The sequence below is a fragment of the Camelus dromedarius genome, chromosome 5, assembly GCF_036321535.1.
Source record: "Camelus dromedarius isolate mCamDro1 chromosome 5, mCamDro1.pat, whole genome shotgun sequence".
NCBI classification, from domain to species: Eukaryota; Metazoa; Chordata; class Mammalia; order Artiodactyla; family Camelidae; genus Camelus; species Camelus dromedarius.
Window position 1 is genome coordinate 53,178,272 of NC_087440.1, and position 243,807 is coordinate 53,422,078.

At 37.5% G+C, this 243,807-nt stretch overlaps 4 protein-coding genes, 1 long non-coding RNA gene and 2 other non-coding genes across 16 annotated transcripts; 5 read left to right on the plus strand and 2 right to left on the minus strand.

The window, feature by feature from the left end:
- Positions 1–8,302: 8,302 nt before the first annotated feature.
- PSMC6 (proteasome 26S subunit, ATPase 6) lies at positions 8,303–26,373 on the plus strand. Of its 2 annotated transcripts, XM_010982924.3 has the most exons (14): positions 8,303–8,438; positions 9,427–9,506; positions 9,594–9,633; positions 9,853–9,905; positions 12,513–12,580; positions 13,033–13,147; positions 15,288–15,375; positions 16,740–16,801; positions 16,889–17,012; positions 17,384–17,445; positions 18,989–19,109; positions 19,257–19,337; positions 22,832–22,903; positions 25,865–26,373. In XM_010982924.3, the coding sequence occupies exons 1-14, from the start codon at positions 8,312–8,314 to the stop codon at positions 25,981–25,983; spliced, it is 1,212 nt and encodes a 403-aa protein (XP_010981226.1). In that variant the 5' UTR covers positions 8,303–8,311; the 3' UTR covers positions 25,984–26,373. The 2 variants fall into 2 exon arrangements, with proteins under 2 accessions (XP_010981226.1, XP_010981228.1); XM_010982926.3 differs by lacking the exon at positions 9,427–9,506.
- A 1,754-nt stretch (positions 26,374–28,127) lies between these two features.
- On the plus strand, positions 28,128–62,822 carry STYX (serine/threonine/tyrosine interacting protein). Of its 4 annotated transcripts, none has more exons than XM_010982927.3 (11): positions 28,128–28,523; positions 38,762–38,794; positions 40,180–40,233; positions 43,836–43,933; positions 45,982–46,042; positions 46,430–46,466; positions 46,886–46,925; positions 47,016–47,066; positions 48,849–48,921; positions 56,852–56,945; positions 59,254–62,822. In XM_010982927.3, exons 1-11 carry the CDS (start codon positions 28,467–28,469, stop codon positions 59,325–59,327), a joined length of 672 nt encoding a protein of 223 aa, XP_010981229.1. In that variant the 5' UTR covers positions 28,128–28,466; the 3' UTR covers positions 59,328–62,822. The 4 variants fall into 4 exon arrangements, with proteins under 4 accessions (XP_010981229.1, XP_064342032.1, XP_064342031.1 ...); XM_064485960.1 differs by lacking the exon at positions 28,128–28,523 and adding an exon at positions 28,546–28,864; XM_064485962.1 differs by lacking the exons at positions 28,128–28,523; positions 56,852–56,945 and adding an exon at positions 28,540–28,864.
- Positions 62,823–64,270: 1,448 nt separating this feature from the next.
- Positions 64,271–76,227, minus strand: GNPNAT1 (glucosamine-phosphate N-acetyltransferase 1). 2 transcript variants are annotated; one of them, XM_010982928.3, is made up of 6 exons: positions 76,035–76,226; positions 70,501–70,668; positions 69,453–69,515; positions 67,825–67,952; positions 66,839–66,900; positions 64,271–65,504 (listed from the first exon to the last, which is right to left on the minus strand). In XM_010982928.3, exons 2-6 carry the CDS (start codon positions 70,652–70,654, stop codon positions 65,357–65,359), a joined length of 555 nt encoding a protein of 184 aa, XP_010981230.1. In that variant the 5' UTR covers positions 70,655–70,668; positions 76,035–76,226; the 3' UTR covers positions 64,271–65,356. The 2 variants fall into 2 exon arrangements, with proteins under 2 accessions (XP_010981230.1, XP_031309603.1); XM_031453743.2 differs by lacking the exon at positions 69,453–69,515 and having other exon boundaries at positions 76,035–76,227.
- A 163-nt stretch (positions 76,228–76,390) lies between these two features.
- Positions 76,391–187,601, plus strand: LOC116153379 (uncharacterized). Its single transcript, XR_010380965.1, has 3 exons — positions 76,391–76,502; positions 79,223–79,390; positions 187,433–187,601. It is a non-coding gene; the product is annotated as an uncharacterized LOC116153379 (transcript).
- On the plus strand, positions 85,649–85,721 carry TRNAS-AGA (transfer RNA serine (anticodon AGA)). The gene has a single exon. It is a non-coding gene; the product is annotated as a tRNA-Ser (tRNA).
- On the minus strand, positions 131,447–203,090 carry FERMT2 (FERM domain containing kindlin 2). 4 transcript variants are annotated; one of them, XM_031453733.2, is made up of 17 exons: positions 202,934–203,090; positions 178,361–178,594; positions 159,353–159,487; positions 153,580–153,612; positions 153,024–153,249; positions 152,816–152,918; positions 151,291–151,398; positions 147,957–148,091; positions 147,211–147,260; positions 145,895–146,019; positions 140,875–140,981; positions 140,531–140,752; positions 138,511–138,534; positions 137,976–137,996; positions 137,242–137,366; positions 133,704–133,845; positions 131,447–132,714 (listed from the first exon to the last, which is right to left on the minus strand). In XM_031453733.2, the coding sequence occupies exons 1-17, from the start codon at positions 203,088–203,090 to the stop codon at positions 132,541–132,543; spliced, it is 2,121 nt and encodes a 706-aa protein (XP_031309593.1). In that variant the 3' UTR covers positions 131,447–132,540. The 4 variants fall into 4 exon arrangements, with proteins under 4 accessions (XP_031309593.1, XP_031309595.1, XP_031309596.1 ...); XM_031453735.2 differs by lacking the exon at positions 153,580–153,612; XM_031453736.2 differs by lacking the exons at positions 137,976–137,996; positions 138,511–138,534.
- Positions 203,091–203,098: 8 nt separating this feature from the next.
- Positions 203,099–218,688, plus strand: LOC135321306 (uncharacterized). 2 transcript variants are annotated; one of them, XR_010380966.1, is made up of 4 exons: positions 203,099–203,185; positions 216,498–216,632; positions 217,682–217,872; positions 218,034–218,688. It is a non-coding gene; the product is annotated as an uncharacterized LOC135321306 (long non-coding RNA). The 2 variants fall into 2 exon arrangements; XR_010380967.1 differs by lacking the exon at positions 203,099–203,185 and adding an exon at positions 206,189–206,336.
- The last annotated feature ends 25,119 nt before the right edge of the window (positions 218,689–243,807 follow it).

Consider the following 243,807-nt stretch of genomic DNA (forward strand, 5'->3'; position numbering starts at 1 on the left):
TTGCACATTAAATGTTCAAATATTTCAATTTTTTTTTGTGGTAAATCTTTTTTTTTTCCTTAAAAAGCCATTGTTTAATGAAGGGTATGGTAGGATATAGTAGGCCCAAAGTAGGTATTATACTCCTATTTTCTAGCTGAGAAAAACAGGCATAGAAAGTTCATCTAGTTATTCAGAATCACTTGGTATGGCAGAGGTGAGACTCAAACTCTATAGTCTGTCCTTCACTGCCAAGTGGACTGACATGTAATTAAAAAGTCACCAACTATCTGAGATCCTGGTGGGCCGGACCAGCTGTATGCCACATATTACAACATGCAACATGTGCATATTAATACAATCTCCCTCTTGATTTGGAAAGTTATTTTTTCATTATACTGTGTACAGATTCTACTTACCCCTCTAGGGCCAGACCCAGCTCACTTGATCCCTCATCTGTGGGCCTTCCTGTTTAACTCTTCACCCAGTTCCAAGGTCTAAATAAATTTCAATTCAGTAAACCTGTATCATGCCAGACTGAGCTTAACGTTAGATATATAACGATGTATAAGGCCCAGTTCCTGCACGTGGACTTTAGTATGGAATTTAAATACGTAATCCCAATGGAATTTAGTATGTAATCTTTGTGACATTTCTACTTTATGTTTCTACCACTAAATTGTAATCTCTTAACTCCTTAAGCAGGGATTATGTCCCAAACATGCCTGTAACTCCCAGAAATCTTAACAAGGAGCTTCTCTTTGCACATGATTGACTATTTCATATGGCCACAATATTAATATCTGAACTATTAGACCATCAAAAATGAGGGGGACAGGGTGAAAAAGGGTGAAACTAAATGAAATTACAGTCAGAAGCAATCTGAACATGAATCACCTCTGGATTTCACTCTGATGCAATAGCCTATAACTTAGGTAAGTTTAAAAGCATCAGTATTCCCAGGATGAAGACTATTCCATAAGACTCGAACTCTTGCCCAGAACAAATTTCTAGAAAATTTATAATCAGAAACAATTACAGTACAAGACTTTTTTTTTTTTACTTTATTGGCTCCCCCTGCCCCAGCCTTATTGAGGTATAATTGACAAATAAAATTGTAAGGTATTTAAAGTGTACATCTCAGTGATATGACTCAGGAATAAGTTGTAAAGGGCCCCTTCCATCGAATTAATGAACATATTTACCCTTTTCCCCACTTGGTGAGGACATTTAAGTTCAACTCTCTCAGCAAAAGTCAATTATACCATACAGTGTTGTCAACTATAGTCACCATGTAATACATTAGAGCCTCAGATCTTATTCATCTTTTCATTGAAAGTTTGTATCCTTTTACCAACCTTTCCCTATCCAACCCCCTCATCCCTTGGCAACCACTTTTCTACTCTCTGTGTCTATGAGTTTGACTTTTTTTTTTTAATTATTCCACAAATAAGTGATACCATGCAGTACTTTTCTTTCTCTGGCTTATTTCACTCGTCATGATGCCCTCAAGTCTCATCCATGTTGTAGCAAATGGCAGAATTTCCTTTCTCATGGCTAGATAATAGTCTACCGCATATGTATACAACGTCTTCTTTGTCCATTTATCCATTGACAGAGACTTAGGTTCTGTTTCCATACTTTGGCAATTGTGAATAATGCTGCCAGGAGCATGGAAGGACAAATATCCAGATATGTACCCAGGAGTGAGATTATTGGATCTTATTTTGTTATCTTGATATTTACAATTTTTCCTTTCAGATTTGCAAGGGATTTTAGAATGTGTAAAATACAGTTTTGTATGTGTGGTATAAATATCACTGACAGCTCCCTGAGAATGCTTCGAGTTGGTCCTTTGTGTGAGTGTATTTTTTCGACTCTGCCTGCTCTGGCATCATCTTGCCTGTGTTGGGCCTGTGAAATAATGGATTAGTCATCAAATAACTATTTAAGGAGCACCCACAGGGTACATGGTTTAACGTTTGATTTCTAAAAGTCCAACCTCTCATCTATTACAACTTTGTTAAACAACATTAAATTTTTAGGAGATGAACAAGGCCACCATCTTGTTATTCTAACACTAGTGCTCATAACAATAACATGACTTAGATTTGATGTACACAGCATTTCCTGATGGAATTCTGATTACTGTGCAAATAGCAAGCTATTATTTTTTTTTTAATGACCAAAGCAGGAAATGGCTTGAGCCCAATTTCTCAAAATGGGACATAGAGATTTCTGTGGGCAGCTTCTCAGTACATGAACATTTTCTAGCATTGAATAGACTGTTAAGGAAATGATTTAAAGGAAAAAATTTGGCCCAGGAAAAGGATTATTATGACACACAAGAGGACATAAGGCTAAGTAAAAATCGCAGGTTTGGTGCTGATATTTGATTTGATCCAGTTATCTAATATTTACTGAACATAAATGTGCACATGCTATATTGCTAGGCTTTTCTGTCAAGCTCTTGAGATCATCTGAGTTGGGGAGACCTGCACCTAAGCTCTATCTTCACCTTCTTTTCCTCAGGTTCCTGAAAGAGCATCTCCAACACCTCTCTGCCTTATAGTTAGTGAACAGCTAATAATTTCCCCATACAGACCTTGTTTCTAGCTTCCACGTCTTTGTTCACCCTGTTTCCACTCCTGAAATGTAGTCTACCCTGTCCCACACCTGTCACCATTGCCCCACCTGACTAACTCCTTTAAGAGTCAACTCAGGCAACTGCTACCTCTAGGAAGTCCTCCCTAATCTCGTCTGTGGTTGTATTAAGTTCCTCTTCTTCGGTTCCCAAAGGGCATATAATTGTGCTTATCACATGGAATCAAATACATGCTAATGTGTAGCTTTCTCACATTCAACAGATGGGTCAGGAACTTGCCTTGGTAGTCTCAGTTTTCCCAGCACTTAGAGCTGTGTATGTGCTGCACAAGATGACTTCTGAGTGAATTAATCAATGTAGGAACAAACTAATAACAAACTTAAAGAGATAATAACAGCATGAGATGCCACAGGTAATATATGATCACGATTCAACCAACCCGTATAAATTTAGAGGCAAAGTGATCATTTTGGGCAGAAGTAATTTTGGATGGTGGAGAGGACACAATAGCATTGTCATTGACAGTAGAAAATTCACAAAAGGTATGGATGTGGGAAAACTGATGACATGGTAGAGTCTCAACTATCAGTTGATCCATTAGAATAAAATATAAATTATCTAAAATCATTTAGAAAACATTTCAAGATCAAGAGTGACTACAAACTCAGAGACTCTAGACTCAGCACGACCCCAAGGAGAGGGGAGAGAGAAAGTTCTAAAATGAAAAAAAAATGTAAATCAAGTGAAGTCCCTCCATGCTGAATGTTAAAGCCCTTTCCCACCTCCAGCAGACCACCTATAACACTCAGCTCCAAAACTGCAAACCATATGCACTACTTTCCACCTTCCCCATCATGCCTGATTCCATCCTGTCCCAATCTAAAAGGAGACTGGAGAATTTTTTGGAATAAACAATGGCATTAAAAACACCAAAATAGCTGATTCCTCCCATTCACACACTCAGAATTCTACTGTCTTTTTGTTTTAGTGCCTCACTCACTCTATGATCAGAAAACCAAGGCTCACCAGATGATTAAGGAAAGCCTCTACATGAAATGGAGAGACCAAAACAAATAGGCAAAAGCAACTGAGGAAACAAAGAGGGAAGAAAGGAAGACAAACAAACAGCTATAATCAATATCATCAAAGGCATAAGAACAGGATTCTATAAGAAGGAACAACCAGAGAATAAGAAAGAGTTCTTGGAAACTAAATATATGATAGCCAAAATAAAAAGTATCAACAGAAACTTTAGAAGGAATGTTGAAGAAATCTCCTAGATGGTGAGGTAAAAAGACAAAGAGGTTGAAATAAATGAAAAGAGAGAGAGAAAAAAAAGGATTAATTCAAGGAGAACAGTCTGACCAATAAGAATACCACTAAGAGAGAACATGAAAACAGAGGAAAGGAAATAATCTTAGGAGATTCAAGAAAATAGCCAAAATGGAAGGATGGCTGTCTAGATTCATTGGGATCACTGGATGCTCAATCAGTGCATTAAAAATGCCCCTAACAGGGATAAGACTTCCAGAAATAAGAAAAAGAAATCCTGCTCCCTTGCAAAAACTTGAGAATCAGAAGGGCACTACAGAAGCACTGGAAGCTACAGCACAATGGAGTAAGGCCTTCAAAATTCTAAGAGAATTCCGTAGCCAGCCAAACTATTTATCAAGTATGAGAGTAGAATAAAGATATTGTTAGATATGAAGAATAATGTACATCTTTAAATCCTTTCTCGGAATATCACTGAGAGGATATGATCCAACCAACCAAAGAGTAAACCAAAAATGAGGAGACTTGGGTATCAGGAAAGAGAAGGTAGCACACAAGAGATGAGGCAGAGAAGCTCTGGAAGAGAGCTATGCAGCGTCTGTACAGAGCCCAGATCAGAGCAAGAAGAGGGAGGTCTCCAGGAGGGGGTCTGTAGGTAAAATAAGCACTTGCGGGATACCTGATGGGCCTTTCTGAAAAACACTATTTGGAGGACTTTTACAATTGTATTGTAAAGTTGGGAAGAAAAAGTGATTAACAATAAAACAACAATTAAGCATTTTTTTTAAATGAGTCAGCTTATATTTTTTATTTTTAATTGAAGTATAGTCAATTTAAAATGTTGTGTTTGTCTCTGGTGTACTGCACGGTGATTCAGTTATACACACACACATACGTATATTCTTCTTTTGTATTCTTTTTCATTATAGGTTACTACAAGCTATTGAGTAGAGTTCCCTGTTCTATATAGTAGGACGTTGTTGTTTATCTATTTTATAGTAGTGTGTACCTGCAAATCCCAAACTCTCAGTTTATCCTTCCCCCAATTTCCCTCCTGGTAACCGGAAGCTTGTTTTCTATGTCTGTGAGTCTGTTTCTGTTTTGTAAATAAGTTTGTGTCACTTGAGGCAGTTTTAGTTACAGAAAGTTCAAAAGAGTTTTACAATAAAGCAAATGTAACTATAGTATATTGCTTGACTTGTGTAGCCCCTCAGCAAGACAAATATTGGACATTTAACCAAAACTTGTATATATTGTATTTGGGGGATGGATGGGGAAAGTGAGGATCTGGAGTCATATAAAGGTGCTGAATCTTTATCTTTCTCATTAGGAAGTCAAAAGATAAATCCTAAAATCGATCTATCAAGAAATAGCAGCATAAGCATATTACTTAGAAATATAGAGGTAAATATAAAAGAAACATGTTTAAGATTGGAGAATGAGACTCAGGGGTAGAATAGAACAAGACAGCAGACTCCTCTTTATCAGTCTAAGCCTAGTAGTGCCTAAAAAAAACTTTATCTATTACTTTGATTCAAGAAGAGTATTTCCCAGAAGCCTAGGAATTCTAGCTTCTATTCCTACCTCAACATTTTACTGTTTAGTCATAGACAATTGACTGCATTCTGGTAAGTATTTAGGGATAGATATTTGGAATGACAAATTTCTGAAAATTCAAGTGTTATAGGTGATGCATGAGCAAAACTAGTTGCTACTTGCCTATCTAGTACTGTTTCCCAGTTTCTCTCTAGAAAACTATTAGTTGTTTGGTATTACTTATCACCACGTCACAAATTACCACAAAACTAAATGGATTAAGACAACAAACATTTATTATCTCACAGTTTTTGTGGGCCAGCAGTTGAGGAACAGCTGAACTGGGTTGTGTGACTCAGTCTCTCATGATGTTGCAATTAAGACTAGAGCTTCCGTCATCTGAAGGCTTGCCTAGGGCTGGGGACTCTGCTTCTAAGATGGCTCACTCACTTGGCTACTGGCATCAGTTCCTTGCTGTCTATTCCTTGCCACATGGGTCTCTCCATAGATTTGCTGATGTATCCTTTTGGCATGACAGTGGCTTCCCCCAGGGGGAGTGATCCAAGGGAGAGTAAGAAAACCCAGTGCCTATTATGACCTAGTCTCAGTGGTTGTGTACTGTCACTTCCACTTTATTCTATTTGTCCAACAAGTCGCTAGATCCAGGGGAGGGAAATTAGGCTCCACTTCTTGAAGCGGGAAGTATTAAAAAAATTGTGTACATATTTTAAAACCACACCACCCATCGATGCTACATTATAGGTAAGTAGGTTAGGCGACTATCCTTAAATAATTTTTTGAAGATTTAAATATATCTCATCACTGTTTGTTATGACATCACTTTTGATGACCACCCCCTCTGAAACTAAGATATACCCTAGCTTCTCACCTCACTTCTCTACTCTACAATATTTTAAGTTACTTGAGAACTGATAACATTTCTTAGCCTTTTTGTATCTCTGCTTACCTATCAGCATGTCTAACATATTCACAAATCCATTCATTAGTTTATGCATATATATATATATATAAAATCATCCTCTCGGGCTACAATAATGAGCAAGAAATAGTCACAGTTCTTGTTTTCCTAGAGCTTATAATCTACTACGGGCAAAAGACACATTTAATCACACTGACACATTTAAGCACACTTATGAATGATGTATAACTACCAATTAAGCTACATTTTACAATGGAAAGGGATACAGTCTTAGAGGTGCACATAAAAAAGGAACAGGGCTATTTTGTTGCAGGCATGGGGAAAATAGATAAGAGGTTCAGCTGAAGTTGGAATTTTGCCAGATGGGTGAGAGAACAAGGGTAAAGGGAGTTTAAAATATTGGTGTATTTTATAAGCACACACACTGGTAAGTGCTTATATTTATTGAATTGAACCAAACTGAGCTGTCTTTTTTTCTCTGCCTCATTCTCTTTTATTTCTTGTTGTCAAAGATGATATATTCTGGTATGGATGGACTAGTTTGACTGGAATAGTTGCAAATGAGTGGGAGACGGGACAAACCCTGCTTAATCCACCTTCCTTGTTATTGTTATTGCAATTCCCAGTTATATTTAGAAAAAAATGGAATAGAACATTCACACAATACCCATAAGATTTTTTCCAAATAAATTTGAAGGCATCTTTTACATTTCCTAATATTTTAGATTTCCTAATAAAGTTTTAGTAACTTAATTCACTTAAATTTGGACTATATATGTTATATATACAATACATATATAGTATACCTATTTAAACTCGAACATCCATGGTACCTAGTTAAGATGAGATCAAATGGGGCTTGTCTGGGGAAGTGTGACTGATTCTGTTGGAACAACAATAAATTCTCCCTGGAAGTAATGCTGGGAAGAGGTACAGCAATGCAGACCTGCACTGCAAAAATTGAAGTCATTACAACCCCTAAAGTAAATAGTTTAAAATAACACTATTGAATACTTACTATGTACCAGCTGTGTTAATAGCTTACAGGCACAATATCTTATTTAATACTTATGATATCCGTATGAGATAGGTACACATTTTATGCTCATTTAACAGAGATTTTGAGAGATTAAGTAATCTGCCCCAAAGCACAGAAACCTTAAAGACAATTCAGTCAGACTTCATGTTCCTTACTCAGCCTACTTTAGCATCTTTATCTTGTGTCTCTCATCTCTACAACCCATACTTTTCCAGTTTCATTGGCCTCCTTTCTGTTCCAAGAAGGGAGCCAAACTCTTTTTCACCTTAAGATCTTTGCATTTGCGGTTTCCTCTGTTTGGAAGGTTTTTGTCCAGTCTGTTGCATGCCTGGATCCTTATCTCAGATATCTGCCCTAAATTAGTTCTACTCATCTTACTCTATAACACACCATGTTTTATTTCCATTATAGTATAGTATTTATTACACTTTGAAATTATTATTTTTTATCTCTCCACCAGGTCGAATCCCTAGTACCTTATTCACTGAATGAATAAATAAATATACAGCCTACTCCTTCTGTACCTGGAGCTCCTGGATAGTATTGTATTATACCAATAGGCTATCTGTGTCATACGGATAAGCCGTCAGAGCTATTTAGGGAGGTATGTACGTTCCCTATTTCACTCCCATCTCAGTTTATTACAAAGTCTTTTGTGGTTCCAGGACAGCAGTGACTTAAGAATATTACCAAGGCCACTCAGGGGACAACCAGGGTATCAGCGCCCTGCTTCCCTCAGGCCGACCTGCAGGGGTCGGTGTAGTCGGAGGCCTCCTTCAGTGCACGCAGACGCCCTTGTGCACCGAGGTGCAGAAGTTGGGAGTAGAGTACAGAGGAGTACACAGAAGGAGCCAACCGGAAGGGGCGGGGTCGTCTGCGAACCCGCCTTCCAGGGAGGCTCTTTCTCCCTCGCCCCGCCCCTTCCCCCGCCCAGGCGGCCATGGCCATTCCCGGCATCCCCTATGAGCGACGGCTTCTCATCATGGCGGACCCTAGAGATAAGGCGCTTCAGGACTACCGCAAGAAGCTGCTGGAGCACAAGGAGATCGACGGTCGTCTCAAGGAGTGTAAGTGCATCTTTATTTCCACATAATCTCGTGCCTGGACCCGCTTCTGTCTCTGCCAAAGCCGAGGCCTTTGGCCAAGCTCTGCGACTGAGCCCCGGGATGAAAAGGCCTCGGTCCAGGGACAAGGCGCTTTGTCATCCCGCCCAGATCTTGGGAGGCAGAGCCTCTTCCTGGGTGGAAATGGCCCAGTCTGGTCCAGGTGACAGAGGGAACATCCCCAGTTCTGAGATGGAAGTGAAAGATGACCAGAGGAAGAGTGGGGAAGAAGTGGGTCAGGGATGTTTCCCAGGTTGAGGTGCAAGGAGTGCAGTGTTGGTGGAGTCCCAGGACCCGGAACGGGACTTGAGACTTGAGTCGAGGAAGCTCAAGGAAGAGAGGAGGCTCGGGGGTTGAGTTGTTAGTGGACTGGAAAGCCGAACGCGGAGCTTAAGAGAGAGAGGTCCATTGGTCGTTAATGGTTCTCTTCTTTCCTAGTGTTTTGAGTTGTACTCTGTCAGACACACAGAAGTTTCCCTTACTTCCAGAACTGAGAGTACTTAAATTTTTTCTTAGTGCACCGTCACTGAAAAGCCTGAGTGGTTTAATTAAATGAAGGAAGACCTTAACCATAGCATTCTGTGGAGTACTGTGCCTGTTGACTTTATTTTGGTTAGAAAGCCAGAGAGTAGCAATCCATGTGGGTAGGTGAAGAAGTGGGGAAGGGTCTAACTGGTTTATCATTCGGGTTTGTAATCTCAAATCCGGAGGTGTCAGTGTTAATATCTGTTAAGAATGTAACCTAAAATGTGCTCAAACAAGTATTACCGATCAAGAAAATAAAAATATGGTGCTTTCACAGAAACATTTCATTTTTAAACATGCCATCTACAAACGGCATTTTTTTTTGCGGTTTGATACAAAATATATGTAAAGTGAAATAGGCTTAAACTTAGTGACTTAAACTCTTTAAGACTATTTAATTTAAAATGTTCAAATTATATTATTTCAGTAAGGGAACAATTAAAAGAACTTACCAAGCAGTATGAAAAGTCTGAAAATGATCTGAAGGCCCTACAAAGTGTTGGGCAGGTAGGTAATGAAGTTTGTGAGGGTAATGGTAATTTGCTTTATTTTTTAGCTGTTGGCAACAAGTAATGCTTTTTTTTTCCCCCTTAGATTGTGGGTGAAGTACTTAAGCAATTAACTGAAGAAAAATGTAAGTGTATTAGGTTGTTAATTAGTAAAGAAGAAGCAGACTCCCCTCCCTCCCACCACCAAATTTTGAAATGCTTATTATTTAATGTCTATAATGAAGGTGGATGATATTCTTGCATAGACTGTTTTCTTTCAACTGTTGTCTTAACAAGTAAAACTCAAAGTGCCATCAATTTGGGTATATTTATTTTTCAATTAATTTTTCATTTTCTTCCTCTAGTCATTGTTAAAGCTACAAATGGACCAAGATATGTTGTGGGTTGTCGTCGACAGGTAACATTTTACATTTGTACAGTACTTTATAATTGCCAAAAGTACTTTCATATAAGTTATTTAACTGTTGAGTTAAGCAAGTCAGACATTATGCCCGTAACTCCCAAAGGTGACTTGTTCAGGTATAGCTAATTATTAGCAAAGCCTGAACTTAAACCATGTGTTTGACTCCTGGTATTCTCTACTTTCTACTTTATTGCATTGCCTCAGTCAGCTCTAAACACTGAGAAATCAAAGAATTTTAGAACTGGAAAATATATCACATCATTTTATTTTTAATGTCTGTTTTGAAGAGGACTTAAAAGTACTAGACCTTATAAATTATATTTTATATTTAAACATTCGGAAATGTTACTTATAGACTTTATAGCTTAAATTGATTTTGTATGATTTCATTTAGATTAGAGTAGGCAAATTGAAGTAACTCCAAATTTTATTTTGTAGTCATCAAAAACACTGACAAATGGCTTTAGATCGTTTTGTGGCCTCTGAAGCCAATTTATGTACTACCTTTTTCTTTGGGAAGTGCCTTTAGTGAGTTCTTGTAAACTCATTTAAAGAGCTTTCTCTGAATATTTGTTATATCAGGTTCACGTTTTAAAACATTGATACAACAGTGCTATAGAATGGAATTAACCCAGAAACTGAATTCAATCTTAAGATTTTTTTCTTAGCTTGTAAGTGGGTTGACATTTTCTAAATCAAAATTTTATTATGCCTAATCCAGCAAAGGATTTCTATGTCCCTTTCAGGGCTCTTTGGATGCCAGAAGTTGGCATTTCTAAGATATTTCGTGGTTGTGTGATGGCAGGAGAGTATTTAAAAACTGGAAAATATTAGAAAAGCCAGAGTATATATTCCCTATAGATACAAGTGTAGAAATGGCTTCATATTGATCACTGTTTAGCTATTTTTCAAGTATATAGTAGTTCCTCCTTATCTGTAGGGATATGTATACTATGTTCTTTCCTATACATACATGCCTATGATAAAGTTTAATTTAAAAATTATACACAGAAAGAGGTTAACAATAATAATAAAATAGAACAGTTTTTAAAAAATATACTGTTACAAGAATCATGTAAATGTGATCTCTCTCAAAATATATTATACAAATTTTAATGTCTCTTCCATCTTAACTCAGCATTAATCACACACTGTGACCATATTCTTGCAGTTTGAGTTGCAACAGCAAAACAAGCAGTTTTCTTTCTCCCTCTTCACAATTTCAGGGATAGATTTGTTCTTACTGTAGATCTCAGCATATGTTTTTTTATTGTTTCTTTATTAAGTTGAGAACTTTCACCTTTTCACTTCAAGGAAGCACTGTGCAGCTTCTGTTTGGCATATCCAAATGGCCGCTATCTCTACTCTTGTGCTTTGGGGCCATTATTAAGTAAAGTAAGGATTACTGGCCACAGGATTCCAAGATAGTGAATTTGATAACCAAGAGGGCTACTAAGTGACTAGCGGGAGGGATACGCTGGACAAAGGGATGATTCATGTCTCAAGGACATAACTTTCATCACACTACTGAGAATAACACAAAACTTAAAACTTATGAATTGTTTACTTCTGAAATTTTCCATGTAATATTTTCAGACCTCAGGTAACAAAACATGGATAAGGGGGAACTGCTATTTCTGGCATTTTTTTTTAAGCTTAATCCATTATATTAAATCTAGTATTTTGCCTGCCTCCACTTCATTTTAATTGGCACTAAATCCTAAACTAAGAGCTCTTTGCAAAATCCTGTGAAAAGTGTTCAGTAATTTGTATGATTCTGAAATTGTATTGGCAAGCAGTTTTTCAAACTATCAAAAGGTAACCTTTATGTTTGAAAAGTAACAGCCTGTGATTTGAATCTATTGGATAAATTCTGTTCCAATTTTACCCAACCAAGTTACCCTGCCTAAGTATGCCAGTAAATTGTTTAGTGTGATTCAACCTGATATATATATAATGTATTTACCATAATGTCTGGCAGTGTCTGGCATGTAGCAAAGGGATGAGTGATGGTTGCTGGATTTTTTGTTTGTTCCGTAACATTTTAATAAAAATCTCAGAGGGGATTTTTTCTCCCTTAACTCGTATGATCACATAACACATTCTTCCCAAAAGCTGTAGTTTTAAAATAAATATGATGAGCACACCTTAAGATGCTTCCCTTTCCTTCCCCCAAAATGTTCACTAACAGATTCCTGTATAAATGCTTTGGTACCAGTTGCTGAAGTCACTGTACTACAGTGCTTAAATCAAAGTAATGAGCAAAACTATGTTATATAATGAGTTTTTGAAAGTAAAATACTGTGGTCCATTCCTTCTTTAAAAACAAGGCCCTTGACAAGTCAGACTTTGTGTATTAGTGATTTCACTTTTCACACTGAGGTTACACAAAAGGGTACTCTTTTAAGGGGCAGATGGAAACAACTTTGAGTTACTACTTTTAAAAGACTTTCTGTTGACATGGTGTTTATAATCTACTATTAATTAGTGTTCTCTCTGAAGGGTAAAAATGATTATTTGCCTTCTGAATATGCTGTTGTTAGAGTGTTATTCCCCTTTTCAAGTGTTTATGTAACACTTTTTTTTTCTTAACAAAATTAGCTTGATAAAAGCAAGCTGAAGCCAGGAACAAGAGTTGCTTTGGATATGACTACACTAACTATCATGAGGTAGGTTTCTTACTCTGTTTAGTTTTTTATTTTCACAGGGGGAAAATTTTATCCAAAGTATATTCTTGTTGAAATTACTGAATATTTTGCCACTTTTTCCATTTTACTAATTTTAGACTTTTTCGTTTGTTTTTGTCTGGTTGTTTTTGTTTGTTTGTTTGGGGTTTTTTTGTTTTTGTTTTTTTGAGGGGATAATTAGGTTTATTTCTTTCTTTTTCTTTCTTTATTTTTAGGGAGCTGGGAATTGAACCCAGGACCTCATGCATGCTAAGCATGCTCTCTACCACTTGAGCCATACTCTCCCCCCCTCATTTTACTAATTTCAAATTAATTTAAACATGATTTTATGAGATCACCTACAGGAACTTACAGAAGCAAATCATTTATACTCTATTTGTAGGCTGAGAGAAAATACATCTTTTAAAAGAAAAATACATACCTTATCATTCCAGGTATTTGCCAAGAGAGGTGGATCCACTGGTTTACAACATGTCTCACGAGGACCCCGGGAATGTTTCTTATTCTGAGATTGGAGGGCTGTCAGAACAGATCCGGGAATTAAGAGAGGTTGGTTGTGTATGCTTTGTCCTCTGAACTTACTAACAAATAGTACTGGGTTTAAAATGCCTGAAGGGAGCAAGAGGATGTAAAGTTATTTTGTCCAAATAGTGGTTATTGAATACTATATATTTAATATTTTTGCCAAGAGAATAGCACTGAACTAGCTATGAAAACTAAGGGTTTTTGTTTATTTGGAGTTAGAAAAGTCCTGCTCTTTTTGTGACAAAGAAGAAAAAAAAAACCCTAAGAATAATATAAACCAATGATCAGGCCATCTGTTGTTTTGATTAGCATGGTTGGTTACTTGGGTCAGAGCACATTTGGGTAGCATGTGTAATGTAGTTTTTCACATAACCTTACTAATTTCCCATTACCCTATTAATAGAGTAAGTTATCCATGCCTTAAATATTTTACCTTGATAAAGCTGTTTGCTATCGTTTAAGAAAAATACTGACTTTAGGATGGCTTTAACTTTTTAAGTTCTTAGGTGAAGAATCAAATCAGGATTGCCTTGCTTCACAGCACAGATGGCTTCTTAACAATTCTCTTTTAGGCAAATTACATTGTCCTATTGATTTCATCCTAATTTTGGATGGAAATATTCAGGAATGAACTTGGTTAGTTGGAATGACTTACATTATCTGATTTAAGCTCTAAACAGTGGTTTTCACATTTCAGTGCATTACATTTTCTGGAACTCTTATTAAAGATATAGTTTCCTAGGCCCTCTGTATGGGTTTGATGTAGCAGATTGGGGGTGAGGCACAGGAATTAGCATTTAAACAAGCATTCCATGTGATTATGAAACCCTGTTATTTTTTACCCATACTTGAGGAAGCACTGGCCTAAGTGTAAATGAAAGTCTATTTTTTTCACTTCATAGTTAATGAAGGAGGAAGAAAAGTACTTCATGGAACAGTGAAGTTTTTTACAGTGATTTGCTGCATCAACTATAGGAGCAGGATGAATCTCTCTCTCTCTCACACACACACACACACACACACAAAACACACATAGAGCTTTTCATCTTTCTGTACAGCTTAATTGTAAGCTTTTCCTTCTTTCTTCAGCCTTCACTCACTTCTCTCAACTCCTGTATCAAATGTTGCTATAACTACTCAGCACTTAAAAAACACACACACACACATACACACAACACACACGGACACGCAATACCCCTTTCCATCTGCAGACACTTGAGAATATTAATTTCTTACACTTTTGGAGTGTCTTAATCATACCTTACAGACACAACTATTCAATAGAAGTTTATCTCTCAAGTTACTGGTACTGTAAACAGTTTAAGTTAGGCAGTCAAATCCTTACTTTTTCTATTCTCCACTTTTCTTTCTTTGAATCAGTCTTACAACATTGAGAGCAGAATTTGTGGTTTTCCTTAAGACTGCTATGACAAAACACCAACATAAGGAAATTTTATGTACCATTTCTCTCAGTGGCAGTTATAACTTACTGAAGTTCCCCACTTTATGTTGTATTCCCAAATGCAAAATAGTATAGGTCTTTTTTTTAAAAACACTGTTGTAATTCCTAAGACATGTGAATAATTTTTATTACTAAGCCATTACCTTTTTGGGGTGGGGGAGGTAATTAGGTTTGTGTGTATGTATGTATGTATGTGTTTGTGTATTTATTTATTTATAACGGAGGCATTGGGATTGAAGGCGCTGGAATTGAATCCAGGACCTCGTGCATGCTAAACACTCACTCTACCATTGAGCTAAACCCTGCCCCCCTCTTTTTTCACTTAACTGATTTTTTTTGTAGTGTAATTTCAGTTCAAATGTGTTTTGACAGATTATATGCTTATGCAATCATCACTCTAGTCAGGTGTGTGATTATTTTATCAAATGTGTTAAATAATAAATGATAAGTAAATAGTTCAAGTTACCACATGCTTTTTAATTAATTAATTTAAAAATGTTTTAAGATTTTTAGATTTAAGAGATATCGTACATCTACCTGAAGAAAAACCTCTAATACAAATGGTTTTACTTAGCATAGAATTCTAGATCTGTTACAAATTATGATGTGTATATGTAACTCTGCTGATATTTTATTGAAAATACTTGAAAGTAAATCAAAATCTTTACTAACTTTTTAAAAAACATGCAACTTCTTTTCTAGGTAATAGAATTACCTCTTACAAACCCAGAATTATTCCAACGTGTAGGAATAATACCTCCAAAAGGCTGTTTGTTGTATGGACCACCAGGTTGGTATTGAATTATGTCTGCCCCACTATAAATGAATGAATGAAGTAATAGAAAAATAAGATGGGAGTTTGATGTGGGCAGTTCCAACCTCTATTCTGTTCAGAGTAAGGAAAGGATTAGAGATGTGTGTCTACTAGTTTCTGAGGCATGCTTAGTTCTTTTGTGCCTCACAGAATATATATCTTAACATGCCATATGATCTTAATCAATGGTCCTTTGTGGTTCACAGACCTCTGGATGTCCCACTTTCAGGGAATCTACAGGGTCATAGTAGTAAGATGTCAACACAATGAAAAAGGCAACAAATATCTGTGGTGGTGGCACAAAGCAATGGGGGTAAAACTGCTCAGCCACAGCATGAATCAATTAAGTCAGTGGCACAAAATGGTATGGTAGTCATTGTCGTCTTGGCCATTCACATTTTCCATATTTTTTTTTTAATGGCAGTTTCACTTAAAAATGTTCTTGTTAAAGCAGTAAAAATGATTAATTTTATTAAATCCTGATCTTTGAATATCTTGTATTCTGTGATGAAATCGAAAATACATATAAAATACTTCTGTTGCATGCTAAATAGGATAGTTAATCTCCAGGAGAAGCATTTGTGTAATTATTTGAGTTGCCTGCTGAATTAGCTGCTTTTCACAGAATACCATTTTTACTTGAAAGGATGATTTACAGACAATCTACTGTTATCGGTCTGGTTATTGGTTATTCAAACTGATTATTGGCACACAATTCTTAAAAAATGAATGAAGTTAGCCTATCATGTTAAAGTAGACAACTGACACCATCTGTCACCAGTGATAAAATTTGTGCTTTCAAGTGAAAATTAATTTATTGAAAACTTTACATTTGGTACTGTGAGCTTGACAGCTTTCCAGTATGTTAATACAAGATGAGATTGGTGATGGTATGAACAAATGTGATTTTTTTTTTGATACCATCTAATGAAAAATGCTAGTATTTGGAAGATTTTTATAAGCCACTGAATCAATAGTTTCCAAATAACCAATACTTGATATTAGAGCATCATATGTAGGTAAAGGTCCATTTAGTTTGCAGGATAGACCAACGGATTTTAATGTACAGGTTTCCATCATTGTCTATTTCTGAGTATGGTTTGATATATTCCTAAAGTTATGTACTCGATTTGCATAAAATAAAATTACAAGGGATATTTTGAATAAAGTTTTAAATTTTAATATTGAGAGTGGAAGTGCTTTGGAATTTTAAATGGAAATTCTATTTAGCATTTAGCTTCCATTTTGCAAAATTTACTGTTCAAGGATTATATTCTTAAAAAGTTTTTGAAAATTTGTTTCACTTTTCATTTAATTAGGACTTCTTTTATCACTCCTAGGTACAGGAAAAACACTCTTGGCACGAGCTGTTGCTAGCCAGCTGGATTGCAATTTCTTAAAGGTAAAGGGAAAATTTTTTTTCTAGCTGTTAAAATTAAATTTTAGTTGAATTGTCTTATGTTTACCTTAATGTTTTTCCTTTAATCAGGTTGTATCTAGTTCTATTGTAGACAAGTACATTGGTGAAAGTGCTCGTTTGATCAGAGAGATGTTTAATTATGCCAGGGACCATCAGCCATGCATCATTTTTATGGATGAAATAGATGCTATTGGTAAGAATAACACTTTTAAAAATTTATTTTAAGGTTTTCTTGACAGTATTAGGACATGTTTTTTAAATCTAAAAGAACGTTTTTTCCCCTCTCTTCACCTCTAATTGCAAATTGTGTGAAGTAGCAAAATGAATTGAATGTTACTTCAAAAAAATTAAGAAAGTTTAACCAATTTTAATAAATAACTTTTAACATTGAGAAAGAGAAACATTATATCAAAATCAATTCTAATTTTTTCATTATAATTCTTGCTAATTAATTTTCATATTAATGTTTTAAACCCCAGATGCTATCATATTCATATTGTTTTCTTAAATGATGCTTAAAGAGGAAAAGAGTAATGCATATGAGTTTCCATATCATTATTTCAGGTGGTCGTCGGTTTTCTGAGGGTACTTCAGCTGATAGAGAGATTCAGAGAACTTTAATGGAGGTAATATTTTATAAAAGGGATTTATAAAGAAATCACTGCTTATAAAATAAAGAAGTGAACAGTGGATATTTGAAGGCCAAAATATGTACAATGATTTAAATGAAGAATATGCCTAAGTGGGAAATTTGAAAATACTGACAGTAATGAACACTTTTCTCCACCACAATCTCTAGTAAGAAAATGAGTACTAGAAAATAATAGGTCTATCTACAAAATTCCATTTGATTTACGGCTGTTCTAGTCTGGTTTTTTGAGCAGACCAGCCGTTTAAGTATTTAAATTGTTTATTGTACTTATATTGTGAATGTGATCTTGTGTTAGTTTTATTAAGATATTTTATGAATGACAAACATATTAAAATTGGTGACAGTAAATAAGTTATAATTGTGTATGAGGCTGCTTTAAAAATTACTAATACTTTCCTGTCTTGCTTTATTGCTAAGAATGAAAGGAAACTAAAGTAATTTTGATTATTGAATATGGATGATAGGATATTGAAATGTGTATAAAGCCTTTCCCCACTCCAAATTCTGTGAAAGTGATGGCAAGATTCCAAACACATTTTTCAACTTCTATAGATAGGTAGCATAAGTATGCACTGTCAATTTCTGTCTTAATAGAGGTATCTGAAAATTGCTTTTCATAAATTACACTCGTCTGCTCAGAAAATACACAGTATTTTAAAATTAGTTGCAGAGTCTCTTAGAAACTTTAAATTGAGGTTTTTAAAACAATGCAGATACTAGTTTTATTCATGTAACTGATATGTTATTAGCTAACATTTTGGGAAAGAAATAGACATATTGTCAGGCTAGCTTTGCTTTAAAGAGTTTGTTGAGTGCAGTTATGTTTTTCAAAATTTATTCAAGAAAACTTCAGGAATCGAAAGAAATGTGTTGTGTCTCAGTATTTCTATGTATAAGAGAATTATTTGAGAAGATATTTAATGGATTTATTACCAGATTTATAGAAAATCATTGTGTACAGTTACCCTGGATAATTTACATTATCCAGTTAATGTAATTTTTATGTCTGGCATACCATAAGCACTTTATTTTTTATTTATTTATTTTTTAATGGAGGTACTGGGGATTGAACCCAGGATCTCGTGCATGCTAAGCATGCCCTCTACCACTGAGCTATATCCACCCCCCCAAGCACTTTAAGCATTAGTTTTTAATATTTTTATTTTTAAAAGTAATTGTATCAAAAAAAATGAACATTGGAAATTAGATCTACAGAGTTTAGTTTCATAATTCTTGACTAGATGGATGCCTTCAGAATTGCTGAAACTATGTAATAGCTATAAAAATGTACATAGTTAAATAATCTATCTTGGAACTTTAAGAATGGAAAATATATCCTTTATATAAGAGAGAGGAAAAGTGATTCCATCAAATGATCATTCTAAACATCACATATCTATCTGTAAGCAATACTTTTCATGGTCTTAGGCATATAAAAGTTGTGTGCTATGTATTTTTAATGGTTGGAATGTTTTATAAAATCTGCCTTTGATTTTTATTCACAAATGTGTCCTTAGTTACTGAATCAAATGGATGGATTTGATACTCTACATAGAGTTAAAATGATCATGGCTACAAACAGACCAGATACACTGGATCCTGCTTTGCTTCGTCCAGGAAGATTGGATAGAAAAATACGTGAGTTAAGCTTCTTTGCCTGCTGTCTGTCCATTTCCCTTTGTATATATATCTTTCTTTTCCCATACCTCCTCCTCACCCCCTACTTTAATTAAAAAACACAAAATATGACTGTAAAAGGATTTCTTACAATTTTCTTATTTTCAGATATTGATTTACCAAACGAACAAGCAAGATTAGATATATTGAAAATCCATGCAGGTCCCATTACAAAGCATGGTGAAATAGGTAAGGAAATAACCTGTTTTCCATATGTTTACATTTGGTAAATGAAGCAAAATGCTATTGAATATCACTGACAGTCTACCAAATCTGGTTTTAAATTCAGTAAACACAGTGTCTTAAATTCAGCTAATAGTTATAGAGCATCTGCCGTATGCGAGGAATTGTTCTAAATGCTGAGGATATAGCAATGAACAAAACAGACAAATTCCTGCTTTTATTGAATTTACATTCTTGTCAGGAAAAACAGATGAAGTAAGTAAAATACGTAGTTGAACCTTGAACAGCATGAGTCTGAACTGTGCGGGCCCACTTATGTGAATGTTTTTCAGTAGTAAATACTATATAGTACTACACAATTGGGGTTGGCTGAATTCATGGATGTAGAACTGTGAATATGGAAGGCAGGCTATGAATTATATATGAAGCATGGGGAAGCACAGGGAAGTCCTTACCAAGGTGACCTTTAAGCAATAACCTAAGAGGCTAAAGAACTGGATATGGATATTTGAGGGAAAGTCATGCAGAGGTAACAACAAGTAAGACAGCCTTGAAGCACTTGCATGCCTGGAACATTCCAGGAGCAGCAAAGACGTCAAGGTGTTTGTGGGGGAGTCAATGGGACAGTAGCAAGTGAAATAAATCATGGAAGTAATGGAGATCAGGTTGTGTAGAGTTTTATTGAGGATATCGTTGGGCAACTTTGGTTTTTATTTTTAGTGATATGATGTCATTGGAGGATTGTGAGCAGAAGAGTGATACAATCTTTTTACCATTTTTAGCTTTATAGAAAATTATAAAAATACATAAAAGTAGAGATGAAAGTGTAATCTTATCAGGTACTCATGCTCCCCCCACCCCAGCTTCAGTGATTAACTCATGGCCAACCTTGTGTTGTATGTAATCTCTACCACCTCCTACCTTCTCTCTGGAGTTTTAAAAAGCGAATTCTAGGCATTATATCATGTCATCTGTAAATATTTCAAAATTCACTTATGTTAAATAAGGTCATTCTGGCTGCATGTAGAGGGACAAGGATAGAAACAAGAAGATGAGTTAGGAGGTTATTTCAGTAATCCAGGCAAAAGAGGATGGTGGCTTGATTCAAGGTGGTAGGAAAGTCTTTTAAAATAATGAGATTCTGAACATATTTTGAAAATAGAGGTGACTGGACTTGCTAATGAATCAGATATGGGGTGTGAGCTAAAGGGAAGAACCAGGGAAGACTTAGATTTTTGACTCACGCAACTGGGAAGATGGAATTACCATCAATTAAAATCAGGGAAAACTGGAAAGATTAGGTTTTAAAGGGTCAGTAAGGAATTTGATTCTGGCAATACTAAATTTGAGATGCCAGTTAGATAGCTAAATAAAGATGTTGACTAGTAATTCTGTATGCATCAATAGTTCATTGGGGTGGTCTATGCTAGAGGGATAAATGGGGGTAATATCTGCATAAAAATGGTTTTTAGTCTGGAGATTAGATGAGATTTCCAAGGAAGTGAATATTGATTGAGAAGAAATTTAAAAACTGAGCTAATTCCAACATTAAGAAATTGAGAGGAAGAACCATCAAAGGAGACTGAAGAGGTATAGTCATAGAGGTAGAAGTTAACCAGGAGCTGGTGGTATCCTAGAAGATAAATGAAGAAATTGTTATGAAGGACTAATTCCCTGTCAAATACTGACAGTGGGTCTGATAAGAGTTCTGAGATTGGATCTTTGGATTTACTATGTGAAGATCATTGGTGACCTTACCAAAAACAATTTCTTTGGAGTGGCAGGAGTGAAAGCTTCCTTCAGATGAGTATTAGAGAGATGAGTCGGAGAGGCTTTGAGTTTAAACATCTCTTTCAAGGAGTTCTTCTAGATAGGGGAGAAGAGAAGAAATGGAGTTGCAGCAGACATGGAGATGAGGATTTGGGGGAGCTTTCTTTAAGATGGAAGAACCTACAACACTTTTTCTAATGTTGATAGGAATGATCTAGGAGAGAAATAGAAGTTGATAATGTATTTCCTTGAAGAGAAGTTGGTTTTGTCTATAAGCATAGACTTTTCACTTAAGAGAATAGGAGGGAAGGCAGCATAGGTAGATGGTGATGATGACAGGTTCTCAAATATGGTAGGTACTTGTAGAATTTTTCTTCTGAATGCTTTTATTTTCTCAGTGAAATAGGAAGCAAGTTCAGAGTGAAGATGGGAAAGTATTATTAGAGATTTGAGGACAAAGGGGAAGTTATAAAATAGTTACCTGTAGAAGTGAGATACTGGGCCAGGGTAAAGGCCAGCAATCCATGGCTTGTGGCCAGATTCTATCTGCTTTATGTTTTTGTAAATAAAGTTTTGTTGTAGCACAACTACTCCCATTCATTTATATATTGTCTATGACTGCTTTCCCACTGCAACAGCAGAAATGAGTAATTTTGATAGAGACCATATGGCCTACAAAGGCTAAAATATTTTGTTTCCCTTTGCAGAAAAGTTTGCTGACCTCTGGACTAGGGAAATCTAGTTTAATTGCTAGACAGCTTTAAAAACCCTTTAGAAGTTAGTGTTCTAAAATAATTACAAGTAGTTAATTATTGCCTAACTTTCTCATTACTCATGTGAAAGAGTTTTGAGCTGGAAAGACTGAGCTGAACTGAGGATGTCAATTTATAGGTTTCTTCTAATCTTGAGCTCTTGCTAGGTGCCAGCTATTGTGCTAACCTTGGAAATCTCTGGTCTCCAGAAGCTTACGTGAACTTGAACCTGAATTAAGACTAGTTAATGAATTATCTATATGATTTCAAATAGAGATTGACATAGTCTAGATTGCCTGACAAAGGGCATCTTACCACAGTTATTCACACTGTAGTAGCCTATGCTGTCTCTTCTCTCTCTATTCTGTATCAAGTCCATAACTGCTACCCTAAACTAACAGCTCTTTATTTCAAGTCTGTAATATGGATAAAAAGATCACTTAACTATTAACTGTTATCTGAGACCTCACCACTTGGAATTTGCATGGAAACCAGAAAAACTAACCAATGCTTGCTCTCGCATTTAAAAATTCCAAAAGGTAAAATTATGTCTGATGACTATTTTTGGTATATTTTATATTTGGCTTATATGATTAAATTCCATTGTGGTTACGGTTGATTTTGAATGTTCTAGATTTATTCAACTTAAATATTTGGTTACAGTTTTAATAAGTCATAGCTTGACAGATATGTGAAGTTCACATGTGCATGACTTTCTCTGTGTAGAAGCAGGTAAAGATGCTTTCAGATCTTGATACCTTTTGGTTTTCAAGTTTCAGAAGATGTTTATTTCTGCTTGGTGCTGATTTACTTAACAGATATATCATTTGGGGTTGTTAGTATTGTGAACTGTTAACAGAGATGATGCCTAGCTGATCTATTCAAACCAAGCTCTTCTGTTAAATTTTCTATATGGGTATATAAATCAAGAAAAGTTTTTTTTTTTTTTCCTAATTTCCAGTATTTTTTCCTAAACAGATTATGAAGCAATTGTGAAGCTTTCAGATGGCTTTAATGGAGCAGACCTGAGAAATGTTTGTACTGAAGCAGGTAAAGGTTTAAAGTACAGTTTTTACTATTGGTTTTGATTTGTTTAATTTGCTAAAAATGTGCTTGTGTTATTCCAAAAGCAGAGCCTGGGCTTTGCAAGGATTTGATTGCTTGTTTTCTAGGAAATTGATTCCAAGAAGTAGGAGAGAATAGGGCAAGTGAGATGGGAAGAGGAAAAGCTATTACGAGGGTGCACCATTGAAAGGCAGTTGTAGGCAAGAGGGGCTTGATTCTGATGAGACCTCAGAGAAACATACAGAATACTTTCCAGGATTCTCTGGCTGAGTTATGGGAGACTGGAGCATTTATTTACCAGCTCTTTTCCTCCATTGGATGAGATTTCCCCTTGGGGATGTTAACTCCTTTGCTTTAGGGTAGAATTGTGAAAAGACATGCATGTGATGACGTACTGGCCCCCTGAAGTAAGTCTGTGACTCTACAGAACTATCAGCCACACTTGTGGCAGAAATCCGACTGGACCACGTACCAGGGCTATCCGCTGCAAAATGGTTGACATGTCTTCTGATGCTAGTCTATCAGCAATAAGCTTTGAAAGATTGATTTATGCATTTTGTGTTCATGCAACTTGTGTGAAATATAGTATGTTTTTAATATAATTTTCTCTATAGATTGTGTGCTCTATTTTTATTTCTGGTACCAAGTCGCTTTAAAACCCTGCAGAGAGTCATTTAGTCTTTGTCCTCCACACAGAATCTTACAATAAAACAAACAAACAAAAAACTTCTACAGTAGTTTTTATAGTTACTGACTTTCATAGGTTGCAGATGAAGTTTCTTTTTAAGGGATTACTATATATGATTTCCTTCTTTCATAGCACCTTTAGCCTTATTTTAACATTTCTTGTAAATTGAACAGACGATGTTTACAGAGGCTGCTTAGTCATAGCTTCTCCATAGGAATATCTCCATGGGTATACTGTGACTCAGTATCTGGAGCAAAGATCTGCAGGTCTAGAAACTCAGTAGAAATCAGAGTAAATCATGCTCACAAAGACTTATTAATAAATAAAAGTGTAAGAGGTAAACTGTCATGTGGCTTGAACTGCCTGGAGTAATTTATGACATTCATATTCTAAAATCTACACTGGACCAAATTATTTTTAGAAGATTGCTTTAGTGAAATTGGAATCCAAACAAAAGCAATGTCATAATCTTGAAATTGATGCCATCCAATTATGATATTCTCTTTTTCCCCCCACTTATTTTTAGCTATTTCCAATAAAGAGCTATACCTTCTGTGCGGATTAAAAATTTAATCTTTTTAACTGGGTGGGACATTCTCATTTAGAGACATAGTCAAATTCTTTAGTTTTCTTTTTATTAGACTTTAAGCCTTTTTTGTTAACATATCTTTCTATAAATTAAAAAACTAGATGATTCAATTATAGGTGTTTCTTCTATTCAAATCCCGAGATTACCATCCTTTTTGGATTAGAATGTATCTCAGATTCACTCATTCACCAAATAGTAACTTGGAAACTGTAATATGCACAAGGTTTGGAAAAATAACTTGCCTAATTTAGTTTTAAGACTTCACTGTAAAAAAAAACTAGTCATTTCTATTCTGATTTCTGAGGACAACATAGAGTGGCTATTGCCAGGACCCCTTATGTAGAAATCTTGAAAGGGAAGATGGGAAATAACCCTTGAAATTTTCTATTTGCAACCCACTCATTTTATGTAAGTGAAAATTCAGTATAAGCAGATCCTCAATCAAAATATTAGTAGGATTCATTTAATTAGTAGATAGTGATAATTTACCATCTTTAGCTTATCATGAAATTAGAATTACCTCAAAATCTGGGACTTATATCCATGACACAACTAATGTCAGAAAAAACCCCACCAACAAATCCCTTTTACCTCTTTGTCAAGTCATATTGGACAGGTAACTTTTAAACTTGAAAGAAAAAATTGAATTGTGGTGCTTGAATATGAAAATTATATAAAATATCAATTTGTTGTATACATAAGTAAATTTTCCTGTGTGAATAATGACACTACTGTTGACTTTTCTTTAATTCTCATTCTCTAAGCTTTGCTTATTAACAAGGAAAAGTTATCAAAATTATTGGCGGTGTTTTGTGTTTTCCCAAACTGTACATGGACTCCCTCCTTCCCGAGAATTGCTGCCTACGCAGTTAGGAAACTACTGCTTCAAATGTGTATGTTTTGTTGATAGTTAGGTTTGGTTTTGTTTTTTCAAGATGCCAGTGGATACAGGGAATGTGTAAGCAGAGTTTTAAATATCCAGATAATTGTCTCATTGTTCTCCAGCTTTTTGTTTGTTTGTTTGTTTGGGGGGGGATAAGGGGTAATTGGTTTGTTTATTTAAAGGAGGTACTGGGGATTGAACCCAGGACCTTGTGCATGCTATGCATGCAGTCTACACTGAGCTATAGTCTACCGAACTGTTTCCTAGCCTTTGGTTTGGAAAATAATGCTCACTGTAGCTATGGAAATTAATTGAATAATGGTAATGTTTTTTGACAAATTAGAACTACTGGCTGAGAAGTAGTAAATCTAGGCTTCTTCAGAGTTCTTCCACAGTTACATTATTTAGTTTTCTTAAAAGTTTTTTTAAATTGAGATATAATTTACATATAACATTATATTAGTTCAGGTGTGCAATGTAATCATTTGGTATTTGTATATATTGCCAAAAGATCACTGCAATAAGTCTACTGCAATAAGTTAACATTCCATCATCACACATAGTTACAAAATTGTTTTTTCTTGTGATAAGAACTTTTAAGATTTAGTCTCAGCAACTTTCAAATATACAATGCAATATAATTAAGTATAGCCACAATGCTGTACTTTACATCTCCAGAACTTATTTATTTTATAATATTTCACCCAGCTCCCCCCTTAGTTTTCTTATAATAAACAAATAATTTACATATTATATATAGCAGTCATGTTGTTTTATTTTCCACAGGAATGTTTGCAATTCGTGCTGATCATGATTTTGTAGTACAGGAAGACTTCATGAAAGCAGTCAGAAAAGTGGCTGATTCTAAGAAGCTAGAGTCTAAATTGGACTACAAACCTGTGTAATTTACTGTAAGGTTTTTGATGGCTGCATGACAGATACTGGCTTAATGTAAAAATAAAGTTAAGGAAAATAATGTATGTATTGGCAATGATCTCATTAAAAGCATATGAATAAAAATATGTATGAATAACATTGTAAAAATTAGTTCAATAATTCTACTTTTAAGAAGTATAGAAGAAATTTGTATGTTTGTTAATGTTGCATTTATTGCAGCAGAAGTTATAAAAGAAGAGTATGTTGAAGCTTTTCATATTTGCTGTGTATTTTGTAAAAACATTTAATGTGGTTTGAGATAGTAGTACCAGAGAGCATTTCTTATGACTTATTTTATATCATTTGTTTTCCTCATCCTAAAAAGTTTAATAAAATCTGTTTGATTCAGTTCTCCTACATATATTCTTGTCTTTTATGAGACTACATTTACTATGGTCCATTGAATTCTTTAGTAAGTATAAACATCTTGTTAAATTAACATAGATGTGTGTATTCTATATCTATATTCCTCCTTCCAGAAAGTCTTTATTCTTTACCTCCTGTAATTAGGCTGTGTGGTAGTTAATTGAAATAGTACATGCACATCCATAACCTTTTTTTTCTATAGATTATGATTCAAAGTAATTGCTAATAAATGTGGCTTGGTTTCCTTGATTTATTTGAAATGAGGATGTTAAGGTCTGTACCCTCCCCTCTTCTCAGAAAAATTCACACATAACATGCCTAATTTTGCATATATTCAAACTTGAGACTTTATTTCCCAAGCTCACCCATGGGCTCTATATAGGTATCTATGGATACCAGGTTAAGAGTGTCTGATGTATGGGATGTTGATGTCAGAAATGTTCAAAACAAAAGTTCTGTTACCTATACACAATTCTTTCTCATATTATGTGGCAATTAAAGCTTTAACAAATTACAAATAGGAAATCATCATTGGACATCAATTAAAATTATGTTATATTTAAAGATGCTGTTAAAAACTTGACTTCAGTTACACAAACACTAAGAATGAAGGATTTATGACTCAGGTAATTATATAATCATTCTTCAAGTTAAAAACTTACTAGCAGAGTATGGTGTGCCTTTTTATAATTTTAAATTGAGAGAACAGTTTACATAGTGGTAGAGAAAATGGAGCCCTCAAGCTAGCCATCTAATACTCAAATTATTGAACAGTTCTATTTCTATGTATGTTGATAGTGTATTTCATAAAAATGATTATAAAAAATAATAGAATGTTTGTCAAGTTTAGGTCAAATACCCATGTGGTCCTTTTTACTTTATCCATTGTAATGTGCAGTTCAGTTAATGAATGACTTTCTTGCCTGTTTACTTTGGTGGAGGTGCTGGTGGTTTTTTAAAGAAATCAGTTTATTGTACAAACCTTGCAAGTTTAAGTGTGGATTCTTCCACTTCTAAGCTTGATTTTCCTCATCTGTTTAGAACAAAAAAAGATCACAGTATCTCCTTATGCCCAGAGAAAGTATCATATACCTAAACTTTATTAACAATATAGCATTAACTGACTCAAACTGTTTTTTAAAAAGATATTGAAAGCCATATAGTTTAATAAAACGTTGAAGTGTTAAAGGAAGAGACCTTTCTTCGGTATTATTTACAACTTACCGAGTTATCAATTGTTTCTGTTTATAAGGATTTTTTCTACTTGCCGGCCTTGAGATTTTCTAGTTGTCATATTCCTAAGTACTCGTTAAAGTACACCGTTTCGATGCGTTTAAAAATAATGGTGTTTCATTTTCTGTTTAGCATAATTTTAAGGTGAACTCTTCATTCATCACTCCTTTGGTTATAACCTCACTACAGATTGCGCAGGATTCTGAGAGAGGAGAAACTAGTTTCCTTTCGTATGGCAGTTTATGGTGCCTAGGATTCTTGCCCATTCATATACCAAAGAAGGGATCTGCGCCTTGTCGGAAAGGGCAGAGCTGATTTCGTCGTTCTTTCCCTCCTGCCGCAGTCCCACCTCCTCCTCACCCGGTGAGCTCCCGCCGCGGCGCCTCCGGGGCCCCGCCCCCCGCGTCTGCGCTCTGGCTTAGGGGCGGGGCGGCGGCGCGCTGACACCTGGCGGCCGCGGGGGGCGGGCCGAAGGCGAGCGTGGGCTGGGATTGGCTGGGGCGGCGCAGGGAGGGTTGTGGGGAAGGAGGGGAGACGGTTGTAGGGCTCGTGCTGGTGCGGGAGCCTGGGCGGCCTGAGGGGCGCGGAGACTCGGGGGGAAGGGAAACGGCAGCAGCATGGCGGCCGGACACGAGCCGCCCAACCCTCCTCTTCCCGGCTGTCGCCGCCGCCGCCGCCGGAGTCACTGGGACCCTTTAGTTTGCGTGTTTTAGTGTAAACCCGCTGTCTGCCCTTCAGTCCTTCGGTCTACCCGCCCTGCTTCCTCTCACCGCCACTGCCAGCTCGAGGGTCGGGCCGGCCGGGTAACCCCCACTCCCACCCCAACCCACCCACAAGCTCGCGGGCCGGGACCATGGAGGACGTGAAGCTGGAGTTCCCCTCGCTCCCACAGTGCAAAGAAGACGCCGAGGTGAGTCTGTCCGGTGACTGCCACGCACAGGCCTCCCCTTGTGGCTCCTCGGCCGAGCGGCGACCCCAGGCCCCAACCGTCGAAGCCTCCAGCTCCGCAGAAACCCGGTTGCCTCCCGAGGGGCGTCCCGGGACCCTGGGACGGAGCCTCGTGCTCGGGGGCCGTCAGTTCTGACCCTGGCTCACTGAGTTTCTCTTCCCCTCCTGAGACGCCGGCGCAGGGGCCGGCTCTGGTCCGCTTAGTTCACGGAGATGAGCAAAAGCAGTCCTTTCCCTCCTAGGTTCGGCGTCGGGGACTCGCTTGAAGTAAGGTTCCGCTTTTACTGCCAAAGCAGTGGGAAGGTGATGTTTTTAATTTCATTTTGAGGGGTTATCCTTGGTGTCATCGATTCACTTGTGGGACACATGGCTTCACGTGTGTGGAATAGATCTGGGGCCTGAACTTGAAAGTGTGCCTTCAAAAAGTTTCCCGACGTAGTTGGTTTGGTTTAGTTTGGTTTTTGATTTTTTTGAGGCAACCCGGGACTAGCTGAATAAAATGTCACAAAATTTACTGATTTGAATCTGAAAGCTTCACTCAAAAAACTTGCCCTATGGAAGGAAGTTAATATTGTGAATAAAATTCTTTATGACTTGGTCTTCTGATTTACAATTCGGAGTTATTTTTATCCCACTCTGTACTTACTCCCTGCCTGACGTTTGTATTGAGTTTTCCCCCCATCTATTCCTAGTTTAAAGTACTTTATGGTATTACAGACTACTAAATTAGAATTTTTCTGAAGACTGAATAATAGGCAAGGATATTCAGTTATGCTTTAGTTGGATCAAGAAAGAAGAAATCTAAAATTTGTATTTTTAAGAGACCATTTAACTTATACCAAGTATTTATTCTATTGAATATCTTCATTTGTGGTTCACATTTTTTATTTGGAGGATCTTTTGCTTGTGATAGTAATCCTTGAGAATTTCATGTTTTAAGAGTTGGCCCTTAAATAGGAGGGGGAAGTCCCAATTTAGATTAGTTTAAAAGCAAATTTACACTTTTTTCTTTGTTTTATATGGAATAATGTAAATGAGGTGTATGCTTTTATATCCTCAAAATGATTCAATAATTTCAGTACTAGAAGCAACCTTAGACATGATGTAGAGCATTCCCACTTTTCAGGTGAAGAAACTGTAGCTTAACTAAGAATAAATGGTATACCTAGTATAGGACACAATAAGGACCTTGGTCTCCTGATCCTTAATTCATTGTCCTTTTTTAATACACCTTAATTCTTCTCTGTTCTAATCTTAATAGTTCTAGTTTAAAATGTTTACAGACTTTGCATTTAATCTCTTATTGTGTAAATAATATAGCTTATCCCTGCAAAGATGATAAAATCTTGTTAGGAATATGGCTCCTTTCCTGTGTGGGACAGAAGTAATGCTTGAAGCTAGTACATAACGATGTACACATTATCTACTGAAAATCAACTCATTCCTTATTTCATAGTGTTGGATATTTGTTATCTTTTGGTTGCAAGTGGCAAAAACCAGAGGAGCTTAAGCAAAAAAAAAAAAGTCACTAAATCCAGAAAGTTTGGAGTGCAGCTGATCTCAGGGACTTGACTAGATGGTATTATAATGCATTAGAACTCATTGTGTCTTTCATTCATGATTGTTTTTACTTTTTCTCAGGGTCTCTTTTGTTTCTTGGGCTTCTCCACAGGTATGGAGTTTGGCCATCAGTTGCTCCAGGGTCACACCCTTATCGCTTGCACATTGAGGAATAAAAGTGCCTTTCTCTAAGCTTCAATGTTTAAAATCTAGCCCAACTTAGGTCATGTGCCCATCCTTTGGATCAGTCAAGAGAGCCAGAAAGGTGTGAATACAGTAAGTCCAGTGTAGGTCATATACTCACTTCCTGGGCTAGGGGAGTAAAGTTTATTATAGGCAGCCCTCCCACCAAAACCATAGGAGCATTTCCACAGAATATGGAGGGTGCTTTCTTGGCAGAGAAAGCTATAACCATTAAATAGGACATATAGTTACTCATGATAAACTGACTAACAGTATGTTAATATTCTAATTTCCAGTGAGATATGTAAAGTGTCAAATGGTCTTATGTGGTTATGGTGACCAGCCAGCATAGTTTCTTCCACATAGCAAACACTACTAATCACAATCCAAATCTTGCTTTAGTTGAAATTAAAGAGATTTCAGTAAAGGCTCTTAATGATTGATGTAATTAAGTTATGGTAGCTTGATGATCCTATCACCTCTATAAAAATACTACTTTCAGGTTTCTTGAAATACTGGGCAGAACACTCTTTAGATAGGACAGTACTAGCAAAAATTTAGCTTTTAGATCAATTTGCAAAAAGGTTGTCATTCCTTTAAAACTGCTGTGATTTCCTATTGTTTTGAGGATGAAGTTCAAACCCTTAACGTCACTACATGGTCCTGTGAACTGGCATCCGCCTGCCTCTCTAATCTCATTATGAGCTACCCTTCCCCTTGCTCCATTCTCTATATTCCTTATCCATATTCATCTTCTCTCATTTTCTAGAATGCTTTAGTCTTCCCCCCTTACCTCAGGACCTTTGTGTTACTGTTTTCCCCTGCCTTGACCACCAGCATTCCCCTTGCCCTCACCTAATTTAACTACTTGCTCTTGGGTTAGATCTCACTTAAGGCACATCATTTCTTCAGAGAAGCTTTCCCTGATTTTGCCAGTTCCTTCTGTCCCCTCTTCCATTCTCCAGACTAGTTTAATCCCCCAGGTTTGTGAAGCTCTGTAGCACTTGGTACTTTTACTTCTATACCTATCTTTATAACAGTTACACTTTTTTTGGTCAAAGTCTATTTTCCACAGTAGCCTAAAAGTTTCACAAGGGAGCTTAATCACCGTGGAAGTCCTGTCTTATTTGCCACTGTTTCTTTCATTTGAGTGTCTGATGTATACCATAAGCTTGGTGGTAGTTTTTTGAATTAATGAAAGAATCTTGATTGGTTTTGATAGTAGAGTCTTACTTGTGACAAGATTACAGTAGTTTTTTTAAACATGTGAAGAAAAAAAGAGCAGCTTACAGTAACAAATTTTAAACAAATTAGTTGCATAGTTAGGCTAATGGTTTTATAATTCAAAAATTAATATTTTATCTTCTATTCAGATAGAAAGTGAAATATAATTTATTTCTGTTGCATTTTGGCTACTTAAATGTCACCCATTCTATACTCTTTTCTCTTTTGATTCTCTTAGTACAGAATCAAAAATTGGAGTTGCTTAATGAATCAAAAATTGGAGTTGCTTAATGTGTCTGACTGAGTGTCCCTCTCCTAGCTCCTTTAAATTTAGAATGGTGCTTTTTTTAACCTGACTGTAGAGTAGAATCGCCCATGGTTAGAAAATAACCATGCCTGGGCACCTATTCTGATTTAATTGGTCTAAGGTGGAGCTAGATAATTCTAATGGCAGCTAGGTTTTGAATTAACTTATTTAGAAGCATCTTACTTAAATACCCCTCTGCTTCTCCATATACCCCCAATTCTCTCCCTTTTAGAGCGAAAATCTCCTTTGGTCCTTTGGTTTAAGCAAAACTTGAGCTCAGAGTGGGAACTAAAGGACAGAGCTTATTCTACAGAGGACTGTCTTTTTTTGGAGGAAAGAAACTGTACTCTCTTCTGTTTTGTGAAGTGTCCCAGCTCAGGTATAAAATTCTGATGATTCTTTTTTCCTGAACTCCTCCCACCTATATAAAAAAAATCTTTTTATTTCTAAAAATTACGTGTTTCAGCCAGCCTGATCTATCTGATGATAGGTGCACCTGTGTGGTTTTTATTTATCTAATGATTACAACCTGTATCCTTTGGTGCATTTATTTGTTTATTTATTTATTGTTCTTTGAACCTTTTTATAACATTTTTTTCTGTCCCCTAAGTGCAGTTTTATATATCATGTAAACTGCATTTGCTTAAGAAGGAAAGAGAGCCTGAAAGATGTTCTAATATGTGATACCTTTTAGGTCATATTGATGATTGAAGGATTTTCACTTGTGAATTAATTTCTATCAGAAGCATGTTGTGTTTCACAATAAAGGCTATTTTGGCTTAGCTGGCTTGTTTTGGTTTGAAAAATATAGTTGGATTGCTTGGCTAATCATCAAAGTTTGGGAGATTCTACTAATTATCTACAGTAGTAATTCACAATAGATCATTGGCAGTTATAATGGGAGTCTGCCCCATAAATACTGCCATCTCTAAAGTGATGGATTTTAGAAACAGTGTGGGCAGGCTAAGATTAAGATTGAGTGTGTTACAGTCAAGACTTGGTTATTAGACATGTTCAGACAGAAAAATGTCTGGTAGAGCAAGACAGCACGAATGACTTTCAAAATCTTGATTGAGTACGCGAAAGGCAGAATTGGTAGACAGGGCCGGTTTAAGATTTATTCTGTAGGTAATAATCAGGGCTAGATAAACAAAGAGGGTAGACTCTTGAGATTAAGGTCTGATGCCAGCACCAGGAAATGTTCGAAATGAAATTTTCTACAAGAGAAAGCTTTCTAGGTTTCAAAGGGTCCATGACTATAACAGCAAGTCACCCTCACTAAAGTAGACTGGCTGCATGCTTATCTGTCCTGTGAATAGGAGTAATTTTTCATTCTCTTACTATATAGCTTGCTTTTTACTCCTGTAATATCTCTTATGTAAATACAGCATACATGTTCTATTGCATGTAACCTTATGGGAAGCTCAACATTTATGTGAAGCCTCTTGTTTCACTTAAAAATTCATGTAAATTTTGCATTCTATTCCATATGTTCATGTTTGTTTTAATAAAAGTGTTTTAAATTAGTAGTCAATGAAAATACTTTATTTCTCCAGAAAAAAAAAATCTAGTAAAATTGATACACCAGAAAGAAGCACAAGTTTATTCTATAGCTTTAAGTGTCTTCTGACATACTGCCTAGTATTCCCTGAAATTTATGTACACCAATTCCCTATTTATGTTCCTCTGTTTTTCTTCTTTTATCACACATAATGTAGAGATTTCATTTGAGGTAAACTCGAAAGTACACATTTCTTTAATCACTTTCTTTCTCATAGCTCAGACAAGTTGTCTCAGGAAGACAAGCCTGGCTATTAGACTATTAGAGAATCTTTTTTTGAAAAAGAAATAATATCCATAGAATCTAGTGCCATGGATCTCTACAGTGCTTATTCTATGGCAGGCTTTGTACTCAATTTTAGGGGTTCCAAGATTAAAATGACAGTTTTTGGCCTAACTTCCCTATAAAATCTTCAATGTAAAAAGGTTATAACATACTGATTGGTAAGTTAAAGAAGCAGGTAAACATTCAGTTTGTATAATTTGATTACATTTTCCTCTCTACTGGCTTGTGAACTATATGTTTTTTTCTAGTCTGTTAATCTCCACAAACATCATCATCATCATTATTATTATTATTATTATTATTATTATTATTATTATTATTATTATTATTATATGCCATCAATATTTGTTTAAAAGTAAACTATAGTTTTGCCGTATAGTTCCTTCTTACATTGAGAGACGAGTCTAGAATCAGACTACCTGAACTTCAAGTCAGGTTCTGTAGGCTCTCTGTGCCTAAAATAGAAATGTAAAATAGAGACAATAATAGTACCATTTCTTCAAAAAAAAATCTTTTAGAAGTTCCTTTAATAAGAGCTTGCTGGTAGTAAACTTTTTTTGTTTGTTTGTTTGTATGGAGTTGTCTTTTATTTCACTCTTGTCCTTGAAAGATAATTTTCTCAACATACATCCTAGACTAACAATTATTTATTTTACCACTTTGAATGTATTATTCCTCTGTCATCTGGCCTTCCATTCTTGTAGTTGAGAAGTTGAAGTCAGTCTGATTCTGTCCTTTTTAGATAATCTGTCTTTTTTGTCTGGATGCTCTCTTTTTAAATAGAGATAAAATTTACAGAGAGTGTGATGCACAGATAATTAAGTGTACAGTTCAGTGAGTTTTTATAAATATAATCACCAGTATAAGTAGTGCTTCTATCAAGATACAGACCGTGTCTACCAAAACAGAAAGTTATCTCATGTCTATTTCCAGGCAGCCCCTACCCAACCCTGCATTAGGCAATGAACGTGATGATTTCTTTAACTATAGTTTTATCTGTTCTTGAACTTCTTATAAGTGGAATCATGCAAAGTGGACTGTTTTGTTTATGGCTTTTTTCCCTTAACACAGTATGTGGGAAATTCATCTGTATGGTATTTGTAAATAGTTGATTCTTTTTTATTGCTGAATATTATTTCATTGTATGACTATACTGTGGATAGGCATTTGGGTTATTTGGGGTTATGATGAGTAAAGCTGCTTTGAATATTTTTGTTCAAGTCTTTTTGTGGACATATGTTTTCATTTCTCTTTGGTAAATCCTAGTAGTGGAATTGCTAATTAATAGGGTAGGTGTATGATTAGCATTTCATTTTATACTCCCATCAGCAATGTTTGAGAGTCCCAGTTGCTCTACATCTTCACTAACATTCAGTGTTGTCATTTTTTTACTTTAGTCATTAGTGGGTATGTAGTGGTATCTCATGGTTTTAATTTGAATTTCCCTAATGACTAATGATGTTGAGCACTTTTTCGTGTGCTTTTGGCTATTTAAATATCTTCTATAATGAGATGTCTTTGCCCACTTAAAAAATTAGGTTATCATTTTATTGTTGATGTGTATTGTATTTTGGATACAAGTCCTTTGTTGGATATATGTATTACACAGGTATTTTCTTTCAGTTTGTTGCTTGATCTTTCATTTTCTTAGTAGTGTATTTAACTGAGCAGAAGTTTTTAATTTTCATGAAATTGAATTTACTGAATTATTTTTCCTTTATGCTTAGTACCTTTTTGCCCTCTTTGAAACATCTTTGCTTTTTCCAAGGTTGCAAAGATATTCTCCTGTTTTCTTTTGGAAGTTAGATCATTTTTGCGTTTATGTTTATACACACACACTTTTTTTCATTCATTCAATAGTTATCTATTGAGTGCCTGTTCTGTACCAGGCACTGTCATCAAGTGTTGGAAATAGATACAGGAATAAGAGAGATGAGGTGTGTGTGTGCATGCACATGTGCACCTTGTATGGTCAGGATCCAAATTCATTTTATTTTCCCATCATTCATCCAGTTGTTCTAGCACTGCTTATTGAAAGACTTTTCGTTCTCTATTGAATTGCCTTAATGTCTTTCAGGAAAATTAATTGCATATGTGTAGATCTTCTGGCCTTGATTTTTTTGCATTCTTATACTTGCTTTTAGTCTGGAAAAGGAAATTCTTCTTTCTGTGTTTGATTTGCTACTGTTTCACTCTTTACCTGTGCATTTCTTTCCCTTCTCTTGCTTGGGATTTATTGGGCTACCTGTTTCTGAGGTATAGTGTCTTTAACCAGTTTTGGAAAATTCTTATTAATATCTCTCCTTTATTTTCTCACCCTTCCTTCTGGAATTTAGATTCTGTGGATTTTAGACCATTTAATTCTATCTTATATGTCTGTTAACTGCTTATATTTCCTAACTCTGAAATTAGATCATTTCATTAGTTCTGTTTTCCAGTTCACAAATTCTCTCTTTAGCTGTGTCCTTTCTTCTGTTTAGCCTATCTGCTGATTTTTCATTTCCATTGTACTTTTTGATTTCTACATATTCCTTTTGGCGCTCTTAAAAATTAGTTTCTTAATTTTTGGTTATACTTTTATTACTCTTATTTCTTTATATTAAATGTGTTATGTTTTTCATTGCTGTTATTAATATCTGCAGTCTTTGTGTATGGGATTCAGTTGTGTCTGCTTTTCATAGTGGCTTATTTCCTCTTTTTTTTAAAATGAATTTTTTATTGTGAGTTCATTGGAATTTATTAGTTTGAATTATTTCTGATCTAGATTTAGAGTATGTTCCTCCAGAGAGAAAATGCATCTGTTTCTCCTAGGAATCCATGGACACTATCTACCCAGAACCACTTGACATTGAAGTTTTACTTGGCCTAACAAAGATAATTGAATTCCAATGCCAAACTTGAGTGAAGGCCAGATTGTAGTTATGAAGACCCCACCCTACTACTACCACTACCACCTACTCTGAACCAAAGCTAAGAAAGGCAAGAGTGTTCATTTTTATGAGAATGAAGTGAGTTCCCCATGCCCCATTCCAGTTTATCTTTCATTGAAGGTGTTGCCTTTTGGGGTCCCAGCTTTTTGGTTGTGATCTGATTTCCCACTTTGAGCAGGTCCTAGGGTTTGTTTCATGTACAGTGCCATTTAAAGTAAGACCATGGTGAAGATGTGGCACAACTAGAACTCCCATACATTTGCTTGTGGGAGTGTAAATTTGTTTTGGAAAATTTTATTCCATTGCCACTTATATATCACTTATATATCCAAGAGAAATGAATGCATATGTCCACCAAGGGGCATACAAAAGAATTTTCATAGCACCTTTATTCATAATTGCCAAAACCTGGAAGCTGCTTAAAGCTCCACCAATAGGAGAATGAGTAAATGGTGTAATATTTATACAGTAGTATACTGCACAGCAATAAAAGGGGACAAACTACTGACATACACAACATGGATAAATCTCACAGACATTAGGTTGAGTGACATAAACCAGATGTAAAATAGTACTGCTGTATGATTCCAGTTACATGAAGTTTTAGAATGGGCAAAACTAAAATCTATAGTGATAGAATTCAGTGGTTACCTCTGAAAAGAGGAGATAGTGACTGAGAAGAGGAGTGAGAGAACTTTCTGGGATGATGGAAATCTTGATGAGTGGTGATTATGTGGGTGTGTATGTTTGTGAAAATTCATTGAGCTCTGCATTCAGATTTGGGCATTTTAACACCTCATTATAAGTTCTTTTATATCTCCATTTTGAAAGAACAGAAAGAAATAGGCCATGAAAAGATCAGATGCTCTGTTTCAGCGCTCAGTCCCCTTTCTAGGTTTGTGCTTTCTTGTGTTTGTGAGTGTATCTATCTGGGGATTTCCCTCACTTGTTAGTTCAGCTGTGCATTTAAAGATACTTTTAAAAATATACTTTAACAGTCATTACGTAGATGATTTCTCAGGTTTAATAGTCTACGTCTATTCATTACTAGACCAATTTTCAAGATTAAAAACAAAAAATGTATTTTATTTCTCTATTAAAAAAATACTGACTGTGATTGTAGGAGTATTATTCTCTCTTTCCTTTACAGAGTATAACATTTCTAACTGATGTGTTAAAAATACTTTTCTGACTTAGGGAATCTGGATGGAGGGTAAATAAAGGGAATTCCTTGTATTATTTTTACAACTTTTCTGTAATTCTAAAATTATTTCAAAATAAAAAGTTTTAAAAAAAAACTTTGTGTAGTTTAACTTTACAAACCTAATTACTATTTATAATTCTGAGTTTTAAGCAACCAAGTTAGAAGCTTTTGGAATGCAGGCCATTTACAAATGAGGATTATCTGTACTATATTTGATTCTTCATGTTTCAATTCACTGTAACTGTTTTTCTTTTTCTAACTTTTAAAATATTTTCTGTCTTTTGCCATTGGCATTTTGTATTACTGTCTTTTTTATCTTGGTCTGCATTCCAAAGATGGAATGAACCGTATACTTTTGTGAAGTGTATGTTTAAAGGGACTTGAACTAGACAGACTCTTAAGCCCAAGTAAGATATGGGAAAGGCTGTTTGATAGGCATCTGGTAAGTTGGATCAGTAATGCAACACCTATTATATTCCATTCTTCTTTCATCCATTGCAGATATTGCTCATTGATCATAGCACTCTTTTCTTCCCAAGTCTTTCTTCACACAGGGCTTTAGCTGTCTTCCACCAGTTGATTAGAGTTGGCATGAATGACAAAAAGTCTGTGTGACATCTCTAACTTAGAGGATCATTTTTAAGAGAAAATTCTGGAATATCTATTCTTATGATTATTGAGCTATTCCATCCATTGTATGAAATAACAATTATAATTTTGGAAGCCCAGTTATTTAAAGAATTACCTTAATCATTGTTTCTTGTCATTTAAATTTTCAGTTGTTTGTGAAGTCAATTGAATCTGCTATTTTTGTAGAATATTCTTTAAGTATAATATATGCTTTAAAAATCCATAGACTTGTATATCACATCTTTAAGCTTTAATTGGGTGATATTTTTCATAATGTTATTTACTTCTTGTCTTATGTTTTCCTTCCATTTTTAAGGAGTGGACCTACCCTATGAGACGAGAGATGCAGGTATGACAAACTTCTTGTTTATTCAAGCCAACCTGTATTATTGTTATTATCATTATTAAAGAATTCAACCTGATTTCACAAAGGATTTGAGTCTTACTGACTCGTGATCTGCAGGTTCCTCACTGAGTATTTGAAATGTTAACATATTTAAAGTTACTCATGGCTCTTAAAAAGATGGGAAATTTCTTAGACTAGAACCATAGAGATAGTAATATATGTGTGTGCTTAATGAGTCACTTTGTTTTTCTTCATCTGAAAAATTGGGTACAATATTTGTATTCTTTCTGAAAGCACTTTGCTTTCTGTGCTTGTCTAATTTATATAAACTCAAGATAGTTTATTGTAAAGCAAATCACCCTTTGACAAATTGTTCATCTTTGTGTCTGATTTCTAGTCAACTTTCATAATAAAGTTCTCCAGAAGATTGAGTTGAATACTCATTGTATGGAATGAATGAATTAGTGATAGCTAATCCACATAGCAGTACCTTTTTCTTTTGCATTTCTTTTTCATTTCAACTCTGCTAGCCCCAAGAACAAGCAGTGTCTCCCCTTCTTGGGAATCCCTTGAGTTCTAAAAATCTGTTTCCTTTCTCTCTTGGTGAACATTCACTTTTAAAAAATATATGATTACCTGTGGTTAATCATTTTACTTGGTGCTATGGGAAATGCAAATATGAGTAAAATTTAGTTTCTGCCCACAAGAAGCTGTTAGGAGAAATCAGACCTATACACACACGATTATGATGGCCCATGGAAGTGCACTACCAAATTACATTATATTAGTATATAGGGTATAATACTGCTCAACTGAAAGTTTTCTATATTGAATTCACACAGAATAAAATTTAATTCATCTTTCAGAAAGTATTGATTCAACTTGCGAAACTCAATTTCAGCAGTCTTTTTTTTTTAAACTTTGCAATAATACTTTACATAGGTAACAGTTGTAATCTTGTTTTATCTTGTGCTACTTTCAATTTGACTGATAAGGTTTTGTGTAATTCCAAAGGGATGATTTTTTAATACTTATTTTATTTCTAGACTCTGGCAGGGAATAGAGTAAAATTAGAGATGTTTTATTAATCTAAAGGACAAAAATACAGTGTACAAATTCTACCTAAACTACCTATAAAAAGCACTATGGAAATTCAAATACCTGACTTTTCAGAACTGCATTTAAACTTTAAAAGTGTCATTTGATTATGTAAAACACATCTGCATTTCTCCTCCCAATCATTTGCTCAGTATGGCTAGAAAATATTCACTAAATGACAAACTTTTTAGGAAATTGTTGTAAGTATGAAAACACTTCACAAATCCACTTATATGGTACATATTTTGTATAAATTGCTGATGGTAAATATCTCAATTTTTTTCCCCTAGGAAATTTTACCTGGACTGTTTTTAGGCCCATATTCTTCTGCTATGAAAAGCAAGGTATGAACTTTAGATTAGGTTCATCAAGAGACTTTATTGACCAACTATTTGGAGTAAATTTTTTTTAGTAGAGTTTTATTTGAGGGAATGTCCACTAATATTGCATGTTAACAGTAATTGTCACTCTGCAGTATCTACTTTTTCCAAATTTTACTGGACCAGTGACTCTCCAGTGTTTCACCACAAATCACAAATGAGTTTTTATATTTTACTTTTCTTATGAAATCTGTGTAGTTAAAATTGACCATTAATTTATTTATCCTCTAAAATATTAGACATCTGTAATTGTTAATCATAGCTTCTGAAAAAAAATGAGATACAATAAAATCACAAAATAAGGTTATTTAACTTTAGTTAACCTTACCTTATCAAGAGTGAGAGAGAGAGAGAGAGAGAGAGAGTGTGTGTGAGTGTGTGTGTGTGTGTGAGAGAGAGAGAGAGATTGAGGGAGCACACAAATGCATTCATACACACCGACGTATTTTAATTGAAGTGACTCAAATCTTGTTTCTGTTTTTCCAGACTTTAGAAGTCTAGATGATCCAGGTTGTAAAGTACTGTACTATATATTATAGATGCCCTATATAGTTAAACTGAAATATATTTCTTCAGTAAGTTATGTATTAACATAGTTAAAAGTGTAGATCTTATTTAAATGTATGTAGCAGTCTTGTTGCTACTTCCTGAAGGATTCAGCCCTGTGAATTATGACAATGGTACTAATTCTCTTTGAAGTATAATGTGAAACATTATATCAAAAATGTTCTCCCCAATGCCCTGCCTATTTAGAAGTTAGTATTCTTGTATATAATACTTAACTGCAGTAGGTTTTATAAAAACTGTAGAATTTAAAACTTTTCTGATGCAATTTTATATGTTTATAAATATTAGGTAGTTGGAAGTTTTTTTAAAGTTAATGTCATTCTTTTTGGAACTGGAAGGCTTTTTACTGTTGAGGTATATCTAAGTAGCCCTAGTCATTTTGATAGCTTACAGCTAGGTTGGAAAGATGGGGTGTTGGTAAAAAGTATATATATATAAATAAGTACTAAGGAAAGGATAGCGTAGATAACTATAGACTTAACTGTGACTTGCTTTGTAAAAGATAAACATAAAAGTTATTGCCTGAATAGTGTGACATTCACAAATACTGGCCTTCAAGATGGTTTTACATTGTTTGCTTTTTGTATTCTCACTGCACTTTATAAATACACTTGTTACACTATTTGTCATGTTAATTTTTAAGTATTTGTTTATAGTTCAACTTCTCAAAACCTCTTCCCCCTAATTTCACCATGGTCTCATTAGACTGAAGAAAAGCTTCTATGGCAAAATTTGATTATTTCCCACTGTGAGTTACCATCATATAGCCCGTATTTCTTTTCATATCATCATCCAAACAGTATCAACAACGGCAGCATAATAATGGTGATAAAGAAACCTTAGGGAATAATACTCATTTAGTTAAGCCTATCTTTTATTACATTAAAATCCAGTTTCAATAAAAGGGACAAATTTAGGCTCTGTAAGTGGTGAACTATTTCTTTTTGTGAAAGTTTTCTGTGGTTTTTAGGTATGAGATAAGGTCATAATTGGCTTTGTCTAAGTGAAAATCTGCTGAAAAGTGAAAAATATTGTGTGTGCTATTACTTTTGGGTTCTATCTTGTTTGTTTTTACGTAGTAATAGTAATCTAATGTGCCTTCAAAGCTTGTTGAAACAGGTTTTTATCCCTAATTATGTATGTCTTCTGCTAGCTTCTCACATTAAGAAAGTAGATATGAAAACTTCTTCACATATCATAGATCAAGTATAAACAGAGGAGTGAGTGTTGAATGCACTTCCGAAGTTCCATAAATGTGAATATGAAACATTAATTATTAATCCTACTAAATGCTTACCTGCCTTCCCCTGTCTCAGGATGTACTCAGGAAATACAAAGACAACTAAACTCTAATCTGTGCAAGACATAGTAAACTTTGCTGCAGAAATTAACATTTAAAAACCACATTTTCTTAGCTCCAGCTGTTGTAATAAAACACCATAGGCTGGATGGCTTCAGAGGACACCTGTTTCCCGCAGTCCTTGAGGCTGGAGTCTGAGGTCAGGTGCTGGCATGGCTGGGTTTGGTGAGGGCCCTCTTCACGGCTTACTGCCTTCTTGCTGCATCCTCACATGGCAGAGAGAGGAGGCTCTGATGTCTCTTTCTCCCCTTACAAGGGCACTGTAATTCCACCATGGGTGCTTTACCCTCATGGCCGCATCTAAATCTAATTACCTCCCAACAGCCTCACCAACCAACACCATTACCTTGGAGTTAGGGCTTCAACATAGGAGTTTTAGGACACACACATTCAGTCCATAACAGATAAAAACTATCCTTTGAATTCTCTGGTGAATTATTAGTATTGCTGTTCTGGACCACTTAATATAGAAAAGGAATTAAATGTATAGGATTATAAACTGACAATATTATAGAAAACTCAAGCTTATTCTGATTTGTCATGCCAGCATGATTTCTTCATTCATTTATTGAACAGATAATTATTGAACAACTACTGTGTTCCAGGCACTGGTTTATGCATACTTAACATAAATCAGTTTACAAAGTTCTTACTCTCTTGGAATTTATATTCTAACTCTTAAAGTAACATGTTATCCATAAATTCACTGAAAGCTATATCACTTGCAAATAAATATTTGATAGCTTCTAGAGTTGTCATGTTAAATTGCTTCAAATACAGAGCAAAAAAAGCACCACAGAATATATCATTTGGAGTTGCCAGTTTTAACTTTAGAAGAATTTTTTAACCCTAAAAAATTAATTAGATTTTGTGACTTGTATATATTAATTTCAACTTACAGTAGAAAAATTGTACTGGAAGAGGCCGGGAGCAGTCTAGAGATTTGGGCTCTGGTACTGCTATTAATTAGGTCAGTGATGTTGAACAACTGTTCATGTCATAGTCCTCTCTAAAAAATAAAAATTGTAGTCAGTATATGTAACTGCCATTTACTAAAAACAATTGCCGTGTGTCCCGGGCACTATATTATCTCATGTAGTTTTTACAACCACTCAGTGAATAGGTGGTGTTTCCCTCATTTTCATGTGAGAAAACTGAGCCACAGTGGTCATTAGCAGAGCTCAGATTAGAGCTTGGGCCCTCATGACTTCAAAACCCATGCCTTTAACCATGATGTAGTATTATAAATAAATAGTGAGCAATATATAAATATAATAAGTAATAAAAGTACGTTACACATGATAAGAAAGGTGAAAGGGTACAAAAAGGTATATAATGAAAGTATAATATCGTTCCCCAAATAAATTACCTTTAAGATCATATTAAACTCTGAAATTAGAGATGTAAAATAATCCTATTGGCCTTTTAAGGACATGAAGTGTAGTAATCTTGAGTCATTGAAATATTTCGCTGATCACTTATACAATTAGTTTTAATCTCCTGTACTTAAGGCTTGGATGTAGCAATAGTAATTCTAAAGTTGAATCCTGTGTATTTCAAATATCCATGCTGCAGTAAGGTGATATTTTGTATTTTAAACTATTTCTCTTTCCTGTTTACCTCTTTTTTTTTTTTGTAGCTACCTATACTACAGAAACATGGAATAACTCATATAATGTGTATAAGACAAAATATTGAAGCAAACTTTATTAAACCCAACTTTCAACAATTGTTTAGGTAAGAATTGTTGCTATAATTTATAAAAATGTTAAGGGTAATAAACATGTAATTTTTATTTCAAGTTGATTTTATTATATCAGATTTTTCTTCTGTACATACCTGTTTCGTAAAGATGGGTCATACAATACACTAGTTAAAGAATAAACTTCCTTTAAAGTATTTTAAATAAGTAATTCATGCACATTATGGGGAATTCTAAAGGTTCAAAAGAATGTATACTGAAAAGTTTCTCCTGGAGTAAAAATGATATCTTGTGTAGTTTTAATTTGCCTTTCTCATTTATCTTATGATGAATGCCATTGAGCATTTCATGGTTTTTCATGTTCTTTATTTTAGCTTCATTTTAAAAGTAAGGCATATTACAGCTGTGATACAAGGGCCAAGGGTTCAAAAAGGCATACAGTGAAAAAGTCTTTCCTCCCCTTAACCCAGCTACCTAGCTTATCTCTAGCTAGGAGGCAGCTACTGTTAACTCTGCTTTGGATACCATTCTAGAGATATTTGTATTTTATATAACAGCATATGTGTTAAAAATATTTTAATGTTCTTCATTGTTTGTAAAAATGAAAGCAACCTGAATGACCATCAGTATGAGATACTCTAAAATATATTGTGTGAATATGCAGTAGAATGCTGTAACTGTAGAAAAGAATGAAATATTTCTATGTGCTGATATGGACTAATCTCAAAAGATTTATTAAATGCAAGGTGCAGAGTTGTGTGTACTCTTGATGTGTTTAAAATATATACAATACATTAGGCATATATTCTTGTATATGCATAGAAAATTTCTGGACTAACAGACTAGAAATTTGACAATGGTTGCTTCTAAGAAGGGAAATTTAGGATCTGGAATGGTAGAGAGGGACTTATTTTTCACTGCAAATATCTTTATACTGTAAAAATGTTTTACTGTATGTATACTTATCAGTTAATAAAAAACTAGTTTTAGAAAAGGAATGTCTATTCCAAAATAAAATAGATTGAATTTTTTTCTAATTGCAAAAGAAATACTTGTTCTTTATAGATACTTTGGAAAATACAGAATGACACCAAGAAAAATATTTTAAAAGTCGTCCATAATTCTGCAACCCAGAGGAACTTAACTTTAGTTAGCATTTTGGTGTATTTCCTTCTAAACCTTCTCTCTTGTATATGTGTATTATGTATACACACATACAGACTTGTGTACATTAAAGAAAATGAAAATGTTGTATTTTAAAATGTCATACATACATTTCTAATTGGTATAGAATTTTTATTTTTAGTGCCAAAATGTCCTAGGTGCAGCTTCTCTGTGATAAGCTCAGAATTTGTTGAAGTTGTTACCACCAAAATGATCATTAAAGACAGCAATATTGACTTTAAAAATTAATTTTATAACTTAATTACCTATAGTTGTGTTAATAAACAGGTGGTCTTGGATAGGTTAGAAATGGAAGTTTTTCACAAAATAAAGTAAGTCTAGTATATTAAAATGCCTTATTTTAAAGGTTTTTCAAAGTGTAAAATTCCAGGACAGGTGGTCTTCTGGCTATGCTTTGCTCTACTCAAGGTTAGTTCAAACAATATTTGCCTCATGCTCCATCGACTGCTGCCTTCTATTTTAGTTAGTTCCTTCTCTCTCAGACTTTGGGTTTCCTCTGAATTGTGCTCTGTAGGGTTGTGAATGACCGCCCAGAGAAGAATCTTGTAGTCCTAGGGAAGTTGGTAGAAATAGAAGAATAACAACAAGGAAAACAGTCAATTTTTGTCTTTATTTTCTAGGTCCACTCTAATCTAGAGGTTTATTCCTACTTGTGATTTTTCTATTTTAAGCAGATAAGTTTTTTATACTAAGATATCAGAGAAATGGTAACATGTTATTTAAGGATGTAAACACTATACCTTCAAACAGTATAAAGTGTATGGCTTAGTTCTTGGGAAATATGATATTTTGAAAGTTGTTTTGCATTATTTTCATGGTTGCCAAGAAATTTTTGTATTTTTTATATATGAAGAATTTTATTTGAAAGTGTGCTTATCACAAAATATTCTACTTTCAGATATTTAGTCTTGGATATTGCAGATAATCCAGTTGAAAATATAATACGTTTTTTCCCCATGGTAGGTATCAATATATTAGTGTCATTTAAACTTTCTTTAAGATCTGTCCTCTTAATTGTGGTTCATTTTCTCCTATAATGCTTTTACTTTGTTATGACTGAAAATTGTGGGATTATATTTTAAAGAAAATTTATTATTTTTAAAACTTTTTTATCATCTCCATATATTTGAGAAATCACACTTCAGATTTCTTAAATTCAAACAAAACTTTAAACTTTTAATAGTTGTATTTGCAGCATTTTGAAGATTTTTGACTTAAGGTAATTTTTATTCATACAAATCAGCAGAAAATTACTTTCAGTTTATTTTGTTTCACTGTATGTATTTTGTATTTTATGCTTATGTTAACCATATATTTTATTACAACACATTTTATTTTGCCTTCAGACTAAAGAGTTTATTGATGGGAGCTTACAAAGTGGAGGTAAATAATATTTCCTTTACTTGCATTTATTTTTAGGAGATTATTTGTTACAGTTGATTTTTCAGTGTTTGTCTTAAATGCAGGATATGAAAGTTTTAATTATAAATAGTAGACTTTTCCCAAATCTGTATTTTCACAACTTCTTGTTTCATTTGAGTAGGCTTTCTTAAATATCCCCATAGAACTATTTTCAAATTCTAAGTCAGCTTTAAATCTCTATAACCTAAAAGTCTATTGTAATCTCCACACAGTTAATAGAAATACACCATAAAGATTTGAAAATTAATAAATATCCAGGTTGCATATATAAAATGTTTAAGAAAAGATATATTTTACTGTGGTATGATACATGGTTTTAATATATTTTAGCTGCTGAATAAGATGTCTTTCCATCAGAATAACTATTTCTTATTTTTCAGGAAAAGTTCTTGTCCATGGGAATGCAGGGATCTCCAGGAGGTATGAAGTTAGAGATAATCTTTTTTTCTCTAGCATTTAATTAATGAGTTGTGTTTTCTGTTTTTTCTAAAATTTTTTCCCCCTCTTCAGTGCTGCCTTTGTTATTGCATACATTATGGAAACGTTTGGAATGAAGTACAGGTAAGAAAGTACTCTGAAACCTAGCCACAATTTAAATTCTCATTAAAATGAAGCTGAATGGAGATGGTCTGGGAGTTTGAAGTTTATCTGATTCTGTCATCTAGTCTATGTTTAATTAGGCAGACCCTTACATCCTGTGATTAGTCTCTTAATCTTTGTAGCTTGTCTACCGTGTGTAGATCTGCTTAGGCTAATATTTTGTTGTTTTATGGAGCTAGTGCTATCTCTTGTTATTTTGAGAACCCAAGGTAATTATAGTTGAAATAATCCATGGGAAACTGCTTGCTTACTATTGGAGAATGGTTAATCTGAGTTTAAAAACTCTTACACAAAGATATAATTGCTTGCTTTGTTTAAAAGGTTAATTATGTTTTCCTTTAACAGTAGTTGGATGAAAAATTACCTAGAAATTATTTTAGCATCTATTCAAAATTCGTTGTACTCTGTCTTATCCAAAACCATCTTTCCCAAGCATATTGCATAGACGAGGGGAGGGGGCCAGGCTGATGAGCTTTTCACCCTAAAACAAACAAACAAAAAAGCTGGCCAGTGTACAGTATTTTCTTTCTTAGTGTGTCTTGGTGTACAAGTTAGAAATCTGTTGAAATCGTTGATACCGCCTTCTCTTGCACTGCTCATTTCCCAAACTGACCTGTTACCAAATCCTGTCTGTTTTATGTCCTAAAAATACCTTGAGTCTGGCTGTTTCTCTTTATCATCATTTACTCTCCTGATCCAAGCGCCAATCATGTCACCCTTGGACTCTCCCAATAGGCACCTCCTTAGTGGTCTCATGTTTCTTTCCTTCTTTGGTGTGTTCTGTTCTCCACACCACATTCTGAATTATTTTCTCAAAAGATTAATCTGATCGGATATCACCTTACCCTAAATATCTCTCAAAAGTTTCTGACCCTTAGTAATTCTTAACATGGCCAGTGAAACTTCACATGACATGCCCCTGTCAACCTCTTCATTCTTATGTCATGTTTCCCATTACTCTCTCCATTTGAGCTATGTTTAGCGTTGGGTCCACATGCCTGACACATGGTAGATATTCAAGTGCTTTAGTTTGTTTGCTACTTTTATCTTTAAATTATAATGGAAAAGTTTGCTCAAGTATTCTTAAAAAATATTATTTGAATACAAATATTTTATTTATTTAATAGAAAAAGATTAATGCTTGGTAGGCAATATTTTATGTATGTATCTCTTTATTATTTGGTGCCATGTCAATAAGACTGTTAATAGTGAAACTGACTATACTTCAATAAAAAAAAAAAGGGGAAGTGAAATACTGAAAATAAGTTCCATTTATTGAGTCTCTGCCACATACCAGGTACTATTCCAGGCACTTTTATCTCAACGACACAAGGAAGTAGATACACTTTTCATTTAACCAATGATAATATCTGAGCATATGCTATGTGACAGATGCTATACAAGATGTTTTATACTTATTATCTTCCATCTTCACAATAGTGCTCCAAGATACGAATTATTGTAATCCCCAATTAATAGACAAGAAAAATAAAGCTTAGAGAAGTTGAGAAGTGTCTCTTAGGACATACAGCTGGGAAGCAAAGGAATTGCAGTATTTAGTCCTACCATGCTGTCAGTTTTTCCACTGCAACTCACTACCTTTCTGTAGTACAAACTGTATGATTATGATTTCCTATTTTAGATAAATTGCTAGATAAGTTCCAGTTTTAGATAAATTCTGGAAAAGTTGAGGTTATTTCATGAAAAAATATTATCTCCTTAGTTTTCTTTTTTTGTTTTCAGAGATGCATTTGCCTACGTTCAAGAAAGAAGATTTTGTATTAATCCTAATGCTGGATTTGTCCATCAACTTCAGGTAACTTCTTCCTCTTTCAGTCTAAAGTAGTATAATTAAAATCTTATGTTCATTTAATTTAGTTGTAGTATTTTGTAAATACTTAAAAATTGCCATAATCTGACTAATTTCATTCTTTATTCTCGTTTACATCTCTATTTAAAAGTATTTTCTTAAAAGCTGCTGTTAACAAGAAGAAAAATTGTTAAAGGCACATTGTTAAGTATAAAGTAAAATAATTGATGTTAGAAATTTCTTCAGTTTTTTGTTTTGATCACATATACAGACCATAAGAGAGTTTATATTCTAAGTATATTACATTTAGCAGCTTTTTCTATTTTATGTGCTATATCTTTTCCATGTTCTTTTCATTTTGATGGTGCCTAGAAGGTGCTCTAAAAGAGACAATAAAATAAACCTGTGAACATCTGATAAGTTTATTTAATTTTTTCCAAGAAGGAAAATCATAAATTGAAGAATGTGCTCTGGCTGATTCCATCCACTTATGGAGGAATAAATCTCACATAGAGACATAAAGAGCACTACAAAATGGGTTGTCTTGGTTACCAAATGTTAAATTTTACTTCATTTTCATATTAAATTTACTTTTAGTTTTTATTTCATTCATTTAAAAGGCACACAGTGATATCCTTGACTTCAGCTTGTTTAGTATCTTGAAGATCATTCTAGAACAGCACATATTGCTCTACCTGCATAATATTTTTATGTGTATATGTGCATGTGTGTATATATGTATCATAGTTTTATGTGATCATTTCTTTATACGTGGACTTTTAGATTGTTTTCAGCCTTTCATGATTTTAAACAGTATGGGAAAGAATATCCTGGTAGATACATCTTTGTTAACATGTGTGAATATGCCTGTAAGATAATTGATCAGAGTGGAATTGCTGGATCAGAGTGGAATTCCTGGGTCAGAGGGCATTTGAAACTTGATGTTGCCAAATTGCTTCTAAAAAGGCTGAAATAATGTAAAACTTATACCACCAGGAAACAAGGATGTGTTTACCCATACCCTAATCAATACCAATAGCAAAAAGTGTTTCATGAAACTTCTTAATCATTGTCATCAAGGTGGTAGAAGTGGCAACTCCTTATGGTTTGCGCATTTTTCTATCAAGTTGTTGGTATTTTCCTCACTGGTTTATAAAGACTTTCTGTATAGTAAGAAAATCTTTAGCCAACTGATTTGAAATACCTTTTTTATTATATACCAAATTCTGATCTATACTTGAGTCTTTCTCTGACTTTGTATTCTGTTCCATTGATTTACTTATTGCTGCACTTGTATCAAAGAATTTTAAAAACTGTAATATGTAATTTATATTACTTACATTAAATATTTAGTTTAATGAGGATTCTCTCATTAATGTTCTTTCTGGGTTTTTCCTGGCAAGTTCTTAACACTTATTTTTTGGTGTGAACTTTACTGGAAGGAGTCCTGTAGTTGTTTTTAATAATACTATCTTTACATTCACAGTTCAGAAACCATTGACACCTTTAAATTTTTCAGTCTTCCCCTCTAAGAGTATGTTCCATTTATTGAAGTCAGTTTCTATATCCTTTAGTGTTTATAAAGTTTTCTTTGTATAGAATATATGCATTTCTTTTGAAATTTATTCCGAAGATACTTTATTTTCCCATTGTAAATAAAATTTTCCTCCAGAATGTTTTCTAATTGTTTATTTGTATATAGGGAAGCTATTGATTTTTATTGTTACCCATTGGCAACCTTATTAAATCCTAAAAAATCTAAGACATTTTCTAGTTGATTATCTTAGGTTTTCATCTCTGAATCATAATAATTTTGACACTTTTCTAGTTTTCTTTGACTTCTTTCTCATTAGATGGTCATTGTATCAGAACAATGATAAGTAATAGTGATGTAGTACTCGTACTTTGTTCTTGATTTTAATGTCAGTGCTTCTAGTATTACACTGTATGTGTTTGTGTGAGTGTTCATCTGTTCCTATATAGAGTTTTTATCTGGAATAGATGTTGATTTTTAGCTGTAAAAAAGTTTTTAATGGAATGACTATGTAGTTTTACTCCTTTAAGCTATTAATGTGGTGAATTGAATTATTGGATCGCACACATTATACTAGATGTCTTAATTTTGAATCATCCTATTGCTTCACAAATAGATCTTATTTGGTTTTGGTAGACGATGTTCCATTAATGTATTGCTAGATTCTATTTGTTAATATCTTTTTTTCAAGAGTTTGGAATTAGTGGAATAAGTGATACTAGTTTGCAATTTTTTTCCTGTACTACCCTTTTCTGGTTTGGTGTCTATCACAGTGTTCTCATTTGTAAAATGGAGGCTTGCTTTCTTTTTATATACTCTAGAACAATGTAAATTAGATTGGAGTTATCTGCTTCTTAATGTTTTGGTTATATATGATACCTGTGAAATCATCAGACCTTGATTTCTTAATTCAGTTATTCATTATTTCATTCATATAGTTTGAGAGTGGACCAGTTCTTAGACAGCTTTCTTTATTTGATAGGTTAAGTCTGATTTGTATATACTCTTCAGGACACTGGATGGTTTCATAACCTCCTATAAAATCATTCATTTTATAAGATTTGACATAGATTTGAGGAAAATAATGTCTTGTGTTCTTTTAATATCTTCTGATTCTGTGACTATTTTTCCATTCTTTTTTCTAATTTTGTATATCTTTGCTTTTTCCCTTGATAAGGTTAGTTTATATAATTTTTCTATTTTTGAATTTCTGCTTGCTTTGTGCTTTCCTTAGCTTTTGTTGTTTTTGCTGCTTCTGTTATTTCGTGAATTTCTTGAGTTGAAAGCTTAGTTCTTCATTCTTTCAAGAATTCAAGACTATGAATTATCCTCTGAGCATTGCTTTAGCCATATCCTACAGATTCTGCTATGCAGTATTTTTTTTATTGTTATAACTTGATATTCTTTGATTTCATTTAACATTTTGAGTTTTTTAAAAAACTGTAAAGGTGATGGGATTTATTTTCTAATGTTTTCTTTGTGGCCTACCTAATATACAACTGTTATTATGACTACTTTTTGTGCATTTGGAAAGAAGATGTATTTATTCTTTGTTTTTGGGGCATAAAGTTCAATATACAGTCATCCCTCAGTATCCATGGGGGATTGGTTCCAGGACCCACTGTGGGTTCCAAATGCAAGGATGCTCAAGTTCATTATATAAAATGGCATAATACAGTCAGCCCTCTGTATTTGTGGGTTCTGCATCTGTGCATACAGAGGGCTGATTGTACTTGTCCACTTGATCTGACTTGGGCTGAGAGAGGTGAATTGAAATGCTTTTACTATATTATGTTTGTTTATTTTTTTCTTTATTTCCTCTAGTTTCTTTGCCAATTTTGGTGCTGTATTATATGGTACATAAAATTCAAGTTAGATCTTCATTGTAGTTATATACTTTATTATTTCTCCATTCAATTATTTTACCTTGACATTAACCTTGTTTAATATTAATATTATGATACTTACTATTTTGTTTGTTTGCATTTGCCTTGTGAGTTTCTTCATTTCATTTTTTTCCACCTTTCTAAATCACTTTCTTTTAGATGCATGTCCTGTTACGGCCTATGGCTGAATTTTGCTATTTGATTTGTTACCAACATTTTTCTTTAATAGGTGAATTTATCCACTTTCGTGTTCTAAAAATGACATATACTTTTGTGTATCATTTTGTTTCATGTCATGCTTTCTGTTTTAAATACATCTTTTTTTAAACTTTTCATTATAAAATTCTTGAATTTTTTGGTATGTTTGTATTCTTTTGATAAGTTTTAAGTTTATAAATTGTTTTTAGATCTAATGGGCACAATTATAACTTTATAGTATATATATATATATGTTTCTTGAGTTATCACATTTAAATAACTGTCAGTTGATTTGCTCTATAAAAGATAAAAATTTATATACCTCTGCTTCTTCCCCCCACCCCACTACCTGTTTTGTTGTTACGACTCTTAGTTCTTCTGAAAGCCACCTCTTATACCTTTAAAAATATTTTATATAGTGTACCTCTTGGGACTTCGCAGTTTTAAATAGCATTGACCAACACAGGATCATCTACTTAAACTACGTTCTGTTATTTGTCCTGTCACCTCCTTTTTCAAAAAGATTATACTTTTTCTACATTGTTACAGATTATAATATATACATTCTGTCCTATAACCATATTTTCTAGTTGTTTATCCTTAGTTCTGCATTTAAATAGGATTCTAGTTTCTTAATTCAACTCCTGGAGTTTGTCTTTGAGCATATTTTAAAGAAGAGTTCTTGAACACTATTCCCTAAATCCTGGCATGTTGGAAAGTATTTTTCTGTTGCTCTTTTGTTTGAATGACAGTTGGCTAGATATAAAATTTTTGTTTAATGCTTTTTCCCTTATAGGCCTGTACACAGACCTGACATTGAATATTGCTCCAAAGAAGTCTGAGGGGAGCCTAATTAAAAAAAAATTTCTCCCTTAGAAGACATGATTGGGAGGAAGAAGTGTTGTCTGGATCAGAAGGGATGGTTTATCAGGATACATCTTATTGATTGCTCTGTATCAGTTTTTTTCTGAATCATAGTGTGCTCTTACCACTTATAGATTCAAGCCTTCCCTTATTTCAGAAAATTTTCTTCCATTATGTATTTGGCTTTTGTTTTGTTCTGTTTCATTTGCCTTTTTTTCCCTCCCAGAGACATAGTTTATGTTGGTTCCCTTTGTCTTCTGTATCTGCCATTTTCTCTGTAATTATTTCCTATCTTGTTCTTTTCTCTTTCTTTTTATTTGATTTTTCAGGGCTTTTCTTCCCTTTTCCATGCTTTGTTTCAGCAAACATTTTTTTGAACTGCTCTAGGCAGCAGCAGTAAAGCAGAGAACAAAAGAGACGAATCTCTGACCTCATGAAACTTACTCTAATGAGAGAATTAGACAATAAACAAAGTAAGATATAGTAGGTCAGGTGGTAATGGGTCACAGAGAAAAGTAAGGGAGAGAGGTGCAACGTGAATTGCATTTTTAAAAGGTGATCAGGAAAGGCCTTATTGAAGAAGTGATATTTGAGCAAAGACCTGGAGAAATTAAGAGAACAAGCTATGCTGATATTTGGGGGAAAGCATTCTAGGTAGAGGGAATACAGGCAAGTGCCTTGAGATGGAAGTGTGCATAATATTTTCAAGGAAGTGTAAGATCAGTGTGGCTGCAACAGAGTAAACAAGTGGAATATAGTAGGAGATTAGAACTGAGAGGAAAGGGGCCACATGTGTAGGCTTTTTTAGGCCATTGTAAGTAAGGTCTTTGGCTTCTATTTTAAGTGGAGGAGTAACTTCAGATCATCTGGCTGTTGTGTTGAATATAATATACTGTGTACATACTGTAGGAGTTGTTGGGCTAAGGGGTGAAGCAGATACATGAGTTAGGAGGCTATTACAGTGGTGGAGTTTAAAGAGAATATTGGTTTGGACCAAAGTGGTAGCAGGAGAAGAGGTGAAAAAACATCAGATTCCGGATTTATTTGACAGTATAGCTAACAGGATTTGCTGATGGATTGGATGTAGAGATCAGGATCAATCTAAGCATTTTAGCCTGAACTGCTACTTACTTGTACTTGAAGAGGAACTGCTACTTACTTGTATGGGAGAAAACTGTGTGAAGTTTCATTTTTTGTTTTTTAATAGAGGTACTGGGGGTTGAATCCAGGACCTTGTACCGGCTAAGCATGCACTCTACTACTGAGCTATATCCTCGCCCAGGCCCCCAACTGCATGAAGTTTGGAAGGGAATAAGATCGAGTCGATTTTGGTCATGTTAAGATTAAGAGAGCTTTTAGACAATGTGCAGGTATACATATAAGCCCGGAGTTCATAAGAAAGAACCGTCTATCTAGGGTTTATCACTATATAGATGCTATTGAAAGCCCTGAAACTGGGTGAGATCACTAGAGAAGTGAGTGTGGATAGAGAAAGATTTCAGAAACAGAACCTTAATGCACTCTCAACATGTAAAGGTTGGGGGGATGAGGAATAAGCAGGAGACTAAAAAGAGTGACCAATGAGATAGGAAGAAAATCAGGATGGTCTGGTGTTTGGGAAGTCAAGTGAAGGTGTTCGAAGGGTAGGGAATGAGCCTCTGTTTCAAAAGCTGGTAATAGGTTAAATAAGATAAGAGCTGAGAATTGACATTAGATTAGGAATGTGAAGTCACTGGTGCCCTTGAGAAACAGTTTTTTGTGAAAGGGGAAGGATAAGCATAATTGCTCAGATTTCAAGGGAAAATGGAGAGAGGAATGTGAATGTAAGAGTAGGTAATTCCAGGAATTATACTTAGGAGAAAACAGAAATGAAACAGTAGCTGGAGGGGAAACTAGGATTAAGAGGGGGGTTGTTTTCTAAAATGGTAGGAAATGGCATATTTGTGTGCTGTTTGGAACAATCCAGGAGAAAAGGGTAGGTGATAATGTGCCAGAATTGCACAGTATGGTCTATTCTCTTTGTTGATTCTGTTATATTCATTATTTCTGTAGGGCTTCTGTCCTCTCTTCCAGTTTTTTGTTGGGCTCTAATAGTTGTTATATCATCTCTTTCATTGTCATGTTTATTCCATGAGTCCTTTTATCTCTTCTTTGAACTTATTTCAGAAATGCCATATTCTCATTGATTTCATGGAGAACTATTACTAATTTTTACCTGCTTCATGGGGTAATTTTTATGCAGTATTCTTTATATGACTTTTGGTTATCACATCGCCCCATCCCCCACCCCCCGCAAATGTCTTTACATAAGATCTACTTTGGTTCCTTTTGGATTATTGGCCACCTTTGAACTGGAGATATTCTTCCTAGATCAGCTGTATTTGCCCAACAGGAAAGTGGGAAAGGGCCCAGAGGAGTGGTTGGGAAAGGTAGGCAGCTTAAATTTTCCCAGCTGTCTTGGGAGACTTTCTCATTAACACTTTTCTTGGTGCTGACTCTCTCTACTCAGTGAGTGGAGAGTGTGGATGTTCACATTTTCCTTAATATGCCCTGCCTCCTCCCACAGCCCACACATACTTCCTGACTTTATCATTCTATGCAAAGGCTTCTTAGGTTGGTCTTAGGTCTGCCACCTTTTTTGGAGAACTCTGAACTGTACTGACTCTGCCTGATATCTGCAGTTAGGCATCTTCTGTGCATATCTTAGTCTGGTTCCATTTTTTAAAAAAATGTTATTGTGAAATATAATATACATATAGAAAAATGCATAAAGTATAAATAAACATCCATGTAACTACCACCCAGGTCAAGAAACTGAACCTTTGCCAGGATCCCAAAAGCCCTCTTGATGAGCCTTCCTAATCACAATTCTCTTTCTATTCATTCTTCTCATATTCGGGGGTATGGATGTTTCCTAGTTTCATCAAATAAGGAGTTCTCCATTGCTTGTTTCCAGAAAGGGGAGAGGGACATAAATGCTTATATTACTCCATCTGTAACTGGAAGTAGAGGATTATTGATTTTAAGGAGTTAGGATCAAATATAAACTTGAATCCATTAAATGCCTTATAGTAATCTGATTTTTAAAATATTTTATCTTATTCTTATAATCATTTTATGAGATTGCCATTTGGGATTTTTAGGGTATGTGTGTGTTTTAAAGGATGAAGTCAGAGATCATATAGCTTATGCCCCAGTGGCAGAGAACACATACTGACTGGTAGTTCAGTGTGTGATACCCTAGTGTAAGCTATTGGCTTGATTTATAGGCTCATTGGTAAATGTAAAGTTATGAGATGGGAATTTTAAGCCTGCATTTCTCTTACAGCAATATGGCATCAGATTTTTCAGTATAAACTAACAATACCAGTAACATACACATTAATCACTTTTTAAATGTTTTGGGTATCCAAGAATTTAAATGAATATTAAAGTTAGTTAAAATCTTTTTTAGGAATATGAAGCCATCTATTTAGCAAAATTAACAATACAGATGATGTCGCCACTTCAGATAGAAAGGTCGTTATCTGTTCATTCTGGTACCACAGGTAAGGATTTTTTCTTTTTGGAGAAAGTTGAGAAAGATGATGGTATGAAGGGTAGAAGAGAAGAAACATCTTTTGCTCATTACAGATTACATTGAGCAATTTAAATTGTTTAGGAAACTTTCGGTGGAGTATTGAATTAAAATAATCTCAATTTTTAATTTTATAATTAAATGTATATGATACTGAGCTTCTGTGTATACATACTGTACCTAGTTAATTAGAATATGCTGGTTGGAAGATCAGAATTCTACTTCACTGAGTTTTAAATCTTTAAGTAGTATAAAAATTTGTTACAAAAATTAAAATAATAAGAGGGGTCTGGAGATGAGGTCCTGTAAATACACTTGGTGATCTTATTAAAAATAAAAGGTGGTTAATAAATGAAAGCAAGGTGACTAATGTAAGCTACCTCAGTTTTTCTCTTGCCATAAATAATTGAGTCCTTTCTCCCTTCCCTGTTTCAGAGTGCCCCCTCTCCCATTTTCAAAGTTAATGATCCAAGCATGCTCAAAAACCTTTCAGCATATACCTTGCTTCTCTAAGACCTTGTTACTCTTATTTGTCCCCTTTCTTTTTATTGGAGCATTCATGGAATTCATTTATTTATGGTTTTTCTCTCTCAGAGTTCCTTTCAGTCTTATTTGAACCAACAGCCTTTTAAGAGAGGAAGAACGGTTACATAACTAGTTAGTGTTGGACCTGGAAGTTAAACACTGGTGATCTGACCACAAGTCCAGTACTGCATTGCATTTCCTTAGTGATAATACTATATATTCTTCCCTCAGGCTCAACTTCCTAGTTGTCATTGACTCTGCTCTACTTTGCAACTTCTGTCTAATCATTTTCCAAAATGGGAGGGTCTGTTTTCTCGATACCTAAAATTCCTTTCCTCTTTCAGAGTACATTTAATCTCGGTCTAGTTCAGATCCATGTTGGCTTCCTATCCAAACTCTTATTATTTCATCTGTTCTGTACATTGTGGCCAGGCTTATTTTCATGAAAGATAGTTCTAATAATGCTATTTTTCCTGTATAAAAGCCTTTATTGGCTTAATTCCTACTGAAGAAAACACATAAAACATCACAGGTAGTAATTAAAGGCCCTTCTGATCTGTATTTGTATCTCTCATAATACCTCTATATGTGCACTCCAGAAAACTGAACTACTAATGGTTTCCTGTGTGTCTTCTATTCTCTACCTAGAAAGCATCACATTCAGTCTGTCTGTCCTTAAAAACTTGGTTCAGATGTCATCTCCTCAAGAAAACACGATGATTAACGTATTCTTCCTCCAGTCTGTAGTTACTGGGAACATCCATAGAGCTTTATCTGTACCTTCTCACTTTCTGCCTTGCATTAGGTACCTGTGTCTTTTTACCTCCCTTAGTAGAACGCAGGTGCAGCACTTCATCTGAAACTGTTAACAGCCGCTGTACTTAGGCTTCGGCTAGCATGTTTTCTTATTTATTCCATTGGTACTATATGTCTTTCCTTATTTTATTAATCTTACAGTGAAACTTTAGTTTCCTGCTGGAATCTTCTGTCTGTATTAACATTATTACCATGATTTAGCACAACCTTTAGGGCATAAGTTTAATAAGGTCATGCCATTGTTAGGCAGATAACACAGCCAAACCCTTTACCTGTTTAACTGCTCTCTCATTTTCCTCCATTGAGACTCAGATTTCTTGATTATAACTATTAGGTATATAGGGATAGCTTTGATTCTATGTGGGAAGTTCCTGTACTAGCAGACTCTGATATGAAGAGTAGATAGAAGAAAATCCCTTCTTTATCTGCTACATGCTTTCCTTTCTCCCATCTCTAGACTTGTTGGTAATAAAATCAGTTTCAGTGGGAAAATATTTTTGACAGCATCTGTGGAAGCAAGAAGATAATTACATCTATGAAATAAAATTGTACAAATATAATTTCATAAATTTTATGTCCTAAGTTACATGATTATGGTGCCTAAAAAACATGAACTTGGTAACCAAACATTTATGTACCCATTATCCCTTTTAAAATTCTACTTTCAAACGATTTAAAAAATTTATGTTTATTATATGCAATACCTAAGACATACTTAATTCTTAAGAGGAAGCTGTCATAAAGATAAAAAGTTATTTGGGTAATTTATAACAAGAGAATTTATGAAAGTTTACTAAAAATTAAGTCATGGAATTTTCATACTGCATATATATATGGTAACGCTTCCTGAAAAATGAAGCTTTTGCTAGCTGTAACATTCTAATGAATGAGTTTATTTATGTTCCCATTATATGTTATGTTCATGCAATAACTTTTAGGCAGTTTGAAGAGAACACATGAAGAAGAAGATGATTTTGGAAACATGCAAGTGGCGACTGCGCAGAATGGCTGACTCAAGAGCTACGTTATGGAGGATGTGAATTTCTATTTGGGAAGGAGAAAATACTAGAGACAGTAATAATGTAAAATGGTAAAAACACAACTAGTTTCTTTTCAGTTATATGTTGCTTCCAGACGTGTTTCTCTGCAACTTGTTGAGCAACATTTTAAGAGGTTGGACTTCTGCAACAGATGGCACTGATGGTTTTACTCCTTTTTTTTTTTTTTTTTTAATTCTTTACAGTTTTATTATAAACCAAGGATTTTGGACTTGCAAAGAGGTATTATTGCAATAACGCACTTTTCATACTTGAAATTTATTTGTATGATATAATGTTATTACTTTAAACAAAATGCAAGTTAGGGGGGATTTGTTTATAAAATCTAGGTGATTTATAACAAAAGAATTTCCTAACATTTGCTAAAAATTCATTTTGTGTTCTACATATTTAAAAATAATTTTACAGTTCAGTTTTATGATGGAGCCTCTTACAGAAACATTAACAAAGGCAGGGATCTGCCACATTTCTTTTTTAGTATAATTCAATAGCTTAATTACCTTTTATTTTTTTAAACTTCTTGATCCCTTATTAATAATCTTTAAATCATGACATTAGCCAACTATCCTTACTTTAACATGATCCAAGTATTGCTTCCTTTCCTATTACCTTCCTAATTTTATTCTACAGAAAAAAAGTTTAATGAACAAAGGAAGGTATTTTGCTTTATAATACCAGATGCTCAAAAACAAGGAGTTTTAAACTTTCAAGTGACTTTCCTTTAACATTCTTAAAAGCCAAATGTTGTGTTTGTTCATTTCAGAGTTATGTAGACTGTTTTTTCTTTGTCCAAAATGGTTCTAAATAGTAAATATAATAAACCAATGTAGCACTATTTTTTTCTAAACAAAGCCCAAAAAAGAAAAGTGCCTTGCCTCATTAGAAAAAATTTTAAAAAATAAATAAATCCTCATGACCTCTAAATTAGTATGTAGAACAGTGGTAAGTTTTGAACATCTTCCTGCAATTTCTGTTTTTTTGTTTTTTTTTTTATAACATAAATTAGCTCAAACTGAAAGTCTTTAAGGCTTGAAGAAACCTTAGTAAAACTATTTGGAATATGGAACATTTACTCCATTTTATACTGTCTTAATGATTCTGTCAGTTTGTTCTGACTTAGATGCTTTTCTTTGAGGATGCAGTTATTGGAGAAAGTGATTATGGAAGAGTTTGGTGTATTAAAAATTAGTATTGTAATCAATACAATGTAATCTTTACACTGAGTTAATCCAAATTTCCCCCCATAATTTGCATTAGAGTCACTTTATGGATCCTAGGTTCTCCATGTTTTTATTTATACATATAAAAACTGTTCTAAGAACTTTTGCTATTTTAAGAATGATGTTGGGGAGGAGAGGAGTGTTTTGAACTTTTTATAGTTGATGACTTAGGGTAGCACAAACAAAACTTCTTTGTATCTTACTTTTCTCAGTCCTCTCTGGAGGTGCTCTACTGATGGGAATGTTTTCCATACATTCCCTTAGTACCAATAGGTACTATGCAAGGTAACCTATTACACCAAGTTACCTACTTTGCTTTCCTCCCTTAGATGTAATAATACAGTGTAAGCTTTTTTAATCCAGCAAAGCAGGAGAGTGGAAGTGAATCAAAATTGCTTTATTGTTAATTCCTGTTGACCCAGGTGGTATTCCTTTTCTGATTTCCCTTCCCTTCTACTGTTTTACCACCCTGACAACAGCATATTGTTAATCCCACGTGGTCTCGTATTCTGTTGTGTGATTAGGTCGTTGGGTGTGGTGGTCTAGTATAGTCAAGATTTGCATTGAGTGCTCTGAAATTCCAGTTGGTAAAGTGCCAGATAACACAGCTTTCCTGTATATAGATCACTATTGGGTAGATCAGCAAAGTCTCTTTTGCAGTCTCTTAAGCTTTGATGCTTCATTCAGCAAAAATTGCTTAAAAGGATCTTCATACTAGTACATTTAGGTCTTAAAAATGAGGCAGTTAAGATTTTTTTTAAATTAATTTCTTAAATACACATATCCTCTCCAGTAGTCTGGCCATGAATACAAGTTTGGTTATTTATTTATTTATAGCTGGTAATTTTCCGCTTTTTCTAACCACTATAACTTTTATGTTGTCACTGAAGTGCCTGCCCAGCACTGTATAGTAAAGACTGTCTCTCACAAACACTAGAAAAAGGGATTGTCATCTTCTTGAGTACTAATTAGTATGGACAAAATGTTTATTCTTTTTTCATATAAGAACACTGCAAGTTTGTTTTATCTTGGGTCCATTCTTCTACCTAATGTTGAGCTAGTTCTTCTGGTAGCTCTTCCTATTCTTCTTTTGGGCTCTATTTCCATAATTCCTTTATTTCCACTGTTGTTTTGTGATAGTTAACCAATCATGATTTGTTTTCTAGAATATTCAAATAATGTATGTGTGATGTAGCACCCAATTTTAAACATAAAATATTAATCTGGGCACAGAATTTAAAATGGCATCACATCAAAATACAGAAAAACTATTGTCCATTTTGAATGAAACATAAATATTGAAAATATTCAGATTGGAATGGCAATATTTTAACTCTCTAATTTTATTTCATTGGTTTGTGTTAATTTCTTATAAATATTTAAACAGCACTTATTTGTATCTATGTTGGAAAGGTTAAACCGTGATAGCTTTTGCTACCAACTCTCAACCACTTAACTTTCTGAGTAGAATATTTGTTTTGGGAGGATTTTGTGCTTCATCTGAGTTTAGAAGTAATGTCATAAAATGTTAAGCATGTCCTTTTAAAGAAAATATAAGGTTTCTAATTGTCTTATTACCATGGTAATTCAAGTGACCTAGAAGTATTTAACTGCAATCTTGAATTATAAAGTTGGGATGCAAATATAGAGATATGTATCAAAATCTCAACTTGATGTAAAGTAAATGAGCAGTTACCTGGCGGACTTTTTTTTCCAAATAACTGTTTAACCATAATTTCATAACAAACTTAGCTTCATTTCAATATTTATTTTGTCCATTCATCAGTGCTCCAAAAAGGAAATGATAGGAAATAGCTGAAAGTTACTAAAAGGTTTTTTTTTTTTTTTATTGATTAGAAAAATAAGTTTCTAGGGTCTTTGAATGCTGGATTTTTTTTGTCTTACCCATCCATGGCAGCTAAAAAAATTCACTCAAAATATTCAGGTTTACATGTTAGCTCTCTCATAGGGAGTTGCCATACCTCACAATTCAAAGTGTATTCTATAGATCAGTAACATTATACTGACATGTAATTGCAATTTACTATGCAGCAAAAATGATTCAAGAAGAAAAACAACCTACAGTGTCTATTTACCTTTGTATAGGCAACTGCTTAAGTTACTCTGCTTTTAACATTTGTACTTGGATAAAATGCTTATGTATGTATAGGAATGTCACAGTGCAAATGCTGCTAGCTCAGGCACAAAGTATTAAAATTATTTTGTGAAGATTGGTGGTTGTATTAAAACTGTTGTGCCATTATACCTCAAAAAGATTGAAAAGTTCATTTATACTGCTTATGCCTCAGAACTTCTTTATTTAGCTTGTCTTCCAGGTAAAAGTATCCCAGTTTTATTCCCACACAGCTTAAGGAGGATAAATGAACACTGGATATTGTGAAGCACTGAAGAGTGTTCTCTAAAATGTGGTCACACACATAAAAATGGTCAGTAGATAGAAGGCCTAAGTTTCAGCTCAAGTGTATTTTTAATGATTAGTTGAAAAGTTTGGAGTTGAAAGTAAGGGAATTTGTGTCTGAAGGAAAGGGCAGACCATCCATAGAACAGCTTTCAGCTTATTAAAAAATGCTTCTTGCTTTTAGTATTTCCCATTGTTACCTACCTGCACACTATACTATTCTTCATCAAATCTAAGATGCCATCATTACCATCATGGCACCATTATTTTAGATCCCAATAAAAGGCAAAAAAATACTGCTGAGTAAACTATGACAAGCCATTGGTCATAAAATGCATCCAGTGTAAAAATAAAATGTGCATCTTAGAGTCAGTGAAATACAAATACATAAAATGTATGGGGGGGAGCTCAGTGGCAGAGCACGTGCTTAGCATGCACAAGGTCATAGGTTCGATCCCCAGTACCTCCATTAAATAAAAACAAAAGTAATAGTAAGTGAGCCTAATTACCTCCCCCTCCAAAAAATGGAGCAAAATAAAAAAGTTACAAGTGCGACTTCATTACACCTTTTCAAAAGCAAACTGCTCAAAAATGTATTGAAATGTTTCATGTTTTTTTCATACTCAAGTTTACCCACAGCATGGCTTAGAAAAATCAAACTACTCTGGTTAACTAAAGCTAAATACAGATCATCAGTTTCCTCAGTGACACGATTTTTATGTACTATACCTTACTTACAATGCTATTTCCTATAGAGGGGATCTAAGTAAGACCTTAAGAACACTATATAAAGGGATTTATTGAAATACCAACCTCGTAGGTAGTTTTACTTCAGATTAATCAGTGGTAAGAAATGTAATAAAGTATTTAATTTTGCCTTTTATAGGTTTATTTTTTTAACGTGGATTTTTGATTACCAGAATGAAGCTACTGTCATAGGAAGGTTTTAGGGCTTCTGGAAAAGCAAAACCAGCTTTGCTGCTTTCTCTAGGGACAGATCAATTCATCTGCCTAGGTCATCAGCAGGTAAGTAGTGCGCCCTCTATTGGTGAAGAATTTCTGTAGTTTCATAAAGCCAACTTCAGCTGCCGGGAAATAACGAAATCTAGTTGAGGTAGAGTGAGTCAAAGGTGAGAAACAGGTAGTCTTTACTTTCTAAGCTCCTTTTACAAAGACTACACAAAACTAAAACTTTATGAATCATGATGTGGCCTAATAGTTCAATAGAAGATTCAAGAAAAGCACAGACATTAGGATTCTAACAAAAGACTATTCATCATATGAACAGGTTTAATGTAACATGGAATGCAAAAGAGTAGAACCATTAATAAAGTATCTGAGTCTTATTTCAACTTAAAAAAATAATTAAAATAAATAAAATCAAAACAGGATAGTGACCAGAATTATACTATTATAATCACATCAAATAGAAAAGATTCCATCAACATTTTAAGAATGTAACAAATGCAACATGATACATTTTTTAATATTCCACCAATTTTGTAATCTATTTTTCATAAAAATGTTACTCAGAAGAGAGGCTTCAGACACCCATGGAAAGATGAGAAATCAGGTTAGAAATACATAATATGCCAGGATTTACTAATTCACTGTTAAAAAGTACCTTCTATTTCTCTTAAGATATTTTAAACAAATGAATAATTCTTTTATGTCACATATAAGACAGGTGGTACTTTACTGACGTTAGAATTATATCAACTTTTAGATGTACATTTAAGTTGCCACGTTTTATAAGTTAATTTTCATTTCCACTTCTTTCAAAGGCTGACCAGGTTGTTTGCCAATACAGTATTAGGATCAACAAATGTTGAATTGCACTACGTTTAGTTACACTATATCTAATATTCAATTTCACGTAATATATGTGAAATGATACACTCCTAAGTAATATTTAGATATATTTCTTTGAAACAAAAATATTAATTTTACGAATGTGATAAGAAACAGCCTTATTTATTGTATGCTTTTTTTTTTCAGATGATCAGTACAGATAGCAGACACATAACTCCTTACTACCTGTACTCTGACTAAGAAATGAAGCCAAACTTTAGAAAAATACAATGCAAGAAAAGATTCAAGTTAAAAATATATTCCTTTGGTTAAAAATCATCCCTTTTATAATATTCATTTGTAATCTAAACTCACAGCATGTCCCACCAGCCCAAAGTAATCTTCTAAATGTCATTATACTTGTATTACAGTATTTTTTTCAATCCAGTATTTATGGAGGTCACTGGGTTGCAGCAACAAAATATTTTAACTCTAGGAAGAGTATAGCCTTGTTGCATTAGCTCCTTTAACAAATGTCTTTCTTAAGAGAGTTTTACTTCAGAAACCTCCGACACATGTAGTTTTCTTCAGATACTGTATATCCAAACTTTTTATAGAAACCAACATTTTGTGGTAGACATTCAAGGGTAATCTTATAACAGTTCAGTTTCTTGCTTAGCAAAGTAAGGGTTGATAATAACCTGAAATTAAAAAGAAAAAAGGAAGGGGGAGGCATAGTAACAATGTGAATGAATATTATATAGAACTTCAAGTTTATATCAGAAATAGGTTTAGGTCATGACCTTTCCTACTATATTCATTTAAATATTCAAAATTACAAGTGGATAAGCATTTATATCATCCAGAGCATTTTATTTTGTTTCCAATATACTTTATCTAGTAATCTCCAGCCCATTAATAAATAGGACAAATACTAAACTCACCCTAAGCCCTCTTTAAAAATAAGTTTTAAGATTAATTTTAATACCAAAGACTGGCAACCTTTTAAAAAAAATGACCATAATTAATCTTTTCTAAATCTATTCAAGCTTCTTAGGAATATGTCAGCATTTCCACCTAAGCTGGGAAAATAATTGCATTGTTTATCATTTTTAAAGGTACCTTAATATTTGTTAAAGAATATATCAGATTAACTTTGGATTGGTCTAATCTAAGTAGAAACAAAGCAAAAAAGTATAAATATTTACAAATCCTTAAAGAATCCAAACCCAGTATAAGGATGTGATCTGACTGCCTTAGATCACAATAACAAGTAGAAAAGAGCTATAAAAATTTACTTGAACAGTTTTCTCATGTTGCATAGATTAAAAAATTTTATTCTGAAGACAGAACATCTTGACTGAAATTATACAGTTATAAAAGGCATGACTAAGTAAAGTGGACAAGAAATTGGTGTATTTTGTTCACTGATGTGTCCCAAATACCTTGAATAGTATCTGGCACATAGCAGGTGCTTAATACTTACTGAGTGAATTCCTTAAAACTCAGAAGAGGTAATGTGAAAGAGCAAGTTCTATTTTATAAAGTAGGCAATAAACCTATGAAACTTATTTATACTTACTTTAAAAGATTTAGATAAATGTACAGAGGATTATTCACTGAAGGTTATTTAGCTGTTTCAGTATATGGTTCTAAAACTTATATGACTGAGCACATTTCCTTTGTTTTTAAATATGACAGAAATGGACAAATTACTTGACTCCCCAGAAGTTTCTGTTCCCTACTACTATGAGAGTACTGCTATTACAAGTTAATAACTTTAAGGTGTTACAGTTTTAGCAGTACACTTCCAATTTCCAAACCTAATGGTAAAAGTTATATAAGAATACTTTATTTCTTCATTAAATTCAGTCTCAACTATGGAGTGAGAATGGGTTCATAATTAATGATGCCTAAAAAGAAATCAAACAGGAAAACATTTTTTAACAAGTATCTTGGTAAGAAACTATAAACTGAAACTGAAATACAACGAATATCTAATTTATCCAGGGTTACCTGGTTTTTGCCTACTTACAGTTTGCCAAGCTGCTTTCCTCTGCATTCGTCACTAACAACAACATCTTCTACTCTTCCTCTCTGAAAATATTAACAAATTTTGAAAGGACTAAGCATGTAGTTTTGTTTTTAGCTAAATCAAGTTACAGTAAGAATTCAGTGTTGAAAATAAATGTTTTGTAAACATGAACTTTGCAAAATGCAAAATGTTTTTATTTAATTATTATAGAGGAAATAATACAATGAATCAACTTGTGGCCTAATCTTGTTTTGTCCATATCCTAAACCTTCCCACTCGTTTATTTTAAAGCATATCTCTGGATCCACATCACTGAAATGTAATCCTGTCATGAATGTCCTACATCCATCATCCTACTCCTTGTTTTATAGCAGTTTATTTCAGACATCCAAATACAATTCATTAATTCCTAGTACAGAAACCACACCAAAATGCACACCTCACAGAATACATTCCAACTGTTTCTATCATATCTAATTGGATCACCTAGGTTTTCTTTACTGTGTCGTGTGAGTCATGAGGAGTGAAGGGACTCTACAGGCATTAGAAGTGTCACAATTAGAACCACATAGTCTTCTGAGCCCTTTACCACTTGGAAACTGATGGGAATTTGTGTTCATGCAGTATATTCAAAGTACTGTTTTTGAAAAGCATTAGCATTAGAGATTCCAAACATTACTGCCAAATTCCATGATGCTGACTTGGTTTCTCTATGTCTATTCCAATTCTAACACCTTACAGAACAATTTCTAGCAAACAATCCATATTGTTAATAATTTTCTTCCTTATGACTCTCAGAAGACAATGAGAAAATGACTTAAGTGATTTCTAAGAAGCAAAACTTTATTCCAGGTAATATATAGCTTTCTCATTTTTACAAAAAAAAATGCAGCGGGAAAACAGGTATGTTTAATGGAAACTCAAAGTTGATTTTGCTAGAAAACAAACGTCCATTTTACTCGTAAGCATTAATATTGAAAACATACCTTAGCACAGGAATGGATGAATTTATGTTCTATTATCAGAGTTGCCGTAGCAACTATCTGTCCTAAAGTCACATCTTCCACCACTGTAACATAATAATCCCCAGATTTCTTCATGTGCTCAAAAGATTCTGTGGAAATTGGAAAACTGTTATGCAGTAGACATTAAACTTTTATTAGGTGTCAGAAAAATACCAGAATTAGCTGACTTAATTACTGAATATTTAAAGCTATTTTACCACAGTAATTTACAGCTTTGTTTCTAAAGAAAATATCAGTTATTAAAAATGACCAAGTAGTTGAAATATCTGCAATCAGTATCAACTGAGACATAGTGCATACATTTAAAAAATCTGCTAGCAAAATAAAGTAAGACTCATATAACTATTTTAGATGAACAGCACTTATAATACAAATAAATTGTACATGTTGCCATTTCTGTTTTGCCATTTCTGTGACTAATGAATGAAAATTTTCGTATCTTCATTACTACTTACTTTAATCAATTTCTTTAACCTTTACACTCAACAGATACTCACATAGAACAAAACTCTGCAAGTTTTAACAAGAATATTTATCTCCATTTTGTAATTTTAGTCTTTTGGTTTCAAAATATTTGACAAAGTAGTTTTCAGTTTTCCCCCTGTGATCTCAAGTGTTTCATGATTACATGACTTGCTTTTTCAGAAATAGAATCATCACTTTTGTTGGCTTTGAAAGCACCTTGTGAAGTAGATTTTTTAAAAAGTCTCCATTTCCCAGTAATTTTCTCAGGGCCACACAGCAAATAGGAGCAAAAAATACCTTACCCTCAAGTTGATTTTTAGTACTTATATTGATGAAATAAGATGATTTCTCATCTAATCTGATATGCATGCAAAGAAGAATTCAGGAATAAAACCTCAGCCTAACAATGCCAATATATATTATTTCCACAGTCTTTTTATAGTAATAGGTCTGCAGTGGGAAGAAGAAATAAATTCAATGAAGGAAAACAAACAGGGAGAATCAGAAAATAATGGTCTTCATCTCAGGAGAGTTATATGGAGTACAAAATAAAATTACCTATTAAAGGAAATTTAAAAATTATAGAAAACTGGAAGACAGTGTTAAGAGCATTGGCTGGAGTCAGGAAGGTTGTAGTTCTTTCCTTACCAATAACTTCCTATGATCCTGGGTATGTCATTTAACCTCTCTGGATTTCCATTCTCATATGTATTAAAAAAGGGGGGATGGGGAGGCTGAACTAAAAGATGCCTGCTAACCTTAAAATTGAATATAAATGAACCAAAAAAAATATAGAATGTATTCTCTTACATTTTTGATTAGGTGATGAAATTTCTGTGAAATAACCACTTTTAAGGAAAAGACTATAATAAAAAAACAATCTCTGAAGCTGCCACCCAGGTCCTATGCTACAGTAATTATCTAAAAGTAGCCAAATATTTTGTAAATCATGGTAAGTTGCTACATTTGGATTCTAGAACAGTTTACCCACATTAAACAGTTAAATAAGAAAACAGCTAATTTGTTATTTGAATAAAAACACAAGTAGACACTGAACAGATCTCAGACAAAAATAAAATCTTGTTTCCCTTTATTTTTCATTCAGAAGAGGCTGTAGTACTTACTCATAAACTGTTCAGGGTTGACAACTCCAGTCTCTGTCAGCTGACCTAGTACCTTAAAAAAACCTAATTTTTAAAAACAGATTTCAGGTCATGAGAAGAGCAAATGAAATACTTATCACAAAGAAGCAATGTGTCAAGCTGGTGGGATTATCGGCAGTTATTTTTCAAAACTCTGTAATGAACCATTTTAAAATTAAAAGATTAAACTGAAACCTATTCTTTCTATAATCACTACATAATAATAATAGGTTATATCAATATTTTTGGCTGCATTAAGATTTTTGGAATAGTGCTGACCTTAATATGTACAGAACCAGAATGGATGGTTTTCAATATAATTTGCATTAGAGTCAATGCAAGGGATGCCAATTTTTCCCAAATACGTGCTTTGGTTTTACTTAAAAGTGCAAGATTCTCATTATGACCAAATATGATACTATTTGTAAAATATCATTGAGATTACAGTTTTTAAAGATTCCTGATTAATTTCATTAATGTTATCTTAAATTAATTTGAACAGCACATTTCAGAACTTTGAGAATCTTAACTTCACACTCAATAATTAGTTTGACAAAAACAGTTTCTTAAGAGTTCCTACCAAAAAGAAAACTGTAAAAAGTTCATTTTTGATTACTGAAATTTAAGGAAATCATTTTTGAAAATTTAGATGTTAAAAAAAGAAATACATGTAAACAGAACTTTTTGTAACTTATCCAAGGCAAATTATCTCCATCCTCATTCCCCATCCAGCTTCTTAGAGAAGATGCTTCCTTATGTGTTGTGATACATGATAATTTACCCTTTTTGGCTTCTTAATTAGGAAGGAGCACTGTTGTACTTAAGTCATTTGAAATATTTCACAGTAATATCTGATTAGCCATGATATATACACATTGGAATTGAGTTCTCAGTCACTTTAAAAATTAAGCACAAATATATATATATATAGTCAAATAGTATTTTAAAAAAGTATCGGCATCATCTTGTTTGTGGAGAAAACAGAATGCTAACTATAGGTCTGACCAGGAAGTGTAAACTGAATCCATACCTCTATTTAAATCAGCGGTACAAAGAGGCCTCAAAACCAAACCTTCTCCAGGATGCGTTGGGGATATGGCTGGAGAAAACGTAGCTGTATTCTGACTCCAGTCCACTTCTTTGAGTAGACTTGGGTCAAACATAGGAGTTTCATCAGGTTTCATCTTTGCTGTAAGGTCTAAAATAAAGTTTTAAATGTTAGGCATTTTATTTAATAGCATGAAGAATGTTATGATTAGCAAGAATGTCAATTTCTTTATAAAAATTAATGCAAACAGAAAAATTCTTTAACGAATATACATGATATTTTAGCCTATCCCGAATCTAACATCAAATGCCACAGCTACAGATACATAGAAAATTCATGAATTCTATCAGATAGTAAACGAGTGACTAAATTGAGAAGTTAAACTTTAAAACTCCATTTCCTAACAGGACTTTTAAAACATGTTTTTCCCAGTGAGTTGGTGCTACTAGTGTATCACTGTGAATACAGACTTTTCATGGGCTCTTAATTTTTTTTTTTTTACATTATTGCAGTTTATCATTGGGCTAAGGAATAAGTTGTTGGTCTTGACACTAAGTAAGACTTACTAGGTATGTAATTTGTTTTTTTTTATATGAACCATAAACAGAAAATTCTCTGCATTCACTGGAATATTTGGTCTCAGCTCTCATAGATTGACACTAAGAGTACCTTCAATTTTGTTTTCACAGCAGGTTTTTAATAAAAAAATCTATATGTAAGTTTCTCAGCTGCATGTAAGCAGCTTAAGAATAGCCAGTATTTTTCATGCTATCGAAAAATGATCAGTTATGGTATTTTCCTCTCTTTTTTGAACATTCAGAAATGGTCAGATTCTTACTAGCTGTGGTCTAGTAAAACTGAGACTAAACAAAAGATATAATGATAGAAGGAATACAAAACATTATATAAAGCATAAAAACAGGTACATGTCTGTGGAACAGAGTTACTGGAGGAAACAGTCTTCCTAACAATTATTATTAAAAGACTGTAAGGCAACCCCAAACTTTTCATTTCCAGCCCTATACCCAGTTAAAGAAACCACAGCTGACCCTTGAACAACACAGGGGTTTAGGGTGCTAACCCTCCACACAGTCAAAAATACGCAGTAGAAAATCCACATATAACTTATGATCAGCCCTCCGTATCCACAGTTCTGTAATCATAGACTCAACCAACCTCGGATGTGCAGTACTGTAGTCTTTACTACGGAAAAAAAATCCATGTATAAGTGGATCCTCGCAGTCCAACCTGTACTGTTAAGGGTCAACCGTATTCCATTTGATACCTGCCTCTAGCTCTTTGAAACAAAGAATTTGAAGATACATATCTATAACATACTACCATAAAACAAGAAAGCAATATAGGAAAAATAATAGACCAATTTCCACAATAACCCAACTCCCCATTCTGTAAATCGCAATATGCTTAAGGACAACTGTTCTTAACTTTTCCCTAAAGATGGATTAAACGGCCTATGTAACCAGAGGTAACTATCCAGGTAATGCTGCAGGATAGCAGAGGCTTTGGGAAGGCAGTGTGGTGTGATAACAGAAGTTAACACTTGTTCAGCACTTACTACATGCCAGGCATTGTTCAAAGAACTTTACACATTACTGATTAATTTACGTTAACATCCTATAGGGTAGGGATGATTGTTATCTTCATTTTAACAGATGAGGAAATGCAGGCATAGACGTGTTAAGTTACTTGCCCAAGGTCACAAAATTAGTAGAGCCAGGATTGAAACCCAGGCATGGGAACAGCATGAGCTCTCGAGTCAGACCTGGTGTTCAGATGTCAACTATGATCATGGCTAAGGGAGTTAAACTGAGAATGTTTTCCTCATTTGTAAAATGGAGATGAAATTATTGGAAGAAGAAATGGATTACTGTATACAAGCACCTAAGAGTGCCTGTCACACTGCAAGCCCTCAAGTTATACTTTGGTTAGTAACTAATTTAAAGTTCATTTTTATAAATTCTTATTAACTTATTTCACCCTTAAATTAATCCATGAGTCAGACACTGTGCTGGGTACATGAGCTACAAAAAGGTTATCTATTATGTATATGTTAAATTGAAAGTTAGCATTCTTGGAGAGGAAAGAAATCATAGTTTATTATGTAGAATACTGAGAGGTTTGTTTTCTTTCCCTCAAAAAGGACTCAGATCATGTTATGCTGTAAACACTATACCTGGTTCTAAGAACAGTAAGGAAAGGAAGTAAACTGTGATGATTAAAACAATCATTCAAATAAAATTTAACAAGGTAATAGTCCATTTGAAACAGATTTTTTAATAGATTAATTTAAAAGCATGCACTTTAGCGTTTATCCCTGATAACTGAGCCCACTGAGCTTTTGGGTGTGCTTTCATCTGAAAGATGGGTAACAGCACTGTTATTTTTCAGGTATGAAGATAAACAGGCTAAATATCAACAAAGTAAAATGTGTACATTAAATGCAGAAGGCAGAAAGCATTAAAAAGTTAAGTTCCTCAAGGCAACAGACCATTTAAACATTTTGATGTTCGTGCTATTTAACATACAATTGTGACCATGAAATTTAAAGAAAGCTCAAAAAGGAGTTTAGATGGACGTTAAGATAATTTAAACTGGATTTCTTTTTCCTATAAAGTTGCCTGAGTTTACAATGAAATGTGCCCACAAAACACACAAAATGGGGTTAATAATTTGAGAGAGAAGGGAGAGGTACACAGGAGAAGAATTAGGATTATGAAGCCTTTAACTAATGAATTTTAAACAGTAAATACTAATATTTTCCTTGCTTTTCTTTAGCCAGATGGTCCTCTTCCATGAATGATCATAAAAATAAATGAAACTGGCTAATCTTTATTGAGTACTTTGTATTTGTTAACTCGTTTTTCTTAAATGTTCTTTTATTGGGTGTGAGGCAATTAGGTCTATTTATTTTTTTAACAGAAGTACTGGGAACTGAACCAGGATCTTGGGCATGCTAGGCATGTACTCTACCACTGAGCTATACCCTCCCCCCTATATTTGTTAACTCTTAAAAATACAATGAAAGATGTGTCATTATTATCCCAGTTTTACAGACCAGGAAGCAGGTACAGTAACTTGCTCAAAATAACAGCCAATAAGGAACAGTGAGGATTCCTAACCAGGCAGCGGGGCCACCTTCATGGGCCCTGGCCTATGCAGCTGCACAGCACTCCACACTTGGTTTAATTCTCTGCTGCTATTGTCTTGAAATTCTTAATAATTTTTTAACAAATAGTCCTATATTTTCATTTGTCACAGGTTACCACAAATTACACGGCATTCCTGCAAGCCTCCAGACTCTGTACTGTTAGTATTGAAGATGCACTAGTGAAGCTGAATTCTCTGTTTTATTGTGTAAGAGTTAAAAATTTAGTCAAAGCATCACTTATAACCTATATTTAGAAAATAAGGATTTCAGGTTAGTCAAAATAGTTCAAGCATTCTGGACAGAAATAAGAATCCATTAGCCAGGCAGAGATTAATATCAAAATGTTTATATGAGCTATTTTACAAAACAGAGCCATACTTAAGGATACCTTCTTTTATCTTACTCTGCTGCCCATGCAGTAAAATTCTGCTGGTGCCCAATTAATATGGTGGGCAAGTTAAAGTAAGATGTGATTTGATACTAAATTTTGAAGATTTTAGAAAAGAGGCAAACAGGTAAATGTATTTGGTTTACAAAAGAAATAATTTTCAGCATCTTAAGGTGCCCTCAGCTACCACAAAACTAGGAAACTTCAGTAAACAGAATTGCATGGTTGTTTGAAGCTGAATTTCATCATTATCACTGGGGTCTTATTTTGAAGACTTTAGATTAATATTTTAAAAGTAAACCCTAACTCTTCTTAAGTATTTCTCAAGAACCTTTCCTGTTTAACTACTAAATTAGCATGCGTCTAAAGGCCAATATATGCCTAGCGAGTGAATAACGAATGGTATAAGACTTATCCGGAGGTCACGTTTCAGAAAATCCAGCAGAATAAAAATTCCAAAACTGCCACAAGTGGCATCACAAAAACCATACTCCAAATTCATTTTTGCTAAGATCATGTAAGGTTTTTAGTTGGTTGACCATTCTTTGGACACAATTTCAACAGTTTGGTTTCTGAACCTCTACTGTACACTAGAATTCACACACAGGGAGCAGCTGCTGCTAGAAACAAGAAACTGAGAGCAACAAGTAATAGATACTGGGAATGAAGATTTCAAAAGTTGTTATAAAAATTGAAGCAATAAAATCTAAGGCCACATCTAAACTGCCTTTATATATCTCAAAAGCTCTCGGGGCATCCGGGTATTACCTGAATACAAGGTTAAAGCAGGAAGTGGGTGGGCCCTTGCGCTGTGTGAGACTTTGGGGTTCATCTACATACACTTTGTAACAATTTCAATAATAATCTGACTAAGTTTTGAATCTAAAGAACACTTCATTCGCTGATGATTTTAATAGGCCTGGCTATATTTATTAAATTGTGCGATTACATTTCAATTGAGAATTTTAAAAAGTCTTTTCTAATAGTTCATTCGATCCCTATAATCTAGGCAGTATTCCCAGTCCACCCATGAGCATGCTGGAGCACGTGGAGCTTTCAGGACTTGACTCCAAGGTAACATAGCACAGGAGAGAATTGGGACTAAATCCTCCGATCTTGACTCTACAACACCATACTCAATAGACGCCAGCGTTTACATCATCATGCCAGACAGGTAGCTGTCTACCCCATTCTAAAAAATGTCAGTGAATCCTGCCTAATAAAACTGATGTAAATGATTTCTTGAGGTCCATCCTAGGATTCATTCACGAGTGTATATTCCTAACAAAACTATAATCATCCTTCAACTTTGTATGAAATTATAAGAGTTCGATTTACGTAAACATCAGCTCCTATAATAGAAATCACAATTACTCAGTATTTCTAGGAGTACTAGAAATACCACCCGGGGAAGAGACAAAGGATGCCCCTCTTTCCCGCAGTGAAAGCCCGGAGTTAGTCAGTGCAGGAGGTGATCTTCGGAGCAGAATCATGTCCTCAAGTGGCTCCTGACCGCCGTGGAGTGCTGCTAGGAAAGGTGTGGGGAAACTGGGGCCGGGGGCGTTCGTGCCCATTCAGAACCGATGGCGGCAAACACTGAACACTGTCTCAATCCCCCACACTAAAGCCTGGCGAGCGAAGAGTTAGTTTCGACCCCGGTCTCTGCTCTTGCCCTGCTAGGGCCACCCCCTGCATGGCTGGACCATTAGCCATCATGCCTAACCTCTGCTCCAGGCGCGTGTCCGCTAAACTTGCTCCAAACTGCCCTCTACGCCCCCATGTGCACCCAGCTGGCTTCCCGAACGGAACCTCCCCGGCCTCCCCCTCGACCAGGCCTAGTTCGCCTCGCCGGGGGTGGCAATCACACCTGTTTGATAAATCTGAAGGCAGGCCCACGACGACACCCAGGGTATCCGGCCCGGCCCCGCTCCTTCTCCCCGACCCCCCAGGCCCCCTCACCCGTAAAGGCCCGCAGTCGATGCTCCTCTCCAGGCCCGTCGGACTCTCACCCACCCGGGTACACAGCACTGGATCCGGATCCGGCTTCGGCGCCAGCCCCACCTCCTCCACCTCCCGCGCTACAGCCGCCGGCACGGCAGCCGCTGCGCGAGCTGCGGCCAAGACGTGGCAGCACCTACGCCTCCAGCCCGCCCCTGCCAGCTTACGCAGGGCGGGGCGCAGACCCGCGGAGAAGACCGCGGGCGGAGGCGGGGCGAGACCCGGAGGGCCGGGGGCGGGGCGGGGCCTGCGGCCGGCGTCAGCACGTGGGGCGGTGGCAAAGACGTCCCGGAGGCTCCACCCGCCCGCGCGCAGCCCGCGGATCCTGACCTCGACCAGGCATCTCCGCCTCGCTCCCTACGGCGTTCGCTGCGGGCTCAGCGACTCGGTTTATCTGGAAATATTCTACCTAGGAGTCAGCTAAGCACTGTAAGTGGTGACTAGTGTGGGCATCTTTGATTCTCAGACGCCAAAGGCTCGGCCTCTTGCCCTCTTCTTTTGCCCCTGTTACCCCTTCCCTTCAGAGTCTGTTCATTGATTAGAACTTCGGCTGCTCACTGGAGGGTCGAAGCTCCTCAACCCCCAGTTTTCTGAGTCATAAAACCTGCCTCCCTGAAAGAGGTGGGGACCTTGCATTCTGCTCCTTGGAGACTGTGTTTTATTTCTTTCTCAAATACTTTTTGGATGAACATGGGGTTAGGACGCTGGTTCTCAGCTGTGGCGATTTTGCCTCCTTGGAGACAATTAACAACATGTGGAGCATTTTCAACCTCAAGTGTCAGGGAGAGGTGTAATTGACATCTCTCCAGGTGATAGAGGGTAGAAGTGGATAGACATCAGGCACGCTGCTGTTTTACAATATACAGGACAGCTCCCCACAACAGAATTACCCGCCTTGAAATGTCAGTATTGCTGAAGTTGAGAAGCCCTGGGTTAGAAGAAAACTCAGTTTTCTCTGATCTCCCGTTTCCAAAGCGTCTAACCTAAGTAGCACGTGTCCTCATTTTACTGATTGGGAAACAGGTTCAAAGATGTTAGTAATTTGCCAAAGTCACATAGCTTGTAGCTCCCCTTCCTTGTCTTGTATCATAAATTTCATTTTATTGAAATTGTGGAGTATTTTATTTTTAATACTGTTCAAAGAATTAACATCCTATAGTCTTCCAGAAATTATATTTTCTGCTTATTTGTGAGACAAATTTCAGTTAACTCTCTTACTGGTTGATGCATTCTCACAATTTCACGTATCTTGGTATCTATCCTTGTTTTTAATCCTTATACATACAAATGAATGTGCAAGACACAAACAGAAATATACTGACATTAAGAAACATAGAGCCTTATTTTCTTTAAGACTTCTGAGCCTGTGTTTACAATGAGTTCCTCCTGAGCAAAAGAATCCTGTTAAATTTTATAATTGAGTGAAGAGTGAAATCAGTTATAAAATTTATCACAGAACACAGGAGTTCTAAGAGGTACCCTAAAAGATCTGCATTTGAGACATACCCTCCTTGTGCCACAGGTACCCAGTTCCTCCTTAACAGTCACATTCAGTCACTCTGGCCAGTGACCCTCTGTTCTTTGCCTGCTGCAATGAGCAGCCCAAGGTAGCCAGGTGGCAATCTCAGCTTCAATTTTAATAGAATCATTGGTGTGTCCTCTAGTGATTTCTGTTTATTTTATACATTCTTTTTTTAAATAGCTGTATCATTGACATATAACATTGTATTTGTTTTAAGTGTATAGCATAATGATTTGATACATATATATTGGGAAATTATCACCACAGTAAGTTTGGTTAACATCCACACCACAAATTGTTACGTATTTTTTTCTTGTGATGAGAACTTTTAGGATTTATCCTCTCAGCAACTTTCAGATATACAGTACAGTGTTGTTAACTGTCGTCACCATATATCACATTATATCCCCAGGACTTACTTGTCTTACAAGTGGAAGTTTGTACCTTTTGACTAGTTTCACTCTTTTAACTCCCCACCCCGTACTCTGGCAACCACCAGGTGTTCTCTGTATGTATGAATTAGTTTTTGTTTTGTTTGGATTCTACATATAAATGAGATAATATAACATTTATCTTTCTCTGTGTGACTTATTTCACTTAGCATAATGCTTTCAAGGTGCATCTATGTTGTCACAAATGGCAAGATTTCCTTCTTTTTTGTTTTGCTGAATAATATTCCACTGTGTGTGTATGTGCCAAAACTTCTTTGTCCAGTCTTCCATCAGTGGACACACAGGTTGTTTCCATGTCTTGGCTATTGTAAATAATGCTGCTGTTAACACAGTGGTTCATGTATCTTTGATATATAAGATAGTGATTTTATTTTGTTCAGATAAATATCCAGAATGGAATCGCTGGATCACATGGTAGTTCTGCTGTTAATTTTTTGAGGAACCTCCATACTGTTTTCCATAGTGGCTGCACCGATTTACATTCTCACCAGTGGTGCACAGGGTTCCCTTTTCTCCAAATCCTTGCCAGCACTTGTTATCTATCTTTTTGATGATGCCATTTTAACAGGTGTGAGGTGATAGCTCATTGTAGTTTTGACTTGCATTTCCCTAGTGATTAGTGATGATTGAGCACCTTTTCCTGTACCTGTCGGCCTTAGGTGTGTCTACACTAGAAAATGTCTATTCAGCTCCTCTGCCCATTTTTTAATCAAATTAGTTTTTTAATTTTTCTTTGCTATTGAGTTGTATGAGTTCTTTATATATTTTGGATATTAACCCCTTGTCAGATATATGATTTGCAAATGTTTTCTCCCATGCAGTAGGTTGCCTTTTCATTTTGTTGATGGTTTCCTTTGCTGTACAGAGCTTCTGAGTTTGATGTAGTTTCACGTGTTTATTTTTGCTTTTGGTATCAAATCCAAAAAAACTGCTGAAACTGATGTCAGAGAGCTTACCTCCTGTTTTCTTCCAGGAGTTTTATGGTTTCAGGTTTTATGTTCAAGTATTTAAACCACTTTGAGTTGATTTTTGTCTATGGTGTAAGACAGGGGCTGCAACTATTAACATAAGCTAATAGGCCTCTTTCATGGAAAGACTGGGCATTTCAGTCTGCTGCCTCCATGCTGGGCCCTGGAGGGATAACTGATTAAGAACTGTTTCTCTATCTGTTGCAGTCCTATGGTACCCTTGAATGTAAGACTCGCTGGCCACCGGAGCCAGGAGAGCAGGTGGCATCTTCTGGGCAGAAGCTGCAAAAACCAGGCATGAGACATGCACACGAGCTCCTTTCCGGGAAATACCAGTGACCTGGGGTGAGGAAGCCTGTCCCCCACACTTCTAAGGTAACCAACTAGCTTCTTTGATGGAAAGACTGGGTGCATTTCAGTCTTTGCATTTCAGTCTCTGCCTCTTTGCTGGGCCCTGGGGGATTTGAATCCGCACAAGCCCTTTAGGAACGTTCTATTGCAAGCCCTGTGGGCTTTCGGAGCTAGGTGTTGTGGGGGTCCATTTCTCAGGTGGAAGTCTTAGAAGTTGTGGCACTAGCTGTGGCCACACCCTTCACTCCTCTGGGAGAAGCGGTGAGTTTTTCGTTCCCTCCCTGTTGTAGGTCACTGCGTGGGGTGGGGGTGGGAGGGTGAGGTTCATGGTGAGACTGTGTCTTCACCTCTCCTACCCATTTCAGTGTGGGATTTTTCTTGTTCGTCTGATGTGTAAGAGTTGCTCAGCTAGTTTCTGGATCTCTTTCGAAGGAAATTGTTCTGTGTGTAGCTGTAGATTCGGTGTGTCTGTGAGAGGTGAGTTCAGGGTCCTCCTGTGTTGCTGTTTTGAACCAGAAAAATATTTTATGGATTCTTATAAGAAATGTGGCATCGCCAACAATTCTTGATGGGACAGTGAATGCTGTTATGTGGGAAAACATGGATATCAGTGATTAAATTGAGAAATGATTCAGGAATGTTGGACTCAATGAGAAGTTTTAAGAATACTTTAACCAATTTATTTCATTCATATTTTTCTCCTAGTGTTTGCATAAGAACTATCTATAACAATCCAGTTCTAGTTAAATATAAAGGGCTCTTTTACTAAGTATTAAAGTTCCAAGTGAAAAGAAAATATATGTTAAGGGTTTTAATTGGCCATACTTTTCTTTCTTAGTGGTATGTTACAGTAGGTGTATCTTAAGATTTGGTGAAATATGGTACATGCCTTAAAATAATAATTCTCTAAACACATTCATAAATTATTTAATTTGATCCTCGTATGAATACTGTAAGATCAGGTGGGTGTTATTTCCATAAGGCATGTGAAACTCAGGTAATTTTCATTTTCTTATAGGTGAGATTGTGTTTTATTTTATACTTTTGAACTTAACCTACAAAAATGATTCAGTGATTTGTTTTCTGTAACATGAAACCACGAATTTAATGCATTTTAACTGCTGAGTAGAGTGTGTTCCATATGGCGCCTTTTTGAAATTGTGAGGTTATAAATGAAAGGTGAGAGGTGGGAGTTAAGCATAGGCAGTTTTATGTGTGGAGTTGGGGAATGCTCAGATATGACAGAAACTCCTGGAAAGGAAGCAGAAGATCAAGCCTAGGAGAAGCGTGGTGGTAGGGAGAACACCTCGTATCTGGTCAAAGTGCTGTTATGCTGCTTGGGATCATATTGTCGATGTAGGTCTTCTTGTTGAATCCTTCAAAGGCGGCTCATTTTCTCCTAGATACTGTGTCTTCAAATTATATAACTGCCAATAGCTACCGCTTGGTAGTCAGGTTCTTGCTCATGCAAAAGAAACCCAGTTCTGGAAAGATCATTATTTTACAGATCAGTGGGAAGGCTGGAGAGAACCAGGCTTAGAAAATAACAGAGAGTCTGTGTAGCCAGGAGCACAGCTAGCTGCCCAGAGTCTGGGACAGCTGGTACTTTGGCTTTTGTTTCCTCCTGTCAAGAGTCATGGTATTCAGTTCCCCAAATAGGGATTCAGATCCTAGGCAGCCAGAAAAATTACATGTATTCTGTATTGTTATATATTATGACACATATATTTTGTTTAAATATGACTGGATAGAGCATTTAAAATACATGTTTAATAAAGCCATGTTTAGCTATAAGGAATTATTTTATTATTACTTCTTTTCTTTTAAAGAGTGCTGTTAAATAAGTTGGCCCTCCATATCTCTGGGTTCTGCGTCCATGGATTCAACCAACTGTAGATCAAAAATATTTTAAAAAACAATTCCAGAAAGTTCCAAAAAGCAAAACTTGAACTTGCCACTCAGCAGCGACTATTTACATATTATTTGCATTGTATTAGGTATCGCGAGTAGTCAAGAAAAGATTTAAAATATATGGGGAGGATGTGTGTAGGTTACATGCAAATCATATGCCATTTAATATAAGGGACTTGAGCGCTCAATCTGCGGGTTTTGGTATCAAAAGGGATCCTGGAACTGAGGGACGACTGTGTATGGAAAACCTGCAAACATCCCCAGAACTACAACATTCATCCTGCTGTGGACATGGCCATTTTATGAATTCCTTTCTTGCCAAAAGTTAAAATTTATATCGGCATTTTTCTCCCAGGAAATGAGTCCAATTTTATTATGGAATATGATTCACTTTTTTGCTGGATTCACCTATTAAACCAGGTATGCCTATAGATGGTAGAGGGCCATTTTTAGATATTTCTTAATTCCACCAAGCCCTGGTGGTCATTTAACTTCCATCTCTGAATTCATAGTCTTTAAGTAACTAACACATAATTTATCTATTTGTTTATTGCTTACTGCATAGGTAATGAATGATTATTTTAGAATTTGCAACATTATAGAAACACAGAACAAAGAAGGATAAGAACCCTTATCCCTGTCCTTAGGGACGACTATTGTTAACAGCTTGGTAGCTCTTTCTCCAGACTGCCTGGGTTCTATGTCCATGACTAGAGGGGGGAATGTTAGGTAATTTAGACAGAAATGAGCACTGGGTGGGGGGGGGGGGGAGAGGAAGGGGAATGGAACAACCCAGACCACAAGGAACCTGAGCTGTCAATTAACCAGAGTGCAGGGAATCAATCAGTTAATCAATCAGTTAATCAATCAATTCATCAATCATGAATCCAGGATATAAAAACAGGAGGAAGGAGAGAGCAGTGCCATTTTTCCTCTCCTGGATTGGCCTGCTCTCAATTCTCAGGAGTGTACTATCTTTTACTTTTTTTACTTCACTAATAAAAATCTTGCTTATATCACACTTTCTGTCTCTCGTCAAAAATCTTTTTTTTTGGATGACTAAAAACCGAGTTAATTCTTATTTCCCTTTTCCAGTAACTTTAAGCTTTTTCAAACAAATGTTTCAACAAAAACATCCAGCTTTTTCATTTAGTTGGCAGCCTTGGACAAGTTATTGATCGTCATGCTGCCTCAGTTTCCTCATCTCAACAGTACTGGCTTACAGGGGTTTGTGAGGGTTTAACAAGATAATATGTGAAGTGTTCAGCATAGCTCCTGGCATGTAGTAAGTCACTCAGGGACCCAAGATCCTGGAGATTCTGCCATGTCATGGTCACGCCGTGGAATACAAGGCTCCCTGAGTCACCACAGCAGTGAAAAGAAACTGTAAAACCACACAGGGACTTTTTATTGCCTCAGCCCGTAATTCACAGACTCCGCTTCCAATTACACTTTATTGGCCACAGCTAGTAACGAGAGCCCTGCCCAATGGCAAGTAAGCTGGGAGAGGTGGGGTGTGGGCTGAAGACTGGTGAGTGCTACTACCTCTGTCACAATCCACTCCCCACCCCAGCGTGGTATAATATTATTCAAACTGTGTTGCAATTTTTCAATTTTTTTTAATTTAATGTATCATGGATGTCTCTCCATATCAGTACATATTCTTTCATTCATTGACTATCTTTTCCAGCCCTTCTGCATGGCAGGCATTGTTCTGGGTGCTGGGATCTACCACTGAAGAAAACATTTGATAATCCCTGCCTTCATATAGTTTAATGAATTAAAAACAGATAAGAAATTAAATATTTTAAAAGTATAACATGTTAGAAAGTAGTAAATGTGACAATGAGAAATAAGGAAAACGTAGAGGGAGTTTGGGGAATATAGTTTTAAATAGAATGGTCATGAAAGGCCCCTGTGAGGTAGTTTGAGTTAAATTCTGGAAGGTATGAGGAAGTGAGGCTGTGAGTATTTCTAGAGGATGAGTGCCCCAAGGAAATAAAATGATCACTGTGGGTTTGGTGATGTGCACACAAAGATGCATTTTTCTATTTTTGTGTACATTTAAAATTTTCCATTGAAAAAATTAAAAACAAAACGTAGCCCTGGTTGTAAAACTGGCATCCAAATTTTATCTCTGCATTTTGGAAAACAAAAATCGTGATAGAAAATACAATAGATATTCTCAATTTTCTAAAAAAAAAAAAAGATGATCAATTTACCTCCTCAGAAACCATGTTTTAAGTAGTTTATTTCTCTGCATCCCCACTAACCCAGGCTGCTACTGTACAGTTTAGCATTTGATTACACGTTGCTGTTTATCATCGCATAATTGTGTATGTTAGTCTTATTTTTCCAATTATTTATTAACCTGTTAATCATGTCTTACCTTTTGATCCACCTTTTCTCTCCTTCCTTTAAAGTGATTAGACATATTGTAAATTCTCTATAAGCATTGTAGACTGAGAAATAAAACTTAGTGATGACTTTGACTTTATTAAATATAATATCAGTCCCTCGTCATTCTTACAGCATTTTGAGAATGTAAAAGAAAGAAAAAAGTAAACTGCGCAAAATATTATATCCACAAGCAATTTAAAAGTTTGGAGCATTAGAGAGCTGGCTCAAAAACCCTTTAGGTATTCTTTTTTAAGTAATAGGCCAGATATGAGGTACAGTTTTGAATAGAGACTTTTCTTAATCACATGGTTATCATGATTCTTCCACTAAAAATTTTGTTCTTTCAGTGATTTATTTTCTGTTGCCATAGAACTGGGCTACATGGAACAAACATTTTGAGTAAATTATGTCAGATTTTCCTTAAAATGACCAAGAGTCCCAACAATTAGATGATTATAATTGAAGCAAAAAAGAAAAAAATCAGCCTGGTTCAGCCCAAAGAGTTTACTGGACTCTGTCCGACTTCTCTGGCTGGTTTGTGAGGCCACACCCAGACCCCTGTGAGGAGTGTCTCTGAGGGGTCACTCCCATAGAACCACCCCTGTTTAGGGGAAGTGGTGACAGGCTTGGTCAAGCAGTGAGGAAGACTCTTGTCAAAGACAGATTTGTCAGCGTTAGTCACACAACTGGAACATAACATTTAAAGGAAAAGCATGACCCTACTGGGAAGCTGTGTTGGAAGAGCTGTGGCCAAAGAAAAAAGAATTACAAATTTAGGGAGAATTGTACTTCCATGACACAGATAACTTGGAAGTCTGATGCATACAAAGTTCTGTTTTCATAATCCACCCTAGTTACGATGTATTTGATGAGGCAAAATCTCTGTTTTGAGAACAGCGTCATTACCTCAGGAAGGAAGGATTACTGCATTCTACTGACATTCAGGTGGAAACATCTTTAGGATTCGGAATGATTAATTTTTGTAGTATCACTGTCTAATCACAGGCCTTGGTTAATCATAAAAACAGTTTGGAATAGTGGCTATACCTCAGTGTCAAGTAGAGGAAACAGATAGCATCATCATAATTCAAAGGTCACAAGACTGCTTTGAGACCATAAACAGTAATTTTGATCTGTGAACTTCAGTTTCCTCAACTGAAAAATGGAGACCTAGATGATCTCTCTCCTGCATGTTCACTCATGTCATTTGAGAGTACTGAAATCTTAAGCGTAATTCTTCCAAGCAGAACCCAAACATGGGGGGGGGGGGGAGAAAAAGAATAATAAAAACCATTCAGGTGGCCCTTGAAAAGATTGTTCCCTATGTTAATTGCTAATCCTCCTCTGAAGGAGGATTTCCTTAGATTTCTACCTGAGGACTAGACCTGTGCTCTTCGCTCCTCAATCATATCACAGATTCTCTATTCAATTATCATTCATTCATTTATTCTTTAGTGTGTTGACCATTTGCCACATATTAAGATCCTACCATGTGCTAAAGACTGGAGATCCAAGGAGGAATAAGATAGACATAGGTCCAGCCCTCATGGAACTAATAATCGAGCAGGGGAGACCAACATGATACAAGTATTTACAAGTGCACTGAGATTACACGGAAGTAGTGCAGGATGTAGTGAGAGCTTTCAACAGGGGGTTCTGTAACCTGTTTGGGGGGTCAGAACGGATTTTAGGGATATCAAGGCTAAAACAAGAAAAATAAGGCGGAGCTGGCTAGGCAAAGACTAGAAGGGAAAGAGGCTAGGCAGAGGGACCAGCACTGAATTGATTTAGAAAAGAAAGCCAGCAGGGCTGCAGTGTACAGAGACAGGAACCGGAGCTCGGAGGCTTTATACAAGGTTTGGTCTCTGTTCTGAGAGTAATGTGGGAGAAGCCACTGAAGTTTTTTTGTTTTATATATTTAAGCAGGGAAGTGGCATAGTTACTTGCATTTTTAAGAGCTCATTCTAGTGGGGAGGGTGTAGCTCAGTGGTAGAGCACATGCTTAGAATGCATGAGGTCCTGGGTTCAGTCCCCAGTACCTCTGTTTAAAAAATAAATAAATAAATAAATAAATAAATAAACAAACTTAATTACCTTCCCCTAAAATAAAAATTAAAAAAAAAGATCATTCTAGGCATTATGTGCAGAATGGAGGAGAGGATGGTGCACAAATAATGTAGAAAAACCAGTTAGGAAGCAACTGGAGGAAACAAATTAGGAAGTTGGCAGGGAAGAGGAAGAAAAAGTGGACGGACTCAACAGATATATAGGAGACAGAATCAGTAGGGTTTGATTGTGAGGAAAGGATGAGTCAAGGATGACTTCCAGATTTCTGGCTTAAGTGAATGGGTGGATGTCATTTATTTAAGTAAGGAACACTGTAAGAAGAAAAGGTTTGGGAAGGAGAGTCATGAATCATAGTTGACTAGCACATAGCATCCACAGTAAGTCATTTAGAATACAAAAATCTCAGGGTACAGATTATGAAAAGTTCATGTTTGGAGACCAAGAAGCATACTCTTGAACCACTTAGAAAATAATGGGAATTTGAAAATCTGTAAGTTCAATGATAAAAACACTGCATATTAAAAATGATGGCGATTGCTGCTTCTGGACATGATGGAGGTATTGATTTGGGGCTTAGCCTCATTCCATAAACAACTATAAGAGTAGCAGGATATACAGAGCAGCCATTTTCAGGCGGTGGACAACAGCACAGGACGGTGATCCTTAACACCAGGGAAGCATGTTGATGTGATCTTTACATTTGCCTTGCCGTTCTCAATGGGACACTTTTTGGTGTGTGGTGCAGGGGGGTGGACCCAAGTGCAGAGCAGCAGTATTGCTAAGTAGAAGAGGCAGAAATGAGAGTTTGGGTTGCTAAGGTGACTGCAGTTTGTGGGTCAGTGTACCCAAAATGACGGAGCTGTGGAAAGGGGAATCTCACAGGAGGTTATCTTCAGGACTGTGGCTAAGTTCTTAACGCACATATGCAAGTCAAGACCATGTGATGCCGACCAGTAGTGACTATTAGGGGGCTGAGACCTTAACAGAAATATTAGTACTGGAAGGTTGTGGAATTCTAATCAATTCAGACTGGAGAGATCTTACTGAATACCTGGGGCATTCAATTGGAACTCTGGTAAGATCCATGACCTAAAATAAGGACAAAACCAAAAGAGGGTCAAGGCAAATCAGTATAATCAACAACCTGCCAAGAAAAATCTCAACACACTTTGAAGAAAGATAGTATGATCCATTTCTTCACAATGTAGCAGCCGAAATTGTCTAATAGGAAGAAATTTCTAGATGAGGAACTCAAGAAGCAGGACCCTTAATCAAGAGGCAAAACAATGAGTAGAAACAGAAATGATCCTAGATGTTGGAGTAAGTAGACATGGACTTTAAAGCAGCTGTTATAAATATGTTCAAAGATTTAAAGCAAAAGATGGAGTTTTCCATTAAAAGTGTGAGTGAACAGATAGGGAATCTTAGCAGAGAAATGGAAACTAGAAAAACAGAACTAAGTGGAAATTCTGTAACTGAAAAACTACAGCCAAACAGAGCTTCCCAGGAAAATTACTGTCTTAAATGCTTGTTAGAAATGAAAAAAAGGCTAGAAATTAATGTTCAAAGCATAAATTTTAGGAAACTAGAAAAGAAACAGCAGAATAAACAAGATATATGGAAGGAGACATTAATAATAAGAAAAGAATAACATAGTAAACAGATTTATACAAGACCAATGTAAAAGAGTAATAAAAACAGTAATCTTCTAGGGAGGTTCATCAAGAAAAAAAGAGAATGCACAAGTAATCAATAACAGGAATGAAAAGGGGAACTTAGAAATATGTCCAACATTAAAGAGATAAGGTATTATAAATAAGTTTATGCTAAAAACTTTGAAAATTAGATTAAAATTGACAGCCTTAGAAAATTTAACTTCCACAGCTATCTCAAGGAGAAACTGAATCTCTGAAAAAGTAGTTCTATAGCCATGAAATAAATTGTCAGTAAATTAAAAACTTCCTGCAGAGCGAACTTCAAATCCAGAGTTCTACCAGTTGCAACACATCCAATTCAAATATTGTACAGACTATATCAGAGAGTAAAAAAGGAGATTAAAATAAAAAAGAGATTAATTCCCCAACTCTTTTTATGAAATTTGTTTAACCTTGATATCAATATGTCAGGATAACCTAAGACAGTAGGGCACCTGTCATGACCAGAGTGAAAATCTTAGTAGTGAAAACTGAAAACCCTAAGTTCAGTTGGAAAATGGAATCTGATAGTATATAAGAAAGACAGTATATCATTACCAGGATGGGTATATCTCACAAATCCAGGAATCATTTAATACTAGAAACAAAACGTATGATAAAATTCAACACATTTATAATTTTTTTTTAAAAAAAAGCTCTTCTTTACAAAAAAGGACTAAAAAGGGACTTCTAACCAGATAAAAGTTATCTACCAAATGCAGCAGCTAACAGTTTTCTTTTTTTTAAATAAGATTTTATTTTTGTAGGGTAATTACTCAGGAGTAGGGTTGCTGTGTTATATGGCAAGTATATGTTTAACTTTTTTTTTTCTTTTTTCTTTTAATGGAGGTAGTAGGGATTGAACCGCAGGACCTCATGCATGCTAAGCATGCATCTGCCACTGAGCTATTCTCCTGCCCCCACAGTATTCTTAATTTGAATGTTGAAAGCATTCTCTTTAAGCTCAGGAACAAAGTAGGTGGCAAAAAGAGGAGAAGATCTAAGTGGATCTCAGGATGAGAAAGACATTCCTGGAACTCTGCAACACTGTGCCCAATCTAAATAAATAAAGAGATATATCATGTTTACTGAGTAGAAGACTCAATCTTGTTTTTTTAATCAGTTCTTCCCAAATTGATTATAGATTCAACACAGTTCCAATTAAAATCCAAATGAAATTTGTGTGTAACTTGTCAAGCTGTATCTATGATGTATATGTTAGAGCCAAAAAATATGCTCATGAAGAACAAGATGGGGAGATTTGCCTTATATATTGCCTTATTAAAAAGCTGTAGTAATTAAGGAAGTGTGGTGCTGGTTCACGGAGAGAAAAAAATGCCCAATGGAACAAAATAGGACACCCAGACACAGCCCTACCTAAATGTAAAATTGATTTGTAATAGGCTTGTTTTGCCGATCAGTTGAAGAAAGAATGGACTTAAAAAGAAAAAAAGTGTAATACAATTTAAAGGCATAACATTAGACCTCTCCCTCCCACCATGCACTAAAATAAGTCCCAAATGAATCAAAGGTCTAACTGAGAAGGACAAATGATAAAACTGTAGAAAACCATATAGAGAAATAGTTTATGGCTTTGGCATCCAAATGGATTTCTTAATTGCAAAAAGCAAAGATGACAGTCAAGACAGTCTTGAAAAAGAAAACCAAATTTACATTTCTCAATTTCACCCTGCTACAAAACTACGGTAACCACGACAGTGTGGTATTGGCATACAGCTAGATCAATGGGAAAAAATGGAGAATCCAGAAATAAACTCTCACATTTATGGTCAGCTGATTTTCCACATGGATACCAAGGCAATTCAATGGGGGAAAAATTATCTTTTTAATAAATGATGTTGGGACAACTGGTGAAAGAATAAAATTGGGCCTATAACTCAACCATAAACAAAAATTAATCAGAAATAGATCCACACCTAAATGTGAAGAAACTATAAAACAACTAGAAGAAAACAGAGGATTCAATCTTAGTGACCTTGGGCTAGGCAATGATTTCTTAGACACAATACCAAAAAGACAAGTGATTTAAAAAAAAAAATTGGTAAACTGGACTTCATCAAAATTTAAAACTTTTGTGGGGCAAACTGTATCATGAAGAAAACTTAAGGACATCCCAGAGAGTGGGAGAAAATACTGATTGAGGGTGGCAAAGAAAGCTCCTGACAGAGCAAGAGATGCCAAAGCTGGCAGTCAGGACAGCAAGCCATATTAATATTAAGGCCTGAGGGCATGTGGGCAGGACACCAACAGTATCTGCTGCCCAGTCGCAGGCTCTCTTCAGTAGTGTTAGGCAGGCCCCAGTCTTAGCTTGGGTTTCCCCAGCAAGTACACACAGCCTGAGGCAAAATGCTTATGTGCTATTCCTTTATTAGGGCAAGCAGTTCCAAGAAACAGGAATAGGAAAAGCAGGGAAGGAGGGAGAAACAGCATGAAATTGCACTATGGAGTTGGCCATTATTAAATGCCACTGATTACTTGATCTCTTGGGATTTTCCTTAAAAAGCCCTTGGACACCCAAAGACCCCAAAATCACCTGAATACAATTTTTAAAAGACTGATTGGTTTTCTCCCACAGGTATTTAGTTGATACCTGTAAACTAAGGCTCTCTTAGACCTCATTCATACCTCAGGTTCCCTTTAATCAACATCCAGCACATAGTTGATGGAAATGAATAGCAGGGATAGTTGAAATCCACTGAATAATAGCTACCATTTAGTAAGCACAGCGCAGTTTTATATAATGTCTAATCCTCACAAAGTAGCTTTTGTTATACTGATTTTATTAATGTGCAAATGGAGATTCAGCCAACTTAAGGAACTTGACCAAGGTAACAAAACTAGTAAGTAGCAGAGTAGGTTTCAGAACCAGGTCCTTTTTTTTCACCCCAAAACAATACTCTTTCTATTATACCATGAAGCCTCTTAGAAGAAAGGATTGAGATTCCCAAATCTCCTCTTAGCCAGTACTCTTAAAAAAGGCTATTTATTTTTTAAAAGTAGGTCATATAAACACATGGTTCAAAACTAAAAAAATAATAAAAAGGTATCCAGGGAAAATGCTCCTTTCGACCCTGTCCACCAGTCACTCAGTTCCTCTTTTCAGGAGCAACTAATATTACACAAGAAATTAATTAGCATCTTGTGTATCCCAAAACATTCATGCATAAATATAAATATTCTTTTTCACCCTTTTAACAGAAATGACATACATACATAGTATTCTCACCTTGGGTTTTGTTTTGTTTTTCACTTAACAGTGTATCTTGGAATTCACGTGTATATCCCTACACAAAGCTTAGACAACACTTAGAAACGTACTCATCATTAGACCTTTTATTATTAAAGAGTACAAGAGATAGTAAAATTTATTTGCTATTTTCCCTGTCCTGCTTCTCCACTGCTGAAGGAGTAAACAAGAAGCAAAATGTCTAAGAATCAGGAGACAAGAAAGGAATGCAGAAACATGAAATACACATGAGCTCAACAGTGGCTCTTAATCAAAAGACTTCTCTTGTTTTCTCCCTCAGAGAAAAACTTTGGCCTTAACACATCTGTAATTTTCAGGTGTGTTTCATAAATTAACTTCTGTGTCTTTTGTTCATATGCATGAGTGGAATGTGACCGCATGTTTGTCCTTTTGGCTGCTTAGACCGTCAGGCCCTAGTATTCCAAGATGAGAAGATAACATTGTGAAAATGAGTGGGAAACCGAGATCTTGTTCTCCAAATTTTGTGGTCTTCAAGTCTCCATCACAGAATATAGCGCTTGATGACATTTTGTCTGCTGCTTTTCGCTGGTTGTTTCTTTTATCCAGAATGTTACACCCTTCAGGGCAGAGACCATATCTCATAGCATGGTGCTCAGCCATACCAAGCGCAGGTTAGCAGATACTGGAAAATAAAAGAGGCATTTGGTGAGCCCGATACTTCCTCCTGCATGGACAAGAGGCTGAGATAACTGGTTGGGGAATGTGGGGAGAGGCGAAGGTGATTAGATTAGAATCTAATCTAATCTAATCTCCAGATGTACATGCTAGTCCACTCACACTCCTGTATCAGCATCTCAGGGGAGGGGGTAGATACATATTTTGAGAAAGCGTCTTAGGTGATCCTCATATTCCTCCATCCTGATACCCCTGATTCATAATTGTGCCTGGGAGAAAGGAGAGGCACCAAGACAAGAGCAAATATCAAATATCCATGTAAGCTGAAAATTATTAAGCAATTTATTTTTGAAAAAAATTTTCACATTTCTTTTCTATTTTATTTCCATTGTACATTGGTTAGAATTTATAGAACAATGTTAACTATTCATGATAGTAATGGATATAGCATCTTACTATAATAATACTGCTTCTAACATTCTACCTTTAAGCACAATGTCAGTGATTGAAGGAATATAAAGGTTCTTTAACAAGTTAATGTGTTTTCATCTCTAATTTATTAAGATTATTTTTGAAGCAGAAGCTACTAGTACCTATTGAGATATTTTCCTACTTTATCTATTAAAACATATTAATAGATTTTATTTTTAAACAATATATTTTAAAGGGAAGAAGATAGGGCTTTCTTTTTCTTTTCTGCTTTTCTCTATGCTTCTTGTCATAGTAGTAGCACCCAAAAAGGGCACCTGTAACAGTGGAAGCTACCCACGCACCTGATCTAAGAGGCTCTGATAACCTGTTGTGTTTTCCCAGCATTCTAATTTGTTTGGTTAAGGTTATACTATCTTCTTTGTCTTATCTTCCCAAAAGATTCACTCAGAACGATCCTGGATCCATGATGTGAATGTCCACTAATATATTCACTAGTGTTTTCTAATTCAGCAGTTCTTAAACTTGACTGAGCATATCAGAATCAGCTGGAGGGTCTGTTGGAACACAGATTCCTGGAATCCATTTTCAGGTTTCTCTGATTCAGTAGGTGTAAGGTGGAGTCCAGGGACTTCCATTTCTAACAAAGTCCCACTTAAAGCTCATGCTGCTGGTTTGGGGACCACCCTTTGAGAAGCACTGTGATGACCGATTGTCATTAATTTCATACTTTCCACTAGAGAGGGAAGGGAATCCCAGGAACCTGGAAGAGTGATTGGAAATGCCAATGCCAGTCATCGTCAGTGGGAGGAGATGCTGAAGTGCGTGTTTAGGGGAGAAGAAGGGCTTCTTTGGCACGGCAAGGTCCAGGGGCTTCTCTTGCATCTGGATGAGACTTCCGTGCAGTCCTGGTGAGAGCTTTTCATCTAAAATCCAGCAAAGTTGGAGGGAGAAGGTTCCAACCCACCTTGCTGTTCCTTCTCCCCAGTCCAGCATGAACTATGTTTTGGATACGCCTACTTTTCTCCATCTTTGTTGCCACAAGCCTGTGCCTAATCACTGTCGTCTCCCACCTGTATACTGCGCAGTCTCCCGGCGATTTAACTTCATACTTAAAGTGTGGTTCATAGACCAGCAGCATCAGCATCATCTGGGAGCTTAAGAGAAACGCAGGATCTCAGACCCCCATGCCAGAAACAGGTCTCCAGGTTATTTGTATGCACATCAGTGTTAAAAAGCAGTGTACCTGGCTGTTCTGTCAGGCTACGTTTTTGTCCCCTTGCAAGCCATTCTCCACAGCTGCAATGGTAATCCTTTTAAAACAAATTAGATCCTGCTGTTCCCCTCCCTGGAAAACCCACTCTGATGGCGTCCCATGGCTCTTGAAAGTCAGACTCTGTGTCTTGGTCCATAAGGCCTGAGGAGAGCTGGACCCTTCCTCTCTAATATGTCCTCACCTTGTGTCATGTTCCTCTCTCTCACTGTGCTCCAGCCAAACCTTACTTCTCAGCTTCCCTCCCAAGTGGAGATCTGCCTCACCTTCAGACAAGTTGTTCCTGCTTGGAACGTTCTCCTCCAGCATCCCTTGCTTACCTAACTCCTTCTCATCTTTCAGCTCTCAGCCGCCTCAGAGAAATTTCCCTTGGCCATCCAATGAGTGCTCCACTTCCCATGGTCATGTATTTCCTTCATGGTGCTAATATGTAATTGTTTAATTTGTCTGTTTACTCTTTGGGTCCAGCACCACCCTTACAAAGGAAGTAAGCCTCTCTTGGTCACAGTGTCTGGCACACAGTATGAACTCAGTAAATACCGATCGACTGAGTGCATACTGCATTAGGAATGACCCCCCTGCTTCATTACTGAGCGAGGGAAAATTGGATTGGAGGTGGGGAATAGTCTCGGATTTTAAAGATCACAGAGGAGAGAACCTGTACATTTTGGAGAAAAGGAATGAAGCAGGAATCTCAAGAGAAAAATAAAAACAAAAAACAAGATGGATGCAAAGAGGGATTTAGTTGGTTGAGGCATTATCCCCATTGGGGACACTCATCAGGGACAGTGGGGCCACTTCTTGCATGTGGTAGAGGGGACAGTGGGTGAGTGAGTTAGCTAGTTTGGTGCAGCACCTGACTTGTGCTTCACTCACCACCCCCTGCCAGCCTCTTGTCAGCTGAATGACTTGAATTCTGTCGTTGGCTACCAGGGATAGAGAGGAAGGGAGGGAAGTGCGCTTCCACTTCAGCTGTGGTCACCTGAGATGCCCTCAGTGCAGGTAACAGGGATGCCCAGAGCCCAACCCTGTGCGGGGCTCGCACTCAGATGGTTAAACTTGCATTTGTAACTAATGCTTTCTCTCTCTCCAAAGGCTGTCTCCTTTCCCCGCTTGCCCAGATTTTCACATAATAAGGTGGTGTAATTCTCATTTGCATGACAGCATCCTGTTTTGTGGTTGATTGGGTTAGTTGAGATTAGAATGTTGATAATCAGGTTTCTTAAACATATCTGTTCCTAAACATCTCGAATTTCTGAACTAAGAAGCACTGTCCTGTAAGACATACTTCATTCAGGTGTCAGTTTTGTTAATGCGGACTCTTAAAGTACCCAAAGGTGGCTGTGTACCCCGTAAATACCGCAGTGATAATGAGGCCGGTGTTGTGGGCTCTCTTCTGTCCTGGTCACTTAGGTTTTCACAGAGGAGAACTGACGGGGTTATAAATATCTCAGCCAGCTATGCAGAACACTGTTTTTCTGACTTGAGAAATGAACAGGCCGCCTGTAAACACACCTTGTAGATCTCTAAGAATAGATCAATAGAGAAACATTGACAATAAACTAAGACAGCTTTTTATATCAAAATACCTTTCAACTGTGAATCATGATGAGAATTGAGTAGTTTATAAGTGATAAACAACTGTTTTAAAAACAATTGGGTGTTTGAAGCCCCTGGTTAAGAAATCTTGAACTATATGCCAGATGAGAGAGTGAAGTGGGCAGTTACTCATCACCACTGATGGAAAAACAATGCCACAGGCTTGTCTGTCTCCTTTGGCTAAAATAAATGATTATTAGAACAATGTGGAAAGTTCACTAGAAGAGGTGGGAATTGGAGACACTTAACTCTGCAGATGACAGAAATCTTTGTGGAGGATGTGACATTTGAGCTGAGTTTGGAGTTTATACAAGACTTTAAAAAGCAGATGGGAGAAGGGGGAAAAATTCATCCTAGGCAGCAAAAAGCATTCTATGCAAAGATGGAGGTGAAAAAGATCATGACTCAGTCAGTAATTGCCAATTGTGTAGGGCATTTAAGGTGTAGGACACATGTGGCAGAGTGGTGGTAAAGGTCGTCTGAAGTTAGACCACAGAGGTTCCTATATTTCATCCAGAGAAACTTAGACTTGATGCTGTAAGTGATGGGGAGTCGCTGGATAAGTTTAAGCAGAGGCGTGCCGTGACCAGAGTCGCACTGCTAGAAAGCCTACACTGCCAGCCATGTGGAGAATGAATCGGAGGGGGTCAAGACAAGAAGCTTGGAGACAAGTTGAGAAGTTACTATTATAGCTCTACATGAAAATGAGGAGTGTCTGAACTAAATAACTCAAAGGGGAGTAAACAAGAGGGGGAAATATTTAGACATATTAATGGAATAGAATTGCCAGGACTTAGTAAAAATTGGGTGTGGGTATCAACGTGAGGGAAGAGTCTAAGGTGAATCCCAAGAGTCTGTCTGGGATAACTGAGTGGTTTATGGTGCCATTAAATAATATGAGGAAATAATGAGGAACTGGTTTGGGGAATAAGCTAATGCTTTAGTGTTGGACATGTCGTCTTAGTTGCTAGGAGATGTCTATAGATGGAAGTGTAGAACAAGGGTTCAGAGATGAAGTTGGGACTAGAGAAAAAAGATTCTGAAAATTTTTGGTGATCCCTCCCTGTGTGAAGTTGTGGTCCACACTATTTTGTCACTGGGCCTAGTAGTTCAAGTTCGGATTGTGGGTATAGATAAAGTTGTCCAGTGAGAGTTACAGAAGGAGACAAGAAGAGAGCCAGAAATGAGACCCTAGGAAACACTAATGTTGGAGAGATGGATGAAGAAAAAGACCTTGCAAAGGAAGCTGGGAAGTAGAGAAGAAGAGCTAGTAAAATCAGTTGCCTCGGGGATGGGAGAGGGTGGTGCAGAGAGAAGAAATATAAATAAGTGAATCGGAATGTTTTAAGTGTCAGAAATTAATAGGGAGCAATGGATACTTTGGGAGTTCGTATGCCCCCTCCAAAGTGAGTAGCTGCGCCTCGTCCGTCACAGGAGTGTAGACCTCATGTTGTCAGATCTTTTGATTTTTCAAAAGACATCAGGAATTTCTATTTTTATGCCACATCTTCTCATATACAAGTGTTGATTCAGATTAAAAGGCAAACAAAAACTATGTGTGACCATACTTGGTAGGACCTTTGAAGTGAGAAAACTAGAGAAGGGCAACCTCACTGGATATACAGTGTCAGAGAATATTACATATCTGTACAGAGCTGCTCAGATAAACCAAAAATGAAAGGGTTATATTTGAGGATGGTAGTTTCTGGGGTTAGCCTTCCACCTTTCTAGGTGTTGCTGGACATCTGAGACTATTAAAAAGAATGGCTGTAAGATTTTAGGTTTTGCATGTATAAGAATGTGTAAAAAGAACTTTTCCAAGATGGAAGTTTCTGATGAATTCAGTTCAAACTGTAATTTATTATTATTTGGCATGTCTATTACCTCTGCTCAATATAGCTTTGTTTACCGTCTCTTTTTTGGTAATGAGCCAGATAGTAAATATTTTTAGGCTTTGTGGTCTCTTGGTGACTACATTACTCTGCTGTTGTAGCACAAAAGCATTTTATTGAGACTATGTAAGCAAAGGGACATGACTGGGTTCCAATAAAACTTTATTTACAAAAAGAGGTGGTGGGCCAGATGTGTGGCCTGTAGGCCATAGTTTCCTGGCTCTCTAGGGGATACTTCTGAAACTGGAAAACACACAGTGGTGCAGTAGCATGCCAGCATGATGAAATAAAGTCCCGATTTGTACTGTTTGTCAATTTGAGGAGTGTAAATACTCCCAATGAAAGGACCGATTTCAAGCTACCAGCAGTTTAGCAATTGGATTGCAAAATTCCTGAATATTTGGCAGTTGGCTCTCATGAGCTGGTGAGAGCCAGTGCCAGCACAGCACTAGATGCAACCCCTGGTATATGGGACAGTGTACTGGGAATAGGAGGAAAAGCCAAAGAAAACATAGGGAGAAAAAAAGTTCAGCTTTTTTGTTGCTGTTTAAACTCTTAAAGGGCTGCTTAATACATATAAATAAGCAAAATTAGCTGAATTTCCTTTTCCATACTCACTAGTATTTATGGTTTTTTTATCGTAAAACATGGAGAGAACTAAATTTTATGTACATGAAGTGATCACTTTTGCATTAGCAGGAAATCTGGTGGCATTAACACTGCAGTTAACTCAAAGTGAAAAGGGCTGGAACAAAAAAAGTAACTGTGTGTGTACATATCATATATGCATGTATATATGGAAATTACATATATTGTGTACATCTAATTTTAAGGGCCTTTTCTAGTTCACAACTTGTTACTTTTTTTCTGTGCTTAATGATTTTTCATTTATAGAGATGATAAATGTTATGTCGTTGAATGTTTGCCTTTTGTTGTCTTTTTTCAAAGAGTTGGAAGTTTGTTTTGGCACACAGGTCAGTAGTTAGGTGAGTTGTGGATCTACCTGTTGTTCTTGAGGATTATTTGAAGTTTTGTTAGTGTGTGCCTAGAACAGCCTGTACTCTAGGGCTAGCTTGGCTTTAATACTAAGCCTTGACCCCTCTGGGATTTCTGTTGATTGCCCTGTGGCTCAGTGAGGTCTCTCCTCTGGCTGGCTAGAATTTGAACATCTAACCCTCTGTGTGCTCTGAGAATTGTTCAGTTTGCAGACTCTGCTAGCAGTTCTTTGCCCAGCCTTGTGGAATTTCACTCTGTGCATGTGCAGACTGGTATTCAGCAAAGACTCAGGAAGACCCCTGTGCAGATTTTAGAAGCTCTTTCTCTGTATACCTCCCTCCTCTCTGGTACTTTGCCCCACAAATTCTAGCTCCTTCCCCTCTCAAACATCCAATCTCTATCTCCTCAATTTAATGCTTAGTTTTCCACGCTGTGGTGTATTCTCAAATTTGCCACCAGGTGGAAAGCTTGATTTTCCGTCTCTCGGGTGTCAGTGTTTCCCTATCGTCTGAAACGGCTTCTGGTTGTTCACTGTGGAAGAGCAAGTTCTGTACCAGTTACTTCTCTCTGATCAGAAGTGGAGCTCAGCATCTTTATGATGCTGAATCTTCCAGTCCCTGTATATTCATTTAGGTTCTCCTTTGACATTTTAAATATACTTTTAAAATTCTCCCCATAGAATCTAACATTCAGAGTTATATTTATTCCCAATTCTTCATATTTGTATGCCATTGCAAATGGTATTCTTTTAAAATTTTTATTTTCTACCTACCAGTTGCTAGTATAAAGGAAATTTTGTATATTAATATTTCTATCAAATAACTTTATATATTGATTTTCCTACTCAGTAAAGTATTAATTGTTTTGAATTACTTAGATATCATTTTCAAATAATGAGTAATAATAGTTTTGTTTCTTTAATTCCAATCCTAATATATATTTTTTTCTTGCCCTGCTTCACTATTTAAGAGCTCCAGTGCAATGTTGAATAGATGTTCCTTCTATTTCTACTTAGCTAAGATTTTTTGAAGTCACAGATGTTGAATTTTATTAAATGCTTTTTCTGCATCTATTGAGATATTTGTATGATTTTTAATCATGCAAATCTTTAATTGCTCAATACAGTAAATTACATTGTTTGATTTTCGTTCTTCTGTGAAACCAACTTCATGCTTCTGAAATAAACCCAACTTGGTCATGTTAGATTTTCCATTTCATACTTTGCTTGATTTGATTTGCTATTATTTTGCTAAAGATTGTTGCATTTGTGTTTGTGAATGAGATTGTCCTGTAATTGTCCTTTCTCTTACTCTTTCTATAGGGTTCTCACTTATATGTTACACTAGCCCCGAAACATTTTAGAATTATTTATTTCTTGAATATTTAATGGAACGTGCCTAGTAAGCCATCGAGGATTGGAGTTTTCTTTGTGAAAAATTTGAACCTCTTTATCTCTAATATGGCTTTTTGCCTTAAAGTCTGTCTCATATTAATATGCCGGACTAACTATCATTTGGTTAGTATTTGCATAATGTGTATATTTACCATCTTTTTACTTCAAACTTTTCTGTCTGCCTTATGTTTTGGATGTCTTTCTTTTACAGAGAATATCATTGGGTTTTAAAATTGTATTTAGTCTGATGAGCTAACCTTTTAAGTGCAGCATTTAGTGTATTATCATCAAATATCATTTCTTGTATATTTAGGTTTAAATTCATCACTTTATTTTGTGATTTCTATTTGTTTCATTGTTTTTTCTCTTTTTTATTGAATTGTTTTGGGTTGTTGGGGTTTTTGAATAATCATCCCGTGTTTTCCCCTTCATTTGGAAGGTGTAGTACACTATTTCTATGCTTTAGTGGTTACTAGAAATTTCAACATACGTATTAACTTGCCAAGTCCCAAGCTAAGTTATACTTTCACCTCTGGTACAATATAAGAACTTTAGAACACTTTATCTTCCTCCTGATGTATGTTATTGTTGCTGTGTATTTTAATTCTGTCTGTTCAAATTTTACTCCATAAGCCATTATTATTATTAATATTATTTTATACCTGTACAGTTTTTAATTATTTTATTTATGTTTTAATGGAGGTACTGGGGATTGAACTCAAGACCTCAGGCATGCTAAGCATGTGCTCTACCACTGAGCTGTACCCTCCTTCTATACCTGTATAGTATTTACCAATAAATTTGCCATTTCTTTTTTGTATCTCAGACTATACAGACAATTCCTTTGGTTAATAACAATCTTTGTGGGTCCTTTTCTGCTGTCTCTTGTTTCTGTTGATTCTTATTCGTGAGTGTTTGTTTCTTGTGTGCCCAGTTTTTTGTTTGTTTTTTACTATAAGCTGCTCATTTCCCTGAAAATTATTTGTGGCAATTCTATGAGACCTCTATGAAGGTGAATTCCCTCAAAGAGTGTGTCTACCAGGTGCTCAGAATTTTGCCCATCCAGGACCACTTTATAAACAGTAGCTTGAGATGTCAGGAATCAAGTTGTGTTTTAAAGAATATTTTAAATGTTTATTAAGCATTTTTAGGTATTGGTGGGAAGGGCTATCTGTATAAATGAGTATACCATATTACTGAGATGCAAGACATCGTCTACATTTTCTTCTGAGTTTTTAAATTGTGGTAAAATATACATAATATAAAATTGACCATTTCCACTATTTTTACATGTACACAGTTCATTGACTTTAAGTGCATTCACATTGTTGTGCAACCATCACCACCATCTAGCTCCAGAATTTTTATCATCTTGCAAAATTGAAACTTTGTACCCCTTAAAGATTGATTGCCCTTTCCTCTCCCCCAGCCCCTCATGTTTCCCACTCTGCTTCTCGTCTCTATGAATTTGACTATTCTACGTGCCTCATATGAGTAGAATCATAAAGTACTTGTCCTTTGAGATTGGCTTATTTCAGATGTCTTCAGATTTCACCTGTGTTGCAGCAGTTACCTTCTTAGAGTGTTAAAGCGATTTCTTTCATAGTTAGGTCCTTAATTAACCCAGGACTGATTTGTGTTTAGCTGTGAGATGTGATCTAAATTTGTTCCAATATGGGTATCCTGTTGTCCCAGTACCATTTGTTGATTATTCCATCCTTTTCACATTGATTTGTAATGTCACCTCTGTCATATATCAAATATCCATGTAAATATAAGCCTGTTTCTAAACTATTTGTTTTGCTCAGTTGGTCTCTTTATTCTTACACCATAAAACAGTGTTAGTTATTAAGGCTTGAAAATAATTCTTAATATCTGATAGGACAGATCCCTCCACTGGGAAGTCTGGGTGTTCCAAGCCTCAGCTCAGGTGGAAGGGAGCTGCCCACTGTCCTGGAGGGAGGGTTGAAGGAAGAGCAGGAATGTGGCAGAGTCTGCAGTCCAGAGCCCAAGCCACCTGCCTTGTCCCTCCGCCTGTGCTTCAGGTCCTGTTGGGTTCAGTTCAGATATGTTGTTCTGACTGGATTTCTGGAGATGGCTCGGTCATAACTCTGTGGAGCAGAAAGCACCCACCTCATGGCACTGTTTAGACTGGGAGGTCCCCCAGGTCCACTGTCTTCCCAGAGTCTAATAGCTGCCCTGAGAGTTGAAACATTCAGCATAGCCATTGAGGAAATGTTTATTGAATGCCTAATATATGCTAGCACCGTGGATGCGGTATCAATCCAAACAGATGAAGTCTCTGTTCTCATGACACTTATATTCCAGTTTATTGAAAGGGAAATAGTTGTTTTTTGTCGGGTGCTGTGCTTTACTAAAAAATGCTAAGGCCCTCTACATAATTAAGGAAATATGGTCCTGTTGGTCTTTGGTCTCTGTACTTCACATATTTCTGAAGACGTGAAGACATGTTGATTGGAAAACTGCTTGATTGCTGGTGATGAAATCGTCAACAAAGGCCAGTGTCTTAAAGAGCACAGCATTCACTAGGCAGAAATTTACAGATATCTGCATAATTGAGGCCAGGTTTATGATGAGCCAAAACAAACATACAAACTCAAAAACTCGCAGGAGTGGGTAAGTCTGCGGCCAAAACCCCGGCACGTGCCGAACACGCCTGCTCACCCGCATCCTCCCTGAAGATACCCTACCCCAGAGCACGTGCCTTTTTATTCTCTCAGTCTGTGAAGTGGGATGGCCTAAAAACAAAAGGACATTTTGCCAACAGTTTTATTAATACTAGCCTTTTCATGCAAACTGGTCACGCAAAGAAGTAACTGAAAATTGCTTTTTCGGATAGATGTATGCTTAACTCAGGTACTGGCAGGTACTGGAAGGTACTGGCAGGAATTTCTTTGAATTCAGGTTTAAATTATTTCCCTTCACAGAGAACCAAAAAGACATTCCAACAGACAGTAAAAATCTAAATAAGGTGAATGACTCCGTTGTTCCTCTTAAATGCTGGTGAATGACTTACAAAGTTGGCTTTATTTAGCAGACTCAACTAACAAGTGGAAGGCAGGACTATACATTTCTGTACGAGAATGCTGTACTTAGTATGTATCATGGAAACTCTGCGTCATTTCAGATTCTTCAGTCACAGGTCGTAGACATTATAGTATTCATGGTAAACATCATCATCTTTAGTCGTCTTTCTTTTCTGAAACAGTCCTTTGACAGATACATCTGTAGATGACAATCAGAGAATATTTTACTGACATAAATGACTTGTTTTCTTGCCAGATAATGCTTATCAAAATATTAGCAGAATTAGGCTGAAATTGTTGCATTTTATCATCTCTTTTGTGATGTTTTGTCTCTATCTTGTCAGGGATTAGTCTGCCACAACTCACAAAGATTAACAATCTTTTGCTATTTATATCTATATTTTTATGTGACTCTAGGTTCTCAAAATCCCATGACCCAAAAAAAGAGAAAAGAAATTGCCTGGATGCTAAACCCGTATTTGCTATGGGCGCTCTTTTAATTTGTGTCCAAATTTGATACACTTTGTAGCCTCCTCAAATGGGAAAACCTTCTCCTCCCTGATGCTAAATTAAAAGCCATTTTTAATATTAAAACCAAAAGTAGATCTGTTGAATAGATGCAGAATTGGCATGAATTATAATTGTTATTTTGCAGCAGTTTACTTGGGGCAGCTAATGGTAAGATGGGCTATTCAGATGTTCCACTGAAGTGCCCGAAAGAACAGGGGAGTGCAGAAGAGAGGCTGCCTCTAGCTGGGTGTACTATCACAACAGATGAGGTATTTTACCATCATGTTTTTAATTGTAGTTTTCCAGTAGAATGGACAAGTACACCATGTTTCATTTATTCCACAGCTATATATCAGTACCTAGTGTGTTCAGGGCTCTGTGCTAAATCCTGTGACTATAATGGTGAATACATCAGAGTGTTCAGAGGTAAGGACTTACCACCATTTTACATAACAAGAACTATCTCAGATTTTCTTGTGAAAATTAAAGAGGAAGGTCTGTGTCACCTGGGACACAGTAAGAACCCAGTAAATGAATTCTTCAAAAACAACATTAAGTTGTATGCAATTTGTAATCCTTGATTAGAGCTTAATTTTTTAAAACAGCTATAAAGGACATTCTTGGGACAATAACAGACATTTGGATTTCCGCTGGATATTAGATATTGGAGCATTGCTGTGAATTTTCTTGGGTGTGACAGTGACACTGGGGTTATGAAAGAGACTATCCTTGTTCTTAAATGATGTTTGAAGTATTGGGGGTGAAGGGTCATGATAGCTGTCACTCAGATTCAGTGTTTCTGAAATAAATATAGTTACATAAAGAAGAATGGTAACTGTGGTTACAGGCAGGTGGTAGGTGTATGGGTGCTTCTCGTGCTGTTCTTCCAACTCTTCTAGATGTTTGAAAACTTTCAGAATAAAAAGTTGGGGAAAACTTTTAGTCCCCTTTTCTCTTCCTGTTAAGAACAATTTGTGATTATGCAGTTCCCCAAAGGGAATCTGTTCCCCAAAATGTGAGTTAGAAATTGGAGATCAAATTTAAGGCAGTTTCACAGGATTTTGTTGTTTTCTTTTAAATCTAAGTTGCATCAGCCAAGGGTCGCTCAGATCTTAGGCAACACTGTTTCTGAACGTTGTTGCAACAATTATTTAACCTTTATTAGCCTGAACTCCATTCTACCTTGTACATCACGTTTGCCAGAGGAATTGTGTCTTCGTGGTCATGAGCAAGGTGCTTGTCACTTAGTCCACACAAGCATTCACAGTATGGCAGGCCCGGAAGGTCGGGGCTGGACCCGGAAGGTGCAGTTTCGCTGCTGAGCTTCCAGTTGAATTGGAAAGTTAAGTCTGATGAAGCTGAAGAACACACTCAGGACAGTTTAGAAAGTACAACTTCAAACAGTGCAGGTCCAAAGGGATGACAAAGAGGAAGCTGTTCTTAACGTCAGCATGGAAACAAAGTTGTGACATTCTAGATGTCAATAGCCATTGGACATCCATAGACTTCAGACCTTTCCATAGATAAAATTTTTCTTCAAGTCTAGATTCAGGGCTCCACCACTGGCATTTTTTGATGCTACTCACATTTTCAACCCAGGCATTCTTTTCACTGAAGCTGAAGCCAAGGAGTGGCGTTGGGTTTTAGTTACAGGGAAATTGGGTTTTGATCATGGTTTTCATCAAGTCCACAAAGCCCCAAAGGGTAAAGAAATACCTCCAGTATACCAAATATCTATCATACACTATGATACATCACTTCATACTTAATAAAGTCATCACAGTGTCTGTGGTCCTTACAGTCAGACTGAAGATAGTGCCATGGATTTTCTCACGCATTGCCGATTTTCTCAAGGTTGATCCCCTAAAAAAGTGATCGTAGGAAAAAATGAGCTAGATTTACAGAAAAGCTAAGAGCTCTTGCAGATGCTGTGACAGATTCATTTTAAAAGTTTGATCCAATATTATGCAAACTATTAAACTTCTAATGCATTTACTCAGGCAACTTCTGCTATACAAAATTTATTGACTTGATATTTTGCTGAAGACTAAAGATTCATTGTTAACTGAAGGAAAATGTATAAAAGTATTTCTCTTTACCTCTAGGTGGTGCTGTGTATTGTTTTGTGTAAGCACAAGACTGCCTAGTTTTAAAGCTGGAAAGATAACTAAAGATTATGTATCTTATTTTACAGAGGAACAAACTGAGACTCATTGCAGTTTTGTCTTGTTTAAGATAAAAATTCTGGTTTGAGGCAGAGCCAGGACTAAAGCCTCTTTTTTTTTTTCTTTTTGCAAAATGTTTATGACTTATTTGAGGAAAAATTAGTCATTCCTTAATTACTTCTAACAGTATTATGTATACTGTAGTGACAGATTTAAGAGTTTATTTTACCGTATTGACTCATGAAGTTTTCTTTAGAAAGTTCTAAAGGAAAATAATTTGCCCAATTTATGTGAAAATAGATCATAAGGAAAGATAATGGGATATCATTGTATCATTATATATATGTACATCTAAATTACCAAAGAAGAACTCTCAACGATTGAAGAACACAAAGAGGAAATATGAATGGCTAGTAATTATGTGAAAATATATTAGAACTCTCTAATAATCAAATCTAAACTGGACAGCAGTGTAGTGCCTCTTTTTCCTTCCAGATGAACAAAAACTCTGTAATGATCATCCTCAGAGATACCAAGGCAGCGGTAAGACAGGCACCTCTTCCACTGGCAGTGGGAGTGTAAGTCAGTGCAACTTTTCTGAAGGTTAAAAAGATAGATGTTAACAAGAACCTTAAATTGTTCAAAATCTGACCTGCTGGTTCAAATTCTAAGCCCCTCTCTGTGGGAATAATCAGAAATGTGGACAATGATGTACATACAAAGATACTGATCACACCGTTACTTGTAGCATTTAGAAATGAAAGAATCATTATGTAAGTTAGGGGTGGTTGTGCTATAAGGCAGCCATTTACAAACTGCTTGCAAAGAATTTTAAATGACGTGGGAAAATGTTCATGATACTTTACTGAATTAAAGAGGAGGTTGAAATCTATACACATGGTTTTATCTCGTATAAAAATATTACTGCATTTGTAGAAAAATAGTGAAAAACATAGGCATATATAATAATAGAGTTTATTTACCTGAATGTAAGAAGAATGAGTGCTTTTGTCTTTCTATTTTCTCCCTATTTTTTAAGTTTTCTACAAAGTATACTTTCTACAGAGGTACAGTAAGTACATTTATAGACAGAAAAAAATGTTATTTTTTAAAAGAAATAAGTAGCGTTTTACATGACTCTGAAACCTGTCATTCTGTGGGTCATCTGAGGCCGGCAGCTTTCCTGCTCCCCAGTTTGTCCCCTTGTCCCGGCCATCAGACCCAGGACCCCGACTGCATTGTTTCCCGAAGCCAGATTTGTGATGTCTGACTCACTTTCCCTTTTCACTCTTTGATGAAGAGTGAGAAACTTTCTAAACCCCAAAGTCAAGTTCATTTTGGATGGTAGTGGATAGTCACGTCTAAACAAACCTCCCTGAATATATGTTGTCCTCTTTCCTTCTTCAGGATTTTCCTTGTCCCTTCATTTTATTCTGTGCTTCTTATTGACTCCATTTTTTGAAACCTCTTTTTGTGTCTTATAATTCAAATTAAGTTTTCTTGTGACTATAAAGGTCGCACATTCAGATGTTTTGTGAGCTGCTCCTTAGTTTGTACTTGAACTGGTTACTGAAGGGTTCTCAGTTTAATTGAAGTAGCCTCTTGTTAGTTTCCAATCCCCAACTTAAAACCATTCATTCTTGTGGTGGGAGGAAATGTTGGCTCCTCTGAACCTTCCTTTTTCAATTCATATTGTCTTGTAGTGACGCAACTCATGAAAAGCACATTCAGTGTTATGTAGTGAAAAAAGTCTAAAACTAAATGGCAAGAGACCTTGACTTTGGTCCTGGGGGTCGGGTGGAAGGGCAGTGAGAAATGAGAAGGCTAGCATTTCCATCGGGCACTAACTACTTGTGTGATCTTTGGCAAATTATGGGTCTTCAGTTTCTTTGCCTATAAAATTAAGGTGGAGGCCCAGATGACCTATGACTCATGATCTGACGGGGGAGCAGGATATTTGAAACTGTGCTTGATATGAGTCACGAGGCTCCCCTGCACTGAAGATCCCTTCTGATTCTGAAATGCTCTTGTGCTTCCAGTGCTCCTTCATAACAGTATCTGCAGCAGGAGCCTCCTGGCCCTTGTCTTTCAAGTTTGTTCCCAGATCCCATAGTTTAGAGGCCGCTGTTTACTTCTGTTTTCTTAGTTATTCAGAGAAGGAAGTGCCTAAGTGTTGGAGCCAATGGCAGAGAAGCAGCTACTGAAATCCTAAAATAATGTCTTGTGTCAGCCGGAGCCGTGAACACATCTGGAAGGGTACAGCATCCACACGCACAAATGTTCCTTTGTTTTACACAGGGGTCTGTTAGCAGAAACGCTCGTGCGTGACAATTCCCTAATCCTGCCCATCCAGGGCCTGCCGTAATGCTGGCAGAGGACAGAGCTGGCCTGATGGGAGGGAACACCAGACAGGGTGCTTCATTCAGATGTGATTACTCCACTGCCTGTCAGCCCAACACGACTGAGCTCAACCTTGGCTCTTGAAAGCTACCACAAATGCTTTAAAACCACATCTTTCAAAAAATGAAAGAAATCTAATCTTAGAAGAACAGGAACATTCAGAATACAGTGGGTCAAGTTCAGACTAAAACTTCGGTGAGGCTGTCGTGAGGCTTTATGACAGATATTTCCGTCTGTATTTCCTCTGAAGGAAATACAAGGACGTCAGCTTCTGACCTCACGAACAGTACATTAGTATCTTCACGTTTCATGTTTCTCTTCATTCCTGCGTTACTACGTGTACCGGGCTTGCTTTAATGTTAAGTCACCAAATCATCTCTCAGTTTGCCTGGTTGTGTGTGAGTTACTGTTGAAAACTAGACTTCAGGGTTAAATTTACTTTGTGCCTGTTCTTAAAATTATTTATTTTTGGTCATCAGTGTGTTTATAGGCAAACTTCTTACATTTATCTCTGGGTGCTTTGTTTAACTGTATTTAAAGGTATTAATAAGGAAATAATTAAACATTTAGACAAGAGATTATGCAAATGCATTAAATAAAGGGAAACTTGGTATGTGTTAGCATTGTAAGCTGTAAAAAATGAACGGCTTTATTTCTTGTCAGAGTTCTAGTTATTCATGGTTTATAAACGTAAAGATGTTATAAGCTTATAACAAATTTATAATTTTAAACTTAGCTTATATTAATTAGTGATGAAGACAGAAGTAGATTTTGAGAAAACAGAATTGTGAGCATCCCAGATAAACAGCAGAGTGTGATCTTGTTTGGCCAGAGCTTGCCTAGTGAGATTTATGATGTGCCTGACCCATTTTGTTGATTTTTCTGTGATTCCTCTTCCTCCTGTACACTGAAAGTATTCTCTGAAGTTTTAGACACTTACCCATTTGTTCAGTAAATTATCTCTTGGACGCCCTCTGTGTGCAGTGCACCATGCTTGTGCCTGATGCTACAGAGATAAGACAAAGTCCCTGTCACTGTGAGCAGGGGACAGAGACAGTGACAACATGACGATGCACTGATAGAAATATGCTTGTGGTCCAGGAGGTCTCCCGGGCAGGAGCTCCCGGTTCTGCCTGGGAGTGTCAGGGAAGAGTGCTGAGGAGGGGACACCTGCCTGAGGAAGACTCACCTGCCATCAAAAGCCGGAGTGGGAGGAAGCAGGCGTGTGTGTTGCGTACTTGCTGAGGGAGCCCTGGGTACCTGCTGCAGGGCACCCAGCCCAGCCTGAGAGGTTCCAGGAAGGTGCTTGGAGAAGGACCCACTGAGGGTTGGAGGAAAAGTGTGGCATGGGAGAGTCTTTCGGGAAGGCAAGCAGAGGGCCCAGGCACAAAAGTGTTAGCATAACTTATTCAGGGGATGACAAGTCGCTTAGAAAGGCTGGGAGGCAGGACTGTGAGGGGAGTCGATGAGGGAGGAATGGTGGCGTATGAACCTGGGAACGAGCAGTAGCTCATACCTACTGCGTTCTTAGCATGCGCCATGTACCATTCTAGACACTTAGCTTGCATTAGCTCATTTAATCCTCATGTGACTCTGTGAAGTTACTATGTCAGCTCCATTCTGCAGAAGAGGACACCATGGTGGCAGTAAGATATGTCCACCAATTCTCCCCTTTAAGTAGGCCCTAATTCCTCTCCCCCTGAGTGTGGGCTGGTCAATGACTTTAGTCCAACTGTTAGAGCAGAAGTGACGATTGGTGACTTCTGAGACTAGGTCATAAAAGGCATGATGGCCTCCTTGCGTTCTCTCAAGGCCCCATTCCATCTGGGGGCAGCCAGCTGCCATATGATGAGGACACTTAAACAGCCTGAGGCAGGGAGGAGCCCTCCTGCCAGGAGCCTCCTGCCATCATTCACACCATCAAATGCCTGCAGCCCCAACCTTGACTGCAACCTTATGAGAAATTCTGAGCCAAAACCACCTAGCTCAGGTGCTCCCAAAGTCCTAACTCCACCCCCTCAAAAACCCTCTGAGATTGGTTGTTTTAAGCTTCTGAGTTTTGAGGTCATTTGTTACACAGCACTAAGTAACTAATATAGACACTGAGGCGTCAACATATTAAGAGACTTTTCCAGGGTCACAGAACTCATAAATTATGAATTTGAAGTTTGAAATCAGGCCTTCAAACTCCAGGCTCTATTTGACTCAACTGTACTAGTCTGCCTTGTAAAGTAGGTGGGGCCTGTCTCTGGAGACCCCATGCCTGTGGTGCACTTAGACACACACATGCGCACGCATGCATGCACTCTCTCCCTCTTTCCCTCCCTCTGTTTTTTTAGGACTTAACCTTGATAGTGATAGGGAGCCACTGCAAGCAGCTGCCTAATAGAAGGATCCTTTGTTGCAGAGGCTTGATTGTGAGGGGCTGTAACCAGAATTCGGGAGAACAGTGTCAGGCAGTGGAAATAAGCCAGACAGGGAATGGTGAGGTCCTGAACTAAGGCATGGGTTAGAAAAGATGAGGCAGGTTCAAGAAGTACTTAGTGGGTAGACTTGACGGACTTTTTATGTGGCTGACTAGGCTGTGGTGCTGGGCTGTGAGCAGGCTGGAGTCATCACCAGGTAGATCTGCTGCCATGGTGGGTGGGTGGGGAGGGAGAGGTTGGCATCTGGTAGAAGAGCAGGGGAGGGTCCTGATGAGTCTGCCTTGGACATGATGCATTTGAGACGTCTTTGAGACACCTAAGAGATTTGTGAGAGGTGGGATCCCAGTGCCCCTGGACTGGCGTTGCAGGGGACAGGTCTGAGCTGAAGTGGGGACTGAGGAGTCATCAGCCGCCTGTCGAGGATGCTGAAGTGGCAGGTAGATGACTGCACCCTGGGAGAATGTGCGGAGTGAGAGGATGAGAGTCTCTCCAAGGAGGCGTGGCCTAACCTGGACGGGGTGGGCAGAGAGAGGGGCCAGAGGAAGGAGAACCAGCGGAAATGGCATCAGAAAACCTAAGGAGAGTTCTGAGAAAGAGAGTGGTTTTTTTGTTTGTTTGTTTGTTTGTTTTTGAGAAAGAGAGTGTTATTAAGTGTCAAATGCAGCCTCAGTATCTGACAGATGCCACTTTCTGAGTCAGTGAAACCAGGCCGCTGTAACTTCTAGGCCTGCCCCTTGAAGGAGCGTCCCCTGTGGGATCTTTCCTGTTGCCCCTGAGACCGCCCCGCAGGCTCCCTGGGGAGCTTCCTTTGGTCACCTGGCCTTGGTGGACCTACTTACTTAACTCTTTGCAGTTCAACAAACATGTAAAGTTGAGCATCTGGTGGGCATATAATAAATGATTGTTGGATGACTAAATTCTTGTCAGTAATACATGCAAGGCCCTGGGTAGGGCAAGGCTTTCCTCCCTTTGCACATGCAAAGGGATATGAGGAGACGTCTCCATGAGGCCATTGACTTATTAAGTAGCTGCAGATTTTTTTTTTTTTTCATTTTGAAATTCTCTTTTCCCTTTCTTTTCTTTTTTAAAATTAAATTAAATATTTTAAATTAAAGTATAGTCAGTTTACATTGTGTCAATTTCTGGTGTACAGAATAATGTTTGGCATACATGTACAAACATATATTCCTTTTCATAGTCTTTTCCATGATAGGTTACTACAAGAGATTGAGTATAGTCCCCTGTGCTATACAGTAGAAACTTGTCTGCAAATCTAAAACTCCCAATTTATCCCTTCTCACCCCCTTTACCCTCTGGTAACCATAAGTTTGTTTTCTATGTCTGAATCTGTTTCTGTGTAAATAAGTTCATTTGTGTTTTTTTTTTTAAGATTCCACATGTAAGTGATATCATATGGTATTTTTCTCTCTCTTTCTGGCTTACTTCACTTAGAATGATGATCTCCAAGTCCATCCATGTTGCTGCAAATGGTGTTATTTTATTCTTTTTATGGCTGAGTAGTATTCCATTGTGTGTGTGTGTGTGTGTGTGTGTGTGTGTGTGTGTGTGTTTATATACACACACACACATCTTTTTTATCCAGTCATCTGTTGATGGACATTTAGGTTATTTCCATGTCTTCACTAATGTAAATAGTGCTGCTCCAAACATTGGGGTGCATGTATCTTTTTGAGTTAGAGTTCCCTCCAGATATATGCTCAGGAGTGAGATTGCTGGATCATACGGTAACTCTATTTTTAGTTTTTAAGGAGTCTGTTTTTCATAATGACTTCACCAAACTACATCCCCATCAACAGTGTAAGAGAATTCCCTTTTCTCTATACCCTCTCCAGCGTTTATTGTTTGTGGACTTTTGAATGATGGCCATTCTGACTGGTGTGAGGTGGTACCTCATTGTGGTTTTGATTTGCATTTCTCTGGTAATTAGTAGGTGCACATTTTAATGAGGGTTTGATGTCTCCTGTAGAGACACAAAATTTTCTTTCTGTTGTGGAAGAGCTATTTGTGTTAATAACAACAGAAAAAGGAGTCAACGGACACTCCAAAAATTTTCCTGATATTTTACGATTGAGTGTTCCAAGGTAATTTGGAAAGTTAATATGGATTATTAAGCTGAGATTTTGAAAAGGGCTTCTTTAATGACATATAGCTGCTTTCACCTCCATCTCTTCTAATAGCAACTTCCTGTCCATCTGAGAATCATTATTTTTAAAAGTTGTATTTAAGTTAAATGAAATAATGCCAGTCCTTAAGCCTTGTTAGTAATTAGATAGAGTGATTAGATTTTCTTTTTAAATTATGCTTGGATTTTCTGTTAAGAAACCCATGGCAAAGTCATAAAATAATAGGTCCATTATAGTTTCAAAGGTCCAAATACTTTAATAGACTAAATAATACTGAATTAAAAAATTGAATTCTGTGGCTTTCATATTAAAGTCAAGCAAAAGTTTCCCGCATCTTTAAATAATTAAGACAATTAGAAAACTGTCAACCAGGCTTTCAGTCCTGCAGCCCTGCAGAGTATGAAAGCTCGATGGTAAATCCGCTGCATTTATTAGCTGGGGATGCTCACTTAGTAGGGCATGAACCCTCTAAGAGAGCGCTGCTTAGTCAGGGCTGGTTTTGTTCCTTTGTTTAAAAACTCTCCAAAAGTAAAAAGACTGGGAAGAGGACCTCCCACCCCATCCCCCAACTAAAACCACCTCACCTGCTTAGACTCCCTGTGCTCCGTACCTTGGCATTGAGGCGTTCATGCTGTCATTTTAAATTATTCTACGGGTATTTCCCGGGTCCTTAGTATAGGTTTGTCTCTACAGTGTACTCTTGTTTTCATTTATTTATTTATTTTTTGAGCAGGGAGATGATTAGATTTGATCATTTATTTTAAAGGAGGGTACTGGGGATTGAACTCAGTACCACTAACCACTAACCCAGTACCACTTACCGCTAACCACTAACCCTAACCACTCCACCGCTGAGCTATACCCACCCACCCCCCATACTCTTCCCAGAGACAGGGCCACTCTAGGCTTTATCACATTTCCCCACAGTGGCTGAAACAGTGCTGATCACTGAACACTGCTTCCAGAACTGTGCTGGTTAATTCTGTGTGTCAGCTAGCTAGGCTGGGCTGTGGTGGCCAGTTTTCAGTCAAACCCCAGTCAAGATATTGCTTTAGGGGAGTTTTTTACACGTGATTAACTCTGGAGTCAGCCGACATTAGTCTCCATACAGCAGATTACTGTCCAGAACGGGAGTGGGCCTCTTCTAGTGAGGTGAAGGCCTTAAGGGAAAGGCGGAAGCTCTCTGAAAGAGAAGGCACTCTCCTCAAGGCTGCAGCCTAGAAGCCCTGCTGAGTTTCCAGGCTGCTGCCCTGCGATCCCACTCCAGGCGCAGCTCCTGCTCCCCCTGAAGTGCAGATTCAGCCACCGCGGTCACACGAGCCAGTGCCTTAAGACCTCATTCTCTCCTGCTTTGTTTCTCTGGAGAACCCTGACTAATACAAGTATGAAGACTCTGCACTAAAGCACAGATGTGATTATAATAGATTTCAGTGGGCTATACCATTTTTATAGTTAATATAAATCCTCTGAAGGAAGTACCACATGGTTATCAATTTGCAAAAGTGATAAATCTTGAAGGAGCCTTAAAAAACTTAGCCAGTCAACATTGTCCCTATTTGCAAACCATACTAAACTCATGCCTCATTAATTTTTTTTTTAACTTTTGACTTGGGAATAATTTCAAATTTACAGAAATGTTTTAAGAATAGTACAAAGAAAACCCATATATCCTCTACCCGGCTTCATCTGGTGTACCCACTTACTTTATCATTGTGCACGCACTGTCTTTCTCCCTACACACACACACACACACACACACACACACACACACACACACACACACACATTTGAGAGTCAGTTACATCCACCCTAACTCATTACTTCTAAATGCTTCAGTGTGTATTTCCTAAAAACAAGGATACTCTCTTACTGATCTAGTACAGTTATCAACTAGGGTAGATTTATTACTGATATAATACATTTATTCCACCATCTGTATTCCAGTTGTAGTCATTGGTCTAACGTTGTCCTTTAAAGCACTTTTTTCTTTACTGTAGGGTCCAGTTATCATGTCCTTCTAATCTGGAACATTTGGACGGCCTGTCTTTGTCTTGTATGACATAGGAGCCATCACTTTTGATGCAGAATTTCCAGGGAAATTGGTTGTTCAGCTAATGCCAGTTTTAACAAAACTCGGAGTCAGAGATAAATGAATATAAGATACAATTTTCTTCCTAGCACTCCTCTAGGATCACACAAAATTCTGGGTGTGAAACACATACCCTAGCAATGTCTGGCTCAGCCACCCGATGGTCCTGTCACTCTCTGATACACTTTCCTAATCTAGGTTTTCCTCCGCCCTGTGCACAGTCAGTGGGCAAGACAGACTTTGTGTCTGAAGTTCTATGACTAAAAGCTTATTCTGCATTAGAGCTGGGCTTGGAAATTAGAACCAGATCTGGTTTGCAGTTAATTAATTCGTAAGAGAAAACTAAGAGCTTGAGTTTAAGAAAGAAAAAGAATGAGAAGACATCGAAGTTACTGGGAATAGGCTTTTCCAAAATATGTTCCCATCAGCTTAATTTAATATATTTTATAAAAAAAAAAAACCTAATATAATTAAGCTAGATTTAGCCCATAACAAGCTCTGGCTTCTTTCTTTCTTTTTTGTTTGACAGAGGGAAACATTTGATTAAATTACAATTCATCTGAAAATATTATTTGATAGGGAAAAAATCCATTAGATGCATAAAGACAGATAACATTAAATAGCTAATTGGGAACAAAGAACCACATGATGTAATATAGATAACTAAGAAAAAGAGTTCTTGGTTTTGAAATACATCTTTATGCAATGTCATATAGTCTAGTTAAAATCACTGTCATGGACTGATCCAAAAATAGAAGTCATATAATGCATCATGTAACATCTTCACTTTCGCTGTTTTCGCTGACTCGCCGTCTTGATGTGGTTTTTGCTGCAGATGAGTATAGAGATGGTTCATATCATCCTTTAGAAAAATGTCATTGGATAGCAAATTGGAAACACAATCTAGGAAACTTCTGTATTATTAGGTTTTTTTTTTAAATAGAGAATTTAAAGATATATTCTTGTGACCAATGAAAATAATTTAGTTTTTTTTAACAGAAAAAAACGTTAAGTTGGAATTTAGTGGAGCGTGGAGTGGGGAGGGTTGTTAGGTGGTTAGCAGTTAGCTGATTACCAGTCAGAAGTCCTCCCCACCATAGGAGACATTACTTTTCTGAAAACAAAGCTTTTTTTGTTTGTTTTACTTATAAAATTTGATGCATAAAATAACTACCATTTAAAAAAATGAAATACCATTCTCATTTAGAGACCAGCTAATTGTGGGCCTATAACCAAAGTTGGGAAGTTAGGAATAAAGTTTATTAAGACAAATGGCTCATTCACCCAATTCAGTCAGCACCCCTCACTCTGGAAACCCCAGTGGCCTCGGGCTGAAGGAAGACCTACCTGCCTGCGCTAAGTGTAAAGCATCCTGATGAAACAGAGGTTTCCAGGTGCATTTCTAAAACATTCTCCATTATTTACTGCACAGGAGGTTAGGTGTTAAGAGAATAAAAGGTAGTTATTTTCTGTCCCTGGAGTCACCCATGCTTCCCTGGGACACCTTGACAGGGGACAGACACTTCTTTCTCGTGGTGTCAAGGGAATAAATTGTTCCCTCTGGATGGATCTGTACCAGCTCCTTGCAGAAGCAGTCCTGGGCCCGGGGATAAGTTCTGGCCTCTGCCTTCCAGCTTCTTCACATGATTTTGCACCCCATAATGCACCTAAATGGAGTCCAAGGAGGCTGCTCCCCACTTCCCCTGCTGGGAGACAGCTCCTGCCGTGAGTCATGCAGACAGACCGCTCCAGCATCCTGGGCGTGTTCTCCTCCCAGCTAACGGCCCGTGGCACCAGCATCGCACATCCCCTCTGGTGTCAGCAGCTAGCGGACAAGGCTGCCAACTCTGCCTCGTGCCTGGCCCTGAGGAAATGTGTCTGAGGATCTTCCGGAGTAGGGTGGGGTGAGTGAGTGAGTGAGTGAGTGAGTGAGTGTGTGTGTGTGTGTGTGTGTGTGTGTGTGTGTGTGTGTGTGTGTGTGTTGGGGGAGTAGAAGTGTGTTGGATCTGGAGGAGAGACTGCTGGAGACCGTCAGTGGGTCTGGGGTGTGAAGCACCTGTATTTCAAGCCTTAGGCACTGCTTTTTCAGTCACCAGGAATCATTTCTTTTCCATTCTCCCAAGACAGCTCAGATACGAACATTAAATTTTCTCACTTTTAGAAGGTTGTGAACCTATGGACTCAACCACTGTTGGGTTTTATTTACCAGAACACAATGAGATGATTGGATAAATGATTGGTTACTTGGCAAATAACTATGACACCTCCGCCGCGACACGGGATTGTTGCTTTTGAAATGCTGGAATTTTTTTAAACTGTCAAGGTTCCTGCTGATATGTGTTAAAGACAAAAATTATTCTGACACTTGTTAAAACAATAAGGAAAACTTTCAGTACCGTTGTAGTAAGAGCATTGCAGTGGGGGAGAGAGATGGGGCACAACTCCAGTTCAGTAGACAACTCGGGGCAGCAGCCAGCGAGCAGAGTGAGGGGCCAGTGGATGGAAAGTTACTGGGAGGAGACATGGGGGTAGGGAGACCTGCTAAACCGACTTAACAGGATTCTTGCTGAAGGCAGGTCAAGGACATCCACGTCACAGGCTGGGATTGAGGAACCTGATCCCCACAAGGATGACGGCCAAGGTGGCGGCCTCGTAGAGAGGAGTCTGGCTCAAGTTTGGTCAAGGAGAGAGTCTTTGTCATGTGTTCTCTATCTGGTTTTCCACCCCGCAGAGAGGGAACTGGGGATCCTGGTACAGTTAATCTGAGATGGGGAGAGGCCCTTCTCAGGCGTCTGCTTGGCAGGTAATACATGCAGGGCTGCTCTGCCAGGCCCAGGACTTCTCTTCTGAAGGGTGGCCACGAGTGCTGTAGGGGCAGGCAGGGCCAGCAGTCGGGCTGGTTGCTCTCCGGGCCCAGCCAGAGCTTCCCGGCCTCTGCCCATTGTGCCCCACCCCCACCCAGTCCAGCCAAACAGTTTGCTGTTAAACTGGATCCAGGGGGACTTGGATGTTCTTATTGTCCTGTGTTCCAGAATCAAGATGGAAGAATCAGGTCACCTTTTATTAGTTTTATGTATGAAGAATATTGGAAATACATTTTTAGATTGTAAACTTGACCTTGTCAAGTAAAGCTTATTCAGCTTTTTAAAAATTGGGGTAAAATATACATAGAATAAAATTTAACATTCTAACCCCTTTTGAATGTACAATTCAGTGGCATTAAAGTATATTCATATTCATCACATCCTTTTTCAGGTTTCCATTGTCCCAAACAGAAATTCTGTACCTATTAAACACTTAATTCCCCATCCCCTCCCTCCCTTGGTCCTGGGCAAACATCATTCTCCTTTCTGTGTCTGTGAATTTCTGTCGTTGTACCTCATGTAAGTGGAGTCATACAATATTGGTCCTTTTGTGACTTGCTTATTTCTTATTTCACTTAGCATAGTGTCTTCAAGTTTCCTCCATGTTGTATGTAGCATGTGTTAGAATTTCTTTCCTCTTTAAGGCTAAATAATATTCCACTGTATGTATATATCATATTTTATTTATTGATTCATCTGTCAATGGACACTTGGGTTGCTTGCACTTTTTGGCTATTGTGAATAATGCTGCTATGAACATGTGTGTACAAATATCTGAGTCTCTGCTTTCAGTTCTCTTGGATAGATACTAGATCATTTGGTAATTTGACTTTTAATTTTTTTGAGGGACCATCATACGTCTTCCACAGTGGCCATACCATTTTACGTTCCTACCAGCAATGCACAAGCATTCCAGATTCTCCCCATCCTTCCTTGCTAACACTTCTATTTTCTTTTATAGTCACCTTCCTAATGGGTATCAAGTGGTGCCTCACTGTGGTTTTGATTTGCATTTCCCTCCTGATTAATGGTGTTGATCATCTCTTCATGTGACTATGGACATCTGTATATTCTTTGGAGAAATGTCTGTTCTTTTGCCCATTTTTAAGTTGGGTCGTCTGTTTTTTGTTGTTGAGTTATAGGAGTTCTTTATAGATCCTGAATATTCACCTCTTATCAGATATGTGATTTGCAAATATCTTCTCCCATTCTGTAGGTTGCCTTTTCACGCTGTTAATAGTGTCCTTTGATACAGGGAAGTTTTGAATTTTGACAGAGTCCAATTTATGTATTTTTCTTCTGTTGTCTGTGTTTTGCTGTCATATCTAAGAATTTGTTGCCAAATCCAGCGTCATGAAGCTTTTCTCTTATGTTTTCTTCACAGAGTTTTATAGTTTTAGCTCTCACATTTAGGTCTTTGATCCATTTTGAGTTAATTTTTATGTATGGTGTAAGGTACGTGTCCGTGTTCATTCTTTTGCAGGTGGTTATTCACTTTCCAAGCTCCATTTGTTGAAAAGACTGTCCTTTGCCCATAAATGGTCTTGGCACCTTTGTTGATCATTCAGTTTTATTTTACTTTGAGAAGAGGGAGCTGTTAGAACTATATCTCATCTTTTAGGTTTACATTTCACGTTTCAGTAGGTTTTAAAAATCTGTACATCTGTCACAGGTTTTCACCAGCCCTTTGCTCGAGAGTCAGTGGGGGTAGTGACTTTACCTTAATTAGGGATGACAAAACTCTGCCATTGTGATGGCACTTGGGTGGTTTGGGGAACCCAGACTGCTCCATATTTTCTCTGTTGGGTATCCCATGGATTCAGCTTTCCTTCTAAGAAGCACATTCCTTTAGCCTAAAAAACTTCCAGGGTGGCAGTACACATGGGGAGAGTAAACAATATTGGTCACTTACATGCCAGTGTGAATTCATTCGCAGCATTACTTTCCTGCCAGTTGATTAGCTGAGAAGAAGAGAATTTTAGCTCTAACTTTATCAGAGGGTTGAGGTGAAGGCCACATTTCAAGGAGGGCAGGACCAAGTGTGGTGGTCCCCCGGACAGCCTGAGGCACTGAGCATCTTGGATGGACCCAGAAGAGAGGCCAGTGGCCCAGACAGGGAAGTAGCAGAATCTAAAGATAAATTTTGCCTGTTCCACAGCTGTGCCGGGGAGGGGCTGTGCAAGTGAGCATAAGTAACCCAGAGATGTGCAGAACCAAGGCCGGCCCTTTCGTGTTTATTTTAAAGCAGTAGCACATGCTTCTCCAGGCCTGGCAACATTTCCTTTCGGTAGTGTCTGTCCAGTCCTTCTTTTAGGGAAAAATGGAAAGACTGCAGTGCTGGAGAACATCTAACTAGAAGAAAGGGGCTTCTAATCTCCCTGTGACCCTCACCTCCGACACACACGCGCGCACACACACACGCACACACCTCTTGGAGATCTGGCATGATTTCATGATTCTAATTAGAGTTGAATGCACATAGTTAAATAACATATTTAGAATGTGGGCAATATTGTTGATGCTGGCATACCTTTGGGGAGTACTGGATATTTTAATAGTTTCATTCATATGTTTCAAGAATCAGCATGTTTTTTAAATTATTAAAGATTGACACTTTGTCCTGTAAGTGCCAGGTTCTAAGCCAAGTCATCTCTACTACACAGTAGAGAAAAGTAGTTTAACGATTTGGTTCGGTTATCTTTCAGGCACCTTTTATTCACAAGGGGAAAGAGGTACCTAAATCACATTCAAAATTTCATTAGTGCTTTTAATTAATTGGAGCGCATAAGACTTGACCGTTGCTGGGTGTTAGTCCCATAGAAAGTACTGCTGAGGCCACACCCTCCTCCCTCAGCTCCGTGCTGAGGGTTTTCCCTGGTCTGTTACAGAACTGCTTATCGCTCACTTCGTGTCTTTGTACTGTGACAAGAGTCTGACTTGTGACACCAGAGTGCCAGATATCACAGAGCACACCAGCCGATGCCTTTTCTCTTTAACAGATCACACTTGACTATTTTTAAGACGTTAACACGAGAGGCTATCTTGTGCTGCCATTACAAAGCTGGGGTTTCCACTTTCCGTTATCTTTCACCCAGCATCTACTTTCCTTTCCTTTTTTTTTTTTTTTTCACTTATGTTGTCCAACACGTCAGGCCCTCAAATTTTGTGACTGATTTCCACTACTTTTAGGTAGACTATGTCCCTTTAACAGCTGCTAAAAAAATGTATACTCCAAACAAACAGAAATGTATTTTTGTTTAATTGGAGTACAGTCAGTTACAATGTGTCAATTTCTGATGTACAGCACAGTGTCCCAGTCATGCATATACAGACATCTATTTGTTTTCATATTTTTTTCATTAAAGGTTATTACAAGATATTGAATATAGCTCCCTGTGCTGTACAGAAGAAACAGAAATGTATTTTAATACAGTGGCGGACATCTTGCTTGATTAGCTTTTATATATTTCCTTTATTTATATTTTAGGGAACATATTTTTTCCTATTTACTATTATTAAAGGTAACCTCTGACCAAAATAATACAACAGCTGATAATGTTTTTGGTAGGGTAGAATAGAATAGAAATCACCTTTAACCTTGGAATAATGTATTTCTGATAACATTTCTTCCTTTTAAAGATTCCAATGTGGTGTAATGAGTGTATGCATATGTCCAGGGTCATCAGATTGCATACATTAAATATATGCAGGGTTTTTTGTGTATCAATTGTATTTCATTTAAGCTACTTTAAAAAAAAAGAGTAACTTTGTTTCTGTCAGGTAAATACTCAGTCTTGCCAAAGGAAAAAAAAAAGGATTCAAGTAAATGGAAAGATACCATATTGATTGAAAGACTCGTTCTTGTTAAAATGTCAGTTTTTTGCAAAGTAGTGCAGAGATTCAATATAATCTCAGCCAGCTTTGTAATGTAGAAATTGACAAGATAATTATAAAATCTATATGGACATGCAGAGGACCTAGACTTGCCAAAACAATCTTTAAGAAGAAGAAAGCTAGAGGACTTCAGTTACCTGAATGAAGATTTACAGTATCAAGCCACAATCATCAAAACAGTGTGGCTCTGGCAGAAGAGAGAAAAAGTACAGAAGAGAAAAATAAGGACAGAACAGAAAGTCCAGAAATAGATCCTCACTTATGTAGCCAGTTGATGTTTGTCAAAAGGACAAGGGTAACTCAATGGGGAAACAGTAGTGTTTTCAACAAAGGGTTCAGGAATAACTGGGCAACCACGTGTGGGAAAATGAATCCCAACCGATACCTCACATCAGATACAAAGCTTAATCGAAGATGGATTCTAGACCTAGTGTGGAAGCGAAACTGTAAAGCTTTAGAAAGAGAACACAGGAGGCTACCTCCACGGAGGGGGTGCAGGCAGCTCTTTTTCAGATGGGACTCAGAAAGCAATAACCGTAAAAGAAAAAAAGTGTAAGTTAGATTTCTTCAAAATTAAATATTTCTGTTTAAGACTTACAGTTATAGAGAACAGACTCGTGGTTACCAGGGGATAAAGGGGGAAGGAAAGGATAAATTGGGAGTTCGAACTTTGTACCTCTTGGGGAGTGATGGAAATGTTAGCTGTCTTAATTGTGGTGGTGGTTTCATGGGTGTATACATCTATCAGAATTCACCAAATTGTACACCTGAAATATGTGTAGTTTACTATACAGAAATTATACCACAATAAAGTTGCTTTTCAAAATATTTCTGTTTATTAGAAACACTTTTAAGAAAATAAATAAGCAATCCATGGCCTGGAAGAAGACGGTAGCAAATGCATAATCTAATAAATAATCCAGAGTATATAAAGAACTCCACAGCTCAGTAACAAAGACAACCCACTTTTAAAAAGATGGACAGTAATCTTAAACCCACACCTCACAAAGGAAGATGTGTGAACAGTCAGCAAGCACACAGAATGACGCTCATCATTAGTCATCAGAGAAATGCAGATTAAAACCACAGTAAACTAGTACCACACACCTGTTAGAACGGCTAAAAGTAAAAAGATTAACAACATCAAATGTTGGTGAGCTATAAGCAACACTGCCAGTGGAAATACATAAAAGAGTATATCCACTTTGGAAAAGTTTCACATAAAAATCAAACATACACCTGTCCTTTGACTTGGAAATCTCACTCCAGAGAAACGAAACACACATTCACAAAAAGGCTTGTACAGGAATGTTCACAGTAGCTTGATTCATAACAGCTAGAGAAGGAAACATCCCATCTGTGCCTCAGTAGGAGAACAGGTTGACAAATTGGGGTGCATTCACCTGGAGAATGGACTACTGATACATTCACCAATGCTGGATAAACCTCATAAACACGGGGAGCAAAGGAAGCCAGACACAAGAGGACATGCTGTGTGATTCCATTTAGAGAAACTCGAGAGAGGCAAAACTAAGGTGGGAGGGGAAAAAAAAAACTGGTTCCATCTGGGGGTAGGAAAGGATGACTGGGAGGGGACATGGAGGCCCTTCTGGAAAGATGGGAATGTTCTAAATCACAGGAGGGGCGTGGATTACAGGTGTGTGTCCATTTGTCAGATTATACTGCTGAGATTTGTGCATGTTGGTGTAGGTATGTTTTACCTCAAAAAAACCGCAAAAAAAATAATAGAACAAGGAGTAGGAAGAGGTAAAGATCATGCAAGAATGGCAGGCTATTGGTAATTATTAAATTTGTGTGACCAGTACATGCCGGTTCATCATACTGTTTTCTTTATGTATGTTTGAATTTTTCCATAATAAAAAGTTTTAAAGTGTCTATAAAATTTAAAATGTGAATTGATTGGATGGATCATGGGTTGCTCTGGCTACTGTATTTTTCTGGGTAATATTCAATTATCCACATTAATGGAGCAGCACAGTGGTTGAAGATTAAAAGCCTTGAAACCATTTATTAACTCCATGGCTTTGAGAAAACTTCTTGATTTCTCCATAGTTCAGGTCTGTCACAGGGCTTTGTGAGGTTTAAATGAGATGAAATACGTGTAAAGTGCTTTGCCAAGTTCTTGCTCAATAAATGTTATTTCTTATTATTAGCAGAGGGGAAAATGTGACAAAGATCACTTTAAAAATGTATTCTTATTTGGCTTTGCAAAAACCCTGTTCTGTTTAATTTGAGTGTGACTGTCTCTGGTGTTTGGGGAATTGACCTTATAGGATCCCACCGGGGAAGGTTTGGCTGAGAAGAAATTAGAGGAGGGCTCTTGCCCTTGTAGTGAACTTGGAAATGAACACTTAAACTTTATTTCCATGAGATTGTCTTCACATTCCTAACATAAAACAGTAACGCAGACAATCCCGAAATCTTTTTCTTGTTTGTTTGCTTTTTGAATTTGAACTTATTTTCGCTCTTCTGCGAACACCTGTCTCTGGGATGTTTTGCTTGGGCTAGTATTTAAATTGGCTCTGTTTTCTAACTTCAAAACAGCTAGTGGTAGGGAGAGGAGGCTCAGATTTTTGGACCTAAAAATAGCAAAATAAATAATCCCCAGCTGGCTCACAAAAACCCAAGTGTATAACCATATTCATTCTCAGGCCTGGAGTGTAGTTCCCTCTGAGTCTCTTTCCTTAGCAGCGTCCACCTCCAGGAGCGTGGCCTTCTGCTTCTATGGCCGGGGAGACACTCAGTAAATACGGATCTTGTGGGGACGCAGAAAGGGCTGTCAGGGAGGGGCTCTCCAAGGTTCACTAGTGTCGAGGCAACCCTGTCGGATGAGAAGGGCTCCGCTGGTCTCTTTCTTGCTTTACACAGTGTTGGCTTTTGATGTCAGTTTTCTCTGGAAGACCTAAATGGAATTTGCCGGGAAGAGCTGGCTTTGAAGCCTAGTTTGCGGTGACAGTCTTTCCAGATCCCGTCACAGAAGTTTCTCTGAGCACCACAACGTATGTTGTGGGAGAAAAGCAGGTTGAGGCCTGTCTGCTGGGTCTGCTGGGTCTGCTGGGGGCGCAGGTCTCCGCACATCATCTCGTGGAGGTTCCCACGCCCGCTCTGCTTCCCTGCCTCCCGCCGCGCTCTCGGCTCACACGCTTCTGTTTCCGCTGCCTCCCTCCCATCCTGAGATGCAAGGAGCTTCTTTTAAAACCGCAGTTGGCCTTCCCATGGGTCTCCGTGACATCTTAGTGTGTTATCCTCTTTTATCATGTTTTTATAAAATCTTGCTTGTTGTCGCTGCTTTCTCCTCTTTGTTCCTCGGCTGCTTTTTAAAAACATGAGCATCTGTACTAATTGTTGCCGACGCTTCAGAGGAGTGTAGTGCTTTCCATGTTTCCTCAGGAGGATGTTGAACGGTTTGTCTCCCTCGCGGTCTGGTCCCCATTTGTGCTTCTGAAATAGTTGGCTCAGTTTGGCTTCATTTGAATAACTCATTCATTTGAATAATAAACACATACCACGTTACTACGGATGATTTCTCTGAGTATTTTAATCAGTTTCCTTTTTTAAAAAAAAAAAATCCCTCTTTTGGATTTTCACAAATATGAACTTGAGCACCTACCACTTCCTCATGTTGGGACCGGGATTTTCTCACCGACCTGGAACCTTGCTTCCAACCCTCCTGCCTTCAGGGCCTCCCCTCTGGCTCCTGTCCTTGTCCTCAAGGCCCGGTGGTGGCCCCGAGGTCCAGCAGTGTCCCTGGCTGCCCTGGCCCGCAGCGTTCAACGTATCACCTCCATCGCTCGCTGGGGGGTTAGTCATAAACGCCCACGTGCATGGACCAAACCCTTGTACTGTCTTCCACAACTGTTAGTCTTTTTATCTCTGGGTCCTACATTGATTAGCATTGTATCTTCTTCCTTCTGAGTGCTCAGAATATTCCATTTATTAGGAAGGATAATAGCTCCTTCTCCATCTTCACCTTTAGGAACCCACTTTAGTCTTCAGATGACCAGTAGTTTCTTCCCTTTCTCAAAAGAAGAGTCAACCATGCAGCTTCACCTGCCTCCCTGAGGAATTCATCTGAATGTATTGCTCTCTTGGAACAAAATGAGCTGCCTGGCCTCCAGTGATCTGTGACCTCTTACTTAGAGACAGAACTCAATTAATTGTGTGCCAGTTAGTTATCACCCCCACCCTTAAATAGTTAGTTGCCTAACAGATTGCAAAAGACTGTGCCCAGGCTTTTATGGACACAGCTTCTGAGTGCAATTTCTCAAGAGTATAAATCAAGGGCGAGGTTTATAATCAAATCTCATAGGTTTAGAAATCATTTTTGCTTCGAAATCAACATAATTTGATCTCAGGCAGTTCTGGAGACTAGAGGAAACATTTTTAATTCCCGCTGTTTGCCTAAAAACAAAAATCAAAACAACAAAAACTCTCTAAAAGTTCTACATTCCACAGACTTGTCTTAACCAGTGAAGATGAAAGAAAACATCTGTCCAGTCCCCTCTTTAAGATCTTCATAGGAGGAATTCTGGACATGTGAAGGGAGTCAAGGTCACAGTGTGGCCTCCATCGACAGCGCGGCCGGGTCTGGACAGGGCGTTGCAGGGAACTCAGTTCCGGCTTCCTGCTAAGGATAAGTAGAAGGCATTTACTCTTCATTATGTGGTTGCTTTCAACAAAATTTATGAGAAAGCAAAAGGAAGTTTCTAAACTACTGCCAGATGGCAAGTACTTGGAACACTGAAATGACACTAAAACCCAATCAGAAAGAAACATAACCTATTTAGGACAAAGCATCAGGGCCTCTTTTGAAACTGAAGCATTTCCAAACCTTCCTTGAGGACATATAGGCTGATTGTACAAAGTGATTTCTTGAGTATAACGTTTAGAAATAAAAGTTGAACCCAAGGGGAGGACATAGCCTCAAAACCGTCTCCTGTTTGCTTTGCTCTTGTCTTTGCTCTTGTTAAGTAAGTTTCTCCCCTGTTGAAGCTACTTTGAAGCTTCCTTTTCCCCATCTTTGGTACAGATTAACTGGTGTCGTCCCTCCCTGGTACAAATGATGGCTTTTCAGTAGACTCGTATCAGAAAACTTTGTATGTATCTAGTTCAGTCCAGATACTGTATGTCTTCTTCTGTCTCACTGAAGCCATGTGGAGCTAGTATCACTGATTATTTTTTAAAAGCCTTCTATAATCACTCCTTACTCTGGTACTTTCTGTGTGAACAGGGACATTTTTAAAACACAAATCAAAATAGATTCTAGGCATTTTCAGGATTGCCCTGCTCTGTAGCAGTGGTTTTTGTCTGTCGTTCCTATCCGGTTGACTTCATGTTCATACATTTATAAAGCACTTTGAAATCATGAAAGCCTACTTTCTTGAGAATCAACATTTTGTTCAGAATTCCTGTCTGAGAAAGTCAGCACCTGAATACTAACTAAGGTGGGCAGCAAGAGACGGTGTCAGATGAGTACCTGACTCCTCTGCTGTGACCTGGATGGTTTACTAATATTTGGGTTGACATCTTCACAACTGCTTATGAGTAACAGTCCTATGATTTGTACACTGACCAGAGCCTTGAGCTTAGTGTTGATTTTCTGATTGAGCTGATAGATCCGTTCTCCTCTTGTCCAGTCCCTCTTGTGACACTTCCTGCACGTTCTCAGAATAATGGTGCTGCTTGTGAGCATGAAACCGAGCAAAGCCAGCCGGACCTCAGGGAGACTGAACCCCTGACCCTGGGCTCACTAGCTCCGTTCTTAAACCAGGGCAGCCAAACGGTCAGCCAATTAGTAATTCACTTGGCAGCAGGGGTGAGACTCGTGTGCTGATCTAGTCCAGGCCCAGGAAAGTCTATCAGGAGAATGGAGTGGCAGCTGTCAGGGACAGGACTCACTTCCATTTCTGATGTTAAACAACCGTGCGCGTTTTTAAACTTGAGCCATGCTGTGTGTTCTGCAGCTAGATTTGTGATTCAACATTAGGTTGAGGATCCTCCATGTTGTTCTGTGTGTTGGAATTTTTTCAATGCTATTTTGATTCCATTTTGCAACTATAATTTATCCATTTACCATGGACATTTGATTTCCAGTTTTTTGCTGTTATGAATAGTTCTGCTGTGCATATTCGAGTGCACGTCTCCTGGTCTGCAGGTGCAAGTTTCTCTAGGTTCTCCACGTGCGTACCAGGAGTGGGACTGCAGCTTGTAGGATACGTCTTTAGTTTTACTAGATGACGCCCGAGTGTGCAGTGCTCTGTTCTAATTTATACTCCCGCCAACAAGGATTCCAGTGGTCCCACATCCTGGCCAATACTGGACATTGTCAGGCTTTGAAAGTTTTACCAACGTGGTACATGTGAAACTATGTTTCAGTTGTGTTTAAAATTTGGTTTCTTCCCCATTTTCTAGAATACTAGTACAGTCGGACAGATTTTTGTGGATTTACTGGCCATTCAGCTTTCCTCTTTTGTCAAGTCCTCATCCCAGTGTTCTGTTCATTTTCTGTTGGCTTCATCAGTGAGCATATGTTTTTACAGTCTAGATGGTGGTCCTCTGTGAATTATGTGCTGCAAATACCTCCTCCCAGCTGGATTTGCCTTTTCACTCTTTCCAGTATCTTTATAGTTCTCATCTTAATGTTTAATGGTTTGTATTTGTGTTTTGTTAATACACAGAATCTCTCCTCAATATCATATAAATGCTCTCTTATGGTATCTTTTACAAGTTTAATTCTTTCCCATTCCATATTTAAGTATTCAATCCACTTGGAAGTGGATTTGGACTACTGCGCACATAGATGAGGTTAGTGGGCCAAATTCCTTCTGTAAAGATAGCCACCAGCACCGTTCGGCGGGAGGTCCTTGTGCAACGGATCTGCAAGGCTGGCTCTCAGAAATCAAGTTTCCATATGTGGGCATGTTTGCTTCTGGAGTCTATTTGGGATCTGTGATTATTGTATTCATCCCTGCATCAGTGCTACAGTTCAGTCTAGTGTCTCATGACATCTGGCAAGGCCAGCAGCCTCACCCGTTGCTCTTTAAGAGTGTCTTAGCCATTCTTGGCCCTTTGTGCTCCTAGAGTAGGAAAAAATACTGTTTTCTAAATGTTCCTTCTAAGAGCTGACTGAACTTGTAATTAGGCAAGGAACAAACAAGGTTTAGATGTTCTGATCAGTAAACCTGAGAATAAATAAATGTGTTTACTTGAATTTTACTTAGTCATAAAAATTAAGTTCATGAAATTTAGATTTGAGATGAGAATTTATGCTCAGAAAAAGTGGGTTTTTTTATTTACAGTATCTATAACCCATATTAATACGGACATGTTAAATCTGTTTGGTTGGTTGTGCTGTTTTTATCGCAAATTTAATTAACATTGAACTTGGACCACTTCCCTGAGCAGTAATATACATAATGCCTGGCCAGTGAAGCCACATGAGACTGTAATTAGATCTCACGAAATAATGGTCTCAGATTATTTTAAGTGCTTGTAATTTTTAGTAATATGCAGGCCCATGCAGATACCAAAAGGGAAACTCAACCTGGGGGGAGCGTGTGTGCTGATAACTGTTTACTAAGGGAATAAATAGAGAAATTTAATGTATACATTCTGCCTGGGAAACTTAGTATTGTTTATTAAATACAGCAGAGAAAGCAAGAGAGGAATCAGCACGGAGGGAAATAAGGTCACCAGATAGGTTTTTCTGTTGTTGTTTTTTTTGTTTGTTTTTGCCACTCTGCTTCCTGTTCTGGGTGGCTCTGCAGTCCACTGGGGGAGATACATTCCTCTTACCCAGATTGATGATTTCCCATTTCCTGTCACTCTCCCTCCCCCTCTCCTGTTCTTGAGCTGTCAAACCAAAGCAGTTCAGACAGATAGAGACACAGCTAATTTGTTGAGGAGCACAGAGCTTTCAGTATACAACTTCTCCCTGATACTACTGTGTAGAGATGACAGGAGTGTTCCTCACAGAGTGAGAACTGGACCAGCTTCTTACTACTGTGCCGTGTCTATTAGGCCTACCCCGGAGAGCTCATCCTTGTCTTTCTTTGCAACGACAGAGCTACAAAAACAGGGAGTGACTACAGAAGCCATGAAAATGTTTTAGGGGAGTGGCAGGATTTGTTGGAACCAGTTTTTGCATTTTTAGACTAAAGCAGAGCGTCGACGGCAGCTGTGCAGGGTTTATGTGTGTAGGAGAGGCTGTCAGACAGTAGCAGTGATGATAGTTTGTCGCAAGGAGATGGGTTTCAGAAAGCCCTATTCTTATTTTCTGAATTATCTAAGTGGTGAAGACGTTACCATGTTTTGATTGATAGTCTAAAAACAGCAGCAGCCCTTGTCACACTTAATTACCGGGGGTAGAAATAATTATGAAAGGCATATAGGATAGGGGTGCATTCCAGAGGATCAATAAAGTTTTAGGTTAAAAAAAAAAACCTAACATTTTACTAAAAAAAATGACTATATTCAATGTAGTTCCAGTGTCGGGTATTTAAACGTTTTACTTAACTATGTGGTATTTTTTCCAGATAAATTAAGGGTCAGAAACCCAGGTTGGTCTGATCCTACCACATCACTAGCTGATAACCAATTAGAAGCACCATAAGAATACTTCTTTAACATTAAAAAAAAAAAAAAAAAGAACTAAACTATGGTATACAGAATGAAAAAAAGCAGTCTGCTACACTGTTACTTTTTGGCCTGTGTAACAGGTTGGGTCCAGCAAATGGCTTTCCTTCTGCAAAGTTCATGTTTGTGGGGTGACCGATGTGTTAATTAACCACATGGTGAGACTTCTTTCATAGTGGATACCCACATCACTTCACAATGTACATTTTACATATCTTACAGTCTTGTCAGCTATACCTCTGTAATGCCAGGGGAAAAATAAGTTTACGTCTCTAGATTCCTGGGTTTTGAAGTCCAAGGCTGTATGAAAAATAATTTGTACCAAATAAACATTACTGAGTATTACATCAGGGGCTTCCAGCAGGTCTCTAATCTGCTGGCCTAAGAGAAGGAGTAGGTAGGGAGCTTGGTGGGTCTCCTGTCCTATGGCTTCATGTCCACAAGGCGCTGAAACTGGAAACCATGTCCCTGGAGGCCTGGCCAGTGTTTTTTTGTGGACTGATGTCATCTCTGTAGAGGGACCACTACCGACAGGGGCCCCAGGATTCACGAAGGCTTTGTTTTTACCACCACTGGACAAGGAGCTGGAACCTAGGTTCCACTTCTAGCTCTGCCATGGCACTTATCAGCTGTAGCCATGTGGCTCCAAACAGGTCACTTGGCCTCTCAGAGCTTCATCTGTAAAATGAAGAGGTTGGATTGCACGAATTTTCAGAATAGAGAGAATGCATGGGAAAGCGCTTAGCATGCCTCTTGATGCATAGTTGGTGTGCAAAACACGTGTTTCCTCCATATTAAACTATGCTGAGGCTGAAAAATCCCAAGTTGTACTAATTTCTTGATTTCCAAAATAACCATCATTATATTAAATAAACAAATGTGTTAACTGATCCTAGCTAGAAACCATGAGGCTCAGACCCAGTCTTCAAGGAAGTAATCACTTATTAGGGGCAATAGGATATACTCAATCCTGGTAAGGATGACTGGTCTTAAGTTCCACAAAGGACCAGATTCAATGGCAGATCAGAGGAGTAAGAGAAAAATTTTGGCTACAAGGAAACGTGGACATATTCATGGATGAAAGAACACCCGAGCTCTTTCGAAAATTTCTAAAATGCTAGAAAGATGACATGTGGACAGGTGGAGGCTAGAAGTTTTGGGGATGAAGACATCCCAGGTCTGGGAAATGACATGCAGATGGGCCAGCAAAGTGAGTCTGGAGAATGGGAGCTGCCCAGGGTGAGTGGAACATGCAGAAGGCTGTTGGGAGATGATGAAAAATGTGAGCCAGGAAACAGCCCGTGGAAGCCCTCTAAGCTTTTACGCTGCAGGCAACCAGGAGTGATTAGAGGTGACACAGCAGGTGCTGGGCTGGGCTAAATTAATCTCGAAACCACTGGGAGGGCAGTAGGGCAAACCAGAGGCGGGGAAATTGGCACAGAGGTTATTCTCCCTTGTGGGGAGGCCGTGGGACCGTTAAGGACTCGGGTATGCCATGGACTGAATATATTTCCGGGCTTTTAAAAAGCAAGTGACTGTAAGTTGGTGACCTGTGCTTAGGATGAGAAAAAGGAACATATCATTAGAAATGTTTTTAATGGGAAGAAGCTCTTAAATTTTAGAGCGAGACCTGTTATGACCTGGCCTGAGAATACAAAGAAAAGCCATGGAGAATGTGATCTGAGCTCTGCGTTAAGAGGTTGGGGCATCGTGGCAGGCAGCTGAGAAAGACCCTGGGCTGCAGGAGGGAAACAGCAGCAGCCTGGCCTGGTTAGATGCAGGGGGTAGAGGAGAAAGTCCAGAACTGCAGTTTTGAGTCTAAATGATGCTATGATAGCAGTAACAATAGGGAGTAAAGTCATACAAGATGTAGGGTTTTTATCTTTTTATTTTTTTGGTTGGTAGGAGGTAATTGGTTTTTTAAAATTTATTTTAGTGGAGGTACTGAGGATTGAAGCCAGGACCACGTGCATGCTAGGCATGTGCTCTACCACTGGGGTAGTTCTCTCCCTGCTAAATGTTTTTGTTTAAACTGAGTCATTTTGCTATTTAAAACCAGTCCTACCCAAGTCAACAATGTCTGTTCATCTTTCATATTTCTAACATGTAAATATTTTACAGTTCATTCTTAAGTGGGAAAAATGAGGGGTTCTCAATTTAAGTGGAAGAATCCATAGTGGAGATTAACTATGTCTATCCGCTGACACGCCAGAATACTAAGCAAGCTGTTCTCTCAAGCTGTAGGTAGAGCACTCCCAAAAGGCAGAAGTTCACTTCTACAAAGTTAATGCCATGCAAACAGTAAAAACAAGAAGTACAGAAGGAACATTAAATAAAAGATTTTGCTTTTATTTAAAATAAAATGCATTTATACAGTCTTTAAACCATGGATTATTGGACAATACTGGTAATCCACCCCTCCCTGGCACCCTTTTGGGCTACGTGAGCTAGGAATTTGCTGACTAGCACCAATGCAGATTGTAACAGCGCAACAGACTCAAAGATGGCCAGTCCAGGCATTAGAGTTAAGGGCATTGTGGCAAATCATGACTACAACCAAGTCATTCTTAATTTAGCAGATATTAAAACTGCACATCAATTATATTTTAAAAAGCATATAATTAATGCACAGATGCTACATCTAAGCCATTTGCTAGTTGTGAGTAGTTTTTAAAAAACTGTACAATTTTATAAAATTTGTGTTTGTACATTAGTTACACAAAATGCATACTTCATAAACCTTTACTTCATATTGTAATGCAAAAGTTGCATATTTTAGGCAGACAGTGAATATGCTGGTGAATACTAAAGTGTTGTAATACAATATGGTGTAAAAATAAAAACACAAGACAATATACATACATGCTTATTCAAAGACAAAAACCAAGCATAACAACTAATAGCATTTTCCTTCAAGATCAAACGACAACATTATTAAATACCAGGCAGCTTTTGCAGGCCTGATTTATTGTGGGGTCGGGGGGACAGATGACAAATGGCTACCAGAAGGATATCTTAAAAATACGAGGTCAAATTAAACATACATTAAAATACATGCATTAAACATGATAAATAGACTTCATATAGTTAAGCCCTGGGTAGCTTTAAAGTAGATGGCTTGCATTTCTTACAGTTTGGCTAGCTTGCATCAGTGATGTTTTGTTCCTGACTTGCCCACTACTTTGGTTTTCAACTCATGGCCCCAAGGAACACGTGCCACATTCAAGTCCATATACTGTTTCATGATAGCAGATTAATAGTCATAGTTGTTAGTGCACATAGTAACTGGTTTGGTAAGGCAAAAAATTTTTCATGATAAAATAATTTCAAGCTTAACTTTATTAAGCAGCATATAACAAACAACAGCTTTTAAAGTTAAATAACTGTTATGGCCGTGGAGTTTCATCATACAGCACTTCTGTTCACACCCAACCACTGGTAAGTTTGTAGAACATCTCCTCATCTAAACTCTCATTTTGGTCTTTTGCACGTGTTGAGAGAAATATGTAGCCGCCGATGAATTCATGAACCACTTTGCAATCTACTTCAGTGCAAATGAAGGACAACCGTACTTCATCCGCAAACTCGACAGTGACCTGGAACAAAGACAGAACTCAGTCCCAGCAACACTCCAGATGGTGGGTCCAAGTGAGGCTGTTCTATTTCAGGCCTGTCCTTATCGCAAAATGAGATTCTCAGATATTTTTTTCATCTTAAACTAATAATGCCTTCAAGTCCAAAAGACTAAAGTGTACTAGCCCTTCCCCCACTCCTTTTCAGTTTTCATGTTCTGAAAAGGAAGACTGAATGCAAGGGGCTTAGGTCATTAAGTTCCCAAATGGTCTCTGGCGATTCAATTAATGAGAACGTCTCTCTTCAAGTCCTGGGAGAAAACCTACTTCCTGTGTTATATTTAACATTTGCTTTAGATATTTAACCTTTAGGTATCATGTTTGAATATTTCAGAAATACAAGATTCTATGAAGTAATCGAAATTAATACAACAAATCCAATGACCGTAAAACAAATGACTTACTAGTAAAAGACTGGTAGTCATGTACTCCGAGGCTAGGGGTAGCACGACACATAGATGGGCCAGGCTTCAGAGCCCTAAGTATCCGGGTTTGAATCTTGATTCTGTTACTAAGTGAGTGGTCGTGGACAATGACGGCCCTCAGTCCTCTCAATTTTCGTGTCCTCATTTGTAAAGCAGGGATAATCCGTCTACCTTACAGGGCTGAAGTGAGGTTCAGAAATAGGGAACAAATGTAAAGCACCTAGTATCATGCCTGGCACAGAGTGGGCATCAATGAAGAGTAGCTGCTCTCTGTGAGTGAAAGGACTTACCCGCTACAGGACAATGTAATAGAAAGGCAAGAGAATAATGTATTATGTTCTTAGAATTCAGTAACTAGGCTAGTTAAGAAACGGGCAAGTTTAAGTGGCAAATGAATAGAAATAACTGTTTTATACTCTAAGAGGTAATGGTACAAATAATCTTCAGAATTTATAAGCCTTTTTCTTCCTAATTCATTCATTTTTAGCAGAAGGACTATATATGTGTTCAAGTAGCATCAGAGCTTACCATTTTTATTTCCCAGTTTACATTCCACTGTTTCATGTTACTGAAACGCCATGTTTTAATTGCATCTCCTGTGCTGGCATCCATCCTAATCAGTCTGTTGTATGCGATTCCAATGAGTTCTTCTTTTTTGCCCCCTTGGAACCTACAACATTAAAAACATACATAAATGTTTTAAAACACATTGGGGGTGGAGGGGACATGGTGGTCTGTTTTTCTGCAAGATATGTGCTCTTTTTAAAAAAAATATTTAGTAGACTTTATTCTTTTAGAACAGTTTCAGGTTCACAACAGAACTGAGCAGAAAATACAGAGTTTGCACATAGCCCTCCCCACCCACACATGTATACTCCCTCAACATCCCTCATCAGTGTGGCATATTTGGTACAATTGGTGAACCAACATGGGCCTGTTATTATCAACCAAAGTCCATAGTTCATATTCGGGTTCACTCTTGATATTGTACGTTCTATGGGCTTTGACAAATGTGTAATGACATGTAGCCACTATAGTATCATACAGAATAATTTCATTGCCCTAAAAATCCTTTATGCTCCATCTGTTCACTCCTCCCTCCCTCCCTCCCTCCCTCCCCCCAACCCCCTGGAAACCATGATCTTTTTATTATTTCTGTAGCTGTGCCTTTTCCAGAATGTCATTTGGTTGGAATCGTACAGTTTGTAGCCTTTTCAGACTGGCTTCTTTCATTTAGTAATATGTCTTTTAAGTTTCTTCTATGGCTTTCATGGCTTGATGGGTTTTTTTTTTACTGCACATGTATTTTTTAATTTACATGTATGTACTGTTCATTGTTTCTAAGAACATTTAGCTCTAGTTTTTAAACTTATAGTTATCAAAGGAATAAAGCCAACCACAAAATAAGAATTAACTCAAAAAGATATACCCTGCTATTAACAGCAACGTTATTTATAATTGCCAAGACATGGAATCATCCCAAGTGCACATCAACAGCTGAATAGACAATGAAGATACAGCACATGCTTGTGTGTATATATATATGTATGTGTGTGTGTAATGGAATACAAATCACCCATAAAAAAGGATATTTTGCCATTTGTGGCCCTTCACTTTTCTTTCACTTCAAAAACCAGAATTTTGTAACTGGCAGACACATTTCCATTACATCAAAAACAACAAAATACCTAGAAATAAATAACCGAGGAGGTTACCTATACTCTGAAAACCGGAATGACACAAAGAAATAGAAGGATTTCTTGTGCTCTTGGATTGGAAGAATCAACACTATCAAAATGGCCACACTACCCAAAGCAACCCACAGAGCCAACATAACCCCCATCAAAATACTCACGACATTCCTCACAGAACTAGAACAATTCCAAAATTTGGAAGGAAACACGAAAGACCCCCAACAGCCAAAGCAATCTTTCTGTAGGTCTTTTTTTCTTTCTTTCTTTTTGTTCTCTTTTCATGGTTTGATGACTAAAGAAGGTCCTTTAACATTTGCTGTAAAGCTGGTTTGGTGGTGCTGAAATCTTTCAGCTTTTGTTTACCTGTGAAGCTTCTGATTTCTCCATCAAGTATGAACGAGAGCCTTGCTGGATAGAGTATTCTTAGTTGTAAGTTTCCCCCTTGCATCACTTAAAATATATCACGCCCCTCCCTTCTGGCCTGTAGAGTTTCTGCTGAAAAATCAGCTGATAACCTTATGGCAGTTCCCTTGTATGTTATTCGTTGCTTTCCTCTTGCTAATTTAATTTTCTCCTTATCCTTAATTGCTGTCAATTTGATGACTATGTGCCTTGGTGTGTTCCTCTTTGGGTTGATTCTGTGTGGTACTCTCTGTGCTTCCAGGACTTGGGTGACTGTTTCCTTTCCCAAGTTGGGGAAGTTTTTAGTTATTCTCTCTCCCAAAATTTTCTCAGGTCCTTTCTCTCTCTCTTCTCCTTCTGGGACCCGTATAATGTCCCAGAATATAAGCGCTTCATGTTGTCCCAGAGTTCTCTTAAACTGTCCTCATTCCTTTTTATTCTTTTTTCTGTTCTGAAGTAGTGATTTCCACTAATCTGTCTTCTAGCTCACTGATCCGTTCTTCTGCCTCATTTAGTCTATTCCTGGTTCCTTCTAGTGTGTTGTTCAGTTCAGTGATTTTATTCTTCAACTGTTCAGGTATTCTTTATATTTTCCAACTCTTTGCTAAAAACTTCACTCTGTGCATCTATACTCCTCTTGAGTTCTCTGAACACCTTGGCCATCATTACTTTAAACTCTTTCTCAGATAAGTTACCCATCTCCTCATCACTTACTTCTTCTTCTGGGATTTTATCTTGTGCCTTGGCCTGGGGGATATTCCTTTGCCCCGCCTCATACTGTCTGTCTGTCTGTCTGTCTATGTGTTTGCGGATTCCTTCCAAGGACTTTGGGATTATTGTTTTCTTATTTCTAGCGTCTGCCCCTGGTGGATGAGGCTGGACTAGAGGCTTATGCGGGGTTCCTGGCAGGAGGAGCCGGTGCCTGCCCACTGCTGGGTGAAGCTTGGTCCTGGACCTCTGGTGGGTAGGGCTGTGTCCAGAGGCCTTTGTGGGTTAGGAGGTCTGCTGATGGGTGGGGCTGTGTTCTCAGACTTTATGTTGTTTGGCCCGAGGCTTCCCTACAGGCTGTTGGGTGGGGCTCGGTCTTGATGCTAATGATCCAAGCAAGATGTCAGCCTCCAGGAAAGCTCATGTAGGCGAATACTCCGGGAATGTCTGCACCAGCTTTTATGTCCCCTGGGTGAGCCGCAGCCGTCCCCCACGGCCCCAGGAGACCCTCCAAATCCAGCAGGCAGGTCTGGCCCAGGTTCCTGTGAAATCACTGCCTCTGCCTTGGACCTGGTGCATGTGGTGCATGCTTCTGAAGTGAATGGAGTCTCCGTTTCCTCCAGGCCTGTGAGGCTTCTGGAGCCAAGCCCCCTGACCTTCAAAACCAGATGTCCTGGGGTCTCCTTCTCTTCCCAATGCCGGGACCCGAGCTGGGGAGCCTGACGTGGGGCTTAGAGCTCTCACTCCTGTGGGAGGGCCTCTGCGACTTAACAAATCTTCAGCTTGTGGGTCGCCCACGGGGGTGGGGGGTTTGGGGCCCAATTATATCGCGAGCACGCCCCTCCTACCGTCCTGCTGTGGTTCCCTCTTTATGTTTTCAGTTGCAGAAGATCTTTATTGCTAGGTTCCAGTTTTTTTCGACGGTTGTTTAGCATTCAGTTGTGGTTTCCTTGTAATCGTGAGGAGAGGCAAGCTCATGCTCCTACCACTCTGCCATCTTGACCTCTAACTTAAGATATGTGCTTTTTAATTCTAAAAAAAAGTGCTGTTCTTACGTGAGTAAAAACAAATGCAATCATTTTAAGTTTTTCATGAAAAAATTATATGTATAGGAAATACATTCCCACATTTTAAAAATTTAATATATAAGAGGCTCATGGGTCTCAGTAGGTAGATGTTTAATTTCTAATTACATGAAGTAGATTAAGCAAAAATAAGCACAGGTTAAGGTTTACATACAGGGGCTTAGCAGAACCACTGACCTTGCAATGAAGTGAGTGATGCCAAATTCTGGTAATGACTGCCAAGCTTGAATAAATCTCATCTTAGCTTCAATTAGACTCATCTGAGCTACATTCTGATGGGCCTCCAAGATTCTTGCTGTTATCTGAACGTGATTAAACATCATTTTTACCGTTAGATATTATTCTTTCATGGCAGAATCAAAAGATTAAAAAATTGAATTACATGCCCCCCACCTCAAAATTATGTATTGTAAGAGTTGGAATTAGAAAATATCTGAAGCTATGTGGAAATTTTAGTAAAATAATGACTTTTCAAAATAAACCTCAACATGTATTTTTAGTTTCTATGTCAAGAAACAGTAAGTACTATTAAGAGTACATAACTGCCATTCTTGAGACATATTCCAAGTACACACACGTATGATACTGCTTTATAAAACCACATGTTCTAAGCCTCATGTATATGATGAGTCTTAAATTCAGCAACAAGATATATGATCAGAATGAGTACCTGGAAGACAAGTTTCTAACAGGAATATATTTTAGCAGCTTTAAAGTACTTGAAATCACAGTATTTTAAAAATTTTTCTGAAGAAATCATTAGAAAAGTTAATTTTTAATTTAAATTACACTCACTTTTGGAGTGACTGCTCTACCCAGGAGCAGAAGGAAATTAACCCATGAAGGGAGACTGGCTAGGGCTTTAAATATTTTTCTTTCTTTTTTCTTTTTGGTAAATATGGAGAACTTACCAAATCTCTTATATAGCCTGGCTGTAGATGGCAATGCGAAGAAAAGAAAAAAGAAGCAGAAAGAAAAAAAGGCAATCAGAAAAAATGGCAATGAAGCAAAGAAAAAGCTGTGGTAACCTGCAAACCAAATTCCAGCCAAAAACCATGCAAAAAAATTACTTTAGGTGGAAACCAAGCAAAGTAAATGCAAGCATGAAAATGAGAAAGCAGTGATTATTTTCCATTTAGAATACTCAGAAACACTCCATATTATTTTAGATTGTTAAGTGTTACTAAAATTAAGGGTAGAAGTTTGTAGGGAGAAAACAGAAAGAGCAAATAACCTTTTCCCCCTCCTATACCAGTTCTTACTGGTTAGGGTGAAGCTAATTATTTTAGTAGCAAAATAAAAATTAATATCCGAAAGCCTTTAAGGTCTCATATTGAATCAGATAATATGATCCATGCACCGCTTTTCAGAAATAAGTTGAAGGCATAAAATAAGTGCAGTGACCATACTGTTTATTTATACAAGAAAAGCAAACCCCTCAATTACCATCTGTTTTTTGCATCCTTTTTCCTGGAAGGGAAAATAAAAATATGCCATACACTACACTAGAAGTGGTGGCTATAAACATACCAGTCCATTTCAACTTGGATTAACATGGATAAGATGTAGAACAATTCTTTTCTTTAACGTGAAAATCCAGGTTGGGAGTCATATTTACATAAAAATATCCATAGCAAGTTTAATTAACTCAATAGTTTTGAGGAATTAAAGTAGATTAAATATAACAAAAGCTATATTGATGGACCCCAAAGACTTTATGCCCTGGTAGGGCTGATGACCCCAAGGCCTGACTCCTGAGGGCCACTGGATTATGTAGTTTAATAATTACTGAGCACTGTGACCGGTGATAGCACAGCACCTGACCCACAAGAGCAACCAAACTCCTGCCTACTGGCACTCACGAGGTGTCAGAGCAGTACTCAGTCTCTACCTTCTAGCAGCAACCTCAAAGTCAGTTAGGGAAAGGAGAATTAAAAAAGAATGTGCATTTGATAAGATGCCAGCGTGGAAGACAGGCTAGAAAGATCCTTGCCCTTGGACCACACACCTACTGCCATCCTGCCAGTTAAAGACAGTCACACATTCTTTGTCCTCAACAGAATTTTCAGCTGACTAGTCAAGAACTCAGGGATAGAAAACTATCTTTTTAAAGTGGAAACTATCACTTTAAAGGCTTCTGTGAAAAAATTCAATACCTGTCTGACAGCTAAACCAACATTTGGCAGTCTTCATAATTATACTTTAAATCTTTTTTTCCTGATACCTGATAGTGAAATGATAAGATCGCTAAGATAGGGAACTATTCCTTGCCTTTGAAGGCAAATGAATCCACTTGTAGAAACAAGTCTCTTTACAAATAATTTTTAAATGAAATACCTAAGAATAAAAAAATTAGTACTTGATTCACTTTCTCTTTTTAACTTACACTCTACATTCCACAAAGCTCCCCAGGGCAGCATTTCCTCCATTCCTTACTACTCCCACATCGTATGACTGCTGGATAAACAATTTCCCTGTAGCTAACACAGCCTCTTAAAGACACAACTTAAAGACAAGTATCTGGTGATTAAAACTTCTGAGCATTTCTAGCTCAGTGATTTCAGACCCATATGATAAACATTCTATTTAAAGTTAAGTAGTAATAAATGTTCTGGGTATATCACTGGGCCTTTTCAAGTATGTTTCAAAAATACCCCTTAACAGAGATAAAAATGAAATATTTATTTTAAAGGTCTTCTTTACCCCTCTCCCAAACCAAACGCCTTTTCCTTTTATGGCATGATGCTGGGTGTAGAGAATACTGGGGGCTATCCCAAGTGAAACTCCCCTGCAAAGAACCTTGTATGTTATACTGAAGAGCTGTTTTCCTAAATAGCAATCCTTTTATGGTATTAATTTCCAGGAAAGGAATTCTCAACAGAGTGAGCAAAAGCAGTGAATTTCAATGAAAATTTACCAAACTTTGTCACGTTACACAAATCTTGCTTAGGTTTTGACTGTAAATGTTAAGGAAAGACTATGTTAAAATGTGGACTATTCCTACCCTTGTAAAGTTTATTTCCAAAGCTGGAAAAGTCAGTTTTGACAGCAAGAAGAGTCATCACAGATTTGACTGGGAAATGCTGGCTGTGCTTTACATCAGACTTACTTTATATTATGAATAAGACTGTATGAATTAAGGAGCACAAAGCAGTAAGACCATGTTCAATTCCCTGAAAGAACATCCTGTTAGCAGAGTGATTTCCTCAGGCTGTTTAGGATACATGTGCACCTAACTATTCCACCTAATTATCTGTCCTATTAAGATAACAAAACTTTTTTAAAATGACCAGTTTAACTGCCTGAAGGCTATTTATTTCCTATTTTGTATTTTAACCAACTGATACGAAATTAAGACTACCAATTAAGACTAAAACGTTTTAAGAAGAGAAACTGAAGTATATACAGAAAATTGCAAAACAAACCTTAGCAGAAAACAGTAGATGAAGTAAAACGAATCACGTACCTGCTTGTTCTTGTACTTTTTTAGATAGCGAGGGGACACCAAACATTCAGGGTTTATATCAGTTGTGATCTGCTCTGGTATTAACTGAGGATCTGGATTTAAATGCTGCATCTTCAGAAAGGAAAGAATATTTTGAACTTCCAAGTTATAAGAACTGTCCGCCATGGTCTTGCCTTTGGAGGCCAATCTGCAGGCTGCCATCCAATGTGCATACTGTTTTTCCTGTTGCAAAGAAATGTTGAAGTCTGAAATGATGGGTCCTTTGAGTATAAAGTATAAGAATGAATGGTTAACTCACTAGGGACCAACGAAAATTGAGGTTTACTTTTAATGAGAAAACTTACATTGTCACAACGAAGCCAGATTTCATTCATGCCCTCTGCAACTGGAATGAGGAGTTTAATGTTAAATTTCTGGCCTGAAATGTTCACATCTGGGGTAACTTCACACCCTGTAATAAAAAATTATTAAAATGGTCAAATTTACTCTTAAGAAATCCCAAGCCAATATACGCAGCCCTCATTGTATGGCATCTTAACATGTTGAATTTGCTGTCATGGAATCTATTAATCAGGAAACAAATTCTTTATGCTAAGTAATTTTCTTTGGAGTGGTGCAAAGAATCAGAGCTAATATACAAGAGACAAAACTGCACAGAGTTTTTGGTTTTCACAATTCATAAAACCTGGCTGAGAAGAGAAGGAAAGAGTCTATTAAAAGGATATTTTACCAAAAACACTTGCACTCCAACCCACTAGTTTTATATGTTTTGTTTTAATATCATTCAGTTCTTTGAATCTTAAGTTATTTGGGATTTTTGTCTTAAGTTTCTAAGTGTACAGGGATTTTTAAGTATCTTTGTGTAATTAAACTCTAACTTGTGTTTTCGTCAGAATAAACGACTTTTATGATATCCTTAAAAAAAGGGTACATGATGGGGGATTAGCCAATTGGAGCTAGAGTCCTACATGAGGGCCTCCTCAGGACTCTGCTGCTCCCCCCTCCTACTGGTGTGGAAGGGAGGAGCCTGCCGGCACAGGGGGAGGGAAGCCCAGTCTCTCCTGAGTCTGCTGGATGCTCCCGGGCCCAGGCCTCCCTCCACAGTTCCAGAGTGCTGCAATACTTAAGTGAACCCTCCAATTCAGATGGTGACCATCTGAACAGAAATGGTTTCTTAAAGTCATTTCTTTGTAGATATGACTCAATTCATAAATTAACTTGTATGCACAATATTTTAGGAGTTCATCTGGTATAGAAGGTAACATAAACTTTATATACTTGGGAAGTCAGTATGACAGTAACTAGCATTCAGAATTTCACTTTACTGGCAAGTCTTCCAGAATACATACATTTATAGACCAAAAAAAAATGCAATTCTGTTAACCAGTTGCTGGTAGCTTTGCAGGAGAGAACATAGATTTACTGAATGTATACCCAGTTAGACAATGGGGCAAAGGTCAACATAAGTAAGTAGTGACCAGTAGAATACAGTGGAGAAGAGCCCTGCACTCAGACAGATTTGGGTTCTAGACTGTTCTCGACCCCTTATTATGTCAAATTTATTTATGCCCAAATTTCCTGACCTGGCCCTTGACACTTGGAATCCTCTGTGTTTACAGACATTCTCAACAATGTTTATTTCAAATCTTCTCAGGCCTCCTATGGCACTCACTCCCATGGTACAACCTCACCTGTAGTTCTTCCAATAACACGAAAGTCATCAATCAGTAGTGAGGTCCCCCGACTTCCTGCCACCATAGCAGATAAAGCTAGCTGCCCTCACTTCCACACCGTGGAAGCAGTGTCCCTCCTAAGGCTCTCCTACCCGAGTGGGCTTAGTTTTCTACCACCCATCAGGAACCTTGCTCCATCACAGAGATCCTCCCCTTCCACCTCCCTTCCCTTTCTACTGTGACGTCTCCATCAGCATTTAACTTCCAGTCTCTCTCATCTTAAGTCATAAAAGGCCTCTCTCCAGTTTAAACCTATCTCTTCTGTTACTGCCCTCTTTCCTCCTTCCCTGTCACAGATAAGGTTCATCAAAAAGCTATCTTTGTTTCCTGTTTACTTCTCAATGACTGTACTTTGGCTCCCATACTCAAAACCTCACTGAAATCTGCTGAATCCGTCCTTAATCAAGGCCACTAATCATCTCCATGTGGCTAAATCCTATGGAGGCTTTGTTACTATGTTTGTTACTTTTCTGTAGCGTTTAACACTATTGACTACTCTATCCTTTTTAAAACAACTTTTATCTTAAGTTCCATCATACCTCATTTCCATGGCCTTCCTATGCATTTTTATTGTTGTTCTTTGTTCCCCCTCCAAGTTCCTTTTCCTCTAATCTGCCCTATCCCTTAACCGTGGGTGTCCTGCAGGGTTCTGTTCTTAGCCTTTTCATATTGTAAACAGCTATTCCAATGGCTACGTTTACCATTAATACTAGCTGCTACCACATCAGTACCTGGAGCATGAATCTCTCCAAACAAGATATCCCACAGTCACCTCAAATTTTTAAAACCCCAATTAAATTAAACTCACCTTTCTCCCCAAAGTCAGCTCTTCTATATCCTCAATCTCAATATGGCCCTACCCACCCAACTCCACAGGCCAGAATCAAGTCCCTCCCCTAGCCTCTCCCAAGTCAATCATCATGTCTGTGATTGAACTTCCTCAGTATCTACTGAAGTTGCACCCTCCACCTGAATTGATAAACTCAATTTGCATCACTTATCACTGCTCTAAAATTACTCAATACTGTAGCCAGTATAAATATGATGGATCCTATCATTTTCATGTTAATAATCTTTCAGTGTCACTTCATTGCTGCCAGTTTAAAAAACAATCTCCTTAACATTTTTATCCTCTAATTCCTGCTAGTTTCTTCTGCTGTTAGCTCTCATGTTAACAGGAATCTGATTCAGCAGCTATGAAGGAAGTATTCATCCTCCCCTTTCAGCTCCACATTCCAGCAGCACAAGTCCCCCTGTGGTTGCCGATCATTTTCTCCAGCCTCCTTTACCCACTTCTCCTTCCTTCCACGGGTCACAATGTTCTCTTTTGGATCCGATCTTAACTCTGTATTTTCCTCATGAAGTCTCCTAATTCTCTCCACCGTCACTGAAGGCTAAGTGTTACAGCACCCTCACCTCTTTGCTCCTCTGACCTATTACGTACTTTTAAAGTACTATTTATTGCCCGACTTGCAGTTGTTTATTTCCTGACCTGCTCTAAACATGAGGGATGCAACTATTACCTGTTCATCTGCTGAAATGCACTTTGCATTTTAGGTATCTTAGGGGACTTAGACAGCATCTAGTCCAACACTCTCATTACTCAGAGGAAGACACTTAAGTCCAGAGAGGCTGTTTTCCCAAAGTCACAGGGCTTGTTTAGTGGCAGAGCAGAATCTGGGCCATCTGATTCTTAGGCTAGTGTTACCTTCACCAGTGTGTAGGAAAAGTGCTCCTCTGGGAGGACTTGGGAGAACTGGGATTAGGGCACCTTGTAAGCTGTGCTCCACACCAGGACTTGACTTCTCAGTCATACAGGGAAAAGAACAAGGATATAACAGGGACAGAGAAAACTGGGGCCAAAGACAGATTAAGTCTCTAAATCAAGGGCATATAATCTGAGCTGTCCTGGGCAGCTTAGAAGGGAAGTAAGAGGAGAGCTGCCATGGATTCTGAAAGTAAAAATGGTAGAGCCCCAAAAGTTAGACTCATGACTCAGAAGGGGAGGCAGTGAGTCTGACTAAAAGTTTTAGGAAAATTACAGATGTTAAGCACATAGGCATAGCAATCTTCTACCCAGGTAAGAGGTTTTCTGTTTTTCTTAAAATGTGCACAACTACAAAGCAATAGTTTGGATGACTACTGGGCAGAACAGAGACAGGGTAGAAACTTGGACATTTGGTTGAAATATACTAAAAATACTCTAATGTACAATATACTAAGAAAAATTAAGACTGCAGATGTAGAGATGTAACTTCAGAGCCTGGAAGTGCCAACTCACCAACTCTTTTCTCAACTGCCTCTCCATCCCCTTAACTCAGTTGGGAATTCAAGTCTCACAAGAATGCATCTGATGGGAATCTAAATTTCACTGGAAATGAGTCTGGAAAATGTATTTTAGTCTCTGAGCTTGTGCTGTGAGGGAAGGCACAGAAAAAGGAGTGTGGAACAGTGAGGAGCCAATCAACTGCATCCTCCACCAAGCAGGTTGGGTGCCACGGGTGCAGTGAGTGCTGCGTGAGCCTGTGGGAGAGCAGTTCTCAGGGGCACAGCTTTCTGGATGAAGTGGTATCTAAACTGTGTGCGAGCCAGGCAGTTTAAAATAGTATCACCGCAAGTGAGAGGCTCACCGGCAACCTACAAGCCGAGCTGAAGACTGTGCGGAGAACCACAGAAAGAGGCAGCAGGACGGCCCCAGCTGCAGAAGAGCCAGACCAACCTGGAAAGGGAGTTCTCCTACGACCCGAGCCAGGGCACCCAGCACCTGCAAGTGCTGCGGGAGCAGCGCGAAGAGCCCACGGAAGTCGCTAACGCTGAAATGGCGCTGCAATGCCAAAGACCTGAACGGAAAAATAAAGACCAGAGCCAGTAGCTCTAAGGCCTCGGCCAGGCTCAGTCCAGGCCACAGGAAGCAAGCCTGCCACAGCTGCCACAAGGGCGAGGAAACATGTCCAGCAACGTGTGCCTGAAACACCAGCCCCTGTTCTGAGACAGCTTTGGTTTGAAGAGACAAGAGGAAACCAGTGATATTCAGGTTGTCAGCTAAAAGCCTCAGAGGAGTATCCTGGGGCTGCCCCAGGGTCCAGGACGAGAGCAATGTTGATGACATAAATGTGCAGGGAAGAGGTGGTGGAAAGGGTAGGAACACAGCCAAACCCTGCGGGTGCCAGCCAACCTGCTGGTGAGCCAGGAAACCAAGAGACGAGGACTTGAGACAGAACAGCTTGTCACCAGTGAAGGTGAGGAAGAGGAGTGGGATGCTGATGATAAAGGGAGAAAGCAGCAGAAACTGGGAGATGACGACTACAGCACAGACGAAAATGAGGCAGAATCTGAAACAGACAAGCAGGTGGTTCCTGCAGAATGAGGACAACCTCAATGTCCTAATGGTAAAGAACAGAAAAGAAACACCATAAATTGGATAAAAGTAGAATCACCTGCTTCAACTGAGGACTGTACAGAGATTACAACCAAATATTCATGTGAAATTGAATACTAAACATAAAAAAGTACCTAAAGGAGTAAACAAAGTATTAAAAAAAAAACTTTCCCCCCAGCAAAATGAAGTTTGTGGAATATTAGCTAATAGATATTCCACCATCAATACTGGTCATTCCAAGGCTCTCCTCACCTCTTAGGTTCATCTGATGAGCTGGTGTGCCACTGGATTCTTCTTTGCTCTTATAGCAAGAGATAGATGTGTCTTTAAAGGTGCACCAGTATTGCTTGTAACCTTTTAGAGTCAGCTTCTTTGGCCTATGTGTCAAATAGAATGAGGAGAAAAAAAACACCTTGAAGTCACTTTATCAATGCTGTGTTTTAGCAGCCAAGTTTCACAGTGTTAAGTCTGAGAGGCCAAGTTTTACATATGCTGAATTCAGTTCCCTACTGGCCAGTGTGTTATATTCAATGTTGCTGTTACTGGATTTGCCCCTTCTTTCTCCGTCAATCTTACAGTGAGTGGGCCAATAAAGACAGAGGGCCAACATTCCAGCACTTCTGTCCGTTGTAGCCGTCTCTATCACTAGCAGGTCACATGGAAAGGACAGGAAAATAAAGGTAATGTAAACGTCAATGTCAAAAGTAAATGTCAGTAGTTGGAAGGACACCAGGTTCGTGGTGTCTGCAGGGGAACCTCTGGAGCCTCTCTAAACAAGCACATTTACCTGGGAAGACTGAAGTGAGGGAAGTACTTTTTTCTCAGGGATATATTCCAGTGGTGACTTTAACTTGCCACTCCAGTGTCAAACATGAAGAAGAGCAGTCATGAGGAAGAGGATAAGCAAGGTACAGGTAGATGAAAAAGGTGTGTAAAGGGAGAACAAAGTGGAGGTAGGGAGCGGCATGTGAAATCGTGCCATTAGCTCAGAAATGTTACACATATGGGGCTGTAATGTTTAGCCAGAGTAAATGGTTTATTCCATAATGACTTTATGTTTTACATTCCATATCACCTCTTTTCCCCTTTCTGCCTTAATGCCTAGGTCTCTTGAGTCTGTGGAATATGACTAGACTGTTTAACTGTCTAGATAAAATACACTAGAACCTTGTTATAAAATGTCCCATGAACCAATGTATACAATTCAGTAGATTCTGGGGCTCTGAACAAGGAAATAACCACGACAATAGCAGTTCACTGTGTCCTGCTTTCCCCCAGAGGGGATGCTTTATACTGACATGCCACTGTACATTTCAGAACCTACGTGATGCAATCCATCTAGGTTACACAATCCCCCCGGGTTAAGAAAATGTTCATCAGATAAAACAACTTAATGAGTAATGCAACTTTAACTTGGTAAAGATGGTTATTTTCCCTCATTATACTTTAGTGTTCATCTAACTGGTAAATGCTTTTATCAGTCACTTACAGTAAATTTCAAAAATGTGAACATGACTATAATATTGACATTTATTAATATTTGGAATCCCTCCCCTTTTTGTACTTACTTGAAAACTTTAATATAGTCAGCAAGTTCAGGAATGGAAGTGATGTCACCCTAAGAAAACAATAAAAAAAGAAAAAGACAAATGATTTAAATTTGAAACTCTAATGTTTAGTATCTGATATCAAGAAATCATTCAATAAACAAGCAAAATAACATACAATATAGATTTATAAAGATTTTAAAGGTACAATCATATTATATGGCCATATAGAACAATGGCATTTTCAAACGGCATAAAAAGGTATTAAAAATTTGATCAAAATTGCAACTTATACAACCCACAATATATGGTTAATTCTAGTATAGCTAAAACTGTAGCTGCATCTGGAAATTTTGTAAATCATAACAACCCTGAGATAAATGTTTCTTCTGCAATAACCAATTCCTAAGCATTTAAAAATTCTCCTGAGATCTATTTTTATTTCTTTCTTTCTTTCTTTTAAATAATATTTCAAATTTGGAGATCACTAAATGGATTTTACCGTGACTTGAGATGAACCCTTCCTCTGCTTGTAAGAGAACATACAGAATATCAGAAGATCTATCTTTACTGTGTTGGAAGCACTAGAAACTAGAACCATATTAATTCTAATAATTCCCCTGAAAGCTTCTGGAAAATTGATGCCTGTATTCTCTAAAGCAGTAAGCATTTCTCTGTGTCCCCCAAATACTTCATGAAAACCTAACTCCACAAAAAAGTGTAAGCATCAATTCAAACTAAATTAGGAGGTAAAAGATTCAGCCTACCAAAATTGTTGATGTTTTACCCCCTTCCAAAGTAATCTCCAGGTCGGAAAGCGCAGCATCAACTTCATCAACTTCTTTGTCACTGTTGTTCAAATGATTCTCTGATGTCATGATCGACAGTTTATTGATATGATACTGAAACCAGAAATGATATTTTATTTAAATAAGTGTTCTAACTATAAACTTTAAAACGAGACTACTATCTGCATCTATATTGAATGCCGTTCATCAAATGTGAAAAGCTGAAAGTCACCAAGAATTAGAAGAGCAGGAAAATAACGGGCATGGCACCTGAAATCAATGTCGTAAATTTGCTAATAAATATTTACTCAAAAAACTAGGGTCTTTGGGCAGATACAAATGAATTCAGTTTGGGAATCCCTAGAATTTGGAGCTCCACCAAGCTCTACATGAGCAGAGGCTTTCACCTGTCCCTTTTTTCACTGCAGTATTGCATGTCTAGAATACAGCCTGGAACCAACAAATATTGAATAAATAAACAGAATGTGCATAATGTCTTTTGTAGAAATGGATTAACATTGATTACCTTACATTACTACTATTATCCAGCAGGGGAAAGTTAATCATCACTATTATGTTGAAAACTGAAGTTCCACCTTCCCCTCATCCTCAATTCAGTGCTGAAAACATGATCAGAGGGAGGTGATGTTTATAGTCTCATTTATACATAAGAATAAGATAGAATACGTTTATATGTAAATACATACACTACCTCCAAAACACAACAAAAACACTGACATACGCATATATATGTATTTAAAATGAGTAGTGATAACAACTTCTATATGTAGATAGAAAAATCTTTGGGTACAGAACAACTAGTCTGACTTTAAATACACTTAGGTCATCAATTTACAAATATTAATGATCAGATTTTGATGCTAACCTTTAGAGATGTTTTATACAAAGTAAGCAGAACTTTTGAATCACTTAGTTACCTTTCAAAGCTCTAAGTAGCAATCCATATTTCTGAAGGATTCATTCACTGAATACAGTCTATTCATGGGAACATTTAATGAACGAATCCTGAGGCCAATTATCTACGTTCCTCTGTTACTTTAAGACTAAGTGAATTAGTAACGACTAGTCTCTGGCTATATCGTCAGTTGTGCTGAAATGAGATCCTTATTGTGGTAGAAACTTCCATATTCACAAATCATGGATAAAGAGGTAGACTGAGGCCCTCATGAAGTGGCCTCAAGTATCAGAGTATATTTAGAAGCATACGGAGAGCTGGTTAAAAATATAGATTCTTAGGTTCACCCCCAGAGATTCTAATTCAGCAAATCTGGGGTCCAGCCTGGAATCTATGTTTTTACTAAATATGTTAGATGATTCTGATGCAAAAGGTCCTTATGAGTTACACTGAAGAAATTCTGGCTAAGAATGGGACTGGTCATTAAATCCAGCTTTGCTTTCAAAGGTGCATGGGGTATCTGTTAAATGTTACAGTACATACTTGGACCTAAATGCTTGAAAAATAGCGATACTAACTTATCTTTTTTTTAATCCACAGCTTCTTACTTTGAATTATTTTGTTTCTTTTTACTACAGTGGATTTTACACGAGGAACCAGAGGCCCTAAGGAGAGAACAGTTCAAGAGTGTAGCCAGTGTCTAAAATAAAAAATACCAGGCATCTCCTTGCCATACTTTCAGAGTTTCCCCTTTCTTGTACTGGATGGCTTCCAAGAGGCTTTGGTTCAGTCTCTAGGAAGGATTCTTACAATTCAGGGGACTTGTAGTCCAGATTTCTTCCAATGAATCTCAATTCTAAAATGGTCCAGAAAAGCTATGCTTTGGGGTATTCAGTTACCATGAATTAAAATCCATGGTTTCTGAGGTATTTTCCACTGTACTGAAATGGAATATCTAATGTTCACTGGGTGGAGGGGGGAGGGGTTTGAGAAAGCTGCAGAATAATCCCGTTTCTGTGACAATACGACTGTACACTCATTCAACAAACATTTTTTTGAACACCTAATATGTGCTGGGCACTGTATACATCTGTTGGCTTTTTTTAAAATGCATTATTTTTCTAATAAAAAGATAAGAAATGCTATATAAGAAAATCTGTGGTTTCCCCATGTATATTTTACATGTATTATTATTCTGTCATTAGCAAAACTTTCACTAGAAAATTATACGCCCATATTCTAAGTGAGAAAGATGTAAAGAGAAAGCTATAACTTTCAATAAAATTGCTCCAGAATGTAATTAAAGAAATTATTCAGATAATCTGAACCATCTAGAAAGACAATAAAAGAATCCTAACTAGTTGATTAAGCAAGTCTCTAGAAAATAACTGATTAAACTAATTCATCTACCATCAAAGATTCTCCTCATATCTGAGCTTCATTTTGATTCCTTTCTTTCAGCAAGTAAAATAAGGAAAATTAGCTGTGCTTCCTCTCTAAAGGACAACTTTTTGAATCTCAACTAAAAACTTATTCTGGGTACATAAAAGCATTTGGAAGATCGAGAGCATTTATATTGGTGTACCAAGGAAAAAATGCAATCATTGTAGTAAAAGCTTTTCATAACTGAATGTCAACCTTGCTTCCAGTGCTTAAAGAATATCAACTTTATCAGAACTTTAGGTGAAAATAAAATTCCACTATAATCTGAGAACACTCACCAAAGCCTGACGCAGGTATCTGAAGTATAAGGTTAATGTAGTGGTCAGTCAGACCTCAGTGTCTCTAAGAATGTTGATTTGTGGATGCCACCCTAATGTTATTTTTACCAGAGGGGACAGCAGTCGCGAAGTGGACAATTCATACTCTAACAAGCCCTACTGTAACCCTGAAATAGGTGGTCTGCAAGAACCACATTTAGAAAAACAATGGTTTAATGTTTGCTACTTACTTCCTAAGGATTATCAACCTAAAAACTTATTTTTGTTTAGTTTCACTAGTCTCTTAAACCTTTATCATCTTTAAAGGTATGAATTTCTTCCATAGCCCATTTAACAAAAATTATCATCCTCAATTATTTATGAAATTATGCAAAAGAGCTTCATTTCAAAAATCTGATTTTTAATATAGATTTTAAGCTAATATACATCTGGGAGTAGGACACTTTTCTCCTACAGGATACAGAAAAGTATTAAGTCTGCCACTGAACACTTAGATAAGATAAAAAATTAAATTCGTGTATTTGTTTTGCCTTCTAAGTGTCTATTCACTCTCTACACAGCAAAAAGTAAAACACTATCTATCAAAATGCTACTGGAATTACTGTGCCACTTTACCATTTAAATAATCCTCAACCCTTTCCCCTTAAAAGTCCCATTTACCAATAATCTCCACTACCTGCAAGGCAGCAAACATCATCATTTCTTCTTCGGTGCACTCAATTTCTTCCAAGAGGATAGCCCATTTGGCCTGCTCATAAAGCTGATTGATTCTGATTGCATCATACTGCAGCAAAAGAGACACAGTTCTTTTGTACTCTATTACCTTTAACATTAATAACAAGGAAAAAAGCTACCCGTAGGGTTACCTATACCTGTATGTACGCACATCTAATTTTTCATTAAAAGTGGCATTAAAATATGCCAAAATATTTTTATGTATTCAGTATTAGAAGTAGGTTCTGTATGTTATTTTTTCAGTGAAATAACCATTAGCTGTCATAGCCCTTAACAAAAGAAATTTAGCTTGAAGACATTAAAATAAGGTAGAACTGATTGCTTTCAGTATTGTTATTACAACTTATGATACTAATATAATCAGACAGTAAATTAATTATTTTGGGGAACATCTTGCTCACTGTGGAAAAGCGCACTCAGACAAAGTGGCGGGTCTTTGGAAACAGTAATTATGTTAAGAATCTAAAAAAGAGGGTGTGTGTGTGTGTGTGTTTGTATGTTTGTATATACACACACACCCACATGCTTATGGAAAAGATTTACTTATGTTATTGAATTCTCCAGTTAATTATGTTAATAAAAATCAAATACTAATATCTTAACAAAACTATCTTAGAATGTTAACAATATACATAGCCCCCTCCCACCCCCTGCAAATGTAACTATGTTCCTAGAACATCTTTGGGTTTACCAAAGTTAGGTATGATATAGCCAAAAAAGGGATTAAAATGATTTTTTAAATAATTCTACTATATACATTTTACAATTGTATAAAGAATTAAGCAAATAATTTAAAATAATAAATATACATTAAAATCTAGACTATAAACTAGACATGAAAAGGATGAGCAGTCAAGAGAGGTCCCCTCCACGTGCAAGGATGATATGAAAGCAAAAGATCCAAATCTCTGTGCCATGTCCAGATTTCTATAGCAAATTTATCAGAAAGGCAAAGTACTTCAGTAGCACTGATGATGCCAACCATCTGATAGTAAAAATACAATGTTTGGCTATTAGATTGCAAGAAAAGGAGACTTAAAAAGAATTTTTTTGAAGCAACATCTTCTGGAATATATAATTAGAAATCTGAAGGTAATTGAACCAGTAATCTTTCAGAAAACTTTTCTTTCACCTAAAGTACAGTTGAAGAGAGATGTTAAAAAAAAAATAAAAAAGCCACATAAACTAACTTTACCAGTTCTGTGTACCAAACTTGTCCCTTTAAAATACAGATCAACCAAAAATTCAATTATCTTAACAAAAAAGAAAAGGTTTAGTTATGCTTCCAACCTACTAAAACAATAGACTTAAAATTTAAAATACAGATGCCTTTGTCCAAAGCTTTGAGTTTTTAATATTATTCAACACTTGATATATATTATATATATCCAAGCAATTCCTTACCCGACCAACTTCCAAAAAACAAACAAAAAGGAAAAAAAGGGATCCCTCTAAACCCTCGGTACCTTTGGATTCAAATCAAAAAAGCTGTAATACTTGAATCGGAGCAGCAAGGCCTCATTTTCCTTCACATCTTGTTCCATGAGAGATCTTGAGGAATCAAGCCACCTGGACAGATTAACAAGAGCAGTGGAACAAAACGAGACAGAATTAGTATTTCTACTTTATGTGGATAAAGAAATTTTTAAATTCTATCTATATTTTAAAACTTACCCTTGGTTGATTTTTGCTTTGTCAAGAAGGGCTTGAGGCTTGAACATTTTCGCCAAGATTTCTGGTGATGTTATTGGCTGACTGACAGCAAGTATACCAGGGTTGCCTTCCGACAAAGCACTGTCACCAAACCAAGCAGAAGTTGGTGACAAGGGGCTTCCATCATGAGCATCGTAAGTAGGGGTCATTGTTTTACTATAAAGTCCTGGGCTTGAATATATACTTCCTAATAAATAACATGAAAAACAGGTAGTTAAGTATTAAGTATAGTACCTTAGTTTTCAATAATACATGCTATAATTATATAAAGCACACTGTGAAGCACAAGCTTCGTTCTGAAAGGGAAAACTTTAGTACATTATCTGTCTTGAAAACATGTGAAATTAACTTTACTTGTGTAACATTAAGAGCAGGTAATAACAAGGTCAAAAAATAAAATTAAGTTGGTAGAAATTCTAGGGGAAAAAAATCAGTTCAAGAGAGTTAGAATGTAAGTTAAGGATATTGCTGAAGCAGACAGACCAACACTTTTGTTTTTAATTGTGCCAAGGCTCACCTTTCAGAGGGCCAATGTAAAGAACATCAGTGCCTATAGGAAAGGAAAGAAAGGATTCAGAAGGTAAAGGAAAGGCAACAATAGAAGACAGAAACAAAGAATGAAAATGAAGAGAAAATGTGAAAGGGAAAAAACAGATTTTTCCTAACTGAATCATAAACTGAAGTAAATATTGCAAGTGGATTTAAGAATAAAGAACCATAGAGCCATAACCTAAGTAAAACAAGTTCATCCAATTCAGAACAATGAGGTTGTGCTCTAGTTACATGAAATCACCATGCCATGTTTTAAGACAGCTCAATGTAGCTGACTAGATTCACATAAATTAAGAGAATAATTTTATGTTGATGTTTTCTCAGTGAATAGCTGAACTGGTCCCAAAAGATTTACAAATAAAGTGTTAAAAGCAAAGGGATAAATAAAATTTTGCTCTAGAAAGAGGCTAAGAAAGGTACATTTTATAATTAAACCCCTGAAGGTACGGATATTGTCTTTTTAATATGCTTCTTAAAGGCCTAGGCATATAGTAGAGGCTACATGAATTAGTCAACTGATGATCTATCCTGTCATTTAAACTACAAAAATTGAGATTTAAATTAAGCCTTTTTTTTAAGTTCAGAATGACATTAATAAAAGCACCCCCCTCCAAAGTCCTAACTCTATTTATTATATTTTGTCCTCTAGCCACAATTCTTAAAAAGAAAATGTTCTAAAAGCAACTTGTAGAATCTGAATCTTGTTAAATAATACAACTCATTTAGTGCTCCCCCAAACCCTATTATTCTCAATTTAGAGGAGCAAACTGAGGCCCAGCTCAGTTGGGCAAAGAATAATTCTGCTATAGAGAGTATACATGTAAATAAAGTTTGGGGAAACATCACCTCCTAGGCAGAATCTTCTCACTGTTAATTTCAAAGACCTAGCAGATAAGTCTTTTACTAAACATGACAGAATACTGAAAATTCATTCCTGGTATGATGAACTATAATTACTATTCAAAACTGAGTAAACTTAGAACTGACATTTTTCCTTAAGAAGTTTCTAAAACAGAAAATATATTCCCCTGAATTACACAACATTTAATAGAATCACCCACACAATCAATTCCCTTCCCTATTACTTTCCTATACTTTGTATAACCTATGCTTCACATTTGATCAATTCACTGTTCCCATTTGTTCTTATTTTGTTAGGCAATCTGTGGTAAGAACTTATTTAGTGTTCCCAGCAACCCTATTATTCTCACTTTAGAGGAGCAAACTGAGGCACAGAGAAGTTAATATACTTGTCCAGTGTCAAGAGCTAGTAAGCTGCAGAGCAAAGCTATAAATCAGCAGTCTGAGTGCAGCTAAGCACGGTGCCTCCTGGGTACCGTAACTTACCACTCAGGTCATTCCCAACTGGTATGCATTTATTCGTTACAGAGTTTTACTACTGATGTCACCACTGCCATTGCAAACAATGCCTTCCAATAAACATTTCTGTACTTATTTCCCAATTTCAGCAGCATTGCTGGGTCAGAGGGTATGTGCATTTTAAATTTCTTTTAAGCCTCAAGTTCAGTGACAATCCCAATTAGCCTGTTACCCTGATTGTCCAATTTAAACTATATTTGAAGCAGAAAACTAATACAAGGTAAGATGAAGGAGCATATGTAGTCAGCAACAAAACATGAGTCTGCTGAACAATATGAATGGTAACTTAACTGTAAGAATGAGAAATAAAGACTTAAACAAGCACTACAGTCTTGGGCCACCTATTATAAATATTAAAAACCCAATGTAACCTAATAGCTTCTGAGAGTATTCCTATATTTTAACACAGTAGAATCTGCCTCATAACTTGGTTATTATATTCATTCAGATCCTTTTTAAAACAAAAAAGTATACTGAAGTATTTAATACACTTACAAAATTTTTCAATCAAAATATCTAGCTCATACCAAACAGAAAACAAATTACAGGTGAATTTTAAAAATATGAATGTTGACATTACAGATAAATTAAATATAGAAATATGAAGTAATGATAAAAGTATTAAAAGCAAATACAGAATTTCTATAATACTTATAAAGACTTTAAGAGTGATAACCAGAACTAACAGATTTGATTACATAAAAATATAAAACTTTAGTATAGCAAACAAAAGACCACAAAATTGAAAACAAAATGCCAGTATAGGCAAAATATCACATCAAAGGATTAATATCATTAAAACAAAAATATAGATAAAAGAAAGTGGACAAAGCCCATGATTTGAAAATTAATAGCTTAAAAAAAAGTTCTGATATTTAAAATGGTAAATTCCAGCTAGGAAAAATGGCATGCTGCATGGTGATTCTCCTCAAAGTGCCAAGCAAGTCAAGTATTGATTACTTTCTGTATTACTTTTCCTTTGTCTAGCTGCCTTTAAATTTTCTTAGGGAAGCTCCTAAAAAGATAATTTTCTATTTCTATTTACATAATAGATCCTGAAATTAGTAATTTGCAAGTCAGCACTATACAGTAAAGTTAATTCTTGGAAAAACTGTTTCCCCCAGACATGGGATCGACTTTACTAAAGTCTGAGAATCATTAATTCACTAATGATTCTTTACCTACTGAAACATTACTTTGAAAAAAATAAGCTTTGTTGAAGTATAATTTACACACTAATATTTTATCAAATGTTCCTATTAGAATTAACAAAATATTTACTTTAAATATTATAATTTGAGAGATGATGTTACATAATGGTTAGAAACATGAGTGCTGCATTTGAATCCTAGCTGTGTCCCTTACGAAGCTTTGTGACCCTGGGGAAATTATTTAATCCTTGTGATGTTCTTTCCTTGTAAATAAAATGGGGATAATGCCACCAAAATCATAGGTGTTTTGTGAGGATCAAATGAAAGATAGTGTATGTATTAAATAAGTTATCATTGACTGAATATATGTATTAAAAAATTATTAACCATGGTCACAATTCAAGTAGCTCACGGGAACAAAGGGAAAGTGAGCCTGTTTCCTTCTCAGTAAAATGAAGATTTCTCCTTATCACACCCTGCAGTAGAGGAACATCTGTGAAGCACTGAGCATAGTGTCTGACAGCCAGAAGATGTCATGAACTGAGATATATGGACTTGTTGCTATTTATTATGGACACAATAAGCAACTGATCATATTTCTCAGTATTTGGTCCAATAATTGACTAAAGTGACTGACAAATCATAAAAGGAGACAAACTAGGTATTTAATATTTCTTTTAAAATGGATCAAGTTACTTTTCACATGTGTATGGGACATTTTCCCTACAGGTCATCAGCCCTCTCCGTATCACTATCTTTGGGTACTTTCTTAACTCCTCAAATGCTTTTAATTAAACTACTTGGGTGTAGACAACTAAAACCTATTTTTAAAAAAATTCCTTCACTCAAATGCAATCACTTCAACAGGGAACCATATTCAGTATCTTGTAGTAACTTATGGTGAAAAAGAATATGAAAATGAATATATGTATGTTCCTATATGACTGAAGTGCTGTAACACCAGAAATTGACACAACACTGTAAACTGATTAGACTTCAATTAAAAAAAAATCACTTTACAGACACAAGAAAGCCCAAAGTGTATGATTTCATTCATATGAGGCTCAAGAACAGGCAACACTATTCTGTGATGAGAGGCAAAATGGTTATTTGGGAAAAGGCATGCGAGGGGCCTTCTGGGGTTTGGTATCAAGCTATGTGCTATATCATGTTCTGGGTGGTTACAAGGTATATACATCTGTAAATATTCATCTGTAGTTTAAAATCTGTTCACTTTACTATGTGTAACACCTCAGTTTAAAAGAAAGAAAAGAAACCCATAGTTACTTACTCTTAAAGATTTGTAGCTTTCCCTCATCATAATTCATCATCCTTTGTCTTCCAATTGTCTTTTCTCAAAGCACTATATAAAAGCTCTCGTTTGCAATTCTAAGACCAATCCTGCCTAATTTCAACCACTCCAAATCATCCCATAAATATACTTTTCTATGTAGTTCTTCATTTTAAGAATGAAATGAGCTTCCATTCACACTAAAAACTAGCTGAAAGCAGAGATTGTGTCTACTGTCAGATTCCTTCATCAATATAAATCATCAGGTCTAAATCAGACTTTAAAATTAACCTTATTCTAATGACAGACACATTCTTTTATTTTCTTTTACCTCTTTAATCTACAGGCTTCACCCAATGCCTGCACCCCTTTCCCCTCATTCCCTCCTCCACATTTTACTGGAATTAAATTTGATATTCTTTCTAAAATAATGATTTGTTCATTTTGTAACATATTCTAGAAACCAATGACCCTACAGTGCACTCGTCTAAATTCCTCGGCCTGACATTAAATACCCTCCAGTGTGATCCTGAAGTTCCCGGAAGGTCTTGCCCATGAATTGGCTCAACTGGTTTATTTACACATCTTGTACTTCTCCTTTGCCAGAATGTTCTTTGTTAATATTATTCTTTCTGCTTTGATTGCCTTTTCTTCCCTTCAAAATCCTAGCCACTGGAATCCTAGCTAATTCACAAACTGAATGTACCCTATTTGGAATTGTTTTGTCTTCTGAATTCCTATAACATTATTTTCCACAACAATCATTTAATATTTATAGACTACCTTCTTAAATACAGTAACTACTTAAGGGTAAGGACTCTTATTTCTTCATATCTCCCAAATGTGATCAGTACCTGGGTAGTGACGTAAAAGTTACAAGGTATGTGACCTTAGACATTCCTAAACTTATTGTGCCAAATACCTTTATTTTTGTATGTGAGTAAGAACATAATCCACTTCAGTGGATTGTAGTGAGAATTAAATGAGTTTCCACAGGTGAAGTATATGAACTAGTTCTAGGCATACATAAGCTCTATGTTCAGTATTTACTTTTATCACCATCATCCTCATCCCAGAATTTTAAAAACCAGGAGTGAACTGGATTAGTAAAATTAGTTTACATGTTTGCTTCAGGGATCTGTCCTAAGAAAGGGATTAGTAAATGTATGGCCAGTGGAAACATGGGAAACTATAATGTCCCAGGACTTAAGAACCATGTAATATAATTAATTGGTCATCTAGCTACTCAAAACACACTGCCTATTTATGTTCCTGCTGGATGCCATATGCTGAGTTAGGTCCTGGAAACAAAAAGGTGAAGGGCAGGCTCTTCATGCAGGGAGCTCACAATTATTAGGGGAGAACATGCAGTAAAATACCAAACAGAAAAGCCTGGTGACTTATGACAGAAAGATACCTCATTCAGGTTAGGGAGGTAATGGAAGGAAATCTGAGAAAGCTTCTTAAAGGAGCAATACCTTAAAAGGAAAAAGGTAGAGAGGCACTAAGAGACCTGCAAAGCATAGAGAAGGTTTTAAACAACCTGATGGAAGTAATAATGTCTTAACTAAATAGCAGTGGTTTTCACAAAATACCAAAAACACAGAACTAAATACTAAAAACTCTCTCATTTCCACAAAACAAAGAACTGAGTCCAGTTAAGGTACTGTACCCTGTTGACTGTTTCTGAGCAGAGAACCAGTTTTTCTTGATACAACTATTAACACGTGACATGATGAGCTGCAACGACACATTCCAGTGATTATTTCAAGACTGAGGGAAAAGATGCTCAAGGAGAGTGTTCTTTAACGTGACCAGTCTCCTGAGCCACACAGCCCGTTTACTTCACTATCAAAAAGTCACAGGCATACAGTCCCTGGTTCTCACACTGAGCCCCTGCTTAGTCAAAGCCTCACCTGATCCAGGAGTGATAAGAGGCCCCTCTAACTCAAGTGCCTCATCTTCAGACTGGTCATCTAGCTTCTTCTTTTTTTTCTTTGTTGGATCTCTGGGTTTTTTCAAGAGAGAAAGCTCTTCAGGGTGTCTGATATCTGTTAAAATAAGAAAATACTATTTTACTAAAATAATGGAAAAATTAAAAACTTTACACTTGGTAAATCCATATTTATTAATCACTTTCAAGATAAGAATTTGTAATTTCCTTCTGTGTATGTGTGTATGTGTTTTGTCAGATATTAAAGCCATGCAAAAGACTGACTGTTTCAAAAACAATCTGCCAAAGCACTCTTAATTCAAAACTATCCAATAAATGTAGTTACCTCAAAGTAGAAAGGTAACAATCTACTAGGGTACAGAAAAAAAAATTAGAACTCTTGTTTACATATTTTTAATCCAAAACTGTAAGAAATTAATGTCTATATGATAGCCCTCATTCATTATGTATGTCATAAGTTACCCAAGATTCATGAAGTAAATGTAGAGAAAATACTTTCATATCATTACCAAATCTCAAAATCTTAATGAACCCAAACTTTTCTGCTATGATATTGTGAATGGCTCCAAGTTTCTGTTTATTCTATTCATTTTCATGTGAAGAACCTGATGAGCAGCAAAATGGTTACACAGAAATAACAAAAAAAAACCCAAGTAAGTGTATATATATTTTTTTACATATTACATACCATGTCCGTAAATCACAAGAATGGTTAAGAAGTCAGTTCCCTCCCAAATTGAGCTAAAGATTCAATGGAATCCCAGTCAAAATTCCAACTTACTCTTGAACAAGTTGATTGTAAAATTTATAAGGAAATGAGAACAATTCTACAATAGTGAAAGCAATTTTTAAAAAGAAGAAAAAGTTGGAGGACTTATCCTACCCAATTTTAAAATATCATAAAACTACAGCAATTAAGACAGTGCAATACTAAGCTGAAATAGAACAGAGGGTCCCAAAACAGCCCCAAATATAGGTGGTCATTTATTTTGGACAAAGGTGACATGGCAATTCAAGGGAAAACAAAATCTCAACGAATTGTGCTAAATGAGAGATTCATATGCTTTTCAAAAAGACCATTAGCCCTCACATAACACAATATCAGAGTTTTACAGGGGCAGCTTGTACCTTCAGGAACCCACAGTATCCACCACATTCAATCCAGTATTACACACTCAGGAAGATTTTTATCTGTAGGGGACCTAAAACTAGGATGGAGCACTCTGCTGCAGACGTGCTGAGGCACAATTTGAGGCAGAAGCACACAGCTAAACTACCTGGATTCAAATCTCTGCTCCACAATTTATTAGCTGTGTGACTTGGGCAAGCTACTTATTAGCCTGCCAGCGTCCAAGTTTCCTCATCTGTAAAATGAGAATGATACTACCATAGGAAGTTGCTGTGGAAATTAAATGATTAATACAGGTAAAGTTCCTTGCATAGTTCCTTACACATAACAAGTACTTCATAAGTATTAGGTATTAATGTTTTTCTGTAATTTTAAAAATATATAATCATGGCATAAATTTGGAAATTATTTTAAAAATATAAGCAAGTCATTTAAAACCTGTTCGTGAAAAATGGAATATGATTATGTGAATCAGATCATTTTAACAGATGTATACAATTATGCAAATATACAATTTAACCATCTTCTAACACTGTGCCCATTATAAATAATGGTTCTTTAAACATCTATCTATATACATATTTTCCCACATTTTATTTCTTTAGAAATTCACTGAAGTAAAATTATTGGATCAACAATTATAATGATTTTAAGGCAAAAATGGTACAAGATGGGCACTTTTTTTAAAGCTTTGCTTATTTTTAAAACATTATGTTTATCTCCTTGTTTTAATTTACATTTCTTTAATTACTAGTGATGTTGTACATTTCCTCATGGGTTTTTAGGCATTTTTATTATTGCCTTCCTTTGCTCATTCTTCTATGAGGTTTCTCCAAATCAGTTAATCTGCATGTAAAAATCAACATGGTAGCAATCACTGCAAACCACATTGAAATTTGAAAAAATTTCATTTTGTATATACTTTGTCCCATGTTTAAAAAAGAAATCCAAGTCAATTTTTTAATAACTATATGGGTTTTTTATTTGTTTTTCTGTTGGTTATTTGAATTTTACTATTAGGAACACTCTGGTACACATTAGGTTTTTGTTTGTTCTCTGTTTTACATGCTATTTTCTGGTCAATGTTTTTCTGAAACATGAAAACAGAATTAGCAATAAAACTATCCTGAACAGATATGTTACCAGGGAGTAGGTGAACATAACTGCTCTTTATTTATTAATAAATTTGAGCTAAGTACATCTTAAGTACTAAACAGCAAAAAAATCATGTTAAAAATAAATGCTTGTTTGTTAAATTGTCATTTTCTTAAAAGATTCCAGGCATATCTTTTTATAGTTAAAAATAGTACAGCATACTCTTTAGCTAAAGTTAAAAAATTAAAAATCAAAGATTTTCTTCAGTTTTGTATATTCAAATTGAGATAGGCTGGGACCTGGATGCTTTACCATAGTACTTGCACTTCAACAAATGTTCCCTGAGCAACAGAATACAAAGAAACTGTAAGGGACTAAAAATAACTGCACACATAGGCAGTGGAGGCAGTAAGATACAAAACAGTAAGATACAAAAAGGCCACAAACCAACCAATTTCAGAAGTGTCCAGAGCAAAAGCAGGGTACTGCACATGATTCCTGCACATAGCACCAATGGGGTAGGCAGAACACCTAAGCCACCCCTCCATCGTGACCCACCGATCCACCTCTAGCTTCACCCTATTTAAGGAACCAGACCACTCTTCTCGGACAGTGAGCAAGAGAACCCGTTACTTGTTTTTGCTCTCTAGCACAAGTCCCAATAAAGCCTCACCTGAATTCCTTGCCTGGTCCCTCATCAGCTTCTAAGAGTCCAAGGAACCAAGCCATAACAAAGTTAGCCCATTTATCCTTTAAAGTAATTTTGGAGGTTTGATGCAGTCGCACTAACTGATATGATTATGTAGATTCAGAAACTCAGAAGATACTTTAAATATATCCTTTGAGCTATATTTATCTAATTAATAGAACTGAATCATTTCCTGACAATTTTTAAAAGAAACAAGTTAATATGCTAAGAGACCTAACGATTTATGGGTTGCACTTTCAATTCTCAGTGTACTCTCAGTTTTAAATGCCATCATTGCCATGTTGGGAGAAAATAAAGGTCTTAGAAAATTCCAAGCTTCTGAATAATCACTTGTCCTCTCTGCTTCAGTATTAGGTGGGGGCAGGGTGGTGGCGGTAATCTCTCTCCACCCATTCATTTCCCCAAAGTAAATCATATACTGGTACAGGGTAAACATTTTAAAAAGTATACAAGGACATACAATTAATCATGCCTGTGAGATATGCCATGCTTCTATCACAATTCACCACAGTCAAGTTGAGTGGGACGAAAGGAACCATGTATAACTTGGAAAAGCCTAAGTGGTCTGGTACATTCCTTCTGCTTGAGAATCACTGCACTACATGATTCATCCTTTTGAGATTTTTGTTCCTAGGTCATTTCCTGTCTGCTCACAAACCAGCTATTAATGTTAATAGAAGAATGTGTATTTTGAACTAGTTTTTTGGTCAGTCACAAGCAGATGAAGCAGCTCCTAACTATATGTGCCTATGAGAATTGCTTGTGAAGTTAAAAATAATTACAGAAAAACACATGCTTAGGCCACACCCCCAGATACCCTTAGTGACTCAGGCAGGGATTCAAGCAGCTTGCTTTATAAAAGCTCTAGTGAGGGATGTTAACCAGACTTGTGGTGATCATGTCACAATATATACGAATACTGAATCATTATGTTGTTTGAAACTAATATATTTTTATTTGAAATTAATATAGTGTTATACATCAATTATATCACAATTTTATCGGTAATTTTGATTCCAACTTCTCCTTGAGAACTAGTAGCTTACAGAAAGGGGAGCAGGGAGGAAAACATCTTATTTCTCTAATGATAGGTAGTTCTATATTGTAACAGGGTAGCCACTGACTACACATGAAGTCTGTGAATAAGTGGTTTTCATTTCATTATAAAAATAAAGTGAAGTAAACCTACCCGTCCACATAAGATACTATTTCACTAATACAGAAATTTAGGACTTATGTATTTACTGTGTTTTATATCAAGAAGAAATGTGAACTTAGGAATCTGAATCACACATGTAAGAGTGGGCTTGGTGAAGAGCATAAGTAATTAAACAAGGTTTAAACCAAAATAAAATACACCTAGCGGACTGTGAGATATAAAAACTTTTAAATGGGCGTACCAAAATACAATGCTATCTTTCCTTTATGCTAAATCTTATAGTGCAGTAATAAAGATATGCTGGCATTTATAAGTCATTATACAAAGCAAAGATCCAGGATCTATTTATAACAAAATGATATACTACATAGAAATAAAATTTAATGTTTAAAATCAATATAATGTTATCAAGTAGAATATAATTCTGGTGGAAGATAGACTACATAAATTATATATATAGCTATGTAATATATATAATATGCATATCTCAAAAACTACGGGGTGAGGAAGTGTGGAACTAAGCAGAGACGGGTTCTTTGGTAAAATAATAATCAGATTTTAGTTTAAAAACAAAGTTTTCATTGGGAGTTCAGGATTTGAGGGTACTACTATATATAAAATAAACAGCAAGGTCCCACTGTGTATAGCACAGGGAACTATATTCAATACCTTGTAATAGCCTATAATGAAAAAATATCAAAAGAAATAATATATATTATATCTGAATCACTATGCTGTACACCAGAAATTAACACAACCATTGTAAACTGACTATACTTCAATTTAAAAAAATTTTTTTTAAAAAGAGCAATGTTTTATTTTTCCTCCTATGTCTACAGGTTGGCTGGGGTGGCTTTGATGATCTCAGCTAGGCTCAGCTCAGCTTGGATGCAAGGTTGGGTCGGGGTCAGTTCCTTGGACCAGTGGGCTGCCTGTGGCATGTTCTCATAGTCAATGGTGAATCTAAGTAGACAAACCCAACTCCATAAACATATTTCAAGCCCGCTGTGTAGCTCTTCTTTTAGTATCTCATTAGCCAAAGAAAGTTACATGGCCAAGTCCAAACCAAGGGTTGGAGAATACTATGGTCTGGATGTCTGTGTCCCCTCAAAATTCATATGCTGAAACCTAACCTTGAAGGTGATGGCATGAGGAGGTAAAGCCTTTGGGAGGTGATTAGGTCAGGGGGGCTCCACCCTCATGATTGAGATTAGTGCACTTTTAAAAGGGCTCCAGAGAAATCCCTCGCAGTCTGCAAAAGGTTTCCACAACAACATGACCATGCTGGCACCCTGACCTTGGATTTCCAGCCTCTTGAACTGTGAGAAATAGCTTTTTGTTGTTTATTAAATAAATAAATAATATAATAAAGTGTTCATGAGTTTCTGGTTAAATGTCTGTTGCACTTGTGCACTTACTTTCACTCCTTTCCAAAATCATACCAAGAAGTAAAAGAAATAAAACGTGAACCAACAAGGAGGGAAAGGAGAAAAACATCAGATAAGCAACATCAGGAAAATGTTGAGGCAGAATAGATAGGAGAGTTAACAAATGACTCAGCAAAGTGGACACACAAAAATCAAGGTATTTGCAGAAGATACCAATGGGAAACACACTGATGCCAAACATCAAGCATGACCAAGTACTGAAAACAGAGACATGAAAAATGAATCCTGTCCGAATACTGGATTGAACCTACCCCTTAGATATACACACCCTTTAGGATTCCTTAGAGGAGAATCTCAACAGCCCTAGGGAAAAGATCTTTTAGAGATAATGACATTTGAAAAAGCTTGCTCAATATCTAAATACCCTACAGAGGGGTGACAAGCTAAACTCCATTCAACTAGGGCTTCCTACTAGCTATCTATATGAATGGACAGTCAATGACTGACAGATATTACAGAAAGGACTCTGTGGTAGATAGAATTCAAGAGATAGTTTCTTAAAATTCCTGTTCCTGCTTATACAGTCATATACTAACCTAGGTACTGCTGTGACTTTGCAAATGGAATTAAGGTTACTGATCTACTGATTTTAGGGTAATTATCCTGGATTCTTTCAGTGGGTCCAACACAACCACAGAAAGCCTGCCTAACAGAAAAGAAAGGCAGAAGAGGGAAGCAGAGGAAAGATAAGAGACAAGAGGTCATAAAGATTTGAGGACCAAGAATAGCTGGACCTGCTCTTTCTGGCTTTGTGGAAGGGGCCACAATTCAAGAATTCAGGAGGCCTCTAGAAGCTGGCAGACAAGCCAGGGAGAGTCTCAGTTCTACAGACACACGGAACCCAATTCTATGAGGCAGAATTCTTTCTCAGAGTCTTCAGGAAAGAACAGAGCCTTGCTGACACATTGATTTTAGCCTTATAAAATTCTAAGCAGAGGACACAGCTAAGCCATGCTGTGCCCAGACTTTTCACCTGCAGAAACTATGAGATAATAAATGCGTGTTTTTTTCAGCTGCTAAATGTATGACAGGAATGGAAAACTCACAGACTTTCTAATATGGAAGAGACTAAATGAAAAGAAAAAGAACTTAGGGAAACAGAGATAATGCAAAGAACAGAACACAACAAAACAAAAACCTCTTAATTACAACTCCCCCGAAAGATAAGGCAATGGCATCCATGAGAGATGAACAGGATATTAAAGGATAACCAGAGGTAAAAAACAGATCTTGGATATTAACAAGGGGGAGGAAAGATTCTTTCCACTTTTTTAGAAACTGTTTTCTTATGGGTTAACTTATATGAAGTCCACAACTCTTAAATGTATTAACACCTGGGTAACAAACATCCAGATAAAAATATAAAAACAGTGAAAATTAAAATTTGATAGCCACAATAAAAAAAATCCAACAGAAGAGATATAAAGTCAGGTAAGATGATCAATCCAAGAACAATGTCTGACTAATTACTAGCAACAAAGAGAAGAGAGAAAAAACATAGGGGAGGAATTAAGGCACACTACTATGAAATTTCAAACTGCAAGAAAAAAAAAGATCCTAAAACTCTCCAGAGAGAAAAGCAGGCTACAGAAAGGATGAAAATAAAGATTAAGAATACTATCAGGACTATAAATAATAACACTACAAACTAAAACAACTGAACAGTGACTTCTCAATTCTGAGGGGAAAATAATTTTCAACCCAGCAATTCTATTAAAAGGCAAAATAAAGACATTTTCAAATATAACAACTTAAAAGTTTACATCCCATTCACCTTTAATGATGGAGGATATACAGTTCACAAAGGAAAAATGAGCAAATCAACAATGAGGAAAATGCAAGGACCAAATATGAGAGAGAAGACATTTTCCTTGGATAATGGTGAAGGGAAGTTCTGTGGCTTTGACTACACCATGACCTGGAAGCCACCTACTCCAGATTGGAGCAGGATAGAGGGACTTCAGAGTGTACACAAGAAGAAAAAAAAAAAAGGAAGGAGGGAGGAGATTATTATCAGATAATGCATTTGACAATGAAATGTATAGATAAACTAGAATGCAGAAAAATCAGCAACAGAGTAGGTTGAAAACTAAGCAAATGGTAAACAAAAAGGCATATAAGACAGGAAAGGTAAAAGTATAAACTTTGATGTAGGAAGTAAAAGTATTTACCTTGTGAAAGTAATGCAAACAATAATACTGATTTAGTCAAAAATTGTAATAGTTAAAATAAAGGGGGGAAGTTGAATAAAAAGAAGTGAACAGGTATCTAAAACTGGTAAATCAAGAAGTAACAGTATAAGCACATTATTTAAATTACGGAACTAAAAGTTAGAAACAGTAGAAAAGTAGAAAGTGGTAGGGAATGTGCTTAGGAGCTGGAAAGAAATAGGACAGAAGAATGGTTTTATATTATACGCCTTTTTAACTCTGCATCTACTGCTTTGATTTAAAAAAAAATTCAAAATCTTTCTGCTTACTGTATTGTAAAGAATGAATTAGAAGGAACAAGAATGGATAAAGAAGACCATTTAGGAGATGGCTAGGACAATCTAGGAGAGAGATGGTGGTGGTGTGGCCCATAGAGCAGTAAGGATGGTAGAGATGGAAAGATGTGAAAAGATTCAAGCTGCATTTTAGAGGCAAAATGAACACTTCTAGGTCATTGATGAAATGTGTAGGTAACGAAGAGAGTGGTGCTAAGGATGACTCCCACGTTTCTAGTATGTGTTTCTGGGATGATGCTTTTACTGCTAATGGAGACTTCTGAGAGGCAGAGTGGGGAGGATGGAGCACAGAGATTTGGGAAGGAATACCATGAGCTCAGTTTTGAACATGTTCAATCTGAAATTTCTGTGAAAGAAATGGTTTTGTTATTATAAACAATGCTTCAATGAGCAAATGATGGCTTTCTAAAAAAGGTATATGGCTGCAAGAAAATCAAGCATAAATTATGAATGGAGGGTCTCAAGTAAGATAGAGTAACAAGAATATTACTTACCCTCCTATTTAAACAATCAGAAAAGGAAAAGAAAAGTAAGTTTTTCAGACAACAAGGAGCACAAGACAGAAGAGAAAAACAACAGAATGAACTCTTTGAGCATAAGAGCTTACTACCTAGAAGTGGTTCAGGGTGGGGAGCAGGCAGTCAGGTCTCGCTGAGTTGAGAGATGTGGGATGGAATCCAGGGAGGCCAAGATGGCCAGAATTTGTGGTCAGAGTACCATAGAGAGGAGAGCTTCAGAGAGAGAGCAATTGTGAGAGAAGTCTTCCTAATACATAGAATACTGAGAAGAAAAAGGCTATCACATGGAAAATATCCTCACATGGAGCACTGAGAAATGATAAATGTGTGGGCAATTACAAAAGACCATTTTTCTTATTTTCTAATATTTTTAAAATTATTAAAGAGTTTTTTTAGGAGAGAGTAATAATATATGAGTTTTAGCATATTTGAAAGTAACATATGACGATAGCACAAAGAGCAAGAAAGGGGAAATGGAACTATACCATTTTAAGATTATTATACTATGTGTGCAATGGTGTACTATTTGAATACAGAATATGAATAAAGTTAAAGTCATATATTGTAAACCCTAGAATAACCACAAAAAAAGACAGAATAAAATTAGTAATAGCTAGTAAGTCACAGGTGAAGATAAAGTAATTGTAACAAATCTCCCTCAATCCAAAATAAAAGAGGCAACAAGGAAAAAAAAAAAAAAGAAAACACAGAAAATTAAAAATAAAATAAATACTATATAAAAAACAAATACCAAGATGGTAGATTTAAACTCAACCACACTGATAGTCAAATAAATGATCTGGGGGGAGGGTATAGCTCAGTGGTAGAGCACATGCTTAGCATGCGTGAGGTCCTGGATCCAATCCCCAGTACCCCCACTGAAAAACCAAATAAATAAATAAACCTAATTACCTCCCTGCTGCAAAAAAAAAAAAAAAAAAAGTAAATGATCCAAACAGTTTACAAAAGCATAGAGATTGTTAGAATAAAAAAGCAAGCCATAGCTTTATGCTGTTTACAAGAAATCTAATTTAAAGACAGACAGATTAAAAGAAACAAGACAGAAAAGGATAAATTATACTGATACTAATCAAAATATTACTATTATACCACTTTAATATCAGACAAGTTGTTTTTCAAAGCAAACAATGTTATCAAATAATAGAGAGGGTCATTTTATACTGATAACAGTAAATTCTTCAAGAGGACTTAACAATTCTAAATGTGTGCATGTACTAATAAGAACAATAATAAAGTAAAACTGGCAGATGTGAAAGCAGCAAGAAAAAATCAACAATTATTGAAGATTTCAACATCACTCTTTTATCAACCAACTTTATCTGTCATTTATAGGACATTCTCACCCAATGACAATACAATATATATTCCTTTCACATGCACATAGATAATTCTGTATTCTTGGGATAAACTTAACTTGATCATGATGTTAATGTGTTAATGTCTTTTATATATTGCTGGACTCAATTTGCTTAAATTTTTGGTAAGGACTTTTACGTCTATGAATAAAAATCTTTAAAGGGATCATAAACTGGTCTTCATCAAAATTAAAACTTCTATTCTTCAAAAGATACAATGAAAAGGTAAACCACAGACAGAAGAAAATATCTGCAAAACATATGTCCAATAAATTTTCCGTATCCAGAATATGCAAAAACTGCTTACAACTCAATAAAATGACAACTTTTTTTTTAAAAGAGTGGCAAAGGATTCAAACAGATACTTTACCAAAGACACATGGATGGCAATTAAACACATGAAAAGATGTTCAACATCCTTAGCCATTAGGGTAATGCAAGTTGAAGCCACAAGGAGATATTACCCTACATCAACTAGAATAGCCAAAACTAGAAAATGCTTCTCCACTTCCTTCTAATTTTTATCTTTATAGAAAAAGTACTCTTATTGTTATTCCTAAAAAAAACTTTTTGTATTAGAATCCCTATGTACAATTTAACTGATCTAAAATGAAATAAATTACTATTAAAATTTTTTTAAATCTATTTTTAAACATTGAGTTTCAGTTAAACCGAATTCTGTTCCACTACCATTGTTTGCTTCTCTATCCTTACCAAATATATTCTCCTTCACAAAAGTAGAACAAAAAGAGAAAAAAGGTGAATTAGTGTCTAATGCCACCAGACATACCTTAATGTCTAAGACTCAAATTACATGTCCTATTGATGATATGAAATGGTAGCAAGCTCTAAACAGAATATAACCTTTCATAGTAGCGCTACATAATGTCAATTTAAACTTTGCCATTTACTTTTTTTTTTTACACTTTTTTTTAAATTGAAAGATAGTCGATTTACAATGTTGTGTCACTTACTCTCAGTAAGGCCCTTCATTTGTAAAGCCTGCAAGTTAGAAACTATGTTACATAAAAGAACTTAGCATGCTTTGCCAGCAGTGTTTCTTTAAAAAAAAAAAAAAAAAAAAAAGGAAAACCTCACTTAATCATTACATAGAAGTATTTTCTTAAGAGTTAAATTATAAACGACAATCCCAATCTCCAGCAATCCCACTCCTGGGCATATATCCAGAGGGAACTCTAATTCGAAAAGATACACACACCCGAATGTTCACAGCAGCACTATTTACAATAACCAAGACATGGAAACAACCTAAATGTCCATCAACAGATGACTGGATAAAGAAGCTGTGATATATTTATACAATGGAATACTACTCAGCCATTAAAAATGCCATTTGCAGCAACATGGACAGACCTGGAGATTGTCATTCTAAGTGAAGTAAGCCAGAAAGAGAAAGAAAAATACTACATATTACTTACATGTGGAATCTTAAAAAAAAGCAAATGAACTTATTTACAAAACAGAAACAGACTCACAGACATAGAAAACAAATTTATGGTTACCAGAGGGGGAAGAGGGTGGGAAGAGATAAATTGGGAGTTCAAGACTTGCAGATACTACTATATATAAAATAGATAAACAACAAGTTTATACTGTATAGCACAGGAAACTAGATTCAATATCCTATAGTAATCTATAATGAAAAATATGAAAATGAATATGTGTATATGTATGACTGAACTATTATACTGTATACCAGAAACTGATACAATATTGTAAACTGACTATACTTCAATTAAAAAAATATATTATAAAAGAAAACAAAGGTAATTGTTACCAAATAAAAAACTTTAAAAGCAATCTGCCAAAATTTATACAAGAAACAGACAATCTGAATGGGCCTATATTTATTAAAGAAATGGAATCAATAATCAATAACCTTCCAAAACAGAAAGCATTAAGGCCAGATGGGTTTACTGGTGAATTCTACTGAACATTTTTTCCACTTTTACTGAGATACAATTGACATACAACAGTAAATTTAAGGTGTACAGCATAATGACTAGACTTACATATACTGCAAAATGACTACCACAGTAAGTTTAGTTAAAATCCATTATCTCATATAGATACAAAAAAAAAAGTTTATTTTCCTTGTGTTAAAACTCTTAGGATCTACTCTTAACAACTTCCAAATAAACCATACAGCAATGTTAACTCCAGTCATCATGCTGTATACCACATCCCCAAGGACTCACTCACTTTGTAACTGGAAGTCTGTACCTTTTGACTGCCTTATAATCCAATTCCTCAACCCTCCACCCTTGACTCTGGTAACCTCAAATTGATCTCTTTTTCTGCGAGTCTGGATTATTAATTGTTTTTAGATTCCACGTATAAGTGAGATAATACAGTATTTGTCCTTCTCTTTCTGACTTATTTCACTTAGCATAATGCCCTCAAGGTTCATCCATGTTGTCACAGATGGCAGGATTTCCTCCTATTTTATGGCTGAATAATATTCCACCACACATACACCCACATACCCCCCACATTTTCTTTTTCCATTCATCTGCTGATGAACACTTTGGTTGTTTCCATGTCTTGGCTATTGTAAATGTTACTGCTATGAACACAAGAGTGCAGACGATCTCTTCAACAGTGTTTTTTCATTTCCTTTGGATATAGTCCCAGAAGTGGAATTGCTGGCTCACATGGTAGCTCTATTTTTAATTTTTTGCGGACCCTCCATACTGTTTTCCATAGTGGCTATACCAATTTACAATCCTATAAACAGTGCACAAGGGTTCCCTTTTCTCCACACCCTTATCAGCACTTCTCTCTTCTTTTGATGACAGCCATTCTAACAAGTGTGAGATATATTTCATTGTAGTTTTGATTTATATTTCCCTAATGATTAATGATGTTGAGTACCTTTTCATATACCTGTTGAGAATTTGTATATCTTCTTTGGAAAAATGTCTATTCAAGTCGTTTGACCATTTTCCAATTGGATTATTTGGGGATTTTTATACTATTGAGCTGTATGAGCTCTTTATGTATTTTGGATATAAAATTCTTACCACATATACGTATTGCAAATGTTTTCCCCATTGCATAGGTTGTTTTTTTATTTTGTTGATCATTTCTTTTATTGTGCAGAAACTGTTTTTGTTTGCTGTAATCCCACTTTTTTTTTTTTTTTTTTTTTTTTGTGCTTGTGCTTTAGGTGTTACATTCAGAAAAATCATTGCCAAAACCCATGTCAAGGAGTTTTCTTCCTTGACATTTAAGGAAGAAATTATACTAATTCTCTACAATCTCTTTCAAAAGACAGAAGCAGAGGGAATACTTCCTAATTCATTCTATGAGAGCAGCATTACTCTAATACCAAAATCAAACAAAGACATTGCAAGAAACTACAGACCAGTATCTAAATGAACATAAATGCAAATATCTTTAACAAAGTATTAGCAAATCAAATCCAACAATGTATAAAAATAATTATACACCATGACCAAGTAGGATTTATGCCAAGTATGCAAGGTTGGTTCAGCATCCAAAAATCAATATAACCTATCACATCAAAAGGCTGAAGAAAAATCACATGATCAAATCAACAGATATATAAAAAAAAAGCATAACTAAATCCAACACTCATTCATGATAAAAACTCAGTAAAACAGAATAGAGGGGAACACTTCCTCAACTTGATCGACCAAAAATGTTCAGCTAATAACATACATAATGGTGACAAAGCTTTCCCACTAAAATCAGTAACAAGGCAAGGATGTCCTCTCTTAACAGTGCTTTTCAATATTGAACTGGAGGTCCTAGCTGATGCAGTAAGACAAGAAAAAGAAATAAAAGGTGTACAGGTTGGGAAGGAAATAAACTGTCTCTTCCAGACAGCATGATCATCTCTGTAGAAAAATCCAAAAGAACTGACAAAAACTCCTGGAACAAATAAACAATTATATCAAGGTTGCAGGATAAAAGGTTAATATACAAAAGTAAATGGCTTTCCAGCAGTAAACATGTAGAATTTGAAATGTGAAACAACATTATTTATATTAGCACCAAAAAAATAAAATACTTAGGTATAAATCTAACAAAATATATACAGGATCTATATAAGAAGAACTATAAAACTGTGATGAAAGAAATAAGTGGAGAGATGTTCCATGCGCATGGACAGGAAGACTCAAATCTGTCAAGATGTCATTTCCTCTCAACTTGATCTATAGATTCAATACCATCCCAATCAAAATCTTAGCAAGCGATTTTATGGATATTGACTAAACTAATTCTAAAGTTTATATGGAAAGGCAAAAGACCCAGAATACCCAACACAATATCGAAGGAGAACGAAGCTGGAGGATTGATGCTATCTGACTTCAAGACTTACTGTAAAAAGCTACAGTGAGGGGAAGGTATAGCTCAAGCGGTAGAGCGCATGCTCCACATGCACGAGGTCTCAGGTTCAATCCCCAGCACCAACTCCAAATAGAAATAAATGAATAAACCCAATTACTACCCCCTCATACAAACACAAAAAAACTACAAGACAGGGTGGTACTGGCTAAAGAACAGCAAATAAATCAATGGAACAGAACACAGAGCCCAGAAAGAGACCTACATAAATGCAGTCAATTGATCTTTGACAAAGGAGTAAAGGCAACACAATGAAGAAAAGATAATTTTTCAATAAACAGTGCTATAACAACTGGACTTCCACATGTAAAAAAATGAATCTAGACCCAGAACATACATCCTTCACAAAATTAACTCAAAATGGATCACAGACCTAAATGTAAACTATAAAAACCCCTAGAAGATAATACAGAAAAAAACCTAGATGAACTTGGGTTTGGCAGGGACTTTTTAGATATAATAACAAAAGCATGATCCATGTAAGAAGTAATTGATAAATGAGACTGTTAAAATTAAAAGTTTCTGCTCTGTGAAAGAAACTGTCAAAGATAATAAAAAGATAAGCCACTGACAGTGATAAAATATTTGCAAAAGACATATCTGATAAAAGACTATTACCCAAAATATACAAAGAACTCTTAAAACTCAACAATAAAAAACAAAAAAACCTGATTAAAAAATAGGCAAAAGACTTTTTAACACTTCACCAAGGAAGATGTACCAGATGGCAAATGAGTGTGAAAAAGATATTCCACATCACATCACCACAGAAATGCAGATTAAAGCAATGCTTATACCACTACACATCTATCAGAATGGCCACAATACAGAACACTGACACCACCAAATGTTGGTGAGGATTGAGAGCAACAAGAATTCTCATTCACTGATGGATACAAATGCAAAATGGTGCAGCTATTTTGGAAGACAATTTAGTGGTTTCCTACAAAACTTAGCATATTCTTACCATATGATCCAGCAATCACACTCCTTAGTATTTACTAAAAGGAGTCATAGATGTAGTTCACAAAAAACCTGCACATGAATGTTTATAGCAGCTTTATTTACAACTGCAAAACTTAGAAACAACTAAGATATCTGTCGCTAGTGGAGTGGATAAATAAACTATGGCACATCCAGACAACAAGGTATTAATTCAGCGCTAAAAAGAAATGAGCCATCAAGCCATGAAAAGACATGAAGGAAGCTTAAGTGCATATTACTAAGTGAAAGAAACCAATGTGAAAAGGCTACATGTTGTAAGATCTCAATTGTATGACACTGTTTAAAAGCAAAACTATAGAGACAGTAAAGAGATTAGCAGTTGCTAGGAGTTGGTAGGGAAGGGATGAAAAGCCAGAATACAGAAGATTTTTCGGGCAGTGAACTAGTCTGTGTGATATTATAATAATGGACAGTTATTATACATTCGTCCCAAATCCAAAGACTGTATAATACCAACAGGAAGCCCTAATGTAAGCCATGGAGTCAGGATGATAATGATGTGTCAATGAAGAGTTTATCATGTACAACAAAGGTCCAGCTCTGGTGTGGGATGTTGATAGTTGGGGAGGTTGTATGTGTGGGAATGGGGGTATATGAGAACACTCTGTATTTTTTGTTCAATTTTGCTGTGACCCTAAAACTGCTCTTAAAAAAGTTTATTACTTAAAAATAATTGATAAATGATATAAACAGGTAATTCAAGAAAGAAACTGAAATGGCCAATAAAAACAAAAAACACAGTTAACTTCATAAACTAAAATGAAATACTGCTTTTTTTTCACTTAGAGAAGCAAATACTAAAAAGCAAATACTGACATTTAAGTGTTAGTGATGACTTAGGGCAATGGGTTTTCACATATTGCTGGCTGGAATGTAAACTGGTATAACTTCTTGGGAGAGCAATTTGACAGTATCTGAAATGAATTATGTGTACACTTAAAACACAGCAATTCTTTTTTTTTAATTGGAAGTATAGTTGATTTACAATGTTGTGCTAATTTCTGTTGTACAACATAGTGATTCATATATATTATATACTTTTTCATATTCTTTTTTATTATAGGACATAACAAGGTCTTGAATATAGCTCCCTGTAGGAACTACAGTATGACCTTGTTGTTTATCTATTTTTATATATAGTAGTTAGTATCTACAAATCCTGAACTCCCAATTTATCCCTCTCCACTCTTCCCCCCCCATAACCATAAGTTTGTTTTCTGTGAGTCTGTCTGTTTTGTAAATGAGTCAATCTCAAAAGGCTACATTTGTGTCTGTTTTTTTAAGATTCCATATATATATATATGGAATCACTTCAAATCACTTGTCTTGCTTTTTCTTTTTCTTTTCTTTTCTTTCTCTTTCTGGCTTACTTCACTTAATATGACGATCTCCAAGTCCATCCATGTTGCTGCAAATGGCATTATTTTATCCTTTTTATGACTGAGTAGTATTTTATTGTATTTATATGCCACATTTCTTTATCCATTCATCTGTCAATGGACATTTAGGCTGCCTCCATGTCTTGACTATTGTAAACAGTGCTACTGTGAACACTGGAGTGCATGTATCTTTTCAAATGAGTTTCCTCTAGATATATGCCCAGAAGTGGGACTGCTGGTCATAGAGTGTTGAGGATTTTTGTATCTATGTTCATCAAAGATACTGGCCTGTAATTTTCTTTTTTGGTAGTGTCTTTGGTTTTGGTTATCAGGGTGATAGTGGCTTCACAGAATGAGTTTGGGAGTATTCCCTCCTTTTCAGTCTTTTTTAAGAGTTTGAGAAGGATTGGTCTGAGTTCTTCATGTTTGGTAGAATTCACCAGTGAAGCCATCTAGTCCTGGACTTCTATTTGTAGAGAGTTTTTTAATTACTGATTCTGCTTCACTTCTAGTGACTGGTCTGCTCAAATGATCTATTTCTTCTTCATTCAGTTTTGGTGGACTGTATGTTTCTAGAAACTTGTCCATTTCTTCTAGGTTGTCCAATTTGTTGCCATATAGTTGTTCATAGTATTCTCTTATGGTTTTTTGATATTTCTGTGGTGTTGGCTGTAATTTCTCCTCTTTCATTTCTTATTTTGTTTATTTATGTCCTCTCTCTTTTCTTCTTGGTAAGCCTGGCCAGAAGTTTGTTGATTTTGTTTATTCTTTCAAAAAAAATTAGCTCTTGGCTTGATTAATTTTTTCCTATCTTTTAAAGTCTTTATTTCCTCCTTGATCATTATTCTTTCTTTCCTTCTGCTGACTTTAGGTTTTGTTTATTCTTTTTTCTGATTCTTTTAGGTGGTAGGTTAGGTTGTTTACTTAAGATTGTTCTTGTTCTCTGAGGAAGGCCTGTATCACTATGAACTTCCCTCTTAGGACTGTTTTTGCTGCATCCCATAGATTTGGTGCAGTTGTGTTTTCACTGTCATTTTTCTCAAGGTATTTTTAAATTTTCTCTTTGATTTCATCTTTGACCCACTAATTTTTTAGTAGCATGTTGTTTAGTCTCCATGCAGTCATTTTTTTCTTTCTGTGGTTAATTTCTAGTAAAACACAGTAATTCTACTTTCTACTTCCACATAAACATGAAAGAGAAATTCCTCCATACGTGTACAAAATGGCATAAGAAGATACTGTCACAGCAATTGCAGTAACTTACTTCGGTTTTGGATATATATACTCACAGATATGGGTACATGTATGTGCATGTATGTGTGTGTATTTACGTATTTTCAGACATACTGGAAGGATACACACTAACCTTATGACAGCAGAAGCTTGGTGAAGGGAAATTAGAGGAGAATGTGAATCAAGAACTTTACCTCGTAATTATTCTAAAAAGTTTTAAAAGTTTTAGTAAAATGACAAAATATCAGCTACTAATTCTAGGTAACAGAGTTTAGGTAATTGTTATATAATTTTTTGTATTTTTCTGTATATTAATTTTTTTCTTAAAAATTCCATTAAACATAAAAAAACCTTATAATTTGAGCCATTAGATCAAAATAGTAACATCCGGTATTGCCCGCAAATCTACGCCACAACAGAGCTATGTACTCATGATGATGACAATGGTTCACATTTTCTCTGACGGTTGAATACTTCCTGTCATACAACAGAACTGGGTCAGCCAAAAGTAATCCACATCTCATTTCAGAAAACATAAACAAAATTGCTACAAGAGTGTTCAAACTGTAGGCTAGTTAAGGAAGACAACACTCATGGTCATTTCCTTAGGAGCTGTGTCAGGCCTTCAGTGAAGGAAGTGACACAATCTACCTGAATCACTAAAATCAGATACTGATTTACGTGATGGCAACACTACAACAGCTACATCCCTCTGAAAATAATGCCTGTTTTCTTCTACTTTCCATAAAAATACAGTCATCAGAAATAATAGTAAATAGATCAAATACTTCTAGTAAGGAAAGATCTCTACTGGACTCTTCCTGTTCCACTTTAACTCAACATTTTTTTATCTTAAAGTAATATAAAAACTTTGAAGAATTCAGTAAAAGTTTCATACGCACACAAACACAGATAGCTCACCCCAATCCCCACTCCTTGAGATAAGCTAAATGTCAGTCATCAGTCATATACACACCACACAACTCACAGTTACATGATAAATTTATATAATACTTACTGAAAGTCTTACAGATGTCGGAAACAGCTTTGAAGACTCTATCAGAGAAGTTCACTTTCACCTTCACATACTTCATGTTGGGGAGTTGCAGGCGGAGCAGTTTGTGCTGGGGGGTGAACTGAAGCTTAGCATCAGCCTGAATGCCATACTTATCTAAGGTCCAGTGTGTCTTAAGAAGCCAGGTTCTCTTCTTTTCCCACCAGAGAGCATGGTCAGACCAATCTTTTTTCACATCTATTAAAAAACAAACAAACAAAACACTTAAAAATCAGCAAGATTACCTTAAGAGAAATTACAAGCAGAAAACTAAGTAACAGGGTAGTTAATATAAACAGTTCATTAAATACTAAGTGCCTGTTACATGACAGATACAAAAGAAATACTAAACAGCTGAGGAAGCACACTCTGCTCTTGAAAGCCGATATACAAGGTAGCTGAGGGCAGAACACACAGGGTAACTAATAATGCTTATATTTGGAGACACGAATGACAGAGTCAGTACTCTCTGGAGGCATTCAGAGAACAAAGAGAACTCTGGTGACGGCAATTAGAAGGATTACCAATGAGGTAAAGTTGGTGAGTTCTGAGCCGAACCTTGAGGAATGGACAATATTCTGATGGTAAAGTGGATGAGAAGGCTGAGTATGTGAGGCTGCAAAGCATGTTGAGGTTAAGAAGTGGTGAAAAGTAAGGTGGAACCAAAGTGAACAAAAACTAATATCCTAGGTAAAGAAGAGACTAGAAGAGAAAACATCCACGAGTAACACTTACTAACTTGAGAACTATGTTCAATATCTTGTAATAGCCTTTAATGAAAAAAAAAAAAAAAAGAAAACGAATGTATGTATGTATATGCATGACTGGGACATTGTGGACACCAGAAATTGACACATTATAACTGATGGTACTTCAATAATTAATTAGTCAATTAATTAATAAGAGAAAACAAAAACCAAAAAACTACATCCCAACCATACAACCCAAATACCATCCAAGAAAAATAACTTTTAAGTCGCACTGTCCAAATTTTTTTCCCCAATATATTTTGGTACAAGTATTAAGAGAAAACATTAATATCTGTTAAACTATTTAACATCCTTATATAATTTAATTAAACAAAGAGTATAATTTACACAAGATTTGGTTACCCCCAGATAAGGTAGATCATTAATAAACTTTCAAAATAAAATCCAACTTCAGCTAGTTCTTAAAGTAGCAATAGAAGTAAAGACTTTTGGGATCAATTATATGTTAAACTAAGAAACAAAAATGAGGACATGATATTTATGATACCTAAACAAAAGAACAATGGCCAAAGTCTTCCAGGGGAAGAAAGTAAAAATGTAACTATTATCATGTTTCTGATAGAAAGCCCATTTTAATACAGGTTTAAAAAGAGTTGGTCAACTTTAAGAAGATAAATTTAAAAGTATATACTAATCTGAAATTTTTTTTTTAGCACAACTTGGCTACCTGAACGCCTCAGGTAGTAAGAAGTCAAATTATCACAGTGATTATATGCAATACCTTCTATAATCTTAAAATTTACTTAAAACAATTAACATCTCATCATTATGGAAGAAACACATCAGAAGTGGGAAAAAGATGTTCAATTCTCCAGACACTAAAAAAAATTTTTTTTAATCAGTAAGTAACAGGAGAACTGTAATTATTTATAATTATATTGCCATTCTGAAATTTTAGTATTTGTTTTGAGAAAGCCCAGTCAATTATGTTACTTGAAGTTTGGCTGCAGAAATACATATTTTACAACTACTTAATTGTGACACAATGTATGTAAGTACCCTGCGTTTTAAATTATTTTCCAGCACAGGATGTATCAACTAACTTTTAGAAACAGTAAATCTGATCTAGCTCATAGGAAGACAACCAAGATTAGAACCTTTTTATATACTATGAGGTAAATGGTCACACATGTTACAGATGGTTTAACCTTTTCCTTCAGGAATAAAGAACCCAAGGCATGAAAAAACAATTTGCAAAGAATGACAGTAACCAAGCAGAGTAATGCTGAGCTGAACTGAATTAACGGTAGCTAGGTATCTAATGCTTTCTTCCCTATACCTCGGTCCATTCCACTTCTGCTGGCAATGTCAACCGTTAAGAAAACTAGAACACATATTCCCGGCGGGGTAGGACAGGGGAGCTGTACACTACTATGTATATAGTTCTGTAAACACTGATTTAAATCTTTTGGGTTTCTTTGACTTAAATCAAATGACGATCCTGAAATAAGAACTTTGGTGAAAGTAGCTTATTTGTGGGAGAGGAGATCCCAGGAAGCACATCTGAGGGAATCAGGAAAAGTGAAACAGAGGGAGGAACGTCTATTAAGGATTCATTACCTGCTGTGGATAACTGGAGTTCAGTCCTGTGAGACCCTCTGAGGAGTCATGCAGAACACACCTTAAAATTATCCCAGGAAGGAAAGAGAAAGCTGGGCTATTTATCCAGCTCCTAAGGCCATTAAATTCCCAGCACTTCCCAGCTGCCGTGCCTGGGGCTGGTGGCCCTGCACTCAGGCAGTTAAATCACAAAGCCCCAAATATTTACTATATGAACTTTTCACAGGAAGATCTTGTAGGCTCCAATCCAATAAAACCTCAACTTTCCATCAATTAGGCTACAAACACTGACCTCAGAAACAGGTACTTCCTGTGATATTCATTTTTAAAATCTAACCCTCTCCATCAATTCCACCTTGGTTTTTTATACCAAAGGGAGAGCCCCCCGCCCCACATCCAGCAAGAATAAACATAGACAAGAAGGACATATAATCCAAAGATTATGTACGCCTTATGAATAGTTTGTTAACCCACAGAAAGAGAGAAAAATCTCTTACTGACTGGCAACACTGGTAAGACCAGTCTTTTTTACTCACAGAAAATAGCGGATAAGTAACAATATAGGAGAGAAAAAATACCCCAAATAAAAGCTAAAACAGGACATGAGAAAAGACCTGAAGTGTCAATAGTGCATATGCCAAGAGATAAAAAACAGAGGAAAGGAGGCATTCTGACAGCAAAAGAAGTAATCAGTGTTGGAAGATGGAGTGGTTCACCTATGGGAGGCCTGTAACATCTGTTCAAATAGAATAACTTTTGGTAGCATTCTCAAATTATAAGGTAATCACTACTACAGAACAAGAACAAATAATACCTATAAAATATTCACTAATTCTGCAAATCTCTACTGAACATTTACTGTGTGCCAGAAGGCACTGTTCTAAGTGCTAGAGAAGAACAAAGTGATGAGAAGAACAAAGTTCCAGCATCTTTGAAGCAGGCCAGTATGACTGATACTGAGACGAGGACGTGAAGCATTAAAGAACTAGACAGAAGCCTTACACATCATAAAGTTGCTTGCTTTTATTGTGAGTATGAGAGAGGCCACTAGAGCAGTGGTTTTCAGCCTGTTTGGCATTAGAATTATCTGAGCAACTTTTCAAATATACTAATGCCTGGACTCAGCCCAAACCATTCTGAGAGTGGGTCTAGAAACTGATTTTAAGCAGGGTAGTGATTCTGATTTCAAAAGCATCACCAGTAATTCTGAAGAAATGCAGGGGGCAGGGGTGTGCATGAGTGAAATTCAGAGGCTATACAAGAAGTTAACGTGGGAGTGGACAGGATGAAAGTATGAATTACAATGCTTGGGCAGTAAGGTATTAGAAATAAGGAATATAGACAACTTTTCCTGAGTATTTTGTTATAGAGGGGAGCAGAATAATGGATGGTAGGTGAACAGAGAGGAGATGGCAAGTCCAAGAAGTATTTGCAGTTTTGTTTTTAAGAAGGGAAAGCTATATTCAGCGTTATTTACATAGTGACTAGCCTATAAAGCTTAAAACACATTTCCAATTATTATCCTTCTTTAATTTGATCACCCCTCTGCAGAGAGTCACTCTATCACAGTATCATTTCAGACTTTTGAGAGACTTGATTGAGCTCTCTTAAATATGCAAGGCAATGTTTTTTACACCTACTAGAAAATCTTTTTTTTTCTTTTGGTTCTGGCTTTGTATTATACTAGGTATCTTATTTTGAAACTAACAACACAGTTGGCTCCATGAGGGATATCACAAGAATATATTTATTCTATTCAGAAGTAGCAAAAACAATATTACACTGACCAAAATCCTGAGAAAGATAATATACCAACTGAGAATAATTCATCAAGGTAAACGTAGGAGTCAACTGTACATCAGAACTACTTAACTACACAATTTGTGTGTGTGTGTGTGTGTAAAGCTGTGTATCTCAATGCAACAGCTCTTGAAAGTACTTAAGTTATCTAGTGTATTACAGCATCACTGGTCTCTATGGGGCAAATTAAAACAAAAACACACTATGCAACTGTAACTTGTATAAACACAATGTGCACAACAGTGGATTTCAGATATCAACACACACTTTTATTTCTCTAGTGGAATGAGTGTAGAAACACTGTGCTGGACTTTAAAAGAAAAATAGACATCTATAAATAATTAGGAGTAGTGGCAAGCAAAACAAATTCTGTTTCTGGATTTTGAAAACAACATACCACAAATACAGACTTTCTCAGAGAGAAAAACTAAGGGGGAAAAGGTTATACTATTTTGAAATAATTCTTTATTTTCCTTCTTTGGGGAAGAAATAAAGGGACTTCATTATTTATTTTTAAATTTAGCCTGTTCAGTAATTTTTTAGAAGAACTACTTAGATTATGGCTTAATATACCTAACAAAGGTTTTACTTCTTTAATAAAACTTGGTAGGCAAATAAACATTTGCCAGGATTCTGGGAAGAATTTTTCCTGCATGGCCTACCTTATTTAATAGATCCAATCAAACTGTGCTCTGCTACCCATAAAAATAACAATACCTGACAGGCACTCAAATTCATATCATTAAAACTGCAAGTGAATAAAACATTAGTTGTATCAATAAAAATCTCCTCCCATGACTGTAACAGAATGTTCTTCCAATTCAAGAAGTGGCTACATATTTATTCTACAAAGATATCATATGTGTATTCTAAGCAACACAAGACTTAGAGTATACAAATATTGGTGGCTGAGAATACAACTAGTGTTTATTCTACCAAATGGCTTTTACTATCACAGTGGTCACCCACTTCATTAGACACAAAAGAAAAACAAATATTTCAGAGAAAATATTATGCCCCGTTATGCAATGGCAGCCAGCTTACACTATAGAAAATACAAGCACAGAGAAAAAGGATACACTACTGATAACAGCGGGAAATTCAATCTTTTCTTAAAAGGATCACCAATTTCTACTAGACCATTCTGATACGGGCTTCTAAAATGAAAGCATTTGATTTCATTAAAATTTTTTAGTTCTATAAAAAGTCAAGAAAATGCTAAATAGAAAGCTAACCAAATAACTTACATTTTCTTAAGTACCCACATTTTAAAAATAAGTAACTCATTAGTAACAGTTTGAAATGAACAGGAGATAAGATGTTACTCTTAAGTGGATTAGCGTTCTAGTTGCATAGTTAAGAAATAATACTCAGGAAGGAAGGAAATGCAAAATTATTTGGCACTCTCATAACTTCCATAAACCCAGAGCAAACTTTATACTATTTTAAAAAGGCACCATTTCATTTAAAATTTTAAGTACAGAGATGCTTTCTGGGCACATGTCTTATTTTTGGCAAACGGCTATTTCTGTATTTTGCTAACATTGTTAACACTTTCTGCTGTTTCCTTTTGTTTTAGGATCCTCTTGAGCCCCAAAATAGATACTATAACTATTACCATATTCAAGATTTTAGCCTGTCTTTACTGATGGCAAAGACCACGGCAATCCTAATGTGCAAAGCTACTAAGCAGCTGGTTCTGACACTGCTGCACGCAAGCCATGCCAACTGATAACACCACAGGCAGTGTCCTCCGGGCCTCCAAATAAGACTTTCAAACTACTCCTCCAACATGCCGTTAGCTATATACCACCTAGCCGCTCATCTACCAAATTTAGAAGGCTTTCCCTGCTTCATTTCAAACCAGGCAGATTGAAACAGTTACTATGCATTTATGGCCAACAGGATCCTAGGTAGCACCAGGCAATTCTACCACATTTCTTCTGTCCTCTACTGCATTGCAAACTTCTCAACCCTCCCCAAACTCCTGAGTATCCTCCCTTCTCTCAATAGACAACCATGGATTCTACTTCAGAATATAGAGAAGCCATCAGGTTGGAACTATTTCACCCCCATGCCAACCAAATCTACAAACCTTCTTGCATTTGTACCTGTACCAGTCTCCTCCTGCCTTTGTGTTATGATGAAAAAAATGTCTCTCCCTATTTAACTGAAACCAATCCTGCTACCCATGCTCTACTGCCTTTCTCACCTTCCAAGAACCATGTGCTTCTTACTCTGGCTCCCAGATATCTCATCCATTCCAGTGGCTTTAAAAGGCATCTATATACTCACCATCCTGATTTTTACCTCCAGCCCAAGCTTGTGCTTAGAGCACCAGCTCATACATCTTAATGACTATCCCACATCTCCACCTGGATGTCTCACAGGCATCCAAAATTAATATAACCAAAAACATAACCCAATTTTCTCCTATCCATACTCTTATTAAATAGCCCTAACCATCAATCCAGTTGCTCAAACCAGAAATTTAAAAGTAATGAATTCTTCTCTTTCTTCTATTCCCCACATTTAACAGCAAGCCCCTCAGTTCTACTTTCCAAAATCTCCACTTCAGTCTCCACTGGCATCACCCTATTCCAGGTCACCATCATCTCTAACACTGACTACTGCAACAGCCTCCCAAATGGTATCCATGATTCCATTCAGCACTTTCACACAACAGCCAGAGTGATCTATTTAACACATTCATGTCATTCCCCTGCTGGAAATTTTACTTAGGAAAAAAAATGCAAATGCCTTACACAGCCCCACACGACATGACCCACCTGCTCCTCCACGTTTATCCTGTGCTGCCTGCTGCGCTTTCCCTGCTCCAGCCACACTTGCCTTTTTTCTATAACAAAAACTATCTAGTAAGTAAGCTCTTTCTTGCCTCAGTGGTTGTGCTCGTGCCATTTCACTCTGAATGTCTAATTCCCTCTCGTCTTTCAAATTGTTTAAGTCCCATGTTCTCAGAGAACCCTTTCTCAAGCACCCTAAGATAAGACCTCCAATGTCCTATGTCTCTCCATTATCCTGCATTTCAGTACACTGTAATGTCACTTACCAAAATTTGTTTGTTGTTCCTGGGATGGGAAAGTATCTTTCTTCCCTACTAAACACTGAGAAGACAAGGACAATGCCTATTTTGATCACCATTCTAGCACACTGCACAGATGACTGGCACACATTTGATAAATGAATGAATCCTCACATTGAAAAATTTAAAGATCCTTCATTACTTCAAGAAAACATTAATCCCAACAAGGAAATCATTCTTAAACCATCAAGAAAAATAATACATAGGATTTATTAATTTAGTTGTAGGTTTTAAAAAATCCACTTTATCTTCTTCAACTTCAGAAGAGTTTTAGCCTCTGCTTCCTCTCCAATTCCTGAAACAAACATACAACTCTTCTAATGTTTCTAATGAGATATTATTGCCAGTAATGTGTAAAGACAGGGTCTACAAGTAAAATTAATGCTTCAGTAAGTTATAAAAATTATCTCTATAATGTTATCCCTAATGTTTATTGAACTGTAAAGGACATTAAATATTAATTTTAATTTTCAACCACATAATCTTTTGTTCTTAAGAACTTTTTACTCTCACTCTTTCAGGTCTCTCTCCTCCCAAACTCTTTAATTTCAGAGATGAGGGGGCTGAGGATGCCCCTTCCTTGCTTTTAGGATGTACCCTCTTGTTCTTGTCTTTTTAATCACTTGGACCTTCAAAAAAGGAAAGAGGCAAAGTGGATGAAATGTTGCTCTTCAGGTACACAAACAATACATGAATTAATGAACATGTTCCAAGGACCAACCCTACATGCCAGACACTAAGCTAGGCCATGGGAATATAAAATTACATAAGAATTCCCATCCTGGAGGTGCTTTTGGTCCAAGTGAGGGACAGACAAATATAATGAGCTAAAAAGATAAAAGAATAAAATGCAACAGGAGCAAACAACTCTAAATGTGATAGACTGATTAGGCTCTGAAGAAGAGGTAACATTTTACCTGGGTCTTAAGAATTTGGGCATTTTAACATGTGCTAAGAGTAAACTATCCTACAGACAATGGAAGTTCTCAATCAGATTGTTTTACGAAAGTAATTTTGATGGGATTGTGGATAATGAATCAGAAAAAGGAAGGACTTGGCAGCAAGAAATTTACTGCAGTATTCTGGGAGTAGGGCCTGACCCCAGGCAGAAGCCGATGAGAAGGACCCAAATATGAGGGACAGGTCTAAATTAGAATCACACGTCTTAATGATACTAACTACAGATGAGAGAGCACAGCTGGAAGGTGAAGAGGAAAGCTAGAAAGTCCTGGCTTGAGAATCAAATGGATGATAATAACAGCACTAAGGTTTGTTTACTGAACATTTAGTATGTACCAGCACTTAACATACTCCCATTTAATTCTCATAAAAATGCTAAGTAGTAAATGCTATTGTAATTTCTGTTTTAGAGATGAGAAAACCAAAGACAAGAGTCATATAACTTGACCAAAGGTCAAATTGCTAGTGTGCACGGACATTAGAATCTGAATCCGGATCAGTGTGATTTCAGAAGTGGCATTCTTAAGTAACACTCCATTAACCACGATAAAGTTATTCAGAAAAGAAGCAGGTTTGGACACATTGACTTTGAGGACAAAGAATTCATTTACACTTCACAGTAAAACCCTGATGATTATCCTGAATATTTCTTATAGGAAATAGGTATTTAGGAGTGAGAAAGAAGACAGACTGGACACCTACAGTGAGGGAAAGAGATTATTATATAATCTGGAAATACCAGGTCTTGCCGGAGGGACCAATAAGCAATGAGAAGTGAAATATGAGGACTGTATTTCCTTCCTGCCCTTCCTTAACTTGGCACCTGCCTTTCCTACCGCACAGCTGAGTGGCCTGCACTGGTAAGAAAACTATTGTGGGGAAGATTTCAAGCAATCCTGAAGGCAAACAGCTGCAGCAGAGAGCTAAATTCTGGTGAGAGTTTCAACAAACTTTCCTTAAGTCTGACATCAGCGGATCTTATTGTAACTTGCTTATTAGTTTGTGCCTTTCCCCCGCCAGCATCACAGGGGTGCTTACGAAAGCTCATGTAAACTGGGAACTGAAAAGGTCCTTGGAAATCCACCCAATCTAAATTCTTCCTACAGATAAGGAAAACAGGCCCAGTGGGGTCAGTAACTTGGTTGAGGGTCCTACAGTTCCTCAGTGGCAAAGAAATCAGAATCCAGTTCTAATGTAAGTATCTAATTGACATGTCAACTCAATAGTCAGCATGAAAAAAAATGGGTTCAGACTAAATTCATATTCACTCAGCTCTGCCCAAGGTAAACAAACGCTGCCTCCCAGGCACAGAGAAACCTTTACATCAGAGACTGCTATTTCATTAGGGTCCCCAAGAGCTATGGTGAAACAGTCACTCAAACCACTCCTTCTCTCTGTTCCCATACTGTCCATACATTGGAATGCCGATTTATTTATATATAATGGACTCCATCCCCCACCATACACCAAGAACCTAACTGACTCAAGATACATCCTAAGAAAGATAAGGTATTTCACCAGATAATTAAGGAATGAACCATGGAAACTGTGTGGAATTCAAGTGAAGGGTGGTTTCAGGAGGCTCTGCCTGGAACCAGCCAACACTACCCAAGTCTCTCATCAGTTCACTCACAAAAAAACAAATGTGATGGGAATGTTTATATTATACAGGTCTTTAACTAATTTAATAATGGCAGCTACAGACAATAAAACTCAAAAAAGTTATAGCTGGTAGCTGTTTAACTATTTGAAGAATGCATATACTACTATGCAAACTTAAACTGGGCTTAAAGTAAGTGAAGAACACAAACAGGTATCAATTGCAAAGAAGCAATCTAGAAAAATAATGTAATTAACCACTTTTGATTTTATATTATAAGTTAAAAGTATATTATAAAATGAATACTCTATCATCTAGAAATAATTGAAATACCTTCCAAGTCATTCCTTTGTTCCTTAAGATTGTTCTAGAAAGAGAGACGAGAAGTAAATTCCTCAATTATTTTTAATCTTATTCTTGAAGAGTGACCCTCCCTTCCAGAACTATCCTTTATTCTAGAGGAATAATCCCCAACAGATTCTCAGCAGTGCATTCTACACCACATCACTACAATACAATCTAGGACTTAATCGAAATTACTGTAATAGGATTATTAGTATACTAGAAAGAAGCATATTCCTGACTTTCCACAGCTATGAAAAGCAGAAATAGACTGCTTTAAAGTCCCAGAGCTATCTCAGCTGACATACACTTTTGTTAATCAACACTGGCAACGAAGAATGCAAATATTCCATAACTCAGTAACTGTACCCCTCTACCTCCCACCCATCCAGCAAATTAAAGGGAAGACTATACCAAGATCATACAAATAGTTAATTACATTAACCTAATCTTTAAATCTTTACAAGTGGATCTCTCTCTCCAAACCCTAGGTTATTTCTTCTCCCTCATTTTTTTTTTTTTCCGATCCAAGTACTACAGAGTCTACCTCCCCAACAGCTGTTAAATTTGTCCCTTCCTCTCCTTTTACATTGCTTTAGTTCAGGTCCTCAATATCCCTTACCTAAACTACTATAATCCCACTTTTTACAAAACTGAATTATCTTTTAAAATGCAAACTGGATCATTTTACTTCTCAACTTAACTTTCCAGGTCCTCTGTTGCTGAAGTGTCTTATAACCTCTTAAAAGGTTATACAGATCTGAACCATCTGTGCCCCACACTGCTTAGTTATCCCCAGGTACAGCTCATGCTCTCGCCTAGTTTGTGGAACCTGGTGTTTCGCGCCTCCTTGAGTAGATACCTTTCTCTTTCCCCATCATCAGGATGACAAAATCCTACACAAAAATCAAATATTACCGTCTCCGAGTCTTCAATGACCCTCCTGTTAAAACAGGTACATATTAGCACTCTGAATAGTACATGAGGGGGGAAGAGAAAGGTATCCACTCAAGGAGGCACTTCATTATAATTAATTTTATGTAACTAACTCTCTCCACTAGATTAAGGGTCTTTGATCTTTATTTTGTATGTTAAAGGCAGAGCCCAGGGCCTGGCACATGGAATTAAACCAATAAATATTTGTAATACATACAGGCAACATGTAAAAAAAACCTCATAATAATTAAAGTGGAAAATTATAATTATTCATGACAAAAATTTTTGTCAAACATTAAAAACTTTTAAGTGTACAAAGGGAAATGAAAAAATAGTAAAGCTGGAATTTACTGCATTGTAGTTTAAAACATTAGAAACAACGAGAAGTGAAGTGTTACATTTCTTTGTAAAAAGTTACCAAGAATAGTTTGAATACTACTTGTCTATGCCTTGGCAAATTGTCATACTCCTGTTTGGATCATTTTCCAATATATTATCCTCTGTATCTTCAATGCTGAGAGTTCCTTTAACATGAAGTTTTTTACTGATGTCAGTTTCTTTGAGACAACTTCGTGTTTTTCTGTCATACCACTTTTCTCAATTGTCAATAAACCTGCCATCACTGAATTCCTTTGGCTGTGTATCTAGAGTCAAATGGCGGCAGCACTCACATTCCCATGGTGAGCGGTTTCTTCTAAGGCTCCATTTACGTTTGATTCAAATTTCACTTCTAGCATCATCACTTTTTGTTTCTTTGCTGCACATTTATCTTTGTTGACCAATTCCCTCTTTCAATTATCCATCTGTACCAAATATCTCATGAGTTAATCAGTGGGAGACAGAGGCAACAAAACTACACACTCTGTTGTCTATGCATGGACACAAAGATACAGCAACTAATTATGGACAGACTTTGAAATAAGTGCTACTGGTCGCTGATCACGATGCACATCTGTTACTGACATAATGAACTGTGGACTGAAGAGCTAGAAGCAAAGTTGGCACTTTATGCAATTAATCAAAGTATGGTGGTAACTAAAATGTGAACCATGTTATTGGATAACTGGTGTTAACTAAACCATGATAACTGAAACAGGTGCATACTGAAACTGTGAAATATTGAAAAACCTATCTGATGTGTTATTTAAAAAATTTTTTTTCTTTTTCTGGGGGGAGGGGGAGTAATTAGGTTTGTTTATTTATTTTTAGAGGAGGTACTGAGGATTGAACCCAGGACCTTGCGCCTGCTAAGCATGCACTCTATCACTTATCTATCACTATACTCTCCCCTACTAAAAATGCTTTTAATCTGTTAGTAGAAGCGGTAAACTGCTTCAAAGTTTACGTATCATTCAAACTGCCAATATATTTCAATTAAACTACCTCATTCAATTTTAGCATAAGAAAATTACTGTTTCAAATTGAAGCTTGAATGACTAACCAACTAAAGCAGAGGGATCAACCAGTTACCGAAAATATTTAGAAACTAAACTTTGGATAAAAAGTGACAAACTAGTATTTCTTCCTCAGAAGTAACTTGATTGAAAATTTATGAATTTACTCATCAAAACAAAAATCAACAAAATTTACAAATCGCCTTTTGAAGTTACACACAAACCCAAAATAATGTTTATCAATTTCAATTATTTGCTATTACAAAATATACTCATAGTAGTTGAGACGCTTTACCAGATCACATAAACCACATGTGCAATTACAAAGTACACGCAATGAGAAGTCATGCCAATTACTCATTTCCAGAGGGTGGGTAACTTTCTACCCAATCCTGAAGGCTTGCTACTAATTTGGTTCAACTTGGCTTAGTTCCTAGCTGCTGGACTCAGAGTCCATGCAATGTCAACATCTGACAAGTTCTGAGAAAGTAACATCAAGGCTGAATTTATCAGTTAGTATTTGACTCACAGAATTACTAACTGGATTTGTCTTTTAAAGGTGGTCAAAGGCATCAGCTATTCTATGGTTCAAGAAAGCAGCAACTTAAGAGTATTTTATTGGCTTTGACATTTACAATTTTTCTCAGAAACAAATTTGAATACAGGACTAGAGTGCAGATGACACAAAAAGTATTTCTTGGAATCCAAGAGGCTTATTATCGCTTATATCTTACATTATTGACATATATGTACATGACGAACTTCAAATTTTAAAAGATCTGATGTCTCTCTCAGTTTAAAATCTTTTATTGGCATCTCACAGCTCTTAGTGTAACACTAAATCTTTTAAACTTGGTTTACAATGCGCTTGAAGCACCTGCTTATTTCTTAAGCTTATCAAGTCACTGGTTCCCCATTAGACTTCTTTCGGTTTTTCAAATGGCAGCCCTCCCCTGCTCCCATGCTGCAACTTCTCATCTTCTTCCAACCTGTTGTTCATTTATCCCTCACCCCCTAAGATCCTCTACCACTCTCCTGGCTAATTTCTACTCCACTTTCAGCCCTCAATTTAAAAGTAATTTCCTACAGAAGTCCTTCCCTGTATACTAGGTCAGGTTCCCTGGCACATACTCTCATAACTATTTCAGTTATCGTAATAGTCATCACATTATAGCAATTACTTTTTTAAAGACTGTCTTGCCCCTAAGCCTGCAAGTAGAGTGAGTTAATGTTCACTTCTTGTCTCTTCCATTCATAGGACAGTATTTAGCATTCACTAGGTTCTCATTTAAAACACTAAGTGGGTGACAGACTAATAGAAGAGAACAGAATACCATTTCCTAACCTACTTACCTATACCTTTCCTCTCTAAAATCTTATAGTCCACCTCTCTAAGGTAGTCTACAAAAAACACCATAAACACTGCAGTCATCAATCTGGAATGCCTTTTTTCCTGACTTTTCACCCTGGCCCTCTTCAAATAAAGCCAGTTTTTGCTCCTGCTTCTAAATCTCCACCATCTTCCTGTACCACTTATTTGGCACTTCACAACCTGTCTTCTGTTTTCATTTTGGTACTAGAGAGCTGCTCACATTTTGAGTGGGGACTGTGTTCCATTTCCTAATATAATGCTTGACCCTGCATAAATGTTTGCTTGTGCTATTACTGATGAGGTCAAGTTCACATACCTCTTTAACTCCTACAAAAGTCTCATGCTATAAACCTCCCTAACCTATCAAAAATAGAATATGAGTGTACAGAATTATCTTTATGCAGGAATATTTACACATCGATGTCTCATTTTGCTCTAAAGCCCTTCTCTCTTAGTCTAAGTTCTTTAAGGCATTTATTCGCCAAACTCATAAGGTAAAATATTTAATAGTAAGATATCCCAGAGGTCATTAGGATCCTCAATAAAATAACAAGTCCCTCTAGCTAGTGCTTTCTAAGTGCTTTACACATACACATTCATTTAATTCTCACAACAACCCTACGACATAAGTATATTATCATCCCCATTTTACTTGTAAGGAAACTAAGTCACAGCAATGCTAAATAACTTGACACAAGGTCATAGAGCTCATAGGTAGTGAAGCCAGTATTCGAACCCAGGCAGTCTGGCTTCAGGGAACATATTTAGAGTTCAGAATCATACAAAACTTACAAAAGCAAGAAAGTAAGAAGGGATTTCTAGTTAAATACTATATAAAAACAATGAAAATAAGTTAGACAAGCTACTTCAAACCACAGTTCAAACTTTTGTTTTGGGTTTACTTAATATTTGAAGAATAACTGAGGATAACATTTTATTGAGCTCTTAATATAGGCATTCTACAAACTACCAGGGATTCTGTTAATACTTTTAACACCATACTTACTTCTTACATTAACTCCAAGAAACAGAGAAGAAAACTAAGGTTAAGTGGGATTAATAATCAGGAGAGGTTAAAATAACATGAATATGCCAAGGTCATATGTACCTCTAAGTGACCATGTCTTAAGTTCTTAAACAGCAACAAAGTTCACCTTTTAAAGAAGGCATTTGCCTAAACCAGAATATTAAACTTACTGGAAATACCCTCCATTTTAGCAGGGTTTATCTATAATTTTGTATACACTGAAGCATAAAATCTACTACTTCTGAAACATCTTTGTCATCTATTTTTTAAAAATAATATTACCCATAGTGGTGCAAAGTAGCATAATAATGTTAAAATACATTCCTAATATGGTAGAGAATACGTTAGTACTATTTGGCTTACCTTTATAAAAGATACATTCTCAATCTTATATAAATATTATTTCTCTAGCTCAGTAAAAAGGGAAGTTTTATACAGCTACATTTACAAAGGCTATTCGAAAACACTTCATATATATTAACTAACTTAAACCTTATAATAATCCTATGATAAAGGTATTGTCCTTATCCCCATTTTACAGATGAGCAACCAGAGGCATAGACAGCTTGGTCACACAGCGCAAGGCTGCACAGCTAGAATATGGTAAAGTTGGGATTGTGACACAATCAGGAGGCCCTCCCACAGTCTACGCTCCATAACAAGGCATTCTATCACAGCAACAGATTCCATCAACACCATAAAACTTTAAAATGATACAGCAATTATTTGCTTTTTTCAAGTTATTTTTAATTTCAAAGGTTATAAAATTCAGGAACTACATTAAAGAACAGTAAGCTGGGAAGCACTTACCCAACAGATACCTCCATCTACAATCAATAACACTGGCACTTTATTGGTGTTTTATTCATAACCTTCAGTGTTCCATTAAGAAAAAGATATCAAAACCATCATTACACTGATGCTTTGAAATTACAATTTATCTTTAAAATACCTGATGTAGTTTTTAGTTACAGCATGATATAAAAATAAGATAGGTAAATATCTCTAAAAAGATTCACTACAGAGTTCAAAGCAAATGTCACCTCCTCTGGGCTAAAGGTTGTCAGCTCTATAACCTTGAAAACTGAATAAGGAATTCCCCAATATAACACTGAAGCTGGATGGTCCTTATACAACTAAATAGTAGACAATCGAATCTGAAAACTAAATCATGAAAGGAAAGGAAATCCAAATGCAAACCTCACATTTCAATCATTTATGGCTTATCTTAAGTACCCTAATTCACTTAGAAGCAGAATTATTGAAACTTGAGAGAAAATATCAGAAAATATAATATTCAAAACATTTTACCACATAACTCTGAGCCACTATAAATAAACAGTATAATATTCTCAATGAAGGAAAGACCAGGATTTGAATAATGACTCTTTATACACAACAGTACTGTTTCAGAATGGAATCTTCTAGTTTAGAAAGATACCATACTTAAAAAACATTTTTCAAAGAACCCTAACAACATTACAAAGGTAAGGGAACAAACTTAAATGAAGGCTTATTCTGTGTTTATCTATACTGTACAGATAAGGAAACTGGGATCCTTAACATGAAAACCCTGACTTAAAAAAATAAATAAATAAAATCACACAGCTACTATGGGGGATGGCCAGGATTGGAATCCAAACTTACTTAATTCTTTCTGTAACATTTCTACAGCATTTAACCCTGAAACTTTTCTTTAACTATTCAAAGACGTTTTACTATAGATCTCTTTTTATGACTGAAGTTCTAAAAATTTTTTCTAGTAGATTGACAATAAATCAGTTTTCACTGCAGTATTATTTTACAGCTCAGATTCCACCAAATTAAAGTTGTAATTACATTATTTAAAATGATATGATATAATTAATTCCTTCCTGATACATTATAATTACTACACTTTGCAATTTTTCCTCCTCAACATATAAAAATAAGCAGAAGCTATACAACTTACAGAACAAAATCTTTGTGACCTTAATTAGGCCTACTTCCTTACATAAGACAATTTTTTAAAAGTTCAATCCAGAAAAAAAGAATTGATAAAACGGACTTCATAAAAAATTAAAAATTTTGCTCTTTGAAAGATACTGCTAAGAAAACAAAAAAACAAGCCACAGACTGGGAGAAAATACTGCAAAATGCGTATCTGATGAAGGACTTGTATCTAGAACATATAGAGAACTCTCAAAACTCAACAGGAAAACAAACAACACTATTAAAAAAAAAAAAACAGGCAAAATGTATGAAGACACTTCACTAAGATATACAGATGGCATGTAAGCATGTGAAAAGCTCTCCATCATCAGTCATCAGGGAAACATGAATCAGAATCATAATAAGATACCACTACACAATCATTAAGATGGACTAAAATTAAACAAAAATAAAGACAAACACACCTGACAATACCAAGTGCTAATGGAGGACTCAGAGCAACGCTTAAAATTTTTTTTTCAATTCTCATACCATGCTGACAGGCATGTAAAATGACGTGGCCACTTTGGAAAAGTCTGGCAGCTTCTTATAAATTTAAGCATATACTTAGGATACTATACAGCAATCCCTCTCCTCAGTAGTTATCCAAGAGAAATGAAAATATACCTTCATGGAAATGTTTACAGCAGCCCTATTCATAATCTCCCAAAACTGGAACAACTGGTAGATGAATAAACTGCGGTTTAACATCCATACAATAGACTATAACTCAAAAATAAAAAAAACTGATACACACACAAATCTAAAATGTATTATGCTAACAAATATTTTTAGTAAAATAAAACATATTATACTAAGTGAAAGAAACCACACTCAAAGCTACATGAATTAGAAAAGGCAAATGATCAGCAGTTTTCAAGAGCTGAAGTTGAGGGGATGGGCTAATTATTAAGAAAGACAAATTTTTTGAGAAAAAATTGCTGGAAAAGTTCTATATCTTTATTGTGGCTGTTTTACATGGCTGCATCATTTGTCAAAACTCAGCACATTATACTAAAAAGTATGAATTTTACTGCATATAAATTATACATCAGTAAGCCTGAGATTAAGAAAAAGCAAGCAAAAAATGCAGTAATTATGCAAAAATTTGTTACAAATGAATTATAATGGATATGAATTTGTAACCACAAACCTAAGTGCAGAATGTCACATCTCAATTAAAAAATTATTTTATAATATTCTTTTAGAATATTTGTTTACCTCACATTGGATATATATACCATTTTATAACTTACCATGGCATTAGCATTATTAATTTTTATTTCAATAAGACAATTATTTAAATAAAAATACTGCATACATTAGTTTTTTTCTTAAAACAATTTCATTAGTTTCTAAATGGGCTCAATGTTTCCATATGCCCAGACACAATTTTATATCATTCCTCTGTTATAACTGAATTAAAAAACATACTACAGAGGCCTTCATGGTTATAAATTTTTCAAATCTCTGGAATACCATCATCCACTTATTGGTCCATTCCATTTCACAAATCTTACGAAAACAGTAGTTAAACAGCTCTCTGCCACATTACAGAGGCAGGTGTGTTTGGAAGTAAGCGAAAGGGTGGAATGATAGCTATTTTTCTTGTTGTTTAGGGGGTGAGAGCACAAAGCAGTCCCAAACTAAGCTCCTTCTAAGGAGTACAATTCTCCACGATTAAAGCTGGAACCTATTAAACAGTCTAGATTATGATTTAACTCCTTTTAAAGGAGTTCTTCCCTCCCCTCCAGTTTAGTATAATCAGGGACTCTCAATGCCACTGAGAAAGTAGCCACTCTCATTTGTACAGCACAAATAGTTTACGTAATACATTTTCACACATATCATCTCTTTTCTCACCAAGACCTATGAGAAAGTTATTTTTTTTAATTTGCATTTTACAGGTGTCAAAACCTACTCAGAAGGTTGGATCAGTTGTTCAAGGATCACACGAACCAATATACAGCAGAGCCAGAATGCTGTTTCTTATTATTCTGTGTATCTGTTAGCATCTACTACAGTCTGAAGGGAGCCAACATTATGGGGACTCTATACCCAATGATGTCTAAAAATATTACCTATACCTTATTTAATAGTAAGCTAAGGAGAAAACTGAACTTTAAAGGTAAAAGTACCTGAAAAAGAACCTACAAAAATATCATTCTGAACTGAAATTCACACTGATAAAGGATTTTACCATTAAAAAAAGGTAAAAGTGTCTTGAAAGACAACAGTTAAGGAACTATTCTATAGGGTGGCTATGAAGTCTGGAAACAGGTACTATTACATGTATCTTAATGCATTATTAATAAACCACATTTTACATACTCTCCTGTGGGTTTCAAACTTGGTAGCCATTGTGTATATTAAAGGAGACTAAGAGGCCACTTTAGTGACAATTAAATGTGGAATGAGATCCCGGATGGAAAAAACAAAGGCAAATACTAGAACTGGCAAATCTGAATATGGTTGCATGTTAGACAACAGTATTGAATTAATGTTAAATTTCCTGAATTTGATCATTGTAATGTAATTTATAAGAGAAAGTCCTTGTTCTTAGGTGATACATATTTTAAGTATTTAGAGACAAAGGATTATGATGTGTGTGATGTCCTCAAATGGTTCCCCAAAAAATATGTATGTGTATATGTGTGTATAGGGAAATTAAATGGCAAAATGCTAACTGATAATCTAGATGAAGATTACAGTGTTCAGAGTTATTACTCTTGAACTTATAAGTTTGAAATTTCAAAAAATAAAAAGTTGAAGATAAAAGGCAAACTTTAAATTTTCTTTCAGTTTTCTTCAACAGCTAGTAAACATTTCCAACAAGATCTTTTCTAAGAAACTGAATTTTAAAAAATATTCTTTTTAGTGCCTCTGTAAGTTAACTCTAGTTGGAATCAAACAGTATTTGTTGATTTTTAAAAAATACGGTATAAAACATGGCAGAAAACAACACACAAAGCATCCAAGGAATAGCTTATACTTTTATTAGGTACTATGAGAATTTTAGTAAAGTTTACATACTGTCTTTTTTTTTAAGGAGCTTAAGATGTGCTGAGAAACAGATAAAATTCAATGTCCAGTTCCTGTGGATCATTAACAGTTCTCTAAACACTGAGTAAACCTGCTATCAGATACTACATATTTAGCTAAAATTCAACTCACTTTAATATATAGGATTTTACCATTAAGTGTTTCTCCCACTACACTCCAAAGGAGTTTTAAAAAGGTTTTATCTTAATATATTTCACTATGAATGCAATAAGGCTGTATCATGTAGATATTTTATTTTTATGAATTCAACCATAAGCCCTCAGGGGGTAAAACTGAGGATTTCAACAGCATAGACACCATTCCACTAACTAAGCATGTCTTCCCCAAGGAGCAGTAAGCAGGAGTATAAGGAGGGAGCTGTCCAGTAACATATGCGGTTCTCCCTGTGCGCATCTTGCCAAGCTCTGATCCTAGCATTTAAAGTATTTCTGTGTAACAAAGCCCCTAATGCAAGCCAATTTCTTCATCTGGTGCTCAACTAAAGAAATTTATTTTTGGAGTTTCTGAAGGAAAACCTAGCTATTTTGCACTTCTGTGAGATGGAATGAATGTATGGAAACCATACTTCAGGATCACTTTAAGGGATTTTTAAGGTAATGTAAACCAAAATCTTGTGGGGGGGGCAGTTATGTGTGCTAAATTCACAACCTAACTCCATCGTAACATGGAACTACAACATCAACGTTCTCTATTTCATCATTGTGGCAAGATCATGACACACTTTAAAGCAAAGATGACTTCTTTCCAAAGGCTACATCCAGAACCATATTCCTCAAATTTTTTAAGTCAACGCCATACATTTGTTTTTAGTTACTCCTGAGTCTCCCAACTTGTATCTTTTTCTCTGGATTACTATTTAATCTGATTTAATCCAACGTCTACATTCCTCCTCATAGAATCAGAGCTAGAAGAAATTTTAAAAATCACATGGCCTATTCCACCCTCCAAGCTCACAGAGCTGTGGGCTGGAAACATCCATTCACTGAGTTCCATGTTATAATAAATTACTTACTCTCCAACTAATATGAATTTTTATAGAAAGGTAAAAATTTAATTGTACATAGTATAAAAAAAGACAATTTTTATAAACTGATACTAAAATGCAGTGAAACAAAGCATCTTTGGCATTTAGAATCCTCAACATTTACTAAGTTCTGAATCCTATTAGTAGATCAGTTTTAATACTTCTCGATGATCTCCAGAGGAACGTCAGGGAATCCCATAAAATTGGACCTCTTCCTTATAACATTATTTTTAAATATAATTATTTCATAATTTTATTCTCTGCCTCATTTGTACAATCCTTGACCCTAATGTTTTATATTTTAACTCTTTTCTTATAAAAAAAAACTCTACAACTTTGAAAACTGTTAACAAAAAGTACAATAAATTTTTAAAATTCTATTTAATGCTTTCAATCTGGATTTTTTTAAAGAAATTAAAATATGAAGTAACTTTCTATTTTCACACTGGGGGGATACAGTGTGGAGATTATTTGTCTAGTATCAACCTAAACTAAAGTCACAGATGCAAAAAGTTTCTGTGACATCAGGATATAACTCCCTAAAGCCCACTTTTTCATGGTGTACACTATTTTCTTTTTAAAAGATTAGTGCAGAATGACAAATGTGTTGTGTACTAAGATTTAAAAGGGATCATTCAGATCTTTGAATTAAAGTCATAAATCTAAGAATTATGTTTTTTTTTAAATTGAAGTATAGTCAGTCACAATGTGTCAATTTCTGGCATACAGCACAATGTCTCAGTCAGACACATACATATAACTGTTTTCATATTCTTTGGTGTTTCATTTTCTTTTTCATTATAGGTAAGAATCATGGTTGAATGACCTTACCTGAAGTGCACAAGTCTTTTACAAGATTCTAACTAAACATAAAGATGTTGCTGACATACTAAGGAAACATTATTTACTTTTTTACTTGCTTAATTAAAGTGCCTAAGTCTGAGATGAACACTATTTTCAAAATAAGACTGACCTTCAAGGGCCAAACCTTACAGTTGTATTATAAACTTTTTTTGATCATAGACCTCTTTGAGAATCTAATGAAAGCTAAGAAGCCTCTTCCCAGAAAATCTGACATGTGCACATACACACAAAAATTATAATACAATGTTGAAGGGAGGAGTCATCGTGGAATCTATCAATTCCATGGAAAAAACTGCTATCACTATATGGAAGACAGCCTTAAAGCATAAATCTTTGGTATTCACACACACTCTGATGAGAATAAGAAAGGTTTCAAGCAGGCATCTGCAACTGAAAAGATAGGCTGTTCTGCTGTACCACCACAGTTCCAAGGCCAGAGCAGCCTGGTTCTGCTAAGTGTCCATTCCTGCTCTGCAATCCCCTGGGACATGAGACCCGGTGCCATCACATCCCTACCTCGATCTCCACCTCTCACCATCTGGACTCGGCAAGCTGCTTTGATCTACTTTAGCGCTGACAAGTAACCATACAGTCTGCCCTTTAATACTTTCAGTAACACAACTTAGGACTTCAGAAGGCAGGCCATTCCAGTGTTAGGCAACTCTGAAGAATTATAAAGTTCTTTTCTAGTTTGATTGCCTGGTTTGTAAGTTTTAAATGCTGTCCTCCATTTACCTGCCAATAGGTAACAAAATAGCTTGCCATTCAAAGTATTTAATCCTAAAACCAGGAGCAAAAAAATCACTTAACTCTACTATTACCAAACAGGAAAGTCAGAATTATGCTGAAAAACATTTTCTATTTGAAAGTCAAAATATAAGGGGCTCAGTATTGGTTCAGTATGAGAAAGATGTAAGGCTTTTATGTACACAACATTTCTTACCTTGGGCTTCCTCTTCACACCACAAAAAATTAAAAATGCATCAACATTAAAAGAATAAAATTATAATCACTGAAAATTAACATCAGTTCTGCCTGCAAAAAGTTTACTCTCTGTATTTCTATTTGTGCCTGTGATTCTGTGATAAACAGCTCTAATCAATGCAATATAAATATAGAAGCCATTATTTATTCATTAGATAAAGCCAGGCTTTCAAGAACTACAAGTTGTCTCAGTCACCTTCAACAGCTCCTTTTTCAGAATAAGAAACATCTCTTCCTGAAATCTGTGTATTAATAAGGTCCATTTATCATATATAAAGCCATCTCCGCCGCAAATGTTTATTTCCTTTGAAAACAAAGGGAATATAAACAACTATATTTGAGATTTTCTTCCTTAAATAATCCCACACTAGTGCTGGACAAAAACGGTTCAGAAATCTTTTGCTAATTGATTTAGTCAAATCAGGTAAGAGCATGCAATGCTAACCAACAGTTAATTGGATATACAGACAGCAAAATCTCATTTTCAAAGGGCTACCGGGGGGCTCTCTTTCCTAGGCTTCGTCTCAGAGAGCCAAACAATGCAGTCCTAAGGAGGAGACTAACTTGTAAGGAGCTTCTTTATGGTCCTTCAATAATTAAACTTACTGCAGAAATCCAAAGAAAATCCACCTAAATGAACTCAGCCTTACGCTGCAAAGTGCATTGGGGCACTGTTTTGTTAAGTTTATATGGTAGAAATACAATAATCTCCTGGTAAGAAATACATTTCCTAATAAATAACCACTTCTCTACATTTCCAGAGTGGCTTGAAGAAGGAACGCTATGCTTTAAAAAGACACACACAAAATGCCTAAAAAAAAAAAAAAAAAAAACAATGCTACACGTATCCACTTATCAGAACTTGTTTTACAAACAAAAGACATATTAAAGTTCAGGAAAACAGTCCTCCAAGTATTTCTCTTGTAACAAAATCATCTATTAAATCATTTTATTTGAGTCTTCCAGTTGAAAATGGTTTCATCCATCACAAACAAAATGTGTACTGAAAAATTTTCTTCCACTTCACATTACTGGATACCCTAGTATTTGATTATTTAAATCAATATATTTGTACCCAAGCAAATATTGTCAGTCTCGAGTTAGTTCAACAATATCTGCTTTTTAAAACAAAATTCTTTCACTATCTTGTCATTCATACAAAATCAAACGCTCGAAATAGCTTAAAGCATGGACTACAGATAGAACACTGCCGCACCCCTCGTACGAATGGATGACTGGAACATTTTAATATACTCCACGTAGCAGTACAGCTACAAAATCTTCATATTGGCTACAGAAGTTGCACATTTTCCAGTAGAATTTATTCTTAAATAGATTTCGCATTATCCTCAATACCAAACGTCACCAACATTCAGGTACACTGAAGATATATAATTGATAACTACAAACCCCGTAATATAACCCTCTCAACATTCACTTGCGCACTTTTCTCATTTCTTTTCATGTGACTTCGCTCAATATAAAGAATCAAGTAGTTTTCTTCGGTAACTACGCAATTAAATTGTATTTAATTGGGAGGCTGGACTCACCACATGAAAATTTCAGAGTAAAAAAACAAGATTCAAAGCGGCGGAGGGGGGGGGTGTCTATTTGCTTAAATATTTTAAGATCTTACATTAAAAAAGAAGTATCTGCAAGATGCCAACCAAGATTTCCTAAATCCACCCCTCCTCCCGCCTTAAGTCCCCCCCGCCCCGCCCCGAGTCTGGGAAGTCGTTACTTTGACGCGGCCGGGATGCTACTCACCGAGTTTTTCCACCAACTTGAGCATCACACCTCCAATGTGCACCTCCCCGGTCACTCTTAGGGTGACATCGCGGTTCAGGTCCGTCACATGAACGCTCAGTTCCCACGTCCCGTCCGCATAGCAGCCATCTGGCATCCTTATCCCGTCCAGAGCCATGGCTTCTTCCTGCGAACACGGAGGAAATGGCTCTCGTCAGCGTCACTCCCCCAAAGGAAGGCAAATCCCACCGAACTGGCAGAGTCGGCAGTCGGGTGAGAGAAGGTGGTGGACGCGAGGGTTTCCGCACGAACTCGGGAGAGCGGCGGCGGGCCCCGCCGCAGGCAGGGTTCTGTGCCCCGCGCTCCCACCCCGCGGCGGCCCCCGGCGGACACGGCGCCGCCCTCCTGCCGGCCCCGCGCGGCCCCAGCCTAGCGGCCCTCGCCTAGCGGACCGCGGCGGGCTTCACCTGCCCGCCTGCTGGCCGCACCCTGGCCGGGGAGACCGCCCGCGGGCTCCACAGTCCTCCCCGCCCGCGCTCCCTCTCCGTCCCCGCCGGGGCCCGGCCCCTCACCGCGCGCTCCTCACCCTCCCGGCCCGGGGCTCGCGCGGCAACAGGCGGGGAGGCGACGGCTCGCCGGGCGGTGTCGGCGGCGTAGGCGGCGGGTCTCCCTCCTCCGAGGGAGAAGCGCTGCCTCCCGGCCGGAGCGACTAATGGAGTCCGGTCGTCGCGGCCCCTCGCCTCTCCCCCCGCGCTCCACCCTCTCTCCCCGCCCCCTCCGTCGGAGTCCGGCTCAGGCCGGGCGCGCCTGCTCCCTCCTCCTCCGCCCCTCGGAGCCGCCCGCACCGGGCCGGCCGCCTCGCCCCTCCCCCACGCCAGTCCCCCGCGGCCGCGCTGCCGGCGGGGGCCGCGCGGACTCCCGGGCTGGGGGCGGGGCGGCGCGCGGCAGGGGAATGAGCTGTGCCGGGGAGGCGGGGGGCGCCCGCGGCGGCAGCAATCTCAGCCCCGCCGAGCCGCTGCCCTTTTATGGAAATGAAGGACCCGGCGTAGGGACTGAATCCAACATCCGGGCTCTCGGCGGCGGGACCTGAGGAGGGGGAGCCGGGGGAGCGCGGCGGCCTCCCACCCGGGCGCGGGTGGGCGCGCGGGGCTCTCCTCTCCGCGCTCGCGTCTCTGGCTCGGCGAGGGCCTGCGGCAGTGGGTGTCGGCGCTACCCGCCGGAGGAGGGGGCTCGTCCGTGAGAAATGGCCACAGGAAATTCCCAGGGCAAGGTCGTTTTCTGGGAACAAAGTACCCCCGCCCCTTCCCCACGTCTGGAGCGAGCCCAGAAGTCTCGGGCCGGCGAGAGGTGCCGCACTCCGGGAGCTGGAGACAGGGAGTTGAGGACGTAAAAACTTTAAAAAGTAAATGCCCAAGGCATTTCCATGTATATCCAACAAAAGAATGAGAAAACCCAGAGGGAGGTGAACCACAAAAACTGCTTTGCAAGCAGTGTCCGGCACAATCAGCAACTCCTGCTGGGCTCCCAAGAGTTTGCTTTCTCTCTTAACCCGTTCGGAAGCGCCAACCAGAAGTGGGTCATAAAGATCCTACGATGCTCTTGTTAGAGGGGGAAAAATCAGTGCAGTGAGTTTTACTCGGAAGCTGTTTCCAGCTGCTTCAACTCTTTGTACGTATTTGCATATTTTATATGCAATTTAGAACTAACAGTCATTAAGACATTTAGATGGCTATACATCCTTTACCCCACCCTCAGCCACACGTGGAAGGAATTTTAATAGCTCCGAAAGGGTGCCAGCAGGTACGAGAAGACCTAAAGGACTTCACCTGTTGAGACTGACCAGTGATGGAGACCGGTCTTCCTGCTTCCCACTTTGCTTCCACTTCCCTCTTTTACTGTCGCATTCTGTGGAGAGGGCTCCATTCAGAAACAGCTAGCCAGGGAATCTGCCCCGCTGGCAAACACAGGACTCAAAAAGTTTAGGTCAGGAAGACTCACATAAAATATCCCAGGTCCCATAAAAGATCCCAGCTTTAAAAGTCTCAAAGTCTTCAGCTGTGTCAAAATCTTCGTAGAAGGACCCCTCTCCCTCCCTGCCAGGCAAATAACACTTGGTTCAGCAACACAGTTGGGAAACAAGGTTAGAGGCCTCAAGTAAGGGGTGGGACCCATAAAGGAGTGAAAGAAAAGGAGCAAAATTTAGTCAGATGCCAGAGGTTTGGCACCAAAAATAGGGAAAACCACTACAGTATTTTCAGCTAGTCATCATGGAGAAATTGATGCTTGGAGTCTGTAGTCTCTGCACTCTCCAATTATTTCTACTCATGGAAGTTCCAGACAATTCACTTGGAAGCAGTATGAACATCCGGCGAGGAGGGAATGTTTATGTAAATTATGGTGTTGAAAATATATAGGAAAATGTTTCTGATAAAATAGATAATAGGTTGTAAGGGTGGGAAAAAAAAGCTGGACAGAACTGTACATGCAGCTGTCAAATCACAAGCATATCTATTCTTAAATATTCAGAGAAGAAAGACTGAAAGGAAATACACCAAAATGTTAAGAAGCTCTCTGGGTGTTGAGATCACAGAAGATTTTTTCCTCTCTCTCTCTCTCTCTATTCTTCTTTATTCTCTACAAATTCCAAAACTCTGCATTCTGGACTTGTCTGTCACCGCTTTTAGTTGCATCCAGCATCTCAGGTTCTCTGGGCATGCCATTACATTCACAATAATAGACACAACTAATAGAGCAGCTACTGGACACCTGGACAGGACCTTCAGGAGTTTCCTTTTGTGATTTTAATATCCCTGAATAAAACATGAGTTCTTTGAGAGCAGGGATTTCAAATTTTTGCATTGCCCACAAATTTACAAATAGCTTGGCATAAACAAAATGGAAAACATGCTGGTACCAAATCAACAAAAATGTCAAAGAAACACTAGGTCTGCCCCGTGGAGATATCTTATTATTGGGGAAATCCTGGCTTTTAAATATACATGTTTATTTCCACACCTTATCCCCCAAAGATTTGTGGCAACATGTGAGGATGTATAAGCTAGGAGACAGCATACATTATAAATGGCACAAAACAAGCTGGGGAGGCGGGAAGTGGAGGGTTAGAGATTTTAAATGGAGCCGGGAAAGAGGCTAAGAATTGTACCTTAACAACCTTTGCAAGTGCTCCAGTAAGCTCTGAATAACTACAGCTTCTCAAACATGCCTCTACAGAACCAAAAATATCCGTATCTTTTCTGACTGTTCCCTTTCCTTCAGACAAATTTGTCGAAGCCAAGACGTCATGTCTCAGAAACCCTTTTAATGCTCAGTTTCCACATTCTAGTTCTTGTCTCACTCTCTGGCGAGTTACTTTCTGAACACCCTCCCACCACGCTGCCTGCTACTCTGACTGCTGCCGGCTTCTGTGAGTGTTCCCTTCATTAAGGGCAGGGAGCAGGGTTGGGATTTGATATTGAAAGTAACAGCCTCTTTTCTTAGTATTTAAAATAGCTTAATTATAGCTTTATAAGAGAGTTTTACTAGCTTTAGAATATCAGCAGTTTACGTTTGAGCAGTTTAAAGCACAGGAAGGCAGTGACCCTCTGAAGGAACGATTGGAGGAGTAATTAGACTAAGATGGGCGCAGCTGGTCCCTTTAGGCCTTTTTGAATATTTCAAGCTGTTGCTTGCTTTGAAGATTAAAGAGGAGTCAGGCTTGAATCTCTGAAACTAGGGATTTTTTTCTAGTTTATCAAGTGAGATCTTCAAGTGCATTTTTTCAATGTTTACTTCGATCTAACGTTTTCCAGTGTGTTCAGATGTGGAATCTTATCTGAAACCCCCCACTAGAACCTCTAAGACAATGCAATACTTGTGGTACTTACATCATACTGAAAAGTAGCCGAGAACTCCAGTGTTTGGAAGAACAGCTCAAGCCTTGAAAGCAGCAATATCCAAATAAGGTACCAAGCACTGGGCTTAGGTTTAGACCAAATGATACCTCACAGATCTGCCGTCAAATGCGGCCCTCAGGCTTGGTAATCTGCAGGTTGACTTCAGCTTTTTCTCTGAGCCTACTTACCCTGTGCTTTATATTCTTCAAAGAGAATATAACCACTGAGTTTGAAAAAAAGAGAGGTTGGGGGATAGGAGGAAAAAAGAGAAAGTTTATGTGAGTGTGGATGTGTAAGGGTAGTTTGAAATGCACTTAAAAACGCAGGAAGACGAACTGTAATGAATTATTCCTGTCAAATACCAGGTGAGCAGAATTCTCTCTTTGTCTCAGGGATGGCCCAAAATGGAACATACTGGTATAGCTCCTAAGGAGGTAGAAATCAAGGGGCAGGGAGTGTGAACTAAGGATGGGTAGGAAGGTTGCAGGAGCCACTTTTTTGGTAGAAGTGGGCATTCACTGTAAACAGCAAGAAAGGGACTAGCAAACTAAGCAACGAGGAAGACTAGCTTGGGAGTGGGGCTGCCGGGACACAGACCTAAAGAAAGCCTCTGAGATAACAATGAAATCTACTTCCAGGGGAAAGAAATGCACTGCTTGCATTTACTGCTCCAGATTATAGAAAGCTTTTTGTAGAAAACCATTCTGGGTGATACTTAGAAAACAGTTTTTGAACATCACATCACCTTGTGAAATATTCTGCCCATGACAACGATATGAAATAGTCACACGTACACTCACACAAACAAGGTGGCTGTGTGCTTAGAACAGTGCAGGGCACTGAGACAAACAAGTAGACAAGAGTCACCAGCTCTTAAGCAACATCTGTCTCTTGAGAGATTTGTATTAAAAACATCAGAAAGGATATCCATATGGAAAAAGAACGAAATTAGACAAGTGCTTTACATCATCTACAAAAATTAACTCAAAATGGATCACAGACCTAAAAAAGATCTAAACTATGAAATTCTTAGAAGAAAACAGGCGTAAACCCTTGTGACCTTGGATTAGATAATGGCTTCTTAGATAAGACATCAAAGCAAAAACGACAAAAGAAAAACTAAGTGGCATTTTATGGAAACCAAAAATGCCGATATTTCAAAGACAGCATCAAAAATGTGAAGAAAAAAACCCCACAGAACAGGAAAAAAATTTGCAAATTATTTATCTTTTAAGAGACATATCTAGCATCTATAAAGAGCTGTTACAACTCAATGATAAGAAGAAAAATAACCCAATTAAAAATGAGCAAATGATCTGAATAGACAGTTCTCTAAATAAGATGTGCAGGGGGGAGGGTATAGCTCAGTGGTAGAGCACATGCTTAGCATGCACAAGGTCCTGGGTTTAATCCTCATCAAAAGATAAATAAATAAACCTAATTACCTTCTCCCCTCCACCAAAAAAAAGATGTGCAAATGGCCAATAGGCACATAAGATACTCAACATCATTAGGCATCAGGGAAATGCAAATCAAAACCACAATGAGATAACACTTCACACCCACTAGAATGATATAATAAAAAAGATGAAAGTAACAGGTAATGGCTAGGATGTGGAGAAATTACAACCCTCAGACATTGCTGGTGGGAATGCAAAATGGTCAGCTGTTTTGAAAAACAATTTGGCAGCTCCTTAGAAAGTTAAACATGGAGCTACTATATAACCTAGCAATTCTACTCCTAGGTATAGACCCAAGAGAATTGAAAACATATGTTCACACAAATACTTGTATATGAATATTTTAAAATAGCCAAAAGACAGCAACAACCCAAATGTATTTCAAGTGATGAATGCAAGACACTTGGGTTATTTCCATCTTTTGATCATTAGTATTCATATAAAGGTTTTTTAATCATTCATTAAAAATGAGAAGAAAAATTCTGTTACTCTAACAACTAAATTGTGAAATACAGACCCACTTTGAAAACTGTGATAACCTAGCCTCTGAAAGAAAGTCATCAATGCAGTCATGGCATGTTTTATGAAGAAGATAAATCTAAGCAGATCTGAAGGGGTAGATAAGAGTTAGGCCTTTTGAGAGGACTGGCATGTGGAATCAAGAGGCAGAAGTGAGCACAGCATGCTCACCAGCCAGGGAGAAGAAAGGAAGAAACGCCAAGGAGATGCTCTGGGGAAAAGTGAGCGTAGAGTGAGGCTGACAAGGAAGGACAAAAGTTTAGATTCTGAGATAGAAAACCGGGAGCCATTAAAAAGTTGGTGCATGGTAGTAACATCATGAAAGCAATGTTCAAATGAGATTAATTCAGTTAAAATACGTGTGATGGATTGGAAGAGCAAGGGACCAGAATCCAGAAGGTTGGTTTGGAATCTGTTCATAACTTAAATGTAAGAAAAAGCATTTGGCAGGTAAGGTGAGTAGTAGGGGGTGGGAGAAAGAGGGAATTTCAAAAGAATTGTGGTTATCAAAAGTTTTTGAGCATTTTTGGAGGAGGGTATAGCTCAGTGGTAGAGTGTGTGCTTAGCATGCACGAAGTCCTGGGTTCAATCCCCAGTACCTCCACTAAAAAAAAAAAAAGAAAAATTAAACACATAAATAAACCTAATTACCACCCTCCCCACAAAAACAAACAAACAAGCTTTTGAGCAGTTTTGATGTTCTAAGTGCCATGCAGGACACTTTATGTGTTCCTTACAACAACCCTGAGTTTTTATTATTATCCTTATTTAATGTGAGTTAATTGATAGCCAGACTGATTATCTGCTTATATGACTTGTTCTAAACCACATGGCTGGTATATGGAAGAACTGGGATGAAAACCGAGGTCTCAAAACAGAAGGTCATAAATGCTTCAAGGTTTTTACATTTGGGTGACCAGGAAAAACAGTGGAGTTACTGAACTGGGAAAGGGAAGTTGGGAGGAGCTGATTTTGGGAAACCAGGGAAAGATGAGGCTTTTTAAAAAGGAAATATTGAATTTGGGGTGAAAGCCGTATTTCCCAGTGGAAACATTTAGGGGGCAATTAGGTAAATAAGCCTGGCAATCTTGTGAGAGGATCAGATCACACAGAGAAGAATCATTAATATAGAGGTAAGCCTTCGTGGATGGCTCAACCCCCACAAATGAGACTGAGCCTTGGGGAATTGCTCCCCAAGAGTAGAAGCAGGAAGAAGAGGCATCTAAGGCAACAGAGAAGAAAGGATCAGAGGTGGGAAGAGAGTCAGGTTAGTCCAGTGTCAGGCAAGCCAAATTAAAGAAAGAAACCATTTCAAGAAGCAAGGGTGGTCAGTAGTATCAAATGATACTGAGAAGTCAGGAAATACAGAGAGTGCTTGAAGAACATGAGGCTGGTGAAAATCACTGTTCACCTTGCAGATGATAGTCTTGTAGTCGACTGAAGACAGGTTTCAAATAAAGAGGAAAAGGGAAGTTTATCAGTGAAAAGAAAGCAAGAAATATGATAGTAATTTACACTAATTATTAGAGAAATGCAAATTAAAACTACAATAAGGTGTCACCTCACATCAGTCAGAATGGCCATCTTTAAAAGTCTACAAATAATAAATGCTGGAGAGGGTGTGGAGAAAAAGGAACCCTCCTACACTGTGGATGGGAATGTAAATTGTCCAGCCACTAGGGAGGACAGTATGGAGGCTCCTTAAAAATCTAAAAATAGACTTACCATTATAATCCAGCAACTCCATTCTTGGGCATATATCCAGAGAAAACTATAATTCAAAAAGACACATGCACCCCAGTGTTCATAGCAGCACTATTTACAATAGCCAAGACATGGAAACAACCTAAATGTCCATCAACATATATATATATACTCAGCCATCAAAAAGAATGAAATAATGCCATTTGCAGCAACATGGATGGACCTAGAGATTATCATATTGAGTGAAGTTGCTCAGACAGAGAAAGACAAATATCATATGATATCACTTATGTGTGGAATCTAAAAAAAAAGATATAAATTCTTTATACAAACCAAAAACAGACTCATGGACATAGAAAACAAACTATGGTTACTAAAAGGGAAAGGGTGGGGAGGGATAAATTAGGGATTGGGTATTAACAGATGCACTTTACTATATATAAAATAGGTAAACAACAAGGATCTACTATATAGCACAGAGAACTATATTTAGTTTCTTGTAATAACATATAATGGAAAAGAATCTGAAAAGAAAATATATATATATGTATGTATATGTATAACTGAATTGCTTTGCTGTACACCTGAAACTAACATTGTAAATCAACTACACTTCAATAAAATTTTTTTTTAAAAAAAGAAATACTATTGTAATTTGGAGGTGCCACAGGAGCAAAGACACTTTTTCAAAACAAAGGAGACCTGAGCATTTGTAAACACTATGGAAGATATAAAGGGGAAATTGTTGCTTAATACTAACACCAATATTCCTCTGGGATTATCTGGGATGATGCCAAAGATTCCAGGGGACTAGGAGCAACCCTTGCCAAAGCAGAAGAAAGACACACACCAGGTTGCAAGGATAGAATTGGGTTATTGGAAGGCTCTTAGCATCTTATAAAAGTGGAAAAGCACAGCAGGCTATAGCAGATCCATGCAGAAAAATATTTAAATAAATAATGTTAATAATAGTCAACGAGAGGGTGGGGCTGGCTGAGTTATTGTGCTGCTCAGATGAACGTCCTCCCAGGAGGTCAGATTGGGGCCGGATGTAAGAAAGGAAGGATGTGATTAAGAGATTATTTCAGTACAACTAGGGCAGAGATTTGGGCCCATAAGGGAAAACCAGTGCTAAAAGCACAGATGCCAACTTGCCTGGCCCAGAGGTGCTCCTAGGGGTCAGCTGACCTGGGGACAGTACAGCCATCACATGGAAGTCACTGGAAGGTCACAGGCCAAGAGGCCAATCTTCACAGCTGCCTTCATGCAGTCAATTCCTGCTACACAGCAGAAACTCCCACTTGATTAGTGTTTCCTTGTTAATGAACACACTAGGCCCCTCCCTGATTTTCCGGGTTATTTACTGCCTAACTGGTTCCTCCCTGTTTTTTGTGGCAGGTGAACTGCTGACTTCCAACCCCCATTCTGAGAAATGATCCCTACCCTTTGTGCTTTGTATCACAATGTCCTCTTCAAATGCATAAACCCTCTATTCTTCCCAGACCAGAAGTTGCAATTCCACTACAAGAGCCAAACCAGAAATTCACCTACAATTCTAGTTGCCCTCCGGCCAACTCAGTTCAACTTGGAAGGAAAAAACTGTTTTTTATCCACTTACTCCTAAGCAGGTGCACAGGTGATAGAGACTTGACTGCAGCTGAACATCACCACCTGGTGCCTGGGAGGTGTTACTGCAAATCTCTTCTCTACCTTGAACTAAATTCAACAAAAATTTCACTAAGAACTTAGTGAGCAAATGGGGAAAATGCACCTATTGAAAGATAAACTCTTCATTTTTGGATCCTATCCTTTCTTTAAGACTGCATTCTTGGAGGTATTCACCCTATTCCTGCATCAGCAATTTTTTCTGCTTCATCTAATTCTCCCCTTGCTTCTAAATCATTGTCATCACCATATAGACTCTACCATCTCACATTTAAAGAAAGAAAAAGGTCTTTCTTGATGACATATCTCCCTTCACTACCCATTACTGCTATGGTCCCTTGAACACAAAAGCACTCAAATGAGATACCTATATGCAGCATCTCTACTTCCTCAAGTCTAAATTACTTTTTTTTTTAATTGAAGTATATAGTCAGAGTACAGTGTGTCAATTTCTGATGCACAGTATGTTTCAGTCATACATATACATATATATATTCGTTTTCATATTCTTTTTCATTATAGGTTACTATAAGATATTGAATATAGTTCCCTGTGCTATATAGAAGAAACTTATTTACCTATTAAATTACTTTTTAACTCACCACCAAATTGGACTCTATTTCCACCACTCCACTGAAACTGATGACTTCTGTGTTGCAAAACACACCTCTTCTCAACCTCTCAGCAGCATTAGATGCTGTCTGCAAAAGGTCATTCTCTGATCTCCTCCATTGTCCTTGAATAGTCAGTGCTGGCCCCTTCCAACCTAGCCTCCTCTTTCCTCACTCTTCCATGCCTTCATCTCCCACTTCCTATTGAACACTGAAGCCATCAGGGTAGAACTTTCTTGACTTACACTAGGAAATCTTTCATCCTGCCTGCATCTGCACAAGGTACCCTCTCTTCCTTTGCTGCATTAAGCAGAAGAGGCATCCACGTTCTTATCAAAGGTTAACCCACCTGTATCCCGCAGCCCACTCCCTCCTGTTCTTGATTCATCAATTTTCAATCATTCTTCTCCAGGGTTTTCAAACTCTCTCCTTAACTCAGGGACTTCTTGTCAGAATTTAAATATGCTCAAGTCTTTTCCAGCTGTTGGGCTGCACCCGACAGGCCTACAAACCCTGTACCTGCCCATCCTCGAGACTGAAGAAAGAGCCTGGAGTTAGCGATAGAGACATCAGTGATTTGGTGGATAGGGGGATCTTCTCTGAAGCAAGGTCCTGGAGAGACTCCCCACCGTGTGCGGTGGATGGCAGGCAAGACATGGCTGCAGTCTTTACTCGCAGGGGGAGGGGGAAGTTACCAGTTATAGAGGGAATTGACATCAGGTTGGCTCATCAGTTACCAGGGAAAGTAGCAAAGGGGCAAGCCCCTCACTGTCCTTTTGATAAGCTATCAGGTGGAGATGTTCTGATCTGAAGATTAGAGCAATCACTAGCTGGGATGGGGGCAAGTATGTAAGAAGGTCAGCCATGTGAGTAGTGTACAGGGACTGGTGGAGCAGGCGATGTACAGAGAGCAAGAGAACAGCCATCTGGGGTGGCCTGATCATAAACCAGCATTTGTAAGGCCAGGTGGAGGACAGGTCAGGAAGCCCTCCCTGGACTTCACTGTTTCCTTAGTTGCTGTCCTTCCCTTCACAGGCAGCAAAACTTCTCAAAAACATTTGAAACAGTCTGTGTCCCAACCTCACACCCCTTAATGAGATGTTCTTAGGGATGCTCCATGAAGTCCCTCAGAGAGTCGCCAGGAGGACTGAGCCACAGTTACCGCAGTGGGAACTTGCTCTTTAATGATTTTCCTTCCTTTCCCTGCTCATTCACAGAACTTTCTGAAATCAACTTTTAAATGTCACTTGTGCCCAAATCCCTATCTTAAGATCTGCTCTTAGAGAAAGCCAGACTAAGATACATAATACAAATACCATGTAAGGGAAGCTTTCTTTTACCCCCAAACTAGATCAGTTCACTCTGTTAATGCTCTTTTTTAAAACCCTCTTCTTTTGCATCACAGCTCTTTTCACAGTTTATAATTAGATTTTTGTGTGAGTCTTTGGTTAAGGTATGCCATCCCCACTTCAGAGGAACAGTGTCTATCCCATCCTGTTTTATCCTCAACACTTACCAGTGCCTGGCACAAAAATAGATACTCAGTAAATGTTTGTTGGGTAAGTGACAATGAATGGATAGTACCCTTTCATTCATAACTTGCTGAAGGGCTAGCTGAGACATTCTCAGGATTTCTGTCACCTACATTTCAATGTACTTTTTTTTACATCCCTTTCAGTCTCCTTCCTCCTTTCAAAATATTCTATTTTTTTATTTCATGTTTAGGACAATGATACTGTCCACGTAATACTAAGGACTCCCCTTTAGTTTGGTCCAAGTTTATCTTTTAAAGTCTTTCCTTTCCAACTAAAACATTTGTCCTCCTACTCTAACTATAGAAACAACTCCTTCTGTAATAGAACTTTTAATTTTCAGACTACAATATTCATGGATATTCCTCCTCAAAGGCTTTTAATCGCACATTTCATTGGCCTTTACACTCCCAACAGAGGTGAACATATGAATACATATTAGATAATTTTGCATTTCTGAGAATTAATCAGCCCTCATAGAAAATTTGCTCGTGTATGTAAGCAAATGGGGAAAGAACATGTGCCCCTTCTCCCGGAAACCGTAGGTCTTTAGTCTTTGCCCACCTCTGCTGCCTGCATGCCCCAAGGGAGGAGTTGTTCATTTGCAGTTTAGAGTCCAGATTATTAGTTGGGACAGTTTTGTTTACAGGCAAGTTGACTGTATGTTAAAGTTGGAACCTATCTGCAGCATCTTTTGAGCAGTAGGTATCCTCCACCTGGGGCAGGCTTAGTGCCTCCTCTCTTTCATTCCATGTGGCTTCTGGAGACTCAAGCCCCTCCTATTTGAGGGAAAGAAATGAGACCTCCGCTAGATCTTAAGCAGAAGCCACATTCTCCAATCCAGCAAGAGACTCCCTCCCTCTCTGTGGGAGTATGAAATGCTTGCTCAGGTGTTAATGAAGGAGAACTCTGCTTTGCATTTGGCTTTTTCTTTTCACGCGGTCAAGTCAAGTGAGTATGAAGGATGCTCGGCAATGCAGGGATCTAAGCATTCCTGATCTCTAGTTCAATATACTCAAAATAGGACTCAAACCTTACCTCCAACCTCTAATAAAACGTTTGTTTTTCCAGGAACTCTGAATAGCAATTTCAGATCTTATGCCTGAAATTGAGCATATGGGTTTTGCTTCTTGGCAGAATCTTTAAAATAAATAATAGAAAAGCCCCAATAAGTCTTCCAGTCTGTCTCCCCAAAACCAGAACAGGATCATTTCCTACATTAGGCCTTCTAATGTTTTATCTGATTTAATTTTTAATATTTTGGATGATGACTTTCACAATTTCCCTGAGGAGACCATTTCATAATTTAATATTTATCTCCCAGACAGGGAGTGTTTCCAGTAATCAACACAAATCTTTAAATTTCATATTGCTCTCTTGGAGATTATTTCCTCTCTGTGAAAAGATAAAATTTTCAAATATGGTATAAGTATACCGACAATTTCCAGTAGGCAATCATTTTCTTTAGTCTCTTTAATGAAATGAATATCCTTAACCATTTGTTTTTATTGTTTTTCTGAACACCTACCATATTTTTCTATCCTTTTATTATCTACATGAACTTATTTTCCACTTGTAGTCTCATTCTTTTTTTTAAAGTGACTATTTTTGGTAGTGACTTCTGGGTGGTAAAATACACAAAAAATTTACCATTTTAGCCATTTTTAAGTATACAGTTGAGTAGCATTACGTACATTTACATTGTTGTGCAACCATCACCAGAATCTGTCTCCAGAACTTTTCCTTTTCCCAAGCGGAAACTCGGTACCTGTTAGGCACTAACTTGCTATTTCCCTCAACCCCAGTCCCTGGTGACAGCTTTACTTTCTGACTATGAATTTGACTATTGGAGGCACTTTATATAAGTTCTTTCTTACTTTTCAAAGGAACTAACACCTCTAAACTCTAACATACCCTGATTTTAAATGATGACAGAAGTGACATTAACCTTATTACAGCTGTTTTAATTCCAGGGTGATATTCAGAATATTTAACAACTGGCATGGCAGGGGCACAGGGCACTGAGTGGATGATGGGGTACAGTCAGCCCAGCCCGCCCAGTTCTTACAGCCTCATGGCACCTCTTTGTCTCTCATTTAACTCACTCTAATGTTGCTATTTGCCTTGTATTTTTAGATATCTTCTTTTTATATAATGTAATTTTGCAGCTGATTTTATTGGCTCTCTGGATTGTTTTGCAGGCCTAATGGAATTGTACGTCCCCTAAAGTACCAGGAGGAGAGGAATAAACTACATGCCTCAAGGAGAATGCTGTCAGTGGCAAGCCACAGAAAACTATCACAATGTCCCATACAAGACAGGGTTGAAGGCTAAGTGTAAAAGAGCATTCTGATCTATAAATTCTGATAAGAGAATTTTGTGATGATAAGCAAAAGGAACACAATTTTTTTACAAAGGGATACTGGGAGATAGCAGTCTGGGGGAGGTCACAGTATGATTTTCAAAAACATGACTTTTATAAATATATAATGAACACATGTCAAAGATTTATTTAACTTAGTAATGAAGGAAACAGCAGGATGGTGAAATTGATCCAAAGAGGATCTAGGAAGCTGATATATAGCATTGGTGAATAAAAGAATACTGGAATAAGATGGCAAAGTTAGATACAAAACTGATTAATGTCCTAAGAGCAGTAAAACCATAACCTTTGAAACCTCTTTTTGACTGGACAAAAATCATCAATTTTCTATGGCAATATTTATCTTTATAGAGTCTAGGCTCTAATCAACAGTAAATGGTCAACCAAACAAAATGACATTTCCTTGACAATCAGGCTTGTTAGGCAGTCTTGTTAGATAATGCTCTAGAAGAATATGGAAAGGGCACACAGTACTTTTTGTCCTATTTGTAAGTTTGGGGTGCTTTTTCTTTACAATGATGTGCAGAGAGCATATCTTCTCAAATCTCTCCATGATCCTTCCTAAAGGCATGTTTGGGTTGGTGGAAAATCCTTCCTGTCCAGAATGAGGTCTGATCAGTTGGGAGAAGACCTCAGTGGGGATTCAGCAAGCTTTTTGTCCCCACCCCCAATCATGTCACCAGGAAACTCTAGCATAATGACCTTAGCTAGTAATAAACTCTGCCTTTAACAAGTCATGTCATTTAGTGCTAACATCTCTTACTATGTCATCAGTGCCATAGAAAAATTGCAAGAACTATGAACATCCATATAACTTTTGCTTAGATTCACTAATTGTAGCATTTTGTAAATTTGCTTTATCTCTATCTCTTTCCTTTTCTCACACTCCCACAGATATATTTTCTGGAACCATTTGAAAGTTAATTGTATATATCATGAAATTTCACTCCTAAATGCAATAGAATGTAGTCCTAAAAACTAGGACTTTTTTTTTTTTTGTAGTGGATACCACGATGCTTTGCCCAGATCCCCCGTCAGGGATGAAGAACTTAGTCCTCCTATTTTTGGAGTGCCACTGGCAGATAGCCCTTAGCTGCTGGCCTTCTGTGGAAATGGTCTTGGCTGGAAACCATATAGCCCAAGATCACACCCTCCCCAGGGCCATCTGCATCCCAGGACTGACTGATGTAGAGGTACAAAGGCCTTGACTCCTTCCTGATTGAGGACAACTTGGAAAGGCCATTCCAGCTTCGGCTCCCCAAGGGGTCATGAGGCCTTAGCTGAGACTGCATTGCGATGCCAACTTTCTCTCTGCTCATTTCTGCTTTTTCCCCTCTTCTGTTTTCTCCCCTAGGTGTTGGTTCCAAAAGCACTTCCTAATGAAATTCCTGCACGCTGATCTCCTTTACACAGTCGGCTTCTCAAGAACCGCAACTTGTGCATTTGGTGGCAGAAGTGGTCTGAGAGCTGAAACTAATATCAGTTTCAGTGACTTCTTCCAGAATTTTATCATCATGACAGCTTAAAAGTACTTTCTCATGTTAGACTTAAAACTCCCCTGTTTCACCAGTCTCCAAGATATCTGAATTGAAAAAAGTAAGATATAGAAATGTTGTATATTGTGAGCTTCCACTTGTGAAAAAAAAGAAAAAGAGGGTAGAGAACACATTTACATACAGGCTGATATGTGCATAGAATATCTTTTTAAGGAAATACAAGAAACCTGTAATAGAAGTTGCCTTGAAAGAGAAGATCAGGGGTCTAGCGGCAGGGGACTGACTTACTATTTACTGTAAGCCCTTTCACGGTATCCTAATTTCTATTATGTGCTGTACGGTTTTGTTTTGTTTTGTTTTGTTTTGTTTTGTTTTGTTTTGTTTTGTTTTGTTTTGTTTTTAAGGCTGGAAACAAAATAAGACAAAATGGTAATGGTTGCCAATTCTGGGTGGTAGGAATGTGGGTTTTGTTGTATTGGTTCCAATTTTCTGTAGTTTTAAAATTAAAGCGTTTAACACCCAAAACTCATCTGTTTAAATTTATTTCTTCTTGTGGACATGAAGACCATCCAACTTAGCGAAACATGTCATTTATTTGAATGTGTTCTGCAAATGAATGAATGAATGAGAGATCATCTTTATCAGTAATCACAGGAACAGGGAAATAGACTATCATCAGAAACAGGACCACTGCCATTGGGCCCCCTGCCAGGGCCACCAGTGTGAGATGCCACGAAGTGCTTGTTAAAGCCACTGGATCCTCCTGCTTCCTGCTTGCCGAAGTGTGCAAATGGCAGGGCTTGAGCTCCTCCGCGGAGAAGAAGGCAGGACGTCAAACCGCAGAAAGGGAGGAACTAGCACAGCCTTGCCCTCAGCAGACCCTCAGCCCTGTCTTGGACTCACTGATGACGATTCGAACACTGCTGTCAGTGTGTTCCAGGCTCTGGGCGGGGCCTGATGCTTCCCCTCCTGGGATACATGCTGAGTTAGTTAAGGTCACTGTGGGGCTGCTTTGCTTGCAGCCTGAGGACAAATGCTTGCCTGAAAACTGGAAAAAGGCCAACTTCCTGTCTTTCTGAATGAAGGATGAGAGGGATGACCTTGGAAAGTATAGAGCTTGTGGCAATACCCTGAAAAGTAGTGCGGTAAATATGAATTTAGAAACACTGAGAAGAGAACAAAGCACAAGGTATGGTTTTATAATAAACGATCCTTGTGTGACCCATTTAATTTCCTCCTAGGCAGAGGGGTAAGCCTGATTGAAGGAAAAGGAACCATTAAATTCAACAGTTTTTCAAGCTATCAAAATTTTTCATGCTGTCTTCTATAAAAAATTAAAACGAGAAAAACATATTCTAGGCAGACAGATGGGTAGGAGGATCCTTCTCGAAGAAGAATCATTGTCAATCATGTAACCAATGGGCTCCAAAAGGGGTTTCAAAGGGATCATGTAGACACTGGCTCTGCATTCATTTTGAGCAAGACTTTTATTGAATACTTACTATCTTCCAGGCACTTTTCTAGATGCTGAGGACACAACACTGAACAAAACAGACTAAAATTCTTGCCTCCATGGAGCTTACATTCTAGAGGGGAAGAGAATATATACAAATACTATGTTAGATAATGGTAAGAGTTAAAAAGAGAAAAAAGCAGAGATGGAGGATAGAAAGTGTGGGGTGAAGCCTTACAATTTGAGGTAGAATGGCTATTGGAAGGCCTTAGAAGAAGGTGATGTTTGAGTAAGGTGTGAGAGAGCCATGCAGATATTTGAGAAAGAGCACTTTAGATGTAAAAACAACATGTACAAAGGCCCTGAGGCAGGAGCAGGCTTGGTGTTTGGCATTGAGGCTGCAGCAGAGTGAGTAACAATTGAAGTCCCAGAGGTTGCAGGGGCTGGATCAGGACAATTTTCTGTCATTAGCCATGACTACTGGATGTTCAGTACCAGGTAGCTGTTTGTATTTGGGGAAACACTCCATCGTGTAAGTCTAGGTAAGAGGCAGAATACCCCCAGCCCCAATCTTTGAAGTGGAAAGGACCCTCTCCCCACTTCCTGGTCGATGAGGGAGCAGATAGACTGGACAACTAATTGTTCTAGTCAGGACTTGGTGCCATGAGAGGAAGAATCGAAGCCTCAGGCACAGGCATGGAGGTGGCGTGAGCCCCAGGGCTGCAGTGCCCACAGTGTGCAGCACCAGCAGCAGTGCCTGCCCAGAGTGTCCTTCTGGGGTCACTGTGGATGCTCCTTCCACCCAGCCTTCCTTGGGTTCTATGTTCTGAGTCTAGTTCTCCAATTTTCCTATCTTCTGTAAACTAACTGGTAAACCAACAAAAAGCCCCTTCTGCTTAAGTTAGCCAGAATTACTTCTTGTGCCTTGGAACTGAAAATACCGACGGATACTCATGGAACTCAGGATTATAATTCAAGACACCCTTTATAGCTGAGGTACTGATTAGTAAAAAGCAGACAGACACACACAGAGAAAACAAATGAACTAATACTAGGTTTACTACTACCGCCCACCGCTGTTGTTTATAGTGGATTTTACCAGCTAACGTCGAACAGGTCTGCACACTGGTTTATGCTTCAGTGAAGATGGCTGCAGTGATATTGCCCCTCCCACACGCTGTTTTGCATTGTGACCTTGCCATCCCCGCAACAAGAAGGGTCGTATGTATCCTCTCCCTTTGATCTGTGCTGGCTCTGTGACCGATTTTAACCAATAAAATGTGATGGAAGAAGATGTGTAATTTCCAAGGCTGGTCTTCCATCTTGGAAGCCAGCTGCTGTGTAAGAAGTCCTTCCACTCTGCTGGAGAAAGAGTAGTGGAGAGAGGCCTGAAGACACCTGGAATATTCCAACCCTAACCAAACTCTCACCTAAATGCAGCTCCATGAGTGAGCACAGCCAATGGCATGTGAAGCAGGACCACCCAGCTGAGCCCAGCCCAAATTCCTGATCTGCAGACTCCTGAGCAAATAACTCCTGGCTGTTGTTTTAAGCCACTAAATTTGGGGGCTGTTTGTTATACAGCAATAGATAACTGAAACAAATAAACATCACAATACCAAATTTTAGTTAAGCACTTAATTACATGAAGGTTCAGTCAGGAGGATTGCAAAGACAGGCTTGTGTGTGTGTGTGTGTGTGTGTGTTTGTGCACGTGTGCGTGCATGTATATGTGTGTTAGGGGAAGACCAAGGAGATGAATGGGAAAACTGAAGGAAGAAAAAGAAAATAAAGGTAAAATCGTTAACATAAGGGCTCACCTTTCTCTCTGGACCATATTTGAACTTGAGAAGCACTGGAAATCAGTTTATGAAACTGACCCATGTTTAACTATTGATCATGCAAAACCATTCCATCCTTCAATCATACCTACAGTCTATACTTCAGTGAAGAAATTGGTAGAGGCATGGTTTTCCTGGTTTTGCTCACTGATACACCCCCAGATGACCAGAACTGGAACTCCTAAGTGTTCACTGAAGACATGTGGCAAGAAATAAACAAACATATGGGAACCACAATATAATTAAACATTTTTTGACCTAGTATCAGAATAGAGTAGTTCATCCAATTTAGGGTTTCCAAACTGATGACTGGTGAGATGGGAAGAGGTGGAATGAACTAATTGGAGAGAGTTCCAGAAACCTATAAAATAGATATAATATCATTATCAGAAACTCAGAAAGGGTTAGGAAGGTTAATGGTCAAAATAAAAGCCAAGGTTTGTGAAAACTATTCATAAAAAGGCTTTTAACCTATATTCTTCAGCAACAGTTCCCTCTAATTTAGACCTCTGATTTTACCTTCATCTTTTTCTTTTGTTTCATTTTCTTAAACCAGAAAAAGACCTTCACTCTGGAAAGTATAAAATATACATCATATTTATAGAGATAAAGGAGATGGAGCATCTCCCTGCCTTAGATGAATTTAGGTCTCCAGGTCCTGCAAGCAAGATTTGGCAGAGGGTGGTGTGGCCTCGCTGAGTGTCCTTAGCTGATTTCTGCCTCAGAGGACCTGGAGGTCCAGCTCCCGAAGAGAGATGTGTCTCGTCTTACAGGTTTGGTCTAAAGCCCAGACATTGTTAAGGCTGAGTAGCTTCATAAGACCCCCATTGCTCCCCTTGGAGGAGATGAGCTCTTACAAGATTTCAGTAAGTTCCAGCAGGATTCGATTGGCCCTTTTTCAGCACATCACTGCCATGATGTAGCCTGAGCCATGCCTGAGGGCTCTCCTCACTAGTCATTCCTGCCGACCAGCCACGAGGAGCAGGTGGCTGGGTGGAATTCCCTGTGGCCAAGTGTACACCAGCCTGTACAGCAGCAGTATGTACAGGAGGAACATACAGAATCCCACTCATGTCTGTTCTGTACTGGGGAGCAGACAGGGAACGCCCAGCTGACCTCTCAGTCTCTGGAATGAGCTTAGTCTTGATCCTGAAGCACTATGCCCTCCTCCAAAGGCCCATGCTCTGAATGTGGATGCACATGCTAAGCCTTCCCCTTTTGTAAACCTCTGCTGAATACAACACATTAGCATCCCAAACAATATTCAAGTATTACTGATCATCAAAAGTACCAAAATGATTGAGCTTTTTTCCCAAGGGGAACCCTGGAATGCTGCTTTGTCCAAATGACCTTGGCAGAAACTGCAAAGTTTACACATACACTGACTGTTCCATTGAAATGAACTCATCCTCTGCTGCATCGTCCAACATTCTTATGGATAAGTGCCCAGAAATGAACTCATAAAGTTAAATAACTTTTTCAGGTCATTGATTTGTGGTCTAACCTTAATTTATCCTTTAGCAAATGTCATGTATTGATTGCCCCACAGATGAAAAGTTTTTTGTAATAAAGTATAAAGTCAAAATGTTCAAAGAATTATATATTGAATTACATACAGCATTATGTCAAAATTAAATCTGCATTAACATAAGTATTATTTACAAAAAATAATCAGATGCAACTCAAATGTCTATCAATAAAGGTTTGGTTAATTAAAATTATGCTGCATCCATAGACTGGCATACTGTGCAGCTGTACAAAAGAATGAAGCAGCAAATTACAAACAGGGAAGGAAAGGTTTCCAAAACATGTTAGTTAAAAAGAAAAGCCAGTTCAAAACAGTATGTCATGCATCAAAATAAAAATACTATGTTATAAAAATACTATTTCCATGTTTAAAGACAAATAAACTAAGATTCAGAATCACTAAAAAAAAGTATGTCATGGTAAAGAAGAGAGAAATGTAAGAATGTATATTTGAAATTTGCTTGTATGTGCATTAAACAACTCTGGAACTAAGTATATGTAAGCAATTAAGAAGGCTAGTTAGGTATGGAGGGTAGGAACTGGGTTAATGGAAACATGGGTTGAGTGAGAGGAGATAATTCTCTATATAACCTTTTATATGTTTTGGTTTTGACCCATGAGACTGTATTACCTATGCAGAAAACTAAATTTAAAAAAAGACTAAAAGTGTATAACAGCAAAACTTGAGTAACTCAGGTCCTATTCATTGGGAATTTGGGGTAAGTTGAACATGTTAAAGGCAGGGGTGGTGAGTTATGTCTTCATTAAATGGGGAGGAGGGAGGTGCAGAGATGCTGGAAGAGAAACAGACTCTTCTCCCATCTCCAGCTCTTGTAGAGGAGTGAATGGGGAGAGAAGGAACACACCTCTATCCTGGTACCAGCTTTATCCAGGTCCCCTACAGGAAGTCCAGTGCATGTGCAAGTTTTTAACAAAAGCCTAAAGCCACTGGAGACATGCATTCAACAAACATTTATTAAGTACCTATTATGGGGACACAGACATTACTAATAGCTCCAGTCCTTAAGAGAATCAGGATCCAGGAGTCGGGGCAGGTGAGTACAGCGGTGTGAGCCAGTGTGAGAGGACTGTAGCAGAGCACCTCTTCTGGCTGGGAAGGTACGCGTATGCGTGGTGGGGAGGGTGTGGGCTGGGTAGAGGTGTCAGGATTCCCCCAGCAGGAGAGAGAGAGAGGAGCTGAATTTGCAAAGACCACCAGGAGTCAAGAAAGAAGATGATGGGAGAGGATCCAGAGAGAGGGCATGTGATGCGTAGGGTCACAGAGGAAAGATTCCCCTGGCTTGTGGCAGAAGGAAATGGCAGTGATAATGCTGGAGAGGAGACAGAGACCAGCTTATGAAGGGCCTTAAACCCAGCCTTGGACCTGGTGGCTAAGGGTTCACATTGGGAGGTAAAGGCTAAGGGGACTTAGATATTAGGTATGGATTAGGGAGAGACTTCTGCTACCACTGAAGAGGGAGATGGAACACTCATCCGGTGAATTACTGCTCGTGAGAGTTATTGTCCTAAAGTGTTCAACTGCCTTACTAGGTTTGGTAATATGTACAGCATTGGTTACTATTATTTTTGAGAGTTAAGACAAAGCGGTACTGTCTCAGAGAGTTCACAGGAAACAGATGGCACACTCAGAGGCGGCGGATTCTAGGAGGGTTATTTACAGAGGGACGACACACAGGTGTGGGCGCAGAGTAGGTGTGGGCAAGGAATGCCATGGTGACCCTGGTCTTGCAGCAGCCTGGCCGACAACACACGCCTAGGCCTGTTATGGACGGAATGTTGGTGACCCCCACACCCCCGTGCATATGCTGAAGCCCCTAACCCCTCAAAGTGATGGTTTCAAGAGGTGGGGCCTTGGGGAGGTAATCAGGCTTAGATGAGGTTATGCAGGTGGGTCCGCATGATGGGATCACCGCCTTTATGAGAAGGGACCAGAGAGCTCCCCCACCAGAGAGGACGCAGCAAGAAGGCGGCTGTCTGCAAGCCTGGAAGTGGCTTTCACCAGCGGCCGACCAGGGTGGCACCTGGTCTCAGGCCTCCCAGCCTCCGGAGCTGTGAGAAATACATTTCCGTTGTGGAAGCCGCCCAGTCTACGGTATTTTGTCATGGCAGCCCAAGCTGACTAAGCCGGCTAAGACCCAGCGCTCAAGGACAAGGGCAGGGAACCGCTACTCGAATCCGGAAGCAGTGAGACAGATGTTAAAACAACTAGCTTGGGAGGAGCTGGGAACTTTTGTCCGGACCTCACAGGGAGCAAACCAGTGCAAGAAATAGCCTGACCTCCCACTCATCTCCCAGGCCTGAGAGGCCCAGAGACATAGGAAGAAAGCAGGGTACAAAAGGATGGGGCATGGGTTCAAAGAGGCAAAAGATAGAGGCTTAGCACAAACAGTATAATTAAATTTCCCTCAACTTGTCCTTTCTCGTGTCTCCTCCCTCCCTCCCAAAAGTAAGCCAGAAGAATTTTTGCTAGGCAGCTATATAACTTAGAAAAAGCTAACTATGGTAACAAATTGACCCTAAAACCTGTAATAGCTCCAATACCAGAGAGTTGTTTCTTGTTCACAGGACTGTGTGAACCCCAGGAGTCAGTGGGGTTCCCCCTTGTGTAGTTAGTCCTGGGCCCCTGGGCTGCTGTCTTTAACTGGTGGCTTCTAAGGGTGGGCCCTGGGGGGTCATCTGCATTCCAGCCAGCTGCAAGTGGCAAACAGCAAAAAGGATCAAGCATGGGGGCTTTAAAGGGCCAGGACCGGCCCTGACACACACTGCTTCAGCCCCTCCCCTTGGCTGGGACTCAGTCACAGGGCTGCTCCTGTCTGCAAGGGCGTGGGGGGAAGGGCGGGGACATGTGGTCCAGCCATGTGCCCAGGAAGGAGAGGAGAGGCGGCTAGCTTTTCTGCCATAGGATGGAAATGATGTCCTTAGCAAAACTGCTTTGTACTAAGTTTATACTAAAGTATTTTTTAACTGAAAAAAATTTTTTTAAGTTGTAAAAATTTTAAATCAAGACTAAACCTCTTGATTGAACCACACTATTCAAAATGATTTTATAAAGTGTGTCCAGCTCCTAACAGTGAGAACTGCAAAGAGCAGTGCAGCACACGGACCACATGAATTAGCCAAGAAGGTCAAATCCTAATTTCAAAAAGTATTGTTCCTTCATTCTACTTTCCTTACAGAGAAACCACTTTCTGCTTCCAAGTTAGATGGTCATCCTCCTCCCACAACATATGTGATTAAGCCCAATACATTCTTTGAAATTTGCTAAGTGCACATCAGGAATATACACTGCCAGGAATCCCAGACGTTCATAATATAAGAGGGAAAACCAATTCTGTTTAGATGGCCTGGTGTTATAGTTATGGTATTGTAATATAGTTCATAATGGATGCATTAACAAAATTAATCGTCTCTATGACTTTTACTGTACGAGCTGTCCCCTTGAAGCTCCCGACGGTCCCGAACTCGGCAAGTCACTCCTTTCGCGCGAGCTGCTGTGTGCTATTACCGTGCCCAGCATCGTGAATCAGACACTCAGTTACAAGTCTGTCCCCATCTCGAGAGCAGATTCCCCACCTTATTGCTTTTATCCTTGGCCTCTAACACATTACAAGGCACACACAGGCAATACATGTGAATGAGAGAAAGAAGAAATGAGAATCAGTGAGCGCAGTTTTATTTGGGGTCTCCCAAAATCCTTACTTATTGCCAGACACAAGAATCATTAAATCATTATGCTTAAATTCAACATTCACACATAAGCTTGTCTCAGCTTTCTATTTGGAAAAAACAACAACAACAAAAAATGGCCTGCATTCTGGGGTCACTGCCTTTCTTTTTTAAGAATCTAGTGGTAATAATCACTCCAGCATGCCCTCACTTTTACCCAACCATATCATGAGAAGTGCAAACATACCCTAACAATCCAAAGTTATAACACAAATTAAATAAGTGAAGGAAGACAAATTTGATTTGCAAACGGATTTCAGGCAGTAGCAATATAACAAAGCACCAAAATCTCACAATTGTGTGCCAAACTCTTCTTTGTAATATCACTATCCTTTCTACAAAATATTTTTAAATTGACATATGCTTGACATACAAAAAAAAGCTGTGCATATTTACCGTATACACCTTGATGAGTTTGCAAGTAAACATACACCCGTGAAAGTGTCACCGCAACAAACACTGCCGTAAACTTAACCATCACCTCTAAATGTTTCCACCTCCTCTCTCTCTCTCTCTCTCTCTCTTTTTTTTTTTTTTTGGTGATAAGAACATTTAACACAAGATCCACCTTTTTAATAAGGTTTGGGACACGCAGAACAGTATTATGAACCACACGCACTCTGCTGTAGCACAGGTCTCTAGCACTGAGCCATCTTGCACAACTGAAACCGTGTAGCCTTTGGCCAACACCTTCTGTTTCCCCCTCCTCCCGCCCCTGGTAACCACCATTCTACTCTCTGCTTCTATCACTGTTCTTTCTATAAGTGAATGAATAGTTTGATAGATGTTTGTTTTTGACTAAGCAATTGTTGGCTAAATAAGACTCTTATGTAACTTTCTGAAAACTGCATCCCACTTTATAGAAGCAATAGCAATGCTACATTATTTTTTCTTAATTGTGGGTTTGCCTGTTACAAAAAGGAAGACATAAGATAAAACCTCCAGTAGCACAAAATGATGTACACTTCAAAATGTCTCTCTCTCACCTTTGTTCCTCCATCCTTGTCCCCTTCAGCAGAGGCATCAAATGATGCTATTTCTTGTATCTTGAATTTAGAGAGAATTCTAAGCCTATATAAGCAAGTTGTTTTTTTAAAAGCTATATATGCAGTTAGCAACATGATTCTAAAGGGTTTTTATTTGGCATGTAGATTATGAAAAATGATCTGAGTCATTAATTTTCATGTCAGTCATGGAAAGGATTCTTCTAATCACTTATAACCAGAGGCCCAAGAGACAGGATCTCAGAGAAGTGCTTAAATCCTGTATTGGTTTCCTAGGGCCACTCTACAAATGACCACAAACTGGGTGACTTTAAACAATAGAGATGCATTCTCCCATGGTTCTGGAGGCTTGAAGTCTGAAATCAAGGTGTTGGCAGGGCTGAGCTCCCTCTGAAGGCTCCAGGGGAAATTCCTGCCTTCCCTCTTCTGGCAGCTTCAGGCTTTCCTCGGCTATGGCAGCACAAATACCATCTCTGTCTCCATCTTTGCTTGGCCTTCTCTCTGTGCCTCTGTGCTTCAAATCTCACTCTCCTCTTACAAGGACACCAACCATTGAATTTAGGGTCTATCCTAAATCCAGGATGATCTCCTCTAGAGATCTTTCACTTAACTGCACCTGTAGAGACCTCATTTTCAAACAAAGTCACATTCACAGGTACTGGGAGTTAGGACTTGGACATACCGTTTTTGGCAACACAATTCAACCCACTTCAAATCCCCATAGAGAGAAAAGCCGTAAGTTCCTTGAAAAGCCACAAGTGCCTTCCTGCCTGCCATCTGCACCTGAGATTCTTCCTAAAGGCCTGAAGGGCTGCACTGGATGGACAGTTGGCCCTAGACATGAACCAGGTCTCCATCTGGAAGGCACTAAAGATGGGGCCCCCTTTTCTGGAATTGCCTTATCCCCTCTCTCCCTACAAGTATTTACTGAGTGCTTACTCTATGCCAATCATAATTCTAGGGTACTAGGGATTTAACAGCATGAAAAGCAAAGTTGCTACCTTTATCAAGCTCATATTCTAGTGGGAAGATAAATCGTAAACAAGTAAAACCTAATACGTCAGATAGTAAGGGCTATGAAAAAAGAACCAGAAGAAGGGGACAGGGAAGGATGTTGCTACTTAGGAAGGAAGGTCACAAGAAGCCTCTGATGAGCAGAGATCTGAATAAGGGAAGAAGTCAGCCAGGCAGTGATCCCTGACTGATGGAACAGGTGCAACAGTCTGCTGATGGTTATAAAAAATACGTCCGTGAATGCTTGGTGCTCTTTAAGAGAAGGAGCATGACTCTCCTGCCCTGGAGTGTGCACTGAATTTGAAATAAATAGAACATGGCAGAACTGATGGTATGTTACTTCTGAGATTAGCTTTTAAAAAGATTACAGCTTCCATTCTGGGTGTTCATTTTCTCTCAGATCACTCTCCCTGGAGGGAGCTAGCTGCCAGGAGAGCTGCTCTTTGCTCTACAGAGAGGCTCGCATGGCAGGAAATTGAGGGCCGTGTCCGGCCAGCAGCCAGGGAGGAGAGGAGGCCTTTAGTCCCCATATCCACAAGGACCTGAGCCTGGCCAACAACCTTGTGAGTGAGCTTAGAAGTAGATCCTCCCCCAGCTGAGCCTTCAGATGACACGGTAGCCACAGCTGAAAGCTTGACTGCAACCTCATCAGAGACCTTGAGTCAGAACCCCTGCAGCTCAGCCACTCCCAGCTTTCTGACCCTCCAAAACTGAGAAATAATAAAGCACTGTTATCTTTAGACACCAAGTGTTGGGATAATCTGTTATGCAGCAAAGCATAATTTATTAAGGCCCCGAGGCTGCAGCTTGCTGGTTGCCAAGTTGGAATGGAGCTGGAACATAGTGAGCAGGAGGGAGCAGGGTAGGTGATGAGGTCAGAGAGCAAACAGAGAGCCGGCTCACGTGGAGTCTGGCGAGCAACATTAAAGACTCTGGCTTCTAAGCTGAACGAGGTGAGGATCCAGAGTGCAGAGTTTTGAGTAGCTGACTGACGTGATGAAAGGATAGACTTAATGGGACGGACTATATGGCTAAACGTGGGAGACCCATGGGAAGGCTGCTGTCACCGGTGACGCCTTGGACTGGAGGGGAATACCTGGATAATAGAGGTGGTGCTGACGGTGCTCAGAGGTGAGTGGACTCCAGACAGATTCTGATGGTGGAACCCATCGGGCAGGTAGGAATGGCACATTTCTGAAGAGGCTGGCCTGTCTGCTAGAATCAGGATAATTCTATGAAAATTCAGGGAAAAAGATGAAGGAATTAAATTGATTTCCAAAACACCTGGCAGCCCTCTTCCCTGTACTTTTGGCTTCTTGGGGAGCCTCCTGTCCTCACACGTGCCTCCATGTTCTTTTTCCTCCCCCCTTTCTACCTACTAAAATCTCTCGCAGGGAAGTATCTATGAAACTTCCCTAGTGAGGTATCAGTAATTGATGAGACAAAAATCAATAGCATTTTTAACACTCACAATAAGTAACTAGAAAATATATAATAGAAAAATAAGATATATTTTGCAGTAGCAACAAAAGCTACTAGAATATCTAGGAATTAACAAGAATACACTAGAGGTCTGTGAGAAAAAATGGAAAATTCTATTAAAGGACATAAAAAAGATCTGAATAAATGATGAAGAGGTATTCCAGGCTCATGAAGAGAATGGCATAATATTATGAAAATATAAATTCTCTCCAAATTAATCTACAAATTAAATTCAAATCTCTATCAAAATGACAGGGTTTTTTTGGTCTGTTTTTTTGAGAAACGTTGAAAATTTATCCTAAAATTTATTTGGAAACACAAGTCTTAAGTCTACTTTGAAAAAGAAAGGCAAAGAAGTGATATTTAAGAATTCTACTAGGCCATGGTAATACAAATATTATGATACTGGTTCAAGAACAGACAAAATGGACAACTGGAACAGAACTCAGAGACAGAACTGTGCTTAGATTGGAACTTGGTCCGCACATAGGAGTGTAAGGAAGGATGGACTATTTACTAGACGGGAAAACTGGCTCACTGTACTGAGAAAAATTAAACTGAATCCCTAACTACTACATAAACAAATGTTGGCTCTGAATGGGTTAAAGACTTATTTTCAAAGTCATCATGAAGTTAATAGATACACATATATATATAGATCCTTGTTACCTATGTGTGGGGAAGGACATCTTAAAATGCAAAATGCACAAATCCTGAGATGGAACAAGATTTGCTTGACATTGTTGAGGTTGTCCTTTCTGCCCCCTGCTGCAGCTGCTGAGCGGGGCGCTTCCAGGGTCACCCAACAATTTTATCTGAGCCAACTTGGTAGCTCTTCAGAGTGGTCCACTCTGCCGACTGTAAACTCCCAGAGACTCGAGCATCCCCTCAGTCCTTACCTGAGACACTGCAAATGAAATCCCATCTTGGTCACTTCCGGAAAACCTGTAAAAGCCGCCCTTCCCAGCTCCCAGGTTTGTGAAATGCCCAGTTCCAATCCCAGCTTCTATTCCATCCTCTTCTGGACTCACATCAATCCTCTATGATGGGCTTGAACTGCAAAAACTCTTTACTTTTCTCTGGGAGAAGAGGAGTAATAAGGACCACTCACACATTTAGAAACAAATTTAGCACATACAATACAATGAGTAACTGAGGAAGATAAGCCCTGGTGTAACATTTCCTCCTGCCCTCCACCATAGCAATGGGTTTTGAAAATTCAGGGAAATTCAGAGAAGCCTTTACTCCATTCAACAACCGCCCCCACCCCATTCTCCCCTCCACCATTTATTTACTCAGAGTGTCATTCTGATTTCAGTTTTTATACCTGGGGCATCCTAAGGGCCTTTGGAATTCCTCTGAGATTTGGAAATGAACACTGGAGCGTTTCATGCCTGGTACCCATTCTTAACTTGCAGGTACTATATACTAAGACATTGGACAAGGAGAAACCAATCCCTGCCTCAAGCACCCCACACGTCTCCCCACCCACCCAGCAGTGGATGTCTGACACACAAAGAGAGAATTATGGCTGGGAGTGGCAAGTCTAAGGAGGCCTGTACACCTGTAATGCTGTGCGATGCCCCTTGCTTCCTTGAATATGACAATTACTGTAAGGCTGAGCTTTCCCTGGGCAATGCTGTTGCTCTGTATTTTGAAGCTAATCATATTTTTTGTTGGCTTAAAATTCTGATTGAACTAGTAGACATCATGAATGTAATTTGAACTACTAGTGAGTTTTGAACATCCTCAAAAATAAGTGAAAAAAATGAAAGTAATAAAAGTGACCAAACTAGGCAACTTCTTTAATTCTGTACTAATTGGGAAGCTTTTGACTGCAAGTAACAAAGTCTGACTCAGACTGGCTTAAAAAATAAGGAAATGTGTTAAGTCATATAATAGGAACTCCGAAGATACGGCAGGCTCGACAGTATCATCAGTCACTCAGATATTTCCTGCCTCTCTTCACTGTTGTCTGTAGGATTCATCTGAAGGATGGTGCCCCTTGTGTTCCTACTGTGACTGCCTGTAGCAATTTTGGCTACGTGATTCCTTGTTCACATCCTCTAGGTGAGGGAGCAAGTAAAAGTCCTGATGGGCCAACTTAGTTCACATGCCCACTTTTCGATCAATAACTGTCCCCAAAGGGATTGCCATGTGCTGTCTGGCTCAAACCTTGGTTACTGGTTACAAACCCAAGCAGAGAATTACAGAGACTGGTTTAGGTCAATCATAGCCCATTCCCTGACTGAGAGCAGAGGGGATGGAGCCCATCTTCCCCTGAATCTCCTGGGCTGCACGTAGGGGTGTTGGATGCCTGAAAAGAGCTGGGGTTCCATTAGAAGGACGGAGAAGGGGACTGGTACTAAGTGGGCAGCCAAAAGTGAGAAGCGCAAGCCCTGAGCTACAATAATGAGGAAGTGCTGCCAGCGCAGTGAGGGTCAGCGAGGGCTGCTGACGGCGCCAGGAGGGAGGCCAGCAGTGTGGGTGCCAGACAGATTCCCCAGCATAGTAGGTCGTGAGGGAGAGTCCACACGTCCTTGTCGGAAAGGGATGGGAACAGGCTGGCTTGGGCTGGCTGCGGGAGTTTCCAGGTGGCATCGAGGAGTGGCAGGGGTGGGAGGGGTAAATGAGGAAACACACACCCTTGCTATATTTGCTGGAAGCAGTCCGTCAGTGAAGTAGGGTATGGAAAAAATACCTATGAATTGTGAATAGCCCCACAGTTGTTGATCACTGCTGACTGGGGAGCAGAGAGGGCTGAAGCATCACACACGCAAACATACAACTTGGTGGTACAAGGAATAGGGAAGGATTTTTGCCAGCTGACAGCACCAGTTTAGTTCCCCCTGTGTTCAAACGTCCTACAAAGCGTTCTACTAGGAGTACCCTTCTCCTGTCTGACTCTGCCACTTACCACGTGCATGCCCTTGGAAGGCGGTTGAACTTCTCTTTACCTCATTTTGCTCTCAGGTAAAATAAGGATAACGAGAGTACCTACCCTCACTGGGTTGTTGTGAGGGTTAAACAATCAATATATGCAAAGCACTTAGAAAAGTACTTGGAATTAGTAAGCATAACGTAAGTGATGATGATGGTGGTGGTGATTAAAAGAGGAGTAATAAAAAAAGAAACTGTATATTTATAAAGAAAGGAGCAGGAAAAAACAAATGCACAAAGTAAAACAGTATTGCTAGTGAGCTTTGGAAATTTTGAACAAACCCAAACCTGTGAATGGCGCTGGACAGTAGCTCCTCTGTACCTCTCATTTTCTTCCTTTTTGAGTGGGAGTTTCTCTGGCTGCCGTCCTTTGCCTGTCACACCATCGTACACTGGATATGTGGGGAGATGATTTACTAGTCTCACAGGTTCACAGAGGGGAAGTGTGCTCCAGGAGCTGGACTTAATAAACTACACCTGAGGCGCCTCAGCCACACCTGGAACTGATTTAGATGCTGAGATTCTGGACCTCAAAGTGATGCTGTAATGGGATGAGGCTGCTGGAGAACTTTCGAGGTGGATGCATTTTACATGGGGGAGGGACGCTGATCATTGTAGCCCAGAGGGCAGGCAGACTCTAGGATGGCACCCAATTCACCCCTTGGGTAATGAGTGAGACCTGTGACTTGCTTCCAGCCCATAGGTTATGGCAGAGGTAATGGGACGTCGCTTCTGTGCACTGTACCGCCAGCTTGCTAGCGGACCCTGTGGACTCTCTCCCTTGCCGGCTTTGATGCAGTGAGATGCCATGGGAGAGGCCCACGTGGCAAGGAACGTAGAGTGGCCTCAGACAGCTGGCCTGCAAGAAGCTGAGGCCCTCAATCTGACATCCTACAAGGAACTGAATCTGGCCAACAGCCACGTGAGCTTGGAAAAAAATCCTTCTTTAGGCAGGCCTCAGATGAGGCCCCAGGCCTGGCTGACATGTTGATGCTTTGAGAGAGACCCTGAGTAAGAGGACCCAGCTAACCTGTACTTTGGTTTCTGACCCACAGAGACTGGGAGGTAATACATATGCGTTATTTTGTCCCAAAATTTCTGGTGATTTGTTATGCAGCAATAAATTTGCATAGCAAATGTATATGGAAAGTTAGTTTCTGATTGAGGTAGCATTTCAGCTTAGTGGGTGAGGATTTGATTATTCAGTAAATGGTGCTGGAGTGACTGGGTAGCCACCTAGAGAAAGATACAGGTAGACCCCTACTTACCCTGCCGCTACAGTCAATTCTGGCTAGATTAAAATGCTAAATACAAAATAACAAATCTTTGAGGAAAACATAGGGGGAGAAATTTTGTGATTTCAGGGGAAATGTTACCTAAATGCTAAACTTTCTGGATGACAAGAATGAAAAGATAACTTCAACAACATGAAACTAAAAAGAGTTCTATATGAAACAAGCATTGTAAGTACAGAGGGAAGAGAAAAACCAAATGGAAACAAAATGTCATACATATATATATACACACACACACACACATTGACAAAAGACTATTTTCCTTAATAGATAGAGTTCAGTGAATCAGAGCAAACAGTGCCCTACAGAGTGGGCAGAGACACATAGTTCACAGCAGCTCTCAGACGTAAAGATGCTCAGCCTTGTTTGTAATAAGGAGAAACCAAATTAAAATTACAATGAGATGCCATTTTCAACCTTTCAGTTGGCAAATGTAAAAAAGTTGGATAATCCTGTGCTGAGGAATAGAGGATGTGGGTATAAATTGATACAATCTCTATGGCGGGAAATTGGACAAAATAGTTATCAAAATGTCAAAAAACAACATAGCAATCCCCCTTCCAGGAATCTGACCTACATATATATACCTGCACATGATATATCTTCAGAGATACTCACTGGAGCACAGTTTGGAATAGGGAAAGATCGAAAAATAACCAACGTGTATTAACAGGCTACAGTTTAAATATCTAGTTAAAATCAACAAATAAATGAGGGAGTTCTATTTGTACCAGTATGAAAGTTTTCCAAGGTTGTTAAAAACAAAGAATGGAACATTGTGTAATGTCTGCTATTTGTACAACAATTTACATATACCAGACATGCTTGTACGTGCAGAGAACACTTCTGGAAAAATACACATGAAACAAGTCACGGTGCTTGCTTCCAGGATGCAGAACTAGGTGGCTGGGGCGGGCATAAGTGAGAGGGACACTTCTTATTCTATAGTTTTTCAAATATTTTGGATGAATATTGTGAATGTATTCTCTACTCATAATTATTAATAAAAAAATTAAAAGAGGGTAGTATTTTTTATATAAGCTTTTTTTTATTGAGTTACAGTCATTTTACAATGTTGTGTCAAATTCCAGTGTAGAGCACAATTTTTAGTTATATATGAACATACATACATTGTCACATTCTCTTTCACTGTGAGCCACCACAAGATCCTGTATATATTTCCCTGTGCTACACAGTACAATCTTGTTTATCTATTCTACATTTTGAAATCCCAGTCCCTTTCTACCCCCCCGCAAGAGTGTAGTATTTTGACACCAAATTCTCTCTCCAGGACTTAAAAGGGAGGAGTGCTTTCAGGCAGTAAGAAAGAGCCAGTGAATGCCCCTCTGTTGGCATAAAAGGAGAGAACGCCCACTGCATTTTAAAGTGCATCTTAAAATAGTGTACTGCAGAGCACAGCGGGCCAAGCTCTTTATGGTTGTTGGTGAGAGGACCGTCAGGGCTCATTTTCCTCCAGCCAACTTGCAATTCTCTCTTCCAGGTTGTTTTTCCTGTGAAAATGTTGAGGACTTAGAAGATGTGGCTAGAAGAGCTGACAGCTCCAGGTGGAGTAGGTGGGGATGCTTCAGAGGAGTGGTCCCCATAGGGCATTTTCCTTGTGGGTTTTTTCCGCACTGCAGCCAGTCTTTCCCGGGCCCAGCCTTTGACACCAGCTCTGCAGCTGCTACTACCGACGCCTCCTCCCTTGTTCCCTCTCTCAGTCTGGAGCAGCCCTTGCCGGCACCTCAGCAGCTGTGACTCATTGCAAATGCTTTGCATTCCGGGATGTTCTGCAGGGCTTGGGGTCTCCCCTGTGGCTCAAAGCACTAGGCAAGTTGAAAAGGAGGAGAAAAGAGGCCCTGCAGCTGCCAAAACACTGCGAGGATGAGGGGGAAAATTGTTAGGAAAACTGAAAAGGTTTCGTGCCGGCAGGACAGCCGCTCCCTGGCCTGGACCTGCTGGTAACTTGAGCAGGGCTGGGGGATGCCATGGAGGCCAAGTCGGGGGGTTGTCCAAGCCCCAGTGAGGCCCATTCACACATCCAGAAGCACCACAGGCCATCTGGCGACCATCTCCATCCGTCCGGGAAGGGCTGGGTTGGAGCCACTCTGGAAAGCAGATATGTGTGTCTCATCCAGAAATGCAGTTCACTTCAGATGTCAGTTTACCTTTAATTCACTGGAATTACTTTGTTAGCTTATTTCACCTACCTGCCAAATACGGCTGTACACAATTTATGCTTAAATTCAGGTCCACTGATACCTACTTTTAAAACAGTAGTGTTGTTGTTTTTTTCTTCCTTAAAGCTATGGAACCCTATGTTGAAATCATTGTGTAAAAGAAATAAATGCCAAAGTGCTCAGGTTAATTAAACATACAGGGGTGGGAGTTGAGGAGGGGAAAGCTCTGTCCACTGACCTTTACCTTCATTTCTTCCCCGCTCCTCTTCAATGACTCCAGTGGGGCATAATTTAAACAAATCTTTTAAATACATTTTATCAAGATACATTTACATACAATAAAACATACCCATTTTAATAGTGTACAGTTTGATGAATTTTGGCAAATGTGTATACTCATGTAAGATATAATTTGAAACCACTGGCTTAGTAAGTATGAATACAATAAAATAAATGTACATTTTTAAGGGGGGGGAATCATTATATTTAATATTCATCTGTATTGTCCTAACAACCCTATGGATGTGACATCATCACATGTGAAGGCTTCTTTATTATTAAATAGATAATAATATTCAACTTAGTTTCACATGGATTCCACAGAAGAAAACAACTTGGATTTCATAGAACACAATGGAAGTGAAATGGAAAGAATTGCTGAATTTCCAATAACTTTTTCTTCTTTATAAGAAACATTAGCTCCTAAAAGATCTCTTCACAATTAAGAGCTTTTGGAAGTCTGAGTCACATGTTTCAACTTCATACACTGACTGGTCCCTTCCATGAAAGATGGGGTGATAGCACGCTCACACGGTCTCCCCTCTTCAAGCCCTCTCTCCCCAACTTTTACATTATTATTATTTTTGGAACTTTTTTTAAATTGAAGTATAGTCAGTTTACAATGTTGTGTCAATTTCTGGTGTACAGCATAATGTTTCAGTCACACATATATTCACCTTCATATTCTTTTTCTTTATAGGTTACTCTAAGATATTGACTATAGTTCCCTATGCTATACAGCAGAAACTTGTTGTTTACCTATTTTATATATAGTAGTTAGTATCTGCAAATATCGAACTCCCAATTTATCCATTCCCATCCCCTTTCCCCAGTAACTGTAAGTTTGTTTTCTATGTCTGTGAGTCTGTTTCTGCTTTGTAAATAAGGTCACTTGTCTTTTTCTTTTTTAGATTCCATATATACATGATATCATATGGTATTTTTCTTTCTCATTCTACATTATTATTTTAAAATTTTTATGTTTGTAACATTAACATTCTCTTCAGTGACAGTCCAACAGTTTGTACTGGCCTATATTTAAATGGATCTGGTGTTCACCAAAAGCCTTTTATATGGCTTCTCTGTTTCTTTTTTTTCTTTTTTCTTTTCTTATTTTAATTCTTCCCTTACATGCCAGGATATTACCAAGTAGTTTTTCTGAGAGAGGCTCATGGATGCTGTGTTTCCTGATTTTTTGCCTGGTTTTAGAGAAGTCCATTTGCCTGTACATGGAAGGACAACTTAATTTGGATAAGACCCCCTTGGGTACACTCCTTGAGTTGCTGTTCTTTTGTCTTCTGACATTAAATTCTGAGGTCAGGCCGTCCTCTGCAGATAACGATATTGTTTGTCTGAATGCCTGAAGAATTCTTTTTACTTTTTGAATTTCAGTAGGTAAGCCATGCTATGTCTCAATATCGAATGTTCCATGTTGAAGTTTTCTGAAACACAATGTGTTTTTAAATTCTGCAGATTCATTTTTTTGGGGAGGGGTATTCTCTTGAATAGTTTTGTTTAATTTGATGAGTTTACTATTTCAGAGACACCATTTGTGATTATATTAGATAACATATTTTTTTAACATCTTATTAGATAATCTTTAGTCTCCATTACCTACCTCTTCTTTCTACTTACTTTAATCTTAGTTTTTTTCCAACCTGCATTTACTGTGATTACTTCAAACCTTTGCCCTATGTTAGTACTTCAAGTTTTAGCTATTTCTACTCTCACTTGCTGTTTTTTTCTTTATTAGTTTTGTAATTATGTTGTCCTCATTTTCTTTCAGCTCATTCTCCTTTTTTTATTTTTTTTTTAATCACAGGTTCTTTGAGCTCTTGCTTTAATTCATGTTCTTAAAATGTTTTGTGGTGGGAAGCATTTGTAGGCAATTCCCTTATTTCTAGGGTTGCTCTAAATTGGATCCTTTATCTACCATGTTTTTGCTCTTTTCCTTCCTTTCTTCAAATTGTTGAAAAAGCAAGGATGTTTGTAAAATTGCTTTGCAATTTTTTTTTTTTCATTTTGCTCACCTCTGTCTAGATTATCCACTTTCTATTTGCCTTGAATCAGGATTCTTTTTCCTCAGTAAAGTTCCAAAACCTGTCTGTCCCACTTTGTTTTCCTCTCTACACCACAGTTTGATGGCTGGAAATTTTGTGTCTTCACACTTTTCTCTTGACTTGACGTAATGGCAGTGGGTGGAGGAGACAGACATCAACTGAAGTAATTCTCAGTCTTAGAATATTTAAGCTCTGCTTTTCTGAAATTTTGTGAAATCTCCTGTACCAGCATGGAGGCTGTTATCCTTTTCTTGGGGGTAGGGAGAGGCATACTTTAGAGTTTGTGATTATTTAACAATCAGGATTAATCATTTAGACTGGGGTTACACAGTTAGTGATGCGGATGGCTCAAGTGTTATCTGAGTGGCAGAAAGGAGGTATGTGTTCTGGGTGATTAGGCAACTACAGAGCTGGTTGGACAACTATTTCCTGAAGATTAATATATGGTCCTCAAACCAGAGGGAAGCCTGGTCACAATGCTTACTTTTGACCCTATCATGTGCAATCGTTTGAGTATGGAGAAAAACAAAAGACTAGTTTAGAGGGGGAGGGTATAGCTCAGTGGTAGAGTACATGATTAGTGTGCCACGAGGTCCTAGGTTCAATCCCCAGTACCTCCATTAAAATTTTTTTTTTAATAATAAATAAATAAATAAATCTAATTACCTCCCCCCAAAACAAAAACAAACAAAAAAAGACTAGCTTAAAAAGTATGTAGCAGCAGAAACCTAGGAATAAAAACTAACTGGATGACAGCATCATTACTTGAAAGCTATTATTCTCAAGTTTTGAAACCAAATTAGCAAAAATGAAAATTTATATATAGCAGATATTTATAATTTGGATTGCCCAGTGTCCAAAAGCTTATCCTATTTGGGAGGAAGCCTAAGATAATAATAGGGAAGCAGCCCCCTCCACTATAAATGCCCAAAGGGCAATTATCCCCCTGGGAGCATGAGTGAGGACAAGACCTAAGCACAGCCAATCAAATGCTGCCACCTAGACTTCACATCCTGAGGGGGTGACAAAAATGCTCAGGTCAGTTAGAGATGCTTCCTTGTGGCTGTGCAGGGAGGAGAGTCTGGAAGGACAATGTATATGTCTAGTGACAGTAGAAGCCAGCATGAGGGTGGGAGGTGTCCAGAGGGGCGCCCAGTGCCCTGCTGGTGAGTGGCATGTCCTGAGCAGCCTGCTATTGTGGTGAGTATCTGATCCATTTCTATCTTTTTTTTTTTTTTTTGATTCTAGGAGCCACCAGGTGCCCATCTAATGCATTCCATTTCTACGTAAGGAACTGTAGTCAGTTTCCATTATTTACAATCAAGAATCCTGACAAGTATAACATATCTGGGATTATTATCAGGATTCAAAAATCAACTGAGAAGACCTGGAAACTTGGCAATTCATGTGAAAAACGCCCAGGAATTTTTGTGCAGCACGAAGCAGTGTCAATAAAGGGGCGTGGCTGCCAGGGGCTACGATGGGAAGGTCAGAGGCCTGCTTCCTCATCCTTCCACTCTTGTTAACTACAACTACAGTACATTTTTCCTGTTTAAGGAGTTTTATTTTAATGCAGACAGAAACAAATTAAAATACGTCCAGTGGGAGAGTGATTAGGAAGGTGATGAGTCTTTATATGAGGAACTGGAGAAATGTAACTTAGAAAAGCCTCAGGGAAGATATTCTATGACTCTTTTAAATTATGGTACCACTGAGATAATTTTATAAAGAACTGGTACAGAGACAGATGATAAATGGCCTTAAAAATAAAACAACATCCCTCCCACACAAATTTTGGGCCTGTGCAGATATCACAAAAAGTGAGAGAAAATGAGAGGTGAAACATTCTAGATGGAATTAGGATGCGAAATGAGTATTGTCTGGACAACTAACTTCTACTACTAGTAGAATAAGCCTGGAGGGACCATTTCCTGTGTTCCAAGCACTTTCCTCTTGAGGGCCTTTATTCATGGATGCAGAGGTCTTCCTCCCTAAGAATGTTCATAAAATAAATAAATAACTGGAGTCACCTTTTCAATCATGAAAGAAATACAAGATTTAAATTAACTGAAATATTCCAAAGGTATACTATTGTATATTGGCATATTGTCACTTCTGATTTCTGATATATTCAAGTGAGTAATAAGCCCAAAACTCTGTTCTTTCCTTGCAACTTACTAATAAATCTAAGGCCACGTCCATCATCAGAGAGTCCCTGAGAATAATGCTCATAATCAAGTAAGAAATGATAAATGTATGTTAGATGTGCATACAGTACTTGCATATATTTTCTGACTTCTATGTGGAATGTAAGAATTGAGTTAACTGAGGTTATTTTGCATTTGTGAGAAATAAAAATCTCTGAAGGTAATTAAACTCTTCTGCTGGATTGTATGTAAACTGGTTCTACCAACACCCAGGATCCACTGGCTTTAAGAACTGAGAAAAGTAGGCCTTCCCACCTTCAAATTTCCTTGGCAGAGCTCGGAGGACCAAGGCTTCTCCCGGGGAAATACAATCTGGGGATTCAATATGGGGAGGAGTGAGAGTCAAACAAGAGCCTCATTGAGGCTTGTGAGGGTTGCTACAAGCAGTATTGCTGTGAGGATCCTTCTGACTACTGAGCATGAATATTAACCAGCTTAACTTTTGTTCCCTGTTTTTACAGTTACGGCAAATGATCTGGGTTAAGCCATCTCCTCTTCTCTCTGTCCTGTCTTGTGACACATATTTTGGCAAAGTCTAATTGAGGCTTAAAGAACAATTTGTACTAAAAGAACAGGCTGTGAGCTCCATGGGGTGCGGGTGGGAAGGTGTGGAGAGATGGAGGCTTGGCTTATTCAGTTTTCTCTGTCTTGTGTGTAGTAAAGGACTACTCGAGCATGTGGTAAACTACTGGTGGACTGAATGGAACTAAAAGGAGTGGAACTAACTGGCCCGTAATAGCAAAACCACACATAAACAAGGAATACTTGCTAGGGAGCTAAGCAAGTAAATTAATAGATAAAGCAACTTTTTGGCAGGAAGAGAAGCTGAGAATGTATTTTTCCTTGATCTTTATATTATGGCTTGGTCCACTGTATAATAATATACTAAGAAATAAGGGAACAGAGGGAAGCCTCTTTAGAGGAAGTCAATAAAAAAAATATTTTTTACTCCTATATCATATTAGATTTGTTGGTTAGGAAAAAGTGTCAACAATTCCAAAATCAGAAACCACAAGACAGTTAAGTTTATATTTACCTAAAACAAAGGGAAAAAAATGAAGGACTTTATTCCATTTCTCCTCACTAAAATTTAATTTTCTTTCTTTTAGAAATTCTCCACATGAAGGGCAACAGAAGTGACATACTCATCTTTATTTAAACAATTTCTAAAATGCTACATTAGGCATGAGCTGGCATTATTGTATCTAATACAGCAAAAGGAAGGAATGCATAAGGATAAAAGTAAATATTAAAGAATTAGAAAACAGAAAAATGGTAGTACTGATAAATCTTATAACCCAACAAAATTAATAATTCACCCAATTAAAAAAATTGGGGGGGGGAGAAAATAATTAGGTTTTCATATATTTACGTATTTATTTTTAACAGAGGTACTGGGGACTGAACCCAGGACTTCATGCATGCTAAGCAGCAGCGTTATCACTGAGCTATAACCTACCCTCAATTTTTTAAATGGAGAAAGCACATATACTAAAAATAGGAAATGGAAATAAATTAATAACCACAGACATAGGGGAAATGAAAAGACTTCTAAAAGCTGATTTTGCTCAGCTTTATGCAAATAGAATTTTTTTTAACACACAAAATGGATTATTTTCTAGTAAAATATTAATTGCCAATGTTTCCCCCAGCAGAGGGACAATCAAAACATAGCCATTACTATGAGAGAAATGTGAAAAGGTGTCAACTTTCCCACTAAAAAATAAACGAATAAATAATGCCTTATTCATAAATTATTTTACTTGTAAATCCTACCAACTTTTAAGTGAAAGGTGACACCAAATGTTCTAGAATATGCGGAAAGGAAGAAAAGCCTTTAGACCCAAGCAACCCAGCATGAGAAGGCACAGCTTTAACCACTGCTCTTTGCTGACAGAGAAGGACAAATACTGCATGGTCTCACTCACAGCGTTCCACACGTCATTCCACTTTATGGCGGTACCGTTACTTATTTAATCAATGCCAGTCAATGGACATTTACATCGGCTTTAATCTTTTGTTGTTGCAAACAATTCTGCAGTGAAATTAATTTACACGTAGGTCATTTTGCACGTGTGAGAAGATTTGAAGGATACATTTATAGAAGCAGAACTGTTGTGCCAAAGGTTATGGGCATTTGCAGTTTTGATAGCTACTGCCAAACTGCCCGCCAAAGGGGGTTGCTCCCAGTCATGTTTCCACTGGCAAACATTTGAGAGTGCCTGCTTCCTAGTACTCTGACCAACAGAGCATGTTGTCAAGCTTTTTGAACTTTGTTAACCTTAATAGGTGGAAAGTAGTATCTCATACCTTTAATTTAGATTCTTCTCACCGAATGATTTAAAATGTCATCTTTATCATAGACTACATTTATTTATTTGATGCCTTTCTGGGCTTTCTAATTTATTCCATTGGACTCTGTTGTCTCTTCATTCACTATTAGTTTTTGATCATAGTAGTTTTATACTATGTTTCACTCTATGGTAGGTCTAATTACCCTTATTACTCCTCTTGCCCCTAAGAAATTTCCTGGCTATTATTGTTTATTTTTTCCAATATGAATTTGAGAAATAGTGTGTTGGTCCTAAAAAATAAATCCTGTT

Coding starts and splice junctions, on each gene's coding strand:
- PSMC6 (XM_010982924.3), top strand. CDS start 8,312: ATGGCCATTCCCGGCATCCCCTATGAGCGACGGCTTCTCATCATGGCG. Junction 9,634..9,852: donor GCAATTAACTGAAGAAAAAT/GTAAGTGTATTA, acceptor TTCTTCCTCTAG/TCATTGTTAAAGCTACAAAT. Junction 13,148..15,287: donor AGATCCGGGAATTAAGAGAG/GTTGGTTGTGTA, acceptor CTTCTTTTCTAG/GTAATAGAATTACCTCTTAC.
- STYX (XM_064485960.1), top strand. CDS start 28,775: ATGAGCAAAAGCAGTCCTTTCCCTCCTAGGTTCGGCGTCGGGGACTCG. Junction 38,795..40,179: donor CTATGAGACGAGAGATGCAG/GTATGACAAACT, acceptor TTTTTCCCCTAG/GAAATTTTACCTGGACTGTT. Junction 46,926..47,015: donor AATGCAGGGATCTCCAGGAG/GTATGAAGTTAG, acceptor CCCCCTCTTCAG/TGCTGCCTTTGTTATTGCAT.
- GNPNAT1 (XM_010982928.3), bottom strand. CDS start 70,654: ATGAAACCTGATGAAACTCCTATGTTTGACCCAAGTCTACTCAAAGAA. Junction 67,953..69,452: donor CAACCCTGAACAGTTTATGA/GTAAGTACTACA, acceptor CAATTTCCACAG/AATCTTTTGAGCACATGAAG. Junction 66,901..67,824: donor TCATCCATTCCTGTGCTAAG/GTATGTTTTCAA, acceptor TAATATTTTCAG/AGAGGAAGAGTAGAAGATGT.
- FERMT2 (XM_031453733.2), bottom strand. CDS start 203,090: ATGGCTCTGGACGGGATAAGGATGCCAGATGGCTGCTATGCGGACGGG. Junction 153,250..153,579: donor TTACATTGGCCCTCTGAAAG/GTGAGCCTTGGC, acceptor GTTATTTATTAG/GAAGTATATATTCAAGCCCA. Junction 151,399..152,815: donor TTTTTGATTTGAATCCAAAG/GTACCGAGGGTT, acceptor CTTTTGCTGCAG/TATGATGCAATCAGAATCAA.